General features: G+C 44.6%; 4 protein-coding genes across 4 annotated transcripts; 1 reads left to right on the top strand and 3 right to left on the bottom strand.

The window, feature by feature from the left end:
• Positions 1 to 66,937: 66,937 nt before the first annotated feature.
• CRISPLD2 (cysteine rich secretory protein LCCL domain containing 2) lies at positions 66,938 to 93,995 on the bottom strand. Its single transcript, XM_058813342.1, has 15 exons — positions 93,858 to 93,995; positions 89,454 to 89,777; positions 83,695 to 83,813; positions 81,396 to 81,528; positions 81,175 to 81,290; positions 79,781 to 79,881; positions 78,445 to 78,603; positions 77,509 to 77,569; positions 76,621 to 76,687; positions 75,557 to 75,687; positions 75,347 to 75,390; positions 74,385 to 74,457; positions 73,642 to 73,717; positions 69,056 to 69,189; positions 66,938 to 67,153 (listed from the first exon to the last, which is right to left on the bottom strand). Exons 2-15 carry the CDS (start codon positions 89,694 to 89,696, stop codon positions 67,099 to 67,101), a joined length of 1,512 nt encoding a protein of 503 aa, XP_058669325.1. The 5' UTR covers positions 89,697 to 89,777; positions 93,858 to 93,995; the 3' UTR covers positions 66,938 to 67,098.
• A 5,808-nt stretch (positions 93,996 to 99,803) lies between these two features.
• Positions 99,804 to 151,230, bottom strand: USP10 (ubiquitin specific peptidase 10). The gene is made up of 14 exons (XM_058813367.1): positions 151,123 to 151,230; positions 131,005 to 131,073; positions 127,953 to 127,998; positions 122,564 to 123,574; positions 117,055 to 117,146; positions 115,463 to 115,572; positions 114,966 to 115,021; positions 113,692 to 113,795; positions 112,893 to 112,992; positions 109,669 to 109,849; positions 105,577 to 105,742; positions 103,844 to 103,988; positions 102,702 to 102,767; positions 99,804 to 100,921 (listed from the first exon to the last, which is right to left on the bottom strand). Exons 1-14 carry the CDS (start codon positions 151,141 to 151,143, stop codon positions 100,734 to 100,736), a joined length of 2,355 nt encoding a protein of 784 aa, XP_058669350.1. The 5' UTR covers positions 151,144 to 151,230; the 3' UTR covers positions 99,804 to 100,733.
• A 5,965-nt stretch (positions 151,231 to 157,195) lies between these two features.
• KLHL36 (kelch like family member 36) lies at positions 157,196 to 179,234 on the bottom strand. Its single transcript, XM_058813655.1, has 6 exons — positions 179,057 to 179,234; positions 174,083 to 174,164; positions 169,456 to 170,529; positions 167,736 to 167,893; positions 158,117 to 159,441; positions 157,196 to 157,912 (listed from the first exon to the last, which is right to left on the bottom strand). The coding sequence occupies exons 2-5, from the start codon at positions 174,140 to 174,142 to the stop codon at positions 158,886 to 158,888; spliced, it is 1,848 nt and encodes a 615-aa protein (XP_058669638.1). The 5' UTR covers positions 174,143 to 174,164; positions 179,057 to 179,234; the 3' UTR covers positions 157,196 to 157,912; positions 158,117 to 158,885.
• Positions 179,235 to 179,456: 222 nt separating this feature from the next.
• On the top strand, positions 179,457 to 199,464 carry COTL1 (coactosin like F-actin binding protein 1). The gene is made up of 4 exons (XM_058813496.1): positions 179,457 to 179,679; positions 180,060 to 180,142; positions 190,185 to 190,342; positions 198,141 to 199,464. The coding sequence occupies exons 1-4, from the start codon at positions 179,603 to 179,605 to the stop codon at positions 198,249 to 198,251; spliced, it is 429 nt and encodes a 142-aa protein (XP_058669479.1). The 5' UTR covers positions 179,457 to 179,602; the 3' UTR covers positions 198,252 to 199,464.
• The last annotated feature ends 30,053 nt before the right edge of the window (positions 199,465 to 229,517 follow it).

The following is a 229,517-nucleotide window of genomic DNA, read 5'->3' as shown; positions in this document are numbered from 1 at the left end:
TTGAGAAGGGCTGGGGAGAGGCCGACACACACATGTGTCACTCTCCCAGGGCACAGTGGTCACATCCAATCACCAATTGTCACCTTGCTGGCCTACCAGCCCTTGGGGGAAGAGCAAACGGTGTCACTTGAGGCTGGTAAGGACAAAAAAATCAATGTCCCACCGAATGAGGACCATTAAGGCAGGTCAGCATGGAGAACCTGAGTAATTTCCGTGAGACACCACAGTGCTCACACTGTGAGTTGCTGCTGGAAGGGGGAAATGATGTTTCCTTCATGCCCTACACATGTTCTCACCCTGCTCCATAGGCAGAGGAGAGTTGGAGGAGGGGACTTCCACCCACCACCCTCCATCCCTTCTCACCTGTGTCTTCCTCCCGACTCCAGGCAGCCCCAGTGTCCCAGAGCTCCCTCTGGGGAAGAGCTGGGCTCTGCCAATGAATTGTCATCATGGAAGGTTCCAAACATGGCAAATGATGGAAATGGAAAAGGCTGGGAGGACTGGGCAGAATCCCCCACAGATGTGTGGTGTTACATTTCACGCTGGCCCATGCCTGGCTTTTCTGGGAAAGGTCTGTAGTACAGAAATTAAATTCCAGTTTTTCCCTCACAGGCCCATGATGTTTGGTCTGGATTTTTTTATAATTTACTGAATTTTACACGAACCAGCTTTTTTGATTTCCTGAATTTTACAAAAAGTTCTTTCCTTGTTAAGGAAAGAACATGAGCTGTGCTTCAAAAGGCTGGAAACAAAACTCAGCCATGCAAAGCCATACAGCTTGGAGTGATTGGTTTATTCCCACTTTGATCTTCCAGATGCCCTCCCTGACATTACAGTTCCCTCTCCAGTGACGTGGTTTTTGTGTCAGAGGGTCTTTCCTCTCCATGAGCTGTTCTGAGAGATCCAGGTCAACATCCTGTTGAATTGGGAGGAAAAGAAGAGTTCTTGAGAAACAGGGAGACGTGTTGCCAGAAAAGGAGTCTTGGCCAAAAGGATGGGATTGCCAGACTGCCTGAACTCTCACTGAACCGAGGAGCAGGCTGGCCCCAAGGATCCCAGCAATCTCCAAACAGCAAGAAATACTCAAAAAATCTGAGGTTTTAACTGTTTGCATTATACTAATTTCATTCAACCCCCATTTCAATTTTTTTTTAATATCTTTTTCCGTATCCTGGGGCTTTACAGTGGACATTGCAAGGGGTTAACTCCAGACAGGCTTTTCCTCTATAAAGTTTGGGTGTAGAAACTTTCAGCTTTACTTTCTTATCGTTTCTGGGAAATAAAATAATTTAATGTGCCATATTTTCCTTTTCCTTCTTTCCCTTTTTAAGGACGTGTTGTAACCAGTGGTGCACAAATGACTCCTTGCTTAGATAAGACATTATGTTTTTATCCTTGGACTGTGCCCCAGGCTCCCAGTAATGCCAGCATCAGCTAAGTTGGGATCTGATTACTTGTTCTTGCCTCTTACTCAATGTCAGGCTTGATTATGCCCATTAATCTGGTTGGTTATTTTTTTAAACTGAGCCGTGGGCACCATCTTGCCTGATTCTCAGCACTCTGCTACTATTATAGCAAGGTTTTTTCACATTTCTACAATTCTAGGTTTTTGGTTTTGTTTTTTGGGGGGTGGTTTTGGTTTTTTAAACGGATTTCTCACCATTAAAATAGCCATTTTGGTATTTATCAAGATTTTGGGCAGCAGTGGTTCAGAGAGGAGAAATCTGGGCTCCTGCCCTGATCTTGTTGGCTTTAGAGATCTCTCAATGTTTTCCATCCCTCAGAATGATGTGAGGGTCAAGGATAATTTCCAAGGAAAGTTGTGGGATGAGGATGTGCTTGGACAATTTTCATTTTGGGAATGACAAAAGGTTACAGAGCAAATTTCATAGCTCAGAACCAGATTTCAGCACCACATCCACACAGATAATCAGGACTGACTTGTGCAGGGTGGAGCTGGAGGGACAAAACGTGGCATTTGTTCCAAACAGATGTCAGCACCCTGCTCCAAACCACTCCAGCACAAAAGCAGCCCTGAAGATGGACAAACCCTTGCTGAGGTTTGGGCAGCTTCTTCTTTTTCCTCCCCCTGCTTTCTTACATCACTTTCTGAGCCACAGCTGCAATCCAGCCAGGACATGGTCAAGGCTGGGGCCGAGTTTTACCAAAATCAGGAGAAACCAAACTCACCCAGAGGTGGCCTCACATCTCTTCAGGTCATTGTGAAGTGACAATGAAGGGACAGTGGCCCAGCCAATAGCCAGGAATCTCCAGCTGGTTCCTTATTGCCTTACCATGATCCAAGCTGAGAGAGCAGCCAGGGAGGGGAGAAGAGAACTCAAATCTTTCCCAGAAAGATGGATTTGAGTAGGGATTTGTGAGGCTGGCCAGCACTTTGTGCTGAGACACCTCCTTGGGTGCTCAGGCACTCACTCACCTGCACAGGCATCTTAGATGGATAACCAAGGGCAAAACTGGTACAACTCAACCTTCCCAGTTTGGAAATGGATGCCAATCCTCCTCCACATGGACACAATCCTCTTTTCAATGTGTTTTCCATTGATTCCTGCTTTGAGGCTGGATATAGCTGGAGGGTGCCGGGGAAAGGGGAGAAGGGAGAAAGAACCAGAGGTAAGTTTAATGAAAATAATATGAGCGTTCAAAGTTGGAGCTCTGGGAATGAATCAATGTGGATTCTCCCATGTGAGGGCACAGGGCAGGCTCTGAAGAACACATGGAACCAATAAGACAACACTTTTATTCCTAGAAATAAAACTCAGGTGCTCTTGGGAACGCTTGTTAGACAAGATGAAGTGCAGCAAAGATAAGGACACTTTGATTGATTAAGAGAGAACACAAAGTACTGTGGGCAGGGTGTCAGAAATAACATTTCTTTGGCGAGGTAAGTGATGGGGGAAGATGTTTGCAGGTCATGGAAGCTGCACATCCATCTCTGGAGGCTGATTTTAATGGAAAGGAACTCGGTGCTGCATATGGGGAGAGGTGTCTGAGAGACTGAAACTTAATGAAAGACTTGTAGGTATGCAAAATGGTGAGGCAGAAGTCACTAAATGGATTTTTGGAACAGAAGTTTTCTTCTCTTATTCATAGAAAGCCACTGAAAATCCCCTACCACTGTTGTGAAATTTCCTCTGTCTGAAATGCAGCAATAATTATATTTCTGTGAGCTTGCAGGGTTCAGGAAAAGGGTTTTTATGCAGGGAGCATAAATCCATCAATGATCAGGATGTTCTCAGAAGCAACACTAGACACAATACTACCTACCTGGACAGGTGGTGTCGGGACAAAAACAATAATTTAAAGACAGAAGGCAGCAAGGCCCTTTTCTGGGTAATGTATAATTAGAAACAGTGGGCTTCTAACATTATAAGCAGTGTGAAATCATATCTTTAACATGTAATTACATTTCAAAGTTATCTAGAGCAGATGTTAGTAAATCAGCTCCCTCCTTTCCTGGGTGAAATTTGATATTTGTGATGCACTAACAGCAAAATGTTTCTTTCCATTTTCAGGTATTTCTTTTTACAATGAACATTACATTTCTACAAATTGTGACCTCCACTGGGAGGGTCTCCTTGTTCTTCCAGCTGTTACCTCCCAAAAAGATTCTGTCTGTGTAATGATTATTCATAAATATAAATAATTCAAGAAATTTCTGAAGTCCAATGATGGACAATGACCTGATGGACATGGGAGAGCATCGCCCATCATGCAGGAGGATGGAGAGGAAAACAAAACCTAAAAAATATCAGGGCCTTCACCTCCTTTCTCTCCAGACAAACTTATTTGGCTTTCCTGCTGCCAAACACGTTCATTTATCATTTACTCATTTTGCTTTAGAACAATGAGGTTAGCTCTTACATAACAACCCTTTGGAGTAAATAGAAACTTTTGCAAGCTCCAGTCACTATGCTGGAAAAAAATCCTTTACAACAATTTAAACAAACAAGAAGAAGAACAAAACAAACCAAGAAAAGATAAAAACTCCAAACCACGACACCCCGCCAAAAAACCCCACAACAAAAGACCAAACTCAAACCAAGCTAAAAAACCCTTAAAATCTCTTTCCACCAGGTTGGAATGATGGATTCTGGTCTTTACACACTGTCAATTACAAATCACCCAGAGACCCCCTTGCCAGCAGTGACTTCAGGCTGGCTGATTGGTGAAATTTGTGAAATTCCCACTTATTGCACCAAATGTTCAGCACAGATGAAACCTGACTTGGATTTGGGGAATAACTCCAAGATGTTTTACATTTTTCTGACGACCAAAGGTCAGGCTGATGACTTGTTCTTTCTGAGTTCACTTAACTTTTGTTCTTGGCTGCAGAGCCCTTGGCCAGGGCCGGAATTTCAGAAGCACAAAGGGCTCCCTTTGATTTCCAAATGGGAAGAGCCTGAATTTCAGCTGTGTTGAGAAACAGGAGCTCTCACTGGGAATAACAACTGGATTTGCAAAGAAGTAGCCACAGGTCACTGGTGATTTAGAAATAAATCCCCTTTTTTGGACACCTGAGTGAAATCTGATTAAAATCTCATTTCCCTTACGTGGGGTCCAAGACCTTTTAAAAACCCATCCCTGCCTGGCAAGAGCTTCATAGCCAACACCTGATGCCTTCATGCACCAGCTGGAATTTCTCTTCTTTGTTTTCCATAAGCAGAAGTAAATTCTCAGAAATAAGAAATGCCTGCAATATTTTTGAAAAAAAAAAATTTCCTCACATTAACAAATATCAGTGGGTATTCCTTGTGTATATTTGAGAGGACTTCTTTTCCTTTCTGGAAAGAGATCAGCTGATCAACACTTGAAATAATTATGGAAAACAGGAAAAAGTTTCATTTAATACTTTTTTCTGTGGAAAAAAATTGTTGGTTTCATTTCTAACTGGACTTTGAAGTTCACTGAAGGAAAGGCAATTAAAATATTTAATAATGAACATAATTAAAAGTACTAAAAGGGCAGAAACAAAACATTTTGGTTCCTATATTTGTTTGCAAATGTTAAACACGGTGCCGGTTTCTGACTCAAGTTTGGGACCCTTGGCAACATTTTAAAACTAAAATTAAAGTTATGTCCCTGGTAACAAAACTGACAAATTCGTGGGAACATCATCCTCTGTCTGAAAATTTAAGAGTTTCAATAGAGATTACATCTGGCACAATCAACTCATGAAAACATCAATTTGTTTGTGAAACTCCACCTCACTCACCAAAATTAAGACAAGACGTACTTTAATGAATTTATATTGTGTTCCACAGGTGAGATTTTAGCAGTGTTTCACTCTAAGGCAGGGAAATGTTGTTTTTCCAATTATTTCCTACAAAGATAGCAAGCTTTTCCTAGCGAGAATCTGGGCTGAACTCTGCTCCATTTTGGAACAATCCATCCCAAATTCCTCCAAACTGTTGATCTATCCAACACTGCACAGAAACTGGAAAACACAGCTCTGGAATATGCTGTCCAGAGAACCAAAACACGAGGAAGAAATAATAAAATAATCAAACTTCCATTTTTTTTTCCCCTCACTGCCCGTGGGATGAGTGGTTTCCATGTGTTCATTGGGATTTTATCAGTCAGAGAACCACGAGGTTGCATCAGAGAGCCCCATCACCCAGTCACCCTGATTTTCACCATCCCAAATTAACATTTCACACATGGACTGGAAAAAATCAGTATCTCTGCAAGCCCTGAAGAAAAATTGGCATGCCATAGAATTATTAAGAGTGGAAAGGACCTCCGAGACCACCCATTCCCCAGCACTGCCAAGCCCACCACTACCCAACGTGCCACATCCCCACGTTTTTAAATCTCTGCAGGGATGGTGACTTCACCATTCCCTGGGCAGCCAGTCCCAACACTTGATAACCCTTTCCATGAAGAAATTTTTCCTACTATCCAATCTCAGCCTCCCCTGGCTCAGCTTGAGGCCATTTCCTCTCCAGAGGGTGATTCATCCCAAACTCAGGTGTCCAAGGGACCTCAGAGGAACTGCTCAGCACTGCCAACCTCCCTCCACGGAGCTCACGGGCATTTTAGGTGAACTCCACTCAAACTTTATGGAAGGTGAAGTCACAGAAGATAAACTGCCCCTGCCAGGAATGAAAATGACACACGGAGCCATCAGGAATTGGGTTGGACTCCTCCACCACGGGTGATGTCGGCCCTTGATTTAAGAAAATAGCAAACTGCAAATAAATAAATAAGGAGGAAATAGCAAACAGCTAATAAATGAAATAGAAAATAAATAAAAATTAACAAATAAATAGCAAATATTCCAGCCTGAGACAGGGCTGGCAGCAGGAGAGGAGATAGGAGCCAGGGAGAGCATTACCTCACCCAATGTAGCTGGAGTAGGCATGGGACTCATCTGGAGCACTGCACTGCCTCTGGGCAAGAATTTGGCTTTTCCTGCTGCAAACACAGTTTAGTCAGGAGTGAGCAGCCTTGAGGAGAATATTTGCTGTGACTCCCATGTCCCTGTGAACACCATTCCTGCCACCCTGAGCGTTTTCGGTGTTGACACTTCTTCAGCTCTGTCATTAGCCCAGCTGAGGAGAGAACAGAAATGTTATTCAAGCCCCAGCGTGGGAGGTTAGGAGGCAAATCCTTGCCTTGCACTGGAAACATGATGAGTGTTTTATGTTGGTGCTGTGCTTTCTATTTTAGGGAATGCCTTTGTTAGGTTACAAACCCTTTCCTAGCACATAAAGCACCATTTTTAAGGGGTTCTTCTACCATAGCTATATTCATTTATTCTGATCTGTAATCTCCCCATGTCCCCAAAAATTAACCCAGGACTTTGTGTTTGACTTGTATCTTACAAATTCCTAGTTTTGGGTTTAAAAGCATTTGCCTTGTCCCTTGTTTTTCTTTTGCATTTTAAGATTTCTGTGCTGGAATCTGGATCCAGTTTGCTCACAGTGAAGATTCAAATGTCACCAAAATTCACCTTTTCCGGTTGTAAGGTTGTTTTTTTTTTTTTGTAAACCATTCCCTCAGTGTCTTCACACTGTGTTTTTGTTTTATGAGATGAACCAAGAGATTGTATTTCAGAGAATCACCAAGAGTGGGTTGACCTTTGACTGTGATCACAGAATCATCAGCAGATTTACAGTAAATTGAACAACGTTCCTTCCAGGGAAATGAGGCAGCATTTCTTGGGTGGTTTTGATTTCTGGGTGTAGTTTTGATTTCTGTTTCTGTCCCCCAGATTTCCTATTTTTGCCATTCTTCAGACGAGGTAATAATTCAGGACAAAGAGGGAATTCCTCCAAAATACTCCTTTCAGCATTGCCTGCTAAGTAAACAAAGCGCAAATATAAAAATTTCAGAGAGAAGACAGGCCACTCAAAAAAAACCAAGACAAAACCCAAAGGTTAAGTCCATTTTATCTGCAACAATCCATTATATATTTGCACATTTGACCTTGCAGCTCATTCACACACACAAACATTTTGTTGGAGCTTGGCATCAGGATAAAAGGGAGAAGTCCTCAACCAACATTTTAAGTGTTCTGGAGAAAAAATTTCCATTTCTGCAGGGAACCTGAAAGGTACAAACCTAAATAAGGTACAAACCATTAGGTACATGGTTTGTAAATAAATATTGATTTTATTTTTTAAATGATGGATTATCTGAAATGTTTATTGTGTTGAAATTGAGGGGGCTTTGAATTAAACATCTATGAGTTATAATAGCATCAAAGGGGGAAAAGTCAAGAAGAAAAATTAGAAAATCTTACAGAAAAGATCCCAGAATTGTAGAATATCCTGAGTTAGAAGGGACAAGGATCATTGAGTTCAACTCCATCAAGTCCAATAGCTTGTTCTAAAGAACTGAGGCACAGGAGCAATTCTCCATTTTATCTCTGGAGTTTCAGGATTATGTGTTCATCTCTTGGAGAGGGAATTTGGTGACAGAACAAGGGAGTGATGGCTTTAAACTGCAAAAATTTAGGTTTAGATGGGATCGTAGGAAAAAAATCTTCCCTGTGAAGGTGGAGAAGCCCAGAGTGGGTGCCCAGAGCAGCTGTGGCTGCCCCTGGATCCCTGGCAGTGCCCAAGGCCAGGCTGGACAGGGCTTGGAGCAGCCTGGGACAGTGGAAGGTGTGCCTGGACATGGCTGGGAAGGGAATGGGATCATCCATAAAATCCCTTCCAACGCAAACCATCCTTCATAATCCGAAATGACAAGTTATTTTTAAAGTATTTGGGGCAAATTCAGACAGATTTTCCTTTCTAAAAGATTCTCCCCCCAGTGCACAGACATACTGACATGTGGAAAGATGCTTTTCATGACTTCAAATTGAAGAAAATTACTGTAAACACCCAGCTATATTTTCCCCATAATATCCATTTTTGAACACTTCAGTCTCTCCCAGACTGTCTTACTCATAATTGCTGCCCTCTTACTGGGTGTAGCAAAAGCAAGTGACTGTTTGCCAAGTGCCAAACACACATCTCCAAACCCCTGAGCCTCACAGATATTTTCAGGAAGCTGTAACCCCCGATAAATCTTTGCAGACCACTGAGATGAATAATATTTGTGGATGCATTTTTGAGGCTGCCATAGTGGAGAGGTATTTGTGGCTTTGTGGGCTTTGCCACTCACACGGAAAAGTATGCTTTCCCTATATCCATCCTATAGGCTATATTTTGCACATCTGCCTTTTATTGCATATTAGGACCATTTCATATCTTCAGGAGTATGTGCCATCAAATGAATCATTTAGAAATTGGAGTTAACCAACAAATTATACACTCCTCTGTGGTTTTTTTTTCATTCATGAATTGCCAGTGTCAAGATTCCCTCAGGGCAGAGTTTTTAGCAAATCTGATGAGCCAAAATGTATGGTAAATGTCACAGGCACAGGGGGGACAGGTCAGACCTGCATTTTTACACTATAAACCTATTTACAACAGCTATTATTCCACATGGAATAACCTAATCTCTGTCTGGATTGGGGTTTTCTCCCCCAGATATTTCAGGAAAATATTGTGGAGGAGCTCTCCAAGACAAGCTTCATTTCTGATTTCAGTGATGTTTAGAGCATTACATGGGGTTGTTGTTCCACGGTCCCTTGCTGGAACAGGTCACTGTGGCCTCCCCTGCCTGCCAATTACATTTTGCTCCAGGCCAAAATTCTGCATAAAAACACCAATGAATTACTAGCAGAGCGAAAAGGCTCTTTATTGCTCTTATTTCTACTTCAGCAATGCTTAGGGGATGGGAGCCCCCAGCCCAGGAGCTGCTCAGAATAAAGAAACATCCCTGCTGATAACAACTGCAGTGACAAGAGGCGAGGAGGAGAAGAAAAAGGGAAACCAGACCAGCTCAGTCCCACGTGCACATCTCATCTTCCCCACCAAATAAAGTCACTGCATTGTGAGAATCACCCAGATCTGACCTCACTGCATGGAGTTTACCCAGCTGATTGTTTTATTTAACAAGGAGCTGAACTGATCACAGAACTGATTTCAGCATGAAAACAAGAAAGAATGGAACAACCACTGAAAATTATTCAGCAACATCTCATGAGCCAATGGAGCCTCCATGAACTCAGAAACACCATCACCGAGGACTGGAACAATTTCTTTTTGGCCTGAATTTCACTGATGGGTATACAAGGCATACATAAAACAAATTGCCTGTCACCCTGGAACTCTGTTTTCCCAGTTTTATACAACAGCTCATCTCATCTTTCTCCTGGCCATCTCCAGCCTTGCTGCTTTCTTCCAGTCAGGACTTTCTAACTGGCATTGGCCCCCAGGAATCACAACCAGCCTGGCAGCCACAAGCAATTTACACTCCACAGTTGCAATATTCTCTTTATGCACTTAGGTTTTGGCCCATTTTTCTCTCTAGAAGATTATGCAATGCTAATTACATTATTTTTTTTTTTCCAGGAGAGTTGATAGAAACACATCCAAAGGCACATTTCCCTAGGCAATAGCCTGCTTTAATAAATTCTGGTTGCACTGGAAATATTTGTATTCTAATCTGTAAAACAGAGATTAGGCAAAAGTTCCTAATATTGCTTAAGCACTTCAAGCCAAGAAACAATTCCATTGTACTTTAAATTAAACATGTGTTTTCACGTCATTCTAAATTCATACATTTCTTCCCCAAATGTATGTTCCAGTTGCATATTCATGAGTTTAGATCAAGATATTAAGAAAAAAACCAACATTTGCCATGTGCACAGCAGGTGACACACCAATGCACTGCTAAACCCCACACTGCTGATCAAGTGCATTAAATATTTTTGCAGAAATCTAATCTAATCCTTGCCTGAAAAATAAATCCCAGACAAGAGCAATAAGGATAAAGGGCTTTCAGAGAAAGCAGTGCTTGTTTAGGCAGGATGGATAAATTATGGATAATTTATTATTAATAAATGGAGACATTATTATGGATAATTTATTATTAATAAATGGCGAAATTATTATGGATAAATAACGAAATCCACAAAAATTCTTCAAAAATTATTTTTCATGGTTATCTGAATGGGCAGATCCATAGACATTGTGATAATCTGTAGACAACCAGATTTAGCTACTGGACAATTTATCCCAGTAAGAAATACCCACAATTTAGGGGGGAAATCCCTTCTCTTTCTTCTATGCTGCAGCAGCAGCACTGAAACCAGCTCACCTAAAGTAGTGTTATTCTGGATTTACCATCGTTCTGAACAGAATCTCTCCCAATTAAACCCACCCAGAGCATCAAGAAATCCTGCTGGCAACACAAAAACCTTTTTACTTCATTTATTCCCAATTTTCAGCAGCACAATAAGCCATAAGCATCAGCCATGGACACCCTGGTGGGCATGGAAGCCTTTCCTGGTGCAAACAGAGCTTTCCCAAAACTTTGAGCACCAGATATCAGCTTGGCTTGGTTAATTGAACAAAACCCACTTTAAAAACCTCGATCAAGCAGTGAAGGAGATGCTCAGGCTTTCCTCTTACTGCAGATGGCAGCAGAGATGCTGACTCACCCAGCAGAGCCGCTCCTGCCTTTATTTTCTGCACCTCCAGAGCCTGGAAACAGCTTCCCCCTGGAATGGAACAGGGCAGAACCCAACAGAAAACACAAACGAGGGAGTCAGGAGTGGGTTCTGGATGTTCCTGTTGCTCCTGGCCACCTCCTGCCCTGCTTTCCACACACGGTGTTTGCGCAGCCTCCTTGCAGAAATCTCTTGTCTCCAGGCTGCAGCATCAGGGAGAGACAAACTGGAGGAGTATCCTGGAAAAGGAGGAATGGGAGATGTGAAACAGATGTTTTCCCTTAATGGCTTATTGCAGAGGCAGCCCAGTAACTAATCCACCTGTTGTGCTCCCACAGGGATAATTACCCACCCCCGTGCTCCCAGCCGGCTGAATTTATGTTTTCCATGCCTCATTATATCCATCTCTGCCCAACAACATGGCCCAAAGTGCTGCACAAGTGCCACACTCACACAAATACCCATCTCCTTCTCACCCAGAGCAGCTGGGGCTGCCCCTGGATCCCTGGAAGTGTCCAAGGCCAGACTGGACAGGGCTTGGAGCAGCCTGGGATAGTGGAAGGTGGATTGGAACAAGAGGATTCTCAAGGTCCCTTCCAGCCCAAACCATTCCATGATTCTGCAGGTCTAGGTACAGAGCTAGAGTACTTTAAATTAGTATTTTCAGTATTGCTTAGATATAGAGAATCACATGGCAAGCAGGGCTTTCCAGAGAATCAGGAGATGTTAATTAAAAATAATAGCATGGTACACGTGAGAGGAGAGCTTCCTAATCAATCACAGCAGTAAATAATTCATGTCTGAAATCCCTGTTTCTTCTGAGACCCCTTTTATCATAGGAAGTGATCAGGAAGACACAGCGAAGGCTCCTGAATATCCAGGTGATGTTTGTGCTGATTTTTAGCTTGCTCACACATTGCTATTCTGAGTCACATTCAGCACAGAGCAATGTTTGGTGTTCGCCCATCATTTTCCCCAAATATTTCAAGGCTTGCACTCAAAGGTGGTGCTCAGTGAAGAGAGAAGCCCTTGGTAATGAATTTTGATCATGTTTAACATGCAATTAACAGTTACAAAAAGTTAATTGAATGAAGAAAAATATAAGTTTCAAGGGATCTCTGCTTCTCACCTTGGAAGCAGGGGCAGCCCAATCTCCAGTGCTCCAAGAGTGGAGCTGGATTCTTCTCACTGCCAGAGGAATTTGACTTTGATGGAGTGGATGGTGCACAAGTGATGGGAGGTGAAAAATTGCCACTGACTGGACTTGATAGGGCTGGAAACAGAACGTGACCCGAGCTCCAAGCCTGGTTCTGCTCCTCGTTAGCACAGCCTTCATCTCTCCTTCTTTTCCAGGGAGCTACTCGTTTCAGAGCCTCAGGCAAGAGCCAGCACCAGCTGGAGATAATTTAGTCCTACTTCACTAATGTTGATGTCTCTGGATTTAATATTGGCTTTTCTGGAAGCCTCCTAGGGCTCTTTGGCTTGGCGAAGTGGCTCAGGTAGTTACCCTGAGCATAATATTTTGTTAACCAAGAGGGTGCAGATCTATTTCAAATACAAAACAGGAATCTGCTCATCCAGGACTAACAGAGCTCCCCAGATCTTCCCCTGCTGAATGCTCAGCAGCCCTCAGCTCTGGGGAACATCTTCAAAAGCCTTTCAGGCTTAATTAATGCCTGCTGGAGTAACACTCCAAAGCAAAATGAAGTCCTCAGAGGGAAAATCCAGTGGCTGGAGAGATGGATGTGGATGTGCTGGGAATGCAGAGAGGAGGGGGGAGCATTGAGCTTTGTCAGGGGGATCACCAAGAGCTTTGCTCAGTGAAAGAGGCATCCAGGAGCAGCCAGAGAGCCCCCAGAGTCTCCCCTGGAAATACCTGAGCCAGGGTGATGCCTTGGGAAGGCTGAGCTGGAACAGAGACTGGGCAGAGCTAAAGAATAATGCAGGGATTAATTAAAAGGATCTCCTCAATGGATCCACCTTGGGCAGCACAAGAGCCCAGCCAGGGATGCACCCAAGGTGAACCAAAATGGCCCCAAAATGAACCCAGGATGAACCAAAATGGCCCCAAAATGAGCCCAAGATGAACCAAAATGGTCCCAAAATGAACCCAGGATGAACCAAACTGGTCCCAGAATGAACCCAAGATGAACCAAAATGGTCCCAAAATGAACCCAGGATGAACCAAAATGGCCCCAAAGTGAACCCAGGATGAACCAAAATGGTCCCAAAATGCTCGAGCGCTCCCGGGGTCTCTCCCTGGGATCAGCTCTGCTCCATTTGCACCTTGCAGTTCATTGTCCCATTGCAGCTTTAGCCCCTGCAGTCCCACCCTGCTTGTTTTTCTCTCTCCAGCCCACGGTGTTTGTGCTCTGGGGCTGAGATTTGGATCATTTGTCCTTGGTGCCCAGCTGGAGCAGGAATTGTTTTGTGTCCCTGCTCTGTGCACAGAGCTCACAATCCCATTATATGAAGCTCAGACCTACACACTAAAGCAGCACAGAACCTGAAAAATAGAAAACCTAAACCTGAGGCGTCAGTGGGACCTGAGCAATGGCCTAGGGAGGAGCTGGGAGGGAGCCCAGATAGAGCACGTTTTGAAAAGAACAGACAATAAAAAGCTGAGGCACACCACAACAGCATTTGCCCACACCCTTGTGCCTCGGGACAGGCACAAACCCATGAGCTGGCATCCCTGGCAAAGCAGAAATCCAGAGGGAGATTCAAGCATTGCCCCTTGCCAGACTGGCCATGGAATATTGCCCTGCCCTGTTGCCCCTGAGCTCTGTCCAGGGATGCTCCCAGCCTGGTGTTCCTCTGTGCAGGATGATTTGGGACAGAGGGACATCAGTGATGGAAAGGAGATCCCAAATGTGCCCCATCAGAGCTATAAACACCACGGGTGTTATCCCAGGAGCAGGACAAGGGGAGGGCACAAAGAGACTGAAGAAATTTGTAGGTTTGCAGTAACTTTAGTTTACCAGGCTCCCCTCAGTCATGTCCAGCAAAGCCAAATTTAAAACACCTTTTTGCTTTAATTTCCAACTGTTCAGTTGGATGCCTGCCTTGCACATGGGTGTGGTGGGAAATGTTGGTGTGATATATATCACAAACAGAGGTTTTCCTTCAAGCCAAACCCCATCTGTTTTATCAGTGTTACATCCAGCTATTTATGCAGGTAACTGCAGTCCCATTACTTGCCAGTGGCATGGAAAAGCCCTGGAATTAACCCAGCAATTTTGATGCCTGCAGTAATTGTACCCTGCCTCCTCTTTCATGAAGAGAAAAATTTGCTACAAGACTCAAGATAAAACAAATAAATCCAATACAAAAGCCCATCTAATTGAATTAAATGAAAGTAGCCTCTCAGACTGCCCTTTCTGTGAATCACATTATCTTCATGTTTACTGACTCTTTGACAGGAGACTAAATGATCCCAAATTTTATCAGAATAAATCAACTAAACATTAAAAAAAAAAAATCCCCTCTAAAAAGGGCAGACGTTCTTAACAGTCATCTGGAACAGATTATTCCTCTCCAAGTAGCATTGTTGATACTGAAAGTGTTGTAACAATATCCTTTTCTAATGTGGTTCTGCTGTGGCTCCATCCATAATAAAACCAATCAGTGCCAAAAAACCCACTTAGCATGACAAGCTCCCCAAAACCTGGATTATTTGTGTAAGATTCTGATTTGATTTTTCAAGCTCCATGATCTGATGAAATTTCTTTTATTTTTTTTAAAGGAGACCAAGGAATGAGCATCACCTACTCTGGGGAAATGTTTTTTGTTGAACCATACACCCTCCAAGAGCTTGTAAATCCCAAATTCCACTAAAAGAGATGGAGGCTGGAAATCAAAACAATTGTCCCTGTTTCCAGCCTTGCAAAGCTTAAAATAACTGCACCTTTTTCATTTTCTTGAATATATATTGTCAGCTGAGCAGTATGGCTGCCTTCAAAGGTTACAACAGAGAAAGCAGAATGAATATTAATCTCATAAATGATGGATAAATGTCAATCAAAGAATACCACCTTTACACCAAGATGCTCAGAAAAATCCAATAATATTGAGGACAAAAAAGGAGGCAACTGAAACAAAACTACCCAGCAGAAAGAGCTCAACACTCACCTTTTTTAAGACCAAATGGATAGAAGAGTGCTCTACCAGGATCCCAAATAAAAGCATTTTTACCACATGAATGGTGGTCAGTGCTGGGAAGATGCCTTCTCTTCCTAAAAACCATCTCCACTTCTCCACTCACAGATATTTGTGTCCCATTATCCAGCACATTTCTGTCCCAAACCATTAGGAAGGGATCAGGGACAGAAAGATGAGGACTGCAATTCCCCAGGAAAATGTCATTTAAAATTACAGAATTCTGTGGTTTTCACCCTATATTTTCCTTTTCCCAGTGCTCACTCGCTGATATATCTGTTCCCATCCTATTCACATAACCTCAGTTTCTCTAGATGTACACATTCATGGTTACCAAAAACCAGTTATTCTTCAAACTAAAAGCTCTTCAGAACCTCATGGGGGAAAAACAAGTAAAACAACATCACCACAGAGCCTGTTAGATGCTGGACATTACCAGTTCCAGCTGTTCTATCAGCCAAACACTTCCAAACCATTTAGCCCAGAGCAGCGAATCTCAATGAAAAACTGATCAAAAAAAAAAAAAAAAATTTAAAAAAAGAGAAAGAAGGGATGAGAAAAGTCAGAGCCACTTTGGAACTTCTTTGAAGTGTTAGCCTGCTGTTCCCTGAGGTCACTGAGCCCAAGTGCCACCCTGGCAGAGCACGAGGAGCCCTGGGTGCAGCTCTGCATGGCTGGGGAGCGCAGCAGCCACAAACCCGGCCAGCCTTGCCTCTCCTGGCACCAAACGTGGCTTGGAGTCACAACAGGACCTGGGCTCCCTCCCTCCAGCCCTGCCACCCTCGCTGGGAGCTTTCCTTCTCCTCCTCTTTGTTGTCTGTGCTGCCCGAGAGCAGAGGTCCTGCCAACCTACAATTAGGGACGGGAGCTGTGCCTTTGTGCCCAGAGATGGGGCAGTAATCCATGAAGCCAGCACGCCAAGGGCTCGCCAGCAATGTCAAAAGCAAGTTCATAATAAATTACTCTTTTTGGGGCACTTCCTTTACTTGCCAATGGAGGAAAAGCAAAGAAAAATGACAAAGAGCCCCTCTCGTTTCCTCCAGACAACTGTGATTTATTACAGGCGAAACAGGGAGGATTCCAAAAACATTACTGCTATAAAGGAAGGTAACCCAATCTCCAGCAAAAATAAACAGCCATGTTTAAATAAACCTTCTGAGAAGTGCTACTGCCCTTTTCCCTGGAAATTGGGGGAGCATTTCTGTGCCCTGACATTGTTCTGCTGTGTGAGACGCTGACCCAGGGATCTCATCTGGTTTGGGTGGCCTGGTAAGTCATCAAAGGATAAAAGGCAGAGAACAAAGGGGGAAATAAAAGTATTATGAGCTGCAGCTGAAGTGCCTGACAGATGTTGGGTGGTTTGTGGGAACTGCCTTCCATCTCTGGAGCAGAGGGTTCACCCTCTCACTGCCCAGGCTCCTGCTCCTGCTGGGGAAGGGTGGGATGGGCAAGGTGTGTGCACCCCAGCACACCACCCCAGAGGCACTGCTCAGTGGTTTAGGGGCTTCCCCCAGCTCTCCCATGAGCAGTGAATTCAATAAATCACAGCAACACTCAGGTCACATACCCTGCAAGGGTCCTCACAGACTTTAGAGCTTGCAGCAGCACCAACCAACCCAAGAACAGCCTTCCCATGGCTCAGAGGACAGGATCCAGCCCCTCTGCACTGACCATCTCCAGACCTTCTTCTGTCCCCAGTGGGAAAGGTGGGAAGGTTAAATCCCACCTTGTTTCCTCCTCTCCTGCTTTGACACCAGGATGGCACATTGCTCAACACAACCAAGAGAAGTGAGTTAATAAAGAGTTTGGGAACACATGCAGACCTTCAAGAGAAGCCAAGTCAGGGGCATCCAGCCTGGCAAAGCTTCTGGAGAGATGTATCCACCTGCCCAGTGGCTGAAGTCCTTCTTTCCCTCCTTATCACACACGCAGCTCCCCAGGCTCTGATGGCGTGATGTGTGAACATTGCTGTGCTCCAGAGCCTTGCACAACCCCAGGGATTTACTGCCCCGCTCACTCAGAGTGATCCCAGGCATGCCCTCTGCCTCCTCTGCTGCTGGCCTTGCTCTTTGCTTGACTTCCTTATGCCAGAATGGCTCCCTAATTAACACGAGCAATTAGGAGAACTCATTGCAGGAATGTCAGCCCCGTTCTCCCCACTGAGATAAGAGATGATTAATGACACCAGGCAAATTAATCATACAGCTGCTTGGGTCTGTGGATCTCTTACAGGCTGTGAACACATCAGACTCAGGGTGGAGTTTTTTCTTATTGTGCTGTATGAAGCTCATCAGCAAGAGAAAGGTAATTAAACCAGCCTTTTATACCGCACTCAAACTAGTAGAGTAAAGGAGAGGGGAGAAAAATAGCAAAACTTGTCTTTTTGGATTTCTGTGATGATGATGAAAAGGCTGGCAAGGATAATTTATGGATTAATAGTGGTCTGAGCTGCTGTGGTCAGCTGAGAGCAAGAGCTTGCCCGTAGCTTCAGGCAACACAGGCAGGGTTAAATCCCTGAGGAGCCCAGGCAGCTGGGACATCCTAAATGCAGAGCAGGCAGTGCTGCCAAGGCTCCAGCCCATGGAGACAGCAGAATACCTTGGCACAGGCTCCAGAATAGCTGGCATGGGAATCAGGGAGCTGCTGGCCAAGAGAAAATGCCAAGGGAAGAGGCATGCCTGCAGCCACAGCCCTGCAGGAATTGGGTGTTGGCTCCCAGTCTGTGCTATCCATCCACGGCTGGATAAACGCCCTGAGGCAGAGTCCTGAGGAGAATCACAGCCCTCACCTGCTCATTCAGTGGTGGAGGAGTCACCTTTGAGGTGAGGGACATCTCCCTTACCCCTGGGCCTGGAATTCCTCCTGTATCCCATGCCCTGGTGCCAGCCCTTGTCTCTGTGGACGGCCACGCTCTGGCTCAGCTCTCAACCAACTCTCCAGCCTGAGCTCTGTGACTAAAAATGCTTTGGGAACAGCCTCCCCTTGTAGCCAGAGGCCTCCTAAGAAGACAGGAAAATGGAGGATTGCTCATGGTCCCAGGATGGGAATGTGAAAGCCATGGGAAGAGATGGACACCTGTGTCCCTGCCCCACCTTCCTGAGGGCAGTGATGGTCAGCTTGCCCAGAACCATCAGCAGAAGGGACATTCTGCTGCCCCAGGAATCTCCTGGTGGAAATGGAGGTGGATTTTCAGGGGCTTTCTAGCTGGGCAGCAAGCCAAAGAGGAGAAGATTAAGGGTCCATACTTTGGACTGAGACACTCTGAGCTAAACCACCATCAAACATTTTCCACGGGTGACTTCAGCCCTAAGTGCTTAAACTGCTTGGGAGATCCAGCACATCCAACCGTGCTTGAGACACCCAGCTCATCAGCCCAAGCCCCTGTGAGGCAGGAGGGACACCTGAGACCCTCTCCAGAGCTCCTGAAGCACACAGCCTGCACAATAACCCTGCAGGAAAGCTTCATTTCAAAGCAGCTTGCAGTGAAAATAAAACACTTCAGCACAAAGTGTTCTTTGAAGTACATACCTGTAAGCATGTGCTGTTGTGATTTTTTTGTATAATTTCCTAGGTTGATTAGAAATGGACCTATAAAATAAAAAATAAGATCTTCAGAGTGGTCAGGAAAGCCCCACCTGAGTCATTTTCTCTGGATTCTCAGCCTGGGCTCCTGTGGTGTGAATTGTGTCACACATCCTAATACAACTTCAAAGGAGACACTTGAAAGGACTCAGAAACCACCACCATAAACTGACTGAGAGAGTATTTTAAGAAGTATTTTAACAAGTCAACTCAAATACCTTTCAGTGAGAAAGTCTCTCAGACTCTCTCACTGACTGCAGGGCTTTTTTCTTTTTTCCCCATGGAATAGTTGTTTTACTCCCCCTCAAAAATTGACTACTTACACTTCTGATCCCTGTTCTTTCTGGCAGCTTTCACATTTCCATCATTTGGCAACACAGCAAGGATTAGGAGGCTTCCTGATGTCCTCCTCCTCCCTGAAAAAGAACACACGGCTGACGTAAACGTTTTGATTTTAATATTTGGGCACACAACCAGTGGGGATCTCTCACCTGCTTCGTTGTCACTTTTTGTGCTTTGCTTGCCTCGCTGATCTGACAAAATGCAGTGCCAGTGGAACAGATTTATATCAAGGATTTATCCTGGAAAGTAGGATTCTCTCCCCATAAACATTCCCTGCTTTTAAGGCTGTGGAAACACAGCATGAAGCTCCTAAAAGGGAGAAGAAAACAGAGGAAACACCACATCTACCAGGTAACAGCTTATGATTTTGCTGGATTGGTTAAAACAGGGAGCACATCCTATTGTGAAGGTTTGGTACCTCCTTAACATTTTTGGTTCAAAATGTTCCTCTTGGTCTGGGCTTTTTTGGGCAGATCACCACAGAAAAGGTGAATGGAAATCCACTGATTGAGGAGTGTGCATTTGCACCACTAAGAGATATCAGGCAGCCATAAAAGAGCTGTAAACCAATATTTCATATCTGGTCACAGCAGTAGCCATAAACAATGTGTGATACTCTCACGTGCCTGATCCGTGACACCTTTTATTACTTTATCTGCAGATTTCCTCAAACCTGGAATTGTCCAAGGCCAGGCTGGATGGGGGTTGGAGCAACCTGGGATAGAGGAAGAGAGAAAAATGGATTTGAAAAATCCAGAATTCTCCAAACCTGACAGAAAGCTCACACAGTTTTGTACATCTGTGTGCAAACACTGAGATAAGGTGTGCTGATTTAGGAAGGCCATGGAATAGAGATGTTATTGTTGAGAGAGAGATTGAGCTAGAAAGAAGTTTTAGTAAGATTGAGAGATTGAACTAGCAACTAGTTTTAATAAGTTTCAAAATATGCTCTTACAAAAATATTAGATATTTTAAAGAATTAGAAGTGTGAAAGATTCATAGTAGTAGGACCATGTGGGGAAAAAATAGTCCTGCCCCTGATGGTCAATAGGTGACACAACCTTCTCTTATTATCCTATTACTTTAAAAAGTCTTTAAAACTTCCATCTCCTCATCACTGCCACATTTTTAGCAAATTTAAGGGCACAGGTTTTTTGGTTTTTTTTTGCTGTTTAAGAACATTTACTGATGGAAATTTAGATTACTCCCTGGCAGCTGAGTGCGGGGTTTGAAGCTGTAAAATTCAATTAAGCCACTAAAGGAGGGATAAAATAGGACTGATTGTTGTGCCCCAGCTAAAAGCAGCTTGGCTGACATCACCTGGGCAGCAAACAGAAAACCAGGGAGCTCCTCACATCCCCCACACTTGGCTGGAGACTTTGGTGCAGGGAAAGACAAACTCCCCACTGCCCTGGGTGAGTCTGTGCCCTGTCCACATCAGGAACAAGGACATTAAAGTCTCTCAGACCTGTCTGACCTTGAGGATGATCTTTCCTGTTTAATTTGACTGCCCTAAAACTTGGGAGCAGAACTGCAATTTCAAACTGGTAATTACTTGGCAAGTAAATAAACTACAGCAGTGCTGGACCCTGAAAAGTTAAACTACCATGTGAGCTTCCATTAAGTATTTTATTCATACTTGTTTTCTACAGAAAGCCTCCAAATTTGAATTAAAACAGAAGAGTCAGCAGGAGGAGAAAGTGCAAGCTAGGTGCAAGATATGTCTTTTGCTTTCAGTTGCTGCATTAAAGGACAAGAAGCCAAGAGGAAAATATTAAATAAACATCAGGAAATACTAAGGTTTTGATGTTTCATGACAATTGTTTTCAGATGGACAGACATGAAATAATCCCACATCAAACTGACTGTGTCTGACATGCCTGCCACCAGGTATGGTCCAAGAGAGGCAGATAGGGAGGAAGTGGTGAAAGGGAGGATAAATCATTCAGCCAAAACCCGCTCACAGTTCCTCCAGCCCATTCCAGAGAGCTCTGAGGGTTGTTAACACCCACACCTCTCCACTCCAGGTGTTTGTCAGGATTTTCCTCCAGCAGCATTCCTGAAAGGTCACTCCTGACAGGAGCATCCTGCCGGAAAACCTGTCCTCACACACCTGCAGGACAAACTGGCTTTCCAGCAAGATCAGGAGCTCGACTGTGTCACAGACATCTTTTATGAAAAATCCTTTCCTTAGGATTTTTGCTCCTGAGAAGCTGGGAGGCCTCAGGAACAAAATGCAAACAATGGTTATCTGCTGCTGTGGAATGCAACAGGTGCATCTGGGATTGGTCTCATGTGGTTGTTTCTAATTAATGGCCAATCACAGTCAGCTGGCTCAGACAGAGAGTCCAAGACAGAGCCTTTGTTATCATTTTTTCTGATTCTATTCTTAGCCAGCCTTCTGATGAAATCCTTTCTTCTATTCTTTTAGTATAGTTTTAATATAATATATATCATAAAATAACAAATCAAGCCTTCTGAAACATGGAGTCAGATCCTCATCTCTTCCCTCAGCTGAGACCCCTGTGAACAGCATCACAGGACTGGGCAGGAAGATGCTGGGGGTAAGGCCTGAATGAGGAATTTGTGTTGCTCAGAAGCTCAGGGAGTTAAACTGCACTCAGTGACACCACCAGAGAGTGACACTGCCACGGCTCTTCTTCTTGAAGGAGAATCAGGCAAGATATTCCCACAGATCCCATCAGGTCTCTGGCCTGGAGTTATGGAGAGTATGGAGAGGTTTTGATAGCTCATGGAATGGCACCCCTGGAGTTTTTCCACCTCTGGAAGGGAGTTATTCCACCTTTGAGCCGCACTTGGGAATGGCAGCATCAAGCTAAGCCTGTTCAAAATTAGGAATCGACCTGGAGGAGCTAATTCAGAAAGGGTGCGAATTCCAGTCAGTAACAATGGATATCAGTGTTCCTGTCCCTCACAGCTGCAGGAGGAAAAAGCCAAGTTCTGTCTGTTCCAGGTCATCTGTTTCAAGACATCCAGGAAACAAGCTGCCCATGGAGCTGGGCAGGACACTCAGCCACTGGATTCCATCCTGGAGAACAAACAATGAGGAGAACGAATTTCTTGCCTTGCCTTTCCTGAAATCTGAACTGCTGTTAACCAGCCCTGTTGGACAGCAAACCCACGATCGCATCCCACACAGCATCTCTGGATTCAGCAGAAGGAAACCTGGGATTTTGGGATGTCTGTCTCCAGAGAGGTGCCCCCTTCTGCCTTTCCCAGCCACAGGACACACCACAATTCCTGCTCTCTACCACAGCCCTTCGAGGAGCAAAGAAAGACATTTCTCCAAGACTTCTGTCTTCCAGGAATGAAAACATAAGACCAGATTTACTCACAAGTTCCTTCCAGGGGTGGCAAAGGAAGGAGAATTGGAAGAGCAGGAACATTTCTAGTAGGTGAGGTCCCTTCTGAAAGATCAACATAACCCATGCCAGTATTACCACAACTTGCACTGAATATTTCCTTTTAGCAATGAAATTTAAGGCTGAAATCTGAGCTCTTGGGACCCTGGTAATTTGAATGCCACAACAAAACCTCAGCTCTAGACCTGCTCTTTATTTATTCATATACGAAATATGAAACATGAAATATCTGGGCAATATGAAGGTTGAAGCGAGATGACCTTTAAGGTCCTTTACAACCCAAATCATTCTATGATTCTATGAATTATGAAAATTTGAAGCTGCAAATTTCATATTTCATGTATGAATAAATAAACATGGAATATCTGGGCAATATGAAGGTTGAAGCTAGATGATCTTTAAGGTCCCTTACAACCCAAGTCATTCTATGACTCTATGAATTATGAAAATTTGAAGTTGCAAGCAAAGTTCCGCCCATGCCCTGCAGGAGCCTTCCCTCTTCCAGCTGTAGAAAACCAAAATTCTCCATGAAAACCTTCCTCTTCCATTACCCTAACTGTGCTTGGGGCCCACCTAGCAGACCACCTCTATTCCTTTATTCTAGAATTTTCTTTGGAAGTTCAAGGAGCTTTTTGGAGCACAGAGTGGCTGTTTTTGCTGTGCTGTGGACAAAACCAGTCCCATGGCTCAGCAATCTCCTCTGCAGGACATCCTTGTTATTCCAGCTCCTCTGTGGGATGGCAGGATCAAGAGAACCACAAATGGTGTGCAGGAAGGTCTGCCCATCTAGACCATCTATTCCTCTATTCTGGAATTTTCTTTGGAAGTTCAAGGAGCTTTTTGCAGTGCTGTGGACAAAACCAGTCCCATGCCTCATCAAATCCCCTGCAGGACATCCTTGTTATTCCAGCTCCTCCATGGGATGGAGGATCAAGAGAAGCCCAGTGGGTGTGCAGGAAGGAGGGGGTGACCTCCAGCTCTGCTCAAAGATGGGTGTTTATTGCTTTCCCAAGAAGATAAAGCTGAGCTCAGTCCCTTTCGTGCCAGCACTACTGAACCATTCTTGTTTCCTGTATGTGGAGGTGGAAATGTCATGCTTCAGCCCTGGTTTGTGCTTTTTTTTTTTTAAATTTCTTTTCTTATTTTGTGGTTTCCATGTGCTCAAAGTGCCTGGGAGATGTGTGCTCTGCAATGTGAGAGGCAGCTGCTTTCATGTAGCCCCATGAGCAGTGCCAGCAGTGAAGGTGTCACTGGAGGAGTTTTTATTGCCAGGATTTCTTCTTTCTGTCTCTGGGGCTGAGGCACCGCAGCAGATTGTTAACACTGCTCAGAGCAGCAGGGAAAAAAAAAACCCTCAGAGCTCTTTAGGCTCTGTTAAAAGGGATTGGTGCACGTTTATGACCTGCTTGGGATTTTATCGCAGCTCACAAGTCTTGGGTTTCTTGGGTTTAAAACATGAGCCTCCTTCTGTCTGCTGCATCTTCCAGGAGCCAACATTGGCACAAACGACTCTCTGCCAGTTCCTCCCTGACCAGACCAGTAATTTAACCCCATTTTTAAAGGAACAAACTGGTTTTAGTTTCCATCAGAGTTAGGGCTGATTTCCCTGGCCCTCTGCTCCTCACAAGGGCAGCAGTGACATCCTGCAGCCACAGAGTCACCCAGGAAGATACATGCAGAAAGCAGCTGCCCAAAATAAGTTCCAAAGCCTCAGTTATTGCCCTGGAACACATGGGAATAGTTTAATAAATCTGGGAAATTCTGTGGAAGGGAGAGCTGGAGGGCAAAGGCTCCGAGCCAGTGTAAAAGCTTGAGCAAGGGGCATTATAATGACATTAATATTTATTATAATTACATCTGTAATTGTACTCAGGGAGATGAATTCTACTTCTTTTGTGTTAGATACAAAAGGTAGATTTCAGTTTATCTGCTTTCAATTACAAACATTTCTAAAATGACAAAACCTTCAAGGCACAATAGATGTCCTATTTACAGATAATTTCCCTAGAGAATGATCCACATTTGTACTTTCAAAAAAGCAATTAAAGAATATCTGTCCAACCAAATATCACCTCACCTCTGACCAGCACACAATTCCTCTTGGTGAATCCCCTACAAACCCAATTTGGTGCTATGGAAACAAAGAATTGTCCCAAATCATGTCACTTTTTAACTCAGGGCATGTTTATCAAAACAATTTCCATAAAGATTTCAGATATCCTAAAGCTGAAACAACTCACTGAGCCACTGAGCGAGAAGAGATCAAATGAAAAAAAGATGAATCTGGCAGCATGATTCCATTAAGATGCCAAACTTGCAGTGGGGACAGCAAAAATAGGAAAAAACCTCCCAAGAGCTCACCAGTGCCCTGATAAAATGGGAAATCATCCAATGGAGCAGGAAAATCTGAGACTGATGTCCTTTCTTGCAAACTTACAGCATAATTAGGGAAGCTACAGGGAGAGTAGACAGCTCTTCTTGACAGCAAACCCAGCAGAAATTACTGCACTTCCAAAGCCATCATGTCATTTAAAACATCCCTTCAGATATGGAGCAGGGGAAAAGCTTCCATAAGAAATAGATCAGGAACTTCTTTTCATTCCCTGCTTCTTAGAACTTTCCAATTAAGAGAATTCTTCTTTTTTCCTAATTTTATAATATTGTATCTTCTCAAAAGCGAGAGTATTTTATCTAAAAGCTTGATTTTCTACAAATAATTATTATCAAAAGATAATAAGGGAAGAATTGTACCTTATTTCTGGCTCCTTTAGTTCCTTTCCTGGGATGACCTTGCAAAGCGGTTTACACGTCCCTCATCATCTCCTCCTAGAAATAAAATAAAATAAATAAATAATCTTCCTTTCAGGGTGTTTCTTTTTAAAACAAGAGCAGAAATAACTCCACTTTTTGCCAAAGCACTTCAGAAACACAAAGCTCCCTCCAAACCGAGGTGAGGCGCAGAGGGCAGAAATAAATAGGAGGGTGTTAATTGCAGAGCAAACATCAATCCAATAACAGCTCTGGGGATGCCAAAGTGCCACTGGTGAGGGGCAAATCTGGTGGCAGCAGCAGCAGCTGAGGGATAAAACCAGGAGGTGTTCCCTGGAGGATGCTGGAGCACCTGGAAGGACACCCCAAAAGGTCTCAGTGCCATGGATGCATCCCCCAGTGCTCTGCCAGCACACAGCTGAAGTTAAACCACCAGTAAACCAGGGAAACCACCAGGAATTTCTCTTGGTCCAATCAGGAAGATTTAAATATTCTTTTTTTTCTTTTGGTCTTGTTTTTGGGGGGTTTTTTGGGGGGGTTTTTTTGGAGGTTTTTTTGTTTGTTGGGATTTTTGTTTGTTTGTTTCCTTTATGGCTGGAATTTCTCAATAAAACCTTTGAAATGACAGAATGTCTATGGAGAGAAAAAATCCTGCCTGTCCCTGGCAGGACTGAGGGACACTGAGCAGCCACCATGGTTGGGAGAGACATCCCTGCATCTTCTCCCTGTGCTCATCCCCATGGCAATTCCTCCACCTCTGGCTGAAATTCCCTGTGGCATCAACCCAGCTCTTCCCAGGACCAGCAGGTTTAGGGCTGCGGGGACGGAATCCCTTCAGGAGCCACAGAGCAAACTCCAAACTCACTTCCAATCAAAGTTTTAAATGAAAGTTTGATTTTTGTAGTGAAATATTCATTCCTAGGGAAGGGGAGAGGGCCTCACCATGGCCCCATTGGGAAGCCAGCCTAGAGACACTGCCTGTTTGCTGAGGCACATCCTCTTCCCATCCCACCCTATTTTCCCTAAAATAACTCAGCCAAGCAGTAATTCATGGTTATTGACTAAGCTATAGAAAAATCTCAGGGGAATCAAGGAGATAAATGGCCTTTGGTTTTCCATAAATAGGGGTGATGGTAACAGAGCCTTTATGCTGCCAGGAGGGTTTGCAGCTCCTCTGCAAATCTGTAGGATTATGTTGCTCCGTGCCTAAAAACATATTTACACTGGGAACAACAGGCTGGGTGGGAATGGCACTTTTTATACTGACAAACCACTGGAAAATAAAGTCCTTGACAGAATTTTTGCACCACGCTGAAAAAATAGAATTTAGGAAAACATAAAGGCACATGAACTGACATTAATAATGGTGAAAATCTCTGGGTTTTTGGGCAAGTGTCTTTCCTGGTTGTGCCCACCCTCGTGCAGCTCCCGTCTCCCCCATTTGCTCCCTGTGGGAATGTGATGCTGAAAGGGCAGATATTGGATCTGATCCACCTCTTCCCTGCTCATTTCTGGTTTTCTGGGTAATCTCAGGCTCTTCCAGCTGGGGAGGCTGTTGGAGCAAGGTTAATTCTATTGAACACGGGTGCTCCTTGGGTTGTTTAGAAGATGGGATTGCTGCTGCATGAGCAACACTTCAGACTTGTTACTACAGCCTTAACCTTCCTTTGAAACCCACTGATTACAGGCACAAAGGGTTTCCCTGGAATTGCAATTCCATAATTCCTGTGATCAGCACTAGCAGCACATCATGGGGGCAGTGCTTGTAGAAAATAGTAAAGGTAACATTTTTAGAAAGTTGGAAAAGTAGATTTTAGAAACAGAAAGAGCAGAGAAATTAGAGCTAGCTGCAAAATTTGAAAGTAGAAAAAGTTTCATTAGTACAGCAAGCAAGGACATGAAACAATAGCTTGAGTTTTAGGCTTGGCTGAGATAGGCCTTAAAACTGCAGAAAAATATGCTTGGCAAGATAGTGGAAGGTTTTAAACTTAATAATGAAGTATTGTGTACTGTTAATAGAAAGAAGACAAGCGAGCATTGTGTGAAGCAGGTGTACGTGTGGTTCTAGTAACCAGCTAGAACAATTCTGGTAACCAGCTAGAAAAATCCCAGTAACCAGCTAGAATAATATTCTGGTAACTAGCTAAAACAATCCCAGTAGCCAGCTAGAACAATCCCGGTAACCAGCTGGAACAATTCCAGTAACCAGCTGGAAGAACTCTGGTAGAACAGCTAGAACAATCCAGGAACAGCTAGAACAATCCAGTAACTACCTAGAACAATCCCAGTGACCAGCTAGAACAACTCTAGTAACCATCTAGAACAATCCCAGTAACCAGCTGGAACAATCCTTGTAACCAGGTAGAACAACTCTAGTAACCAACTAGAGCAATCCCAGTGACCAGCTAGAACAATCCTGGTAACCAGTTAGAACAATCCCAGTAACCAGTTGGAACAATCATTGCTGGCTGTAGTGAGCTGTTGCCATCGTTCCATTGTCTCAACCATGTAACGAGGTTGATTCTGCAATAAAAGCTCAAGGAACATCTCCCAGCAGTCCTGTCCTGTTGGTGAAAAGAACAAAATCCTCCCCAAAACAGTGAAAATAACAAAATCCTTCCCAACACAGTGCTCATCCTGGGTTTGGTGCCCAGGATGCGTCACAGCCCCACCCCAGCACACCAGACTGAGTGCAGGTGACATCTGCCACACCTTTGGGTGGTGACACAAGGACACCACCCTGCCAAGCCCTCTGCTGTCCCCTTCCCCAGCAGGAGCAGAAATTCAGCGAATACAAGAGGAAGCAAATCACACCCTTCCTGTCCAGCAGCAGCAGCAGAGCTCCAGCAGCAAGGAGAGCCGCAGTTTGTTGCTTGTCAGCACTGATTCATGCACTCAGCCTGGATGTACATCAAATCCTCTGCTGGAAAAGCAGGATTAGTCATTGTTTCCAGAAAAATACAGCTTGCAGCAGACACCACAATGTATCTCTTTTCTTCTGCAGTTACTCATGCACTTATTACTTACAGTCTTGGTTGGCGGATTTGAAAAATTCAAACATGAAATTAATTATAGCGCTCGTTAATTCCTCTGCTGCTGGACAAAACCTGCACGGACAAAGCAAAGGCTTTGTCTGCTCTGACGTGGCTGAGGGATCAGGGTCTGTTGCTTCTTTATGGGGTTGCACATCATCCCCCGAGGAAAAAGGATCAACCTTCCCCAGGAGAGAAAGAAAACCTTGGCATGAGGGCAGGAAACACTTTGGGTTTTCTTTTTCTGTGCCATCCCTCCCCATGAGAACGTTTGCCCTGTTCCCTGGGCAGGGCAGGCAGAGTTTTAAATCCAGATTTCAGCTGTAATCCCTTTTTTGAGTCAGTTTCTGCTGCCATTCACCAGGACTGCTCTTCCTGCCACTGGTGGCGTTTATTTGTCATGGCTGGGGCAGAGGAGAGAATGGAATCACACATATATCCATTTCTAAGGAAGGCTTTTAAAGCTCTCCAAGATGATTTTCCTCTAAGTGTTCCTATGGATCATCTGCCAGACCACCAGCCATGAGGCACTATCGAGTGTAGCAGCTCTCTGCTATTTTATTTATTCCTCCAGTTGGAAATAACCAAACCTTGCTAGAGCTGCGTGGAAAAGCAGGCTTGAAATATTATTGATATGTCAGGAAAGGAAGAGGATTGTCATCACATAATTATAGGCAAAAATTATCTTCATATCTGTCATTGCTGCCATTTTTCCTGGAACACCATTGGAAGGAAATAAATTTATCTGAGCTGAACTAGATACCAACACCACCTTTGCTTTCATTTCTGCTTGACTTCTGTATTATGTAGCTAACAGAAAACAGGGAAAATGCAAATATTTTCACAAATTCTCCAGTTTAGGATGATGTGAGCTCCTGGACCCTGATAAACAAGCACAGGGCCACCACTGCCATGGCCAAACCACATCTCTGCAGGGAAGGAGACGCTGCAGGGATGATTATTTTATAAATACCTGCCTGTTTCCATAACTCTTGGCTGGCTTCCACTCACACACATTTTGCAGACACATTTGGACCATTTTCTCTGCCCATCTCAGAGGCTGCAGCCATAACAGCTCTCTGGAGCATCACTTTTGGGTAACAAGCTGTGACAGACCCAGGGAGACCAGCAGGAAAAGAGGTGAGTCTGTTATGGAGGTCTCATCCCTGCCCAGGGCAGCCTGCTGCCAAATCAACATTAAATCTGCATTTTCAGCTCACTCAGGTGCCTTGGAAAGGCTTCTTGGATGAGGGACAAACCACAGGAGTCTCAGCACATTTGGGCATTGAGAGCACTGTTTGCTGCAAAGGAATAATGCCAAGAAAACATCTGGAGTGATGGGCAGCTGAGTGGCAGAGATAATCCAGTCCTTAAACCATCCCCTGCTTTAAAATGCTAAATATTCAAACACAAAGTTACTCTAAATGTGGACTTGCAGGAGCAGACAATGATGCCCTTTTTCTTGGTGATCTAACCCAGATAAAATAGATAAAATCAATTATTTCAAAGAGAAACTCAAAATGGAGCTCTTTTCTTTCACCCTGAAGAATTTACAGCTTTAACTAGATGAGGGAAAAAAAACCAAGAAAATGAACAATGTACAAACAAATACAAACACTTCCTGGGGAGAACAGGACTGGGAAGATTTGTTAATGGTATTAAGAAAGGATTTGAAGGAAAGGAGAATATTCAAGGTAGAATAGCTGTCAGGGAAATGAACTGAAAATACTTCTTCCTGCTGTGGAAAAGGATGTTGGACCTTTGCTGGAAAACAGAAATTTAAACAAAGAAACTTTTGTTTTCCAGCTGTGTCAAAAGAGCTTTGCCAGCTTTTGACAATCTTTTGTGGAAAAGGTTTTGGGAAATCCCATGTGAGGAGAGGAGAGAGGACAAAGGAGAGCAGAGGTTCTGGGCTCCAAAGCCATTGCTGGGGACAGCAGGTGACACCAAAAGGAGAAAGCTCAGTGATATTTGTGACCCACAGTCAGGGGGTTTTCCCCCAGCTTTTTTATCTTTGGAGTATAGAAATTGTCTGAATTCCTCTCTTTTTGAATTTTAATATGTGAGCTGTCCCTACAGCAACTTTTCCAGCTGCTCCACAACAGGCTGAACTCACCCGTGGAGAGATGCAACATCCCACAGGAAATCGAAAAGCAGGAAGGGACTCATCAAGAACTTGGTTCTTCATGAAATGGAGAAAAAAATGTCTAAAATCCAGTTTGGGGGTATCTAGGTGGGCTTTTCTTTGCTGCTTAAACCCCATCATCAAAGCAGCACAAGGACCAGAGAAGACAACAAAACTGCTTCTAATTGCAGGGATTGAGTGCAATGCAGGGAGAGGATGCCCAGGCAGTGTTTGGGATGCTGGAGGAGCAATGTGGAAAGGCCAGGTTTAAAGAAATAAAAAAGAGAAGACAGAATTCTTCTGGGAGTGGAGGGAGGTGTGAGATAAATCAGTTCTGCCTAAATAAAATCCATAAGCTGCTTTCCAGGTTGTAAAGAGAAATATGCTGCACATGAGGAATTTGTTCTTAGCTTTTCTTCAGCCTGAAAGAAGTCACTGTCATTTTTACAGAGAGAAAATATTTTAACAAGATGTTCTGTCCTTGAGCAGAGGCCTCTTCCCTGTGCTGTGGAGCCCTTGATCCCCAGAGCCAAATGTGTGGGACTGGAAAAGCAGCTGAGACACAGCAGCCACCTCCCTGCAACCCCCAGAGCCAGCAGGAGCTGCTGGAAATGGTGCCTGGGGAAGGCTGAGATAGAACAGAGCTACAGAATAAAGCAGGGATTTATTAAAAGGATCTCCTCAATGGATCCACCTTGGGCAGCACAAGAGCCCAGCCAGGGCTGCACCCAAGGTGAACCAAAATGGTCCCAAAATGAACCCAAAATGGTCCCAAAATGAACCCAAGATGAACCAAAATGGTCCTAAAATGAACCCAGGATGAAACAAAATGGCCCCAAAATGAACCCAAGATGAACCAAAATGGTCCCAAAATGAACCCAAGATGAACCAAAATGGCCCCAAAATGAACCCAGGATGACCCAAAATGGCCCCAAAATGCTCGAGCGCTCCCGGGGTCTCTCCCTGGGATCAGCTCTGCTCCATTTGCACCTTGCAGTTCATTGTCCCATTGCAGCTTTAGCCCCTGCAGTCCCACCCTGCTTGTTTTTCTCTCTCCAGCCCACGGTGTTTGTGCTCCTGGGCTGAGATTTGGATCATTTGTCCTTGGTGCCCAGCTGGAGCAGGAATTGTTTTGTGTCCCTGCTCTGTGCACAGAGCTCAGCATCCCCTGATGTGAGCCCAGACCCACACACTAAAGCAGCACAGAATGTGAAAAATAGAAAAGCCAAACCTGAGGCATCAGAACAAGCACATAAACACATAAACTCTGCTCCTGAAGCAGCAGCTGCTCCTGGCCCTGCCCTGTGGGAGCATCCCAGGGATGCTGGCTCCAAGTGTGTTGGGCACTGGGTGCCTCTGCCAGCCCATCTCCAGTGTCCCTCTGCTGCTGCCTCTTTGTTGGGAGTACAAGAACAGCTCCCAGGACAAACCAGGTGTTTTCCATGCCTGGAATGCCTCCCTGCCTCGCTGACGAGGCAAAATCTGGATGGGATCCAGGCAGTGCCCTCCAACCACCACCATCTGCAGGGCTGCTGCACCCAGCAGGGACGGATTATCCCAGCTGAATGCTGTGCCTGCCCTTGCCTGAGGGACAGGAGACGGGTCACTGTGCCACCAGGCTGTGGGACACCCTGCCTGGATGATGCCAGCATCATCCCTTCCCCCTGTGATTCAGCCTCTCCCTTCCTGCTGCCGTGGGTGCAGCTCTCAGCCTTGCAACACCTCGCACATCTCATTCCCCTTCAGGGAATAATGGCCTGAATTTCCACGTTTCAGGGCAAGCTGGCAAAAAAAGCCACATCCTGTGTGAGTCAGGTACAAGAGCCTTGTGGTCCCATCATGCTGAGATGTGACATCCTGGGCAGATTCCTCCTGCTCCTGCACATTCCTGCTGCCCCATGCCCAGGAAAAAGCCAAGGCAAAACCCTGTCCTAGCAGCCTTAGGCAAACCTTTCAGCTATTGAGGGTTTTGGAAATAAATATAAAAAATATTAATATAAACAGGGTGTTTTGCTTCTTGTTGGTGGCTTTGACAGGTGCAAGGCTTTGGGGTGGCACAAGGTTGGTGACGGGACCCATCAGAGGCAAATCATCAGCCAGGACAAAATCCATGGCAAAATTTGGGCAAAATCCACGCTCTTCTCCAAGCCACAGCATTCATTCCAAGCCCAGTGGAAGGGTATTTTTCTTTCCAACAGCTCAGGATTTGTGCTAAGTTATTGTTGGCTACTCTGCATTTGCAGATATTTTCGCATCTGTAAGGCTGTAAAAGGTGACATTGATCTTCCTGTGTTTCTGTGGGTGAAATTATTTTGGAAAAGGCACCATGTAGGTGTAGGATAAGCTTCATCTCGCCCTTTAATTATGTCAAAAACTCAGGTGGTCAAAACAAAAAATAAAACAAAAACACAAACAAACAAAAGAAAACAAACAAAAATCCAAACAAATAAAACCAACAGCATATATACACATATACATATGTATATATAATATAAATAAATTTATAAAACTATAATATAAATATATATTTTTATATAAAATATCTAATGAATTATGTAAATAAATTTATATTAATTTTAAATATAAATTTTACCTATAAATATAAATATTGATAAATTTATATAAATATGATATAAATATATATTTTTATATATATGTAAGTATATGTAAATATATAATGAAATATGTAAATAAATTTATATTAAATATAAATATAAATTTTACCTATAATATATGTACCTATATAAATATATGAAAGACACAGTTTCAATTTTTTAATTTCTACAGATGCCAGCCCTTGTTTATTACCATCAATCTATAAAGCCAAAGATCTTGGAGCCATTTCCACCAAATGATGACCAAAAGCAGGTCAAAAATGACAAAGTAAATGCACTCTGACTGCAATATGACTTAATTTTAACCAGCAGGAGTTTCAGGGGGATTAAAAAAAATAAAAAGGAAAAGAACTTGTTGACATGAAGCATGTGGAGTCACTAACCCAGCATTGTGTAAGGGCTGTAAATCTGCCTGGAAATGAGGCATGAAATGCATCATAAAAAGTATATCATCAAAACTATAAGATCAGCTGACAATTTATGGTAGGTAGCTTGGGGAGAGCAGTACATGTCTGGACTTTAAATCAAATACAGCTCTTCAGCTGTATAATCCTGCAAGCTTTTGCACCGAACTCCTTTTTCTTATTTCCCCCTCCCTGCACCAGCTCCCAGCAGTAAAATCCCCACACAATTTTCTGTAAATTCAGCAATGAAAACTCTGTAATCTGAAAGTCAATGCCAAACCTGCCACAGCAAGTGAGCTACAGCAGAAGCATCACTGGTTGTAACTTTGGGGGCAAATAAAGCTCAAAAAGGAAAGAGAGGATTTGTCCTCTCCTGCAAAAGGTTCTGTTGGCTCAACTAAAGCAGCTCCCCGTTCTCCTCATTGCTTTAAGATGTTCTTCTGACCCCCATAACCCCACTGTAATTATCTTCTTGGTGTTGGTTTCTGTTTCTTCATCTCCCCAAAGGTTATTATTGTCTCTCTGTGGCCAGATGAAAACCAGATGGGGAGGATAAAGGGGAGAGATGAAGATTTGGGTGAATACCTGATTTCTGCTGTGCCTGGTGGGTATGGGCAAGCGTGATCAAAATTAAAGCATTAAATTACTCTCTAAAGCCTAACAGAAATTGTTCTTTTGGTTTCACTGTTGTGCCAAGGGAGTGGGGATCATGATCCTTCCAAATAATCCTTCCAAGGGGCCAGAGGTTTATTTCATCTAAATTTCCCTGCTCTACAAACCAGCCCACAAATTTCCCAGCACAAATCTACAGAGGGTCTTTTAATCTCTGATCATTCATCAAGAAAAGGCTGCAGAGGCCAATGGGGGGAAGATTCTCCTGCTCACTGAAGAAACACAAAATCAGAGCACTCTCTAAAACAAACCAAGCTCACCTTTTCCCTGGTATCTCCTGCAGCTTCTTGGTTTTTCTGATAATTCTAGGAGATGAAGTACTGAACCACAGTCCTTACAAATGGGACAATTCATGTCATATATTTATATTATTGAAGTGTTTCATCTTAATCCTTATTGCAGTCTGGGATGCACTGAAGAAACACAAAATAAAAGCACTCCATAAAACAAACCAAGATCATATTTTCCCTGATATCTCCTGCAGCTTCTTGTTTTTCCTGTTAATTCTTGAAGATGAAGTACTGAACCACAGTCCTTACACATGGAGTAATTCATGCCATATATTTATATTATTGAACTGTTTCATCCTAATCCTTATTGCAGTCTGGGATGCTCTGTGCTTTCCCTGTTTTTTGGAGCCCTGGGACCCAGCATTGTGCAATCCCCCACTGCTGCAGCTCTGCCAGCTGTAGTGGAAAAGTTTGAGCAAGAAAAAAAAACCTCCTTGGCCGGACACCAACCACACTCCTCAAAATCAATGTCAGGGCTTTGTGAGGCTCAGATTTCAGGGCCAGCAAGAGCTGCTGTGGCCCAGATTTGCAGCAGGCTGCTGTGGTGGTGGTGGTGACAAGGGTCTGAGGATGAGGGAAGAGATGGGGATCTGACTAAATGTCACAGAAGGTTGATTGTCGCAGACATCTTTTATGGAAAATCCTTTCTTTAGGATTTTTCCTCCTGAGAAGCTGGGAGGCCTCAGGAACAAAATGCAAGCAATGGTTATCTGCTGCTGTGGGATGCAACAGGTGCATCTGGGATTGGTCTCATGTGGTTGTTTTTAATTAATGGCCAATCACAGGGAGCTGGCTCAGACAGAGACTCCGAGCCACAAACCTTTGTTATCATTCTTTCTTTTTCTATTCTTAGCTTAGCCAGCCTTCTGATGAAATCTTTTCTTCTTTTCTTTTAGTATAGTTTTCATGTAATATATATCATAAAATAATAAATCAAACCTTCTGAAACATGGAGTCAGATCCTCATCTCTTCCCTCAACCTGAGACCCCTGTGAACAGCATCACAGCTGATTTATTATTTTATGATATATATTACATGAAAACTATACTAAAAGAATAGAATAAAGGATTTCATCAGAAGGCTGGCTAAGAATAGAAAAAGAAGGAATGATAACAAAGGTTTGTGTCTCGGACAGAGAGTCTGAGCCAGCTGACTGTGATTGGCCATTAATTAGAAACAACCACATGAGACCAATCCCAGATGCACCTGTTGCATCCCACAGCAGCAGCCCAGGTGGTTTTTAGTGTTAATGAGAGGTACAATCAGTACAGCAGAAATTAGAGATTCACAGGTGGGCAATGGGGCCTTTGTAAGCCCTGAGTGAGCAGGGATTGTTGTGTGACCCAAAACTCACAGCCTGGTGCCCGAGGTCTCTCCTGGACAAGGGGAGGAGGAGGAGGAGGAGCAGGTGTTACCTTCATCCCCTGCTCAGCTGCACTGATGGCTTCCCAGTCTGGAATTGGAGACAAATTGGAGATAAATTGGAGACAAAGACTTGCCAGCCTTCATCCAGAAAAGGAATTTCCCAATGGCAGCTTCCCACAGTGCCGGAAAAACCTGGGTAGAGAAGAGACAAACAGGTCTGTGATCCCTTGCTTGGTGCAAAACGTGACTCAAAAAGAAGCTGGCAGCATCACCCAGAGTGACAACAATTCTGCTTGCAAGGCCCAGGAAAAATCCCAGGATAAAGTGAGGGTGAAATGTGGAGGAAAAGGACAGGGGGAAAAGGGGAAAAATTGACAGGCCTGGCTAAATCTGCACTTCAGTTTAGATGGTTTTGTACTTTTACAATTAATTTCTGATGAAATTATAATTAAAATTGTACTGTGGTTGTGGTTTTCTTTTTTCTTTCCAAACAGTTCCATTGAATTTTAAACTAGGCTAAGAAACAGTGCTACCAAACAGAATTTACTCATCCTTTTTAGGGTATTTTAAAAATACTGGCTGTTCAAATGGTGATAAAAACTGTCAAGTAAATGCAGGGCATTTATTTGCTGGCAGGAAATACAGAAGTAAGGCAGAGGCAAAGCAAAAGTCACCAAAATATGTGAGTACAAGGTGTGTGGGTCTCCTTTTCCAGACTCCAGCACTGTCCTGCTGGCTGCACATCCCATCCCATCCCATCCCAGGGTGGATTTTGCCCCTCACTGACACAACTGCTTGGACATTTGGACCATCAGGGCAAGCAAAGCTGATCTCTGAGGAGCTGCTCCTCATTCCAGCACACCATGTTCTGCACCACATTCCAAGTCTCCTCTGCTCCATTTTATCACTGAGGTCTTGGCTGCATTCTTCTGCTTTTTTTTTTTTTCCCTTTTTTTTTTTTTTTTTGTCCCTTTGCCTATTTCTTCTTTTATTTATTTTATTTTTTTTTTTCCAGCAAGCTTTTCTCTAGCAATCTGCTGGAATGAGCAGCCAGCCTGTGTCAGCTGGGACGGAGCTGAGATTTACAAGAGCTGAATGCTCAGACAGTGGTTCAGGGTGGAAACTCTAACCCAGAAGACCCTGCTGGGTGATTTTACACAGATTTACTCTCTGTCTGATCTCTAGGAACCTCTGCATGCAAACCTTGTGGATGTGCTCAGCTGGAGAAGAGTTTGGGCTCAGCCCTTTGCCACCACTGACCAAGCCCAGTGCCTCAGTTTCCCTGCAAGGCTGGATTTTGTGGGTTCAGGACTGCCCACTGTCACAGAAATCCTTTCTTTAGGATTTTTCCTCCTGAGAAGCTGTGAGGCCTCAGGACAAAATGTAAACATTGATTATCTGCTGCTGTGGAATGCAACAGGTGCATCTGGGATTGGTCTCATGTGGTTGTTTCTAATTAATGGCCAATCCCAGTCAGCTGGCTCGGACTCTCTGAGAGTCACAAGGTTTTATTCTCATTCCATTCTCTTGCTTTTCCTTTCTCGCCTTCTGATGAAATCCTTTCTCCTATTCTTTTAGTATAGTTTTAGTATATAAATATAATATCATATCATATCAATCATAATATATATATCATAATATAATACATATAATAATATAATATATATCATAATATAATACATATAATAATATAATATATATCATAATATAATATATATCATAATTCTCATCTCTTCCCTGCTCAGCTTCTCAGGAGAAAAATAATCCTAAGGAAAGGATTTTTCAGAAAATGTGTCTGTGACACTCACAGAGCACAGCTTTGCAGCCCAGGGGCTGGAGCACCCAGGCCAAAAGGAAAAAATCACCTGGGGTAGATCTGAACTCCTACAGGCACTAGCAGCTCTGCAAGCACAGGAGCTGGAGCTGTTTATCACCAGGAAGAAGTGAAGTGAGCTGTGAAGCCAAACTCCTGTGGCTCTGACAGAAATCTCAGGATATTCCCCTTCCAGGACCCGACACAATGGCCCTGTCTGGCCAGACACGGAGCCTTTGAGGGATGGAGCTCCAGCTCTGTCTGGGCAAAGAGTCAAATTCCACAAAGCTCCATCCAAGCCTCACACCTGATGGCCCTTTGAGCCAGCCCAGACAATGGTCTGGAGTTTGTGCTCTGCTCCTTCCACCCTGTCCAGCTGCCAGCCTGCCTGCCTTCTCTCTGAGGAGAAAATGCCAGCAGATCCTTCCAAAAAGAAAAGGAATCCTGGGGGGAAAAACAGGTTTTAGGCAATCTTAGACTGGTGAGGAGGTGTGAGACCCTGAGGCTGACAGGATCCTCCAAGCCCCAGCTGGAAGAAGTCCAGGGTCAGTGAGGGCTCTAATGAGGCTCTGGTGGGACCAGCTCTGATTGAAACAGGGATTTTACACCCATGGAATCTTCTAAATCCGTGGAATCACAGAATGCTTTGGGCTGGAAGGAGATCACATAGATCCAACCTCCTTCCATGGGCAGAGACACCTTCCATGAGAAGGAATTTCATCACGACCTCATTGAGCCAAGCTTTGAAAATCTCCAAAAAAGGGGATTTCACAGCTTTGTTCCAGCATTTGAGCACAGCTGAGGGGCTCCTCTCTTTGCTGACCCCTGCATCCTCATTCCTGCAGGTTCTTAGACAGCTCCATTCCATAGAAACATTAGCACTGGCCACTATTCCTAGAGGGACAGAATCAACTGAAATTTGAAATGAAGCCTTTGTTGATGGGCTCAGAATATCCAGAAGTCAGGAATGTGCTGTTTTTGTCATGGTGACTCTTTTCACGCTGATTCATTCTCCAATATTATTGCAGTGTCAGGGCTCCTGTCTCAAGGCAGAAATCCTGAAAATCACCAGAGCTGAAACTGCATTGGACACAGACCTGGCCACTCAAAATGAAAGGAACAATTTCCCTGGTGTCCCATTAACCTCAGAAATACAATAGAAAAACTGAAGTCACAATTCAGGAAAAAAAATATTAAATAAAATCAGCACCTAAATTGCTCCTGATGAACCTGCTCTTGTAAACCATGCTTTGAGCAGAGATTATCTCCAACCTCAAATACCCTCTGTGATTTTCAATAATTTCAATAACTTCAAATAATATCTGTATCAAAATGTGCATTTATGTGCATTCCTGAAATGTAGCATTAGTGGGGAACTTGTTGATTAAAATGGAGTAAAACTGAGAAATTTTTCAATTATACTTGATGCAACTCCAGGCCTGGTGCAGAGATTAATTTATTTTTTTATGGATTTCTCTGCATGAGCTCCTTGAATCCTCTGTTTACCAGTGGGGCTGTAATACTCATACTTGTTTTCATCCTATCAAAACCACACACCTTCTTTATTTAATTTATTGCACCAATTGCTGGAATTGCGCAACTCCTGGGGATTCTTTCTAAAGCCTTCAGACAGATGACATCCAACAGGAAAAAATAAAAAAGGTAAAGGAAAAACACCCTTCTCAGAGAGGAAGAAGCTGAAATTTTGTACACCTGCCTTCCAATTTTTGGCAACAGCAAAACCCCAAATTTGCATATTCTAGCAGCATAATTTTGACAGAAATTTGGAATAAGCATCCTTGGTGTTCTGACACTGAGTTTGAAGAGGAGAATATTGCCTGTTAAAAGAAGATGAGATGGATAAAATCTTAAAACTTAGACATGGGGAGGGATGGAGGCTGAGGGAAAGGGAACGTGGATGTGGAGAAGGATTGGAAAAGGGAGAGGGAACAAGAGAAACCACCAGGGAGGGAAAAGGGAGAAGGAAAGGGAAGGATTGGAAAAGGGAGAGAGAACCAGAGAGACCAGGGAGGGGAAAGGGAGAAGGGAAGGATTGGAAAAGGGAGAAGGAACCAGGGGGGGAATTGAGGTGGTCTGGGCCTGGATGCACACACAGCCCTGGTGGAGCTAAAGGACATCACCTGCCCCACCTTCTCCCACATCCATTTCAGTAAATTTAGGCCAAAAAATGCCAAAATTCCAGAGCACAGCCCTTGTGCAGCTCAGCTCATGCGGAGGACAGTTTGCTTGGAGAGCACACAGGGAGGAGATGACTCACAAAGGGCTCCTCACCCTTCTGACAGCTGAGAGAGGGAGCACGAGGCACCAGCCTGTCCCTGAGGATAATCCAGCCCCAGAACTGGGACGAGGAACTGGGAATAACACAGACAGGCTCTTCCTGGGGACAAAAGCCAGAATATGCTGATTTATGGCAACAGGAGGAGGGATTTATTTTTATTATCCGAGCCAACCTGAATCACAGCAGAGGCAAGAGATCAAAAATGAAGACCAGGTCCACGTCCTTTCTTGGTTTAATTGCAGTCACTCCAAGAGGATTTTGTTTGAACAAGGGTTCCTGATGTTATGTCTGCACTGAAAAGGAAAAAAAAAAAAAAATGTTTCCGTTTCAGTTTGGTCAAGCCCCATGAGCTAACCTGGGCTAAAACAGAGGTGACCAGAGTGCAGGAGCAGGAGAGGGATGGAGTGGGCCAGATCAAAGGTGCTCAGGGAGGAACACCCAAGTGTTGCAGACATTTCTCCACAGAAATCCTTTCTTTCGGATTTCTGTGTCTTTGGAAGGCCAGAGACCTCCGAAGACAAGGTAAACAATTATTATCAGCTGCTGGGGAATGCAACAGGGGCACCTATTTTGATTGGTGATTGGTTCATGTTTTATGTTTATAATTAAGGGCCAATCACCAGTGCAAGCCAGGGGACTGAGTCCTTGGCCACAGCTTTGTTGTGGATTCTTTTTCTATCCTCTTCCTAGCTAGCCTAGCTGCTCTGCAAAACCTCTCTCTATATTCTTGTTAGTATAACTATAATGTATTATATCATATATTAATAAATCAAGCCTTCTGATTCAAGAAACAAGATTCACCGTCTCTCTCTCACCAGCCGCGCCCACTCAGGCGCGGTAATACCCAAGCACAGGAAGCTGTGAGTAATCCCCACACCATGCCCAGCCTCAGGAACCCACAGCTTCGGGGAGCTTGGGAGTCCCAGGCCCCAGGCTGGAGATGTTTGTGAACCTCCAACCCCTCATACAACAGCAGAGCCCCCTCAGTACCCGACAGGAATGAGCTCCTGGTTGGAGAACGTGGCACAAATCCCTGCTCCTCATGTGGCTCAGGCCTGCTGTGTGGGCACCCCAGATCCTGCAGGTCACAGCAACAGCCCTGAGGTGAGCTGGGGTCAGCTTGGGGTTCAGTTGAAATTGCTGGATTTAGTCAGAGCCTCTGTTGGTTTTCATTCTTTCTCTTTATCCTTATTTTCATTGGAGATAATTAATATGAATTGGTTAGCTGGCACTAAAAACATATTTTCTTCTTTCTGCCCTAAATTAAAACAGAATCAGGAGGTAGGCATGAACTAGGCTGAGGGTCCAAACACACTCCAGGCTTAAGGAAAGCCCAAGTTCCAACCTAAATTTTGTGCTTGAAATCAAGGAAAAAAACATTTCAGTTTGGTGAGGAGAGTTTCTTAGCCTACAGAACAGTATTCTATCCCATTTTATTTTATCTGAGCATACCTGACTGCAACAAGGATGAGTGATTGTTTTTCCCAACGCTCCAATGCCAGTAGTACACATCCCTTCATTTTTCTTCATTTTTCCTGAAGATTTTTGGCAAATCATTTCCACCTCTGGCTCCTCACATCCTATTTTGTATAGGAAGGCTCAGGACATGCCTGGGGTCACCCTCCAGGTTACTGATTAGGAAATAGTAGGGTTTGTCAACAGCTGGCCACGACAAACTTTTAAATATAAATACAGATGGTTTTATTTAAAAGGTAAAAGGTCCAAATTCAACTCAAGGATGAAGCCTGTTTTCTTTCCAATCTCATTTTTTCCCCTGGATGTTTGGTACGCTGTGTTCTGTTGCTGTGAAGTGTAATCACATTTATATAATAAAACATAATTAAGAGAGGGAAGCATAAATTGGGAGTTCTTTCATTTTGTGACTTGTTCAAGAAAATTCTAGCCCAAACTGAGTAGAATTTGTATATGTCAAGTATTTCTGAGAGCTTATTCCCATGGAAAGAGGGAACACAAGGCTCAGTGAAGTACAATAAAGAGGATAACTTCTCTAACTTGTACATCTGTGGACTAGAAAATGAATTCCCTTCATCCAGAGTTTGGCTCTGAAGTCTGCAGCAGAAGCTCTGATCCTGTTTAATTGTGCTGCACCTCAAGTGCAGATCCCATTGTAACAATTCCTGCCCAGGTAAAGATTTCTACCCCAGAAAATATAATTCAAAACCTCTACAATCCACGCCCATGACTTTTCTCTGCATAAAAGTTCCCAGACCAGCAGCAGGGTGCTGAATCACCAAAGAAAATTGCACAATAAATTCAGCATAACAAGAACAAACTCTCCATCAAACCCCTCCATAATCCACGAGGACAACCCAGCATTTGGCTCTCAATAAACCCTGTGATCAGGCACCTGAATTCAAGAAATCACCAACCTGAAATCCCTTTCAGTGACCTTTGGATGCTCCTTTATAAATACCATCTCATGCACTCTTCGTGCCCCAGGGCTGATAACCCAATGAACCCATGGATGGGTTTATTTATCTTGTCATTTATTTATTTATCTTGTAATTTCTTCCTGTTTTGCTGAGGTTTCTCATCTCCCTGTCCCTGAAAAGAAGCAAAGGGATTCACTGGCTCTGTGGAGTGTGATCACATTCATATAATAAAACATAATTAGGAAAAGGAAGCATAAATTGAGACTTCTTTCATTTTGTGACTTATCCAAGAAATTTCTAGCCCAAACTGAGTAGAATTCATATTTGTCAAACATTTCTGAGAGCTGATTCCCATGATAAGAGGAACACTGTGCTGAGCACAGCAAAGACAGGATTTTTGGGAAAAGGGACAGGGGGAGAGGCACAGAATCAGCATTGGGAGGGCAATCCCCATAAAACATTGTTTTTATCAAGAAGGGGGGGGAAAATCTGGCATCTGGATAATGCTCCTAGCAGGGCACCAGCAAGCCTGGAGCAGAGACAAAGCTTTGGAGATTTAAATCCTGGGAATCTGACTGTGACTGCGCTTGGTGCCCAGAGCAGTAACAGGGGTGGGACAAAACCCCTTTAATGTGAATGTGGAGCTAATTAAAACATCCTGCTCTGCTTTATCAGAGTCAAGGAGAGAACTTGCAAAAGGCTGAGCTGGTGTTGCCCTAGGAAGGGATTTACAGGACAGGGTTAAATTCCAGATATTCCTGGAAAACTGCTGAAATAAAAATCATCAATTTGCACCCAGAAGAGCAGAGGATTGTATGTAGAAAGGGGAAATCAATTGTGAGGGGCTGGAAACAGGGGCTGGAGGGAATGTGAAATGGGAAAGGTGGTGGGAATAAACTCAAAGAAACAACTGGGAAAAAAAAAAAACCAAACCAATGTTGGAAAACACAGTGGAGGAACAAGAATTTTTTTTTTTTGGTGTAACCTAGAAAAGCAGCAGCAGGAGATGGGAAATTGTGTTCACAGTTAAACACATAAAGATCATTATCAAGGCAAAGGCAGCCAGCAGCTCTCCAGGAATGCTCCAAGGAGCACATGAGGCCTTTGGCTTTATTTGCAACAAATACCTTGAACATATCCTCAGATTTAAGCACTCCATTAACTTGTTATTTGTTAGGATTTCTTCTTCCCTCCTTGGCATGAAAACATCCTGAAGGCAGCAGAAAAAAAATTATATTTATATTTATATAATTTATATATAATTCTATTATATATAATTTATATTAAAATATATAATATATTATATATAATATTATATTTTATATATATTAAAATGTATAAATTAAACACATGCAGCATAAATAAATAAATATATATATATATATATATATATATATATATATATATATATTAACAACACATCTTAGTCATAGAAACCCTGGGAAAACCTCAATTTGGCACACAAACATGGTTGATTCTGCCATGGGGACTCTGTTTTCAGTGCAGTTTTTGCACTAAGCCCAAAAAAGTGACACCTGAACTCCTGGGAGCAGCAGGAGCAGGGAGTCACACCTTGGGTTTTTCTACCATCAAATGCAAGGCAGAACACGAGGCCCAAATGCACCAAGCAGCATCAAACTGTACTTCACAATCAGATTTCTTAAAATTAAAATATGGGTCTAATTTCCCTTAAGGCAATTAGAAGAAAAGAGGGAGGACCCAGCACCATTTACTTCAAGAGGTGCCCACTTTTCCTTTTCCTTATTTTCACTTTTCCTTCTCCGGGTGCTGCCCCTGAGCACCACAGTGGCATTAGGGTGGCATTTTCACCCTCAATAACTGAATGGCAGCAAAATAAATCACTGAGGCACGAACTGAAATCCCCCACAAAGCCCCACCAGTGACCTCAACATCCTCCAGTGCATCCTTTGTGCAAAAAGGCACAAATCTCACCCAAAACCGCTCATTTTTTTTCATGTCTCCTGCTCTGCTTGAGCTTTATGTGAGCAAAATTCCTGCAGCACCTGCACTCCTGCAGTGCCAGGCAAACCTGGGGGGGCATTCCAAGCTCTGCTGCCCTAAATAGGCTGAAAATAATCGAGTTTTTACTCTGTGAGGTGGAACCATGCAATGTTTCCTGGAGCAACCCATCCCATTCCACCCAGGTTCTGGAACAGCTGGCAGGGGCTGCAGCGAGGAAATGGCACTGGAGATTTAGGAGGTTGTAGGAAATATTCCTGACGTTTTAAACTCCATGTGCAGCTGCTGCATGGAAGGCAAAACAGGGTGTCAGCTACACTGGTAGAGGAATGTCCTCTAATTGAAAAGATTTGGTTTTTGTTGTGTGAGGAAATGAGAAAATCTAGAGCAGGGCACAGTTTGGTCCAGCAATGATATGGGAAATAAATGATATCAGTTCTCCAGGGTTAAAACAGAGAAACATTCAGGACAATGGGCTTGTTCTCATTTATTCTCACAGCCTGTGGTGGATGGAGCAGCTCTCACCTTCAGGACAATGATGTTTAGTGTGTGTTTGCTCTGTTCAGCTGGGAAAAAGACTTTGAAGCAAGTTCCTCAGTCAGCAAAGCTCTCAGCCCCACCAGAGGCAGCTCTGCACCAGCCCCTCTGCTCTCACTGCCACCATAAACATCAAAAAAACACCAAAAAAAAACCTAAAACAAAAGCAAGAAGCTGCCTCAGTGTAAGATAACTCTCAGGGTCACCTCTGGTGATGTGACCTCAGACAACTCTTGTGACAGTGTTCACAAGGATGAGGGAAAAGACAAGGATCTGACTCCACGTTACAGAAGGCTTGATCTATTATTTTGTTATATATATTATATTAAAACTATACTAAAATAATAGAATAAAGGATTTCATCAGAAGGCTGGCTAAGAATAGAAAAAGAAGGAATGATAACAAAGGTTTGTGGCTCGAACAGAGAGTCTGAGCCAGCTGACTGTGGTTGGCCATTAATTAGAAACAACCACATGAGACCAATCCCAGATGCACCTGTTGCATCCCACAGCAGCAGATAATCAATGTTTGCATTTTGTTCCTGAGGCCTCACAGCTTCTCAGGAGGAAAAATCCTAAGGAAAGGATTTTTCAGAAAATATCATGGCTACCAACTCTGGTTTTTACACAGGGAACTGCATCCTAAAGAGCTCTGGAGCAGCAGAGCCCTCCCAGCCCAGGCTCCATCCTGAGGGACATTTCACACTTTGCCACTTAAATATTTTGCAGACAGGTAACCCAAATATTTTGAAAATGAAAGAGAGAAAAGGGACAAAGCTGCCACTCAATCAAGCTAATGATGCAAAGCTGATTAATGAAGGAGGTGAGTGCTGCACTGCAGGGAGGTCAGGGCCAGAGGGATTTTGTTGATATACCTTCAGAAATAGGTGGAGAAGCAAGAACAGATGTGCTCCCATGGCAAACACAGCTCTGGGGAGAGGTGGAGCTCAGCTGGGTCAGCCACACACGGTGATTTCTCCACCAGGGCCTGAAAAACAGGCATAAAGACACAAAACTAAACCACACTTCTCTAATAAGGGCAGGACAGCTATTGGGTTTGGAGAGTGAGAAAGAGCAGCAGTGTTTGTGGAAGTTTAATGCTGTTTTGCAAAGTTTGCTTTCTCAAATGAGAAAGAAACAGCCAAAAATATTATGATTTCTGCAGAAAACCAAGTTGGAATAGGCCAAATAACATGACAATCTCCACTTGGCAGGGAGCTTATCACTCACCTGGAGATATCAAATGCCACTTTTCAGAGGGGATGACAGGACCTGCAGGGATTTGTGGGGTCCCTCCAAACCCTCTGTGTGCTCCTCACACAGCCAAACCCACTCCATGACCTCAGGGGTGGCTGCCCTCAGCACCAGTTCAAATTGGGCTGGCCTCGTTGTCCCTCCCATAATTCAGAATTTCCTCTCCTCAGTTAAGGGCTGAGCTCCTTCTCTGGTCTCTGAGCCATCAACAGAAGGTTTGTGGGGTGCCCAGGGATGTTTGTTGTTCTGCAGGGATGCAGGGGCAGCCCAGATGCTCAGCAAAGACCTCTTGCTTCTCATAATGTACCCATGATCTGATGGATCCCCATGGGGAAAATGAAAACAAACCTCAAACCCAGAGGTTTACACAGAGACACAGGGTTTTCTCAAAGCATCGGCAGATTGTATTTTTTTTTTAATTTTTACTCATTCTGAATTTCATATGTCATCTCCTGGAGAGTACTTTCCACATGGTCACAGTAGCAGAGGTCTCACAAAAGCAGTTTGTGTTTTCTAACACCATCAAGAGAACAGCAAAGAGAAAATGATCTGTCTGGGATATTTGAAAGCATTCCTTTTGCTCTGCTTTGCAAAGGAGCAGGCCAGATTTCTGCCACAGAAAAATTCTGCAAAGGGGAGAGATTTGAAGGAAACTTGAAACTGGCAGAAAAGAGAAGGAAAATAAATTAGGGAGATTTATTTTAGCCTATGATTTCATTTCTGGAGTCTTATATTTGAGCATTATCTGACTATAGACACAGGTTGTTTTTGCTAAAGAGTGGAGCTGTTTATCTTTTCTGCCCTCCATGCCATGATGTTTCTGGCCAGAAATGGGTTATGTATCAAATTCACACCTTTCTGCTCATTTCTTAATAAAAATCAGCTAATTGCATCACCCTTGCTCCCTGCCAAGTGGAGATTGTCATTTTACTTGGCCTATTCCAACTTGGTTTTTTGTAGAAATCATAATATTTTTGGCTGTTTCTTTCTCATTTGAGAAAGCAAACTTTGCGAAAAAGCATCAAACTTCCACAAACAATTTTCAACTGATTTGGATCTGGCAGGTGCTGCCTCCAGACCAGGACACTTCCCCTGAGCCAGTGCAATCATCACTCAGTGTTTGCCCAAGAAAAAGCATAAGTTTAAATTTTGTATAAGTCTCTTCAACTTGTATTACCTTCAGTATAGGTCTTCAATATTTGGATTAAGGAGTTGAGTGAAGTAAATGGAAATATTTGCTGGTTCAGGGGGTCTCACCTGCAGCTCCACCATCTGAATTGGGACAATGCTGTAGGGCAGTGGCACAGACATCTCTTCATGAAAAAATCTTTTTTTAGGATTTTTCCTCCTGAGAAGCTGTGAGGCCTCAGGAACAAAATGTAAACATTGATTATCTGCTGCTGTGGAATGCAACAGGTGCATCTGTGATTGGCCCATGTGGTTGTTTGTAATTAATGGCCAATCACAGTGACCTGGCTCAGACTCTCTGTCTGAGACAGAAGCTTTGTTATCATTCTTTCTGATTCTATTCTTAGCTTAGCCAGCCTTCTGATGAAACCTTTTCTTCTATTCTTTTAGTATAGTTTTAATGTAATATATATCATAAAATAATAAATCAGCCTTCTGAAACATGGAGTCAGATCCTCATCTCTTCCCTCATCCAAGAACCCCTGTGAACACCGTCACAGGGCAGATCACCCAAATTTGGGTAAAGGCTAGCAGGATGCTGATTCATCCTCCCTGTGTCCATCCCATGCTCACCTCAGCAGCAGCATCCCAGTGTCCAGGCCCTGCTCCTGGCCAGGATTCCTCCTGCAGAAAGATAGAGAGGAATAAGAGGAATGCAAACAGCACTCGGCATTTCCAGTGCTCCAGGAAATATCCACTTCTGGGACAAAGCCTTTTCTTTCTAGCTCAGACAGAGAGCTTGAAAACGATCTGCTGCTGGGAGCTCAGCCTGGTTTTCTAAGGAAACAACAAATCAAGCGCTGCGAAAGCAATGAAGGCTGGCACTGGGGTCATGTGGGTGTTTGGCTGCTCCTGTGTCCCACCCTCCTTCCCCCTGCTATTCCAGCTTGAGCTGCCTCCAACAATGTGACCCAGACTCTCTGCCCTGGTTGTTCTTCCAAATTGCATCCTGCCTGCAGATATCCTTCAGTTCAGCTGCAGAAGGGGGTGTGCAGAAGCTGAGTGTGGATTGAGAACCCCAAGATCCCTGAGCTCAGCATGGTCAGGGCAGCTCAGAGGGTCCCAGCCCAGCTCCCACCCTGCAGTGCTGTGCAAACCCAGGATACACAGGGAATATTTCTGTGTCTGCTCTGGGGTGCCCTGACCCCCAGGGCAGCACTGACTTTGACCCTCATTCATGGAGAAAGTTTCCTAAACTCCAGAGTAGACCAGAATCCACAAAAGTGTGAAATAGATTATAGAGAGTAGTGTAGGTGTGTGAGAAATTGAGGTTTTGGGATTTTTAGTATGTTGTGGATGGAAGCAAGATGGAGGGCACAGGGTGTCGTCCTGGGTTTCTTCTTCTTCTTCTTCTTCTTCTTCTTCTTCACTGGCTTTGACTCTCATTCATGGAGAAAGTTTCCTAAACTCCAGAACAGACCAGAATCCACAAAAGTGGAATCTATAATCTATATATTATAGAGAGTAGTGTAGGTGTATCACTTGGTGAGAAATTGAGGTTTTGGGATTTTTAGTGTGTTGTGGATGGAAGCAAGATGGAGGGCACAGGGTGTCATCCTGGTTTTCTTCTTCATGCTTCTTCTTCCTTCTTCTCCATGGGTTTGGGTGGCATTTTGTAATTGAGCAGAAAAGTCCCCATTGCAGCTCTGTGGGATCAGTTATTGGGTTAAAAGGGAAAATAATCCAGGTGTCAGTTCTTCATTGGATAGTTTAGACTTAAAAGACCTTGTGACAAGAGACTTGGCCATTTTGTGCCTTGCTAATGAAAAACTGCCCAACTCATGGTTGTGAGACTGCTTCACTGATAAGAAATAATATAAGAAATTAATATAAAATATATTTAATATAAAATATGACAAATAATAAACACCTGAGTCCAAACATTAACTATCATCTTAAGTGCCTTCAATCCAGACCCAGAGAAACCAACACAGTGCTAGGAAGCAGATTTGGCCCAGAATTCTAAAGCAAAGCAAAACCCTGTGCAGATGCCCAGAGTCAGGAAAAGCACAAATGGTTTGAGTTGGCCTGCTGAAATGTTGGCCATGTTGTTTAATTGTACCTCTGTACACCAGATTCCAAGAAGGAAGAATAAAAGCAGCTCTGTGCATTTTCTTGCTGAGGTCAGGTTCCTGTCTCCCCAGTCCTGTTTCTCATTCTCTAATCAAATCATTCCTCTTGATACAAACAGTTCCTAAAAGTCTGCTTGCCATAAAGTGCTTTAACCTTAGAATCTTATTTACTATGACCTTAACTGAAGGGTTTATTCAGCTTCATCTATAAAATGTTCTGTGCAATCAGTCGAGATCAGCAGCAAGGCCTGAGGCCAGAATCAGGCCAAGCCCAGCCACTCTCAAGGGCTTAAACTGGGCTGCAAAAATGCTCTGGATGTCCAGAACAGTACAGAACATTTAGAGAAAACCTCAGCAAGGCCAAAAAATCCTTTGTGAGGACATCAGGCCAACCTGGAACAGGCTGGGTCTGGGCCATCTCACTTTGGGACCCCATTTTTCAAGCTCTCCCATGGTGAAGTCAAGGAGAATCTCAGGTCTGGGAACTGGGAAAAGGGACTAAGTATCTGGCACACCCTCAGGAGTTCTCCAGGGGTAAAGCACAGCCTGGGAAAAAAAGAGATTTTTGTGGTCATTCCACAGTGTTGGGAGCAACAAAGGAGGAGAACTGAAATGCCAGGGCCTGGTCATTTGTTTCCAAGGAATAATCAGGAATAATCCAGGCACTGACTTGTGTCTGCGTACAACCCTTCCCTACACAGCTCAAGCTGTTGGTTTGTTACACAAGGCACTTCCTGCAGAATTAATAAGAAATAAATCAAGTGAAGCCTCTCCTGCAACTTTATGGGGTTGCTCTGTCTTTTTACAGATGCTAGGTTCCCACACTGAAAGATATTCTGCTCAGCATCATGAACAGCCATGCCTTTGGAGTCACAGCTTGGATTTCACATGGCTCTAAATAAAATCAAATTAAAAAAAAAAAACACCACCAACAAAACAAGAACAACAAAACAAAACAAAAAAATCACGTGCCCCCAACATGTTTTCTGGAAACATTTTGATTTTCAAATTATGTGTATTCTCTAAAATGAGAAAAATCCTTGACCAAGAAGAGCTGCTTGTTGAAAGCATTACTTGTTTCTTATTTCAAAGGGAAAATTGAAAACATTTATGAAGGGTGTAGTTATTTACCAGTCCAGAATGTTCTTATAAACAAAATAATACAAAACATATCCTCTTTGCTGTTTTGTTGTTTAATGTCTTCCAGTGTATCACAACGTGGAGAGCAGAACCGAGGAGAAAATAGAGTGTATTTCCAAAAAGCCTTGCAAAAAGGAAAAAAGGATAAAGGACAATGTGTTTCAGCTTTAAATGCACAAAAACATGAGACAGGTACCAACTTTCCATCAGAGCAGCTGAAGAAATTGTGCTATTTACCTGCAATTCCAGTTGGGCACATCAGGAAAAGTGAAGAAATCTGAAGGCCAAGAGAAAAGTTGAGTTCATCCAATGGACAAACGCATGTAGGAAATCCTTGAACTTCTTTAACAACCTCTGCACAGAAATTCAGCTTGAGAAAACAGCACCAAAGTTCACCATTAAACTGCTCTTTTTAAATATTGTCCCTCATTTCATTGACAGCTGTGATGCTCGTCATAACTGCTTTACTCACACCATTTTACCCACAGAGAGCATGAAAAATAATTCCACGTGCAGAGCCTCAAACACATCTTTGGCAGATGGGTTTGCAGCCCTGAAGGACGGGGAGGACATTTGTTCTGTGCCCTGGGGCTGGGGCAGGCTGTGACAGTGCTTGAGAGGCTGAAGTGGAGGAGCTGCTTTGTTTTAGAGACAGAACCAAAAGGCTTGCTGTCCTTTCACATCTGTACAACAGCTGGATTTGTCCTGTGCTCCATGCAGGCATTGGGTGAGATTTTTGTGCTCTGTAAAGGAAGAAAGGGCCCAGGAGCAGCCCTGGGAGGGAGGGGTGATGCTGTTGCTGCACACACCATGCCCCTCAGAGCAGTCAGAGAAATGCCATGGGAGGTTTATTTCTGTTTCCAGGCCCATGGGAGAGGGCAGCTCTGCCCAAATCCATGCATTTCTCCCAGCTGTAACAGGAAGCCTCCCTTAGCAATGTCACAATTCCCAGCTGGGACCTGCCAGCCCCTCCAGGAGCTTGGGCAGGGCTGGGGCTGTCCCAGATCAGCTGCCCCTGAATTTTGGGGTGGATTGAGCATGTTTGACTTTCCCATCTCTCTCTGTCGGTATCACCAGTGTGGGGCTTTGGTGGTGTGGAGCAGGTCCAGTGAGGTGGTGACAATTTGCACCCCCTCCTGATGGGGGTTTACTGTGCCTGAAAAACTGAGCATCCCATTCACAGACTGAAAAAGCCATTTGCATGAATAACCCAGCCTGAAAAAGCCATTTACATGGATTACCCAGCCTGTGCTCCCCTGCTGCAAACCCAGTTTGCTTTCATTAGGGGAAAATGAATTTCTGGGATAAAACTTCCCTCAAGATTCTCATTCATTTGGCTGAGAAGTTGAAGCAGGATTACAAATTGCATTTCCCAGATACCTGGGACCACATTCTCCATGGCATCAAAATAGATGAAAAGATTTACTAAAAGGCAGAGAAATTATGTCTGTAAGGACATCCTTCTAAAATCAGAAGTACAAATCCAAGATCCACAGAGCCCACTCCAAGATCTTTGGTTCCTACTGTCCAAATCCAGACCATGCAACATCAGAGGTCAGGATGACACAAGTACAGGGCAGGGTGGAGGGGTTTTCTGTAAAGAAAGAGCCACACAGAGTAACTGTGTGCACTTCACTGGGCACAGAAAAACTGTTCCAAGCACTATGTGACTTCATTTAGTATTTAGATTGTCCATGCTCTCATTTTCCCACAAGAGCACTAAAACTTTCCCTAGGAAAAGTCAACTCCCAACTTAAAATGCCACAAAATTCAGATGTCACAAGTTCATCTTTCCCACCAAAGAAAGGTTTGATCAGAAAATGGCCACACCTCAGACCAATATTGCCAAAGCAGGCACCAAAACCCTTCAAACACCCTGGGCATCCCTGCTCCAGGCCACCCAAAGAAATTCTTCAAGCTCTGCTGGCCATGGACAAAATCCCAGCTGCTTTCTCAGGGCAAATAATTCATGAAGGCAAGCACAGAAATATGTTTGTCTGCTCCATGATCAAAAGAGTGGCCTGAGTTAAGTTTTTGGAGAGGTTCCAGGGAATCTCATGTTCATGACAAAAATAGCCCTCAGATTGATGCAAGTGGACATTGTGCCAAAGAGGACAAGACAGGGCGAAGCAGAGTACAAGAGCAGCAAAATGAAATGTGGAACTGTTTTGTTTGCATCCTTTGATGGCCACTGATGGGAAATTTTAGCTGGCAATCATCCACAGGAGGACCTGCAGAGCCCAGCGTGGTGGTTTGGGTGAATTGAAAGCAGTTGCATTTCTGAGCAGGCAACAGTGATGTCTCTCTTTCCCAAAGCCATGAGTCAGGCTGTGCACAGGGATCCAACACGAGCAAAAAGCACAAAATGAGGGAAAATCCAACACGTGGCTGCATTTCCTGTGGCTCAGGACATAATTCCAGCTCCTTTTTTTTTCATTAAAGCTCCTGGTTGAGGTTGGTTTCTCTGGGTGGACAAGGATGTGAGCAGCTCCTGCTTTTATTGTGATGAGGCACAAGCCCTGGACATCCTGAATCAGCCAAATGGGGCTGCAAGCAATGCAACAACAACATCCCTGATGTTATTGGAAAGATGTCCCACAACCTTCTCTTCTTCCCAGCCCTCCTGTCCAGAACCCATAACTCACTGGCCTGGAGCAGCACTGTCCTGCTGACAGGCATTTCTTGGTGGCTGATTTCACCTCCTGTCACTCCATGAAGGCTTTCATGGCTGCTCTAGACACTCTCAAAAACTGCAGTAGCTCTGTTATGCTCCCTTGAGCTTTTCTTGCTTTTCTAATATATATTTTATGAAAAATGGCATCTCTTCTTGAAAATCCATTTTGTTCCCTCCTCTCTGTTATGTTCCCTCAAGCCTTTCTTGCTTTTCTAATATATACATTTTACAAAAACATGGTGTCTCTTCATGAAAATTCCTTTTGTTCCCTCCTGTCTTGTTAGCAGCTACCCAATACTGATAAATCTATTCTCAAGACCTGTCACAATAATAACTGTCCCACAGGTGTGAAGCAGAAGAGTGACTAAAGATCACCCCATCACTGTCACATCCTGTTCCCCAGAGCCCAGAGAAGGAAATGTCCTTCTCTCTTTAGCTGTGCATCACAGGCCTTGGTTCTGGGTTTGGGATGGGAACTGCCTTTATTGGAAAGATGTCCCACAACCTTCTCTTCTTCCCAGCCCTCCTGTCCAGAACCCATAACTCACTGGCCTGGAGCAGCACTGTCCTGCTGACAGGCATTTCTTGGTGGCTGATTTCACCTCCTGGCACTCCATGAAGGCTTTCATGGCTGCTCTAGACACACTCAAAAACTGCAGTAGCTCTGTTATGTTCCCTCGAGCCTTTCTTGCTTTTCTAATATATATATTTTACGAAAACATCTCTCCATGAAAGTTCATTTTGTTCCCTCCTGTCTTGTTAGCAGCTACCCAATACTGATAAATCCATTCCCATGTCCCTAAAGTACTAATGCCAAGACCTGTGTGTCCCACTGTCCCAGCAGGTGTGAGGCAGAAGAGTGACTAAAGATCACCCCATCACTGTCAAATCCTGTTCCCCAGAGCCCAGACTTACTTGGAAATGTCCTTCTCTTTTTTGCTGTGCATCACAGGCCTTGGTTCTGCATTTGGGATGGGCACTGCCTTTCCTGCCCTGCAAATCCTGCTGCTGCCATAAAACAAGTCCAGACGCCAAAAACTGGGCTGGCAGGGTGGGATGGGGCTGCAGGAGAAGGTGTGGCTCCATCCCATCACCTGCTGATTCAGCTGGCACCAATGAGGTTTAATGAAGGTGATTGTGCTCAGGAAGAGGTGCTGCTCTCCCTGAGGGCATGGTCTGTGTGAGACACTTCATCCAAATGTGACACTTCATCCAAATGTGACACTTCACCCAAATGTGGCACTCCCAGACTGTCAGAACTCAGCACATCCCTCTGGGTGTCCAGAGTTACCAAGGACCCCGTTGGGGGGCTCAGAGACCCTGGCACGCAGCACAGAACACCTGGGGATTTGATTTTGACCCCTTGGAGCAAGTTGCCAGCTTTGTATGAGGACCTGAAAGTCACACAGGTTTGAATAGTGTAATAATAAAATGATCACAGGGTGAAAACATAGATTTTAGGATTTTTGGTATGGGGGTTATGGGGATGAGATGGAGGAATTTGGATGTGTCCAGCCTTTCTTCTTGTTCTTCTTGTTCTTGTTCTTGTTGTTGTTTTTCTTCTTGTTGTTGTTTTTCTTCTTGTTTTTCTTCTTGTTGTTGTTTTTCTTCTTGTTTTTCTTCTTCTTCTTCTTCTTCTTCTTCTTCTTCTTCTTCTTCTTGTTTTTCTTCTTGTTTTTCTTCTTCTTCTTCTTCTTCTTCTTCTTCTTCTTCTTCTTCTTCTTCTTCTTCTTCTTCTTCTTCTTGTTTTTCTTCTTGTTTTTCTTCTTCTTCTTCTTCTTCTTCTTCTTGTTTTTCTTGTTTTTCTTCTTCTTCTTCTTCTTCTTCTTCTCCATTATCTGCAATGATGTTGGCACTTTGGGATTGGTTTAGAGTAGAAGTGCACTGTCTAACACAGGTGATGGGTGTTGGGAATTAAGTGTAAATATGTTATATGTAGTTTGTAGTATAAAAGGACAACACAGAGTGCCTGTGGCTGCCCTGCTGAGCAGATCTCGGCTGGGCAGAAAGAAAATTTTATAGATAAGAATTAATAAACGACCTCAAGACCGAAAAGTGAAGAGTCCTGACTCGTTCTTCGGTTGCGTGGCTGAAGCAGAGACATCCTGCACATCTCAGGGCAGCAATTATCAACAGCAACCCGAGACCAGACATTGCCCCACAGCCATTTCAGCAGAGGGCCTGGGGCAGAGCTCAGCAAAGCCAGGAGGAAAGGAGCATGGGGCAGTTTCAGTTCAGTGAGTGGCTGTGACCAAGCTGTGCATCACAACCTGAAAATCCCCACTTCCACAGGAGGAATTGCACAGCTCTGCTTCCAGCCTTTGGGCTTCCTGTGACACATTTGGCTATTTTTTCATTTCTGTGCAATATCCTTGAAGAAATCAGGAGGACCACTCATGGCCTTTAACTGGGAAATTGGTGGGCCAGCACTACAAGCCCTGTGGGTTCCCACAGCAGGCATTGCCACACCTTTTCTCAATGCCACAGGGGACAGCCAGAACCATGGTCTGATGAAATCCATCCTGCTTCTGCCATGCTGGAAATCATTCACCTCTAAAGACACCCTCTCAAAGGTCCCACCACTCCAGAAATTCTACATTGTCCTTCATGGCCGGTTTGGAGCTTCTGATTTGTGCAGACCTGGGAGCAGACCTGCAATGACCAGCTCAGGCCCTGGTTTATGAGATCCACAAATGAGATCCTGACAGGGTTTTCTGAGCCTTTCTTTCCAAAGGGGGGTCTGTGTTCTTGCACCCTTTGCAACACTCTCTTCCTGTGCTGTCAACAAGATGTTGAAATCTACAGTAATTCTCAGTACACTCATTAAAATGAGTCCGTGGTTCATTTTTGCTTCCTCTTCCAACAATTTTCTTGTCTCCCTCCTCTTCCAGGATAAACCTCCCACACCACCAGCATGAGGGGATTCCCTGGGCTCAGTCTGTGCCATCACTGTCCCCTGAGCCCTGCACAGCCTTTCCTGTCCCTCTCTGCCACCCGGGAAGGGAGGGGAAATGCAAAGAGGGGTGGCTGTACAAGTCCCAGGGGTCTCAGATCTGCCTTTAATTAAAGGCAGAGATCACAGAAGATAATGAGAAGGTACAGGAGAGCTCAGCTTAAAGCAGGGCTTTGATGAGAAACCCACATCTGCCAGAAGCACTGTGCCCAGAGGGCTGGTGGAAATGGGATTTCCCTCTGCTCTGCACACCCCCAGCTCTGGGAATGACCCCCTTGCTCATCCACCAACCCAGAGATGCTCCCATGGATGGGATGCAGCTCATGGAGACACAGAATCTCACCTCAGCACAGGGCTGGTTAAACTGGGCCTAAAAATGGAGCAGCTGCCAGGGACCATCCATTGTCAGTGACCAAGCACAAACCCAAGGGTGCTGTAAGAGCAGGAGTTGGGCTTTCATCCAGCCCTGTCATCCTGGCACTTCTCCAGGCTGCCTGTGCTGTCTGACCAGCTGAGTGAGCTGTTCCATTAATTTTCCCTGAGGAAAATCCACTGGGAAGCTGTTGATACGGAGAGGAAGAGACAAGGGCTGCGTTGTCTGCCCAGCCACCGAGCTGGAACGGTGCCCACAATTTCCAGAAAACCCAAATGTTAGCTCAGGAAAAGAGAGGCTGCTTGTGGCTGTCTTTTCCTAGTGAGAAAATTTCCTTTGCATTGCGTTTAGCTGGGAGGATGACATCCTCCAGCATCCCACAGAAGATGGCTTTCCTGGAAGAAGGCAGGGCCTGCAGTCAAACCCTTCCAGGTGCTTTCAGGGGAAATGTGTCCTCAGCATTTCTGGACAACTCCAGCACCATGTGAGACTCTGAATGGAGAAGATCTGCAGGACATGCACTCATGAGGTTAAAAGGAAAGGAAAACTGCTCCATGTGTCCTTGCTGGCCTCTCAGTGCCACCACAGCTCAGTCCCCACAGCCACAGGGTCCCTTTTCTCCTTCCAATGGATCAACCAAAAAGGCAAATGTGAAGAGGAGCATCCATTCCCCATTCCTAAAAAAGAACCTCCACCTGCACAGCCACGTGGGACCAAAACCTCTTACCTTTCAAGCTAATTAATGCACGTGCTAATTAATGAATCAACGGCTCAGAGCTAAAAGCTGTCACAGAGTCCTTCCAAAATTCGGGTTTGGCTTAAAGGAGCTGAGGAACTGGAAGCAAGAAGTAATTTGGGACCACCTAAGTGGCAGCAGGCTTGGCTGCTAAAACTAAGTAAACCAAACTACAACCCCCCAAAAAAGAAACTTTTCTAAGTTTATAATCTCCTTTAAAACAACAAAAAGTTTTATTGTTTAATATTGTTTAAATTTTATTATTTAATAAACAAGGTTTTTTCCACTTTTAATAAATAAAAAAACATTACTACCAAAATAAAAAACTACCAATAAAAATCCACCATATAAATACCCATATCTTCAAAAATAAAACCAAAATAACAAAACTACCAATAAAATCCACCATATAAATACCCATATCTTCAAAAATAAAACCAAAATAACAAAACTACCAATAAAAATCCACCATATAAACACCCATATCCTCAAAAATAAAACCAATTAAAAACACCAAAACACTAAACAAATAAACCAACAAAAATAAAAATATAAAAAATAAACCTAAATTCACGACACAAAAAAATTATTCCTAAATCAATAAACCCATAATACCTCAAATCATCAAAATAAAAATACCACCTATAAATAAACATAAAACCAAAAAAAATGTAATCATAAACAATATTTCACAAATTATCCCCAACTATAAAACATATACTACCATAAAACAAACCAAACAAATAAAACCCTATAGTGTGGTGGGCCATAGGATGGGCTGCAGATCCAGGACACAGCACTGTGGAATTACTGATGACGAAATTGGGTCTTTTATAATTGCAAAATAAAACACTTTTCTGTTGGGGAAGAAGAGGAAAATAAGTTTGAGGGGGTTCAAAGCATAAGGATCACCTCCCATCCTGACTTCCACTCATCCCCTGGATTTTGGGGAGTGGCTTTCATTCAAAGTGCACAGAAATCCCTCAGATTTCACAAAATAAGGTGTTGGGCTCCAGTTGGAGTCCTTGTCATGGCCTCCTGCTCGTCACTCCTCCTTTAGCTCCATCCCTCAAGAAAAGCCTTTCTCCTTTACAGTTCTGTCCGGAATTTGTTAGGCTTCTTCAGCTGACACTCCTTCTCAATTTCAACAAAAGAATTTGCCCCTCTCTTCACCCAGATAGCATCTCAGTCTCCACATGAGCCACCAAAAGCCAATGAAACACCATGGGAAAATAACAAAAAAAAACCCCAAACAAATTATAAAATTAATTAAAATTTTTCATTAATGCTTTTCAACTTCAACAAGCTTTTAAGAAGTTACACTTTCAAACATGAAAAGAAAATACTGAAATAACTGCACTTTCACTTTTTAAAAAGAGTGTATTTTAAAATTTTTTAAAATATATTTTGATCAACAAAACCACTTTTTACTTAAAACTGCCTGGCAACAAAAACAAGGATTGGCTTTCACTCCTTTTTGATCCTTAATGACACAGAAATGCTTTGGGGGTTTGGGTAGTTGCATAAATTTTACGTAATGTGGTTGGCTTGGGGTTGGTTTTTTCTTTCCTAAAGGTCAGTCAATCAAAAAAAACCAGCCCTCATTTATGTGTAATTTGCAGTTATGGAGTCAGACCCTCCAGTTCCCTGGGAATGCCCCACTGCTGACCCTTGGATGAGCAGGGCTGCTTGGGTCCCTTCCAGGGAAATTGCTCCCCTGGTGGGACTGAGACTCCAACCAGTTTCACTGGGCCAAGGCCGTGGAGCAGCTCCAAGCCTGTGTCTCAAATGGGAAAGGCTGGCACACAAAAAATACAAATTAAAAAAAAAAAAAAAAAAAAAAGAAAGAAAAAACAGAAGAACACGCACCCAATTCTGTAATATTGCACATTATAAAAGCCTGTCTTGCAGCTCCTGCTGATATTTCTGCTCCCAATGTGTGAATTATTAATATTTAGTATCTGTGACTCACTGATATTTACCTTGGGAGGTATTTTTGTAAGGTTTAAGTGTTGTCTCCATGTAGGAGCTCCTGTTGTTGATGCCCAGGAGCCCTCCCTGGACAAACTTTCCTGGTCACTGTTCAAACTGGGCTCTTCTGGGGCCCTGACCCTGCGGGGCTGAGCCCTGAGGCTGCCAGGGGTGGCCCTGCTGGGACACAGCTAATTTTAAACCTGGGCAGAGGAAAAACCTGGATTTTACTGGCAAAACTGTCCCAGCTGGACGCTGTGCTCAGATTACGGGAAGAGCACACGCTCAATCCCTTTTTTGGGTACTTGGCATGGAGTTTATCTGGAGTCGTGGATTGTATAAGAGCAGAGACTTCACACAAGTCTCTCCTGCGTCACTGCAGGACACAGAGAGTGTGTCAGGACCCAGGACATTGCTCTGGCTGCCCTGGAGGGCTCCAGACCCTGGCAGGGGCTCAGAGACCTTGGCACGGAGTCAAAAACACCTGAGCCTTCCATTTTAGCCCATGGAAACAATTCCCAACTTTGTGTGAAGAGTTACAAGCCACAAGAGTTTGAGTAGAATGACAGTTAAATTGTCACAGGGTGGAAAAGTAGAATTTTGGGGATTTAGAAGGGGGGTTCAAGAGGCAAGATGGAGGAATCTGGGCGTGTCCTGTTTTTCTCCTTCTTCTACTTCTCCTTCCTCTTCTTCTTCTTTCTTCTTCTTCTTCTTCTTCTTCTTCTTCTTCTCCTCTTTCTTCTTCAACTACTTCTACTTCTTCTTGTCCTTCATTGTCTGCTGGGATGGTGACACTTCTGGATTGGTTTACAGTACAGACAGACTGTCTGACATAGGTGATGGGTATTGGAAAATTATTGTCAATAAAGTACAGGTAGTTTTTAGTATAAAAAGCCAACACCACCCCAAAGACAGGGACTGCACCACAACCCAACCTGCTGGACAGAGCTCAGCAGGTCAGAGAAAGAATGGAATGGATAAGAGAAAATAAACAGAAAAGCAGAGATGAAGAATCTCAGTTTCTTCTTCGGTCACAGGGCTGGGAAAAAGAGACTTTCTGATACCTCAGGAGCCATTTCAGCAACACAAAACCTGAGAGGGGTGGAGGGGACTCTCCACTCCAGGCCCCCCCATTGTGCCACACAGTGCCCACAGCCAAGGGCTTGACCACTTTTCCAGTAATTCTCCTTAAAAGTGCATCAGAAGCATTTTCTGGAACTGCATCCAGAGCTGTCCACAACGTCAACTGGAGTTGGCTCCCAAAGTCCTTTTCTTGGTCTAGACGTGAATTTTTGGAGCTCATGAAAACTTGGGTGTTTTCATCATTTTATGGCTCTCATTAAAATGGCCGGCGTCCAAACAAGTCCCCATTTAGTGTTTGGATTTGCAGAGACCATTGTTTGCTGATGATGAAGCTGTTCCCAAGGAGAGCATTGTCCAGCTCTGGGCTGCTGCATCTGTTTTGCTGTAAGCTTTTGGGCCAGCCTGACTTCCCTGGTGTCTTTGGAAAGGCACTCCCAGCCTGCTGAGCTGGCCAGCTGCCCTTGGATGCCTGAGATGGTTTCATGACTCTGCAGATGAGAAAATGTCCATGGTCTGCCTCAGAGGAGAAAATGTCCTTGGTCTGCCTCTCCCCACCCAGAGCCTGTCCTCAGATGGTGCTGCACACCTGGCATGGGGAGGAGATGCTCTCTGTGCCTGGGCTGCTCTGCAGCAACCAGTGCCCAATTCTGGCTCAGTGACATCCCCAGGGATGCCCTAAATCACCCCTTCCTTGCCAGCACTTCTGAAGGTTGCCCCAAATATTTCATCTCAGACACAACCGCCACAGGTCCATCTGTACCTCAGAATTCATCTGTCTGACAAAAGACCTAAAAAAAAAAAAAAAAAGGCAAAAAAACCAACCAAAAAAAAACCTGAACAACAAAGACTTAAAAGAACAATGACTATTTTTTATCATGACTGCCATGACACTGCTCACCTTTACCTAGACTTATTCTGCCAGGTCATCTCTATGTGTATCACCCATGGGAAAATGACAGTCCCTGCTTGTGCTCCATCCTGGTCCAAACAGAGGATAGCCTGTCCCATGTGATGGAATATTTCCTTTAACTTGAAAAATTATAGGAAAATGAAAATGTTGCCTTTAACTTGGAAAATTATAGCAAAAAAACACCTGGGAGCACCACCAAGACATTTTCTAGTCCATCCTCCACTCAAAGCAGGATCTCATTTTAGGAGCTGCCATCCAGAACCTCCTACAGTCAATCTCTATTGGGCATTGCTCTCTTTTTTCAAACTTACAAAGCCTGCTCAGCTGGTGGAGAGGATTTTAGGCTGCTTTTGAGATTTGTTTTTGACAAACTTGTCCTCTGGCCCCTGGGTTTAGTTGATATGTGGTATTTTCTCAGCTTCCACATGTGCAAAAGACAGATGTGCAGAAACAAGCCTTGAGGCAGCTACTAAATAAAAACCTCAGATATCAGTCAAGCACTCCTCAGGACAGCTGCATGTGTTGACATCTCCCCCCTTGGGGTCATGGTCACCCACAGCCCCCAAACCACAGGAGCCCAAACCTGACAGAATCAGCCCTTGGAGGACACCCCAAAGCTCTGCGTTTATTTTTCTCCCTTCTTCTTTCTGCTCTCATGTTCCACCTGCGCCTCCTGACTTCTCACCCTCTATAAATATCCCTGTATCCCTTTTGACACTAAATCTCCCTGCCATGTGCTGTGGGACACTGTGGGCAGCCCTCCCCTGGGTGAGGAGCAGCATAAGGCAGACCTTGTGTGTTGACTTAACTCCCTAACCCAATTTTAACCACCAGATACAAGGGTGGTTTCTGTTTACACTGAGGCTTCCTTACGCTGCTCTCCCCACACCCTAAAGTGGCATAAACGCCTCCTAAGTGCCTTAAAGCAGGTCCTTGGTGAAAATGAGAGCCAACCCCACGGTTTGCAAAGTGGCTTTCAAAACATTGGGGGCGCAGCCTATAAATGACTGTGGGTTTTTGGAAGGACACCCACCCCAAGGCATGCCCCTGCTATACATAGGCTCTGATGAGCTCAGCACGGGCTGAGGAGCAGCCAGCAGCAGGCAAAACAGCCAGCAACGAGATATTTGTGCCTGGAGCAGCAAGCAGAGAGAGCCTGGCTGCTGGTTGATCCCCAGGGATTCCCAGCAATGTGGGAATATCAGATCTGCCACCCTCGCCCAGCTCCTCGTGGGTTTCTCCTTCCTTTTCCCTCTATTTTCCTTCACCCCGACAATTTTTATGCCTTCTCTGCTAAAGCAGAATCTGGACCCACCCCAGCTGGGGAAAAAATAATTAATATTTCTCCTGGCTGTGTGATCCCCCTGAGCCTTCCTTACCTGGTTTTCATACCTGTTGTACAGGAAGAGGCACAGCTCTGTTTGCCACGTTGCTCTCACTTGTGATAACACCAATTTCTGCCGGACAAGCAGAGCACAAAGCCCAGGGCTTGAGCAAGAGGAGACAAAACAAGAGACAGCATCACAGGATGGCAAGCTGACCCAAAGGATGGGTCAGGTTCAGCCCTAAATTTTATGTATTTTGCTGTTTTGCTCTCTAGGCCAACCAGGACTTAAATTTTACCACAGAATTCACAGAATCATATAATGGATTTAGTTGGAAGGGACCTTAAATATCATCAGGTTCCAAATCACAGAGTGGGGCATTTTGTAGCACCAACAAATGAGATGTCAAACAACTGTTGCCATTAATGGGATGCTCTAGGCAGCCTCACAATAACCAAAAGCCTGAATTCCCCTCTCTGCTTACCTTGAAGCTCTGCTTAGGAAGATCTTCCCAAGTATTTTCAGCTAAGGAGGTATTTTTGCAGCAGTAAGAATGGAGGAAGGAAAGCACAAAGTAAATTCAAATGGGCAGTTTGGAGATGCAGAGCATGCAGGAGCCATGAAACTTGCCTCTGATGGAAATCACTGGCAGGGCAATAATGAGGTTATCTCATCAGTCCTAGGCTGGTATTTACAGGGAAATGCTGCTCAACCAGAACTGCATCAGCCCAGCCCTGGAGTAAAGCAAACATCTCTGCATTTAACATTAATCCTCTTGTATAGGTAATGAAAAACACAAATTTCATGGCCTGGTCAATCAGGACCCCATCCCATGGCCCAGCCCATATTTTTGGTCAAAACCCATCTGGTGCTCATTGTCTGGAGGATGAGTTATGAACCTCCCTGCGTTGCTCCTTCAACCAAATGGGGTTGGATTACCAGGAAAAATCTTGGTTTGATTTGTGGTGCTGTCAGCAAGGATGAGCCTGGAGAAAATTTCAAAGGGAATTGCAAAATCTGAATACTTTTCCTTTCAAAAAATGAATTCACACCAGCCTGCTCAGGTGGGGAGGAGTTCACCTCTCTTGTATTTTGCAGCACTAAATCATTAAACACCATTTCCAACCCATTAATCTAACTCAGCCCTTATGTTGCAGGGATTCAAAGACAGGCAGTGATTTTCCCTTACTCTCAGTGTGTTTCACTAAGAATACTTCTTATTTTTGATGCCTGGGTACTGGGCAGTGTATTTGTTTGTGGAACAGGGTTTGCACATCCCAATCTCATTTGGACTCTCCAGGGGACACTCCAGTCCCCAGGAATTATCCCAAATAGCTTTTCTAAACACCAACCCAACTCTGGCTGAGCATTAAAGACAAGAGAAGCATTCATTCTGGGAAGGTTTTATTTCACAAATAATTCAGAAATCAAAAGAAAATGGAAGGGTAGGGAGGAAAAGATATTTTACAATTCTGTATTTAGACCAAAAAACAAATCTAGTTTATAAACAACCACGGCCCCTTGGAAAACATGCAAAGGCACACAAAAATTTACAAGTAACTTTTATACATAGGAAGTAAAATACACCATTTTTCATAGAAAAAAAAAAAAGGAAAGCAACTCTATGAACTGGCCCTAAATATTTAGACTGCACAAGTGACAAACTGGAGCCTCCTCAACCAGCTGTTGGCTGGAAGTCTTAAAAATAAGGAATGACTGGAGCCAAGGCCCCACCAGCCCAGGCTCTGGATTTCACCCTGGTTGTGTTTCCTGGAGGTTGGGCTGAGCCAGGTGTTCTGCAATCACCAAGCCATTGCTTCCAACCCCCGAATTATTGGAAAAGAACAACCAGGCAGCAGCACCAGCTTTGTCTGCACCTGGATGCTTCAGGTGCCACAGATCTGCAGAGCTGGGGCTGAGGAGGAGAGGGCCTGGTGAGATACAGACATGATGATGCATCTTTAAGCTGCACTGAAATATAGCAGGCTGAGAAATGTCTTGGTATCAGAAATAAAAATCTGTCAATATTTGGCTAAAAAAACTGGTACTGTCCCACCTCTTCATGAATAGCTAGCACACACGATTGCGAGTCATTGACAGGTCATGACTGCCTTGGAGGACCTGATCACCCCTAATTCTGGGGGAGGTATGTTTAAATTAATAGCACCCAGGACCTCGAAAAATATTTGTGTAGTAAAGTCACAATTTCTCTTTTGTACAACAAATACAAAAATAAACAGATACAGACTTAAATTAACATCGGTTTCTAAAAATCCAAACCAGTTGGCTGAAGATAAAAATACGTGATTGTAACTTGAATTAAGCATTTTAGGATATTTCTGTTGGAATAATAACCCTTCCCCTGTCCCCTTTCTGTCACCTAGGTACATCCCCAGCTGTTTGGGTTTTTATGTGCTCTCAGTAATCCCCTGGGTTTTACTCCAAGAGCCCTCACAGTCCTTTCCATCACCTTCCATCCGTAATTTTCATGGATCCCACGCTAGAGCCGAGGTGTTTTATGTGCTCCTGCAGTCCCCATGAACCGGACTGCACCTCTCACTCTCCCCAGTTCCATTCCCAGCCCATTTGGCCCAGGATTCTGGGATTTGGTCCCAGATTCTTGCTGCAGTGTTGGATGGGCTGGAACCAGACCACGCTCACCCCAACGCTTCACAGTGGACAGAAATGGGGGAGCTTCTCCTCACTGCCAACATCTCAAATGCTCCCAACCAGCAGATTTTCTAGGATATGTTCCAGCTGGTTTTGACATCAATTTATTTAGTAAGAAAAGGAAATGGTTCGGTTTTCCTATCTAAAGTCAATACTGTACACCTTGGACGACAATACTACATTAACAGATGACACAAAGGGTCACTTCTCTCTATCCACCCCAAAAGTGGCTTTTCTGTGCAGTATTTTTTGAGACAGTGAAATGCAGCTCCAATTTCAGGTTTTCCTCCCAAATTCAGATTTTACGGAGAAATAAATCCCAGTGGAGGGACAAACTGAGTGATAAATGTCATTTAAATGCCATTTCCTTGGTGATTTCATGGTGTTTACAGAATTAAAGAAGAACTTAATCATATAAATGCTTATGTCTGTCCAGATTAAACCAAACATGTTCTGGGCCTAAGAGCAGCTGTGAAACATCTGCCAAACAGAGGGAAATATTTTCCCATTTGTTATCCAATATTACAATTCAGTTATTGAACGGAAGGACTGCGCATTTACAAGAACTGAAGAACCACTGTTGGCTTTGTCTTCTCATGACTGATGAAGCTACTGCATGTGTGTGCATCAAAACTCACCAGATTTGTGTTTAGACCAATCAAAAAAATTCATTTCCATTCATTTCAATATGCAGTATAGAATATCCTTGTGTCTTAAACAAGAAGTTCATGCTGAGCCCTTCTCTTGGCTTTGAAATGAATTTGGGTGCACGTCAAGACAAAAATATCAAAATATAGAATAACACCATAACACCTTGAATTTTGCAAAATCCACCATCCTGGATATCAAATGCTCATGGTTACATCCTAGTGTTGGCTTCACAACACAAGGATGGAAAAATTAATCTACCCCAATTTATGCTGCTTCTTTAAAGTCTCAAAACTGCACACACCACAAGGAGCTTCACAAAGGGAAAGTGAACCCGTTTCCTACAGATGCAACCATTCCTAGCAGAAATAAGATTAATTTTATCACTATTCAACTACTATAAAACAACCAGCACTGCTGTATAAACCAATACACTGCATTTAACTGAAGTTACGGCGTGGAGTATAGGATGAGATGTGCCAGCACAGGAGCCCCAATTTCTCTGACTGCTCAGAGGTTGCCAAAATACCTGGGAGTGTTTGACCAGCAAACACCAAACCTGCCCTTTGGATGATCTGGTGGCCTCATTTTCTGCAGTGAGGATCTCTGCCACCGTTTTTACACCCTGCTCCAGGCCCATAAAAACTTTAATTTTGGCTGCCAAGAACATCCCCAAACCCCATCGTTCGAGGTGCACAGCAGCCTCACGCAGCTGCTGCACGTCACCTCAGTGGGAAAACACCACTTTTTATGCCTTTTTGCACAGAAACCATCCAACACACACAAAATCACTCTGTCAAAGCCCATGCTCTCCCTGGACAATGCCATTTTTCAATGAGTTTCTCATTTCAAAGTGCCCAGCGCCTGGACAGCCACTCACTCCCGAGTCTGCTCATCCTCACACCCATCCCAGGAGAAGCTTCACACCCTCAAAACACCATCCAGGGCCAGGCTGAGATCCCTGAATCTGCTGCACATGGAGCCACCACCATCCTGTGTGGCAACACCTCTGGTAGAACAAAACCTAGAACAGTTCATGGTCGCTGAATGCCCCTAGAGAAACACAAAACACGAGACAAAAAAAGATACAACGCTGCACGGGTGCGATGAGATGCCAACAGCTGAGTCAGAACCTGGGGTCTTTTTTTGGGGTTTTTCTTTTTTTTTTTTCCCCCTTTTCTTTTGGAATTCCCTGAAGGAGAGGGGCAAGGAGGGTACGGGCAGAGCTGATGCCGTTCAGAGGAGCTTTTGGCGTCTCTGGAGATCAACAGAGAGCTCTCCCAAAGGAACCTGCACCTTCACTGGGGTTTTTTTTACTGCTTCACAGCAAAGATCCGGAAGGCATTCCCGTCTGAAGGGTTCTTCAAGCTGGAGACAAAGAAAAAAAGAGAAGAAAACAAACATGGAATGAAACAAGTGAACACAACACAGACCCAAACAGACAGCTCTGAATTTCTATCTCTTTCCTACCAGGAGCAGGAGAAAGATAAAGGATGAGAAAAAAGTGGCACAAATCCATGGTTGCATCCTTTTTTTAATGTTTTAAATCCAAATCTGTAGTGCTAATGCCAAAAAAAGGAGCTGGAAGACAACAGGTTCTCTTACAGCCGTAGCTTTTATCCAAGGAACATGTGCTCCCTTGTGCAGAGATTCAGGCATAAAGAGGAATATGTTTTCCTAAAAAAAAAACCTGCTGTCAAATAGGCTGGCAGGTTCCCAGGGCCTGTCTGGCTTGGCTCCTAGTGCTGGGATTGGGAATGGCCTGATCAGCTCATATTAAATGAGAATAAATATGGATATTCCTTTTCAACCTGTAGAGGTGTCCTCAGCTGCTTGGGGTGGCTGTGTGCTTGGGGAAAGGGGGTGTTTCTATTCCCAGGTCCTACAGCACTGAAAAAACCCAGGAAAAATACAAAATTTCATATTCCCACAAGATAAACATTGCTACAAGTGTAAGGACACAGCAAATCCCGAAGGAAGACTTTTCCCATACCTGTTTGGGTGTGTTTCTTTACTCAAGGTTATTTCCAGTGTCCTAAAGGGTGAGGGTTCACCTTAATCATGGAAAAGCTGTTTCAGTGTCTGGTGGATCTCACAGCACGAGGCTGCTCCTTATTGCTGAGTGTAAATAACACTTTCCAAATGTTCATCCCCACTGTGAGAAGGTCTCTGGTTTCCCTCACCCTTCAGATCAGCGCTGGCTGCTCACATTGCACTTCCCTGAGAGGGGAGGGATTTATTCTGAGCTAGGGCACAGTTTGCCATCCCAGTAAAAAGTTGTCTTTTAGTATAAAATATAAGTGAAAGCAAGACTGAGATAAAAAAATTCAAAGTAACAGGAGGTTTTTCACCTAAATCCAAGTTATCCACTTGGAAAATGCTGACCCTGGTAATCCATATTAAAACCCCCATATTTAACAGCTTTCCTGTCTTAGTCTGCTTTTATTTCTTGAGATGCTCTAAATTATTCTGGAATATCTATTGCTAGAATAAAACCAGCAAAATTCATAGAATTTATTATGGTCTTTATAAAAGAAGGACTGCCAAGAGCAGAGTTAGCAGTGACCAAAAACCCCCTAACTGTGGGAAATTCTGTACTTGTGAAGATAGCCCTGAGAAATCAGCACCATCACACCAATATCTGAAAAAACACATAACAGGTTGAAAGTGAAGTCTCAGATTAGGAAGGACTGGATGAGCTGTGACTGGATTGTTGTGGTCATGAGGAGGTGCAGGATTTTGGGAGCACAGATTTGCAATTGGTCACTGAAACCAGCATGGTTGGCCCAAGAGAAACTACAAAAAATACCTACAAGGGTGGCAAATTCATCTTCAAAAAGTGTTTGATCATGTCTCAAGAGGTTAATTTACTTATTTCAAAGAGAATAGAGGACATGGATGAACAAATGAATCCCACACCCCAGAACTGAACGGAAATCCAAATTACAAAACCCAAATCATGACCCGGGCTGAGAACTGAAAATACCTGTGCTGACCTCCTGATGTGTTAAACACACAGCAAAACGTATTAACATGGATTTGTGCTGTGACAGAATCCAACAAGGTTTAACTGCATTTCACAGCAGCCTGAGCACAGCTCCTGGCTGGGGAGGAACGAGCAGGACAGCACGCTCCATTTGCTCGGCTGTCACAGCTCACAGTGACACTGGGAAGTCACTTCTTCCCAAGTCAAGCTGATATCTGCTGACTCTCCCAGGCAGCTGAAATCACTGGAAAAGAAGTGGGAAGTGCAAAGCAAGGAAATCTCACCTCTCTGACTGGACGCCGTTCCTTAAGGAGCCCACGTAGGTTTTCTTCTTCTCCACAGGCATCACGTCCACAAAGCCTCCTCTTTCATCTGAAATGACCCCTGCGTGCACTGCAGTTTTGCAGATACTGGAGCTCTGGAAAATATTTAATTGTTTTGATTTATGTACTGTCTGTATTTTATTTACAGACAGTAAATATTTATTGAAGATTTATCAATTCCATCAGCACCAAGAAAAACAGGGAATTTACAAAGAAACAGTTATGAAATAGTTTTGTCCCTCTTTTGGACAAACTAGGGACTAGATTTTGCAGGTATTTCATAATCCATGGGTTTATGAAGAAGATCCACCATCACCACAGGGGAGAAGCAGATTTTCCATCGTTCTGAGGTGGAGCTGCACCTGTGAGATCATCACAGAATCATGGAATGGTTTGGGTTGGAAAGGACCTTAAAACTCATTCAGTTTCACCCCTGCCATGGGCAGGGACATCTTCCACTGGCCCAGGCTGCTCCAAGCCCCATCCAACCTGGCCTTGGACATTTCCAGGGATGGGGCAGCCACAGCTTCCCTGGAAAACCTGTACCAGGGCATCCCCAGCCTCACAGGGAACAATTCCCTCCCAATGTCCAGTCTAAACCCACACTTCTTCACCTTATACAGGGCCAAGACTGAATTGAGGACAACTTTCCAGCCAGTGCCTCTTGGGACTGCACCAGAGAAACCTCTGAGCTGAAGCTACTGACAGCAAAGGTTACTCACACTGTTGACTGCAAAGTAAATGCTTCTCCTGAATCAAGGTAAATGATCACAAATTATCCCTCTTTCTAGGAAAGACAGAAGGGCTGCCCCCTTTGTCTGGTGCAGTTTTTGGATGGGCATTACCCCATAAAACAGCACCAAATGTGGAGGGAGATTACACTTCTGGAAAGACCAAAGCTTCTCTGTTGCACATCCCAGATGTGCAGAGTCACAAGAGCTGGAGGAACACAAACCACCAGCAACTGATGACTAAGCCCCCAAAACATCCAGAAAAAGGGAGCAAAAGCACAGAAGGCTGAGGGATAGAGTAAACTTGGCCATCAGCTCTCTGCAGGGTTTACGTACAACAAGCTGGAAGAACAGAAAGGACAAACCCACTCTGCACAGCAAAACTGCAGCAGGTGAAAATCCCAAGCCCAGAAATGCCCTGATTGCTAAAATCCAAGTACCACAAAAGCAGTGCCAAGTGCAACTGTTCCCGTTGTGTAAGCAGGGTGCAGCCCATGCTGCCTCCCTGCCACAGCCATATATGGCAGCCCTTGTCCCCTATATATATATTTATCACTTTGGATGGCCTATCTCTTGGCAGCCCTCAGAGTTTTGAGTGCTGGTTTGGTGTTTTGCTTCTAAATATGGTCAATGGAGCAAGGGAATGCTGTGTTTGGAAGATATGCAGTGAATTTGCCCTAATATGTGGTGGGAAATCTATAAATCTAAAACTGGCTCGTAAAATTAAACTGTCCTGGATCAGTTTGCAGCACTCTCCACTGGGAAACATCCTGAGCAATGTTCTTTTCAAAGCATTCCTGTTATTTTTTTTCCAGGACTTGCTGTTCCGCTGCTCACTCAAAGCTCTGAGCAACAGATCTACCCCAAACCTCCTCTTATCACTCTGTTGGATTACGGCCCTGTGTGCTTTGATTAATTAATTGCAGAGCTTTTGGAAGATGAGATATTACAAGAATAAGATCCAGGAGTACAGCAACATGGGCAATAAAACAGTTTTCCATGGTGAAGCCCCTTGGGATGCTCTGAGACCGATTCCTGATGAAATGAGCCCCAGAGCACACACCATAAAATGACAACACACTTTATAGTGGGTCATTAACAATAATCTCTGACTGTGAGCTTAATCACCCAGAATTTCCTCACTAGTGTTACTGGTTTAATCACTAAGTTCATATCTCCTGGGAGCTGGCTCCCAACTCAGTTTGCTCTGGTGACAAACTCCTGCCTCTGTGCAGGCCATCCATCCATCCATCCATCTGTCCATCCATCCATCCATCCATCCCTCCATCCATCCATCCATCTGCCATCCATCCATCCATCCATCCGTCCATCCATCCGTCCATCCGTCCATCCATCTGCCATCCATCCCTCCATCCATCCATCCATCCCTCCATCCATCCCTCCATCCGTCCATCCATCCATCCCTCCATCCATCCCTCCATCCATCCATCCATCCATCCATCCATCCATCCCTCCATCCATCCATCCATCCATCCATCCATCCATCATCCATCCATCCATCCATCCATCCATCCATCCATCCCTCCATCCATCCCCAAGCAATCACTGCACAACTGTGGATAAATCCTTATCTCAAAAGTTGGGCAGTTGTTCTCTTTCTCTCCACAGGGTTCCTGGGCAGGGATGGGATGGGTTTCCCCTGCAGGATTATGTCTCACCAGAAGCCAGGGAAATGGCAGAGTCTCATGGAAGTCAAAAGCTCTTTTCCAACCTCCATAAAGATCCAGGCTGTTCCCACAGCTCCAGGTTGGACAGGGCTTGGAGCACCCTGGTCTATGGAAAATGTCCCTGCCCATGGCATGGGGTGGAACAGGATGAGCTTTGGAGTCCCTTCCAACCCAAACCATTCCATGGCACTGTGATCATCCCAGAACCAGGCCTGTCCACTTTACCATTGCTTATTTCTTGCATTTTATTCATTTACCCCAAAATTCAAGTCTCCTCTCTGTCCGTATTCCACAGCCTTACTTATTTCCCCACTAACAAATTCCCTGTACTGCTTTTTAAAGCAAAGTGCAGACTGGAAATGGGGGTGCATGTTTCATTGTCTTTTAGGTAGCTTATTTAAGAAGACTCATTTAGAGCCCAGGTGCCCCAGGGCCTTGAAAGTGCCACCCTAGACATGAAGTTGGCAGCCCAAAGCCCTCCCAGAAGACCAGCGCTTGTCTCATCCAGCTCATTGCCTACTTTAATAAAATTATTCCCCCGCAGTGGGCTTGGGTTAATTCCCCTGCATGGGCCCTTCTCCCTAGGAAAATCCTTTCCCCAAATTCTCCTTGCTTGGTGTGGTTATTTCTCTTCTCCACTTCCCATTCTGAGCATCCCCACCTCTCCCTTTGCAGCACCATTCAGAGTCAACTCAAACTCTTTGTCCCACCTGCTCTGCCACCAACCTCAATTCTTTCCTGGCACCTCCACACCACCCTGCTAGCACAGCAGTCCAAAAAAAGGTTAACCAAACCCTCAAGGAAGTGGCCAAATACTTTTTTATTGCTGCTGCTTTTTGTTTTTCTCCCAAGCCCCTGTTTCTGAAACAATACCCAGGAGGGAGAGTAGGAAATGGGTTCATTAAAGGACACTAATCCTTTTGCGTCAGTGCAGTGCCAGCCTGGGATGCTGCTCCTCACCTAATTCCTTTGTAATCACAGGCCCTGTTCAGGGCTGATCTGAGGGAGCTTTGTCCCCTGTAAAAAAGACAAAACTATTTCCCATTTCCTGCAGGTGGGAGCATGCAGGTACTGCAGGGAGGCAGCTGCTCTGTGGATTTGCCTGTGAGCTAGTCCAGGATAACCTGTTTGTGCAGCTCTGCCTTCAAAAAAATTGGTCTGGAGCAAAATTAAAAATAGTGTGGGGTTGCTTTTTTGAGTTGTTTTTTTTTTTTTTTTTTTTTTTTTTAAATTGCTTTCAAAATTGCTTCTCCAAATTACTGTATGATTCCTGCAGGATGGATTTTCTCAGCAGGCTGCAAAGCTCCAGGGTGACCTGAAGCTGGGGGTCCACAATGTGCTGGCTGCTTTCCCCAGGTTTTCTAAACCAGGATCCTACAGGGCAGCCAGGGAGCTGCCATTCCTGAACACAGCCCCCAATGGAAAACAGAAAATGAGGGGAAAAAACAAAATAACCAGACACCCACAAATGGAAAAACATTGAGACCCAGTTTTTGGAGGCCTAATGGTAAGAGATTTCAAGAAAATTGCTCTGCCTAGTTTTAGCATCAAGTCTCTGCTCATCCCCTTGAGCAAAGCTCAGAAAAACAAACCCATAAAACCAGCACTTTTCTTTCCACTGCTCTGAGCTCTGTCCTGGCTGCTCAGAAGCTTTTCATCTCCCAGAAAGAGGAGGAAAGGAGAGAGAGAGGTCTTTTTCTGTCAGCTCTAAAGTGTGATAGGATGGAATGAAAGCCCTTTGGTGCTCATCTATAAATCCCAAAATGCTTTAAACAAGTACAGCCATTATTTCACAGCCAGAGCCAAAAGGCTTGGGGAGGTTAAGGGACGTGACCAAATCTCAGTGGCCATGATTAATTCTTTAGGAAGGAGTCAGTGCTGGAGAGTAGAACAACTCACCAAACCCAACTCAAGGAGCTATGGAGTGACACATCCAAATCCTTCCAAATAAATCAGCGTATGGAGACCAAAAGGGCTCCCCAAGCCTGCTGACCCCATCTTTCACCCCCTTTTTCCCATCCCCACATGGAATAACCACGAGAGAGCTTGAATTTCTCCCCTGAAGCCCAGGGTGAGCCCAGCTGTGGGACAGGGCAGTCAGGATGTGCAGGGAGAGGTTTGGACTCACATCTGCATAAACGTTGGTGCCGAACACGGGCGCCCAGTACGACGGCTCGTCCTTGCAGTGGGCAGGGCAGTAAATCCTGGAAAACAATGGATTCAGATTGATTCTGCTGCACAGGAAGGCCAGCTGCATTCCAGGGAGATTTCGAGTGCCTGCATCTGGTCTGCAGGTGGCAACAGTGAATTTGATTACTCGCTCCCCTCAGATGACATTTGGTTTTTGCTGCAGAGCTGCAAATAGAGGGATTTGGACCAGCAGAAGAGGGGTTGGTCTTTTATTACCCTTTCAAGGGGGACTACCTGTATTTTTGCACATAAATCTCTGCATGTGTTTGTGCCCCCCTGCCCTGTCACTTACTCCTGCACAGTTTCCAGAACAAACTTCTTCCACGTTTTAAGGTGGAAAGGAAAACATCCAAAAATATCCAAAACCCACCAAATGCAGAAGCAAAAAGACAACGAGTGTGCATTTGCACACTCACACATGAGAGTGTGCTGAGACAGGATTGTGCAGCCTGGCTGATATGTTACTGAAGCCATCTAAAAACATGAAGTGAATTTTCTACAGTGATGCCAAGAACAGCATGGTGGCAGGAGGAAACACACAATTCCCGACACCCTCCTCCAGTTCAGCCATTATGACCAGCTCTTCTCCCACCAGTCCTCAAATTCAGGGCCCTCAGCACCTCTGTTAAGCTGCCCCTCATTTAGGACAGAGGTTTTTAACCCAACAGAGATCTGTGTTACCTTGGGCAGTGGCTCGCTGGCTTTTTGAAGTGGCACAGCTCAGCTACCGTGGTGTAACAATCCAGAGTCTGTGCTGCCAAGATAAACGGGGAAAGGCAAATTATTACACCCAAAAGCTCAGGCTGCTGCAGAAAACGCAAGTCAGAGCCACTCAATGCATTAGGTGGGACCCTCGAGCACCAAGAGAAAAGCTGCTCCAGCAGCAGGATCCCAGGATGGGGCTGACCAGCTCTACAGCAGGAATCCTACAACCACAATACAAGGTGGACTTGAAAAGGGCACAGCTTTCAGAAGAGACAAACAGCTGATCCACAACACCTGGGTTTGCTGCAGCTCCAGATGTGGAGCCCAAATATCCTGACACCTACAGCTCCCCCTGAGAGGGGCTTGGGTGGATCTCATCACAAGGATGGTTCTGCACTGGAGGAATTCTTCAAAGGTATTCAGAAAGTGGGAATTGTTTAAAAAGCAGAGCAGTGTTTATTTGTATGCCCATCAGAAATGTGATGACTCAGTGTTAAAAACTAATTTCACATGAATTGTGTTTGTCATTACATTACTGCACTGGGACATTAGCCACTATATATTTTTTTTTTTCAGTTTTTCTAAGAGTTGACAATTAACTGAAGCTTTAAAGACGGATGGCTCAACTTCCACCCCTTCACTACCAGCAGCTGGACCCCTCCATAATGCATCAGCAGGAGATGCTGCTGGAATCGGCCCATTTTCACCTATTTCTCTACTTTCCTCCCAGGAAAATGAGGTAGAATTGCCCAGGGTGGGTGGGCTGTCACCCTAAGATTCTGATCACCCCAGACCACCACTCCAGGGTCTGGCTGTGGCACAGAACCATTTGACACAACCACTGGAAATGAAAAAGAGCCCTGAAAGGAATTATGTTTTCAAGTCCCCCATAAAACCCCACCAACAATATTTTTTTCCCCTCAACATTTAAAACTTACTTGTCACTTTGGAAACCATGAAGGCATTTGAAGGTTTACTTTTCCTGTAAAACAAGCAAACAAAAAATATTATTAAAAAAAATAAGCAGAGTAAAATTATTTGGATCACGGTGTCTACATGACAGCAGCAATGACTGAATATTTGCTTAAATGACTGAATATTTGGGTGTATTTAAAGGTAATGCCAACAGTTTTTGGTGAGGGCAGTACCTGAATGACTCCACACCGTTCCTGGTGGATTTCACAAAAGCAGGAGTCCTCCCTTTCCTGGTGATGTCCACCAGCCCTCCCTTGTTGTCCAGGATTCCATAGTGGATTGCAGCACGACATATGCTGGAGGACTGACAGGAGATAAATAGATGTGAAATGAAATAAAATAAATCCCATTCACAGAGCAACGCTGCCCAAGAGCTACATGAAAAACAGAGGAGAAATGAAACCACCACCAGAGCACCAAGTGGAAAATAAGCTGAGTACACTCCTTTGGAATCTGGTTGTTAAATCTTCCTCTCCCAATACAGATTCTTTTATTACTATTATTTTAAGCACTGCCTGGTTGAATGGTAAGATTTTTTTTTTTAAATAACAAAACCATACATTTAAATACAATTTAGAGGAAAAGCAGTGTTGGAAGCGAGCGACCAGTCTGAAATATTTCCAGTTCTCGAGAAAATATTCAAACCCAAAATATTTCTGCTGACGCCACTTGGAGGGGTTGGGTGTCTGCAATCACAGAATTTCCAGGGCACAGACACATCAGGGGTGATGCAGTCACGCACCAGCAGTTGGAACAGGGAAAGAAAACCTGATTTTACCAAAAAAAAAAACCCTTTAATCTTACAACTTCCTTCACCCCAAAAAGCAGTTTCGATGAGGAAATGGTGCTATGTTTTATTTATAAATTATCTTACTAATTTAAGACCAAGCAAAATATTTAGTTACAGAATTTAGCAGTGTTTTTTTATATAAAGTTTCTGTTCAGATGACAGGAGCAAAGAGTTCTTTGTAGGAGCTGCCTGTTGATGCTCCTCCCTCACTTTCCATGGGACATTAAGGACAATTCCTGACACAATCACATCTGGAGCCACTTTGCCTCCCCTTGTTTCAACAGCAAGATGAGGAAAATACAGATAATCTTCATTAGCACCATTTTACAGCCCCACAAGCGGAGAGCATGAAAAGCCAAATTACAGCAGAATGGCTGGCATTTCCCATTCCTGTCATTCCCACTGCCTCCCACAAATTACATCCAGCAGCTATTTAAAGGTACTTACACTTTCATAATAAAATGTTCCAAAGATCTTTCCCTTACTGTACAAGCAGCCAGCTGGGCACAAATACCTAAAAGATATTTATCTTTGAGGGTGGCGAAAAAACAATTCAAGAAAAACAGACTTTGACTCTATTGCACTTTTATAGTCATTCCATTCATTTCACGTAGCTCTCCTGTTTTAAAACAAGATTGCAAAATAGCTGCTTTTTTAAAACAGTTTCTCCACCCTCCTTGAGAGCTCGACCAATATTTAGGTTCTGTGGATTTGGTTTTTCTCCAAGTGATAAACTGTCCTGTTCTCTGCACAAACCTCAACCAGAAGTTCTGCACTGGCTGGGAGGGGACAAGCCATGAATTATTGGTCTGCCTTGGGCAGCAGTGGAATGCATGAAAAAGGCTCAAAAAATGACTCTGCTGAAATTTATTAAATTATTTTGGACACCTGAAACTGTGGGTCATCATGGCTGAGTAAAATCATCCAAATCACCTTATTGCCAGGCTAGGCTGAAGGCCTGAATTAAGAGAAATTTAGGGAATTTTTTTTTTTTTTTGTTGGGTTTTGGGGTTTTTCCTAAAGAGATCTACCTAGAGAGTCACAAAAATATATAGTGGAATATATCCTATGTTTGCAAGAATTGAATAATATTTAGTAATAAAATATAAATATTTATTAAATATATTAATTTAATTAAAATTAAATATTTATTAAAGATAATATTTAATGTATAATGTATAATATATAAATATATTATATATTATATATTATATATTATATATTATATATTATTATCAATGTATTCTTATTTATTATACATATTTATAGCAATAAAAAGTAAATATTTATTTACTTTTCCCCTCAGCACTCCAAGAAGTATCAACAAAACCCTACCTGTTGCACGTTGAGCCTCTGCACTTGTCTCTCATCTTGGTTTCACAGGTAATGACTTGTGCTGGGGAGGAAAAAAAAAAACTCAAATAAATACATTTTTTTAGAAAAGGAAATTGCTCAGCCTGCTCTTGAGCTACAGAAATGAGCAAGCTCCACACATCTTTCCTGGAGGTCTTTGGTGCAGCAAGATAAAATCTGATTTTACGCAGCCTGGAGCAGTTGGTGCCTCTTTAGCCCTTCACCTGAGACAGGTGTCTGTGGAATATTAGCAAGGAAAATGCAGCTGACAGCTGAAGGCTTTGATTTGCAGCCCGAGGTCTGCACTCAGAGCTCTCATTCTCCTTTTAATTACAGACTCTCCAGATGCTGGCTGATAAGCTTGAAAAGGGCCCTCTGGCTTGCCCCACCTTGTTTTCTCAATTGGTGTCTTTTAATTAACAGCGGCTGGAAAACAGCTCAGGAAGCACCAGCAGCTCCACAAACAACTTCAGAAATATTCCCCAGCAAGGAATACAGAGGAAACAAGCCATAAACCCCAGAAAAGTTGCGAAGAAGGGTAAGTGCTGGGTGTAGAGTTTCTAAAGGTGAAATAAAACCAGTATTTCCTAAATGTATTACTGATTGAAGGGGACTTTTGGTACATTGATATTTTATTGAGATCAGGAGGACATGGACTGTTGGAGTCAGTCAGAGGAGGCCACGGGGATGCTCTGAGAGCTTTGCTCACCACTTCCAGCAGCTTTCTGCACAGCTGAAATGTTCACACAGTGAATTTTCACACAGATCACCTTCCCTCCACTCAGACATCCTCTCAGTTTCTGTATCCCTGATCCTCCTCATCACTTCCCACACCTTTTCCCACTGAGGTGCTTCAAAACCCATAGGAAAAGAGAAAAAGAAAAAGAGAGAAAGAAAAAGTGAAAGTTTGTGTCTTACTCATGTAGGATTCTGGGGTGATTTTCTTGGGCTTGATGGTTTTGCTGGGTTTGTTTTCTGGAAGGTGGAACTGCACCGGCTTCTGCTCGGCCACCTGCGGGATCTCCACCTCGTTGGTCTCGTCTGTCTCAGCAATGATGGGATCTTCATAGCGGTGATCTGGGCAGAAAAGGGGGTTCAAAATCATCACAGTGTGCTCCCACTGGTGGGCAGGTCAGGTTCACGGTCAGTGGGGATGGTTTGGTTGGACAAGGATCTGCTTTTAGGCAGCTGGGAGGTCAGAAATGCCCAATTGGAGGCAGCACAGGACACCCCTCCCCTGCTCCTCTGCACATGAAGCAGCATTTACAGCATCTCACAATAAAGATTTGAAGGAATCCTCGCTCATTAATGAAAAAAAGAACTGCCATTCCTTCCTCTGTTTCCCACTGAGCTCTTCCCTCTGGAGGAAAACTCAAATTTGCTGAAGGGGCTCATATTCCATCAGGGCATCCCCCTCCTTCTCTCTCTGCTGGAGCCCACCTGCACCCTGGGGTCCTCCTTCAAACCCCACAAGATAAAAAATTAGAAATGCATAGTGGCAGCAAAATTCGCTTTGGGCAAGTCTCCAGGGAATCTCTCTGTTTTCAAAGAGCTCAGCTCTCTGGGAAGCAAAACACTGAGGAGGAGAGAAATGGCCCCAGGAGATCCTGGATGCTGCTGCTGGAGGGCTCACCCTAATAACATGTTTTATCCTATTGACTTCTCTTCCACAAACTCTCCACAGGTCAGGAAAAACCCTTCAGGATCCCCCTCCTCTCCTCCAAGGGACACGAATCGCCAGGTTCATTTTGCATCCCTGAAAAGCTGAAAACCATCCCTTAAATCCCCCACCCTGAAAGGTGGGGAGGGAGGCAAAGGCTCCACCATGGGTCCCTGAAGGCGCAGGGCAGGCAGCCGAGCTCTGCCCTCCCAGGATGCCTCTGCCAAGCCCTGGAGAACATTCCAGCAAATGTTCTTCCCCAGCAAACCCCACCAGGATGGGATCGCTCCTGCCAGCGCTCAAAACACCCTACAGCGCCCAGGCCAAACCCATGGGAGCTCAGAGCTGCTTCTCCCCACCCAAACTCTCTGTTTTCCCCAGGAAAACGTGCTGAATCCCAGCTCCAGACTTTCAGCAGCTCAGGGATTCCTGCTTTCAGTGGCTGATGATCTCCCACGTGTCCCAACATCGGAATACTGAGGATGGCTGATTAAGAGGGGCGTGAAGATGTGGCTGGCTCCAATTAGAAGCTCCCACCTGTTTGCTCCGGCCTTGCCCCCCACCCCAGAGGTGCCCCAAGCCCCCAGCAGGTACCTTTGTAGCAGAGGTTGTTCTGGCAGCTCCCCCCATAGCTGGGAGGGCACTCGGAGCAGGGACGGCCGGTCTTGTACGGAGCTTCCCCAATCCAGTTGCCCCTGGGAGCACGGGAGAAATGAGCACCCATCAGACACCCAGACACCCTTCCAAGCCTCCAAACCCAGAAACACCATCCTGGCCTACAGCAAATAAACAGAGACTAAACAACAAGCCTTGTAGGAAAGACGTTCCTGCTTGTTCCATCTCTAAAATGACATTTTTTAGGGGTTTGCTAAATCATGTGCCATATTGCTTTTATATTACATTCCAGTATCAACACCAGGGTCTTATGTGAACAGAAATAAATCAATGGATTACTGCATTTTTCTGAAGAAACGAAACTCCCCAGAAACATCAGCCCATTTTGGCCTCCTGTCCTGCAGGTTTTAGGGGATGGGGAGGTTGAAGGAGCTGGAGTTAAGCTGTGCCTATAAACTCCTGGGTTATGCTCTTTGAGCTGTCTCCACCTATAAGGCTACATGAGGACAATGTGCACCGGTGCCAGAGAGAGGAGATTAAGCAGAAACTGCAGAAATAAAATGTTTTTCCATGCAGCAGCTCTGAATGGATGACGTGTAAATCTCCCAGCCTGCTGAGGGGGCTCTGTGGGAGATGCTGTTATCCCTCAGGAGCAGCAGGCTGGTAAATCCCCCCAAACCAGGAGCAAAATGTGCTCATCCTATGTGGGGAGAGGGGCCTAGAGAACCCACCCAGAGAGCTGCAGCCCCACATTTCTTTTTCCTTTGCATTATCCTGCTCTGCGATCCCCTGAAGTCAGGTGCTCCCCAAGCCGCTCCGTTTGCATACAGAGATTTCCCTATTTTGTTTTGTTTTGAAGTTTTAAATTGCCAAGGGCTTGGAGTGGGAATGTTTCTCCTATTAGCCATTAAACCAGAAAATCTCAACTGCCATTGCCAGGTAGTAAACTCCTCCTGGATGTAGTAGGCAAAGAAATATGATTTTCATTTTGAAATTTAATCAAACCGTCGAGCCGGTGAAATCCTGACTGCTGCAGCTGTTTCAGGGTTTTTTTGGCACCCACCACCACCCCATCCCTTCCCACCCTGTGACAGCAGAGAGCAAGCCTTGCTCAGCAGCCAGCTCCATCTCCTGCTCCTCCTTTCCCTTCCCGTGGCAGGGACATCAAAGCTCCAGCCTGGCCCCAGCCTCCCATTCAGTTTTCCAGGCAACGCTCTCTCTGTAGCTTTGAACCAGCACAGCGCTGCTGTCTAAAGAAAAGAAATTTAAAGCACAACCAGCAGTCTAGACTGCCTGAAATCTCTTCCCCAGAGCTGGTTGAGGCAGCTGCCAGTGTTGGGAGCGCTGGAGGGGGCCCAGCTGCTCTGCCTTACTTGGGGGAGTAGTTGCAGACCAGGTAGACGGCGTTCTCCCAGATCTCCCCCCACACATTCATCTGCTTGCAGACGTTCACAGCACAGCCAATCCTGTTGGTGGTGGCCCAGACTATCTGTAAGGGAAGTGTGGTTGTTGAAAATAAGCAAATCAGCTCGTTCCAGACATGGGGGGGGGGGGATGTGGGGAGTGTGGGTGCAGAGCCCCTGGAGTGCTTTACCTGGGTGTAATGGGTGCACATGGCACCTGAGCACCTGTCTGGGCACCAGGGGTTGCACTCGTGGGGGTATGGGAAGGTGTAATCCTTCACCTCATCGTACCAGGACTGCACGTGGAAGGCTGGAGATCGGTACCTAAAGGGGGGGAAAGGCAGCTGGAGTCAGGATGCAATGGTAGAAGATTTCAAATTAAAAAACCAAAAAAAAACCACCAAAAAAACCAAAAATAACCCCCCTCTCAAAAAAAAAAAAAAAAAAAAAAACCAAAAAAATAAACCCAAAACAAAAAAAAAAGGGTTTTTAAAATGTTAAAGCTGAGGGGTTAGATGGGATATTGGGAAGGAATTGTTCCTGTGAGGGTGGGCAGATGCCCAGAGAAGCTGTGGCTGCCCCTGGATCCCTGGAAGTGCCCAATGCCAGGATGGAGAGATCTTGGAGCACCCTGGGACAGTGGAAGCTGTCCCTGCCCATGGCAGGAGAGTTGGAGCTGGAAAGATCTTTGAGGTCCCTTCCAACCCAAACTGTTGTGTGCTTCTATGATTTTTTCCCTCAGATTCACAGCCTGACCTGACTCTGTATTATTTATAGGTTTGACATGATCCTCAAGTGCTGCTGACCTGAAATGCCCTCTCACTTTTCCACTCAACTACAAAATAACTTCTAGTTTGGCGGGAAGTTGTGTTTTGAAAGTAAACACAAGCTAGGCTTTGCCAAAGATCTTAAACCAAAAGCCATCGTGTACCTATTTTACCAGGGGGCAATTTGCTAAATCTGGGAGTTAACTCACAGCCAATACTGCAAGAACTTTGAAAGTGAGTGGGCTTTTCCTCACACACATCCCACCCGGAGCTGGTGTGGAGCACTTTGTGCTCTGCACTCCTCTCCTGCCTTTTTTTGGCAGCAATTTTCCCCTGCACCAAGCCCCTTTATACCCTGTGTGTAATTTCTGCCTCAGATATCACAGTCTGATGCCGTTTGTGCTGTTTGGGGGGCACAGATGGTGTTAAAACCACCTGTACAAACTCATACACACTTCACACACAATGATCTGTACCAAGCCCACTGCTTTTTGATGGCTTTCAACAGCTCACACCAAGCCAGCTGCCAGAATTCCAAATGATATCATTACCCACTGGAGCTTATCCCCTCAGCCAACTTTTCATTAAAAATCACTCATTAGAAGTATTTCAAAAACATCCATCTCATGATGTCATGAGGCAAATTCTTTCCGAGTCCTATTTTACAGGAGAGGAAATGGAGGCAATCAAGCCGTGGCCCGTTCCTGAAAAAGCTGAGATAAATCTGAATTTTCTTTCCTCTCAGGGACCTCAAAGGGAGCAAGATTGGATCTTCCTCCATCAGGAACCCATGGCCATCCTGAGCACTTGTAGGACAGCCAAGAACAGCACCATCTTTTGATTTGATTTCCAATTAATTAACCACTCTACTTGCCAAGCATTAAAATGGGCCCAATTTTTACATCCGGCTAATTTCACACCAGCAAATTTCCTTTGCTTTCCACCAAGTTCTACCTGATTTACAGCAAAGATAACTGGACTTCCACCCAGGAAATGGGAGGGGGGGGAAATGCTCAGTGCTCCTGAGCAAGTACAAAATATTTGCTGTGGAAAGCAGGTTTAACCTATAGCAAGCTTAAAAACAGGGGCTTAACAATAAACAAATTTCATCTTGAGATGGAGAGGAAAATCCCTTTGGAAGCCTTCATGTCAGCTTTCCTAACTGGGTTAATGACTCTAATTTAACTACTTGTCCCAGGAACTGGAAAAAAATAAAAACCCTACAAAGTGTTTTCAGTAAAGAAAAATCAGGAGCCGGATAAATATTTATGGAAAACACAGCAAGAGAGAATTAAATTCTGAGCTGAATGCAGACATTGCTTCTGAGAGAATTCAGCCTTCAGCTGCATGATGCCAGAACCCCCTGAAACAGCAGATTTAGGAGCAAGGGTTCAGATTTCTGTACTTGTTCTCCTTAAGGAGAAGGAGGGACTTTGAGTGTGTTACAGAGGAGCTACCCCCAGATCCAGGTGGATGCAGGAGCCCAAAATCAGTGCTGGGAACTCTCAGTGGAAGGCGGCTGCAGGAGTTACCATGACACCCATCCCACTTTTAATTAATTAATCACAATTAATCACAATTAATCACAATTAATGACCCCCAGGTTTTCTCCCACCTCCCCAGCGCTCCACCAAGAAAAGAGCAAACATTTCCAGCAGTCTCCCTCCAAAGGAGGGCCCATAAGTCACCCTTTGCAATGGTCCTGTGGCACCCCAAGCCTTACCTGCCCCAGTGAACAGCCAGGTTCTGCCCAATGGACCTGATGAGGTCGCTGGGCCCGTGGTCCCAGATGCACTGCTGAGCCCAGGCGTGTGCTGACCTCTCCAGCTCCTCATCCCAGGTCTGCAGGGGTGGGGAGAGAAAAGAACAAGTCAGTTTTGCATCTCAAACATGCTAAATCAAGAGATTAAACCAACAGCAGTTAGTGGAGAAAGATTAAGGTACAGACCACCACCCTTATTTCTGGCCTGTCCTGGTGAAGCCACCACGTTTCTGTGCTAAAATCCCATTTCTCAGCATGTTCCCCTGCCGTGAAAGTCCAGGGCACTGAAGGGTTGATGATTTTCCCCAGCTGATGCCATGCATCTGAGGAAATGCTTCCCTCAGTTCATCAGAAAACACACAGACCCACGTGGGAACACCTCAGGAACACATCCAGACCATCCACCCTGAACCACGAGATATTCTTGGCAGTTGGTTTCCTCATATATTTTTTAAAAATTGAAAATTCAAATTCAAACTTGGAGATCCCATGATCTCCAACATGACACACATTTTTGGGATCCCATGATCTCCAACATGACACACATTTCTGAGATCCCATGATCTCCAGTATAATACACAATTCTGGGATCCCATAATCTCCAACATGACACACATTTCTGGGACCCCATAATCACCAACATGGCAGATATTTCTGGGGTCCCATGATCTCCAACATGACCATGTGACATTTCTGAGTCCTGCAGGAGTTCTGACACACACTGAGTGCTTTGATGATTTTCCAGGATGGTTTTTCATCCATTGTCCTTACTGTTGGGATATCTCCAGGCTTTCCCACCAGGTGAGAGCTCCACTACCTCCACCACCACACAGCTGGAGATCCTTGATCCAACCCCTTCATCAAGAACTGTGGGTCTGAGGCTCTCAGTCTCAGCTCCCCTTCTCCTTCCAGAATAAATGAGAGTCCACCAGTGGAATACATCAGAGGTGGCAACATCCCAGGGTTTTTTAAGCTTTTTCCACTCTCACTGAAGCAGGCATCACGTTAGAAGTGACAAATCCCATTTCTGAGGGCAGGATGCTGGGGTGAGATCACTGCTCATCGAATATCAGTGTTGTGATCCAAAGGAGAGCTGCAGCATGACACAAAGGCAAACAGGAAAGCTCCTCTGCTGGTTCTGCTGCCCAGGAGAGCATTTGCTCTAAAGGCCAGGCTCTCTGGGCCCAGCAGCCAGTGCCCTGAATTCATTGTGTAATTACTGACAGCTGCTCTATTCATGGCAGCCCTTAGAGGACAATTCGTTGGGATTAAAATGTTACCACACATTCCTACGAATGAAACCAAAGAGAGGAGAGGTCTTGCAATGTGCACCCAGCCCGTCCACATGCCAGCACGAGACTGTCCTCTCTGGACATTTACCATCACAACCAGCTGCTCTTCCCAAGTCCTGTCTCCTCCAGAAGAAAAGCAACTTCTGATCTCAAACATTTCAAAGGACCTGGAGGGCTGCAGGGCATCAAACACATTTACAAACCATCCAGTGTTCACTCTGAGCATATCTGCACACTCTCAGGCAGTTGTAGCTGGGATGGGGAAGGACTGTGCATCCCTGGTAAGGCAACAGGAAAATGCAGTGTCTCCTGGAGCTTGGTGTGTCTCCACTGTCTCAGAGAGACCAACATGACCTCATCTCACTGAGCTTACAGAAGAGTGAAGCACTCTCAGCATCCCAGAGATGCCCCAGTCTCACCAGCTTGGCTTTGGACTCAGCAGCGACCAAGAAAATTCAACCCCGTGTGGACACAGCTCTGACACGGGGGACCAAACCATTTTCCTTCTCAGCTCCTTGGGAGCGATGGGGTCAGACCCACCACACATCCCCGGCCCTCTTGCAGCAGACACAGCTTTCTGTGGTTTCCCGCTCTGTGGGCTCGCAGCTGCCCTCCCATCCAGCCCCAAAGCCACAGACACTCTCCCAAGCTGTTCTGCACTCCCAGCTCCTCAGACTTCCTACCCAGCTCCATTCCCTGCAGCCCCGCAGGCGGAGATGTTCCAAATTTCTTAATTTGATGCAGAGCCGTCCTGAGCAACGGGCTATTAGATGGGAACTAACGCGAGCGTTCGTGCTGTGTCTCCCTTTGATGCCTGCGGATAAAATAAATGAACTCGGACAAGAGACACTTAACAGGTAATTGGGACGGAGCTCTGTCGCAGACATTTCTCCACAGAAATCCTTTCTTTCAGATTTCTGTGTCTTCTGGAAGGCAGAGGCCTCAGAAGAGAAGGTAAACAATTATTATCAGATGCTGTGGAATGCAACAGGAACACCTTGATTGGCTCATTTTCTATGTTTATAATTAAGGGCCAATCACCAGTGCAAGCTAGGGGACTGAGTCCCTGGACACAACTTTGTTGTGGATTCTTTTCTATCTATTCTTAGCTTAGCTAGCAGCTCTGCAAACCTCTCTCCTTATTCTTTTTAGTATAACTATAATGTATTATATCATATATTAATAAATCAAGCCTTCTGATTCAAGAAACAAGATTCACCGTCTCTCTCTCACCAGCTGCGCCTACTCAGATGTGGTAATAGAGCTCCATCTCTGCACAGATTTTGCTGCATGAGGAGAGAAGCTCCTTTCTGCAGGCATCAGATTACAAAGCCATCCCATCTAAATTAGAGCAGTTATTTGCCTCTTGCTTCTCAGACGCGAATGCGGTCAGGAGGCTGGAATTATTTCAGAGCAATAAACATAGAGGGGGAGAAAAAAAAAAAAAAAAGAGATTTCAGACTTTCCCAGCTGTATTTGCAAGAATTCTTTATGCCAATATTCAAAGCAGTATCTAAGAAGATGACTGAAGCCAGAGGGGCAATGAGCTTGTGCTCAGCTTCCTTCAGAAGCAAAGGCTGAAAATTATTTGGGTGTGTGTGATTCCCAGTGGGTTAGCACATGGACTCTCTTTTTTTTTTTACTCCTTTCAAAGTGGAATGGACGGTGTATATGTAAAATATATGCATGGCACACACACAAATCCCACCACAACTTGTAGGCCCGGGTTTAATAATGCATCCCACAAGGAGTCTGCTCCCTCAGCCTGAGGAGCCTGCAAACCCAAAGCCAGACACCTGAATTGCAGTGATCAGGTTACTCGCTCATTTTCCTCCCCAGCCCAGACTTTCTGCAATACAGCTTCCTTCTAAAAGTGGCATCAAACCCCAGGGCTGACATGTCCTGGCAGAGGTCTGGAGATGCTATTGCTAACCCCCACAGAAGCACTGTCCCATCCTGACAGGGCAAGCCGCCACCCTACAGTTGAGAGGAAGGATGCATACCTTATACATGAAAACAAACTATTTTCCTTCCAGCAATCTGCACTGAGAACAATTTTTCTTTATCCAGCTGTCTCTGGGGCCGCCGCAAGAGGAAAGATTCCTGCCTTTCATCACTGCTGAAAGCATCTGACTAAGCCATCCCAAAAGGTCACCGTGCCTTAGGATCTATTTTGTCATTTTTCCTCTGAGTCCGTTATGTGCTTTTCACTCTGGGACTGTTAACAAGGAGTTTGTTTTGGCCTTGGCACCCACCCACCTCTGTTCAACATCCAAATGCACTCTGGAAGTGTCGATCACGGAGCTGGTAGAGGGGTAAAGGTAATTTTGAACTGGCCCAGCTTTGTCAGGAAGTTGTGCCCTGCTCACTCATTTTCCATTAGCACTGAATACCTGTGCTAGCTTTCAGTTAATTACACAGACCCAGCAGCTAAACCGTTTCTTTTTTCATTTCTCAGCCCACTTTGCCTTTATCCCACATGTATATAAAAATTCTTTTGATCACCAGATAAGTAATAGACTCACTGTGCTCTTGCTTTCTCATTAATAGTGTGCAATACAGAAGTTCATCCACAAGCAGTTAAATATGTCCCTTTCCTAGATTATATTAGGTCCCATTTCCCTTTTAGACCACTTAAATACATCAGATATGGAGCTGGGAGAAAGGATTTTCACAAGGGAGTGGTTGGAGGTTGATGGGCAAGAACAAGCTCTACCCACTCATCCACAAATTATCCCAGCACATCTCCAGTGAAGCTCCACTCCAGCACCAAAGGGAAAGAGGAAAGTTTATCCATGGCTCTACAGACAGACCATCCTCTTAAACGAGTCCAAATGAGAAATGTCCTCTGCAGGACAAAGGATTAAAGAGAAATTCCCCGTTCAGCATATACATGGCATCTACAAGTCCTACTGGGTAAACACCAGCACATGAAAGGCTGATTATAGCCCTTCCAAGCAGCACCATCTCATACTCAGCTCCTTTCTTCAGAGCACACAAGGCCCTTTCACTGGCCCTGCATCACCCATGAAAACCACTAGAAAAGCTCCCGGAGCAAAGGCAAACACAGGAGTGCAAACAGCGGGGCCGGGGCTCTGCCCAAACAGGGCCAACCAAAACACCCTGGGCAGCTCCTGCGTCGTGTTTGCCCTCTGGAAATGCCTCAAGCGGCCTCTCCTGGCAGTGCTTCCCTGCAGGATAAGGCTGAGAAAGGGATGCAATCCCTTGTTCTTAGAAAGGCACGGGATTTCTGGCAGAACCCAGCTGGTGGGGACGGAGCGAGGGGCAGCTGTCCTTCCTCACCATCCCCTGCCCTCCCTCCTCTTCCCCTTCTCCCTGCAGCCACAAAAGGCAGGATTTTCCATCTGCAGCCCTCACTTCAGCACAGCTGGCAGACAATTTTATATTGCGTTTAAGTTTACTCTTCTTTTACCCTTTTAAACACGGCCTTAACAAGTCATCCATCATTTGATCCATCAGCAGGGGCACGTCAGGCCAGTTTTGATCAGAACTATATTTGCACACTGGGAAAAGGCACACAAAAAGTAATTATTTGCCTACATCGTTTTGTGGCCCTGTAGTATTTTGATGACATGGCAAAAATAGCTCAAGGTAGGGTCTCTGGCATCAGGTGAAAAAAAACAATATTCATGTGAATTGTTGATGGCAAAGGCATATTTCATACTCCTCCAAATTTTAGGTTCTGCCTCTAAAATAGGAGAATACATTGACCAGATTTTTATTTCGGTTTCCTGAACTACAAAACCCAACAGCACTGACCCATGCACCCAGGAACTCCCAAAGCCTTTCCAGCTATTTCCATTCCTTTGCAGATGGAGCCACATTCCTCAGGCCCCGTTTCCCTGTGGTCCCGTGCAGATTCCCAGGAGCATCGTGGAGGTTTGGCTCACATTGATAAGATCAGGTTATCACTGTGTGACTGAGGGCAGGTGAACCTCCAGCATTGGGTTGGCAGCCCAAAAACCACCAGAAGATCACCTGAGCAGACTGAGGTGTCCCCACAACAGCCTGAAAGCTTTCATAGGGAGAGCAGGGGTTAAACACTGGGGAGAAATTTCTGCTTTTATGACCTGGAGGTAATGGAAGAACCTGCTGAGGCAGGCTGGGGAGTTGCCATCAACAGAGATGCATCCAGGGCTGGGCCAGATGCTCCTTTATGAATAATGGAACCACTTCTGGAACTGTGCAGAGGATGGACTGGATGACCCATCAGCAGCATCCCCTTCCAAGCAAAACAGGCCACAGATCTAAAGCATCCTTCACTCTGGAATGAAAGGCTTCAGGAAACCTCTTGAGAAAAACTTACTTCAGAGGAAATTTGCTACACCTCTCGCACCACAAGGAAAATTTAAATACAGTTAGAAAAAAAAAGTGGAAATAAAGTGATGTATCAGGCTCTAGACTCACCATGTATTCCATGTTAGAGGCCACTGGGTACACCTGACCTCTCAGTTTATTGTGGAGCATCAGGATCTCCTGTCTGTCCGAGAACAAAATGGCTCTCTTGGACCTGGAGTGAGCTTCCCCATCCTGGTACTTGCTCAGGATGCTCTCCAGGTGGCTCGAGTTGGGCAGGATAAAGCTCTCAGCTGCCTTTGTCAGCAGCAGCACACATCCAAGGGGAATGACCCAGGGCAGGGCAGGAGCCATGCTGCCAGCAGAAGCACAGGTGAAGGGGATGATGCTGGGTTTTCCTGCAGGGACTCCCTTGGCTCAGTGCAGCTCTGGAATCTGGGGAGAAACAGAGAGTCAGAGCAGTGCCACAGGAGATCCCAGAGCATTTATGTGGTCACACAGCCCAGATTTGAGCTTAGGAAAGAGTGGTGCTTGAAATTATTGCTCACTCCAAAGGCAGGGAGACCCAAACAGCACCACAACAGGTGAGGACTCAGAGTTTATTCCACCTGGGAGTTCCACTGATGCTGATTTGGGAGTGAACCCTTCCCAGGCATGCAGGAGGATGCTTTCTGCACTCCTGGCATCCCTGGTGGAGCTGCCACCCCGCAATGCCATCAGCTCTGAGCAACCCCATCTCCATCCCTCCACAGGCAGGGCGACGCTTGGAGCCATCCCCCAAAGAGCCAAGCCGAGATTCGCTATTTTATGAACAAAAGGGAAAGCAAAACCCCCGGCCAGGCGGGTGAGGAGCTCGGGCAGGCCAAGAGCCGCTCTGGGGCAGCAGCAGAGCGGCTGCAGGGCCGGATGAGAGCGGCTGGTTTTGGGAAATGTCACCGCGGGACGGAGCAGCGCGGTCCCCGCTGGCACTGACGCACCCGGGGCTCTCGCTGACGCTCCCGGGATGTGAGTGATGGAGCAGCGGGAGCAGCCGCCCTCCCCCGGCCAGATTAGGTGTTCCCAGGCACTCGGATGCCGTCAGCACCGGCACAGGGGCCTTTGGATGCCGTGGGACAGAGAGAGAAAACTGCTTTTCTCACAGCGGCTTGCGAGGAATTTCAGAGAGTTGGAAAGATGTGATAAATTGTTAAGTATCAAGTGGTGTTTTTCTACATCGTCTTTCTGTTCTTCTCAAGAACAGTGTGTGAAGAAGATGTTTTTGTTAGTTAGCCAATCGAATAGAACCCATCATATCACTCTATAAACCCCGCACAGTTCCTTTAAATTAAATTTTCTTTCTCTTTTCTACAGCCCTGCCTCTCGCCTGCTCCTGTGTCCATCTCAGTGCAAGAGTGACATCTGGTCTTTGAGCAGCTTCCTTTAATCCCTTGCTCCACAGAGCTCCTGCTCCTCCTGTCATTCCCAAGCACTTCCACCCCACCCGTGCTCCAATTTAGCAATCCTTGAGCATTTTGGCTGGTTTTGTTTGGATCATTCACAGGAGGCTGAGCAGCACTCACCGAGCCCCTGGAGCAGGATCAATCCACCTGGGGCAAGAAGCACCTCTACAGACAGAGCAAGCACAGGATCTCCCTCCTTTGGGTTAATTTCTGGGAGAAAGCTTCCCAGCATGAGGTGAGGATCTGGTTTTGACAGCACCGTTGAAAGCCACGCTGAAAGCATTCCTCTGCAGCGGCAGGAAACAACCCCCAGATTAACAGGAATTTTTTGAGGAGTTTCATCCAATGACTCCAATGGGATTTGGACACACTGAGAGCAGAGGAGCTGGAAGCCAACCAGAGCAGGGAACAGCCATCTAACTCCCAGCTAAAAGCTGCACTTGAGAACAAAATCTCAAATCTCTGTTTCCCTAACCCACTAGAGCAGCATCTGAGGAGAACAGCAGCAAGCACAGGCAGGAACCCAAAAAAACCTCTGAGAACCCCCGAAAACTTGTTGGCTGACTGCACAAAAGACACAGAGTCCCTGCTTGAGGCTTCTTTCTTGGCCTGAACGTCGAGGCAGATGAAAACCAGCTGCCCTCACAGCCTCTCTCCAGGCAGCCTTTGCCTGGCTACAACAATGCAGGGTGTCATTGCTCAGTTTGGGTAACAAATCCTCATCATTTCCTGCTCTGCAGAGCAAACCGAACACTCACGCCTTGTCCCCAGCTGCAGGCACACCTGGCGGGCAGGACAGTCGGTGGCACGGGGACAGACAGACAGACAGACAGACACTCCTTTAACCTCATCCTGCTCAGCCCCACCTGCGGCATTCGCTTCCCCCCAGGCCGGAGCCCGACTTTGTAACCTGGCTGAACAGAGTAGGGGAGAAGGAGCAAACTGCTTTTGTGGACTGTCTGACCCAAATTCAGGGAACAATTCCTACTTTGAGGCACTTCCCTGAGAGGTTAAAAATAGCTGCATTGCCAGGGCCATTGACAATGTGGCCATTTAGCCCTCCCTGCAGGAACAGCCGGCGCTCAGAGGCGCCCGTTGCACCCCTCGCTTGGCCGCCTGCCCTCGGCTGAACGGGAGCCCAAATCCGCCTCCCATCTAAGGCAAACACTGAACTTTCAGAGAGAGCAGATTGAAAAAAATCAGCTGTAGCATCTGAGAGCCAGAGGAGCTGCCCCGCTCAGCGCTCCGCAGCGCGTCTGGCGCGGCCAGGCAGCCAAAACCTCCCAACAGATGGTGCTTTATTCCTCGGGATGTACTTTATTCCTGGGGATGTGCTTTATTCCTCTGGATGTGCTTCCCTGGCTCCCACTTGCCAGCAAAAGGATACCAGCACCTCTTAAAAATTAGGTAATTTTGGCTTAATCTATTTCACTCGGGGTGTGCAAGTCCTGTCCTCTGCTTCAGCTTGAGCATCCCAAGGAAGGACAAAGGGGTCAGAGAGCAGAGAGTTCCCTGGCCAGATTAATTGAAAGCAGCTGGAAGATGCTCACGTTTCAGAAAGCTGTCACAGATTTCAGATGTCCATCCATCTGCCTCTCAGTATCCCCGTGCCCAGGTGCAAAGGAACACTGGGACATGTGTGCTGCAGCAATGCATCACCCAGGGAGGCTGAAATCACAGAATCACACTGCCTTTGAGCTGGGGTTTGACATTATTCACAGGAAATCATCAGCTGACAGTCAGCTGAGGAAGCCTCTGCTGTTGATTTCGAGGGTTCAAGAGGAGCACGAGCTCCCTTTAAACACATCAGGCCCTTGACACTGGTGCCAGGTGAACATCTGGGAGCCATCAGAAACGACTGAGTCAGCAGAAAAGGACTCCTGGATATGCTGGAAAGCCTGTCCAAAGTGGGGAGAAATGGGAGGCCTTCTTCTGGGGTCCGAGGGAGTTAAAGAGCAGCACTGGACTTAGGGAAAGGTTATTTTTAGAAAGCTATTTCCCCAGCTAATGGATGGTGTCTGCTGTGCACGGAAAGCAGGAGAGCTGCTCCCATCTGAAGCCTGGCAGAGGCACTGCTAAAGCCACATGCAGGCTGATCCTGCATTCATGTCCCCAGGTCACCTTTTTCCTTGGGGACACTGAGCTTTGACTGCCCCCCTGGTGAAGCACACGAGTGGGCTCCTGCTCCTGGGTTGTGGGTGACATTTGCAGCTAAAACATCCCAGGGCCTGTGGAGTTACACATGGCACCAGCTGGCGAGGATGGAAAATGAAAAGTTGGCTTAGGATGTCAGAAGAGCGTTTAAAACAGGGAAGCAGAAGGGAGTCAGCCTGGGGTCAGCTTCTAAAGTGAGCCTGGGATCAGCTTCTAACCTGAGTTAGCATGGGATCAACTTTAACCTATGCAAAGAAATCCAGGGATAAAGCCACAAGAGGATGCAGGAAACCCCAGGCCATCTCTTTCCCTGGGATGCACACACCCCAAGCTGTGCAGAATTGTGCTGCCTTCCAAGGACAAGGAGGATGACAAGTTCCTAGACACAGGACAGCAGTAACGCATTGCACTGGGCACACACAGTTTCAGTATCTTCAAGGCCATGGGTTAACACATCTGGATCTCCCATTTCTCCCACAGAACCCAAGTGGGTGAATTTCTATGGAAAGCCACATGGAGAAGCCACTGGTGACAGACACATGTGGTGATGCTGAAGTTCCTTTCCTACAGGACCTGAGAGCAGAGCAGCACAAACACAGGCAGCCTGGAGCACACAGATGTGCCCACAGGGATCAGCTCTGGGGACTGCAGCAGCATCCCTTGGATATTCTCTATTTGCATAGAAATCCACTCCTGTACTTGCAAACTCCTCCCATTCATTCCAGATTAAGGCTTCTTAATCTTGCATTAAATTCTGCAGGGCACACGCGAGGGAAGCTCAGACAGTATTGAGTTGTTTTATACCATCCAGGCAACTTTTTTGAGAAGTTACTAAAACTGTGCCTTCTTCAGAGTCATTTCTTGCACTCCCACCACCCTTAAAGCCAAAATTTCAGCAGCCAGGACTGAACTTTACACTTACCTTGCTGAGTACTTCCAAGTCTCCAGGTAACTGCAGCTCCTCCAAGCCTGCTTGTGGGAAATAAATTAACGTGTTTGAAATATTTAAACGAGGAGGAAAGGGGGGAAAAAGGACGGAATAAGCCTGAGGAGGTGCGAGATGTGCAAGGTCTGTGCTCAGACTCGGAGCAGTGCAGCCTCCCAGGGCTGCCCGGTGGTATTTATGCTCTGCAGGCAGAGGGGGGAACCCGGGATCATCCCAGTGACAACGGGCGTGGAGCAATAACGAGGAGCAGAGGGAGGGGAAAAGGGGGGGGAAAGCCACAGGGAGAGGGGCTGGGAAGGCAGGAGCTCAGGGGCGGTCACTGGGGCTCGGAGGAGGAGGAGGAGGAGGAGGAGGCAGCCCTGCCCTATAAAAGCGCTGCCTGTGCTGTGCCGTGCCAGCTCTGGGACTCGCAGCCAGGAATTCCAGGGCACGGGGAATCCTCCCGGCACAGGGGGGACCGCGACACTGCCCTGAGGGCTGCGGTGACCAGGGAGGGGGATTCCAGACAGGAATTTTCTCTGGAAGGGACCGGAGGCAGCGCTCTGTCCCCTCTGCCTGCTCCGCGCAGGGAAATCCCACCCAGCTGCATCCCCTCCAGTAAAACCCCATGGCATCCCCCTTTATTTCCAGAGCCGGATTGCTGCTGGGAACAGATTAATCGCACTCTGGTTTGCTGCCAGGGCTCTCCCGGAGCTGACATTGCTCCGGTACGGGAGCGGGAGCGCAGGGAATAGGGAACGCACAAAGTGGGTGAGACACGCGGGCAGCACTCACCGCCCTGCCGATGGCCCAGCAGCTCCAGCCTTGGCATCCAGCTCCGTGGTTTTACCCACCGTGAAAGGAAGCGATTGAGCAAAAGACACGCTAAAAGTTCCTTCCTTTTTCTCGAAGTAAACAAACAGGGAAAACCCAAAGCGCTGTCGCGAGTAACAAGGCGAGCGCGTCGCGGCAGCAGCAGCAGCATCCCCGGCATTCCCGTGGGATCCGCATCCCAGCAGGATCAGCACAAACCCGGGATGTCCCCTGAGGAGGGACACCAGCCACACCCAGCACAGAGCCAGGGGAGCACCCGTCTCCTGGGAGCTGCCACATCCAAGAAAAGCAGCTCTGATTTTCCCAAACGCGCTGCCTTGTCCTCTTTCCAAAGTTCTTTTGGGGGAAAAAAAAAAGTCCTTCTATTCTTCTAAGCAGTCAATATTTATTTCTTCCTTCAGGCAAAACACCAAGCACTTTTATTTACTGTTTACTAGGAGGGAGTTTACAAGATATTCCCAGAGGTTTGTTCAAACCCAGCAGCGCTCAGAAAGCAGAGGGACATTTATCAAACTCGTTCAGCAGAGCAGGAGCAGAGCAGCAAATATTGGCAGCTGGGAGAGCAGCACTGCTCTGAGCAAAGAAAGAACCCTCTGAAGTCAGCACTGAGGCTGATTCCATCTCTGACACCATTTCCCTGAGGATTTTTCAAGCAGGAACAGATTGTCACCACTGGGGTTGCATCTTCCAGACCGTTCCAAGCTGAGCTGGGCAGCCAGTCCTCACCAGCCAGCCCCAGTCCCACAGCCTGGTGCAGCCACACCAGCCCCTCTGGCTGCTCTTCCCCTGCCCACACCCTCCCATCCCAGCTGTATTTACAAAGAGTTTCTATTTACCTCCAAACAAACTGTGTATGGGAACCAGCAACACGTGGTCCAGCAGCTGGACCTGGCACTTCTGCCCTGCCAGGAGCTGTTCAGTGCACTTTGCTCCCAAAAAAAGCTCAGATTTTGACACCAACACAGGCAACTCAAAGACCACCCAGGACTGGGCTGACAGAAGGTTCTGCACTGCTTTACTGTAAAATCACTGTATACTCTTATTTTTTCTTTTTTTCCCCTTGCTCTTTTGATTCCCTCTGGATCAGTGAGTTTGCTGTAGGATTATTTAATTATCTAAAAGGTGCTGCAGCCCCCCCAGTTCCTAATTTCCCCAAAACACAGTGAATTTCACCCCAACACAGTGAATGAACCCTTCTGATTCCCTCCGGATCAGTGAGTTTGCTCTAGACTGATTTAATTAGCTGAAAGATGCTGCAAGATGCCCCCCCAGTTCCTAATTTCCCCAAAACACAGTGAGTTTCACCCCAACATAGTGAACCCTGGTGCCCCCACACAGGCTGCCACCCCGAAACCAGGCAGCTCCCAGCCCTGACTCACAGCCCTCAGAAGGTGCCGCTCACTCCAATTACCATAAAGCTGAATTAACTCATTTTATATCTCACATACCGACGGACAAATAATTTCCAGACCTCAGAGGAATCTGGTATTTTGTAATCTCCACAAACATCCCTATGGGAAATGAATCCCTGTAGGATGGTTAGGGCTGTCTGATTGCTCCATCAACCTGGCTGCTTTACAAAGATTTGATTTTTTAATTTATTTTTTTAATATACACCAGGATGGTTTCACTGTACAAGACACACACAGGGCCTGGTTGTGCTCATGGATGAGCACAGCCTGGAACAAGAATTTTTTACCCACCTCATTTTGTCTTGAGTCAGCAGCTTGGGGTCATATGTTCCACCAAAGCCAAAACAATCAGAAGTTACTTTTAATCATTCCTCCTTATTACTGCCTTGATTATAACGTCTCCATTTCATATGTGGTAAAAGCCACATAAAGCAGGCTGCATATATAAGTATATATTAGCAGAGAGAGTTTTAATGTAATAGCCAATGAATGGGAAGAGACACAGATTTCCCTATGCCCTCCTAATTGACCAGGCAGACAGAGAGTCTTGATCTCCACTGGAATTAATGCTCCTTTATTTCCCACTCAAACACAGCTCAGCAGGAATGGCCCCAAAGCAGGGCAGGGTGAGAGGCACAGAGCTGCAGGGGATCCCCTGGTTGGACTCCTCCAGAGCACAGGGGATGAACAGGGTGAGGTGGCAGCAGGGATGGGCAGGAGCTTGTGACAGCACAGGGGGAGCAGCAGCCCCTGGGCTGGGCACCAGGCTCAGGTTTGGAGGATTCACCCCCTGGGCTGGGCACCAGGCTCAGGTTTGGAGGATTCACCCCCTGGGCTGGGCACCAGGCTCAGGTTTGGGGGAATCACCCACCCCCCATTTGCTGCCTGCTCACATCCCCCTCCTGCCTGGGCTGTCCTTACCTGAGGGAGCCAAGGAATCCGTGCCACATCCACCACCCCAGCAGGGTGGAGATGCCCCTCTCTTGACCATGCTACTCCAGCAGATGAATTAACAGTGTGGGGATCCAAATCACAGGAGGGAAATCCAGGCATTGATGGATTTATTCCCATACATAATTATTACTTGGCACTGTGAGCCCCCTGTTTGTTCTTTCTTGCTGCTCTCCTGTTTTGGGGTAGCCTGGACTGACCACCCGGGTCCATCTGCAGCTTCTCCACCTTCTCATACTCAAGAATATTCCCCCAAATGCTTCAGCAGCTGATGACGAGCAAGAAAACAACTCCCCATAAATCTCTCCATGTAAAACAATGAAGTAAGAACGAGAGCTGCAGCAATTTAAGAAAATTTAGGGGGCACCGCTGACTGCACAAAGTACAAGTAAAATATGAACTGAAATGCACAAAATCCTTTTCTATGAAGGTGGTGAGGCACAGGCTGTCCAGAGCAGCTGTGGCTGCCCCAGCCCTGGAGGGGCTTAGGGCAAGGTTGGACAGGGCTTGGAGCAAACTGGCCTGGTGGAAGGTGGCCCTGCCCATGGCAGGGGCTGGGACAAGATGAGTTTTAAGGTCCTTTCCAACCCAAATCAGTCTGGGATTCCATGAAAACCACTCACCTTGTTCCCACAGGTTCCCTGGTCACATCTGCAGACTGGAACAGTTCAGGACCCTGAACCCAGCACCCACCTTTGGAGATGTCACCCCAGAGCAGAAGCTGAACTGCTACCACAAGCTCTGCAGCCACCACATCTGGTTATTCACCAATAGAAATGATTTCAAAAAAATCCTCTGGGTCATTAAGACAGCCTGAAATCAACCCCCAGCTGCACAAATCTCCAGCATGTTGGGAACATCCCCTACACATCCCAAGGCTCCCTCTTCATTCCTAGTGAAAAGCAGCAGATTCAGAGCACATTTATAAAGATAAACTCTGCTGACAGCTCAGGACCCATCCTGACAGCAGCCCTGGCCCAGCCCAGCCCTGAGGGACACCATCTCCAGAGGATATTGTGGAAAACAGCAGTTTTCTACTTAAAACACCTTCCCCCACCCCAAACACCTCATGGCTTTATTAACTCTCCTCCCCCAGCCCATCCATGCCTTCCCCTGCACATCTCCCTCATGGCACAAGGTTTTCCCCACAGCCCTTTGGAGCTGCACATCCAGTTTCTCATTTTGGAAATTTCAGGACTTGTTGTGCATTAAGAAAAAAATCCCAAACATTTCTCAAAATCTGGTCTGAACTTCAGCAAACAACCACTGGATTTAGTGTATCAGAGGCTGTTGGGGTTTTTGTTTTACATAATCAGAGCAAATGATCAAAAGCTGCAAGCTCTTGTTTTGCAACAATGGAGGGAGTTACTACAGAAAATAAAATTTGTGGCTGTGTGTCTACATCACTGTTGCCACATACTTTTATTTCCTTTTTAATACACTGCAGAAGAATGACTTTAGTGACAAATACATTTGTAATATCCTCAGTAAAAAATGCAAAAAATCACTTTTAAGTGACACTGAGACAACGTCAATTCATACTGAGACAATTTCAACACTTGATTTTTAAACTGGCAATGACTCATTGTCATTTCTTAAAATGGTAATATATGTAATCTCTATTAAGTAATATATTAATTAGTGATCAGTTTTCTCTGCACTGTTCAGGTTAAGCTGCACTATCAGAAATGCACTTTTTCACAATGCACTGGGGATAGAGCTAATTAAATACCCAATACAGGTACAGGACTAATTAAAACCAGGATTTTTGCTGAAAGAAAACCACTTTAACCAGGTTCCAGAAACAGGATGTGAATAATAACCAGCACAGAACAATAAGTTCAAAACCTGGTTTCTTTCTTTTTTGGAACAACCTCCCAATCCCCCAAGATTTCCATTTCTCACCAGTGAGGCTCTGGGGCAATTCCCCATCACAGAGATGGGAGCACCAATCCTCCAGCAGGCTCAGCTCCAGGAGCTGAGGTTTTCCCTGCAAACAGCCAAAATCCAAGTGAGCTTTACACAGAAAATTGTTTTGAAATTGGTGGAATGTCACCAAAACACGAGCAGTCACCACCTGTAAATAAGAAAAACCTAGTATAGCATGAGCAGCAAAACCATAACAATACATTTGGACATCCAAAACAATGCCAGAGCATCATTAAAGTAATTCAGCAGAGCAGGAGCAGCCCAAAGAGCCTTGGGGTTGGGAGGATGCTCCTTCCTGCAGCCAGAGCTCTGGGCAGAAGGGTCAGGACAAGCCAGGGAGCCTCCACCATCCCATGATGAAATAAGGATAAAACACCACGGTCATCAGAGAATTAAATCATGTATAGGAGATTTTAAAGAAATCAGGAAGCTGATCAAGGAAATATTTTTACCACAAGTTCTCCAGGGCAATGTCAGCTGGCTGACAAAGAGACAAACAAAACATCATCTGCTTCAGAAATAACAGTGCAGGGGTTCCAGGAGGACACAGAAGGAATTCCATCCCCTCCTGGCTGCTCAGTGCTCAGCCCTGGGACCACCACATCCCTTTCCCTCTCCCCTCCAAGTTCAGTTCCACCTGAATGCAAAACAGGAACATTTCTGAAGTTTCAAAAAGCTGTAAAAGCAAAGAAAAATCATCTCCACTTCATTTGGAGAAGGCTCCCTACACCTTCAGAAGTGCTACACAGAAACCTTTGGAGTTTCCAAGGGCAGGATTCACACCTGAGGAAAAACAAAACCCACACACACACACACCTTAAACCAACTTTGTGACTTTTATTGATGGGCGACAACTTTATACTTCTAGGTATCACTAAACTGTGTACAATTAGGAACTCAACATTATAGGAGAGCAGACAGCAAAATTAAACAAAGCAGACTTAAAGAAATATCAATCTTAATTATTTTGCCCATTTTCTTAATTTCATGTACACAGAAGCATAAATGCAGTTTGAAATTTCTTAATAGCAATAAAGTTACAATCACCCATCTATATAGACTAACATCTTAACTCCAAATATTTGATCTGCAATGTGTACTTAAGCAGTTTCTCATCGCACAATTATTAAAATGTGTCTTCCTATCAGGAACCAGCAACTCTGCAGTTTGTACATGTTTTGAAGCACAAAGGACCATTTCCATCTCATACACATCGGCTCATATTTTACCACTTATCAAAAAACTATTGGGGAAGCAGAGAGAGCTTTTTATTTTTTTTTTTTTAATTTTTTTTTTCTTTTTTTACTGAAGTAAAGATAAAACATTTTCACAGAAATCTACAAGTTCTGTTGCTGGTGCAGGGTTTTCTTCTACTACGCAATTAGAAAGTGGGAATTCAATGCAAATCCCCTTTTTTTTTATTATCTTAGGATTCAGCATTAACTCGGATGAACTTTATTTCTTTTTTTTTCATATTTTTTGTGATTCACGAGGCTTCCAACCGAGCGACTTCATTCTGCAAAGTCAAAAAAGTCAACACAAACCATGTTGTGCACAAACGGCAGCTTCCTTTAGCACTCTATCCCATAGCTGCAAGGGGACCAAAAAAAAAAAAAAAAAAAGAATAAAAAGGGGGGGGAAAAACAGGAAAAAAACAAAAACAAAAACAAAAACAATTTCACTCAAAAGAGCATTTACAGGAGAAAAAGTTAGTGATGTTGGCGTTCTACGGGGCGGGGAGGTGGGGTCACAGCAGGTCCACCTGGCGGTAGTACAGGAGGTAGGCCGTGCGCTCCAGGGCCGCCTTGACCACCTGCGAGTGGTGGATGACCCTCACGGCCTGGTCGTCGATGCGCAGCCACCCGTTGAGGCCGATCTGGAACACGTCCGTGGTGTAGTGCCCGCCCGTGGCGCTGTTGCCGTGGTGGTACACAACTGTGGGGACACACAGGGGGAGGTGCTGTGCTGGCGTTTACCTCAGAAGCTCAGGTCCCTCCCCTGACTGTTGCAGTGCCATGTAATGGCCTGTTTCAGCTATCCCAGCTCCTCCCACGGCTGTGCCAACAATCTCTCCCTTCGCCTTCCCCTTGCCCCCTTGCTTGCCCAGCAAGGGCATCGTGTGATTGGCAGAGTTCTAAAGACGCCTCTCAGCCCTGGGGACATTGGGCTATCCAGGTGTCATTTGTCCCCTGAGATTTCCCCACCCTTACCTGGTTGGTGGCTCCCTACCCCTTTCCTCCCCCTCTCCCTGGGGTTAAAAGGAACAGCAACCACACGGTTCCCTTGTTCTGTTGGAGCTGTTGCTGCATTCAGAGCCCTGTGTGCCAGGAATAAAGTTCTGGATTGCAATCCTCCAGCAGAACCGACTCCTTTGTCCTTCACCTCGCCTAAAGCCTTCCCACCACAGGTAAACCTGAGCTCCTGCATGCCTGGAGCTGTCCCAAGCACCCAGCTGCAACATCCAGCCAGCCAAAGGGGTCTCTGAGGTGAAACCACCACAGCTGCCACCCTTGGTCAAGCAGCAAGAGCCAGACCAGCCCAGGCACATTCTATCCAGCAATACTGGGATTTAATTTCAATACCTGATCATTCCCTCAACCTCTCCTTTCCCTTCCCTGACCCCTGCCGAGCGCTGTCTGTCTCTTCTGGAATTCCAGAAGGGCATTGGACCATCTATGTGTGAAAAATGTGTATTTTATGACTGGCCTTTCACAAATATTGAAATTAATATATGTGTTGTGTTAGAAGGTAATGCTGTATTAATTCTCTTAAGCAGTGTGTTAAACATAGTTTTAGGTTACAACAAAATTATTTTAGTTTCTATTTTAGGTTAAAATACAAACTATGCTATGTAGGACACTTTTTTCCTAAACAAAGGATTTGCACTGAGATAGCAGCCACAGGACACCTGAATCTTTCAGAGAAAGAGAATTTATTGCTCCATTATCAGGAGAAATGAACTTCTTCCTGCCTCGCTTGGGCAGGACGATGCCATCAGGATTCAGAGGAAGAAGCTGACACTGACCAGACAGAATCCTGTGTTTGAATGGAATTTATGCATCATGTATGAGGTGTATGAATGTGCAACAGGTTAGTGTTTTTAAGGGTTAATCCTCTGTTAATGTGGGTCCTTTTTTGTGCCTATGCTGCTCAGAGAAAGGTACCCGGACGTCCATAACTCTTTGTTTTTATTGTCTCACATTGTCCTAATCCTAATTGTCCAAATTATTATTACTCTAATTGTATTACTATTTTTATGATCATTTTATTACTATTAAACTTTTAAAACATTAAAAACAAGTGACTGGCATTTTTCACACACGTGTCCTTTGTCCCTTGAGACCTCCCCTCCTGTACCTGGTTGGTGGCTCCCTACCCCTTCCCTTCCCCTCTCCCTGGGGTTAAAAGGAACAGCAACCATGCAGCTCCTTTGTTCTGTTGGAGCTGGTGCTGCATTCAGAGCCCTGTGTGCCAGGAATAAAGTTCTGGATCCAAACACTCCATCAGAACCAACTCCTTCCTCCACCATCACCTTAAAGCTTCACCAGAGATAAACAAGAATTTCACACCCAAAATTTAAAAGAAAACACTTAATGTAACCCAGTGTTTCTATAATTCCATATGCAGAATCTGCACTTGCAATAGAGGTAAAATACATCCATAAAACCACCCAGATAAATAAAACAATAAATAAATAAATACACAGATAAAATACCTGCAAAGAGCCGGTAGGTTCTTTGGCCTTTGGAAATTTTACTTTTCACACCAGGAGATAGTAGCTCTAGGGGAGGAAAAACAGCCACACATTAGAATTTCCATATCAAGAGGATCAATTATTTTTCAGAGAAATCAACACTGTCACAAAGGAGAACATTTGATTGAAATTTCTTCTGCAGCCTTTAAAGTATGGTCATGGTTCTGATAACTGGTAATCAAGGGAGTGAATTTGCAGGTTTGCAATACTGTGGTTTATGAAAGGTTAAAAAATACCACCCAAAATGAAGGGAAAAGAGACACAGTAAAAAATCAGATTATTCTATTTCCCCCCTTTCACTCCTAGAAGGATTTGATCCTTGACAGAATCAATTGTCATTCTGAATCTGTCAATGAATGACAGAATCAATTCCAGATTCCAAGTCAGGCTTACATTCCTAAAAGAAAATTGCACAATAAAATATTAAGTAAAACAAAAGGGCACTGCCTGACAAGGTCCAGATCTCAGCTGAGATATGAGCATACATTGATTTTATTTATTCCTATTTGAGCTACTGGCTGGCTAATAGTCCATTTGTCAGCTCAAAACAAAAGGCATTATTTTGGCAGGTTCAGATGCTGGACAATTTCCAATCTCATTATTTAAAGTCAGTATCTCCTAGGATACTTGTTAAACAAAGGATCCTTGTTTAACCTCTGCACTCTAGATTGTCTACCTTCAGGCTGCATTTTCAATAAAACACCAGTTTCCTTTCAACTGCCACTCATTAATTAAATAATTTGAGACTTCTCTGAATTAAATTTGTGATAAAAATATCCAATATTGGCAACAGTCTTGTACAGACAGGGACACAGATCCAAGAGGATCACTTCCCATATTTGTCCTCAGCAGCCTATATCTTTACTCTATAAACTCACAAGAAATTCTCATTTGGCCAACCCAAAACCTTTGGGACTTCCTAGATCTTCCTAAGATCTTTGAGCATAAATAACCCCCACAAAATATTCAACAAAATGACCAAATTTTCATACAACAATGAGAACAAAATCTTGTGTCGGAGCAAATTAAAACACAGACACTATAGGAAGTACAACATTCTGTTCCCCATGAGGAGAGGGGAATTCTGTTCCTAAATCTCTTACCTTTGCTGATTTCCAGATCAACAGTATATTCAATATTCTTGATCAGCTTCTGGCATCCTCCAGTCTTCTCATACACAAAGCGTTTGAGGTGTAAAACGAGAACAGGGGGCAGCTTTTCTAAGGTGAGTCTTCGACTGATCTCCACCTGAGAGCATTTCATTTTAAGTATTAAAATTAATGTAATTTTAAATTTAAGTATTTAATTTTAAATACACTAGCAGCAAATCTTCCAGATTTGTTATTATTGCAGTATTAATTTATGATAAACGCTTCTTTGTGACTTAAAGCCCACTGGATCTTCAATCCTATCACTGTTTCAAAGGAGAACTCAATATATTCAAAGAGAAAAATATGAGTTATGACCAAACTTTTCTCTACTAAATAGTGATTTTTATATAATTATAACCAAACAATCCACAAAATTTCTGCCTAGAAACCAGGAGCTGAGCTCAGAACTGTAGAACAAAAATGTTTTCTCTTCCTAGAAATGAAGACATGAAAATATTTCTCAAAATAACTATTTAAGGTTTTTCTTCATTTTTTGAGAAAAATCTCTTTATTGGTAACCATGATCATATTATTTTTCAATACATGGCTTCATTCTGCTAGAACCTATGTGTTGAATAGAAACTCATGGGAGAAAAGTATTATCTCTCTCCAAGGTTCTACAGACAATATGTTCAGTGTTTTTACTACAATTTTAACACAAAAACAACTATTTCAATTTGAATTTCTTTTGAAAAAAAGATCTGGAAGACACTGTGGGTGCCTGTATTTCCATCCAAACTCTGAAATATCATGAAGTACCTAACTAATTTCTTCCAACCCAGCACTGGGTTGTCCAGTCAAAAACTCTAAACTATTTGCAGTAAAAAAAGAAAAAATGAATGGCAAGCAAAGCAAGATATTTGTGGTAAATCATAATCAGCTTGCAAATGTTTTCTTCACATGGAAAACAATTGGAGAAATATGTGTTCTGAATATTCAAGGTAAACAAATTTCTGCTATTCATCTTTAGCTTTCCAAGGGAAATGAACCTTTCTTTATCTAATCCTGTTCTCACTTGGAGGATTTTGAAAACTTACAGACAAGAAAGTCAGAGGAACACCTACAATTCCAGAGTTACCAACAGTGCACACAGAATTCCCAGGTGACAATCCCTGCACACCAGAGATGTCTTTATTATCATCCAACACAGGAAACAAGGCAAGGTCTTAGTGAGGGAAGTTTAATTATTATCCTCCAAAGTGCCAAACCAAAGGCATGCTTTTCTCTCTTGTAAGTACTTTTCTATTGCAGTTATTACTGTCATGTATTATATGTAAAATATAAAGTATTTACTCTGAAGAGCTGCTCCTTTACTAACAGCATCTGGCAATCCCCAGGAATCAGTAAGTAATGATATTGAAGATAATATTATGCATCTTTACCATAGTTCAGCCTATTAATGTTTATATTATTAATAGTAATAATAGTATATTAATAGTACTAATATTACTATAATTCTCCATTAAAATCCCCAATAAATTATTACATTAATACAAACCCCACCTATTTACAGGTCTGGCTTTGTTTTAGAGCTGACACCTCACTGCTCCAGGACACTGCAAAGGTTTGTGCCTATTTTGTTACAGCATGCTCCAACAACTCCCTGTAAAGCCAGAGCTCTAAGAAAACCCTTTTAAATCCAAAGTTTAGCAGCTGGCTGTGAGGGAGGGCTGAGCAGAACTCACCTCCTGCTTGGTTTTTGTGGTGTAGCCCTGCACAGACTCCCTGGCCACCAGGCTTTCCAAGGCATCCTGCACCGTGCGGATCTTGTCCGACTGGATGTCCAGCTGCAGGGTGAAGAAAAGCTGCAGTGTGGCAGATTCCTTGGAACTCTGCTGGTAAACTACAGATCTGTGGAGAAAAAAAGGAATCAAAATGAAATAAAGAGTGGTTTTCAACCAGATAGAACCTTCAAGGAAGAATGAGTTACTTAAGTAACTCAATTTATATTTAACATCAAGTTTTAACAACTTATCCCAATTTAAATTATTTTCATCTACTAAAAGTATTCTGAATGTAACTGAACTGTTTTATTTATGCAAAGTTTAAAGAAAAAGACTGAAAATTTTGATAAGTATTTTTAAAAAATTCACCTCCTGGCTCTTTTTGTTAGTTTAGTTTTCCAACAGCTCTTCACAAGTGCAAAGTGCCAGTGCTTATCTGTGTTGTACTGTAAAAATCACAGCTGATTCCAGATTCTCCAATAAAATTACACCATTTTTTCAGTCACTTCTCTAAAACCAATTTTATACTGATTTTATAGTGTTTGCTTAAATCTTGCCATAGAAAATATAAACTATGCTCCACTGAGGATTGGCAGTTCATTTTCTTCCCATCATTTTCTGTACCAAGATTTTGTCCATGTATATAAATTATTATGTTGTTATATACTGAAAGCAGAATTATAATTAACACAGCTCTGACCCATTTGGCCATGCTGGAATATTTCCAGGTCAGGAAGGAAATGTTAATATTCAGGTTAATTTTAATGTTCAGGGTAATCAAAAGAGCCCTTTTTACTCAGGCAAAGCCCTGAAGCACCAACACAAAGCCAATGCAGCTTAATATTGGCAAATATATATCCTTTAGAGGGAGAGAATGCATGAACAGCAGCACCTTTGTTTTAAAAAACAGAAATTACATTTTAACACCTCTTCAGGATATTTTCTTCACAAGATATGCAGAAATTGATTTGCTAGCAAAACCTTCACTGGGCTATGATTTCTCTGTAACCATGCCCCTAATAAGAATAATTACAAATCTCAGCTGGATGTGGGAAAATGAATCATTTTCAATGAAAAATTACTCAAGCATTGCAAGAATTCCCAGGAAAACTTTGTACTTCCCCACTTAAGCCTCATGTTGCTAAGAAAGGCTTTATAGGCTGGGGTTTTGAAGTAATTAAGCCTAAAAAGACATTTAATAGACTCAAGCCTCTCAAGGACAGCCTAAAAACTCCCAAGCCTGAAGTTTCCCCAGACAGAAGATGCCAATTGAAATCATCTTTTCCTCACTGCTTTTCCCATTGGATTTTTCCAGTTCCTGAAGCTTCCATTTAGTGGAATTCTACTGGCAGTTTTATATTCAGCCCTTCCTATCTCCACCCCTGAGGATGAAGCTTTCCCACATCCCAGGGGATGCTGTTCCTGTGGTGTGAAGGATAAATAAAGTGGATGTGGTGCCAGCAGATGTTGGATTGGATCTTGTGCTTCAGCTGCTCAGTGCAATGTTTTCCCTTTTTCCAGTATTACCTTTGTTTTATTTCATTTTTATGGACTTGTACAGAAAACTGCCATCATCTCTGTATTTTTAATATAAAACCGATGGAATTATGTAGATATCTAAACAATAGTGATAAATTCTGGTAAATACACCTGGGGTATTAACAGCACCTTGGGTATGTGAACCATTGATGCAGGATTCCATCAATACCTACAAACATCTGTCTGCCAAATTCTATGGAAAATATCATTTTATTTACCAGCTGTCTGGCTCAAAACCCAGAAGAATAAATAATTTCAGAGCATTTCCAAGGCAGAAGGCACTAGCCCACATTATTCACACTTCTAGACTCAATATCTGGCAACACAGAGAGTCAAACACCAGCAATTAAGTGTCTGTCTCCAATTTAAAAATAATTCTTCTAGTCTAGCAGTTTTGTTTTGCTGTGTGTTTTTAGCAAGTGTTTACTTTGCTTTCATTTTAAATTATACATTTCTCCAAACAAGTCAGGAGGCTTCCTTTCCAAAAAACATTCAGATTCTCCTTTCTGCCTTTGTCTGGTATCAGACCTGCACAGAAGTGATATGCCCATTCTTTTCATTCCAGTAACATCTTGTAACAATTTACATTTTTCCAGACTTCTTTTGCCTTTAACATTTCTTTACTATTAACCACAGCTTTCTCTGGGACACAGGCAGGGTCTGAAAAACCTAAAATTCACAAGTTTTATGTTTGAATTCATTGTTTTACTGTCAAGATAAAACAATGTGAATCTCAGTCTCTTTCAGTATCCTTAGTTATAACATGAGATTCCTCAAAGGTCATAAAAATAGGCAAAAACTCTTGAAATTGAAGTCCTTTTCCTTTTCTGAATTCCATGCAATTCAAGGCTCGGGATCTCACAACAGATTTTGCACTTAAGACATTTTCAAAGATGTCTTAAATCTTAAAGATAAAACAATGTGAATCTCATTCTCTCTCAGTATCCTTAGTTATAACATGAGATTCCTCAAAGGTCATAAAAATAGGCAAAAACTCCTAAAATTAGGGAAAGTCTTTTTCCACATGCAATTCAAGGCTCGGGATCTCACAACAGACTTTTAATTTATCACATTTTCAATGATGTCTTAAATCTTAAAGATAAAAAAATGTGAATCTCATTCTCTCTCAGTATCCTTAGTTATAACATGAGATTCCTCAAAGGCCATAAAAATAGGCAAAAACTCCTAAAATTAGGGAAGTCCTTTTCCTTTGCTGAATTCCATGCAATTCAAGGCTCAGGATGTCACAACAGACTTTTCATTTAAGACATTTTCAAAGATGTCTTAAATCTTAAACAATGTGAATCTCATTCTCTCTCAGTATCCTTAGTTATGAGATTCCTCAAAGGTCATAAAAATAGGCAAAAACTCCTAAAATTAGGGAAAGTCTTTTTCCACATGCAATTCAGGGCTTAGGATCTCACAACAGACTTTTCATTTAAGACATTTTCAAAGATGTCTTAAATCTTAAAGATAAAACAATGTGAATCTCATTCTCTCTCAGTATCTTTAGTTATAACATGAGATGAGATTCCTCAAAGGCCATAAAAATAGGCAAAAACTCCTAAAATTAGGGAAAGTCTTTTAGGGAAAGACTCCTAAAATTAGGGAAGTCCTTTTCCTTTGCTGAATTCCATGCAATTCAGGGCTTGGGATCTCACAACAGACTTTTCATTTAAGACATTTTCAAAGATGTCTTAAATCTTAAACAATGTGAATCTCATTCTCTCTCAGTATCCTTAGTTATAACATGAGATTCCTCAAAGGTCATAAAAATAGGTAAAAACTCCTGAAATTAGGGAAAGTCTTTTTCCACATGCAACTCAGGGCTTGGGATCTCACAACAGACTTTTCATTTAAGACATTTTCAAAGATGTCTTAGATCTTAAAGATAAAAAAATGTGAATCTTATTCTCTCTCAGTATCCTTAGTTATGAGATTCCTCAAAGGTCATAAAAATAGGCAAAAACTCCTAAAATTAGGGAAAGTCTTTTTCCACATGCAATTCAAGGCTCGGGATCTCACAACAGACTTTTAATTTATCACATTTTCAATGATGTCTTAAATCTTAAAGATAAAAAAATGTGAATCTCATTCTCTCTCAGTATCCTTAGTTATAACATGAGATTCCTCAAAGGCCATAAAAATAGGCAAAAACTCCTAAAATTAGGGAAAGTCTTTTTCCACATGCAATTCAGGGCTTAGGATCTCACAACAGACTTTTCATTTAAGACATTTTCAAAGATGTCTTAAATTTTATACAACGTGAATCTCATTCTCTCTCAGTATCCTTAGTTATAACATGAGATTCCTCAAAGGTCATAAAAATAGGTAAAAACTCCTAAAATTAGGGAAAGTCTTTTAGGGAAAGACTCCTAAAATTAGGGAAGTCCTTTTCCTTTGCTGAATTCCATGCAATTCAGGGCTCGGGATCTCACAACAGACTTTTCATTTAAGACATTTTCAAAGTTTCAACCACTTCAAGTCAAGAACTTGTAGGAATAAGCACTGTACCTTATGTGACCCCCAAAAATGTCAGTGATTGGGGTCTGCACAAAGTCAGCCTGGCGAGTGACGGAGGATTTGTTGCGGGGTCCCACCTGCTCCCACTCGTCGTCGCTGCCCTCGCCCGGCTCCTCCTGCTCCTCCTCCCTGGGGACGCTCTGGGCCTCGGGGCCGTTGGACACCGACACCTCTGCAGCGAGCAGGGCAAACACAGGGTCAGACACACTGACAGATAGAGAGCCAGGCAGATAAGGGATTTGAAAAGTAAAAAACTCAATAAAAACAACAGAAAACCCAATAGGAATAATTGAGGATAACGCGTCTTCAAAAATCCCCCCAAAAATTCCCCAAAAATTCTATTAAAACCCCCTAAAAACACCATGAAAAATCCTACTAAATCCTATTCAAAATCCCCTAAAATTTTTTCTTAAATTTCTAAAAGGTCTCCCAAAAATTGTTAAAATTCATTAAGTAAGTCCAAAAAGTCTCCAAAAATCAACTAAAAATTCCCAAAAAAACTCCCAATAAGTCCCCAAAAATCCCCAATAAATCCCATAAAAATCTTAATAAATCCCATTAAAAATCCCCTAAAAAAATCCCCTAAAATTTTTTCTTAAATTTCTAAAAGGTCTCCCAAAAATTGTTAAAATTCATTAAGTAAGTCCAAAAAGTCTCCAAAAATCAACTAAAAATTCCCAAAAAAACTCCCAATAAGTCCCCAAAAATCCCCAATAAATCCCATAAAAATCTTAATAAATCCCATTAAAAATCCCCTAAAAAATCCCCCAAAATTTTTTCTTAAATTTCTAAAAGGTCTCCCAAAAATTGTTAAAATTCATTAAGTAAGTCCAAAAAGTCTCCAAAAATCAACTAAAAATTCCCAAAAAAACTCCCAATAAGTCCCCAAAAATCCCCAATAAATCCCATAAAAATCTTAATAAATCCCATTAAAAATCCCCTAAAAAAATCCCCTAAATTTTTTTCTAAAATTTCTAAAAGGTCTCCCAAAAATTGTTAAAATTCATTAAGTAAGTCCAAAAAGTCTCTAAAAATCAACTAAAAATTCCCAAAAAAACTCCCAATAAGTCCCCAAAAATCCCCAATAAATCCCATAAAAATCTTAATAAATCCCATTAAAAATCCCTAAAAAGTCTCCTAAAATTTTTTTAAATTACTAAAAAATCTCCCAAAAATTGCTAAAAATTCACAAAAAAAATCCCACGTCCCCTAAAAATTTACCAGAAAAATCCCAATAAATCCCTAAAAATTCGCCCAAAAAATGCCCCAAAACCTCTGAAGAATCCCTAAAAAAATCCCCTAAAAGTTTTTTAATTACTAAAAAATCTCCCAAAAATTGCTAAAAATTCACTAAAAAATCCCAAGAAGTCCCCAGAAAACTCCCAATAAATCTCTAAAAATTCCCCCAAAAAATAGCCAAAAATCCTCCAAAATTGCTAAAAATTCACCAAAAAAATCCCAAAAAGTCCCTTAAAAATTCCCAAAAAACGCCAATAAATCCCTAAAAATTCCCCAAAAAATGTCCCAAAATCCCTAAAGAATCCGTAAAAGAATCCCCTAAAATTTTTTTAAATTACTAAAAAATACTCCCAAAAATTGCTAAAAATTCACCAAAAAAATCCCAAGAAGTCCCCTAAAATTCACCCAAAAAATCCCAATAAATCCCTATAAATTCCCCCCAAAATGCCCCAAAGCCTCTAAAGAATCCCTAAAAAAATCCCCTAAAAGTTTTTTTAATTACCAAAAAATCTCCCAAAAATTCTTAAAAATTCACTAAAAAATCCCAGAAAGTCCCCAAAAATCCCTTAAAAATTCCCAAAAAACTCCCAATAAATCATATAAAAATCTTAATAAATCCCATTAAAAATCCCTAAAAAGTTCCCTAAAAGTTTTTTTTAATTACAAAAAAATCTCCCAAAATTGTTTAAAATTCACTAAAAAATCACCAAAAAAATCCCTTAAAAATCCTAAAAAATCCCACAAAAATCTCAATAAATCCCATTAAAAATCCCCCAAAAATTTTTTAATCACCAAAAATTCTCCCAGAAATTGCTAAAATTCACTAAAAAATCCCCAAAAGGTCCCTTAAAAATTTCTAAAAAATCCAAATAAATCCCTAAAAAATCCCTAAATAATTCTCAGTAAATCACATAGAAAACCCCCAAAATTGCATAATCGTTTTAATTATTTTTTTTTTAATTTAAAAAAGAACAAGCATATTCCAGCTTTGCTCCCTGCATGACACACCCATGTGTTAACAGAAGGCAGCTCACTGATGACTGTATGTAAATAACAAATTTGATATATTTTTAGTAGTAAACTTAAGTGGTAGAAAATTAGAAAGCCAAGTGTTATTCTGGCAGCAGAATTATGCCATTATTAAATCCAACTCCTTTTCTGCACAGGTATTTTACAGGGAAGCCAAGGCTCAGCAAATATTTTTTCAGCCTGTGCCAAATTCAGGTTATGAACTGCACAGAGCTAAGGAACAAAATATGGCATGATTTTATATCCTCAAAAATTTACCCTGCTAAAGAGAAAATGGGTGACTGTGAATTGGTGATCTGAATTCTTACTTGGCTATGGCTTGCAGGATTTTATTTGTAAAGGGGGTTCAAGCTAAAGCCTCTATAAATAAACTAAAATGACATTTTACTCAGCATATAAATTTTAGTAATTCTTTCAAAGCAAATTCTCCAACTTTGTCAGTAGGAATTTCCATATAATTTACTATGTTGGTTTGTATTAGTAGAAAAAAAAATCTTAACAGTTGGTTTATAGATCAGTGTAAAAGACACTGATGTACTTCTGAACTCCCATGGAGTCAAAAATCACTGACACTGCATGAGTTATAAATGATAGCACTGATCCTGGAGTTAGCCCCAAATAATGCTCAGCTGGGCTCAGGAAAATGTGTAATATTGAGTTTTGTTGTTTAGGAGAAAGGGATGTGATTTACAATTCAGAGTACTGACAGAGCCATGATGCCTTTCCAGAAACCCAGTAACTGCTCAGATCATTCATAAACTGGGCAGAATGGACTCTCTGTATCCAGATTTTACCAAAATATTATTTGCTTATGTCCAAATCCTCTAAAACATGATATTCTATCCCTATCTCAACCTCTACTCCAAGCACTACTCTATTATGGAATCACCCAAAACACCAACATTTGAAATTAATTGTTTGCTATTAAAGAAAAAAAATCCACTAACTTTCATTATGTGGAGAGAGAAGTTTCTTGAGGGTCAGCATTTCTTCATGTAGTCCATTGAGGATAAATCCCAAGTATTCTTCAGCATCCTCTTGCCTGCCCTGAACAAAAATTTTTTTTTCAATTAATTCTATGATATTTTCATGGTTTCCTTTTAACAGAAGGTTCATGACACTGAACAAATCCAGCATTGTCCTACTAATTTAGCAACTACTCAGTCTAAAGTTATGTCAAATAAAGTTTAAATTTTATTATAAGACAAACTCTTTTTTTACCCAGTTAAGCAGTAAATACACACATCAGTTCTACAATGGCTTCAAGAATTCTGCATTTTTCTCCATACAAATTCCATTCACTGTGTGAACTGGAATTTTTTTCTCTCCATTTCTTTTACAGCCACTCTTAAAAGTTGCTGTCAAGCCAAGGCCAAATCAAAGAATGGTTTGAATTATTATCTTTTCTTTCTATTGAAGTTAAACCTGACCTTCAGTCTTAGCTGAATTCCCCATAAAAATGAACAACTGCTCATTTCTTAAATGTAAATCAATTGGTAACTCCATTATAAAAAGAGATATTCTATTCCAACACTAATTTTTCTATTATTCTGACATATCAAACTGCCAGACCTGTAATTAAGATTTTCCTGTAATTCAGGTCCCAAGACAGTTGAGCCTCATTAATGAGCTCTCAGTGAGCTGGTTTTAGTGGCATTTGAGCAGAATCTGAGGTTTTTTGCAGAGTTTTAAGGTCTGGGACTGCCCTGCAATGCAGTGGCACCAGTCAAGGATTTGAAGTCTCACCTTTTCTGACAGACTTGACTTTATAACTGTCAAGAGCCTGTAAATGTAGGTTGGTTCAAAGGCAGCTCCTGGTCGGATGTCTCTCACTATTTTATCACCTAAAGCTGCAAGGTGAAAGAGAAATCATGTAAGTAATAATAAATAAAAGGGATTTTTTACATTATAGCTTAATAGTCTCTTCACACATCACTAGTTTTGGAGTCCAGCACTTTTTTACTAATGGTTTAATTTGGAGTTTTGAGGTCAGAAGTTACAAGACACAACCTTCACTGCTTTAAAACATATCACCCTGCATAAACTCACAGACAGGAAAAGTTCTGAGATTAACAAGAATATCAACAGCCATCATAAAAGAACACTTTTAGTGCTATTTGCATTTTTGCATTTCTTTTGAAGAACACATCCTTAAACCTTCTGTGAATCTGCATTTCTAACAGATCCCTTTTGCTCACTGCAGAATAAAAACCCCAAGAACAGCCTGACAAAATGTTCCACTAATGGCAATACAAGGCCTCAGAACTGTACTTGAAAACTACACAAGAAAATGACCTACAAGTAAAATAAGTTGCATAAGCCAGTAAGATTTGTTTCACAGAAAGAAACCACAGAAATGTCTGAACTGTTTGGAAATCACTGGAACAACCAGCTCCTCCTGATATTTCCTTATCATGTTACATAAAGAATAGTTTCAGGAATGTGCTTGTTTCTACAAGTTTGCAATACAACAGACTTGGCTTAAAATGAAGATTAAACAACTGAAACCTTTAAGATCATTTATTTGCATCAAAAAATATGCTATTCCTCACTTCATAATCAGCACTGAGCCTAAATATGTATAAATAAATATGTATTAGGAGAAATCAGATCTGTCTGAAGTTTTCCCACTGGAATCAGAAGCCAGGATAATATTTCTGCAGGCAATCTCCAAGTGCTTAAGGGACCTGTTCTGGGCACATTTTGTTCCAAATCAGTGATTGTTCAGAATTTAGGGAGCAGAACTGAGCAATCTGATAAACAAACAGCTGGCACTATGGAAGGAAGGAAGTGAAGGAAAATGCAGGGAGTATCAAGTGATTTTCTTAGAAAGGGCATTTTCTTAGAAGGCATCTTTAAATTAAGTGAACCTTCAACAAAAACTGTTCCTATTGCACTTCTACACTTGGGTCCACCAAAGAGAAGGAAAAAATCCAAGGTGCAACACCCCCCTCATGCAGATCTTTACCCCAAAGGCTTCTCCCCATCATTTTCTGCTTTGTGCCCCTGCTCCCACTCACCTTGCTTTGCTTTAGGAGGCACAGGCATATTAGTGAACTCATTCATTAAACGAACACTGAAACAGAAGGGAAGCAACTGGACATGAGCAGCAATTTAACACTTAGAGGAACAAATAATAAAATTAGAACATTGCCACTCTGACTGCCAAAACAAAACAAAATCCAAGAATATCACGGAAATCTGGGTAAAGCTCAGACATAAAAATCCACCTGATCATTGCAGTGAAACCCAGGTGTTGGCCTGGTCCTTGTACCTCCCACAGTTCAATTTTGCACATTAAACATTTCACAAAACTGATACTCCCAACGCAACAGGAATTCTCTTCCTTGACAATCCAAGCACTTGTAAAACACCAAGTTCTTTATAAAAGTGTCACCCAAAAACACATGAAAAACTTCTGGCCACAGATCAGCTTCTATCAACAGCCATTGTTAGGTATTTCTGAAGGAGTTCAGCCACATCCCAGAGTTTGATTCCTTTTTCCCAAGCTACTTACAAACTGTCTAGCATTGGTGTGGAGGTGCACGGCCTCTGCGATTTGGAATACATTGGAATGGACTTCATTAAATGATACATTGGAGGGCAAGCAACCAAGGCTTGCAGGGTCTATGCAGTGGCATTAAGGAAATATGCAGGAAATGGCATCTGTGTACCAACCAAATATTCAATTAGATGCAAAACAGTAAAAATGCAGCTCTGTTTTCCCTATGAAGTAGATCAATCCAAGAATTTAACTGGAAAAGAGGATGAAGCTTTATCACAACATTAACCAACATACAGAAATTGTATTTAAAAAAACCCCAGCATCGTGGAACATGCAGTGATTTCACTGATATTTTAATCATGGCAAAAACTTGAATTCATGGCAAAGGAAACTTAATCCAGGAGGAGGAGAGGAAAAGAACTTTCATAGGAAGGACTTTAGAGAATTAACCATTAGAAAACTGGCAGGAGATAACCTGGAACACATTTTCTGAGAAGAATGGAAGAAATCAGCTGAAACTTAAAGGTGCTGATTCACCCCTGCAACCAAAGCAAAACCTGCTGAGATGTGAGACATTCTGCACTGCAAAGGGTCAGGAGCAACCTGGAAAACTCCAGATATGCTGGAAGAATAATAATCTAAAAAGATCATAATTTGGTGAGAGCAGTGAACAGAAGAAATGCACTAAAACTGGAGGGAAAGGGAAATGACAAAATAAGGCATTGCTCTCAACAGCTGAAGAGAGATTAATTTGATCCCCTACAATGTGCAAAAACCAATGTAAAACCTCAAGGCTGAAAAACTGGGAACTAATATATATAGTGTATATAACCAAATGTGCAGAACTGATTATGTAAGATAAAAGCTTTATTTAAGGCACAGTTGTTGGCCTAGAAATGGTTCATTAGGATCTGCCATGATCAGTCTTGAAATTGGTGTTAACATTTTTCACTAGCAGTACCAGCACTGGAAGTATCCCAAGTGTCACCTTGCTGACATGGGAGACAATTTTTCTTAATTATTAATAGTTTTTTATCAATATCATAATATACCATAGAGGGAAGGTGCTTTCTGTTCCTCAGGGTAAAAGTTATTTTCACAGGGGAATACAACTCCAATTCATTAAGAGCAAACTCATCTTCCATATGGAAGATTGTAGTAGGATTAATTTAGATTAAATGCTGATTGACACAGATGAGACAACAGTGACAACCTGCTTAGCACCAACCCAAATGATCCACTTAAAACTGCAAAACAAAGCCCAAGTGCAAAAGAGAAATAACCATTTAAATGGATGCACAGAATCAAGGGGAAACACTGCTGGAAATCACCAGGGTTTCAGTCAGAAGTTACCCTTCTGAAATATTTTGACACAGGTAACAAACTGCAAACAGGATTGCAGGGGAACCCTGCACACCAGGCTCAATGATCCAAAATCCCCCTGCATTTCTGGCTGCTACACTTCAACATTTTAACCACAGCAGCAGGACCTGGGAAAACAAAACACCTTTATAAAATACTCACCAGAACAATCCAAAACAACTCTGACAGATATAATATAAAAATATCAATTAAGAGCATTAATTTTTCCCAGAGAAGGATACAGCATTGATGTAGCACCAGTTTCCTTTGTTGATCAGCCCTCGGGGTTGCAAAGACACTGGTTTATGTATTAGTCTTACATTTTCCAGTATTTCTGCAGAATGAGAAACAGTAAATTGAGCATCAACATCACACAAATATCTGCTGCAGCATTACACAGAAATTCAAACCAATGAGGAAGATTCCCAGAAGCTCCAGCAGATGATTTCCACTCCATTTACCCACTGCTCACACTCCAAACCAGACGATTTTCTTCCACTGAAGATCCTGGGATTCAGATCAGGAGATGCTGACACAAAACTGATCATTCCAAAGCAAGATCTATTGATTTGGGTGTTTGTTTCCCTAAATCCAGATAATTTATTTATATTGCTACATAGATACATACACAGATATAAAATGCAATCAGCTGGAATCATTTGTCACCAGCTTTATGAAGTATTTCCCACATTTTCCTGCTTTGAAGAGGGGTGAAGTCAGTGCAGCAGTCTCAGTTCAGAAGTTTCACCAAGCTCACAACAAAATCATCTCAGTGCAAAGACACAGACTGGTGTGCTCTGCTCTTCAGAACACACAGTTTTATTTAACACTTCCAAAATCTATGAGATAACAGCCTTACATAATGTAATTCCTGCTCTTTCCTGCTTTCAAAACCCAAGCTGAAAACTTAGAAACCACTGCACATTAGTCTGTCCCAGTTATGAAACCAAGAAAAACAAAAGGAGCTTTTCCAGGAATCCTGACCTGTTATTTAGAAACCTAAATAAGAACTGTTCAAAGAAAATATTGGAGCTCATAAACTTTAAACGTGCAAAATTAGGTGTATACAAGACAAAATACGAACTGTAAGTAAATACAGCAATTGTGTACCAGAGGGGTGAGTTTTTTTATAATAAATGTGAGGAGCTCTAAAGGTTTTACATGCTATAACCTGAAAGAATTTGAGCTGTTCACTACAGGACTAAAAAGATAAAATAACATGATGTAGGTACAAAAGTAGAGGTACAAAGCTGAAAGCAAGCAGAGGAGATGGCAGAACTGCAAGCAAAATCCACATCCTTCTGCTGCCAAGCTATCTCCCTATCTATCTATAAGATGATATTTCCTGCAGATAACATCAGTTCTAAGCAAACAAAATTGACAAAAAAATAAAGTTTCATTCCCTTGTCCATTACATAAAGAACGTGCCACCTGAAAGAGCAGACAGCAAAGAAATGTAAAGTGGAAGATGAGGTAGCACAGATGCAGAGTAAGATTCTTTTCTAGTGAAGGCTAAAATATGTTATTAAATTACTGCTCAAGTGCTTCAGAATGTATTGTCAGAGCAGCAACATTTGAACTGTGTTCACACACAATATTTCTGTTAACATAATTCATCATTGTTGAAAATAAGGATAAAAGTAACAGGAAAAGTTCTATTTTTTGTGTCTATCAATAACTTTTTACATTAACTCTTTTCTTCCCCGTTTTTGCATCATGCTCAATAAAGGCATTAAGAGGACCTTTAGCATCCTCTTGTGGTCACAAAGCTGCTCTGGGAACAGGCTCCAGTGCCATTGCTGGAGTTTTGTTTCTTTTAACAAAGACCTGGGTTTGTCTACAGCAATTACATCCAACAGCACATTTCCAGCTCACATTAACACACAGTAACTAAAGAACTTTTACAAATGTATCAGAAGAAAAACAGACGACTGGGAGAAAATCTTAACATTTCAAAACCTGTTGGAAAGCTCATGCCATCACCCAGAAAACTTATTTCTTTTGGAGGGTACTGATTTGTGAAATGTTCAGATATTTCTGTTGGCAAACAGAAAGCATTTAGCTGAAGTTCATCCATTGGGTTTCGTTATTACAATTACCTCTCACATTTTTCTTTAGCAAGGTGATTTCCTAACAAAGCAAATCCAGAGTTTAAGGCAAGAGGAGCCCCGTGGATGTGGTGTCCATGCTGAAGAGATAAAGGTGCTTACAAGTCAGGAACTGAACTCTTGGCTTAAGGCCCTGATTTAGAGAATATTGTCTCTGCCACTGATCTTTCCTCAGATCTGGACAAGGCCTAAAAAATCCCAGGACAACATTGCTGGATGTCCCTAAACAAAAACATTTCCTGTAAGAAACAAGTCTGAATGTACAAAAGGCTGCCTTTCTGAAGATTATAAAACCCCCAGATCCTGGATGTCTCCACAACTCCTTGCTCTAGCATCTACCTACCTTTACAATGAGAAAGAAATCTTCTACTATATATTGGAACACCTTTCTTTCAATCTGAATTAATTTAATTTTATCACTAGCCTTGGCAGAAGTGATCTTCTTCACTTTATGAATCACCATCTTCTTGATGAATTTGTTTTGTAAATTTGGATTTACAACCACGGTCATGCCAACAATATCATCCGACACAAATTAACTCTGAATATTTCATGTTTGCCTACATGGTTTTTAAATCTTATTTCCATTTTTGCTGCTGCACCATGAAATTTTCCTTCAGAAGGAAAGCCCATTGCATCAAGTCCTCCACAGCAGAATTTGTTATTTTCCATGTTTTCCATGTAAATTGGTATTAACACACACAGGGAAAAAAACCTTTGTTTTCTTCAGGTGTACTAAAGACACTCATCAATTCCCTAGAACTTCCAGATCTTTTTGTCTAATATGTCCACCATTAGTTCTTCACATTGTACTCTCATTTGGTTTGGTGTTCTGGTGTCTCCCACACTTGTATTTATTGGATTCCCTTCCTTCTAATTTAAAATCATTCCAGATTTAGTCAGATCTTAAAAGTTTCTGTTCTTTGATTCACCTGAAATCCTGCCTGTTGTAAACAGATTTTATGGGCACTGTTACCTCCATGACCCACAATAAAAACACTGCAAGAAAACATGATTCAGAAAATAGGAAAAATTGCAGTAAGAGAATCTAAACCAAAGATCACCAAGAATAGTTAAAAGGCTACTCAGAGAATTGATATTTTCCCAATCACTTATTTCCTACACTATGTAAGGCATTATTAATTATCAGGTTATAATTGTAGGGGATCAGCTGTGAAATGTGGCAAGTAAAGCCCTGAAGAGTCGTATTTTTCACCAATATAATTTATGACCTTACTATCCCATAGATATTAATTATTAAAATGTTTGTCCTAGCATCTAAATTAGGCTGTGGTGCATAATTACTGCACTTGTCTCTTTCTGTACCTGCACAGCAGATGCATCTTGGGCACTTGCTAAAATTACCTCTCCTGCCTTTGTTTCTCATCAAGATTAACATGAAATTTGTCTGTTCTATTTATTTTCTAGTCCTGATCATCTCCTTACCTTGTGTATCTTCTGTCTTTGAGACTAAAGGAACCACAGATCTCTGCAGGCTGAATTAAGCAGCATTAAATGATCTTCAGGGTGCCTGTGAATCATTAACCTCCCTTGTAATAACTGCTGAAATTGAAGTACAAACCAACAATTTGTCCCTGGAAAAACAACTCCTCTTCTTGTGTTCTAAATAAAAACTGTGCAGAAGGACCTTGGCACTCCAGCACTGGGTTGTTTGTTAATTTGATTTGTTAATTTTGCCTGCTAATTCAGGTGTAGAGTTTATTACCTGTGTCCAGCACCCCATAAAACTTGTGGTAAAAATTTCATTCCCATTGGAATGAGCTGAAGTTGCTGAATTCCCAACAAACCCAACAGGGGGATCTCAACTCAGCCACAGGGAAAGCAAGGAACACACCTGACAAACACACAGAGCCTCTCACAGTGATGATGACTGAGGCAGGAGATTTGAAATTAATTATCTACAGAACACAGCAATGACCTGTCTGGAAAGCATGAACTGAAGTTCTCATAGCACATTTTTGAGTGTGGGAGGATGAAAAAAGCACTCAGGTACCTGTTTTTCGAGTACATATAAAGAAAATAAAGAAAAACACCTTTTTCCACAGAGCAGAGCACTGATCACATGGCATTCAGGTCTTCAAGTAAACATTTTACACCAAAACCAGCAGCATCTGAATTACAGGAATTGCAGCAATAATTCCTACCTAAATCAGCTACAATGAGCTGATGAATTCCTTTTATCTACACTCAGATTATTCCTCTGCCCAAAGAGCAAGCAAATAGTGACGGTGTAGAAGAAAACTGGGTAAAAGTTACATTTGTGTTTTACTACAGTGAAGACAGAATAAAAAGCTCTGCTCCCACCTGGTGGCAAAAAACAGTACAGAAGCAGTGAAAGTCTAGAAAGTTAACTTACTGCTGGAACAACATGGACAAGAGAAAAAAACTTTTTCCATTCATGGCAAGCAATCCTAGCTTTATGATGGTCACAAAAGAGTTTTAAATTAAAAATCATTACCAAATGATAGCTTCAGATTTTAAGACAACCTTCCCCATATGGGTTCATAGAGACTGTAATCACCTGCTTTTCTATATATATATTGTTGTAATACAGTGTTTGTGATATCTCAGTGGAAAATACACTGAAATATAAATTATTCTGACAGCTCACAACAGACAAATCTCAGTACTGAAACCATTGCAGAGTAAGGGGGAGGAGAGGCAGCACACAGCTATGGGCACTCTGGACATCAGCTCAGGTCAGCTTCTGCTCAGAGTGCAAACCTGACTTGAAGCTGTCACTTTCAAAGCAGCATTGCACCTGTAAATTAGCTTGTAGTATAAACAGCAGGACTCTGCACAAAGCCATCTCACACAGTGACCACTTCACAGATTTAAAATAATTACTTTGGTTCCAACACTGTTGAGTCAGTGACACAAAATGCACCCAAGCTGGGAGAACTTCACCATTTCTGGCTGAATCTGCACAACCAGCCTCCTGCAGCTTCTAGCATTTCCCATTAAGAGCACAAATATGACAAGACCAAGTGTCAAAGCTTTTGTATCACTCATTCCCTGTCCTGATGTCCCCTCTGGACAACTCCTGAGGGTTATTCCTGAACTGGGAACAGCACGTATTGGTTATGGATAAAGCAATACTGTTTGTAATGGTTAAACTGGAAGGAGAGACCCCTCAAGAAGCATTTTAGTAAATATAGTTATTTTCTGAATTGAAATTTCTGAAGAAAGACCTATGTAGCCATTACATTTCAACTGCTGTTTAGTGCCCAGGAATTTCAGCTACTTTGGTATAAATACAGTAATACTCTTCTTGCAATGGAATACCACAAAATTGTAAATATTGGATAATGTAACACACCATTTTCATACAAGCCTAACATACTCTCATTTTTGTAACAGCACACAGCCCATTTGAAACCACAGATCACTTCCACAGACTGTTTGACAAGTTGTTTGACAAGCAGCAATAGTTTCCCTGTACCTGGGATAATGACATGGCAATGCCTGCTTGGAATGTTTACTCAGGGGGATACAAACTGGCTAATTCAAATGCAGTGTTTGAACAGCCAGCTCATTACCAGAGCAACGTCCTCTATCAATTCTGCACACTCCAGAGCTAACACCCTTGCAGTGTAACATCCACTCGTGTGTGTAACTATACCTGCAATCTTTATGGCTACGGGATCCTCTGAAACTGGAACAGGTCCCTCTTTGACTTCAACCTGTTTTTCAGGGACCAGAGGAGATGTGGCAGGAGGGGTATACTTAGTCTCAACATAGACCACAGATGTGGAAGCAGAGGGCTTGGAATTGTGAAAAAGACTAGCCCACGACTTTGCAGGCTGATTAACAGGGACAGACCCTGCAAGCGGGACCGTCGCCTCAGTAGTAGGTGAAGCTTCCTCAGGCTTAGCTTGGTCTGAGTCAGAGCTTTCCACAGTGTGCAATTCTACCCCATTGGCAGCCGTGTCCTCACCAGAGGAGGATTCAAGTGTTTGTCCATTAGTAACGCCCAGAGTTTCAGTAGTATCAGTACCAGCATAGGCCTGTACAACAGCTGTCCTTAGGGGGCTCTCTCTGACGGCCTCCGGGGGGAGGCAGAACTGTTCCGAGTGAGCCAGGCGGCAAAGCTCGGCCTGCCCGCCAGTCCTGCCCCCGGGGCCGGCCTCGGCACACGCAGCTCCGGCCAGGAAATCCACGGAGCTGCCGGGGCTGCTGCAAGTCCTCGGCGTGGCCAGCGAGGGGAGGTCCCCGGGCAGCTCCGTGTCCTCGGCGCCGCCGAGTCCCGCGGCCGAGGCGTGGCCGTTCACCAGCGCCTCGGGGGCGGCCACGCCGTCAGGGACATCTTCCAGGTAACTGTAGTACCCAGGGGGTCTTTTCTTCTTCTTCTTGCGCTCCCTCTGCCCCAGGCCCCCAGCCAAGGCGTCGTTTTCGGCGTTGGAGCCGCTGTCCAGAGCCAGGGTGGGGTCACTGAACTGGCAGTCAATGGAGTTGTAGTTGGCGTCGCTGAGAGCATCATCTGGGCTTTTCTGAGCGGGGGCACAGCTGAGAATGAATTCTGGAGCCTGAGGGTTCAGAGTACTCGAAATGCTGTAGTCGGTGTTGTTCAGGACAGATGACTGAGTCTCGATAACTTCATTAACACCAAATTCTATTCTCTGATACTCTTCCCCTGGACAAGAGAAAGCAGATCTCAGTCAGAGAATCGCATTGAATCTAAAAGCTACAAAAGCAAGAAAAACACTCTCCTACTTTGCTGTAACTGAGAAAACAAAGTACACTCCCCAAACAAAAGGAATTCTCATTCTCAACCATGACAATTTTCAAAAGATCATTTTCTTAAAGATAGCAGAGCATGATTCAGGTTTCCTTAACCAGAGTTATGTAATTTCCAAATCACTGTAGAATCCTGCATATAATCCCAATTAAATTCCCCTCATAAGAAATCTATTAAAATCCAAGGTCTATAGGAATAATCTGTATTAAATAATTACTGGATAATTGCCTGTGAAATACGGTGTAACACTTAATTCCATGCTTTTTTCAAGCCAGTCTGTTCAACTGACAACTACAAAATCCAAGCCTTTTCCTTTTTAACATTTCCATATGTGAGGTTTGCTTTTTGAGGGGCTGGGTTTGGTTCTTCTGGCAGGATTTACCACAACCAAACATAACTGAAAAATATAATTTATTAATTGCATGGCACACTGCAATTAAAGCTTTTGAGCCTCCAAGCTCATTTCTAACTTCAATAATTTTTTCACAATTAAATGTATTACCATGTGAGAGTAATGATATACATGAATCCAGGATTTTATGACAAAATACAACACATACCTCAACATAAATCTGCATTCAACTCGTACACAGGAGTTGTACTGAAAAGTTATGAAAAGGGTTTTTCGTTTTATTGATTTATTTATTTGCCCTGGAACTAAATACTCTCATGGCAGGCTTCAGTATCACAAAATATTTTCAGCCACCATTTCTGCAATTTCCTGGAATTCATTTCTTGTTATAATGTATGTGTGCTAAGTGGTAACACTGAATACTTCACCTACAACTATTTCAGTAACTACTGAGTAAAGATATAAAATTAATGAAACAGTTTCAGGAATTTTGAAGGTAAGCTGACATTCTAAAGCTCTGCAGGCCTTTATGATATGTAGGCTACTGTTCCAAGGACATTACATTTTAATATTTTGTGTTTCCTCAACCATGGGGGCTCAAACACATTTCCAATTTTAAGACTTACTACAGAACCAAACAACATATTATTAACATATAGATATTAATTCCAAAGGAATTATGTGGATACAGCACTAAACTTTTCACATTTTGTGCCACTTACATTATGCATGACAACAACAAATACGTATTTGCAAGTACAGACTCACTAAAAATGAGGTGGATTGTTTTTTAAACACAACAAAAAGCAACCAACAGTTCCCAGAAAAGAAGTTATTCACACACCTAAGGAAAAAAATCCTCTGGGAAAACAATCTAGCAGGGAATATTTTGATATATGACTGTCAATATAAAAGTTTTGCAGTTCTGGATGTTCTCTAGAAAAATCTGCTAACAAATATTTTAGCTTTAAAAATGTGAAGGGAACAAGAATCTGCATTTTTTAATATCAGATGAAGAGTAACAAACATACAATGTGTGTTGATGTCTGACTTATCCATGCAATACCAACACATTATGATTTAATGAAAAATTAAAAAGATGCTAATTGCTTTTCTGCATTGATCTATTAATCTGACTATATGAGAAGAAAACAGGTCACATATCAACTTCAATCTTGCTGCCTGTCAGACTAAAGGAGACTTTTTAAGAATAAAAAAGGGTAAAAGTTCCACACACATCTGGTTTCTCTAAATCATCTTAGGAAGAGAGTGAATTTCAAATTTCTAATTTCCAGATTTCTAATTTTTCCCCTCCCCTCTCCCTGTGAGAAAACATTTTAACACCCTGTCTGCCATTCACCAACCACTTGTGCAGTCACTGAGGAGCCATCAGCACCCAGAAGAGAGGGCTGAAGCTCCTTTGTAAAACAGCAGCAGCCTGGAGCCAGGGAGGGGGAGCTGTGCCTGGTGGGCACTGGGTGCCCGGGGCTGGCAGTGCCCACACAGCTCCATCTGAGGGCAAATGCAAAGTTCTGGGGGCTTTAAGGGATACAAATCCACAACAAAACCATTCCTCATTAGCTCATCTGTTTATGGTTCTTTCTACCCTTTGTTACAACAGCACAAAGCACAGGTAATAATTGCTAACACCCGATATTCCTCCAACTTTGACAAAAATGAATTTCTGGGCACATTTCAAATCCCTACCACAAATAATTCATGACTACTTCTTTTCTAAAATCCAAGTTCAAGAAAATAGCAATTGCTTCAGAACAAAGACTGTGGTTTCCCTCCGTGGGTGAGTCAAGTCCATCAGAGGCCAAGGTGAAAGCTGTCACCTCTGGACCCCCGTCCTGCTCCTCTGTCCCCAGCAAGCTCCCAGCACTTGTGGGACCCAGAACTAACCTGGCAAAAAATATCATCTAAGGGAGCTTTTTTTCTAGTTTTGGTGAATTTATCAGTTTATTTTACACTCAGGGCTAGTGGGGAGCAGAAAACAGAACACATCCCTTACACAACATCATAGGCTGAAACCTTGCCAAGAGCAGAACTGATGTTGTAGCATTTAACAAACAAATTAGGAAGTTACAGCTGAGCAATTAATCTTTGTACCTTCCAGCAGGATTAGAGTAACAAATACCAGCAGCTACTGTACAGTTAGTCTGTGCAATGACTGCCAGAAGCTCATTTGCTGTAAGATTGTGTCAAGTTTATTTGAGAAAAATAGGAGGTAATATTTTTTTCTTATTTGTTTTGACTTTCCACTTTGCTTCAGGGCATCTTTGTTTCAATCTAGTTCACAGCTCTATTTCTGAATGGACTGAGACAGATCTCTGTGCCATGAACAACATGGCACACATATTGAAACAAGCACCAGCAGATGCTCCAAGGACAGTCTGTGTACAACCCCAAAATCTGTGAATGCACAGCACTAATTAGTGTGAACAGAGTTCTGCACATTAGAGTTTAAGCCATGATTTGATTACTCCTAGGAAGTGTTAACAGATCTTCTGATTCTGTAATAAAGTTAAACACTGAAGTACAGAAAAAATGAAGACTATGGGGAATGGTAACATGGTAAGTGTGTGTCATCATATAAAAATACAAATATTCTGCATGACCAAGCATTCCAGTTTAGTTTGCACAGATTCCTATGCAGCCACCACAGTGATAATGTGCATGCACAGTACAGTGCAAGATTGTTAAAGACATTTTTCAAGCAAAACCTAATTTGCTGTCATTACCTAATCTCAGGGCTGGGAGGGGTTCTCTCAAGGTCTAGGAATGATCTGAAAGACATTTGTACAAACCATCTTTCTGTATGGCTTGTGAGCATTAAAATCTCAGTCTGAAAGAACAAAACTTAAATCTAGTTAGACAAAGAAATAAATGACTGGATGCCCCTGTCACCAACAGACAATTCACACCATGTGGCCTTTTTAAAGAACCTTTCCAACTCCTATTTAGAGCTACTCAGGGTCCTAAAACTGGTACTAAATAAAATTTCTGAATTGTCAAAAAGCTGCTAATCTCCTCTCAAATGAGACCTGTGGTCCTTCTTTCTGATTGCCTATCTTGTTTATCTTTAAAAGGAAGGCCAAAGTCTCTAAGGACAATGACTGGGGTGTAGCTTGGTCCTCTTCTGAGCACTTATGAGAAATGTTCAGTCAAATATTTCCATGATTTCCCAAAGAGACCTGGAGTCATTTTCACTGTCTAGGTCTCAGCTTCCTTGCTCTCTGGTTCAGGGAATAAATCAAAACCTGATTTTACCTGATGCTTAAAATTCTGTGGAAGTTTGGTTAAAACTATTCAGAGTGAGGATGCCAGGGCAGCTCCCACCTACCTGTCCACTTCTTACAACCCTGAAGTAAGGGCAGGTTTTGGGGTGGAGGTAGAGGAGACCTGTGAGTGTTACAGCTTTAAAAGGGGAACTCTGTAATTTAGTTTTAAATCAAGTCACACCTTCATCAAGAGATTAAAAAAAAATAAACCAGGATTCTCCAGAAAACAGCCCCAAGCCAGGCAGAAACAGGAGTGAAAGGGAGCACAGAGCAGAGCACTGCCTGCAGAGCAGCCTTGCTGGAACTGTTAGAAAACACTCATGCTATGGCTCTTCAGCCCCCTCATCTTCACAGCCACATCCTGCAGTGCTTCCACAGGGCTCTGACTGTGGCAGCACAGTGAAGGAGGAGTAAGATGCCCACTGTAATCAGCTGAAGTTCAATGCAGGATTTTCCAAACCTCTCACAGGTATCATTCAGTAAAGTTTAAAAATCCAACCTAATTATGTCTGTGTAGGTGCTGAGCAAGTTGTAACAACTGTATTCAAAGAGAAGTTACAGTAAATCTCAGGAAAGTGTCACAACCTTGAAGTTTAAAAAAAAAAAAATCTTGATTTCTTACCATCATGAAACTTACCTGTGGATTTAATACCACATGAAACTGTTTCATTGTATGGGGGGAGCTGTACAAAAAAGAAATGAAACTTATTTAAAGGCAAAGCAAATCTATGAACATTCCATATCAGTTTCATATGAAACATCCAAATCCTTTAAAAAATAACATCATAATTGAGATTTGATTTTTGGAGAGGATGCCTTGAACTCACGCTTCTATATTTATCAAATCCCACACTGCAGCTTCAGGTGTCCTTGCAGATTACCACAAGTACTGAGAGATAAAGATTATCTTGGTTACACACCACAGGCTCACCAAGCTCTCAATTCACCTCCCAGCATCTTTCTTCATCAATTTATTTTAGGATGAGAAGCATATCCTCTTTTTAGACAAAAGCCAAAGACAGACCAAACTGGGAAAGGACGAAACAAACCTTTGCAAGGAACAATCACACCTAAACCTTCTGACTCTAACCTGCTGCAGGGTGGCCCTTGGAATGTTCCAGCTCAGGTGGATTCCTGAACACGTTGATCAGCAGGAAGCACCCAGAGCACAGAGTGTGGATAACTTTATATAAACACTGCCATCACTGCATGGGCTCAGGGCTGGCAGAACCCCACGGGGGGCAGTTCCTGACCCCCCTCACCTGCCCCTAAAGCTCCTGAGCAGCTCAAAGCCCCTGCAGAACCAGCAGCCACTGCCACACTGCACTCAGCAGCTCCTGGAGAACGTGGAACTGCTTCTGCAGTGGAAGAAACAGCACTGAGGGCACTCAGCAGCTTCACAATGCTGCTCTAAACACTAACTCAATGCTGTAACAAATAAAAGATTTCTTTATTGAGTTTTCAATTCCCTAAGCTACACATACTCACATATCACCTTTTTAATGCACTGCTGGCACCAGTGCATCAGAAACAGCAAGAAAAATATTCCTGAAATCCCACTGCAAAAGTATTTTAAAAAACCACAAGCTGTAAACCCATTTATGAACCTCAATACATCTTAATATATCATCTTTTCAAGCCAAAAATGAGAATCAATGGGTCAAGCTCCATCTTAATTTTGAGCACAGGTTCAATATAATTTTACTTAGAGCTAAAAAATTACTTTAAATGTCTGTAAGTTTATGGTACTCCTTGCAATTTTTGTTTTTATCCAAAGCAAAGACCTTCAGAGAATAAGAAGATTTTTAAAAAGTAGTCAGCTTCTTGGTCCCCAACATATCAGATTAATCAACAGCACCCTTGCAAAGCTGCCTTGTTCCACAGAACTGTGAACCATCCCAGCCTAAAGGTATGACACAGAACATGTGCCAAAAATGTCACATGTAAAAGGGACATTTTAGACAACAGAATCACTGGGTTGGAAGAGACCTTCAAGATCATTGAGTCCAATCCAGTCCCAACAGCTCAACTAAACCCTGGCACCCAGTGCCACACCCAGGCTTTGTTAAACACACCCAGGGATGGGGACTGCACCACCTCCACAGGCAGAACATTCCAGAACTTTATCACTTTTTCATTAACATTTTTTTCTCTAATATCCAACCTGTATTTCCCTTTAGCTTTAACTACTCCCTTGCCAGTCCCCCTTGGGTGTGAGGTTAAGGGACCTCAGGGGGACAGCAGCACATTGGGACTGTCCCCAGCAGGATGTGTGTCAAACATCACTGCAGCATTATCAGCTCTGCCTCGTCCTTCTTGAGTCTCACCCTGCCTTTTGCAGGCCAATTTTTTACACCAATTAGTGCAAAACTAATAAGCATCATTTTTATTTCATCATCCAGGTAATTAAAACATTGAAGTGAACCAGATCAAGGACAAACTTAAGGAACATTGTTCAACAGCTCTTTATATTGAAGCTAACCAGTAAGTGGCACACTGAGAAAATGAAGCCCAACTGGTGCTGGTGCTGCAGGTTCATGCTTTGAGAACAGCTTTGCATAAATCAAGATATGACATTTTCATCATCCCCTAAGTAAGTGTTGAAAAAGCTGATGGGGGCACTTCAGGTGACACTACACAGGATGACAATGTCCCACTGCTGTGACTGCAGTTATGGTGGGACAACAGCAGGGTCACCACAGCTAACAGGAATTACCCAAAGATCTCCTCTGCTACACAGCTCTCCCCCCAGAAATAACTGCTTTTTCCTTTCTGAATTTCCCTCACTCCTCACCCCACCCCGTTCCCTTCGTGCCCTTCCTTTGTTCAGCAGTTTATTACACTAATTAGCCTTGGAAAATTAAGCTACAGGAAAGTAAGTCACAGTAACAATGGTTTGTAAACTGTGACAAAAGGATTTCCCCATCCACAGCTCGAGTGTTTGTTTCCTTTATGCTGAGAGGGCAGGATGGAAGCATGACTGAAATGTCTGAATGGAAATGTCTGGAGGAAATGCATGGAAATGGACCCAGAGGAAAATTATTTTTCAAGTCTGGAGACGAGGACAATGGGATAAAACTCCTCCCTAGAAAGGAAAATGGTTCATGATTGTCTACCAAGAACTGCAGAGAATAAGAGGCTGCAATGCTCTGTGTGTAATGAACTCCAACACACAAAGACAACTGTTCCCACTCTGTGCCTCTCTCTGTCACTAATTAGTTCATTATTAATGCATTTCCCAGACCTCACACACAGCCTTCTCTGCGAGCACAGCTCTGAGGGCCAGCAGTGCTCCACCTGGCCAGAAATATGAACAATCCTTGTGCTTCAAAAGGCTCCCAAGGCTTAGAAGCCCACCTTACAACCAAGAGCTCTGCTGGGAAAGTTCTCAGCATCCCCTTAAAAACAAACATCAAAACTGAGGTACAGGGCTGGAAAATTCATCAACATCCCACTACTGTCAGCTAGTCCAGCTCTGAAAGATGACAAGCAGAAAGTGGAATCAATTTATGTCTAAAAATTGACTTAATATCCACATACATGGAAAGAAGACTACTGAACAAAATTTTCAGTTTGTCAATTAGCAAGCCAAGTGCATGACAAATATTTGTATTGCTGTATTTCAAATTCACACAAAGAGATGGAGCTTTCAAATGTTATTTCTAGAACAAGTTTAAAGTAGATCTTACCTCAACAGAGCATCGTGGAGTCACAAAGAACTGATTAAATTCATCAGGGCTGAACTCCCCAAAAATATACTAAAAATAAAAGAGAAGGATGTTTGTTAAAGAGCTATTTATATTCAATACAATCAACAAAATCATAAAATCCATTAGGATACTAGAATTCAAAAAGACCCATGTGCTGGGAGTCAGGAACTCTACTTTGCAACCCAATTCCTTCTTGGCTCCTTCCTACATCTTTAGCAAGGAACTTTAGGCTCTGAAAGTGTGAGCAAAGCATTTTCCTTCAGATTCCTATTGGAGGTGATCACAAACTGCTCCTCACCCTGTGACCAGTTTAAAACCATGTTTGGGTGCAGCTGCATCAGTTCATACAAGCCACAGGCAAAGGCTGCTTTGCCTTCCAAACCCACCCCTCACCAAATGAGAAAAAACCAAGAATTATTTCTCCAGAGTTGTGCTAAATGAGCAGTTACACGTGACTAAGTGCACCTGAGGGCACAAAGAACTGAAACTGCTCAGGTGTAGGAAAACACACAAAAATCATCAATTCTGTTATTCCTGTGCCTGAAACTCTCCATAACAGACCTAAAATAAAACATCTTTGCCCAACATTATCTTCCTGCAGCTTTTCAGATAGTTTTCATCTAGATACTCTGAAAAAAGTACCTAACAAGACCACAAAGAAAATTAACACTAAAATGAGAAAATTAATTTACAGAAAACAAAAGATTGCCAATAAAAAGGCCTGAGCTGCTGGCATTTCACAGCACCTGGAAGATTCCATAAACTTCCACTCCAGCTGTAATTGAGTAACACAAAACACTGAGGACAGAAAGAAGTTAAACAAGGAGCTGAATAAAGTGACAAAACAGACAAAGAGGATGAAAACCACTCTTGGCATGCAGCAGGTCAGCCTGGCCAGCACAGCACAGCCCCCACTCCCATTTATTTATCTCCCTGCTCTCCCAGGGCCATTCTGGACCATTCCCTGCTCTCCTCCCACCAGCAAAGCTTTTTCAGCAGTTTTGACTCTTGCTCGTGGTAAATCTTTAGCTTGGTTCTATTGAGACACAACAAACCAGAGTGGGAGCTGAGCCACAGAAAAGAATTCCCAAAATCTGGGAAATCATCCCTTCTGAAGTGCAGCCTGCTGCCACACACAACAACCCAATCCCAGGGTTTTTCCAGACTTGAGGTGGTTTATTCCAATGGAATTTGCTGTTTACATGACTCACAGCCATCCACATTCAGAAATCTCACAGCTTAACTGAAAGCCAAATTCCCCAGCAATTCCAAACCACCCTTTTCTTACACAAAAAGTGATTTATACACACACCACTTTGACGTGTGCCCATTTCAGTGGCCTTCAGGTTTAAAAAAAAAACTAGAAATGTAATCTGGTTTAGACTACAAACAACTCAAACAGTCAAAACAAGCTGGAACATCTGAGATTCAAAGAGTGAAACACAGTTAAACATTTAATGCTTCAAAAACTCCTCCCTCAGCCAAGTGCTGCCCACCAAGGGAGAATCCAACACCCAAACCCAACAAATCCCTAAATTGTACCCAATGCACAGCTCCTGGCACAGCACCCAGGATGGTTTATACTTTCAGTATAACCAAGGCATTTTTATTCAGAACATATGAACTAGAATTTATCACAGTCCAAAAACAAACTGAAGAAAATCACTTGCTGACTCATCACTAAATTTATGTTTTATGAGGTATTTTTGATGCTTCACACAATCATCTCAAGTGTAGTCTATTAAAAGTGATATAAATCCAACCCTAATTTCTCCATCTAATAATATGATACAGTCATTTCATTAACCAGCATTTTAAGCAAAGTATCACAGGCCTGGTATGTCTTTCCGAGCTTCTTTTTTAATGAGGAAACACAGGACAAAAATTGAACAAAGTGATCATTAATATTGTATTAATTAATTGTTTTGATGGTGTATTCATATAGAGAAATTTGTGTCTATGCAACTCTTCCTGTGGAATTTAAAATAGGATTTTAAATATTTACCAACATCTCATCCTAGCCAGACTAAAGCTTAAAAATCCCCATCCCACTCAGCCTTGAAATGAACAGAATTTGATCTGATTTGTTTTTATTTACCAATGCATATTTACACCAGCATTAAGTCACCAGCTGTAAGATCCCTGCATGACAACTGAGAGAAATGATGTTTCAAAATAAACTTAAGGCCATGATGATGATATCAGTCCTTAAACTTAAGGAGTGATGACATTAAACCTGCCCAGTTTAAGCAACCTCCTCTGCCTGCAGTCATCCTCATCTCCCCAGAAATAACTTCTGCAAGCTGGACAGAATTTTCTACCCTTTTCGAGACACAACTGTGCACTCGAGTGAAAGAGAACTGTGATATCACATCCCTTGGCAAGTATAACAACCCCTAGCAGAAAAAGACAGGATTCAGAGGGAAAAAATGTATTTTAAGCAATTTGAAAGATACTGTAACTCCCTGCCTGCTGTCCATCCATCCATCCATCCATCCATCCCAAGGAATCAGTGTACCTGGCACTCTGTGAGCTACCTGTGTAAGAAAATACTTGTTTAGTTCTAAAGCAGCATCAGCATTGCTGCAGAACTTACCCTGTACCATTAATTCAAATTTTGAAGGTTTTAAATCATCTTAAATGCCCAAGTAATAAGAAATTTTAAGCAAGAACAGACTAAGATCTAATAAAGAGTAGCACACCCTTACAAGAATATCCTTATTATCGGCATGAGTTTTGGGTTCCTACCTTGTTTGCACCCTCAAAATTACTCCAACTAATCTCAAAATTCTCAAAGTTGCCTTCTTTCCAAACTGACAAATTAATGCTTGGCACATTAAACATTTAATTAAATTACTTACACGAGCTACTCACAGTCAGCATTAATTTCTCCCCCACTCTATAAATAACACTTTAACACATGCCAGAGATACATCAGTATGTGTTAAAAGCTTGGCCAAACTCATTTCTGATGATTTCAATTCCAATTTTTAGTATTTTCAAGTGTGTAAGAAACACACAGCCATTACAAGTGCATCAGACTGATGCCTTTAATGCCCCACGCTGTCCCAGTCTGGTCCTGCGTGTCACAGCACCTCAGGGTTCCAACAGGGATAACAGACAGACTGCAGAAGCTCCAGGCCAGTGGGAGTCAGACACAGCCAGCTCAGGGTCAGCCCTGGAGCAGGTGAGAGGTTGTGCAGTGCTGGGGATAAGCTGCTTGTGCTGCTCCATCACTGCTGGGCCAAGGCAGCCACAGCCTCTCACCTGCACCAACAACTGCACGGCCCCGAGGGAAGGTCGGGCACTGACGTGAGCACAGAGCTCACCTGGCCCAGCAGCAACAAATTCCCAACAGTAACACAAATCTGGCAACACACAAACCCAAAATATTAATGAATATTACCTGTGAAATCCTGAGGTTTCATTAATACCTCTGCACAAATTTTCAGACAAAATATGTATATGTATATGTATATGTATATGTATATGTATATGTATATGTATATGTATTTCTTCAAAAACTGATTTTGATTTATAGCCTCATTAAAAAATGTAGCTGCTTGAAAATCCCATTACACAGCAGTCAATGGTGTCGGTGCTCACTCACATGGATAAAGCTCAGAGATCCAGTCTCACACCAAGACTGAATGTGGATGAAAATCTAGAGAGAACATCGGGAGAAAGTTCTGAAAATTTCCAACTGTAATGATATCCCCAGACTTACTTTTACAGATACCTAATCCCTAAGAGGCTTAATTCAGTCCCATCTGCCCTCCCTCTCCTGTCAAACCCTCTCCACAGCCTCTCCCAGAGCTGTCTGTCTGTCCTGGCTGCTGGGAAGGCATCTCTGGTGGGTTTGGAGCAGGAATTCCACTGACCCTGCACTGAGGGTGCCCAAGGTCCCTGAGGACACCCCAGCCCAGGGAGGTTCATGTCTGTCACAGGTTCAAAGCAGATCAGAACAGCAGCAAACACGCCCCAGTGACCTTGCACTGGCAACTGTATAAAAAGCAGCAGGGCAATGAAACCTCCTGTGGGGGGAGGCAGGGCTGGGTGGGAACAACGGGGCTCTGCGAATCCCTGCAGAGAGGGGATGAGACACAGGGCAGCTCTGCCTCTGCTGCCTCTCCAATTCCTCACCAAGGCCACCAAACTCCTCCTCTGGGATGGATGAACACCCCCAAACCCAAACACTCTGATGGATCCATTCCATTCTCAGCAGTAACCCAACCTTGTGGGATCTCAGCACCTCAGGGCTGAGGTGCAGAGTGGCCGAGACCACCCTTGGGGGGCTCGGGAGTCCTGGAACGTTGCCAGAAGTGTCTGGCGGCTGCACTTTGATCCGACACAGGAGACGACACCTGTGTGAGGATGGGAGGATTTCACTGGGTGAATGGTGAAGGGATAAGTTAATTAGAGTGTAAGACACAGAGTTTAGGATTTTGGTACAGGGGGGTCTAAAGAAGTAAGATGGAGGAATTGGGGCGTGTCCTGTCCTTCTTCTTCTTCTTCTTGGCCTCCATCTTCTGTGGTGATGGTGGCACTTTGGGATTGGTTATTACTAGAAGTGCACCGGTTAATAAGGGTAAAAGGTATTGGGGAAAAATGATAAATATTGTACACGTAACTTCGGGTATAAAGATAAGTGACCGCCCGGGGGCTCGCAGTGTGCTCATGGCTGGCTGCTGTGCAGACCTCTGTCGGGCTGAAAGAAAATCTTTTAGATAAACAATTAATAAACACCGAGACCGAGACAAGATCAGAAGTCTCTTCTCGTCCTTTGAAGCGCCGGCTCTTCAAGGCCATCCCTGGGCCTTTCCAGGCCACCTGAACAGCCGAGAAAACTTACACAACCTGATCATTTACAGTGTTAAAAACCACACTAAACTCCCATGATTTAACTCATGTGAGCAAACATGCACCAACTTAATGAAATGCTTTGCTTACACTGCACAACCAAGTATTTCTATATTTTCCATCCAGTATCTTCCATACTGAGGTTCCATAACCAATCACACAAGTTCTGAACTTCTGGGAATTTTCAAATGTGAATGTCTTCTTGCAGATGTCACATGTATGAGAGCAAGGATGAAAATAAAACTAGCAATGCCTGAATAAACCTGAAAATGAGATCATTTTAGACAGGATATACAAAAATCTTTCCCTTCAGATGCACTGACAACAACCAGCACACTAATTAAAGAAAAAACTGCAAAATTAAACATACTTTATGCAATTCTAAAATGACATCTTTTCTCATGAAGCTGCTGGTGAATGGGTGTTCTAGTACTTCATATTTCATTTCTTTGCCTTATTTGCACCTATCAAGATTTTGCAATAAAGTTTGGGCATTGAATGCAAAATATTGTCATACTCTTGGGACTATTAAAAAACCCACACAACTAAATTCTTAAAAATAACCAAGGAATCAGTTACAACTGCAGCTCTGAAATGCTTCCTGTGTGACTGAAAAGAGAATAAAAGAAGAGCTGCATCTTGACTCTCTTCCCCAAGTTCAAATTTTAAGACTAGAATACTCCAAGTTAAAATTTTAAGACTAGAATACTCAAAGTTAAAATTTTAAGACTAGAATATTATACAAATACTCTGTAGATGAGAATATCCTTAAAAGTGTAGCATTTTTGAAATATATTTTTTCTATAATACAAGTTAGGAACATTGAGTGGATGAGACTATTAAAGCTGGAGTTTCCAGCTCACTCCTGAGCCTCTGGCAGCAATTTCCATGTTCAGTCTGACATGCTGCAAGGAATCAAGTTCCCTGTATTGAATCCCTGCCTCCCAACATTAATTCTCTTCAGAAAAATACTCATGTTAAACACCTTCCTTAGAGCAAATCCCAAATCCTGCTGATTGTCAGCCCCTGGTGTTTCCAGCCACAACAAAACTGGAATCAGTTTCTAACCTAATCTCCCCAATGTGATTACAGCAGTGGAACATCCAGCTGCACTCCAGGAGATTCTGCAGCACTTGGAACAGATCATTTCATCAGTAACATCCCCTTCACATCTTCAAGATATTAGCTGCAGCTAGATTTTAACACAAATTACATAAAATGCATTAACCAAACAAATCTATCCAGGAAGATTTGTTCTCTATCACTAAGGAATGAAAGTAAAAGTATTTCTATATTTGTGTAATAACTCTGATCATAGGCAACATTTAACTATGCAGATAAAAGCAGCAGCAGCCAAACTAATTCCAAGGAGGGGGGAAAAGACCCCAAAGGGTTAAAATACCTGACCTGCAAGCTCTGCCCATGCTGACTGGTTTGTGCTGTGGTCCCCCAAGCACTTGAGAAAGGAATGCAAATGTTACCAGTGCCTGGCATGAAATCTGCACTGCTGTTCCTGCCCAGCAGCACCGGCTGTCCTGCAGGAACAAAAGGAGGCTGAGTCTGTGCTCCACAGCTGCCTGTCCTAGAAAAATGGGTAGAAATAGCACTGCTGCTGCATCATCATCCTGGGATCACCTGGGCTGCAAAAAGCTACAGGAAAATGAAGTGTCAACTTTGGCTTTCACAAAGCATTAACGTGGCTTTCATCTACCAGCCAACAGCTTCAGATCTTCAGTCAAATCAGTTTAAGCTGCAAATACTCCCACTTCAAGTGCTTTTCCATAAAGGAGTTAAAAATACAGCTTTTACAGCTGGATTATTCCTTGCCACCACTGAATGTCTCAGCAGAAGGCCAAACAAGTCAAACTAGTTCACATTTGAAGTGAAATGATGAAATAGCTGCTGTATACCCTCAGCTATACTTAGATATATATTATATATATAATCTTGGCCACCAAGTTACTCCTGCAAAGTGGATTTACTCTCCCAGCTCTGGGAAAGGCTGCAGCAGAGCAGGAAAAGGAAGCATTCAGCCAGAAGTGTGATTTCTGGCAAGGAAAAAAAGGCACATGGATATGACTGCACTTGGGTTTATTAGCAGAGAAAACACTCTCCCATTACTCATCCTGCAGCAAACAAGGCATTGCTTCCTCACCCTTTACTTCTCTCCCAATTTCTCAATTTTATGGAAAAAGTAGGAAAAAGCAGCCTTCCCACAGGTTGTCCTTTCCTCTGAGCTGAAATTCAGATGATTACTTAACTGGACACAAGGTTCTACAAACTAACAAATCTCAAGAAACTTTTTACTGAAATGTTTAAAAAGCACAGACAAAATTGTGAAACTGAGAAACAGGTTTGCTGTTTGGGATTTTTATACATTTTGAATTTGCACCCAGCATCCCATAACCAGGAGCTATGAAAACCACTGGCCATGAATTCACAGCTGTACCACAGCCTAAATAGCATTTCAGGCAAAGCATATGTCAAAATATCTCTTTACCAAAAAATAAAGTTGACTTTTCTAAACACAAACACATGCAAATGAAGCCACACTTGAAGGTGGAGCAGTTGCATATAAAAACTTTTAACAGCTGAAAATGTAACAAATGACAAGCAAACTCTCAGAGAAGCTGCCAGTCCTTCATCATTAGCCTGCAGCTCCAAACTAGAACATGAACACATCTCCAGTGCCTGGAGATCAGAGCTAGGTAAATGTAGGTCACCTAAGCCCATGAGTCAGTGCAACTCCTCCTGCCCACCATTTAAGCTTTCAAAGGCTCAAAAATATAGTGATGATCAAACCTTTCCTTTTTTTCCTTCCCAATTCAGGAGTTTTTTGGATGTTTTTATAGAATTACAGCTGAAGAAAGTTACATATTTTCTACATGTTTCACATCAATTAATCTGACAGACTTTATTCCTTCATTTAAAAAAAAAGAATTCTCATCCTCAAAAAGTCATTTTCTGGTCAGAGGAAAGGCGATCTCTGGCTAGCAGGGAAGCACAGTTGTGACTGTCACATTACTGGCAGGACAAGTTTCATGACCAAATTACCCCTTCCAGCCTGATGTAATTAAGGGAGCACATTGTGGATCTCAGCAGTTTATCCTGAATATTGTAACTCGAATACAAAAGCAAAGCAGGTTGTACTTTTTTTTTTATCAATTATATAACGTACTTCAAATCAAAGCAACAAACTGAACAACCACAGAAAATCCTGCCAAAAGACAAGCCAATTTCTTACACCCAAACAAGTTCTGTTTATGTATGCTCCTCATTCTATTTCAAATAATGAGGTGCCTGTTGGCACTCCTCTATTTCAAACAGCAGCTGCCACAAAGTGCATCCAGCCCAAGGAAGTTTTGTATAAAATGGTCAGTGCAGTGAGCAGGGGGGAGAAAAAGGGAGTGCAAGAATAAAAACCAACCCGTGTCACACAGACACCACTGCATTTCTGAGTGAGCTGTTCCACAGACTCCTTATCCTCCCATGTCAGGACTGCACCAGCAGAAAACTCTGCTGCTTCTCATTTCAGATTTGCCCCAGCTTGTATTTTCTGTTCCACAAAACAACAAAGAGAAAGCCCACCAGAACAGGGACAATTTTATTTTGTAAATAATCACAGCATAAGGAGGGCAGTGCAACTGCAGCACTTGTACAGGATCATAAAGCAATGGCCCCTGACAGGAGAACTGTACCCACATTTTATAAACTACTTTTAATTTGTATTCTGTGGCACAACACTGTGTTCTTGATGAGAAAACTCCTTCCCTGCACCTTCCCTGGCAGCCAGGGCAGGAACACACATGAAGTGCAGGCATTTGGGGACTACAGCAGCAATACCTGCAAAGTGCATTCCAGGCAACAGGGAGAGGGAGGGAACTGAATTGTGAGAGGTGATTACATCAACTCTTGGCTCTGTGGAGAGCAAAAGAAGGAATTTCTGACACCTTTCCACCACCACTACAAACCCACAGAACATCTGCCTGTGATAATGAGAAATAGTAACATTTTCCTATCTGTTTTCTTGCTATGTTAAAACTAAATACAAGCCAAACAAAAATACTTTCCTATCATATTCTCCCTGCTGGCAGTCCTCACAAATATCAAATGAAACAGAAATCCTTCCCAAACAGGGAGACTGGTCCTTCCTCAGTTCTGCACTCAAGCACAGTGGTTGGTAAAACCCCTCTGGCCAAGGCTCTGTCTCCTCACAGCCTCTAAAAGTTTGGAAACACCAGCTCCAGGCTGGCTGCTCATAACTCAGCACACACATTTATTTATTCAAGCTCTGCAGGCTCCTCTTGCACTGAACTAGCTATTGAGTCTATGTGCAAACTGGAAACCCTCCCTATAATGAAGAACAAAAATAATTAAGACTTGCATTATTCTGATTTACCACTGCATGATAAGCTTTGAGGAGAGAGAAGCTGGAACATGAAGTTCCTCAAGAACACAGCCAGTTTAACTACTCTATTACAGGTGGAGCAGGCAAAACAATCCCTCAGTCATTTTATCTAATACTTCCCAGCAGAAAACCCTTAGTGCTGGCCCTTTTTTCTTGTTTTCCTTTTCTCTGCCAAGCTAAAATCATTAGAGCTGCAGCCTTCAGTGGGATAAAGTTCTTAGAACACAATGGTAAAATCAGTTCTGCATGTGCAGAACACAGCTTGGGCCACATTAAATAGCAAATTGCCTTGGAACACCTCACAGTGTCCACCCAAGCTCCAGGCACGTTCCAGAAATTCACCTTTTTCTGTAGTTTACAAAATCTTTATTTGGCAGCTAAGATCCTGAAGGATTGTTTTCCACAAGCCTCCCTCAGTTCCTCAAGGTGGAAAAGCAGCACCAGCATCTTCCCTGCAGCTCCAGGAGGCAGCACATTCCTGCCCTGGCCAGGCAGGAACACAGCCTGGCTCTCCTGGAACGGCTTCCAGCTCACAAACTGCAGCCTGGCACTGCCCTGCCACTGCAAAGCCTTTCTTCTCCTCTTGCTGTGTCTGAATTTACCTCACAGGCTGCTTTTATCCTCCAAATCCATGGTTTAAAAAGTAAAACCAACAGATACAGACTTGGAGGAGGTTATTAAAAAGAAAAAATCAGAAGTAGAGCTCTAGGAGTAAAACGTGCAAGAATCTGAGTTTTAAGAAATGAAACAGATTAAATATGGGCACAGATTAAATATGGGTTGTTAGTAGTTCAAAAATATTACAATTGGCTTGATGAGGCCAAAGATGAGGAACAAGAGTTAGATGAAGAGCTGACAGAGGATCTGAAGTTATTGGTAAAGAAAGCAAAGGAGAAAAAAAGAAATTGAGAATGGGTTCTGTGCCTCCCAGACCACTCTCCTTTCCAAAAGCTGAATTATCACCCAAGATTGTGGAGTCAGGAAATCCTTCTACTGCTGTGAGGAATCTCTAACTCAGTTCCAGCAGTTTATATCTCACACTGCCTCTCCTGTGAGCTGCTCCATGTGCCCTCTCCATGCAGGTGAAGGTGCCACCCTTGCACATACAGCAGCCACTATTCAGGATGGCACTTTATTATTTTAAATATGGAAATTACACTCAAAATTATGCTTTTAAAACACAGCAATCAAAAGCAAAGCTGCAAAATTCAGACTGCTTGTATCTTCATTAGATTCCCACTAGTTTGTGTATGCTTATTTCCACTAATCTCATCTTCACAGAGGACAAATCCCTCAAAGTATCCACACAGACCCATCCAAGAGAACCATTCCACCCTGGGCAGTGGGAGACTGCTGTTCCTATTTGTCTAGCAAGCTGGAAAATACAGTGGAATATAAAGGAAAGTGGGAAAAGAATGTACAGCCTCTGAATTACTGCAGCTAAACACCGTGGAAAACTAAAATCTCTGTAACAGCACCTCAGCAAACGAGTCAGCCACACAATGCTTTTCACAAGCAATTACTCAGGGAAGGATTTAGGGTGGCTAAGATTAGGTGAGGCAAAAATTACCTATGAGGACTCCATCGTGACAAGGAACACAGATTAGCACTTTTGGAAAGCAGCTAAGCCCACCTGCCCAGGACTCATGTGCCTCTTTTGATGGCCTAACTTCACTTCTCAACCCTAAATTTTTGGAAAGCTGAATGCTTCGAACATTTTGCTGAATTGACAATCTTATCTCTTCTCCACAGGCTGAATGATCAACAAGGTGATTACTGTCAAACTGAGGAAAAGTGATCCAAAAATGATGATTTTTTATTTATTTTTTCCACTGGTGGAAGGAGTGTTAAGGAACTGAGGAACCAGTGTCAAGCAGAATATACAAATGGCCAGGAACAAGGAGGAATGAGACTTTCCCCTCTGTGGGTTGTGACCTGCCAACAATGGGTTATCTCATAGAGAAACAGCCAAAAATAAACCAGAGAATACGTGAAAAACACAATGGCTGGTAAATGACTCATGGGGATCACAGAAATGAAACACAACCACCACCACAGAATAAAGGCTCCAATAGTTCATGTTCTTTATCAGCTGAGGTTTCAGTACCAGTTCTGCAGAGGTTCTTGCCGTGTTTTCTGCAGGAACTGCAGCCCCTCCAGGACTCCAGCAGGTGACACACATGGATGTGGGATGTCCCATCAGGACACCAGCCCATGTTCTGATTCCCAGCACATTCTCAGCCCAACACGTGGCAGGTGGAAACCTGCAAGGAGCTGGCAAAGCCTGTGACAGCAACTTTGTATTTTCAAGGGGTTTGCAAGTTAAAATGAAAATTGGGACACCACACATATGCCACCGCCTCCCCAGACAGTTTTAGAGCTTAAGTATCTGCAAAACAATTTTATGTAGATGCAACATAGCTGTTAAAAGAAATGCACAGATTAATACACTGCTGCCACCAAACCCCAAGCAGTAAATACACTAAAAATTCATATTTTTAAGTGACAGCATTAAAAATTGGGTATGAGTATGGCAGTAGGTATACTGCAAGAAAAAAACAAGTCTTAAATGGTCAAAGTAGCTCATTTCAAAGGACCAGCACTGACAATGCTGCTACTTTATGTCTTTCCTTGTACAACATCTTCTGTCAGCATTCAGAATTATTCTGCACATATGAACGAACACAATGCACAAAACAACACTCCAGCTATTTCCCAACACATTTAGTCTCGAAGACACTGAAATTCTTTTGCTTTCTGGATGTAAAAAAGCAGTTAAACCAGAATATGCTGACAAACTGATAAAGGCCCGATGCTCAGAGCAGAGCACACCCCTGTCGCAGACATTTCTCCACAGAAATCCTTTCTTTCAGATTTCTGCGTCTTCGGGAGGCCAGAGGCCTCAGAAGAGAAGGTAAACAATTATTATCAGCTGCTGTGGAATGCAATAGGATTCACCTTGATTGGCTCATTTTCTATGTTTATAATTAAGAGCCAATCACCAGTTCAAGCCAGGGGACTGAGTCCTTAGCCACAACTTTGTTGTGGATTCTTTTCTATCTTTTCTTAGCTTAGCTAGCAGCTCTGCAAACCTCTCTCTATATTCTATTTAGTATAATTATAATGTATTATATCATGTATTAATAAATCAAGCCTTCTGATCAAGATACAAGATTCACCGTCTCTATCACCAGCAGCGACTCACACAGGTCGCTGTAACACACCCCCAGCTCCCTGGGTACCCTCATGCAGCAGCAGCTGAGTCACCACTGCCCTGGCTGCTCAGAACAGGAACATCCACGGCAGCGGGAGCACAGGCGGCTCTGCTCAGAGCAGGGACAGAGGCAGCAGAGCTGTGTCAGTGTCCCTGCTCTCAGCACAGCTCCAGCACCTCCTGCTCTCCTGTCCTTCATCCATCCATGGTCTGAAGACCCCACAGAAGTGCCACCCGATTGTCATCAGGCCCACAGTGCAGACAAGGTTGAGAAATGATGATGAAATCACACCCAGAACCCTCACACTTCTGCACACTCTGAACCTGTGAGACTTTCCACTTTCAAACAACACCAATTCAGGCAGTTTTTGGAAGAACATGTTTCTCATGGGTCTGTTCATTGCCTCCTTTGGTCCCAAATCTAATTAAGAGATCTTGCAAATCATAATGACATTCAGTAAAGCAATGAATTACTCACACAATTGTTCAGAATGGTTGTTTTGCAAATAAGGCAGAAAACAGAAACTGAACTAGAACATATAAACTGATTTAAATTTCACATTAGTGATGTCTCCATTATCAAATACTGCTGGCTACTCAGCAAACACACTGCATGTGCTGGACACTCAGACCTGCCAATAAGCAGTTGTTCACTAATTTTAAGTGGTTTTTTATTTCAAGCTGTCACAAAAGAAATAAATTTAGAGCACACATGCTTAAAATTGGTTTCCATACCAAACAGCTAAAAACCACCTCAGCTCTTAGTTTATCTCTTTCCTAACTATAAAAAATCCATGAGAAATTTGATCAATTATGAAGCCACACAGACTGCACAGCTCAGCCCCACTGGATCACAGCTGGGCAGGAGGGACCCTCAGAGCCCCTGGCACCCACCAGTGCCAGCAGCACAAAGCCAGGGGGAAAATGAGCACAGCTGCCCTCCCACAGCACTGCAGGCTCAGCACTGATCAGAGCTTGGGACATCTCTATTCCTAGGATGTGATCACATCAAACCAGAAAATCATATCAGCCTTAATGTGACAATCATTAGTGCCAAGTGTAACACACATCCACTGCATTTATTCTCTCAAATTCAGGAAACTCAGAGCTGTGGCAACACCTGGAACACCACGGCAGCATCTGCCACCTGCACTGAGCAACAAGAGTGACCAGCACAACCCAGGGACCAGCACAATTCACTGACCCCAACAACCCAGGGACCACCACAACTCAGCACTATGTCCGGACTACAGTGAAGTTCAAGAGACTGAGACCATGAGCCTGTTGACAGAAACAAATTCAAAGCTTTATTTCTTCTGCTCTGAAAGCTGACTGCTCCTCTTTCACACCTCTCACTCTGCTGCACTTACATTTTCTGTGGCTTGCAATGCCACGATGACAATTTTATGTATCTCATTCTTGCCTGCTCTGAAAGCACACTAACTGCATAAACTCTTTTTCATTTTTGTTGTTTCAAGTTCTGTTAGAGAGTTTTCACTCTGTGTGATGAAACGTGGAAGCCCAAACTTCTTGTTAGGGGCAATGGTCTATGGTCACAGGCCTTAACTGAGAAGTGAGTACTGCCTAAGCAAGTGGAAATTACCTCAGTAAGTTGTCTCTGACTTTTTTCCAACTTTGTATCAATTAAACACAGCGCTCCACAGACATTTTCTAACAGTTGTGGTTTTGGTTTTGTATCCCAAAGGCAGCAGCAGAACAGAAAGTGAGGTTTTCCATGCTGTAAGGACACCAGAGTGCTATTTCTTACTTTCTTTGGTCAGCTAGCTATTATTAGAACCCCTAAGATTTAATGGATAGACTGAGTACACTGGAGCTCCAGTGAACTTGATTCTTTTTGCAATTCAGCTGTTACCTGTGCTGACAATGACTCTTTTCCTTTCTGCTTGACTTCCCTCTCCTTTTTACCCTATCTACTCTCATTTAAAATGACACGGCCACCCCACACTATGTGCCAGCCTCCCTTGGAACTGAATACCCTCCCCAAGTAACATGGTCCAAATCCATTATTTTAATACAGCTAATCTAATTGCCTGCCTCTACCATTAACAAATTAACTGAACCTTTCCCACTTCCCTCTCCATCCAGCCTAAAGCTTGCATCAAGAATTCAAGGCATTATCAGTATTTTACCTGTTTTAACAGGTTGCTACAGTACCTACAAAGACATCCCACTCCAGCAAGACAAAACATTTTCAGAGCAGAAGCCTTCACTACTCTGTATGAATGATACACCACTTTTGTATTTTGAGTTACAGTGGCAAATCCACTGCCAGCCTGCAACATTCATGGGGAAAAATGAGGCAGGAAATCTGTAAATCACTAAAGAGGGTTCTAATGTTGTATAAAAAAACATGCCCAGTGCACTGGGGGAATACCTCAGCTATTTCTGCTGGTCTGCTCAGTGGAGTTCAAACAAAATAAGAAGTCTTTCATACACAGAGTTCTTTGAAGAAAACCTACTTTCCTGCATGTTTTTTTAAAATGCATCTTTTCACACAACCTTTAGAGACATCCTCTTCTTTACAGCTTTTACAGATCGTGCGTTTTTCTCTTCCACCTCAAAGCTGAGCCCCACTTGGGGTATTTACTTTTTTAACAAAGTAAAATAATTTCAGATCCCTTAAGTGGTTTTCCAGTTTGTTACCATTACCCTCGATGGCAGCCCATCTATATTCCTTTTTTTCCTACCATAACTCCAATGCAAACAACACAGAGTGCTTCCCTTAAAGCTCCCATCCAAGATCTGAATTCACACACAATGCTACCAACAGCAAATTCCCCCAAGTGCTCCTGCACATTTCTTTCCTACAGCACTGACACTGGTGGCTACCACAGAATCTCAACAAGCTTTTCTTGATTTGAAGAACAGATTTTTTCCCACAAGGTGTATGATTCAAAGAAGCCCTGCACAAACACTTTGTTAGGGTTACTGTGATTTAATCTTCCTCCTGCCTAACTACAGGTGAAGAAAAACAGAGCTTGTAGCACACACTGAAGATCAATAGATTGTATGCTGTCAAAAAAGGAGGAAAAGTTCTTAAACATATTTAAAATATCAGGAATATCTGGAAATAAATTAGGTATTAGAGAGTCAAATGCAAAATGAAAAGACTAATGTACTTCAAAGCTTTACTCTATTAAAGCACTAATGAATATATTAACATGAGCATTAACAAAACAGAATCCTTCAAAGTGTTTCAAAAATAACCAACACAGCCCCATTATTGGAAATACTTAAAACACAGTCTTAAATACCTATGGCACAATTTCATCAAACAAAAACAGGGTTCAGAACCCCAATTTTAAAATCTCAGACTATTCTCTTATGGAATGTCTGAATATACAAACACACACATGTACACACACACACTTTTTCACCACAAAGCACAACCCTTTGTTCCCTAATCCCCAGTTGTGTGTTTAATGATCACACATAAAACACTTCCATCAAAAAGCAAAACCGCAGTTCCAGCACGTTTAATTCTTTGGAAATGAACATCTACATTGCTGAAATGGCATTAGAGTGACAAATGACTGTAATCCAATGGCCCAAGGCCAGCAAGTTCTATTCTAACAGATCTGGCAGTTTTGTAGGACACAGCATGTTGTGTGAAATGAGACTGCTCAGTTCACCTACAAACAAAACCCCACTTCACTTCCCAAGGATTTTAACAGCTCCACCAATGCAAAGACCAGTACGTCTGAGCAACTGCCTACAGAAACTGGATTTATTAATAGGTAAATGGCTGGATGCATTCTGAGAAGGCTCCAGATCAGTGCTATAGTCTAGAATGCACAGAATAAATAGCAGTGATTCACAAAACCTGTGGGTTTCAGCCTATTTGCATGCTGCCATATAGTTCCAAATTTAAGTTCTATGTCAGTTTTCCCAGACTTCCTTTTTTTAAGTCAACCAGCCCACATTCACCCACTTCACTCAGTGTGGATTCACCATTCACATTTTAGAAAGGCAAATGATCCCTTCTGGCTACCCAAGCTCCCAGCTCCAGCTGCAGCCTGAATTCCCAAGATCACAGAATTCCCAAGAAGGAACAACTGCTCACTCCACGGGCAAAAGATGAGCCCAGACCCTTCTGAGCAATGAAAAAGAAGTGGGGAGAGACAAATGCAGCTTCTTCAGCCCTTTAAACACAGACACAACTGAGCAGCAGCAGCGAGATGGGGCACTCACACACCTCCCCCCAATCCCACCCCCAGCAGCCCTTTCCCACACCACCTTTTATTTTGTGCTCAGGGTGTCCCCCACGTCTTCAGTGAATTTCACAACCCTGACAGAATCCAACTGCCCCATCCCCAAACGTTTCTTTCTGCCCACGAGGACACTCCAACATTACACATATGTGCACAAGAAACTCATCCAGCTGCATAACAACCATTTTTTGGACATTATTTTTGAGACATCGATTTCCTAATCACCACAAACATCAGGCAAGACACTGCAAAGGCAGCACAGCACAAATGCCTGCAGGCTGCTGCCTTTTTTTTTTTTTTCTTGTCTTCTAGAAAGAGTCCTGGCTTAAGGAAACATCAAGCTGCAGCCTGGCAGGGAGCAGGCCATAAAAGAGGCAGTTTGCAGTGCAGTGTTGCAGGAGTCAGGTTGCATGCCATGTTCGAGTTCCAGTTCTTCTGGTTGCCAGGCCAGACACAACCTGGGTGAGGATGAGCAGCTTAGGAGCTTGTTCAGCTTTTTTTTCTCAGCTCAAACCTGCCTGGTTTTCACTTCAGCTGGGTTTGGGGCCAACGTGGTACGTTTAAAATGGCACCGAGTTCATCTGACACCACAGTAATGGAGGAAGAACAAAACAAGCATAAATGATTCATTCTGCTATGGTATCCTTTCTTCTGCTAACTTGTTTTCACAGGATTTACAAATGATGCCTCTGTATTAATTCTTTCTATGAAAAACAATAGAAAAAGTGGCTAAAACAACCGTTTATACAGTTCCTACAGAGTTTTAGTCTTTCCAAACAGGGAAATAGTTTTTAAGCTGTCTTTATTTTTTTTTTAAGAGATTTTTAGATGCCCTTGATGACAAGTGGGTTTAACTAGATCAGCTTAACATCTTTAGTGTCATGGAGCAATAGAGCAGGTTCACTTGTAGCTCACCTCAGAAAGAGGACAGATTGTGAATGCAGTCAGCACACACCCAGCAGACCCACACAACCCTGAAACCTCTCACGAGATGGTTATGAAATTGTGACATGGAACACAGAGGTACAAACAGCAGCAAGAGCTGAACTGCGCTACCAAACACCTCTGTGCTGGCTGGGCTGAGCTGGCACCCAAAATCGATGGGAATATTGGATATGATGGGGTTTCAGGAGTCATTTGTCACCATGTGCAAACTGACTGATGAAATATTTCTGCCCACTATTCCATGAATCCACCCATGGCAGAAATCTGACTCTGCGTTTTGGCTGGAGGAGCAGCAGCATTTTCCTGAAGATGTTTTTTCCCCTGTGTGACAAAAAATGCCTCAGTGATGGTACAGCCAAATTGGAGATATGGAAGAAGAACACACTTCTGTCTACTTCTGCATCATGACATGAACATAATAACTCAATAATCTTATTTATCTTCTACTCAGAACAGGCAACTTTTATCAAAACTTTCTTATTTTTTCTGCTGATCTGCAACACTATCATCCTAAACCAAAAAGGAAACACCTTACACATGTAAAACTGCATCCCTGAGCTGATCTTCAGGATTTCATCCCACAGGCTCCAAGACATTGTTACTTTAATTCGGCATCTCAGCACTGCTCTGGAAGATGTGCTCACATAAATCCCACACAGCATCTCAATAAACTGGTTACATTTGAAAAAAACCCAGAAACAGGTTGTGTTTAGTAACATGAACAAAGCATTAGCTAAACAATATTTTATAAATGTGCTTCCAAAATATATATGTTCCACATTATATGCAAACTATCTAATACAAATAATATATTACAACTTCAGCAGCAACTTCACAAGACCTAAAATCCACCTTTACCTACAGAGGGGGATGATTTAAAGTAGTCTGTGCTCAAATTGCTACTAAAGATGAATTTACAGCCCAGTTTTAATTTCAGCAATGGAACACTTCACCATAAACTAAATCATCAGCATAACTTATTTTTTTGTTTTAAAGTACACCAACACAATTATGTACAGACCAAACCAAATCCTTAACTCCTCTAAATCATTTAAAAAGTCGCATTTTAAACACCAAACTCGTTAAACTGACCACATGTACGGCTGAGGGGGGAGAAAGCAGGCAGTGAAACAAGGCTTGAGCTGGACGCTGAATCCTTCTGATGTATCTGCATTCCAAAAATCATTCAGTGGGACAATAAAAAAAAAGGTCAGTGAGTCAGTTTCCTTCACTTTGAAATAAAACTTGAAGGACACAAAATTTTTAAATGAGTCGTAAATTTGAAACAAACTCCAGACACCGCAGCTGCCTTAGGAACACCCACATTAACAAAAGCTCTCACGTTTGTCTCTCAGACATAAATAAATCAAGCTGGACAAGAAATGTCGGTATAGTTTTCACCAATTACGAACTTTAAAAATGGAAATAACAGTGCCACTAGTGCACGTCTTCATTTGATGTGTAACTTAAGTTCATTGAGAAGAAAAAAAGACAAAATCTATAGAACTTATAGTAAAGCATCATCCTGTCCAAAATGACTTTGTATGAAACGTGCTTTCTATGACAGAAGACACAGATCCTTAACAAAATTACTTTTAACGCTACCACACTTTTCTAAACTTTATTATTCTCTAAACAACAAAGCTGCTCTAAGTCTTACAAATAAAACACTCCAGAGTTCCACACGCTTCTCCTGACACTCCTGCTTTCAAACTCTTTGGGAGAAAAACCTTAAGGGAAAGAAACAGCGAAGCGAACCCATTCAATCATTCGCTCTAAGCACACACCGGATTAGCCCAGGAACCGAGCTGTAAACTTCCAGCGCAAAACCACCACGACTGCAGTTTTTTTTCCACTCGGTGCACAAATCTCCGGGGCTGGTTCAGCCAGTGGGATCCGGGGAATCCGCACACGCATCCCCGGGCACGGCGATCTTGCAACACTCAGCCCTTTGCACCCCGATGCGCCGGGCTTTAGCGAGTGTTTGGGCGGGGGGGAGGGGGGAGGATTAGTTTACAAATCTCCTTATTCCCTTCTCGTTATAGAATCGTTTCTGCCTCTCCTCCCCGTCCAAAAAAAATTTCAAAAGAGCGGCCGGAGCGATGGGCTCTGTCCGAGGCACGCTCGGCCGGGGGCTCAGCACCGGCTCCTCCCGCCCCGGGCCCCGGCGTGGGGACACCGACACCGGCGTGGGGCCGACCCCCCGCGCTCCGGACCCCTCCGGGATGGGAATTCCGCCCCGGGAGCGCCGGATCCGCCGTCCCCGCGGGCAGCGAGGCCGCCCCACCGCCCTCAGCACATTCAATGAACGTGCACAATCACCCTGGGCCTACTCCCGGCCACCACGCTCCCCCCCCATCCCGCGGCCCGCCCGCCGCCGGGAGCCCGGCGGGGTCCTGGCGCGGTGCCGCAGTGGTGCCCGGGGTCCCGGCCGGTACCTGCGCGCCGTGCAGGGCCATGGCGCCCCGCGTCCCCGGGGAGCTCGGCGGTCCCGGCCCCTCACGCCGCCGCCCCCGCCGCCGCCATCTTCTCCCTCGCACGCACCAGCCGGGCCGGGCGGGCGGGCGCGCGCCGCAACGCGCATGCGCGGTCCCCGCCCGCCCGCTGCGCGCGCACGGGGCGGGAGCTGAGGGCGCCCAGGGAAAAGGGCGGGAGGCGGCTCCGCCTCCCTGAGGGGGGCGAGGAGCCCCGAGAGCTTCCCTGGAACGGCCCGGCGGGCATCCCGCCTGTGGGAGGCTGAGGGAGCGGAGAGGGTTTAGCATAGGGGAGAGGAGGCTGAGAGGGGATCTGGTTAATGCATGTAAAATATCGCCAGGGTGGGTTCTGAAAGAATCATGGATGGAGCTTAAAGATCATCCAGTTCCACCCTGCCATGATCAGGGACGCCTTCTACTGTCCCAGCCAGCTCCATGCCTGGGACATTGCCAGGGATCCAAGGGCAGCCCCAGCTGCTCTGGGCACCCTGTGCCAGCCCAGTGCCAGACCTTTTTCTGTGGTGCTCAACAACAGGACAAGCAGCGGTGGCCATAAACTAAACCACGAGAAGTTTCAGCTCAGTGTGAGAAGGAATTTCTGTCCGTGTAAGGGTGGCTGAGCTCTGGAATAGCTGCCCAGGGAGGGTGTGGAGTCTCTTCTAGGGGAGCCATTCCGACCCCACCTGGCCACATTCCTGCTCCACACGTCCCTACCTCGGCAATGTCGTTGGGCTGGGTGATCTCCAGAGATCCTTTTGAGCCCAAATAATTCTGTGATTCCTTGATTAAATTGGAAAAAACCTTCCAAGACCATCCATTGAGTCCAACCTGTGGCCAATCCCTACCTGATCAGCCAGCCCAGAGCACTGAGTGCCACATCCAGGAATTCCTTGGACACCTCCAGGGATGGTGATTCCACCACCTCCCTGGACAGCCCGTTCCAATGTTTAATCACCCTTTCTGTGAAAAAATTCCTCCTAATGTCCAGTTTTCATCTGTAAAAGGGCACACGCACAAATGTCCTTATTTGTCATTCTGGTAGGTGACAGGTAAGGCTGTGTGCCCAGGTGATGCCAGAGTGAAGCTGTCCCACCTCTGTCCCAAATAACCAGGGTGGGAAAGGGTTCGGGGCTTTATCTCGGAAAAAAATAGGAATGACTAAGCCAATCTCATGATTTTGAGAGGACTGAGTCATAACAATACTGAAACCCCCAGGCAAGAATCCATCAAATTAATCGCTAATTTACTCCATATTTTTTTCCCTGAAACAAACTACCAAGTCCTGCAAAAGTCTAATTCGCCTCTGGATCCAGAGCAAGTGATGGAACAACTTTATATCAGTGAGAAAATTGAATAGAATAAAAGGAAGAGCACACAAGAAGTCTGTGTCTTTGGGAAAGTGGGGAGAAGATTCCTCCCCGTCTCCAGGACAAGGACACGTCCCTCCTGTTTTGTGAAGAGCAACACTTCCCGTGTGCTAATGACAGTAAATGATTTTCTCTATCAGCCTTCACCCTTCCAGCTGACACACCCAGCTGCCGCTCCCTCGCTTTTGTCTCTCCCCGGTGTTGCTGTGCTGTCCTGAGGCAGAGAACCAGCAGTGAAAATGGCTGGTTAATATTAAAGGGGAGAAACAAAAAAGGGAGACAAATGTTCAGGCTTTTTGCATACAGCATTTCAAACGTCTGAAAGCCCCTCTCCCCTCGGGAGTCTAATTTACAAGGTAAATAATGGAGTGAAAACCCTTACGTGGCTCGTCTGGTTGAAGGCAAAATTCCCTTCTGCCCACAATGCTGCCTAAGTAAACTGACTGTTCCAAAATACAAATGAGCACAGTGTCCTCAGCCTGGAAAGCAGAAATTCAAATACCAAAACTGCTAAAACCCAGAGCTGAGGGTGAAAACTAAGAAAGGATGTCACTGTCTCATTCAGCAACATTTTAAACACGTTCGATTTTATCCCATCTTAGTATAATTATAAAGTCTGTTAACATTTTACCATGAAATTTCCTAATAATCTAAGGAGGTTTTTTTGATGAAACTTACCTGCCTCAAAGTTTCCACCTCGGTTCTGTTCTATTAATTTTTGCCTGTTATTTCATTACTGCTTTCATTGCACAAATCAGTTGTATTTTCCTACATTCTTTATGCCAGTGGCTGTGAATTATCCCTCCAAATCAACAAGTTGCTTTTCCAAATTAAAAAAAAATAACCAGTGTTGTATTTTTCTTTCTGCATATGCACATTCTTAAAATTCATGGAGCGATGTTCCCGACAGCATGTGGATTTATCAAAACCAAGCGAGGTGCCTGGCTGTGGAAATAAAGGATTGTCTGCCAGCAGCCCAGGAGCTGGATAAACCACTCCCAGGGTATCTGGCTCCGGGTGCTGCTGTAATTGCTCCTATCCTGCTGCAAATGCAAAGTGCTGGGGACTCCGTGGGACTTCACAAGGTCATGGGATCCGTGCTCATGTGACAGTGCCAGGAGATGTGTACACACGGCTTCTGAAGGTGACTTTTGGGGAGTTGAAGCCCTCAGGACCCTCACACCCCCTTTTCAGAGACACAGGGAATGCTGTAGCCCTTCAGGAGGTTTGGTGCTGTCCTTGTAGAGCTTCATCCTGGTGTCAAGAGCTTCAGGAGCTCCCAGGACCTTTTCTCCAGAGATGCAGAACCTTTATCCCAACAGTTTCTAGGTCCAGTAAGGGCTTTGCCTACATGAAGTATTTGCAAGCCCTGGCTGGATCTCAGGGAGGGTCAGTTGGCTCAGATTAAAACCAGGATATTTAAGTTTTCAGCAGAGAACCAGCCAGCTCTAGGTCACCATCAGAGTCTGTACAATTATCAACCTTGGTGATATTTTTTTAACTTTCTGAGCCCTAAATGTCCCAGGCCAGCAGCAGGCACTGGGAGTGGGCAAAGGGAACCTGAGAGCAGAAGGGCAGGAATGGTTCTGCAGGTGGAAGAGTTTACACAGGTAACATGGGCAAACAGCGGCTATTTAATTCCAAAAATGGGTTAATGCAAACCTGACTTCAAATTCCATTGAAAAGGGGGAATTCCTAAATTTTCTGGACATTTCTAAAAAGATTTGCTGATGTAAAAAGCTGAAGCATGGACTAGGTCAAGCAGAAACACATTTGAAGTGTGGACAAGCCTTGAGTAGATCATGTGGATGCTTGACTCAGTGTTTCAATTATCCATGCAGAACTTCTGGCTAATTAATTGTGACTTATTCATCCTTATCTTAAATACAAGGTTCCCTCTTCTCATTCAATCATCTTTGTCAGTCCTGGAGCATCAAAAGAACCAGCAAGTCTCCATCTCACCTTCCCCTCGTGTTCTGTCACCAAACCCATCATAAAACAAAGTTATATTTTTTCCCAAAGCTACTCCAGGTTCCAGGAGGAACTAAAAATTGTGTGTAGCACCAACAACCCCGTGCCTGTGCTGTGTCCTCCTGTGTGGAGTTACCAGGAAGGAGGAGGAAGCTGTGAGTAGCTGAGCTGTGAGTAGCTGAGCTCTGACTCTCACAGTGGTGACAGAACCTCTCCATCTGCCCTGACCTGATCCCTGAGACACCCCAGAGCCATAAGTTCATGAAGGAATAATTAGCACTTCTCTCATTACTACATTCATGAGAACTGAAATAGTTCAAAAGCTGAAATAAAATAATATTTAAAGCCTGTCACGCCAGATTTTTTTTTTTTTTTTCTTACTGGTCAGAGCTTTGCTAAGACATACCAGCAAGGGAAGAATCACAATTCAAATCTGGGCTTGTTTTCTGTAAGTTAAATTGCTCTCAGAAAGAGCACTGGAGGTTAAATTATTTCTTTACATTCCCTAGACACACAACCCCTTTTTTTGCTGTCACGCAAGAATCCAGAATCCTAAACAGCGCCCAGAAAATCAGCAGTTTTTGAAAGAAACCCCTGAAAGCAGTCAGATTCTTACACACAAAGACACCAGCACATTTTTATCAATTAAAAATATCAACTTGAGAGCAAAAATATTGCCATCTTCTCTCTCAAGCCCTCAAAACAACTGCATCTCACACCAGGCTGGGATTTTTCCTCGGGGCACCTCGAGGGATTTGTTATCCAACGTCAGAGTTCCAGCAGCAGCTCCTTGGCGTGCCAGTGCCACCATGCAGGCAGGGAAGAGCAAACCTGAGGGTTCTGGTAGCTGCTTTGTTTCAGGTAAAATGAGCTTTCCTCAGAATTTGGCAATGGAAGCCTTTTTAGAAATGAGGCAGAGCAGTAGTTATTTCTCCCTGGGGCAGGAAGAAAGAGCTGTGCTTCCTGGCAAGAGTGAAACCCTTCACAGAGCTTAGGGATGAAGGCAGTGGGATCTGCAGGTTCAGGAGCCAGGCTGAAGCAAGGGAATGCACCTTTCCTCTGCCAACCCTCATTCCTCACCAAGAGGAATGTTCAGACCTCAAAAACCAGAGCAGAAATCCACTGGTGTCACACAAATTCTCTCTTTCATTTTTCAGGAATTCCAGCACGCCAATTCCCCAAAGCTGAGCAGTGCTGGGGAGTGAGGGTGAGCTCCAAGGTCCCTGTGATGTCTGCTGACACTTCTGAGGGGTGATCAGCCACACCTGGATCCACAGCATCCCAAATCCAGGGGTCATCAGGCACATCTGGATCCACAACATCCCAAATCGAGGGTGATCAGCCACACCTGGACCCACAACATCCCAAATCGAGGGTGATCAGCCACACCTGGACCCACAATATCCCAAATCGAGGGTGATCAGGCACACTTGGATCCACAGCATCCCAAATCCAGGGTGATCAGCCACATCTGGATCCACAACATCCCAAATCCAGGGTGATCAGCCACATCTGGATCCACAATATCCCAAAACCAGGGTGATCAGCCACATCTGGATCCACAATATCCCAAAACCAGGGTGATCAGCCACATCTGGATCCACAACATCCCAAATCCAGGGTGATCAGCCACATCTGGATCCACAACATCCCAAATCGAGGGTGATCAGCCACATCTGGATCCACAACATCCCAAATCCAGGGTGATCAGCCACACCTGGACTCACAACATCCCAAATCGAGGGTGATCAGCCACATCTGGATCCACAACATCCCAAATCAAGGGTGATCAGCCACATCTGGACCCACAATATCCCAAATCGAGGGTGATCAGGCACACTTGGATCCACAATATCCCAAACTGAGGGGTGATCAGCCACATCTGGACTAAAAACACCCCAATTCCAGAGGCATGGGCCAGACCTTGCCTTTAGGAGTGCTCCCTGCCATGGTTTGGAGGTGCAAATGGGGATCACTTGTTCCTTTAGTAATGGGAAAATGCTTCTGGCAGCAACAGGTAGGATCCCCCAGTGACCTCTAGTGACACAGGACATGTCCCACCCTCACTCACAGCCTCTGGCTTTGGTATTATCCCCAACAAACCCTTTTTGATGAGCACTGAGGCTCTATTTTGTTCACGTTTAACATTAAGAAATTGTAAATTGTTTATCTACACTCCATTAAATACAATAAATATCTTTGAAACCACCCTACAAACTGGATTGGATCTTTTGTCAGACCTGCAAAAATGTGAAAATGAATGGTTTGGCTTGAAGGGACCTCAAAACTCACCTTGTGTCACCCCCTGCCATGGGCAGGGACACCTTCTACTGTCCCGGGGTGCTCCAAGCCCAATTTGTCCAACCTGGCCTGGGACACTTCCAGGGATCCAGCACCTCCCCACCCTCACAGGGGAGAATTCCTTCCCAATATCCCATCTAACCCTGCCCTCTGGCAGTGGGAGCCATTCCCCCTTGTCTCTTCTGATTGTCTGGAGCAGAAAAATGTAGGAAAAAAAATGAATTATCTAAATAAGTTCTATTTCTACTTAATATTGTTAAATATATGTTCCTGCTAAAATGTTTCCACCATTATGAATTCCACTGAAAAATGATTATAGGATTATTTTTTTCCAATTAATCAAAAAGGAAAAGCTCAGTGAAATCAATACACAAGACATCAGACTGTGATGAATAGAATATTCTAAACTGGATTTATTGTTCCCAGACGTTAATGTCATACATAAACACAATAAAAGAGGGGATATAATAACAAGCAACCCAGTAACAGAAAAAAAGCAAGTCTCTGAAATTTTTGTTCTGTACTTACACATGAAAATGTCCCCAAAAAGTTAAGTAGTTGTCAGTCAACATAGCAAGGATTTCAGATATTAAAAAAAATAACCCCAAAAACTTGTCAATGAGTTTGTCATAACCAAAATGTTCAATTTGGGGTTTTTTGGTTTTAAATTTATTTTTAGGCTAAAAAAGAATAACCATTACCTCATGCAGTACACAAAGGCTTTAAAATAAATCCATTAATGCAAATGAAAGCCTGACTCCTGAGGCTATTTTTTAAATTAAAAAAAAAAAAAAAACAAAAAAAACCCTCAAAGAGTTTCAGAAAATTAATTCCAACTAGTTTTCTTAGCATTGAAGAAACAACCTATAACCTCCTTGCACTCCAGAAATTTATTGTCACCTCTTTCCTTACACATGTGCTTGTAGTAGGTCTTAAAGTAGTTTTCTTTAGTAGAAACTCTTAGCAGAGTTTCAAATGAAATTAAGTGCAAAAGTGTTTTCTTAGTGTTTTCCAATGATTGAGGTAAGTAGTTTGGGGAGGGAAAGACAAAAGAATGAGGGTAGCAGGATATCACCTGGAAAAAAGACAAAAGAATGAGGGTAGCAGGATATCACCTGGAAAAAAAGACAAAAGAACGAGGGTAGCAGGATATCACCTGGAAAAAAAGACAAAAGAACGAGGGTAGCAGGATATCACCTGGAAAAAAAGACAAAAGAACGAGGGTAGCAGGATATCACCTGGAAAAAAGACAAAAGAATGAGGGTAGCAGGATATCACCTGGAAAAAAGGACAAAAGAATGAGGGTAGCAGGATATCACCTGCACATACACCAGATGGAAGAAATCTGAAATACATGGAAAGGGAGATGGGAGAGGAGGACTGAGGAGAAAATAACAGCAATGATCAACAGCTGAACTTTAAAGCAAAGCCCTTGAAATGCACTCAGCGGATCAGCAGCCACTGAATAAAGGGCGTTTATGGCAGGGCTGGCGAGCTGGGCTCTGGGGGAGCTGGGATTGTGACAATAGTCCCGATTCCAGCTGACTGCCTGACAATGCTGGGAATGCCAGCGCTGCTCCAGCAGCTGCACCACGTCCTGGCCAAGCCACACAGACACCAAAGATCATCACACCAGGAGCTCCTGATGCCAACAGCGGGGTCACGAGCACAGAGCTGCAGCTTCTACAGTCAACAACGTAATATGTGGCAAACGAGAGACCGAGTTAGCAAAATGTGATATAAAAAAGTAGAAAAGTTGTTTTTAAAAACCTCCTTAAAACGTCGATATAATACGATGTATGTGGAAATGCCATGAACCACAGAAGGAGAAGCCTAAGCCTTAACATTCAGGAGAGCAGCAGAACCTCTCTGGCCACATCACCCTTCGTATAGCAAGATGGGAAGTTTTTGGTTTTGTTGTTTTTACCTTAAACATGAGTTTAATCCAAAAACCACATTCAAGTGTACATTTTCTGAGGCTTCAGAAGATGCCCTCCCCACCCTGTTTAAAAAGAAAAAGAATAAAGGTTAGATAGAAATGTCTAAGTACAAGGAGCCCACCACCCAAGGGTGGCTATCCAGGAGTGGTCATCTTCCTCGATCTTGATGTTTTTTTGTTTTTATCTTTTTCTTTTTGTCCTCTGTTTTGGGTTTCAGGGCGCAGACGCACGCGGACACTCCGGCAATCGCTTTGGGCAAGTCCGTCCCTTTGCACCACTTATTTTTCTCCTTATCATACACCTGGACTGTCTTGGAGAAGACAGCCTCCTCCCAGCTGTACCCTCCAAGGATGTAAATCTTGCCTTCCCAAACCGCCACCCCCGATTCACTGTTGGCTTGCAGCAGAGGGGCCACCCTGGTCCACTGGTTGCACTGCGGGCTGTAGGACTCCACGCTGAGGATGTCGAACCGAGCCATGGTCTCGATGTTGTCGTCGCTGCCGCCGATGGAGTAGATGTTGTCCTGCAGGGTGCACATGCTGTGCCAGCCCCTGGCAGTGATCATGGGCCTCTTCTCCTCCCACACGTCCGTGCGGTAGTCGTAGCACAGCAGGTTCTTTCTGTAGGGCCCGATCTGGTAATCGTGGCCTCCCGAGATGTACACGAACTCCTTGTACACGGTGCCGGCGTGGCCGTAGGTGAACCTGGGGCACAAACAGGAGCAGTCCTTGAGGGTTTTATCAACACACACCAGCATGCAGAAGGGCTGTGCTAAAGAAGCAAATAAACAGTAACTAAAGGCAGAAGAATCCCTGATCTGGCGGTTACCTGCCGGATTTCTTCCGGCTGATTTATGGCCTGGAAAGGCTCGGGGATGGCCTTGGGACAGCCCACGCTTCAAAGGACGAGAAGAGGCTTCAGGTTTTTTCTCGATCTTCAGTGTTTATTAGTTGTTTATCTAAAAGATTTTCTCTCGGCCCGACAGAGGTCTGCACAGCAGCCAGCCATGAGCACACTGCGAGCCCCCAGGGCGGTCACCTATCTTTATACTCGAAGTTACGTGTACAATATTTACCTTTTTCTTCCAATACCTGTCACCCTTATTGATCAGTGCACTTCTAGTAATAACCAATCCCAAAGTGCCAACATCACCACAGAAGATGGAGGCGAAGAAGAAGAAGAAGAAGGACAGGACACGCCCCAATTCCTCCATCTTACTTCTTTAGACCCCCCTGTACCAAAATCCTAAACCCTGTGTTTTACACTCTAATTAACTTATCCCTTCACCATTTACCCAGTGAAATCCTCCCATCCTCATACAGGTGTCGTCTCCTGTGTCGGATCAAAGTGCAGCCACCAGACACTTCTGGCAACGTTCCAGGACTCCCGAGCCCCCCAAGGGTGGTCTCGGTCTCTCTGCACATCAGTCCTGAGGTGCTGAGATCCCACAGTTACCCGGTAACTCCTCTCATTCCCAGGGCCTCACCCTGCACTGCACAGTGCACAGCCTGACAACCACTTTTAAATCACCCTTTCCATAGCTGGTCACTACAGAGCACTAAGGCATGACAATCACTTCTTAATGCATCCTCTAGAGTGTGTCACACAACAGAAATAGCCCATCCTGCTCTGCTGGCATGACCTTCACTCCTGTATTTCTGCTCCAGTGCTTGGCTTGCATCAGCCTGAGAGGGCCAGAGAGGGAAAAAAATCCACATCTTAGAAAGGGTTTCTGTGACAGAAAGAGGAAATAATCATGACACCTCTCAGACTTAGCAGTAGGGATAAACCAAGAGAAACCAAGAGGAAAACTGCTGCTGCCTTGCCCTTGCACAGCTTCAGGATCACTGGATACATTTCTTACCCATGGGTGCTCTCTGCCTGGTTCACCTGAAGTCCCAACACAGGCAGTGTCCTTTCCATGAGCCATCTGTCTGCTCTGCCACCACTGCCCTACAGCTGGGAACTTCCTTGGTCACCCCAGGACAAGGCAGCAGCCCCCAGCCCACCACAGATCATGAGAGAAAATGAGATGGTAGAAGCAGCACCATGCATGCTGCATCCACAGGGCAGAGAGGAGCCCTCTTTGCTCATCTATAATAAAACTACTACAAACCTAAATCTCCAGGCTGTTCTTAACTTCATGCTAGGCTTTTCTTGACCAAAACCCTTTGAGTTCTCAGAAGTGCACAGCCAAGGTGATGAACAGCATCAGCTGCTTTGAACACATCGTTTCTATATGTCCTTTTTCCCCTCTTTTGGGGGAGTTGGGGTGTCAAAAGATGCAGCACCAGGCACAGCAAATTGGCTCTCACAAGGACTCTGAGGGATTCAATCCCCACAGGGCACAGAGCAATGTTCTCATCAGGCTGCACTCACCAGCCTCTACCACCATCCTTTGTAGTCAGGCCCTGCAGAGCACGCAGCCTCCACGGCAGACAGAGCTCTGTTAGCATTGCTGCAGCCTTTGAACTGTGCCTGAACACGCTGGAGCTCCGTGTGGAGAGAACCTTGAGCTGTTTTTATTTCACAGGCTAATGGTTTCTCTGAGCCACACAAATGCTATCGGAACATCTTCCACGCACCTGAGTGCCAGCACTTGTGTGCCAAGGGAGAAGATGGCCTAGGAAAGAAACCCCACATTTACCCTGAAAGCACAAGGCTTCTGAGATGAGCTACAAGGTGGTTATTATCCTAGATGCCTACCAAAACCTCTGATCCCTGTCTGAATCAGATATTTTAATAGGTTCCTGCTACAAGAAGCAGAAAAACCCCTGACACGCTTGGGCTGACAGTGCTGAGTGACCAGGACAGTCTGTTCAGCTACAGGGGCTGGAGATCTTGCAGAGGTGACTTCACTGCTGTTCTCCTCCTTGGCCTCCCAGGGAAAAGATAGGGAGAAAAAAGGAGAGAGCATTGGTGCAGTTATGGACTTTATCCAAAAAGGCAACTCAGAATTTCCACAGCTCTCAGTGTGCCTCATGATGGAAGCAGTTAATTCAAGCTCAGTGCTTCTGGTGGACACGATGTACCCTGAGCACATGGACCCCTGGCTTTCACCCTGACAGAAACACCAGGCAGGTGAAGTGCCCAGAGATGCTGCTCCTTGGCTGAGGTCTCTCCCAGACAAAACAGGGGCTGTCCCTCTCCAGTGGCTCCTGGGCTGCTTGTCAGAGCCTGTGTTTCTCTACATCCACAGGAATGGGTTAAAAATGCTCACTCTGGGGATGGGGTGAACAGCTTGAGCTCAGTTCATTTCAAACTGCAGCAGGCTTTAAACCCACATGAAGCCGAGCTGCCTGGAGGCTGTGCTGTACCAGGGAGTTTGGAGGAGTCAGGAGGGGGACAATGTGAGGACATGCAGTGCACCCCAGAGCCCTGCACTGCTGATGGCAGTCACACTGCATTCACCATTCAGGGGAAAAATGACCCTAAGTTAATGAAAACCTGCTTGGCTTTTGGAGAAGTAGGTTAAATATTCTCCTGCTCTGGAGCTCTGTGCAGGTAAGCAAGCAACAGCCATCGTGTCTGAAGCACAGGCATGCAGCCCAGCACAGGCAGCTGCAGAAAAAACACTGATTTCATGTTATTTTGTCACAGTCAATGTCTGTGTCTAGGAAACAGCAACAGCCAGAGAGTGCTTTGACAGAAACCATCAGATGTGAAGCACCAAATCGACCATCAATTTGTTATTGTCCAGTACAGGGCAATTACCCACTGAAAGGCACCAGAGGTGTTTCACTTTGAAACTTTCACTTCTGAAAGCTCATCCAAAATAGCATCACTTTCCTAGGAGCTGCATGAAATAGATGCATAAATTGAAACCAATCAATACAAATCTTTTCTACAAGGCCTGTGATTGAGAGAGGGGCATTTCTAAATGGGCAACAGAACAGGCACATCAATAGAGTGGGTCTAGACATCCTCCAACAGAGAGCATTGAGCATTTTGGCAGTGTTGTCTGCAGGAGTGGCCAGAAAAAAAAGCAGAGGCATTAAAGAAAAGAGATCTGATTTTAACATCTGCTGGAGCCTGGCACCAATTCTGAATGCCTTAACCCAGATACAGTGCTGAAAAATTAGTTCCTGACCCGTTAACACGATTCAAGTGCCAGAAAACCTACCATTTACTGCCCAGGACAGAAGAGCACATAACTCAGTAGAACTTTGGGAATCCCCTACTCCAACCCAAGTCCAGGTGAGCTGTGCTTGCTCTGAATCTTGGTGTCCACCTGTCGTAGCCCTGAGAGATCATTCATGACCCAACTGGCAGAGCAGATAGCATCACTGCCCAACCTGTTCCAGCACAGCTCCTCACACAGCAGCTTTCAGTTCTTCTGCCAAGCTTTAACCTAGGGCCACTCCATTAATTTCACTGCTGGCTGCAGCAGACCTTTCCATGGTGTGCTCAGGATGAGAACACACTGCCCCACCTGCAGCTCCTCAGCCACCACTGCTTCCTGCCGGGCTAGAAACTCTGACAGAAACTGCTCCCAGCTTCTGGGAAAAGGGGAAAAATATAAAACCTCTCTGAAGAAAGGGAAAGGTGTCGCAGACATTTCTTCACAGAAATCCTTTCTTTCAGATTTCTGTGTCTTCGGGAGGCCAGAGGCCCCCGAAGAGAAGGTAAACAATTATTATCAGCTGCTGTAGAATGCAATAAAATTCACCTTAATTAACTCATTTTCTATGTTTATAATTAAGAGCCAATCATCAATTCAAGCCAGGGGACTGAGTCCTTAGCCACAACTTTGTTGTGAGTTCTTTTCTATCTCTTCTTAGCTTAGCTAGCTGCTCTGCAAACCTCTCTCTATATTCTTTTTAGTATAACTATAATGTATAATATCATATATTAATAAATCAAGCCTTCTAATTCAAGAAACAAGATTCACCATCTCTCTCTCACCAGCAGCGACCCACACAGGTCGCAGTAATAGAAAGGCATCCCACAAGCAAGGACCCTAATTGTTACTGTTAGGCTGGACGTGACATACACACATGATCAGGGTTTAAGAAGAAAAAGTTTTTTATTCTGCATGTTCTCCAGCTTATATACTCCTAACAAAGTGTGATCTTAAGTCATTAACTTCATCACAATAACTTATTATATTAATTGGTGCAAAGCAATTAACATTTCTGTAAAACTTTTGCCAATTATATTATTGTAATAAGGCATGTATACACCTACTTATGCACACAGTCTAGCTTACAAAAATTCTGTATCTTTTGTAATCTGTTTCTATGCTGACAGCCTTGTCTTCATTGCTATGAATACACTTGAAAATCATCAATTGTTGTTTCTTCTATTGACTCAGCTTTGCTTGCAGGCCAGCTGTCAAGCCCCACCACACTTCCCCCTTTTTGTATTTGAGAGACAAACACAGCTGAGAAGGATTTTTGTAGGGTTCGATGCAGAAATCCAAGCAGATAAGGGAGACACAGAGTAATAATTACAATCACTAACAAAATTAACAATTTAGTCTTCAACAAGGTTTTAAGCTGTTCAATGATGCTTCAGCTCTTGAAACAAACTATTCTGCTATCTCTGTCATCCAAGTGTCATCATCACTGCCCCACCTCCTGCTCTGCCAACTCCTCAGCACCACTGCTCCCTGCCAGGCTAGAAACTCTGACAGAAACTGCCCCCAGTTTCTGGGAAAAGGGGCAAAAAATATAGAACCTCTCTGAAGAAAGGGAAAGGCATCCCACAAGCAAGGACCTCAATGAGCATCAGGCAAATTGAATTCCCTTGGAGCAGGCTTGGAGCAGGTCCACCCTTTAGACAACTTGGCTGAGGTTTTCCCTGCAAAGCATCTCCCCAAGAGGCTGCTTGCTTCTCCAGCAAGACAGCCCAAGTTCAGTCAAAACAGCTCAGCTCCTTCCAAGAGAGTGCTTAGGGAAAACAACATGTTGTTTTGGCCATATAGGGTGGGAAGGAGAGGGGGGTGAGAGAAGATAAAGAATTAAAGCTCTTCCTTAGAGGAGCAAGACTGTGAACAGCAGCATGGACACGGGGTTGATGATTTTCACAATTGATGATTTTCAAGTGTATCCATAGCAAAGAAGAAGACAAGGCCATCAGCATAGAAACAGATTAGAAAAGATACATGAAAATTTTTGTAAGCTAGACTGCGTGCATAAGTAGATGTGTATATGTGCCTTATTACATTTCTGTAAATCTTTTACCAATTATATTGATGCTAATTGCTTTGCACCAATGAATATAATAAGCTTTTGTGATGTAGTTAATGACTTAAGACCATGCTTTGTTAAAAGTATATAAGCAGGAGAACACACAGAATAAAAAACTTTTTTCTTCTTAGACCCTAATCACATGTGTGTATGTCAATCTGACCTAACAGTAACAACGTGGCAAGCTCTGACCCTTGGGAAGCAACAAAACAAACCCATTTTCTGGATGTTCAGCATAGAAGCTTTAACAAACAACCTCTGAGAGTCCCACCCCACAGAGCTCGAGTGGAACAACACGAGCCCACGCCCCAGGATGAGCTCAGCACCAGCCTGTCACTCCAGGGAACAGAATCCAGGCAGTTGCTGGCTTGGGGCAGTCAGGAATGGCACCAAAAATCTTCTGCTGGTGGTCGTGCTCCCAGGAGGACCAAAACACCTGCACATGTTCTCTTCAGAGGGAAGAAAACAGAAAAATATAAGAAAAGAACAGGTTTGGTTGGGATATATTGCCTGATCAGGCAGTCAGGAAGCAGAGGACTGGAGCTTCTGTTTCCTCTACATGAGAAGTCTTGCTGCTGGAAGAGGGCTGGGGGAGATGCTGAGTGAAACAGGAACTTAAATCTGTTTGGGGAACACAGAGATCAGATGAGGAGTGCGTTGAAGGGAAGAGTGGAGCAGGCAGCAGGAACTGTAGCTGGAATGCTTTCAGTCTTGAATGGATCACAGAACGCTCTCTCTTCCTTCCTCCCCTGCCAGTAAATCACACACTCACAGGGATGGGGCAGCCACAGCTTCTCTGGGCGAGCAGAGAAGGATCTCACCATCTCACACCTAAGAAATTTTTTCTAATATCTGATCTAAGCCTGCCCTCTGCCCGTGGGAAGCCATTCCCCCTTGTCCTGCCCCTCCAGGCCCTTGTGAATCTCTCTCCATCGTTCCCGTGGGCTCCTTCAGGCACTGGAGTGCCACAGTTAGGTCACCCTGAAGCTTCTCTTCTCCAGACTGAACAATCCCAACTCCCTCAGCCTTCCCTCTTAGGAGAGCTGTTCCATCCCTCTGATCACCCTGGTGCCTCCTCTGGACTTGCTCCACCTCAAGTACCTCACGGAGGGGCTGCCCAGAGCCTTTTCAGCAGCCCCAAATCTGCCAGGGCACCCAGCTCCAGCAGTGGATGTGTGTCAGAAAGGTTCCTGTAGCTCACCTCTGAGTCTGGCCTTTTGCAACCTGCACGAAGTTCTTTTTGCCTTATTCCTTCTGTGCAGAAACAATTCAAACTCAAACAATTCACTGCCCAGCACTAAATGGAAAAAAAGGGCTGAAAAGACAAAAAAATCCAAAGCAGCCAAGAGTCCACTAAAATCTAACTAAAGACACTTTAATGTGCAAAACTGCAGCTGGATGGAAAAATGGGGAGCTGTCACCACACAGCTGAGCTGACACAAGGACAGAGCAACAGGGACAGAAGATGCAGAATCATTTATTTGGGTGCAGGAATAATTCATCCTAAAAGGGGTCTGTCCCCTAAAGGGGGGGACTTTTGCCTGTCCAAGCAGACCAGCCAGGCAACCTAATAAAAAATTAACACCCACAAGTCAAAGTTCACTTTAAATGCTGCAGCTGCAGAATTCCCAAAGCCAGCACACAGGCAGCAGTTGGAATATGCAGACAAACTGCTGCTTTTTAAAGAGTCTGGGTGGATTAAGCCAACTGTGTGAACTTCCCCAGGATCATTTATGAGTAAAAATATCCACACAGGCTACACCTCACAGGTGACCCCAGTTAAGAGAAGGATTTAAGACCTGAAGACACTCTCCTACACAGCTTCCCAGGCAGGGCTGTGGTGTTTAGCCCCAACTGCTGGATCTGCCCAAGTGAGCAGAAATAAAAAGCATCCTGCTTGTGAAGAGCACTCGAGCCCAGCTGCTAGCCTGGATCAGCCTTGCATTGCAGCACCTGCCCAAAATAGAACTGGGCAACAGGGTTCTGTGCCTTCACTGGCTGCCTCTGGCTCTGCAGCTCTGCAGCTCAGGGAGCAGGGAAAATCCCCGAACTCTCACACAAACTGCAGGAACCTGCTCTGGGATGGCACCAGGAAAGCCAGCACTGCTGCTGAGCTTTCAGGCATGATGGAAACAGCATCCACACAGCCTGTGATCCCCTCAAATGTGAAACATCACCAAATCTGATCACAGCAAATGAAATGCTGTCCTGCTGTCCTTCCAAAGTCACTGCTCTGACATTGATTCAAGACACAGCAATGTTCTGTCTGCTACAACAAGAGCTGCAGGGCTTAAACCTCTCACAAGAGAACAGCCACGTTTTAACTCAGATATAGAGAGAGAGAGCTCACATTTGCCAGGGTTTTGTAATTCCAACACAGATAAATGTGTTTAGCTGTGACAGCCAGCCTGAGCAGCCCAACACAAACACCCTACAAGGAAAATCATCACACCAAGGTGACAAAGTAAGGCCAAAAAATGACAAATCCCTTTGACCAAGATGTGAAAAGTGTTTCTGAAAATATTCAACTCCAAGAGGCCTCAGGAAAAGCTTTGTAAGAATTGTGGAATGAAATCAGAGCTCTCCCTCCCATCCTCCAGATGCACCTTGGGATGAAAATTCAAACCCTGCTGACACAAGGCACTGCCTGCTCAGCTCCAGCTGCTGCCGTGGTGGGCATGGCTGATGCCACATTGGTTTTAAATCCCTTCCCTCCCTTCCAGGGCTCCTTTCATCAGCTAATACCACACAAGCTCCCTTTGCTGCCCCCCTTCAAACACAGGGGAGCCTCCAGACAGCTCAGTTACCTGGGCAGTCCTGCTATGTAGGTCCAGGAGTCCTTCTGAGGGCTGTAGGTCTCCACTGAGGACAGGGCCCCGTTTTCATTCCTGCCACCAACAGCCACCAGCATGTCAGTGATGGCTCCCAGGTAGAAATCCACTCGTCGCTGTCTCATGGAGGCAACCTGGCAAAGAAAAACGAGCTGCTGGCATCTTCCAGGGTTGGGCAAGCAAGGGATTTAAGGACTGTTAACATCTGAGAGTGGGGAAGTTGCTCCTTCCCTTTTATTTGGTAAGGAGAGATTCTGGTTTTGACTATTATATTCATGAAGCACTTCTGTTTTTCTGCAGTAGCATCCATTTCAAACAAGGGGAGAACAGGAGACATCTAAGAGACAGGTTACTCTATAAATATTTGTGTTTATAGGAACTCCTTCCCAAACTCTGCAAGAAACAGGTATTGGAATCACTGAAAACCACAAGTGAGCCATCAGGATGGGTGATCCATAGAGGAATCATGACTGGTTCATATGGAAACCATGACTGCTCCATATGGGAACAAGGAGAGGCTGACACAGTAACCCACACACATGAAGGGTTTTGTGGCAGCACTGGGAGCAAAGAGCTCGTTCTAAGGGACGTTTACCACAGAGACACTTGACAATTGTCAGAGACATTTCCTTTTTACATCACACCCATTTCTGATTTATATGTACTACTGCTTGAGGAAGATGAGCCAAGCAATCACCTCTAAGTCCATTCCAGAATTATTCCCAGAAGTAATCTAAAGAATTATGGGCAGATGCTGAATTTCTCAGAGGAGATGCCCAAATCCCAAATAAAGCTGAATATCTGAATATTGCTCTTTGTGTAATTTAGGCATTCCCACAAAGGACTCAAGCAGCTGCTTCAACATAACTAACTTGACTTTTCATTTGCAAGTGCTGCCACGTTGACTATTCCCACAAGCCCTGCCCTTCCACCAGCAAAGGAGAAAACACTCTAAACACCAAGAAAAATAATCCAGCTCAAGCCTCATCTTTATCCACTGGTTACAGCTGGGGTCATACCTGTATAGGAGATTTGACACTGCATCCCCTCTGTTGTCCTGCATCCCCCCCAAACACCAAATGAAGATATCTGAATATTGAATATCAGATAGCTGAATATCCGAATATTGCTCTTTTTGTAATTTAAGCATTCCCACAAAATAGTCAAGCAGCTGCTTCAACTTAACTAACTTGACTTTTCATTTGCAAGTGGGAATAGCCACTTTTCATATGCCTCTGGAATAGCCATGTTGGCTATTCCAACAAGCCCTGCCCTTCCACCAGCAAAGGAGAGAACACTCTAAACACCAAGAGAAATAATCCAGCTCAAGCCTCACCTTTATCCACTGGTTACAGCTGGGGTCATACCTGTATAGGAGATTTGACACTGCATCCCCTCCATTGTCCTGCAACCCCCCCCAAATCCCAAATGAAGATATCTGAATATCTGAATATTGAATATCTGAGTGTTGAATATCTGATATTTAATATCAGATATCTGAATATGTGAATATTGCTTTTTGTGTCATTTAAGCATTCCCACAAAGGACTCAAGCAGCTGCTTCAACATAACTAACTTGACTTTAATTTGCAAGTGCTGCCACGTTGGCTATTCCAACAAGCCCTGCCCTTCCACCAGCAAAACACACTAAACATCAAGGACTTTGAACAGAGAAATAATCCAGCTCAGGCCTCACCTTTATCCACTGGTTACAGCGGGGGTCATACCTATATAGGAGATTTGAGGCCGCATCCCCTCCGTTGTCCCGGGAGAAGCTGCCCCCGGCTATGAAGATGAATCCTCCCAGGACGGCCACGCAGTGGTGACTCCTGCGGGCGGGCAGGGGCGTCTCTGCCACCCACTGTCCCTTCCTGGTGTCCAGGAAGCAGGTGTCATCGCAGAGCTCCAGGCAGCGCTCCGACACCTCCCCTCCCACGAAGAGCAGGCGCTCCTCGCAGGTGCGCAGCGCCGTGCGCTTGCTCTGCAGCACGGGCTGCGCCGCCACGCTGTTGTGGTAGCTGACGGCCTCCTCGATGAAGCCCTCGCAGTTGGCTTCCTTGGGCAGCAGCGAGCACACGGCGGGCTTCACCCGGTGCAGCAGGTCGCTCTTGGGGATCAGGGGGAAGTGGATGTTGTCCAGCACTTGGTAAGCCTCGTTCTCCCGCTCCGGGTACTGCGTGAGCCACTGCAGGGCCGCCTGCAGCAGGTCGTGCTCGCACTCCTGCTGCACGTCGCTGCTGTCCAGGTACTGGCACAGCTTCTGCAGGGAGATGTTCTGCAGGAAGTCCGGCGTGAAGGACAGAGTGCCGAAGTTCTGCAGGATGAAGGAGTCGATGTAGGAGTCGAGGCGTTTCAGGTTGTAGATGGAGGCCAGCTCCTGCAGGTACAGGTAGTTCTCCTCGCTGACTTCGTTCTCCAGGTACTCGCAGCAGAAGTCCACCACCTTCCAGATCTGCAGCAGGTGCGCCGTCTCCAGCACGTAGTCGATGTTGCCTCCGTCCAGGGACAGCTCGCTGCCGTACAGGAAATCCACCACGGCCTTGAGGCCGATGTAGGAGGCCCCAAAGAGCTCCACCTCCTTCTGGTGGGCCTCCCTCATGCCGATGGTGAACATGGAGTTGAAGTAGTCGCTGCACACAGCCAGGAGGTTCCTGTGGGCCGGGACTCTCTGCTCGTCCACCACCAGCACGATGTCACAGAAGAGGCCTCGGTGCCTCTGCTCGTTCAGGCTCTGCAGAACCAGGCTGGAGTGGTCATCCCACCTGTACACCTGGGGAGCACAAACATCATCAGGCAGGTGGCACCTCCACCACGATCAGCTCCAGAGTGGAACGTGTTTTCCCACTAAGTGCAGTCACACATGAGTCAGAGACAGCTTTTGTGTGTTGCACATTAACATTTGTAATAAATTCTGACATGAAGTAGTTGACAAGTGACACAGCACAAGCCTGAGCTCCTCACCTTCACTTTGAAAGGCCTATGGAGACTTTTACTGCTTCCTACTCCCCTTTCTTTATAAAATTTACTCTTCCTTCCCCCACAGTGCTGCATTGAAACCTCCTCCCTGATGAGTTATACAGGCACAATTTTCTGAAACTCTTCCACTCATTGTCTCAGAGACATCTTGCTGACATTTCCTTTCTTCCTTGTCCCCCAAATGACTGCTTGCAGAGTTCTCCCAGCCAAGCTGCTCACAGAGCATTCAGAGTGGGAAGCAGTAACTCTGAATTTTCATTCAGCCCATGTATTGTTTGGGTTACTGCTTGCTTGACAGCTACCCCCTCTTAAATCTTCCCAGAACTCTGCATTTCTAAGCTTGTTAGGGTAAAATCCCTCTCTTTCTTCCCACATTATTCCAGGCACACACACTGCACTCAGAAGGAATAGCTGTTTATTTCTGTGCAAAGCCACACATGTGGAGAGCTGATTCCCACAAGGCTTCTCCTCGCTTCCAGAAGCTGAGGTGGGTTTTGTATAAATGAATAGGAGCAGAATTTTTTCTTTTAAAGGAAAGGGAAAATGCCCTCAGGACACATCCATTAAGTGCCCTTCTGGGATCCCTCTGCTCCTCACATTCTGACCACCAGCTCTGGATGTGTCACTGAGCTTTTGAGGCCACCAGCATTTGCTTTTTTCCTTACATATTCACATCACCAGCCTTAGGGTGAACCAAGCTGGAAACATTTTGTTACCCCTCAAATGCACTTCAGTGTACCCCTCAATTACCTCAGAGCATGAACTGAACTCTGCTGCTGAGCCCAGAATGCCAAGTGAAATTTTAGGACCACCCTCTGGAGGAATTAAATGTGTGATGGCACAGTCAGGTACCTTGTGAGGCCTCTTAATAAAAGCCAGGGTAAATGCAAATAGCAAATACTTTAATTACCAAATCCAAACCAGGCAGAGCCTGTAAGGACTTGTGTGAGCAGTGAGAAGGGGTGGGATGGAAGCACATCCCTGTGTCCTGCAGGGGCAGCTCTGAGCAGTCCTGGCTGTCTGCATCGTGCCCAGTCCTAAACCCCCCGGCTGCATTGCCAGGGGTGGCACCTGACAAGGTCCCACAGGTGACCTGAGCACAAACTTAAGGTGACCTGAGCCTCCCAGACACTCTCCCATCCCATCCCTTCCCTTCCCCACCAAGCTGCTGTTTCTCCTGGCAATCCCCATGCCCTGTGGCTCTCCTGGCTGCCCAGGCAGAGAGCACACAGCCACAGCAGTCTGGAAAAGCTTTGCTGGGTTGGTTAAACCACAGTGGGACCCTCTCTCAACCCACCTGGGTGGAAAATGTTTGATTCTTAAAGCCAAGAGGGCTTTTTGAGACCCAAATTAACAACTAAATGTGCTGCTCTTACTGTGACATCCCAGTAGATCCTCTTTATTTCCTTATGTTCTCTTTTAAACAATGGAGCCCAAGCTGCCAAAACTCCTGCTGTTGGAATGGCTCTGAACACTCAAGTGTGCAGAGTTAAACCAGTCTAAGGGAAGAGGCTTCAATAATTAAAAGGTTTCTGCATCAAAACTCTTTAATTTGCCTTATACTTGTGAACACACCTCTGAATTTAAAAAGGGATCTATGGCATAGACAACAAAGTGGCCTCCACTGAGGAATAGAAAAAAAAAAAAAAGGTGTTCAAGGACTGTAAAGCTTTTTATCTGTGTTTTCCTGAGGTTGGGAAAAGCTGTTATTGTACAGGAGCCTAAGCAGAAACCAGGGGGTGGAGAGGAGGGGGAGAAGAATAAATATGGCAAAGGGTAAACCACACTTCTGTAATCAGGGGTAGTTGATGGTGGCAGATGAACAGACAAGAAATAACAACTGGCAGCACCCTCCCCCAAATCTGACTGACAGGGGATGGGATTGAACCAAAAACCCTTGGATTGAACCAAACCCACCCTCCCTCTGATCCCTGGGAGCTGGCTGATCATTTCTCTCTAAAATTCCCTAATTCCACCATCACGCATAACGAGATTACAGCAGAATATCAGATTTGCCAGAGATGCCTCTGTGCTGAGCTGGATGCTGAGGCAGCAGCGTAATCCTGAGTCCTGCCCTCGGATCTGCCTGGAATCCCTGTGGCCGTGTGGGACTGCTGCTGCTGCTCCAGGAACCAAAACCCATCCCACCCTGCACACAGGAACTCACAGCTCGGGATTTCAGCCACTTGCTGAGTTCATTTGTTTGGAGCAAGGAATGGAGCTGAGAGCTGCACATTTCAGAACCAAGACTAATTTCATGATGAACTTGAGCATCTTCCTCAAGCTATTTATATTCTGGAGAGCAGCCTTACATTATCCAGTGATTCTAAGTTTAACAGATAGTGACAGCTGCTGTCTAAGCAAGCAAATAAAACAATGCTGTCAAGTTAATTAATTTTTAATGTGATGAATTATCATTACATTCAGACTAAACCATTTAAGTGGCAGACAGGCTCAGGGAAAGATTATATTGGGAGGGATGCATTTAAAAATTAGTCCTATTTATCTTTCATCAATTGTGTTAGAGCAGAATTTCAGCTTCTCTTGGATTCAAAGATGTAATTTCTCGCAGATTGTTAATGCAGCTCTGCTGCTCATCAATGGTGCAAAAGAAAATGAGATCTGGCTCGTTCAGCTTTGGTAAGGAGGCACTGAAAAGTTTCTCTTTTCCAGCTTCTTTTCCTGGTATTACAAGGTATCTGTTCTGCATTTCCTGTAACTACAGCACAAAAGCAGCTTGCACTGGCACGAAAAAAAAAGTGAACATAATAATCACAGCTGCTATTAACATTTTATAAGTCATCCTGATGACCTGCATAAAGAGCTGCCTGAGATGGATTTCCGTGAATTCACAAATAAAAACAATGTATTTGTGCAGACAGAGCTTTGATACAAAGAAAATGAACCCCACAAAGTTAAGAAAGCAGCTCAGGTTCTGTTCACTGGGCTAAGTACAGTTTGCAGGATCGAGGCTCCCATCTTGTACTGGACCTAAAGAGCAATCCCAGCTTTGCTTTTGTAAGCTTGGATTTTACGAGCTTGGATTTTACGAGATGGATCGGTTGAAAAAGCAAACACACCGCATTTCATAACAGAATTTTTAGTATAGAGAAACTACTGTGCTGCAATGATGTGGGTTTCTGAGTTATGAGTCACGATGAGCAGATGCCCATTTGCTGCTGCTTTTCCTTTTTTCCCCCTTTAATCACTAGGCAGCAACTTCTACCAAAAATACTTGAGCAGGTAAGCCACCATTTCCATCCCTCTTTTTAAACCTCTGAATCCTCACATTCCCCCCAAAGGACACCCCCAGCAGGATTTTTCGAAGCGACACGAACCGTACGAACCTTGGAGGATTCGCTGATCTTGTGCGGGCGGCAGATCCTGCTCTGCCGGGTTCCCTCCATGACCGCCCGATCCGCAGCGCTCCTGCAACAAAGAGCGGGCAGGGAGATGTTCAGCGGCTCGCCAGCCCCTCCTGGGCGCTCACCCGCATCTTCAGCCGAGCAGGGAACGCGCTGGAAATGCCCCGCTTGAAAAACATCAATTTTCCCTCCTCGCTGCTGTTGCCAAAGGTCGGTGGTGTCAACAAGTTGGGCTCAGCCCAGCCCCGGGCGCAGCGCTGGGTATGCGGGAGCGCTGCCCGGGGCCGGCCGGAGCGCCCCGGCCCCGCTACATCGGCCGGAGGGGCAAAATCCGGGCGGAAAACAGCCGGGAAAACAAAGCGGGGACAAATTCCTGCGGGCTGCAGCCGCCCCTCGCCCGCGGCCCGGGCAGGAAACGCCGGCGGGGCGGGAGCGGGCGGGGCGGGAGCGAGCGGGGCCGGGAACGGCGGGGGAGGCGCCGGGAGGGGCGGGAGGGGCGGGGATACCCGCGGGAGAGACCGAGAGACGGGCGGGGATGCGCGGACACACCCGGGAGATCGGGGCTGCTCCCTGCTCGGACACATCCGGAGATCAGGGCTGTTCCTGCCCCGGGATGCTCGGACACATCCCGGAGATCAGGGCTGTTCCTGCCCCGGGATGCTCGGACACATCCCAGGAGATCGGGACTGTTCCCTGCTCGGACACACCCGGAGATCAGGGCTGTTCCTGCTCCAGGATGCTCGGACACACCCGGAGATCAGGGCTGTTCCTGCTCCAGGATGCTCGGACACACCCGGAGATCAGGGCTGTTCCTGCTCCAGGATGCTCGGACACACCCGGAGATCAGGGCTGTTCCTGCCCCGGGATGCTCGGACACATCCCAGGAGATCGGGACTGTTCCTTGCTCCGAGATACTCGGACACATCCCGGAGATGGGGGCTGTTCCTGCTCCAGGATGCTCGGACACACCCGGGAGATCGGGGCTGTTCTCTGCCCCGGGATGCTCGGACACACCCGGGAGATCGGGGCTGTTCCTTGCTCCGAGATGCTCGGACACACCCAAGAGATTGAGGCTGTTCCGTTCCCCAGGATGCTCGGACACTCCCAGGAGCTCCAGGCTGTTCCCTGCCCTGGGATGCGCGGACACATCCCAGGAGATCAGGGCTGTTCCCTGCCCCGGGATGCTCTGACACATCTGGGAGATCGGGGCTGTTCCGTTCCTCGGGATGTTCGGACACATCTGGGAGAACAGGGCTCTTTTCTGCTCCAGGATACACGGACACATCCCAGGAGATGGGAGCTGTTCCCTGTCCCGGTATGTACGGACACATCTGGAAGATCAGGGCTGTTCCCTGCCCCGGGATGCTCGGACACACCCGGGAGCTCCAGGCTGTTCCTGCCCTGGGATGCACAGAGAGCGCATCCCGGGAGATCAGGGCTGTTTCCTGCCCTGGGGTGCATGGACATATCCCGGAGGTCAGGGCTGTTCCCTGCCCCGGGATGCTCGGACACACCCGGGAGATCAGGGCTGTTCCCTGCCCCGGGATGCTCGGACACACCCGGGAGCTCGGGGCTGTTCCTGCCGGGTCAGGGATGGCGCTGGCAGGGCCTGAGGCAAGGCAGACACGGGTGGCCGTGCCAGAGGCACTGGCTGCAGGGAATTTGTTTTTTTTGTGTTTTGTTTGCACAGTGTTGATAAACTGTGCAGTGGCTGTGGGAGGTGCAGCCTGAAGCTCCATCACCATCTCCTGCTTACCCAGCATGACACTACCTGACCTCAGAAATTCACCTCCCCAGTGGGGCTTTCCCTGCCTCTGTGGGACTTTCCCTCATTCATTACGGCCCAGGAGGCTCAAAATGAAGAAACTCCCCGTGGTGAGCAGCAGGCTGAAAATTCCCTGCCTCAAGGGGCAACTCAGAAGCAGACACTGCACAGAGCCACCGGGTCCAGTTTCAGGGCAGTGGTCCAAGGGGAAAAGTCCTTTGCTCACCCAGCACCGGGGTACCCTCCAGAGATGATCACAGGGACAGCAGAAGGCTGTGTGTGTGCAGGCTCCATCTGCTCTCACCAAGGACAGCCCAGCTTGGAGACGTGTCCCAGGTGGTGACAGGGCTGTGTGCCAGCAGAGGGTGATGTGTGACAGCAGGGGAGTGTGCCATGGATGCAGAGGGTGATGTGTGACACCAGGGGAGTGTGCCATGGCTGCAGAGGGTGATGTGTGACAGCAGGGGAGTGTGCCATGGATGCAGAGGGTGATGTGTGACACCAGGGGAGTGTGCCATGGATGCACAGGGTGATGTGTGACACCAGGGGAGTGTGCCACGGCTGCAGAGGGTGATGTGTGACACCAGGGGAGTGTGCCATGGATGCAGAGGGTGATGTGTGACACCAGGGGTGTGCCACGGCTGCAGAGGGTGATGTGTGACACCAGGGGACTGTGCCATGGCTGCCTGTGCCAGCACCTCCACCTGCCCCAGCCTCTGCCACCCTCCAGTGCAGGGGCAGCAGCACCCAGCCAGCCCCAAGGACACCCCAGGAACCAAAGGGGATGATGGGCCTGTACTCATTTATTGATTACTGAGGCTGGAGATTGAAGTGGTTTTTGCCAGCTTTGGTCTCTCCTCGTGTGACCATGAGGACCTGGGTAAAGACCCTCGGCTGTGTGAGTGAAATCCCACTCTGCTGCCAACCCCAATTCCAACTGTGACCTGAAAATTGACAGCCCAATACTGTGAAATACTTGAAATATTGACAACCCCTATACATTGACCTGAAAATTGACAACCCCAATATTGTGACTTGAAAACTGACAACCCCAATACTAACTGTGACTTGAAAACTGACAACCCCAATGCTAACTGTGATCTGAAAATTGACAACCCCAATGCCAACTGTAACCTGAAAATTCAGGGCAGCCTCTTCCTGAAGGAGAGCATTGTTCTCTCCATTCCTTTCTCTGTTCTCTCCATTCCTTTCTCTGCTGCTGCACAGAAAAGTCAGGGATGGAGAAGCAGGACTGGGGACAGGCACATAGAGAGATTGAAGAGGAAGCAAAAAGTGGGGGAGATGGCAAAGAGACACAGGGACAAGGCACTTGCAGGGCTGTAATTTAAGATAACGATAATGATCATGGGGGCCCATGGCTGTGCAGAGCCATCCTGTTTGCTCAGCTCCCTCCAAATGTTCTGAGACCGTTCCTGAACCTCATGGTACATTCTAGACCGCTGAAGGTCACTCCAGACTCAACTCCATGCCTGCTGGAGATGTTTTTTTGAGGAGGTCCATAAGTCCTCACTTTCTCTGGTGCTTCCTCTCCAAGGAATCCTGTGACATGGACAGGTATTTCTGAGGCATTTCTGGTATTTCTGCCAGGCCAGTGACACCTCCCTCACAGGATGAAAAGCCCCATGTTCTGGAGGTCTCAGAATTGCCATATAAAAATTAAATCAGAGCTCACCAAAGTCAAAAAAGTAGGTGATTTCCTCACTCCAGTTACAGCCTGATGGAACTGTGCACAATACTTATCCCTCCATGTATTAAAAAAAAAATCCATTAAAAAGTGAGGAAAGACAAGGAAAAGAAGCAAAGAGAAGAAGTTTGGTCCCACAAGGGAGATGTGCATTTCTGATGTTAGATCTGGCTTTGAAAAGTGTGAGGCATGAAGTCCCTAATTAAGAGAATTAATTCTCCAGCCACTGGGTCACAGAGAGCTGCACAAGGATGAGATTCCCTCCTCCTAAGGGGATGACATTGGAGTCACCCACCTCTGCCCTAGGAAACATCAGGAGCTGAGGGTCAGGGATTGCAGGGACAAGGACAAGGACAAGGACAAGCAGCAGTGTTACAGGTATAAACAGCAGCAAGTGCCAATGGATGATAAACACAGACTACAAAAATACATAAATGAGCAGATAATGCTCAGCATAAAGGCTTTAGAAAAAATGAAAGCGTTCCTAAAAGCAAAGAAAATCAATATAAATCCAGAAGTATTAATGTGTGATTATATTATCATCTAGAGCCTACAGCCTGCAGATACCAAGTGTGATTCACTCAGCGTCCTCCACTTGTACTGACTTCAGAAATATTTCCCTGTTCCCTATGACCTCATCGAGGCAGAGATGCACTGCAGCAGGGCCCCAAGCCTCACGTCATGCAGGGCCGGGGATGCAGCTGGAAGGAGCTGGGGCAGCCCTGGTGGCACTAAAGGGTCCCTGGCACTCAGGGCTCGCTCTGTCCCTCCCGTCTGACAGCACTCAGTGACAGGGTGGTAATGGGGCTCCTGCTGCTCAGCCTTCACAGGCACAGCACTGATGTGAGACAAGCAATGGTCATCCCCTGCAAACTTTAAAAGAAACAAAATGTGATACTTTTGATCGAGGAATGCAGTTTTTTATTGAATGGAAAATCCAATCCTACGGGTTTTGGGTAGAAGCCCACTAAAATGCCGAAGGGCTGGTTAGTAAAACTCCAGTCCTTGGGCACGACATCACCCGGCGCTGTTTATTCCCGCGGGTTCTGCACAGCAAGAATTCTGTCTGCAAATCCTGTCTCTGTCTCTGTTTCTGTGGGAACGCAGCTCGGCCTCACAGGCAGCCTCAGGCTCTCGCCCGCATCTCCCGGAGCGCGGGGACTCGCAGGGATGCGGGATCGCTCCTGGGCAGCGCCGGCAGCCCGGCAGGGGGAGATCGCTGCATTGCAACGGGGCGAGCCGCTCGCACAGAGACACGGACGCACACACGGACAGACACACACACGGACACACGGACACACACACGGACACACACACCTGGCCGAGCAGCGGCTGTCATCACCCAAAGTCACCCCGGAGCCGCCGTTCGAGGCCGGGGCCGCCCTGAGCGCTGGGGCCGGGATGCGGGTGATGCTCAGCCCCCGCTGCTCCGCACAGCCCTGAGCCCGAGCCCCATCCCCATCCCCGAGCCCCCATCCCCGCTCACCTGCTCCTCCTCTCCGCGCTACCTGCCGTGCTCCCGGCCCGCTCCCCGGCCCCTCCGCGCCGCCGCCGGCCGCTCCATCCCGGGCTCTGCCTCCTTCCTCCTCCCGGCCCTCAGCGGCCGCCGCAGCATCGGAGGGCTGCCAGCACGGCGGCGCCGGGGAAAAGCATCCCCACAGCCGGGAAAAGCATCCCCGGGGCGGGTGGGTGCCGTGCCGGGCCGGGCCGAGCCCCGCGGCCCCCGCGCCCCCGTGCCCGGGCTATTGCATCACCGCGGTGCCCCCGGCGGGCCGGGAGGGGCCGGGCCAGGCCGCGCTGAGCCATTGGCGGCGGCGGCGGCGGGGGCGGGACGGGCGCGCTGCGCGGGGCCACGCTCGGCTCGGCTCGGCGCGGCTCGGCTCGGCGCGGCTCGGCTCGGCTCGGCGCGGCTCGGCTCGGCTCGGCTCGGCTCGGCGCGGCTCGGCTCGCTGAGCGCGGTGCGGCAGCAGCGGCGGCCGCGGCCCCCCCAGCTCCGCGCCGCTCCGCGCTGCCCCCCCTCCCCTTCGCCCCCATGGCCACCAAAATCGACAAGGAGGCGTGCAGGGAGGCGTACAACCTCGTCAGGGACGATGCCACCGAGGTGAACTGGTAGGTGCCCCCCGGCATCCCCCCGGACGGGCAGTGGGGCGCTGGGGTTCGCTGTCCTCTCTCCCCGCTCCCCAAAGGGTGAATTCTACAGATCTCGCCCCTTTCTCCTCTTCCTCTCTTCCTAAAGGATGGGTTTTTCACCGCCTATTCTTCCCCATCTCCTCCTTTCCCTTCTTAAAGACTGCGACTGTTCGATGTATTCTTCGCCTTCCCCATCTCCTCCTTTCCTTTTCTAAAGACTCTGACTGTTCGATGTATTCTTCGCCTTCCCTTCCCCCATTCCAAAGGGTGACTTTAAACGTGTTGTTCCCCTTTCCTTCCCCCCATCCGGAAAGGTGACTTTTAACTGTATTTTCCCCTTGTCTTCTCCCTCCCCGAAGGGTGACGTTTAAGTACAATGGCTCTACGATCGTCCCTGGAGACCAAGGGGTAGACTATGAAACCTTCAAAAGGAAGTGCACAGGTAAGCTCCGTCTCCGTGCCTTGGCCCCTTTCTGCCAAGGGGTGCCCGCTGAGAGGGGAAAGGACGGGAGGAAACTTGGGGGGACCGGGATTAGCGCTGCTGCTGCTTCCCTGCCCGCCCTGTCCTGCGGGATCGCCTTTCAGCCCCACACAGCGCAGCTCCCCCAAGTCCAGAGTCCAGCGGCTCCTTTGTCTCACCCTTAGACTTCACGTCCTTTGGGCTCTTCCTCCCCTCTTTGCACAATCTTTCGCTGCTCCCCGGTTATAAACCAGATAAAACGCCTGATAAGCAACGGCCGCCTTGTTAGCAATGCAATTTCAGGGCAAAACCCGACTCGGTTGTGGCTAGAAAGATGCGGTCGTGCAGATCGTTGGGAATGAAATACTTATAAAATCCTTCTGAAAATCTTTTTAAAGACACTGAAGTGACTGCAGTTGGAAGGCTCGCTGGGATTTTTTAGGGACACAAAACCTGACTGGAGGGTGGTCGTTGCAAAGCTGGGCTCAACAATCCAGCCCTGCAAACAATCGAACAATCGCAGATGTGGCGTTGCACAACCGCAACTGTTGCGGCTCCAGGTTCAAACGTGGCAGTGGATTGTGGAGCTGCCGGCTGTGGAACGTTCAGGGCAGGAACAAAGCCTGGAGAAAATGAAGATAAATTCAGGAGTGTTTAACTGCCTCTGACCGTGACTTTTGATGAGTTTCACAAAGGGGGGGGGTTTGATTTTTATCTCAGTTTTTATCAGTTTTCCTCCTATCTTGGCTGCTAGTTAACAATGTCACCAAGTGAGGTGAGATATGGAGTATTTTTTACTAATACTGGATTATAACAAAGACTTACTCAGCCAGTTCCTGTACAGTCAATCACCTGCATTTTCAGAATTCTGTGTCTGAGCTGTGGAGGAATTGTGCTGAGCAGTCTCTGCCCTCCCAAGGTGGGGCAGTTCATGGGGACACTGTGGGGCTGGCAGTCCCAGGGCTTGGCTGGGCTTTATTGAGTGGAAGGGGAGAACTCTTAGGAAAGTAACTGAGGGCAGGACAGCTCTGATCTGACAGGAGAAAAGTGTATTTTAGTCCTTGGAAAGGAGCCATGAGATGAAGATGGTTTAGGCTGCTCTGCTACGATGTTGGCAGTGGGGTCTCACTGAGATTAATGCAGCCACTTGCTTCCAGCTGTTCCTGAGAACCTGCAGGGAAATTCTCAGAACTAGGAAAGGTCCTGTTGTGGTTGGTGTCAGAAGAGCTGATCCTGCACTGCAGGAACTCCTTCCCACTCATCTCTTTTTAGTGGGCAACAGAAGGGAAGAGCAATTACCTGGAACCCAGGGAATCCCAGGGCTCAGCACTGTGCAAGTTTGTGGCAGTGGTTAATTGTTCCCTTGGGAGGTCAATGACTTCAGGATCTGAGTTCTCTGTCTCCTCTCCTGAACAACTTAACTGAGCATCTCTGCTGTCTCCAGACACCTGAGGCTTGCAGGGGAACCTTCCCCATTTATTTTCTCTCCTTGCCTTTATACAGTTCCTGTCTTTCTTTTTGTCTGAGCTGATTTTCAATGCTTTTTCTGGAAGAGAAAAGAACTTAAGAACTTCCTCTCCTCCATCCTGTGGCAAAGAGAATCCTTTCCTGGGGTGGCTGAGCAGGCAGAGGGGCTTTGGCAGAGCACAGGGAGGGGTTGGGTTGGGGAGGATGAGGATGACAAATGGTGGAGGCACACACTGCACTCTGGAGTGTGGCCACATCTGTGTTCTTAACAGGGCTTATAAACAGGGCTCAAACCAAGCTGACCCCAAGACAGAAAAAAAGGAAATTTTCTGTATTTTAGAAATAAGCTCAGTAAGGAAAGAGTTAAATATAGGGCACTTGTGGAGTATTGTTAGCCATTAATGGGGAGTTAAATTCCTTAGAGCTGCTCCATTGCTCCCTGTTCCACCTTTCCCTTTCCCTTGTGCACCTGCTGAGGGCTGTTCCCTGGCATGCCAGGACCAAGAAGTTGTCCTCAAAGGCACCTCTGGAGCACAGCTGTTGGAGGCTTTAAAAAAAAGGCAAATTCAGGTGCCTGGTCCATGGCTGAGAGCTGAAAAAGATCTTCCTCCACCCAAAAATTTCGGTGCTGCAGTTGGGGAAGGAAGAGATGCAAGTTTTGGAGCCTCCATCTGTGCAGCAAATGTTCACCTGGCCTGCTAGACACAGTCAGGGATCAAACCTTGGGCCAGCAGTGAAGTTGGAGACTTCCTTCCCATCTGGAAGAAAGTAGAGTTGGTTGGAATATTTCTACTGAAACAAAGTCAGTAAAAAAGAGTAGCAAGGGATGGGAAAAGCTGTTGAATGTTATTTATTCTTGTTGCTCCATCTCTTTCGTCCTGGTCTCTTCCATCTCCTTTTATGTTTCATTGGAGAGGAGAGGAGCTGCTATCAAACAGCTTCAAAAAATGCAATTAAAAATTTTAAAAACCTTGGTATCAGAACAAACTTCTTTGTTTTGAATTCCTGTTGTGTGAGAAACGCTGCTCTGAAAGCCACAAAGTACAGCAGCTGCCTCTGGTAGAAGCTGAGCATCACTTGGTGGTTAGAGGTGAGAGCAGGAGCTGGGATTGAAATCTCAGAGTGCAAAGAGTCCCCGTCAGAGCTCTCTGCTCCACTTTCTGCAGCAGCTGTTCTGAGCTGCAAACATCGTGTTCCTGCTCTCTTTAAGAGCCATTCTCATGAAAAGCACCTTGGTACCCCTTGCTCCCCTGCTGGGCGGGGTCGCTGAGTGCTGCCTCCTGTGGCTCTGGGACCTGGAGGGGCTTTTGTGCCACTTTGGAATCTCTTTGCCTGTGGTGCATGTCCTGCCTTGTACAGTGACAGACGTCAGGGAGCTGTTGGTAACAGCCCCTACTTTTGCTTTTTTCCCCCCTATCCATAACCCTTTCCATGCCCATCACTGCCTCTGCAAACCTGCTTGGGGAACCAGAGTGGCTGGGGACAAAGGGAAAGGAGAGAAACTGAAATTGCTTCTTTTAGAGGAAGTAGCAGCTGAGGGAGGCTGTGTCACAAACCAGCTCTGCACACCTCCAGCCCTGCTCTGGGGCTGCTGGGGGAGCACACGTGCCACAGGTGCTGAGCTGGGGCAGGGAGGCCCATGCCCTGAGCCAGGAGCTGCTGCTGGCCCTGCTGTGGGTTCTGTCCTCTGCTGTGCTCTCAGATACACCTCCCACATCAGACCTGCGTCCTACAGATCCTGGCCCAGGGGTCTTTTCTTCCTTCCATCTTCACTAAGCTTCGTGCAGGAACAGCAAGGTTGTACAAACAGCATCATTAAATTATCACATTTCCCCATCCCCATTTGGGGACAGCAGTTGCCACTCCTAGAGGAAGGACACATGGAAAGAAGAGCTCCTTCAGCGCCCTCTTGTTCAGGGTCCTGGGGTGATACTGCAAATACAGCCTGACCCTGAACTTCTGTGTGTCAGTCACTGTTGTGGTGTCCCTGTCAAGGTCTGTTTGTCTCAGACAACTCCAACACTGCCTGGGAGGCAGCAGACCCTGCTTAGAGCCAGACATCCATCTTCCCTGCCCCCCAAAGGCAGCCCCAGTGTGTGACACCTCTCCTCCAGCCTATCCCACAGCAAAGCCACAGAGGCTGGTTTAGGTCATGGAGGTTGGTTTGGGCCAAGGAGGTTGGTTTGGGCCAAGGATGCTGGTTTAGGTCATGGAGGTTGGTTTGGGCCAAGGATGCTGGTTTAGGCCATGGAGGTTGGTTTGGACCAAGGAAGTTGGTTTAGGCCAAGGAGGTTGGTTTAGGCCATGGAGGTTGGTTTGGACCAAGGAGGTTGGTTTGGGCCAAGGAGGTTGGTTTAAGCCAAGGAGGTTGGTTCAGGCCACTGGCACATCCTTGGGTGATTTGGAGGTGGCTCCTGGGGGCTCTTCCTCCTGCAGCCCTGCCTAATGGCCAATGTCCTGCCTAAGGGCCAGTGTCCTGTCTAATTTCCAGTGTCCTGCCTGTGCTGGCCCTGGTCTGACCCACAGAGTCAGGACACAGAGCTGAGGACATTCACTGTGTCAGGGCCACTGAACACCTGCTGTGGACACCCCTGTGTCTGCTGGCTGAGACTGTTTGGGTTTAACATCACAGATTACCTCTGCATTAAACAAGGACTTGATTCAAGGCTTCTGATCCATTTTACTCCCCAGTTCCATCTCTTGCTCTGCAGATGGCCTGGCTCCAGAGGAAGCATTAATTTGGTGGTTAGTGCCATCAGGACAGTTTGAAAAAAAAAAAAAACAAAGCAAAAACAGCTGAGCTGGTGCATTTGAGGCCAGAAATACATAAGAGTTGAAGGTTATTGTATGGAAGGATGTGACAGCTCTTAGGATTTTTTTGGGACGTTTTTAATTTCAAAGTCTTATAACTGGGCTGGTGATGCTATTGCTGAGAAGAACAGAATGAGTTACAACTGAAATGACATCCTGTGAACTTTTGTGTGTGTCTGTTGTACCTGACTGCCCTGGACATTGCCTCAGTGTCTCTATTATGAAGCAGCAGAGCATCACATTGGCTCTGTCTGTGGTTCAATTTAATTTTTTTAGCGTGTATTCTGCCATTAAAAAAATGGAGTGGTCAGAAGGCTGGATTTCCCCCCACCTCCCCCCATGCCATATGTGAACAGCTGTTTTCAATGCATCTCTGACAAAAGAAATAATGAGCCTTTTATTTGGAAAGCCTCAGTGCAGATAAATAATTGCAATGACAGCATGAAATGGGATAGTTATTCATGTGTCTGAAAAGATCAGCCCAAAACCACACTGGGCATTCAGCAGCAGGAAGAACAGAAAATCTTTAGAAGAACAGAAAATAAATACCCTATAAAATCATTTGGGGTTGACATAAAATATTAGAAAACAGAAATAAAATTGGCTCCTAATAAAAATACAAGTTTTTTGGGGTTTAGATCAATTGTCCCAGAAAGCCTGGGCTGCACATTAAAAAGGAAGGAGCTGTGAGTTGAGAGATCACCAAGGTAACGTTGGCACCTGAGGTTGTAGAAAAGATTGTAAAAACACACGAGGACATATAATGAGATAGGTGCTTATCTGCATTTGGCTGCATCTTAAGTTGCTAAAATGGGCCTTGTAAATCAATCTCCTACTGCTTTTGTTTTTCCTCCTCAGTGTTCATCTCTCCTGCTTTCCCTTACTGGCTATTTCAAGGAAGACCTGGGGCCATGGGTGGCTTATGGAGTTTGTCACCCTGCCCCTGTGCCCTCCCTGCCGGTGTGGACGTGCTCTTGGCAGGGTCACAGAGATCTCCTGGCTGCCAGCTGCAGCCCAGGCTTAGCCTGGCCCTGCTGTGGACAGGGGGTGGATTCAGGGAATAGTCTCACTGATTTTTGTGGGAGTAACTCATGGGGTCAGGGCCTGCAGTGATGGTAACTCTTGTTTTTTTTTGGTAATTCTTGGTAACTCTTTGGTTTTGTGGTGGAAACTGATGGTAACTTTGGTTTTGTGATGGTAACTGATGGTAACTCTTGGTTTTTTTGGTAACTCTTGGTAACTGGTTTGGTGATGGTAACTGATGGTAACTTGGTTTGTGATGGTAACTGATGGTAGCTCTTGGTTTTGTGGTAACTCTTGGTAACTCTTTGGTTTTGTGATGGTAACTGATGGTAACTCTGGTTTTGTGGTGGTAACTGATGGTAGCTCTGGGTTTTGTGGTGTTTAATTAAATATCATGGCTGTGGGTCTGCCTTTGCCATCCCATGGCGGGCACAGGAGCAGGGAAAGAAGAGCTTTGTACCTTTTGCCTGCCCTGTGTTTTGGGGCCTGCCTGGCCCTTCTGGCCAGCCAACAGCACCATTCCTTCCTTCAGGGAAGAGCTGGGTCCCCCTTCTGCTCCCACTCTGCCCTCAGCACCCACCCAGGTCAGGAGAGGAGCTGTGACTGTCACTGGGGTAGCAGCACCCCCGGGAGCAGAGCAGCCACTGTGGGGTCACTGTCCCTGCACTTGTGTCCCTGCACTCACATGGGCCACCCCAAGTCACCTGGAGAAGGTTTGGTGCCCAGCAAAGTCCTGTGGTGGGGTCAGACACGTCTGACATGGTTTAATGAACACTCTGGGGTGTAGCAAGGCAGCCCTGCACGAGAGCTGGGGGCTCAGTGCAGGGTTTAAGAGGAAAAAACAGTGTAGGAAGAGGGAAGGAACGTTTCTGTCTGCACTTGCAGCACGTGACCACAGGGCTGACTGAAGAGGTGGAAAATTGACAAATTAATCTAATATTAATCCAATTGAAGCAAACAAATTAAATCTTCATGGAACCTGTCATGTGCTGTGGTAATTCATGTTGGACAGAAGACAAAAGCAGGTCAGTCCATCACCTGCCTGGCTGCCTGTGACCTTGGTTCAGCAGGCAGGCGAAGCTGGGAGCAGGGGTTTTATCATGGAGCAGGGTTTTTATTGTGGCAGATCTCTGGCCTGGCCACTCAGAACCCTCAGAACCCTGATGGTTTGGCAGTGAATTTCTTTCCTGCAGCTATTATCTTTTACTGATGACTCACTGCATTTTAATCTAAGGGTGAATTTTTCAGCACAGCTGAACCAAAGCACTTGAGTGGATGTAGAAAAAGGAAAGGATACCATGAAGGAAATCTTTGTAGTTTGGCATCAAGGTTTGTTGACAGCCAAGGGCAGCTTAAGCAGAATATTTGGAAAAGCCTGTCTTAGTGATAAATAAAGAGTTTGGAGAGAAATACCAAGTGATGCTGGTTAAGGCATTCATTGTGCTGCTCATTGTTTGTCCAGCCATGGTGAAGGGAGCCGTGGTATTAATTGAATAAACATTGTTAATTTCTGCTGTTTGGATCCTGTGTGATCTCAAATAAAGCTGCTATTTCCGTTCTCCCCAGACCAGTTATTCACTTCTCTCTGCCCTGAAATTCACATCTCAGTGGCTGGGAAGGGGTGGCACAGCTCTGGGCAGGATTTCCTCCTTCAGGGGCAATCTGTGCTGTCTCTCTCTGATTTGTTCTGCTCCCCTCACTCCCAGCAAATTCCTAAAACCACCGTGAGTGCTTTTGTGTGAGCAGGGGCTGCTGGATGTTAATGCCTTGAGATTTCTCAGGGAATTGGCACTGATGGCATTGATGACTTCCTGGGGAGCTGATGTGGCAGGGCAGAACTGATGAACTGTGAAAGAGGAAATCTGAGACTAGGGAAGAACTTGCGTTTTGATCCCCTTATCACTCTGAACACGCTTCAGACTAATTGTGAAACTCAGCCACTTCTGCTCGGGGATTTTGACCTGCACTTGGAGAGGCTTATACCCAGGCTGAGCCAGTGCTAAAAACCTCTCCATCCGTCCCTGATGCCCTTTTAGGAACTGAGACATGTTAATTGCTCAGGGCTCCAATTCACATTCCCTCTGGCTTTGTGTGCAGCAGCTAAGGCATCACGTTTGTGCTAAATATCCTGTTTGTGCTGAAGAGCCTGCTCTGCCTCCAGTGGGGTTTAAACTCCATGGGGAGACAGGAGGAGACAGGACCCAGCTGGGTGTGACCCCTTCAAGCCCCCACACGTGAGGCAGCCCCAGGAAAATCTGCCCAAAAGTGACTCAGAGCCCCAGTCCAACCTCAGGTGCTCATTAAACTTACAGGACATGGTGAAGTAAAGGGTTGTTCATGCTCAGGTGATCTCATGGATGAAAGCTGGAATTGCTGCATTTGGCTCTCTTCAGCCAGGATGGGCAAGCACTGAGAGTTCTGCTGAGAAGCAAATCCTGCTGCTGCCAGTGAGCTGTGGGATAATGTCAAAGGGAAGTTATTCTGACTGACAAATTCACAGAATCCCAGAATGGTTTGTGCTGGATGGAGCCTTAAAGATCATGTCATAAGCAGGGACACCTTTCATTGTCCCAGATTGCTCCAAGCCCCTTCCAGTCATGGGGCATCCCTGGAGCTTCCTCTCTGTGCTGCTATGAAAAAGCACTGGTTTTTCACATTCATTATCTTTTTTCCACTATCTTTATCACAAAGGGGCACATTGCAGTGTTCAGCCTCTGTGACAGGGATGAAAACCCAAGGTGGGGACAGAGGGCTGTGGGGAAGGGTGTGACACCATTGTAGTGCAGGAGCTCCCAGCACTCTGGGACTGCCAGGACCGTTCCCAGAGGAGGCACAGGACAGCTCTGGGCAGTGTGGCCTCCTTTGCTGTCAGAGCAGGGGAAGCAAGGCTGGCTCCTGGAGCTGTTAATTGTAACATTAGGGGATTTACTGTCTCTCTTCACCTTGGGTATTTCCTGGCTGTCGCTTCATTTATGGCTCTAATCAATCTTGGGAAGAGGATTTGCTGTCAGAACCAGCAGCCCCCACGTGCATTTCCTACACTCACCAGCAGCAGGGCAGCTGAGAGAGAAGTTTTGTTTGCCTGCATTGTTGATACACGACTCTTTCTCTCCTTCCAAAGATCCATCTGGATTTTTCCTCTGAATAAGATCTTTCTTTTTGTTTCTATTTTGAAATCTTCAGAGGAGTTTGTTTTGAACATTGTACTGGCTCACACACCCCCCTACATCCATTTTCCAGTTTGCCCAGTATTACTCAGTCAGTGACAAAAAAATAAAAAAGAACAAAGAGAATAAAACAGGGAGAGCAGAGGTGGATTTTTTTCAGACTTAAAAAAGTCTTTGCTTTTATCAAGGAGAATTTGTATTTGTCCACGCTTTGGCAAATCAAAGTGCTAAAGAAGCTCTGAGATCTGTTAGCTTGCAGAGAATATCCAAATTCTTTCTAGCATTGATTTCTAGCAGCTTATTTTCAGGGGATGAGCAACTTAGAGCTGCTTCTCCCCTGTCTCCAGAGCTCCTGGGGCTGTCCTGGCTGCTCACAGAGTCTGCTGGGGATGTTGGCAGTCATTCCTACACCTGGAGCCTGCATTTTCACCTGGCAATTAGTCAGCCCAGCAAATCCCTCTAAGGCACATTGAACTGGCCACAACAAGTGTGCCAGGATTACCAGGAGTCTTCTCTAACAGCAGGTTTGTTCTTCTGCTTTGAGTCACCTCCTTTAAAGGCCTTAAGTGACCTCTGAGAGATGAAGATTGAAATATTGATTATTAGGAATATCCCACAATGGCACAAGTGTCCATCTGCTCTGCTTTCTGCCCTCCTGGTGGAAGGTTCCAGCATCCCTTGGACCTGGGGATGCAGGGGGATGGTGCTTGCTCCTGATCAGGAAGCTTCCAACTGCTCCATGAGTCACAGGAGATGGAGGAAGGAGCTCTCTGAGATAAGAGTCTGCAAGGTTGTCACACATATGGCCAGGCTAAATCAGGCCGGTGTGATGTAGCACGAGCCAGCTGTGAAACAGGGATCAGCACAGCTCTAAAGTCCAGGGCTTTTCCCTCCAGGGATTTGGAAGGAATAGAAAAACACACCTGGGCAAGTCATTGCAGATTTTTCTTTTCCTCCTTCCTCTCCCCTCCTTCTTGTAAACTCACACTACAAGTGAGCCAGAAATGGATGGCAGGAGGGAGAAAGCTCACACTTGCACAATGGCCAGTTTCTGGTAATGTTATAAAGTGTGACCCTAAGCCTGCTATTCTGTAAGAAAGAGACATGAGGATATGGTAATGGTTTCTAGCAATGTTATAAAGTGTGACCCTAATCCTGCTGTTCTGTAAGAAAGAGACACCAGGATATCACTGTCTTCCCTTCTTCAACAGACCTGCAGATGAATAATTTGGCTCAATGTGTAACTGTGCTCTTGACCTGCCTGCTGACTATATTTTAGCCATTTCCACTGTGGTGTGGGGTGTCCAGCACAGCCATTTTCCTCCCAGTAACTCAGAGAACCCAGAAGGGGCAGAGCCCACACAGGCAAAGCACACCTTGCAAGCACAGGGCATGTGAGCAGAGCCCCGTCCTGCCCCCTGATTCCCAAATGCTGGCACTGAACACAGGATCAGTGCCTTGCCTTGGTTTTTGGGAACAGTAGGCTCACCCTGGAGAAGGGAAGGCAGGGATGTTGCTGATTTTAATCCTTTGGTCCCTTTTTTGCCTCATTGCAGACGATGTGCGATTGTTCGGCTTTGTCCGATTCACCACCGGCGATGCCATGAGCAAGAGAGTCAAGTTTGCCCTCATCACCTGGATTGGAGAGGATGTCAGTGGCCTGCAGAGAGCCAAAACTGGGACTGACAAGACTCTGGTCAAGGAAGTAGTACAGGTAAGCTCTTCCTTTTGCTCCTAACCAGCAGCTCCCGTCGCTGTTCTCTGTACCAACAGCAGCAGGAGGCAGAGAGAGGGAAGGGTTGGCTCATCCTCCAACTTAGGAGTTAATCCTTTAAAAAGAAGACAGTTTCCTATTGCCTGTCTTCCTCCTAGGAAGGCTTAACATCTGCCCTTTGAGCACTCAGGCATAAAGAAGCATCTTTTGAGCTTAAGGCTGCCTCAGCTATTTCATGAGGAGGGAATTTCTGCACTCCCCTCCTTGGCACCGCTGAGATGTCTCCCATCCCCTTCCTTGCTATGGAAATAACTCACTATTGAGTGATCATCAGCAGTATTCAGTTCAGCAGGTAAAATTAAACAGGAAAACCCACACCCTTGTTTAAACTTCTCCAGAGGCCTTTTGCCTTTGCACGGTGGATTTGTGGAGCTAATCACCCAAAGTCTGAAGTCCCCGTGGCACCAATTAACTAACAGCTCTTAATGGCTAACTAGATGTGAACAGGCTTTGTTTGGCCTTGGGCGTAGCAGGGGAAAGAGAAATGTGCTCAGTCCAAGTGAGAACAAACAACAGCCAGGAGAGAAGTGACTCTGGGAGGCACAGCTGAGACCTGGCTGTGATGGAGAGGATGCTGATGTTAGGAATGTTTCTTCTGGAGGAGTATTTAGAGCAAAATCAGCTCTTCCATTGAAACACAGAACCAGCTCACCAGAGCATGAGAAATGGTTTTGTTTATGCTCTTGGATAACAGGCTGATGATTAAATTAATCTCCCTCAATAACTGAGCTCTTGCCAGTGTAAAGAAACCTCCCAACAGGACACTGGAAGGGTGAGAATGAAGCCCTCTCGACTCTTTGGTAGTTCATATGATACAGAAGATTGCATTTAGATAAGAAGAATGAAGATGATACATTCCTGTCCTTCCAGAGGATAAACTCTGGTGCTGAATGTTTCAGAATGACGACTCAGAGGGGCCTGTTCTCCAAAGAAACTTCCAGAATGACACCTGAGAGACAGGAAAGCAAGTTTCTGCTCATAGGAAGCAGCTGAAACTGCGTAATTGTAGCTGAAGATGAAATTATAGAGTACTAATGAATGACTCTCATATGAGTCACTAAGCCCAAAATTTTCTTTAAAATCTGTTTAGACAATGTATTCCTGTTGAGTTGAACAGCATTCCTGAGCACTGTGCTCAGTTCTGTCCCTAGGTCTGTTACATATAATTTGCAATTTCACTTGTTTCATCTTTGATTAGTAGTCTGTACAAGTTAATAATCTGGTGGAGCATTAACCACTCTTGGCTGTTACTTAAAAGCTTTCATATTCCAATTAGTCTGTACTAAAACACAAAAACAATACAACTGGTGCTTGATACACTTTTACTGAGCAGCCTTGTCTATAAATGCTTGCAAAGCATTTCTGAATGTCACAGCAATGGTGAACTCCTGTCCAGGAAAAATTATCTTGACAAGTATTTTGAATAGTTCTTGATATGCAACTGAATCCCTCTGAGTGCAGTGAGATAAAGCAGAACCACTTTCTTCTTTGTATGCCTGTGACCTTGCAGGTAATCTGTCAGAATAAACAAGGACAAGAAAGTCCAGCTGAAATGTAATGGAGGGAGGGAGTTTATCCCAGAGCTATTTCACTCTTAGCAGTTCCCTTGACCTTCAGGTACATTCTCAGTGTTCTGTTTTTTATGGAGATTATTTGAGATGTGAGTTGTACATAGAAAAATACACTTGTTTTTTTCTTTAATGATAAACTCCAAATCTGAGGCAGTGTTGGTTCATCATTTAGAATAAGCAGTGCCCTAAGGTGGGAGGTTTTTGGTCTGCAAACCCTGAGCAGGTGCAGTTGGGCCCAGAGGTGCAGCCACCCTGTGGAAGGGTGGCACAAGGAGGATTTTGTACAGCTTTGATCTGCACAAGGGACAGTTTGGGGTTCCAGAAGAGCAGCTCTTCACTCTGAGAAGCCCTCAGCAAACCCTGAAGGGCTCTCACAATCTTGTACTACTTGCCAAAGCACCTGTGGGTCTTTATTTAACAGCCAAATGTGAGGGGATTCCTGTTTTATGTCCTGTGCTGTATTGATGAGCTGGGCTGAGCTCTGCTCAGGGCTCAGCAAACACCAATAAATGTTGCTGTTCTTGTGAGACCAAGGGAGAGCCAGTCAGCTCAGGCACGTCCTGCCAGCCCTGGGATAAAGAGGATCCCACCAGGGATGGTTATTGCGCTCCCAGAAGCACCTGCCATCAGGAAAACACAGGCACATGAACTGGTGAGGAGGGGATTATGGCTGTGAACTATTACAGAGCAGAGGGAGGAATTGGGCTGCCCTGGCAAATTTTGTGTTCCTCCCTTAGAAGGAGGAGCAGGTGCTGTGAAATCCACGGGGAGGTGGCTCTGGAGTGCTGATAGTGAGTGCAGGAGGTTGCCAGAAAACCTCTCAGGAAGAAAGAACAATTGATTTTTAGCTGTAATAACTGTAAAATGACAGGGATGGATCTCATTTGCTACAAATAGCTGTAGTTCTTCTGATCTGTGCTAGATGGGAGCCAGATCTTCTGGCCCTACTTGGACCCATGCTCATTAGCTCTTTACTGTTGCTGGAAAATGGGTTTTGAGTTTATTGTATTTCTTTTGGATTGTAGACAAATCCATTCAAGGAACTATCAGGAGCTATTTTTTTCCCCCACAGCCATTTATTTTTCCATCCTTTCCTCCTTAACTCAGCAGGAAATGTTGGCTCCAGCCTGCAGCCTGGTTCAGCTGGGAGCAGATGAGAAGTAAGGCCAGGATGGGGAACAAGTATTTATCTGTAAAAATGGGTCTAGCTAAGTCCTGCTGTGTGAGACTGCTGTGAAATGGAGACAGGAGATGCACAATCCCACCTCCTACCCATGGGCTCCTCTCCATGCCAAGGCCAGGTCTAATGGGGGAAGAATGGCACAGAATTTCCCATTGCAGGCAGCTGCTTAAGATATTTGGGAGATAATTTCTGGGATAGAGTCTAAACCTGCCCCTAGAACAATCTAAGCAACTGGGAACTTCATGGAGCAGTGATTTCTGCTTTGGCAGCAGCCATGTGTCACCTAGTGCCCAGGGTGAGCTGGCAGATGTGTTCAGAGAGCCACCCACAGCCCTGATGTCCCCTGCCAGCTGCACTTTGGTCACCAGACCCACAGCAAGGACCAGCCCAGGCACCGGGAGTGGCCCCTGGTGCTGCAGTGGGGTGGTTCTGATGCAAACACCAAAGAAATGGAGCCAGGACTTGGTTTCCCTCTGAGTGCTCCTTCCTCTCTGTGAACTCTGTCCCTTCATGACTGCATTTCCTACCAGATTTTAACTCTTCCTTAGGCAGCACTGGGGTCTTTTTCCTGACAGGGCTGAATTCATGTCCTGCAGGACTCTCCCAGCAAAAGAACTGCCCAATCTTTGCCAGTTTGTCAGATTTTCCATGGATTTTGACTCTGTTTTCATCAGCACTCCTTCCCCCACAAAATCATGTGCTCTGTTATTTCCCTAATTCATATTCAGGGTAAAACAGCTCTGTTTCTGTGAGCAAATATTCAAGGCATTTTATTCATCATTATTTTTGGTGAGGAATTCATCTGGCTTTCATGATGTCAACAGCTCTACTGGGTTCCTGTTTTGCAGCTCATACCCAGTTCTTTTTTTTTGCTCACCTTTCCCTTCTCCTCTGGATTTCTCACTGCACTGATGATGTGTCCCATGAGGGAGCCCCACTGATGGGGTCCCTGTCCCTGATTTTGGGATCCCACAGAATTTCCTGAATGTGCTTTGGTTTTCTCATACGAGTACAGAGTCCTGAGCAGAAGATGAAATAGCTGAATTAAAGTAGAAAGTTTAACAGCTTTGTTAGAGGCAGGAAATCAAACTCACAGGGAAAAGCTATGTACAGTTACTCATGAGGGTGAGTGAGATCCTGCTGGGAAGGCAAAATAAATTCTCCTTTTGGGCTGTTTTTTCCTGTTCTGGTTTACTGTAATGACCATACCCAATGGATATGGATTTACAAGAACTCCAAGTCTAGAGAAGAGGATCAGAATCAGCAGCTTCTCATCTCCCTGTGTCTGACACACAGACTTGTGACTCTTGCAGTGGGATGGAGCACAGCAGGGAGAATTTGCAGAGCAGCTGAAATGCAGCTCCCATTGCTGAGACAAGTGTTTGCCAGAGGTTTGGACTGGCTTCTCTCACAGTCTGGAACTGCTCCATGTAAAATTGGCAGGCAGTGGATTTGAAGAGAGGGTTTTTGCTGAGCTTGGAGTCTGACAGCTGAGTGCAGGAGCAGGTTTGCTGTAGGGCTGGGACTCAGACCCTGCTGGAAAAGAAACCTGGGAGATGTCACCTCCTCTGCTCTGCATCTGCACTGAGGCTGAGGTGACCAGTGCATGGGAGTGGTGACATTAAGCAGAGTAGAACTGAGGGTTCTGAACATCAGCAGAAGCTGCTGGAAGCCCCAGTAAAAATAAAATAAATAAAAAATGGCAAGAAGCTGCTCAGCTACCTGGCACCATCTGTGGCTGCTGGGAAGTGTCTGTGGACTATACAAGGATTTTACTCCTGGCTTCAAGCTCCCCAAGCTGGGATTTGTAAGGGCCTCTGCAGACCTGGTTTGGTACAATATCTGCATCACATGGATTTTCCCTTGAGCAATTTAGGGAAATTTTATGGCCCATATGCTAAACATTCAGGGCTTGGAAGAGAGGAAGAAAATCTACTCCACCCTTTTTTCCCCCTTTAAGTTGGCTGGAAGAGAAGGATTGAGCTTTCTGCACAAATTTCATGTTTCCCATGGAGGGTGCAGGCTCCTTCTCTGCTCCTGCATGGTTGGAGCCCTCTCAGTCTGTGCCTGGTGTGGGATTTCAAAATTGTGACCTCAGGCACAAAGAGGAGCTGGAGCCAGAGAGGAGCACTGGAGAACCAGGAGTGAACCTCAGTATTTCTGTGTGCTGGTCACTGATTTGAGAGGCAAAGCAAAGAGCCTGTGGTCACTGCTGTGTTGTGAGAGTGATAAAGATAAATGGCATCATTGTTTTTGTTATCTGGAGGCTGCTGCTGACTGGGGTGAAGACAAAGGCTAGAATTCACTGGCAGGGCTTGCTGTGGTTGTGGAAAGCCTGGGGTTGGGGGGAGGAGAAGGGAAAAGGAAGTGGAGGATGTAAGATGAAGACACATGTCAGCAAATCAAGGGCCCAAGCATCAGAGTTATGCACTGTGCCTTAGGATTTGCAGCCTGGACAAAAGCTCAGAGAGCTCAGACAGTAAATTCAGAGTGATGAGGGAGGCTGTGGCTGGAGAGGGTCAAGCAGGATGTTAAAATCACAAATTCCAGGCACCAAACTCACCAAAAGCATCTTCCCTCCTTGGGGCCAGGCTTGAGGAGACACCATGGTGGGTCAGAGCTGGTGTGAGGAACCAAGGAGCACCCTGAGAGAATGGAATAAAGCAGAGTTATTAATAGCAGTGACCCAGATTGCACTCTGAGGGTACAAATCTGGCACAAGAGGTGGCCCAGTCAGCTAAGAGGATATTTAAGAGTGGCTGAGAGCAGAACCCATCTGGCCACTGCTAGGGGGATACTGTTCATTCATTGCAGGGTGTTTTGGTGAAATGGTGGCTGATGCCCACAGATCATCACCCAGGAGTCATCTGGATAAGTGTCTGCTTGAGAAGGCATTGAGTAATTATATTTACTGTGTGGCGCATGTGATGAATTCTCCTCTGTTTGGGCATGAGTGCACTTGTAGTTTCAATTTCAGAATCAGCTGGATTCTGCAGAGTGGGCATTGAAGAAAACCCTCCCCACTCTTACAAAATACACTTTTCATTATAAAATACACTTTTGCATTGAAGAAAACCCTCCCCACACTTATAAAATACACTTTTCATGGAATCCCTCTCAGAAATGGTTTTATGGACCTGCCTCACTTCTCACTAAAGCAGGGCAAAGACTCACCCTGAAATCATATAGTGTTGGATAATCTGCTCCCAAGGTGAGGAAAATGTGTTAAACCTGGTGCCATAGAAAAGGAATTGAAAAGACTCAGCTCAAAACTCACATAGGAGCATCAAACAGCTGAAAATGCTGGGGTGGGTCTTAGCAAGGGCTGAGCTTTGCAGAGATGTCACCCTGGAGACCTGGAAGTAGGACACTCGTGAGCATGACTAAATCTGATGGTTTGGGGTAAATCTTTATTTCTGTCTTATAAAAAAAAAAAAAAAAGAAAAAAGAAAAGAAAAGAAAAGGATTTGGTTTTTGTTTTTCTCTACAAAGCAATGTCTTTCCCATTTTCCCTGCACTCTGCCAAGCCGTGGGTGAGTGCCTGTGCTGTCCCCATGGCCAGGAAAGGCGGGCACTGCAGGCAGGGCTGTTATTGCTGAGCACTCTGGAGCTGCCCCTCGGGCTCAGCAGAGCAGCCGAGGCTCCCGAGCAGCTCCGAGGATTTCCTGAGTGTGAAACAGGATCAGCCCCAGCCCAGAGGGGGGAGGAGGGAGCTGCTTTCCTCTCCTTTCCATCTCTCCCACCGCATGAAAGGGGTGCTGAGGCTCTTTCAAGCTGCATCCTCCTCCATCCCCTCCTTTATCTGACTCTGATCCCAAACTCAGACCCTTGGGATGCTGCCAATAAAGAGCTCTCCCATGGCTTAGAGGCTGAAACCAATTAGGAGCCCCCCTGTGCCAGTGCCAGGGAGACCCACACAAGATTCCTGCTGCCCTCCCAAAGCATTCCCTCCTTCTCCATCACCTTTTGGGGAACTCACTGCCCAGGGATTGGGGCATTGCAGATTCCCTGAGATGTCTCAGCAAAGCTGTTGGGATATTTATTCATGTTTTTGGTGGAGTGCAGTGGATGCTTGTGTTTGTCATGTGGGGGAAGGGAGGCTCAAGCAGTGATCTCAGTTGTGGTTAGGAAGGGGAGGAAAATGCTAAAGCAAGCAGCAGACAGGCTGTTTGCTGAATGGCTGTGCACACACATGGATGCCATGCCAGCCCTGCTGGGAGGCAGGAAGGACAGGCCCCAACAAGGGAAAAAATCCCTGAGCTGCCACTGCTCTGACAGGAGCCCTAAAGGCACCCTGGGTCCCATTCTGCTCCCAGCAAGGTTTTCTGTGTCCCAGCCTCTCATCCCAGCACTGCCTGGGGCTTGCCCAGCTCCAGGAGCTGCAGAGCTCTCCAGAGGGAGGAAAGTGCCCTGCACGCACAAGTGCATCCATCCAGGAGCTCACTGGGGACACAAAGCACAGGGCAGAGCCTGTGCACAGCCTGTCTGGGGCAATGTCTGCCTTGTGTTTGCTCCTGGGAGCATCCCTGTGCTGCTCAGTCCTTCTCAGGTGTGACACTGGGGTGTACTCTGGTGTTGTGCTGTTCTTTTTTTAGGAGAAGAGGCCCTAAAAAGGGCACAGAGAGGATTAGTGACTTGGCCAAGATTATGCTGAGGGTCACTGGTGGTCAGGGGGTCAGTAATTTTGAGGGTTTCAGTTCTCATACTGCTTAGGGAACTTGACCTAACCTGGCCTGTGCATCCCTGCACCCCTGCACTGGGCCTGCAGCCAGTGGCTGTGGAATACATAACATTTTTCCAGGTTAAATGTTGGGTTTTGCCTTCACCAGCCCTCTGTCTCATCCACAGCTTGCTATTTATCATCCCAGCCACAGGAGATCAGGGGATGCAGCTCAGACACCCAGGGAAGCTGGATAACCCACCTTCAATCAGCTAATTTAAAATACCCCCCTTTGTTAACAGGCTTTTTCTTTATCTCTTACAGAACTTTGCCAAAGAATTTGTGATCAGTGACCACAAAGAGCTGGATGAGGATTACATCAAGAACGAGCTGAAGAAAGCAGGGGGGGCTAATTATGATGCACAGACTGAGTAAAGGCAGGAACCTCCTGGCACCATCACCTGCATCTCCAAGGGAGGGCAAAGGCACAACAAACTAACACACCTGAGAGATGAGGCAACTGAACTCCCCAGCTTTCTGTGGCTGCACCTAAGAACTCCCTTTTTTGCATTCAGAGGACTTTTATTTTCCATTCTCTGTCATGAAACATTCCTCTCTGGGGCTCTGTTTTTCTTTTTTCCCCCTTTTTTTACTCATAACTCTGTTTCACACCTGTGGAATTTAGGTTTGGCTCTGCTTTGGCCCTACTCAGCCCTGTGTTTGTAGAGGCTTGCCACTGTGTCCTTCTTCATGTCTGTGTGTTTTACTTGGGCTCAACCTGGTCTCTGAGGGAAGAAAGTTTTGAGGGAGTTCTGAACATCAATTATTTTAGTTTTTGAAAAATTTGTTCTGACTGATGTTCTTGGGAATAACATTATTTGCTGTTCCAGGCTCAGATCAGCTTGAGATGACTTCCCTCAAACTCTGATTAAATCATCTAAGCAGAAATGTCCAGCTGAGATGTTATCTAACAGCTTCAACAACAAAGCCAACAAACAAAACCATTTCTTTGACTCCTGATAAATGGGAATAAATTTGCCTTAAACATTGCTTGACAGTTGCTATGCTCTGTGCTGCATCTCTGTCCCTCCCTCTTAAAAATAAGATCCACCACAATCCTAAAGTGGGTTTTGTTGCTTTCTGGAGGTGTCACAGCACAGTAAACTGAGGGGCTTAGAAATGTCTGGATCTTGGTCACTATTTTGTGTATGTTGGTCTCTGGGTTTGTATCTGACTTTGCTAATGCTGGGGCTCAGGAGGTGAAACTGAAATGCATAGATGTCCTTTTTCAATGATGTCTGAAAAAAACAGCAGCTGCTGAATCCTTCCCTACCCGTCCCCCCTGGTTATTCTGCAGTTAAACACAACATCTTCAGTTCCTTGGGGCCTTTGGCAGGGAACATCCTCCAGCTGGGCCCAAGGGATGGGGCAGGGCAGCTCCATCCCAGCTGGGGTTAAATATCCAACAGCACAGAGAGAACCTGGGCTCACTTTGGTACCAAGCTGTTTGTTTGGGGGGCTCCTTTGTATGGCTTTTGTTTTTCCATCCAGGGTAACTGTGCCCAGAATGACCTGCTGGGAGAGGCTGTGGGGCTTGGGAGTCAGAGCTGTAAATCCATGACAGAATAAATGTTTTTCAAGAACAGTTCTCAGAGACTCTGTTGTTCTTTTTACCATCCCTGCAACAAACCCATATTTAGGAGGTTTCTTAATCCTTGGTGGGAAGCTTTGAGCTGCTGCAATCTTGGGGCTATTAGGAGAATTAAACACTGGCTTAGATGTAAAATGATCCCAGCCCTTGTCTGCTCCTCTCTGCTCGAGAGGCAGAGGTGACCACAGTGCACCTGACACACTTTTTTGTTCAGCAGCTCTGCTTCTCCATTTCCAGTGCTAAAACACCAAGTGGGAATTGTAATTAGGTCAAAGAGAATTTCACAGCCACGGAAAATAAATGTAGAGAGGTCAGGAATAGATTTGGGAACAAGAACAACACTTTCAGACAAGTTTTGCAGCTTCCTGCACAGGGTCACATGGGGCATTACAGTTCTGGACAGGACTTCCTAAACCTTGCCCTGAAAGAAGGAAATGGGTGTTTTTTACAGGACTGACAGCAGGGACAGGCATCACTAATGGGAAGAGGCTTTGCAGAGAGCTTGTGATGCTCTGAGGCTTTGCCTTGCTGGTTCAGTGACCACGATAAACTCGAATTTGACACCCTGTGGCACAAATCTCTGCCTGGTTGTGAAGCCTGGCAGCACCATCACAAGAAGTTCATCAGCACCAGCTGTGGTGGGGGCTCAAGAAAGAGCTCAGCAGAGGCAAATTAGCTTTCTCAGCCTTCCAAGGAATCTCAGCAAGACAAATTGAGCACTTGTGTTGCCTTTGGCAAGCTGGGTCCAGGGATGGAGGCAGAGGAGTCATCACCCTGGCTCTGGTTGCTTTGCTATCTTTAATCCAGTCCTTAGAGCATGGAAAATCCCACATTCCCTCTTTGAATAACTTCTGTGGTGTACAGGCACATGGACTCTGATGCTGAGCACAGGAATATCAAGTTTGCATGGTAACACATGAGAAAAATGAGAAGGAATTACTGATTTGTAATATGAGGATAAATCCTTGTGGGAAAAAAAAAAAAGAAAATCATAATGAATGAGTGTAATAGCAGAGAACCAGCGGGGCTGGGTTTTTTCCAACCTCAATTTCATCTTTCAGGGCAGGCTGTGTAGGGATACCACCCTGGTGATGCTATGGAGCACTCTGTGGGGAAAAGCTGGGGTGAGATGCACGGGAACACTGCTGCTGCTGTGCCCCGGCCTCACTGGGTCAGAGCTGCAAACCAGCAGGGAGCTCCTGTTTGTGCAGTCCTGTCCTGTCCTGTCCTGTCCCTCTGGCAGCACTGCCACAGCCAAGTCAATCAAACCCCTGCCTGTCAAAGCCTCAGTCAAACAGGAGATTTTCTTGGTCACAAAGAACGTCCTGAAACACACCCAGCCCAAGCTGATGGATGCACATCCCAGGGGGATGCCTGGGAGAGTTTGGGGTAAAATGTGTTTCCAGAATGAAATGTTTCATTTTCTCTTTACTTCTCATTCCTGAAGAATAAGCTGAATTAGCCATTAAATAGCTTTGTTTCTAGAATGTTGACTATATTTCAGTGTAGGAATGGTTTTCATTTCCCACAGGAGAGTGACTTCACTGGTGTTGTGTCAAACCCTTACACTGGTGGTGGGAGCAGCTCAGCTGGTCCAGGGGCTGCACAAGCCTGGCCTAACTCACAATCTGTCTGCAGCCTAAAACACATCCCTGGGGTCTGCACCCACTAGGCTGGAAAATATTTACACTACAGTGTTTGCAGGCATTCTCCTTCTGGGCTTACAGTTAATAATGCAAAGAACAACTGGCAAAAATGGAGCAGCAGAAAGGTTGGGATGTGAAGAGCAAAAGCTTGAGATCAATTATCTGTGCTGTGTTTGGGGTCTCATGCTTGGCATATCACAAGAACACAAAATAAATTGGAATTTGTCTCTGTTCTGAGACCCCAGGGGAGCTGAGTGTCTGTGAGTGGCTGCTCTGATCTGATGCATCAGGGACTCTGCTGTGGGTTGTATTTTCACCCACAGTGGTGGAGGCAAAGAAGGAATTAATAATGCCTATTTTTGCTGCAACACTGCTCATCAGGAGTTCCCAAGTGTTTTAGGAAGACTGGAATCACAGAATCATTAAGGTTGGAAAAGACTTCCAAGATCATCAGGTCCAACCTTTGGTCCAACAATACCATGTCACCTAAACCAGAGCACTGAGAGCCATCTCCAGTTGTTTATTGAACAATTCCAGGCATGGTGACTCCACCACTTCCAATGCCTGACAATCCTTTCAGTGAAAAAATTGTTTCTGGCCTGGAGTTGCTCACTTTGCTTTTCTTTCAAGGGCTGGTTGATTTGTGTAAGTTTATCTGGGCTGAGAAACAAAGAGAAACCTTCCAAGATATTCCACCTTCCTCCCTCTCTCCACCATCAAAATGTCCAATAAAGTTTTTCATTAACCTCACGACTTCTTCAGAATGAGAGCAAATTTCTGTGGAAATGAAGCTGAAGGGAACAAACAGCATCTGCTGTGCAAATATTAAATGCAGGCATGAGATGAATAGACTTATCTCCTTTATCATGATTAGCCACATTTCGGCCTTGTAATTTTGGCCTATCACTCAAAAGAAGCTGTAATCAGGATGTAATACATCCTATTGGCAAATTACAGCCAGGCAGCTGTTGGAGGCAGCAGCTGAGCCCTTCAGCAATTTCAACTTGGTTTTATTACACCAGGGCAAGGCTCCAACGAGTAGATTGGTGACATGATCTAAAAATAATAAGAGTTGAATCTCGTCCCACTGAAGGATGATGTCTGTTTTCGTGGGAAGAAGTGTTTTGCCAAAATCAGGGCTGCAGGAGCTCTCAGGGGTGTCCTCAGCAGGGTGAGACTGAGAGCAAAGGAGCTGTGGTGAGATCAGCCCCGAGCAAAGGTGTGAGCTCCTCACCGGGACTGCTGGGTTTCTGCGAGCCAAGAACAGTTCCATGTGAGCAAAGTTCAGTGAAATCTGGCTACAGAATACGGGGCTCAGACAAGATTTAAAGTGTGCTGTGGCAAAGTGTGAATTTTCAGCTCTCTTCTTGAATGTAGCACTTTAACCTCAAATGTCAGTGTTTCAATTTTGCTGAGTTCCAAACCAAGATAAAACTAAAAGCTGTTACAATTCTTGAGAGCAACAATCCTGCAAAAGTCCTTAAAGTTTTATGCAAAAATTCCCAGTATTTTTTCAGGCAAGAACCATAACTCCTGGTCCTAAAACAGATTCTTATTACAAGGTCACAAATTATTCTGTGGGCTATTAGAAACACCTGGTAAGAGTAAGAGAAGCACAGTTCTCTTTTCTAGGTGCAAAGTGACTTTGTCTAATTTGCAGTGCCCAAATCTATGTGTCAAAATTCCCTGCACTACCCAGACCAGCAGCTGTTTTCCATATCCATGTGCTGGCTGTCCCCAGATACCATATTCTGTTTGAGAATTATTTGCCTTTTTTTCCCCTAACACCTTTAATTCAGTTGAAATGACAGGGCTGATGAAAAACTTTTTGGGCTCAATCACAAAACTAGTTTTTAAGTCAGAAATCAGCACTTTCCTCTTCTTTTAAGATGTTTTCCAGGAAGCATCTTGCATCTGGCCGTATCTTCCTTCTAAAAAACAAAGTTTCTGGACAATCCCAATTCTGGATTCTCACTTAATGCGAGAATATTATATTTGTTTAAGTAGTTACAGCTATGGAGTGATTTGATAGGGAAACTCATTTGTGATCTGCACAGAGCAGCCAACTTATCTCACATCAGAGCTGTAAATCAAATATGCTACAACATTTATTATCTTTATCTCCCTTATTTAAGACTCAAACCTGTCAGATGAAACCATAAATCTGCTCCTTGCATCAAGCCTCTTAATATTCCAGTTGATGTTTGTTTCCAAAAACTCTCTGCCAACGTTTCATTTTCCTCTCATACTGACACTTAATGCCTTAAGTGCTTGCAAAGATAAACACTGGCTTTAAGCAGCACAATCTCATGATCAGTTTAGCTGAGGATTATCACAGGGTGCACAGAGGAGTCAGGCATAAATTGAGCACTTTTTGCCCTGGCTGCTGATTTAATTGCAGTGAGTGGGGTGGAATATTCTGAGAATCACTGACCTGTAGAGGAGATTCAACTCACAATTTTGCCCAATTAAACCCTGCAGGGGTGGGACACCAGGCTGTAAGTGGGACCCGGGCTGGGGGTGAAGAGAGAAGATGAATTTTACTGGGGGCTGAACTGGTGTCTTGCAGGACAGACCAAGAACCAGTGGCAAAAGGCTGAAGACACATTGACTGAAACATCAAAGTAGACACAAACATTTTATAAGGAAAGATGATTAACCTCTGGAGGAAATAAAACAATTGACTGATTCACCTTTTCACTGCAAGGCAAAGCCAGAACACTCTTCAGTAGATGCTTGAATGAAACACCAACAATTGGATTTAGCAAATGGGAAATACAATTGTCTGCAGTGCACAGATGATTAAATTTGATCTCAGCTCCCTTATGAACTTTAAGCATCTTCCCTGTCTCAGGTGCAATAACACAAGAGATGATTCAAAGTGCATTTTCACAGAGCTCAGATGCATTTTCAGTGGTGAGGCAGCTCTGCTCCAGGCTGGGCAAACAGCTGGAATAAAAATGTCTTAAATTGTTAGAGGGCTCCAAGGGCAAAACTCATCTCTCAGAGCCATGGGATTCCCAGCCTTAAACAAGGACACACAAGCCTTTGTTTGCTGTAGTGCTCTTTTTCCTTTCCAGCCTCATTTTGAATAGATTAAGTTGTTTGCAGCAGGGTTTATGGCTTATACCAAATGCTACTTTCAGCACAGCCAGAAAAGCTGGAGTCTTCCAGTGGAAAAAGTATTTTAGAACTGATGTTGTATGAAAATAAACCAGCACAAGCTCATCCCCTTAAATGTAAGCCAGGCAAGAAACCAACAATGTTTGATTTTAGTGCATGTTGGACCAAAATGTAGAAAAGAATCTGCAAGATGGGCTGGGAAAGAGCTGTGACAGATTAAAACAAGGTATGGAACTGATCAGCTCTGCCCTCCTGGCAGCCCAGACAAACAGCTCAGAACCTGCCTGCACATCACTGAGTGCCCCTCTCAGCACAGGAATAGAAATTGAAAGTGTCTGAGCAAGAAATAACAAATCCTTCACTCAACAGAGGCACAAAGCAGAGCAGCCACTCCAGGGTCTGTAGAGCTGGTGAGGGGTTCTTGCTGCACTCCTGCTCCAGACATCACAAACAGGACAAGGCAGGAGGGCACAGTGCTCAAAAACTGACGGAAAAGCAGTGAAATGTTTGCTAAATTCTCTGACTTTTCAATTCAAGGCTTTAAAGTGCTCCCAGCAAGTTGATCTCTGCAGAAAGAATGGGAGTTACTCACCCATCCCCTGGGCAGCACAGCAGGTGCTCACTGGTTACTCTGCATGGCAAATCCTGTGCAAAATGATAATGAATAAATGTCAACCTAAGCTCAGAAAGGTCCACTTAGGGCAACTGCCAATTAAATATTGCCCTGGTAATGCAAATATCCCTAATATCAGTGCACAGCTCTCAGCTTTCCAATCCACAAGGATATTTTTTGTGAGTTTAAAATCTGCTTAGAGGAGCAAGTCCCCATTCTGCTTTCACCAGTTTGCAAACATCCCCCACAGGACAAAATCCTCCTGATTTTTGATTGGAAATGTAAATCCCAACAAGCAACAAAACAGCTTTCACTGTAAACTTCCTTTCCAGGCTTAACTGCTCCCAAGGCTGCTCCTGGTGACACTCCCATGCCAGTCTGACATTTCTTGTTTTTATTTGCTTGCAACTTGTAAATCTGAGCTGCAAGAGTGATCCAGCAATAATCACAGTGTTCCTTTTTGCTGCCTTCAATATCTGAACAGAGTGCAGCTCTGCCTGTAGCAGCAGGTTCTCAGAATTACCACCCAGTTACAAATCTTCTCAAATATACACAAATAATTCTTCCAAATTCTCATTTTACTACATTATTTATACCAACAGATGTCAAGGCAAGAACACACGGGATTGCTTTCTGAAAACTGGCACTGATTTCAGTTTGGGAGTGCATTCTCCTAATGAAAACCATGTTAGAGGAGAGGATGTTTTCAAAGCAACTGGTTCTGGCATGTTAGATGTTGAAAATAAAGATATGCTTTTCTGTATCCTAAAAGAATTCCACAAAATTCACACATACTTGGGAAAACAAAAGATCTTTTTGTATGTGTGTGAATATTGACCCATTTCTGGAGCAAGAAATTCAAGCTAACAAAAAATCTGCAATGAGGACAGATCATTTTGGGACTTCTTTACTGAGTAGATTCTTGAACCAGTCATAGCAGTGATTTTTGAAATTCTTTGCTTTTGAAAGGTTCTTTGTGAGGGTAATGGGGTCTAGATGGAATCAGGGCTTTGGGAGCTGGAATAGAAAGAGAGTCCATTCTCATTAAACAGAGCACTTTTCATGTTCTAAGCATGACAGACCAAATGATAGACAGACAAATCATACAAACCAAATACTGAAATTCAGGATTTGAACCCACAGACAGATCTGCCCTTCTCCTCTGTTCCAAGGGAAAGGAGGAAAAAACAACCCCAGTTTGTGTTCACTCAACACTGAGGGGACAGAGAGCTCTCATTCAGCAGCCTGATGTGTGAGGCTGATTGGGGCATGAGATGGATTTGGGGCAAACCTACATGAAACCCTGAAAATTCTCCTCCTGAGGGATTTGGGAGTACCCAAATTCTCCCAGGGACCTCTGGTATTTTCCACGACACAACTGGAGAGCTCCCGTCTGTCTCCTTACACACTCACACTAATTAATTGCCTCTGCAAATTATTTCATGCAAGGAAATTACAGCCACATCTCCTCTGCTGGCATCATCTGAGATACGCTCCGAAATTGTACCTCACTCTCTCCTTTCCTACAGAACAACAACAACATTTTTACTCCTCCAGGCTTTCCAGGTTATTTTTCAGCAGTTACAAATGTGGTGTGGTGAAAGCATCACCAAAGAAAATGTCTCATAAATAGTAACAGGGTGCTGGGTTACCCTCTCACTCTGGAGAGTGAAAGATTATTTCATTTCAGCAAAGAAGTGCAGAAGAAATGGCTAAAATCTTTTATTACAGGTCATCTGCTCCTTCTCTCTGTTCCTGTTGATTAAACAGAGAGGAAAGTAACAGACTCAGAACTGTGATTTTTTTATTTATTGTGCATTCATAGCTCTGTGTTGGATTCAAGAACATGAATTATTACTGAGCTACATCTGTTAGAGAACACTGTCCAGGTAAAATCAGCTTCTGCTGGCTCCTGTTCAGATGAAATCAATAGGCTTTTTGCCATCATTTTTATAGGCCCCGCTATTGCTGTAAAATGTAAGGGTAAAATATTTGGACAGGCAGACAAATATGATGTGTCTGTGCAAACTGAAGCCAAAGCTTTTCAGCCTCCAGCAAGATTGTGTTCTTAATTAAGTATAAAGAGGAAGGATAATTTGATTCAGAAATAACATTATCTTTCCTGCAGCTCCCCTCACACCAGAAGGTGCGTTTGGTGTCACCATCATTAATAAAAGCCCAGAGAATCAAAGATTAATGGCAGTGCCATGGAGCTCCCCTGATATTCTGGCTAAAAACAAGCTCTGATTAATCTGGAGCACAGGCCAGGGGTGCTGAACTGGTTTGCAAGCAGTGAGTGCAGAATGTGGGGATCCATTCAATGGAAATGGTGTTTGCAAGGGCACCAGGCCAGGATGTACAAGATGGTGAGCTCAGGGGGGAATGATCCCTAAAAGGGAAGAAATGGTCCCTGAAAGGGAAGGAATCATCTCTAAAAGGGAAGGAATGATCCCTAAAAGGGAAGAAATGATCCCTAAAAATGACCCCTCAAAGGGATGTATGCTGCTCTGGCATTGGCAGCACATCACTGCAGTGTGGTTGCATTTTTCACCCTCTTTTCTGTGTGACAGTTGTCGATTAACTTCAGGCTCAGACTGCCAAAGGGCCATCCCCATGGGTGGGATTGCTCTGGAGCTGCAATCTCCTCTTTGATGCAGCTCCTGGAGCAGAATCCTACATGAGGAAGTGGTTTTTGAGGTTAACTGAAGAATGCAGAGTGATGATGGGTTTTGTTTTCTTCAGTCATCAAGCTTTGCCTGAGGAAGCCTTTAAAGAAATCAGTATTTTCTGTATTTGCTGGCTGCCCAGTGATAAAGGGAAGGACATCCAGAGTTCCTGTACACCTGGACATGATGGCACAGGCTGGATCACCTTCCTGCCCAGCTTTTATTCCCTTTGGAGCAGTGGGGAGAGGCAGCTGAATTCAGAGGACACAATCAGAACCTCTAAATTAGCATTAAACATTTCTCTGGGTGCTTGTGATAATCTCTTTGGACACTGACATGGTCAGGGATCAGTTAGGGATCCCCAAGCTTGAAAACACATGAAAATAAAAGTTCTCAACACAGTTCCTCAAAATGAACTCCTCATTCAGGAGCTGGTTCATACTTGGAGATGCCTCCACAAGCAATGTGTGTTTTCAATGGAAGACACAGCAATGGTTCCATGTGAGGCAGCCTGGCAAAGAAAGAAACTAAGAAAGAAAAACTGACCCCGAAAGCAAAGATGATAAAGCAGGAGATGAAAAGAAAGTTGGTTTCAAAGGTAAAATCTTTAGAAGGCTTTTGGAAACTCAAGTGAGGAGAGGAGATTATTTGGAATTGACTGGAATATTTTTAGTGAGAAAATGAATTCAATAGCCACAATTCTCTGTGTCTCCAGCACACTGGGACATTTCACATTAACCTTTATGAGCAGACATATATTTTCTCTCATTGAAGCATTTTTCCTCTTCTATTTTCAGAGCCCTCTGGAGTGCTCAGATAACGCCCTTCTGTAAGCCAATCCCAGCTGGAGACTATTTAATAGGACTCTTTTTAAGGTAAAATATTTCTGCAAAGGTGGAAATAATGCTATACCTACAGTCCTTTTCAAAGGAAGCAGAACAAGAGAATTTTGCTGTGGAAAACCCCTGTTTGATCATTGCAGTGCCTGTCTCTCTCCTGCAGGACACAGCAGTGACAGAGCTATGTGATTTATGGTTATGGCAATCACTGAGGCTCATCTGGAGACCCCTGAATTTCATTATTCTGTTCCACACCATTCCCACTGACCCTGCAGTGTCCTTGTACCTGCTCTGACCTGTCTGAGGGTGCTGTCAACTTAATTTGGTTGCTAAAGGACCTGAACAAGGGCTGGAGCCTGTGCTACAGCTCCTCAGTTTGCCCTCCTGCACCTCTCAAAGGCAATGACAGGGTAAGGAGCAGAGGAACCTGCTTTGTCTGCTCCAGTTTAACAGAAAATCCCCTCTTGGGGTCTCAATATTCTCCTCTCCTGGGTGGGTCTGAATGCAACATAAAATCCCACTCTGGTAGGGGCTTTAATTTCCTTCTGTGCCATGGAGAGCTGTCCTTGTTCATGTAAGGCACTTGGGTAATTGAGCTGTTAATTTATTTGTCATGTTGATTTTGGGCATGTTCTCTCCAGCCCTCAGAATTTGTTTTCTTAAAAGCCAGGAAGGAACATTTTGACATTTTCCCTCAGCAGGTGTTTATTATTTCTGGCCTCTGAGTGTTCTGAGCACCAGCTCCTGGAAACCAGGGCTCTCCTGAGAGCTGCCTCTGCTGCTCCTCTCCCTCTTTACACCCAGGAGAAACCTCAGCCCCCATCAGATGAGCAATCTGGGGCAGCCAGGAAATCTTCAGCCTTTCATGGCCCTTTAGGGGCAGGAAAATCAACAAACAGAAAAATGCTCAAGGTCTCATGTACTGTCCTACAGCCCAAAGTAGCAGGAAACAGGAACTGGAAGTGTTTTCAGTTTATTCATCAGTTCTGCTCTCTCTGCCCCATGCACCCACAAGATAAAAGGACAACAGGACATATATTCTATATTGACTATATATTCTATATTGACTATATATTCTATATTGCCTATACATTCTATATTGAATATATATTCTATATTGACTATATATTTTATATTGACTATACATTCTATATTGAATATATATTCTATATTGACTATATATTTTATATTGACTACTTATTCTACATTGACTATATATTCTATATTGACTATTTATTCTATATTGACCTTATACTCTATATTGACTATATATTCTATATTGACTATTTTATTTTGCCTATATTTCAGAAGATGAAAGCTTTAAACACAGCCAAAACTTTAAAAAATAGCAATTAAAAAATTGCTTAGAGGAAAAATAAAAATCCACAGAAAGTTGTGATGCTTAAAACAAAGCCAAATATTTTTTTACACAACCAAACAATTTTGTGTTTATTTTTATACACTGTTTGATTATGTATAAGAAATTTTGTCTTACCACTGACATTTCTTTCCTTGTTAATTCTTCAAAGATTAATAATAACAAGTATTATAAAAAAATGTAAACTATTCAACTTATCTTTTTTTCTTCCCTGCTAAGCTGAATTGATGCATTCCCAGGAAAGGTTTTAGCTCTGCAAAATCACCACATCCCACAGAATTTTTGTTCCATAGGGAAAAATTTTATCTACCTGCATCCGGTAATTGTTCTATTTTTCACCTCCAAAAGACCTCAGTTGGATCAGGTCAGCTTTCCTATTCTGGTTTACATTTATTTCCAACAGGAAGCCATGTCTGTCAACAGCTGAGTATTCTGCAATTAGAATCCCATCCAACACGTGACAGCTCTTTCTAGCACGCTGCAATAATGGCAAAAGGGCATTTTGGATGAATTAGAGGTATTAATATGAAAGTGTGTCACACACCAGGCATTGTTGATTTGCCATGACAATATCTCCATGGAGATTTCTAAAATACTTATCCCTGGTTAATGTTTTCACTATTAGACAGAGACTCATTCTACACCCCAAAATTTGGGGTTAATATGGGTATCCTAGGAGTTCCAAAGGAAGTACAATTAGCTTGGGTGCAATTTTCAGAGATTCACAGAATATCCTGATTTGGAAGGGACCCACAAGGATCATCCAGTGCAGCTCCTGGCCCTGCACAGACACCCCCAAAATTCCCCCTGTGCATCCCTGGAGTGCTGTCTAAACTCTCCTGCACAGACACCCCCAAAATTCCCCCTGTGCATCCCTGGAGTGCTGTCCAACCTCTCCTTGGAGCTCTGGCAGCCTTGGGGATGTTCCCATTCCCTGGGGAGCCTGGGCAGTGCCAGCACCCTCTGGGGAAGAGCCTTTCCTGATATGCACCCTAAACCTGCCCTGGCACAGGCCTGGAGAGAAGAGATCAGTGTCTGCCCTTCCCCTTAGGAGGAAGCTGCAGACTGCAATGAGATCTTGACCACCTCAATGTTTCTGTAATCCCCTTTCCCCTTCCCTTCCCTTCCCTTCCCTTCCCTTCCCTTCCCTTCCCTTCCCTTCCCTTCCCTTCCCTTCCCTTCCCTTCCCTTCCCTTCCCTATAAATATTTATTGTGATTATTTTACATGCTCAGCTGTCATTCTCTCTTTTTTTCCCTGCCTCTCTGGTTTTGCTTTATTACCAGGAATCCATCCACTCCAGGAGTTCTGCTATTTTGATTGACTCTAAGAAATTAAACTACTGTCTTTCATGACACAATTTAATTCTGTTTGCTTTTGGAAAGGTTTTAGGATAATCTGCCTGCTGACCTTGGCTTGAGCAGAACAAACCCCCCTGTGTGCTGCAGGGGGTCAGTGCTGTGGCATGGGAAAGCTCCTCTCCAGTGGGCAAAGCCTTGGGGCTGCACTGAGCTGTGTGCTCTGCACACAAACTGTGCAAGAAAACAATGAGCATTATCACTAATGAATTCATCTCCATTTTTTCCCTTTCAGCACAGATTATATTTAACAGCTATAAAGCCAAAACAGCTGTAGGTGAAAAACAGCAGAGCTCAGAATGGACTCTGGCCCTAAAAATGTCACTGAAAGCCTTCAGATGTGCAAAGCTCCCTGCTCAGATGTGCAAAGCTCCCTGCCCACTCTCCCTCAGGATGGCTGGCACAAACTGCTGCAGCTCCCTGGGCTCAGGATGGACTGAGCTCACTGTGAAATGACTTTCTGGGAAGCCTCTCCCTTGTTTATTGCAATTCCTCATTTTCTGGAAGAGACTCTGGGATTGTTCTGGCTGTTCTGCATGTGACCTCAGATGTCTTAGTTGTGATTTCTCTAGCTGGAAGAGGATTTAGCAGCATGGTTCAGGGGCCAACAAAGAATGATCCCAGTTAGTGTGAAATGTTCACCTGGTGCCTGTGTCAGTCAAAGTGCCCAGATGGAAATGGATAAGAAAATTCATGACACAAGAACACAACTCACAGAAAAAAAAATGTTGAAATAGGTAAGGCAAATGTGGCTTCAGGCTACAAAAGAAAATCCAGAAAACACAAGCAAATTTGCTATCAGGGATCAATCCTGTTTCCCAAAAGCAGCTCAGTCTGGAACTTCTAACAATGAATCCTCAGTCTGGAACTTCAAAAAACGAATCTCCAGGATTTGCTGAGCTTCTCCTTGCTGGGACAAAGAATTTAAACTATTTCAGGCCTGACTTCAGGGATTTACTACTAGGGTGTGCTTGGCAGGGCCAGCTGAGGGAACCTTCAGGGATGGCCTGGGGAGTGAAGCTCCCTGCTCCACCACAGCTGGAATGTTTCACAGCTGCTCTCCCTTTTGGGGATATCTCACTGGACTCTTGAGTCTCTCTGAGCTTCAGGAAGAATTCATTGCAGTGATTTGCCCTTGGCAGCTTTGCTGACTTCCCTGATGGAAGGAGCAGGAGAAATGGGTGCCCTGATGTTCTCTGTGAAAGCACTGCTGCTTTTTCCAAGCCTTTTCCAGGCTGCTGGGGCAAGGCCCTGGTTCTGGGGTAATTGATAGCAGAGCTCTGAAATAATCAGAGCCAGCAATACCCACTGGATGTGGCTCAGCCATTGGGATCATGCTTCTGGTGAAATGCTGAGTGCAGGACACAGAATTCACTCTCACTTTTCCTGCCTAGAAGAGGACAGAGCATTTCTGATAGAGGAAAAATGCTGGAGCAGTAGCTACAGGAGATGCCTCATCAGCACAGAGACTTCTGATCCAACATAAACTTCTCATGACTGTTTAATACATTCAAATAGGCAGGTTTGCTTGCTCTGGATCAGTGTGATGTGATTCTGTGTCATGACTTTTCTGAGCTGGCACAAGGAGCCCTTAAGCTGGATTTATTGTTTTGTTGAATCATGACCTCAGGGATTTGTGAGAGAAATGAACTGCAGCCAAGTGCTGGAGATTTTAAGGCAGTTTACAAGTGGAACCTGGGTCAGGCTGAAGTCAACAGCAAATCTCTGTATTCATTTTTGGAACAAACCCACTTGATCTCTGAAATGTGAACTCTCTGTGAGAACATATGGACCAGGTTTGGTGTGGCTTGAATTTCTGGCCTGAGGCTTCAAGGAGAGGACATTCCTTCTCTCAGGATGATGGAGAGGCCATCCAGGTGGGATGGGGGCTGGAGCAGGCTCACACCAGCACCCTGAGCGTCCTCAACTCTCCCTCCCCCTTCTCTGACAAAGCCACTCTGCAGGGTTTGTGCCCCACTGCTGCAGCTGATGCTCCCACACCCACCTTGGTGCAAGCACGAAACACTGAAATGATCCTTGGTTTGGAAAGGGATCTCTAATCCTCCTGAGGCTGCCATTGGTGTCCTTCCAGCCAGTGAGTAAGTAGTCAGAGCTGGATAAAAGCCACTTCTCCCATCTCTCCCCCAGATTCCTTTCCAAGACATTTTGAAAAGCTCAAGATTCTTTCTACTGCAGTATGGAATATTTTGGAAGATGAAATATAATGTGGCTTATATAAAACTGCAGGATGCAAACCACAACCCCATTCAGACACAATCAAAGCTTCCCTGAATATTGACATCATTTAGAAATTTTTTATTATTTTCACCAAATTTTCAGAATCACTAAACCAGCTGAATTACTTTTTAATGTCACTTTGATTAAAATATTAATTTTCTTTCAAGCAATAAATGATCTTAGCCAGAAAATAATTTGCATTAGTTGAGCATATGGGTTGACTCAAAGACAAGTTAATTACAGAACACAGTGCAGAGAACCTTTGCCTGTTTGAAGGAGACTGCTACAAAAAGGAAAAATGAAATAGGTGTTATCTCTTTTTAAATTAAATTGCCTGTTACAGGGGATGTACTTTATTCAACATGAAACAGAGCCTAGATGAAATGAGAAGGAAAAGAGAAAATGAGTTTGAAAAGGTATTAGGAGAAAAAGAAGAAAAAAACACCTAAATAAAGGCTGGAGGAGAGAATGAGGTTTTTTTTCTGTATTTTTCAAAAGATCCCAAAGGAACTGAGGTAACACTGAGAGATGCAAGATGGAAGAGAACAGAACTGAACCCACACTCTGCTGGGTTAAGGGAATTTCTGCTGCAATTGCTGCAGCTAAGTCAGGGCAGGGCTCTGATTTTCACCAAGAAAAGCAAGTTCTTAACCCAAACAATTCCTCCCCATGTACCACAGACTCCCTGTAATTGTCCTTGGGAGCAGGACAAGGCCAAGGCCACAGCCTGACACACCAGCTGAGCCTTGCTGTCAGCTCAGGATATCTTCATGCACATCATGTAATTTCAAAAGGCAGCTTTAAACACTGGGATGATACAATTCTGCTCTCTGTGATTCCTTCCAGATTATATATGTGGATATTAACTATGTAAATAAATTTATCATTCATGTAATAACTACATATGGTGATGAATATAAACATGGGAGTCATGCCAAAGGCCAGGGAGAGGCTCTGAATTTCAGAACGAGACCTTCTGGTCCCATTTCAGGCTCTCTGATAAGATCAGAGAAGTCTTGGTGCACATTAGAAGCTGCATGTTCCAGTATGAGACCATCCAGAACTGGGAAACATTTCCAGGATTGACTTCCAGGATTGATTTCCAGGCTTGACACACTTCCAGGTGTGAAAATGGATTCCCCCAGAGAAGAGAAAAAGAAAAATGTAAGGTAACTTTTCCCCAGCCACGTGTGCAGTGCAGGTTTACAAAGAGCCCAGTGATTTTAAGGGTCATTCTCTTTAATCTCAGTGTACAATCCATCTCCACAAACCTACAGGATCTGAAATGCTTGGTGCATGAGTTCAGATCAATATAATGAATACCAGGGTGTCATTCCTGACATTGCTTGTGCAGGATAGAAGATTATAACATCAGAGTTACAATTATGTTACCAAAAGCCTTGGATTTAGTGAGTTACTTGGGTACCTGCAATTTACTCTCTTATTGATCATTCCTCATTCAACCTTTTATTTATCCCATACCTGGAAAATGCAGAGCACAAGAACCAAACACCAGTTCACATCTATCTCCCTCCAAAAGCTTTCTTTAGTTTGATTGATTTTTGAATATACCTTCAGCTCTGGGTCACACCAAGTGTGGCAATGACAGCCCTTTAGAGTCATTTCAGTATCTCATAAGAAGGGATTTAAGTCCCTGCTTCTCACAGTACATCAGTTTTATTGTCTGTGTGAAAGGTTTGGACAGGGCAGGGAGCAGCCAGCCCTGCTCTAAAGCACTGTTTGATCATAGGTAAGGAAAGGAAACTGTTCCTGTAAATATCTGGAGATTTATGGAGGTACAGGATGCAGTGGATGTGTTTTATACAGTGAATCAGTACATGGTTTATGGCCAATCACAGACACAGCACTGTTAAAGCCTTTCCAAGGCATTTCACACATTTGGATTGTCCTGTGTGTGGTAGGGAGAAAACCTGAACACTAATTTCCATGTTTTCATGGCTCTCAAAGATAATATATAATCCTATAACCTACATTTTGGATGACACCTGTAGATGCACTTTCCTACTTAAACTCCACAAATCAAGAATGTCTTCATAATTAATTCTTTAGAAAGATTAAACTGATTCATAGATGTCATTAAGGGCATAATTTAGTGAACCATCATTACAAGATAAAACCCAGCCTGGCACAGAAATATTTCCAATTTGAGTCTAGACTTTCCTGGGGTCTGTATTGGCAAGGCAATGTGGGTATGGGTTTGGGGCAATATGGGGAAATTTCTGTGGGGAAGGGCAGGACTGAGCTCTGCACCAAGGGGGTTTTTATGGGCACCACTCAGGTGCAGTGGTACTGAGGCTTTCAAAAGGACCCTGACCTGTGCCACAAGGATAGAGGGAACTTTAGATGTGGAAAGCTTGAGGAGCCATGTAGGAAATTTGTTATTTTTTATTTTTTCTTTTAATCCATCTTGTTCTAAAGGAATTCTGATGAGCAGAATTCTGAACACTCAGCATCTAAGGACTGTAACCTAAAGCAGAGACATCCTTCATCCAAACAGATGTTTAATATCAGAGAGTGGACTCACTAAAAATCTATTCAAGAGCAGGTGACAAAAAGGTTCCAAGCCAGTCTGTGTCCAACTGGGATGTGCTGGCCAGGCAGAGCCAAAGCCAGTGATGCCAACCTGGTGCCAGTGCTCAGAGCAGGGCAGGGTGCTGGGGTGGATCTGCTGCCTGCCTTGTTCACATGCTCCCCTCACTGCTCTCCTTTGCTCAACCAGCAGCTTTACACAATGCCTTTGGAGCTTTCTCATGTCTGAGCAGTGCCAGAGAAAAGCAGAACTGGGGAGGTCTTGTACAGCATCAAAGTCAGAGCAGAGCACAGGAAACAGAGCACTTTAACCCTAATCTGACACATTATTAAATTCAAAAAGGACAGGAGAAAAACATCCTGTGAAAGGGGACCATGAGGAGCATTTTTCCTCACAGCTTACCAACCCTAAATTAGTATTCCGTGCTCTCTGAAGGAGGAATGCTTTTTTTGTGCTGTGCTACTTCAAAATGGCCCTTCAGAAAGTGTTTCCCAGCATGCAGGGAACAGCTGAAGGTCTTGAAAGAAAAGAGTGCATTCAAACCAGCACTTGGCACTTGCAAAGATTCTGGCTTTCTATGACCCTAGTCCTCCCATTCTTCTACAACTACTATCCAAAAAGAAATATTTTCATCCAGCTGGCCTCCTCTGTAACAAAATAAGCCAGAATCTTTGTGTTAATTTGCAAACTGGGCAGTTCTCTGGGATTTGGGCACTCCCAGCTGTAATTTATTCCTTCATGTGACATTTATTCCCAGCACAGTGACACTGGCCAGGGCAATGCGGGCACTTGCCAAGAGAGCCATGAGCCCCTGCCCTGCTGGAAGGGCTCAAACGGCCACTGCAAGGGGCTGGAGGGAGAGGAGTTCTCTGCTCCTGCAGGGCCACCACCATCCTGCTGGCACTGGAGCCTGAGCCCTTTCCCCCAGGGATATCAGCTCAGCTCTTTGTGCAATTCTGTCTTTCTTTCTTCTGCCCTTTCACCAGACAAGGGACTCCACACCCAGCCCAAACTCACAGAGTGGATACCAGAAACCTTGGATGGACACAAGTTCCAGCTCATTTCCATTGCTTTGATTTAGTTCAACATCAGGTCTTTAATTTGTCATAACCTTCAAGTTCTTTTACAAAATTAAAACATTTTCTTATCTGTTACTGATTATTTTCTTATGTTCCTTCCCTGGGAGATTAAGTGAGATACTATCTGTAAGCACTTTGAAGATGTTACAGTGCTTATTACTGTATTTGAAAAGTCAACAGAATCATAAAGTTACAGGGTAAAAATATATATTAAAAAGGAATAAATCCCAGACACCACTCCTGACTCATCAACACAGCTGGATGCTGAGTCCTTCTGACCCTGGATCATGCTCTGCTCTTTATCCCACAGTCCAAATCCCTCTGATTGCCCAGGTGAGGAAAAAAAGGAGCATCATCTAATTCAAATTCCCAGTTTCATCCTAAAGAAATCCCCTGGGATCCAAAGCTTTTCTCCGAGCAGAAAGGGAATTTTACATCACCAGTTTCTGGCCTTGTGTACGTAGGCAGACAGCTCTGGTTTCACAACTTGAACATCCTGGGCTACAAATTACAGCCTGATTCAGATGCTGCCTCATATGTGGCTCATCTGTGCCTTCTGCCAGCCCAGGAATTGCTGGGAGCTCAGCAGGGCAGGGCTTGGAGCTTCAATTTAATCCCTTAGTGCCTGGCAGGGGATGCCCCAAGGGAACGGAAAGGAGGTGCAAAGTGCAGCCCTCCCAAATTCAGGGCAGGAACAGTCATAAGGACACAGAGCACTGACAGATGGATTTCCCTGTTCTGCAGCCCACAGTAATTGAAGAATTATTGTGCAATTAGTGGCAAAATAATACAGAGCAGGAAATGGATTCAGGTAGATGTTAATGTCAGGGAGGGGATATTGAAGGTGGCACCACGATGTCACTTATGTCCCTTTATCTCCTAACAGAATCTATCCTGGGGAAAGGAATACAGTCTGGAATGGAGTTTTGCCTTCACTCAGCAGATTTTGCAGCCAGGCCTTTGAGGGCTCCTGTGATATGAATCCTCCATCACCTGCAACTGCACTGACCTCTCTGTGCATTTTAAAAACTTGTTTTCTTCTCAGAAGAGTTCCTCCCTGCTTCTCCAGAGCTCCTCTTCAGTCTTGCCATCTTGGAAAGGCTTCAGTCAAGCCCTTCAGAGGCAGATTTAGTTTTCATTGCTCACATGTGACATGCCTTGCTGACCTTTTGGTGCATCTGTTAACCCTGGTCACCATGACACTTCAATTTCCCCAAAGAGAAAGAAGGAACCAAAAACCAAAGGGTTTCATCTGCAAAGCTTCCACCTCTGAACTCCATAAAACATTGTTTAAATTGAAGGAGCTAATAAGTATCAGAAGCCTTTTTTAGAGCTCAGAGAAGTGCAGAGAATACAGCAAAGGAACAGCAATGTCTGCAGAACTGTGATTCAGATTTCTTGTACCTTCTTTACAGAGCTCACGGAACTTTTCTCGGGTATTAATTCTGTCCCTTGTGCTTTGTGCTTCTCTGACACTGAGCCAAGCCTGCTCAGCTAATGCTTTTACAACTCAAAGAACCTATTTTATCTCATTATTTTTCAGCCACTTGAAATTAGGGTTTGAAACTGCTCTTACAAAGAGCCATCTGAACTGATGAGAATGGGAAAAAATAGCTTAAGTGCCCATCAGAGAAATATCCTGACTGTCAGCTGCTTCTGGGGAAGAAACCACTGCACTGAGCTACAAGAGGAAGCACCCAGAGCTCTTTAGCCCCCTTTTTGTTTCTAAAGAGGAAATTGTGTGAGCCTGGTTTGAGGAACAAAGTGGGAGAGCTGAGGTGTGAACTCTGCTAAACCCCAGAGGTGGTGGCACTGAGTCTGCATTTCAGCAGCTCAGAGAAAAATGCACAGAGGGGGCTTTTCATTGATCCCAACACAAGGATGGAACCAGCAATTCAGCACCTTGTCTGTGAGCACCAAAAGGGAAAAGGGCAGGAAAGGTGTTGTGCCTAATTCTCCACCACTGGTAGGAATAAGGAAAGCACTCTGTGAATGTGCTGTCTCTATGGTAACTCTGTGCAACAGGGCTCTCACTGCATGGATCTGCTCACTGCTTTTTGCACTGCACAGGAAATAAATACCTGGACCTTCTGTGTGAGCTCTAGCATCTGTGGGTTTTACTGACTTCTGAGCAGAAGATGTAAAAAAAAAAAAAAAATTGTCTTATTTCAGATTTCAGTTTTGGAGCTAGACTGCCAAAACCCCTAAAAATGAACCAGGTTTTTATCAGTGGGAAAACAATGAATGGGAGAGAAAAAATCCCTCCGGTGAAAAAGTCTTTTGTGCATAGGGGAAGAATTTTTCTTTTTTTTTTGTAGTGTGTACTAGAGCTGTCTCCTTTCTCTTTCATATGCTCACTGTGTCTCAAACATGGATTTAAGGAGGTGTAGATTTTGTTTCTCTGAATGATGATTTCTCTGGGCATTACCCAAAGCCAGATTGCCTTTGCCTCCAGCTGGTCATATTCATATTTGAGTTTTCACTGGATCTTTTTGGAATAAGTGGGACTCATCTGGACTTGTGTAGATCTGGCCCCAAGGAAAAGTTTTGGATCTGCAGATATTTCAGCTCCTCAGCACTTCAGCTCTTTTTCCTGACACAGGAGTGGTATTTCACATCCATTTCAGGGTGCAGAGGTGGAAGGAGAGGGTGATGGCAAAATCACAGATTAAAAGCAGTGATGCAGATGGACAAAAGTTCTCCTATCCCACACTCAACAGTGGCTGCAACACTGCCCTTTTGACCAAGCTTTGGTTACTTCAGTTTCCATTCCCCTTGGAGACAGAGCCTCTCCTCTTTCCCAGCTCCTCTCAGAAGCTGTTTCTATTCCAGGCTGCCCCAATCATTTCCACTCTGTGCTGACACAGAAAAAGGGGCTCAGCACAACAGGAATCCTGGGAGGTCAGGGGTGTTCCACCTCTAATAACTTCCCAAGACTAAAACATGAAAGTAGCCCAAAAACAAGAGTGAAAAGGAGCAAAAAATTATTTTGCTAAGAAGCACTGAGTTCATGGCAGGTTCATTAGCAAGGGGGTTTCCTACTTTTCTTTCCATTGAAATACAAGGAAATAAAAACCCCAGTTAATCTGCCTAATTTACTCACATCCTGAAACCATTAATAAAACCATTTGGGAAGCCAGTTGAAAGTGATGTTGGAATCCCATTTTTAATTCTTGTAACATCTCTGGAAAGTATCACAGTGGGCTCTGCTCTGGGTTCAGGTACCCACAGAGTGGCTGCAGCAACACAGCACAGTAACACCAAGTCCTCCCTGAAATCCCAGGAATGCTTTATTCAACATCCTGAGCTGAAGTCTGCAATTATTCTTGTCCTTATCACCAAGAGTCTTACATGTATAATGTCCTTTTTTCGAGGAACTGGTGGCCTCAGCTGGCTCCAGCATTTATAACTCACGTTTTTGCTAGCAACAGAGGGAAGTTAACGCAATTTTAAAAGATTTTAGGTCAAGTTCATCCATGTTTAATGCACTGGGAAATAATCTAGCTCATTCTGTGCATCTCAATTTGCTTGACTGCTTAAAACAGCAACTGTGCCTGTGTCCAAGCACAGAACAGGACTTACATGGTCAGACATACATAATTTGTGGATTTTACTGCACAATGGAAATGCAATGGCTCTGTGGCTGTGCCCTGATGCAAACCAAAGGGGTTTCACTGGGAATGGTGGAGCTCCCTGTAGGCGTTACCCTGGCAGGAGTCAGTGGGAATGCAGCATGGCTGGGCTGATGAGGACTCTGGAATTTTGCCTGTTTCCTCTGAGCAGGGGCTTTGTGCTATTTCCTGCTCCCAGTCCTTGTCCTTTCCACTGGTGCCTCCATCCTCACCCACTGACACTCCACCTTTCCACTTCCTGCTTTTCCATGCTCTGCTGACACATCCTTTAACAGCAGCAGCAGCTTTGCTCTTCCTTCCAGCCACCCTCCTACTTCCTGTCCCATCCCTCCTCAGATCTGGGGGTTTGACCCCAATTTCCCTCCTGCACACATTTCTTTGTTTCCTGAAATGTTGGTCTCACTTTGCTTTTTTCCTGTTCTTGTCTGACTGGTGAAAGGAGCCTGCTCAGGAACATCCAGGAGCTCAGACCATCTGAAAAATGTGACAATGGTGAAAGAGGGCAGATAAGGCCCAAGCAAAAGATGAGGATGAGTAAAATGATTTTGATAAAAACACAAACCAGATAAGTAGCAGCAGTGAACAGAAGTATTTCACACTCAGAGAAGACTGAAATCAAGATGGGGAAGAAAGTCTGCTAAATTTAGCTAATGTTGACTCAGCTGATGTCCCCAGGGTGATCCACTAGATCTGCTTTACAGTTTCCTCAGGCTGCTGCCTCATATTTGAGTCTATTAAAAAGGCTTTCAACCAACAAAACAACCCAAACACCTGCCTCTCCCCCTTCAAAAAAAAAAAAAACTCCAGAGGGTTTATCTGCAAGTGCTCTTTAGTCTGTGCTCTGTGCTGAGCCTTCCTGGAGGACACGTGGTTCCAGGAACCACTGATCTGCTTCAGGTACTGCTGACCAGCTGGAGCTGGGAAGAACAAGCTGGAAATGCTCAGCTGAAATCCTCATTACTGAGTGTTTGGCAGAATTATGAGCATTCATTCTTTGAAGCCAGTGATAAATGCCAAGAAAAGCTGAATTTCTAGGACTGCCTGTTAAAGTGCCTCCAATGCCCACATCCCAGGGAGTGTATGCATGCCAAAATATCTGATTTAATTACTACATCTGATATATATCAACCAAAATATTTTTAAGTAGATGCTGTAAATTGTAAATGAAATACACGAAATCCTCTCCCACTTTACTCCTACAAAGGGCTTTTAAAATTTATAAAGCTCCTAGAATGTCCCTCAGACAGGCTGCGTGTCCAGTGAGACAGCTCACTCAGGTGAAACACAGAATGCACAAAGCAGCAACTGCTTGTTAAGGATATCAGCCCAAGAATAGCATCCATCTGAAACACCAAGGAGAATTTAGGTCAGGAGAACATAATTACCCAAGTTGGAGTTTGTCCAGGTTACCTGGATTACCACTGCTATAAAAAGCAGAGTGGGACCATCAGTGAGTGATTAGGAGCTGTGTTTAGCAAGGCTTTGGAAGATCCTAATGTGAATTAGTGTTCCATTCCAACCAACTTTTGGGATGAGTTGTGCATCCATTTCATTAAAATCTCTTCTTTATGCCATGGCATTCAGCTGCTGCTTTCTGGCCAGTCACAACAGTGTGATTTATTTTTTTCTAAAGATTCAAGCAAAAACATTACATAGCATTAAATCTTCTGTATTAGATAAATAATAAAAGCTATTAAATGTTTAAACACTGGCAGCTGGTCAACTCTTGCATTTTATTTTTGGGTTCTTTGTGATCTCAGCCCTGCAAGGAGCCTCCACATTGAACAGGATTAAGGACTCTCCTTCCCATGAGCCCTAAATTGGTGTCTCCAGCTCTAAACCTATTAGAAAGGCAATCAGTTCCCCCAAACCTACTGCAGCATGCACCTGTAGAGCACAGTGAATTTCCAGATGCAGGTTCATAGCTGGGTTCATAGCAGCCTTTGCCTGGAGGGTGGTTTGGGGAACCCCTCTGTGCAGAGCTCACCTCTGTGTGGTGCCAGCTGGGGCAGCCTGACCTGCTCCATCACCACCTGGCACTTCTCACTGCCTTCCCTGCACTTTGCTTTCAAAGAAATTAAAAATAAACCTCTCATTCCCAGAACAATAGTTATTGCTAAAGGAAGTGGAGGCAGACTGGGGCATGTTCAAGGTTGAGTAATCCCTGACAGTTTTCCCTTCTGTGCTGGCCTGTCCCTTGCAGACCTATTTGCTCTCTTTGCTGACTCACAAATCCACGTGGCAGACTTAAAAGACTTTATTATAAATACACCAATAATCTGAGCTGTCACTCCTGTGAGCTGCTAAGCTTCTGCATGGGGCAGGGGTAATAATGAGTTCTTCTATTCCTTTATTTTCCATGAGGGAGAGCTCTGCATGGATTTGTTATCAGACATCTGCCCTGTGGGATTCTACAGCTACTTATTCCTACTTCCACATTCTGGGGAAGGATGGATTCCCTTGGTTAATTTGCTTGTGAGCAGAGGAAAAAAAAGGGCAGCAAAAGCTCCTTCCTTTGTCTGTGTGAATTGTGGCATTCAGCAGCTCCTGGAGGGCTGTGGTGCTGCACACAAGGGCTCAGGGAGCACAAATCCATGACTGTTTAGCAAAGCCTGGATGTGGCACTGGGTGCCAGGGTTTACTTGAGGTGTTAGGGCTGGGTTGGACTCCATGAGCTTTAGGGTCTTTTCCAACCTGGTCATTCTGTGAATTCTGTGACTGCCCAGCACCCTGAAAAGCAGAGCAGCCATGGACAGGACTGTACAAGGTTCTGAGAAAGATCACAACCGTAGAAAGGAGGCTGTGACTGGAGCTTTGCCATCAACAAGGAAAAGGGAAGCCATGCTAAGCCTCCAGTGAGCAAAAGTTCATTACCAGCTGTTCTACCCACAAGGTTTTGCTGCCCACCCTCAGCCTCTCTGTCTGCACCTTCCAGCTCCTCAGCCTGGGGCTGCCAGAGTAGAAGAGCTCCCCTATTCACATTTTTATTCTGTGATGTTAATCAAGGAGGCTAATTATATATATGCCAGGGTTGACATTGGCAGGAATCATGGAACTGGAACCACCTCCCACCCCCTCACGCTCCCCTTCTGTTCAGACCTGGGCTGTTATTAAACCTCTAACACCCAATCACTTCCATTCTGTTCTTCCAGTTATGGCAAATGCATGTGCCAATTAGACTTTTGCCCCTAATTTGCATGTGCCCCTGAGATTTGAACAGTATGCCTTAAGAAAATGGGTCAAAATTCAATGAAAAAATATTCTACCACCACTGCTTCTACAAAACCTCTGCCTTCCTTGAGAACATGTTGGTTTTCACGTGTTGGCACAAAAAAAAAACCTCCCCCCAAACATGAAGCATTTCAATGCAGTTAAATTATTCTCTCTGCTTTGGCTTTGTGCCCAGGAAATATTTTTGGGGTTTGCATATAGAGTTCTCTCGTGCATTTCCATTCAGAAGCAATAGGATTGATGCTGAGATGATTGCTGGATTGCTGTGCTCTGCAAACATTTGCTGTGTTGTCTGCTGGAGACAGAGAGGGGGTAATCACTCGTGAACTATTTCCGTGGGAGAGCCCTCGTGCTGCTCCAGCCATTTCAGATGCACTGCAATTTGTTCAGTGTCAGAACTGGCACTGGAGAGGCTGCAGCTGCTGGGATCACACCTGGGAGCCAAGCACACAGGAATTCTTCCCACAGTGGGCACCAAGGGCACTGCTGAACCAACCTCACTATTCAACAAATGCATTCATCAAGCACAATCCTGTAAGGCTGTCATTAAATACTGCACATTCTGTCTTTACTCAGGCAATAATATAACCCCTCACAATGCTTTTAGTTTATTTTAGCATTTTGCAATTCCTCAGATTGTTCCTATCCACTTTTGGCCATGTTCGTCTGCTACTTCTTAAAAATAAAATTTAAAAAATCCCCCAAGATCTCTCTTCATTATATCAAGTAAGAGGCAATCAAAGCCAGATTTGTGTGGGAGCTCACCCAGACATGTTCTTTAGAGACCTGAAAAGGTCTTTTTGGTTCAATTTTCCCTGTTTCCCATTTCAGCTGCTGGGATCCAGGAATTCCCCCCAGACACAAAGCTCATCTCCCTCTCAGGTACAAATGTGTTGCTCTAAGTTTTACACATCACATTCCTTGGTGTAAAATCTTGGCTGGACTCAGAGAGACTTCTTTCAGCAAATGGTCAGAACAAGTCAAGATAAATCAGGGGAATTTGTGTTCACACCTAGAAAGGTCCTTCAGTTTCTGCTTTCTGATAATCCTGTGGCAAATTCTAGGCAGGCAGTAGGATCATAAATTGTGTAACCACACAGCCACAGATAACATCCAATGTGATTCAGAGCAAATAAAGAATTTTTTCCTCAGAAGCAGAGAAAATATCAGCTCTGTAGGAATTCCTGCTCCACCTGAGGCAAGGACATGAAGGTCAGTGGGTGGAGCAGGATTGCTTTCCACATTTCAGTTTGGGAGAGGAAGATGGTTCTGAAACGCATTCAGCATCTAGAGAATAAAATACAATGAGAGATCCCCCAAGCTACTTTGCTTCATTGTGGGCACACCAAGGAATTCCACAAATCTGTTCATCACAAAGTTCATTTGATGGACAGAGCTTTGTGTGCACATTATAAGTAGGACAAGGACAGAAAAAATAAAGTTCTATTTATATCACTGTAAACAGATGTCCAAGACAAGACCAAGCAAGCAGCCAGAGAGACAAAATCATCCCAAGAAGCAGCCAAATAAATTCTCATCCATGGAAGCTCTCAGTGCTCATCTCAGCTGAAGCTGGAGGTGTGCACACAGCTAATTAGTACTTGCTTCTGCCTAAATTAGTGACCTGTCAGAGCAGGGTGTAGGGAAGAGATGAGAGAATCTCCCACACCACTCCTGTGGGATTTAACAGAGCTCTTCTCCAGGGCTCTGCAATTGTGGCACACAGAAAATGCACCAAGGCTTTTCTGGCTGCAGCAAGGCAGAGTTTCTCCAAGCAGGTACAGACCTCACCCCACTGGGATGTTCTGGGGCTGACCACAGCCACCAGACTGGGTGCTTTCCTTGCAAGGATCCTTCTGATCTGAGGCACTGGAAAACAAACACCTGATATTCCCCCTGACTCCAAGAGCAGCTGTGTTAGCTCAGGCTCAGAAGTCAGGGAACAAAGGGTCCCTGATAAAGCTGCTGTAGGCCCATCTGCTCAGAAGTGATTTCTGGGATGGAGAAAATGAGAAAGGGAGAAAAGCCCTTAAAGCACAAGCCTTTTTGGGGTTTTAGGATGAATCCTTTGCAGTTTGTGACTGGGGTTGCCAGAGCAATCCTAAGCCTGTCTGAACAAAGGTAGAGCTGAAGGCACACACAAGTGGGCAGGGTTTGTGCCCTCTCTGGGGCTGTTGGGCACCTCCACCTGCTGAAACATCACCCAGCAGGTGCCACATCAACTTTGGGGAAGGATTAGTACAATTAATGGGTAGTTCTTAATTTTGTACAATTAAAATGTGTCTTTTGAATACAAATTCTTGTTTCAAAGGCTGTTCCCAAGGCTCAGCCACTTCCTGACTTTGGAGAGGGACAGGGGTGTCGGGAGTTTAGTTCAAGCATGGCTTAAAGACAAAGGCCATGAAGCCATGCAATTGAGAGAAAAGTAAAAGGTAGTTGCAAAGCAGTTCCAAAAGCAGTTCCCAGCCTGACTTCTATAAACAATTAGACTCTCTCAGGCATCACTCTATAAACAATAAGGTTCTCAGGCAGTCTTCCCATAACAAGTGAAACACCCTCTCTGGGAAAAGATGGCACCCTGGGAACAGATATGGAAGTTTTGGGAACTGTTCATATCACAGTGGGAACACTGGTTTTGTTTTGTGTAAACAATTGTCGGTATTGTAAAACAAAAGGAGTGGTTAGAGTTTTCTCTGTTAGCCTATCATATACCTGGATTTTGGAATATGCACGAAGTTAATTAACACTGTTATTTAAAGTGACTGATCAATCAATAAATTGGAGTTCGATGCATTATAGGATGGTCGTTCTCCCCTCACTTCAACACAGGGGTTGCTGGGCAAAGGCATGGAGTGGTCTGGCTGGAGAGACTGAGGATACAGCAAACCTGGGATCTAGACCTTCACACACCTAAATCAAAGAATTTGAAGTTACTGTGGACAACAGGACTGATTTGTGGATGGAGAGGGAAAAATACTTAATTTCCCTTCCCACAGCACCCCAAGGTTATTCTGCAATGAGCTGAGAGCCCGCACCCATTGCACTCCTGGAGTTCCAAAGATGTCCTGGAGCTGCAGGGACCCATGGAGGATGAGCACAGAGCCCTGCAGGCAGTTGCTGTGAGTCAAACACAAAAGAAAGCATGCAGCTCTGCACTGGTACCAACAGAGAGAGATCCCATGGCAACTTTTATTCTGCAGCTTCCAAACAAACTGCTACAGCAGTGAGCAGGAGAGGTGGGAGGTGGGTGTAAAACCACAGCCATGAGACAGCTCCCTCCAGGACATTTGTGCCCACATTTCCTGGCTCCTGTTTCACTGTTATTTGTAAAGGAGCTGAAGAAGCCAGACTTTTACCAGCCTATCACTGGAGAAGGCACCAGCAGCCACAGCTCCAGCTCAGCACAGAGCAGAAGCAGCTGTCTATTAAACCATTGGAGAACTTTGCAGTGCAGCTGCCTTTGCAGCATAAATAATTTCTGTTAATGGGCCAGGTTGGCAAATGAATTCAATTGTTTCCTCTCAAATAGGGTTTTTGCATCCAATTTTGACAGGGTGTTTGAAGTGAGGGCTCTCAACTCAATGCTTTTTGGAGAGTTTTTCTAGACACATTTCTGAAGAACACCTGGGAATTTGGTGACATTGCAGTATTTGTAAGATCTTGTATAACACAGTAACAAGAACCAACTACTAAGCATGACCTAGAACCATCTCCATCCCTGTGCCACAAGTGTCTGTCAGACTTTGGATAAGCTAAGTGAAGGAAAGGAGCAGGACATATGGGGAAAAAACCCCAAGGAATCAAAAAACCCAACAACCCCACATTTTCCTTTAGACAGCAAATGCTCAGCCTAACCAGTTCCACAGTCAGGATGCTGGATGGTCAGTTAGAGAGTGGCATGAGCTGGCATTGCTGCTGAGACAAAAACATGCCCAGCTCTGGTCTTTGGCAAGTTACTCCATCTTTGACCCATGCCAAGTGATGAGAGACCTCCCAGAGGGTGAAATCCACACCCTCCTTCAGCCTTTGGTACCCAGTTCGTGTAAGAGTAACAGGACTTGCTGGTGGGATTTAGGTGTTAAAGGCAGCTTATGATTGCTGGGAAAACTCAGGTTTTGTCTTTATCAGGAACACTCCCAGTGAACACGGCAGGACTTTTCATGATGAGATAAAGAGGAAATAGTCCACCTCCATTAGCCAAAAAAACCCCATAATAATGTTGCTGGACAAGTCAGCACAGAGTGGCCATTCAGGAGAGGCTGCAAAGGAACAAAGCTGAGTACCTAAGGGTTGGACTCATGATCCTTGTGGGTCCCTTCCAATTCAGAATATTCCATGACAATAGGGCTTCTATGGACAGCAGAGTATGTTTTCTTCTATATATTTACATTTTTAATCTGGTACCATAAGGTTTAATCACTTTTGACTCAAAAGGCAAACAGCCTGTGTTGCTAAACCTCCAGCTACCAGCACAGCTTTTTAAACCAAGCTCTTGTTTAATGATAACTCTGGTATCATTGATTTCATTCATTTTAATGACCCCCTGGATTCAGTTTGTTCTGTGTTGCTGCATCCTCTGCAAGGGCAGTGATCTTGCACATTATAATGGTTTCTGCATTAAGCATCTTCTGTGAAAAATCAGAAAATGCCAGCTGAGCAAATTGCTGGGTGTTGTTGGGGCTGTGCTTGGTGCTTTGAAAAAAAGAAATCCATCTCTCCTGCAAGCCTTAACCAGGACTGGTGTGCATGCCAGCTGTCAGCATGGGGGAAGCAGGGTAATTGGAGCGATTAAAAGCTCACAATGGTTACAGACACGCTTTTGCATTTAAGGTGGAGTGAAACTGTGCTGTGACAGTGCCATGGCTGCTCTGGGGAAGGCTGTGGAATCCTAGCTGTCATCTCTGCAGCAGTATTTTATATTCTGGAACCTTGACCCCACCAGTTGGCAGCTACATAAACACCTCCAGACATGCTGGGGAGCACAGCACAAAGGGATGGATGTGCTGACCCCCAAGCTGTGCTAAGGAGCTGTGCTTTAAAAATATCCTCCACTTGAATATAAAATGAAATAGTGGCAATTTTAGTAGCTAATGTGAGGTGAACACAGGAGGGCTCTTATTTATTGTTGCAAACAGTGCAGGGAATGAGAAATTTCCACATATATTTGATAGGATTCAGTAAAATCTCAGGGATAGGGATCCAGAATCTCTGTAGAAATCAGGAGCATGCAGAGAGCAATGACATTACAGTTCATTTTAATTACTGCACCAGTGGGATTTTGCAAATTTATCTGCTGCTTCACCCCCTCAAAGGATTGAGCCAAGCAATATGAGCGTGCAGGACATCTGAATATCATCTAAGTTTTCCAGAAAATAGTTATATCTTTCTGGGGCATAAAGGAGACCTTGAGGAAAAAGAAACAGTGCTGTCCTCTACCTCCAAAGGCTTTCTTTACATGCACATTTCACACTGGATAAAAATAGCCTTAAACCCTGGGTTAAGTAAGCTTCTTATATTGGAAAAACCTATTTCAAGTGGACAAAGGAGACAGAAGTGGCACACCATAAAAAGGCTTTTGGTTTCAGGGTCTGCAACTTGAAACACCACCCTGGTCTCATCTGCTGTGTCCCAGAGGGAACCAACCAACACTGATTGCAAAGAGCAGAGTAAGCATGAACAGGGTGTGGGCTGTCTACT

Source organism: Ammospiza caudacuta, chromosome 13, assembly GCF_027887145.1.
Source record: "Ammospiza caudacuta isolate bAmmCau1 chromosome 13, bAmmCau1.pri, whole genome shotgun sequence".
NCBI classification, from domain to species: Eukaryota; Metazoa; Chordata; class Aves; order Passeriformes; family Passerellidae; genus Ammospiza; species Ammospiza caudacuta.
Note: the sequence above shows the minus strand (reverse complement) of the source record. Positions and strands in the feature narration are given on the sequence as shown.

Excerpts from the sequence above, each read along its gene's own strand:
- COTL1 (XM_058813496.1), top strand. The coding sequence starts at position 179,603 with ATGGCCACCAAAATCGACAAGGAGGCGTGCAGGGAGGCGTACAACCTC. Across the intron at positions 180,143-190,184 it reads CTTCAAAAGGAAGTGCACAG|ACGATGTGCGATTGTTCGGC; the intron begins GTAAGCTCCGTC and ends GCCTCATTGCAG. Across the intron at positions 190,343-198,140 it reads TGGTCAAGGAAGTAGTACAG|AACTTTGCCAAAGAATTTGT; the intron begins GTAAGCTCTTCC and ends TATCTCTTACAG.
- USP10 (XM_058813367.1), bottom strand. The coding sequence starts at position 151,143 with ATGGCCCTGCACGGCGCGCAG. Across the intron at positions 109,850-112,892 it reads TCTCTCTCCACATAATGAAA|AGGTGTCGGTGTCCAACGGC; the intron begins GTTAGTGGATTT and ends TGCTCGCTGCAG. Across the intron at positions 103,989-105,576 it reads CCACAAAAACCAAGCAGGAG|GTGGAGATCAGTCGAAGACT; the intron begins GTGAGTTCTGCT and ends AAATGCTCTCAG.
- KLHL36 (XM_058813655.1), bottom strand. The coding sequence starts at position 174,142 with ATGGAGGGAACCCGGCAGAGCAGGATCTGCCGCCCGCACAAGATCAGC. Across the intron at positions 167,894-169,455 it reads GCTGTAACCAGTGGATAAAG|GTTGCCTCCATGAGACAGCG; the intron begins GTGAGGCCTGAG and ends TTTCTTTGCCAG. Across the intron at positions 159,442-167,735 it reads TACATAGCAGGACTGCCCAG|GTTCACCTACGGCCACGCCG; the intron begins GTAACTGAGCTG and ends TTTGTGCCCCAG.
- CRISPLD2 (XM_058813342.1), bottom strand. The coding sequence starts at position 89,696 with ATGGCTCCTGCCCTGCCCTGGGTCATTCCCCTTGGATGTGTGCTGCTG. Across the intron at positions 81,529-83,694 it reads CTGGCTGTTCACTGGGGCAG|GTACCGATCTCCAGCCTTCC; the intron begins GTAAGGCTTGGG and ends CCCCCCCTTTAG. Across the intron at positions 75,391-75,556 it reads AACGGTGTGGAGTCATTCAG|GAAAAGTAAACCTTCAAATG; the intron begins GTACTGCCCTCA and ends CTTGTTTTACAG.